General features: G+C 40.9%; 4 protein-coding genes across 15 annotated transcripts; 3 read left to right on the forward strand and 1 right to left on the reverse strand.

The window, feature by feature from the left end:
- Positions 1-2,474: 2,474 nt before the first annotated feature.
- On the reverse strand, positions 2,475-21,208 carry SGTB (small glutamine rich tetratricopeptide repeat co-chaperone beta). 2 transcript variants are annotated; one of them, XM_077347257.1, is made up of 11 exons: positions 21,031-21,208; positions 17,712-17,832; positions 14,457-14,560; positions 13,447-13,516; positions 11,359-11,458; positions 10,205-10,309; positions 8,170-8,308; positions 8,016-8,078; positions 7,651-7,688; positions 6,961-7,044; positions 2,475-4,889 (listed from the first exon to the last, which is right to left on the reverse strand). In XM_077347257.1, exons 2-11 carry the CDS (start codon positions 17,809-17,811, stop codon positions 4,778-4,780), a joined length of 915 nt encoding a protein of 304 aa, XP_077203372.1. In that variant the 5' UTR covers positions 17,812-17,832; positions 21,031-21,208; the 3' UTR covers positions 2,475-4,777. The 2 variants fall into 2 exon arrangements, with proteins under 2 accessions (XP_077203372.1, XP_077203373.1); XM_077347258.1 differs by lacking the exon at positions 21,031-21,208 and adding an exon at positions 20,785-20,997.
- A 59-nt stretch (positions 21,209-21,267) lies between these two features.
- Positions 21,268-56,468, forward strand: NLN (neurolysin). Of its 3 annotated transcripts, XM_077347253.1 has the most exons (14): positions 21,268-21,478; positions 21,736-21,908; positions 31,038-31,294; positions 34,552-34,700; positions 35,581-35,688; positions 36,098-36,200; positions 37,098-37,258; positions 41,480-41,615; positions 43,908-44,274; positions 48,019-48,220; positions 50,607-50,793; positions 51,611-51,739; positions 53,476-53,612; positions 56,023-56,468. In XM_077347253.1, exons 2-14 carry the CDS (start codon positions 21,880-21,882, stop codon positions 56,152-56,154), a joined length of 2,097 nt encoding a protein of 698 aa, XP_077203368.1. In that variant the 5' UTR covers positions 21,268-21,478; positions 21,736-21,879; the 3' UTR covers positions 56,155-56,468. The 3 variants fall into 3 exon arrangements, with proteins under 3 accessions (XP_077203368.1, XP_077203367.1, XP_077203369.1); XM_077347252.1 differs by lacking the exon at positions 21,736-21,908 and having other exon boundaries at positions 21,277-21,478; XM_077347254.1 differs by lacking the exons at positions 21,736-21,908; positions 31,038-31,294 and having other exon boundaries at positions 21,346-21,478.
- A 46,034-nt stretch (positions 56,469-102,502) lies between these two features.
- Positions 102,503-194,807, forward strand: ERBIN (erbb2 interacting protein). Of its 3 annotated transcripts, none has more exons than XM_077347267.1 (27): positions 102,503-103,195; positions 139,048-139,104; positions 141,127-141,324; positions 143,149-143,266; positions 149,494-149,572; positions 149,689-149,778; positions 151,475-151,531; positions 154,458-154,521; positions 155,089-155,163; positions 155,854-155,998; positions 157,014-157,086; positions 157,725-157,854; positions 159,448-159,563; positions 159,933-160,002; positions 161,545-161,644; positions 163,493-163,614; positions 164,134-164,304; positions 166,112-166,294; positions 168,146-168,260; positions 168,706-168,889; positions 170,133-171,669; positions 180,555-180,698; positions 182,870-183,001; positions 183,989-184,198; positions 184,782-184,874; positions 190,178-190,252; positions 190,732-194,807. In XM_077347267.1, exons 3-27 carry the CDS (start codon positions 141,136-141,138, stop codon positions 190,834-190,836), a joined length of 4,377 nt encoding a protein of 1,458 aa, XP_077203382.1. In that variant the 5' UTR covers positions 102,503-103,195; positions 139,048-139,104; positions 141,127-141,135; the 3' UTR covers positions 190,837-194,807. The 3 variants fall into 3 exon arrangements, with proteins under 3 accessions (XP_077203382.1, XP_077203383.1, XP_077203384.1); XM_077347268.1 differs by having other exon boundaries at positions 164,134-164,292; XM_077347269.1 differs by lacking the exon at positions 180,555-180,698.
- Positions 194,808-198,981: 4,174 nt separating this feature from the next.
- On the forward strand, positions 198,982-234,016 carry SREK1 (splicing regulatory glutamic acid and lysine rich protein 1). Of its 7 annotated transcripts, XM_077347276.1 has the most exons (13): positions 199,168-199,185; positions 203,187-212,030; positions 212,304-212,427; positions 212,698-212,813; positions 213,192-213,356; positions 214,966-215,144; positions 217,280-217,410; positions 219,018-219,123; positions 227,148-227,267; positions 227,525-228,151; positions 229,692-229,787; positions 230,901-231,033; positions 231,887-234,016. In XM_077347276.1, the coding sequence occupies exons 4-13, from the start codon at positions 212,751-212,753 to the stop codon at positions 232,034-232,036; spliced, it is 1,770 nt and encodes a 589-aa protein (XP_077203391.1). In that variant the 5' UTR covers positions 199,168-199,185; positions 203,187-212,030; positions 212,304-212,427; positions 212,698-212,750; the 3' UTR covers positions 232,037-234,016. The 7 variants fall into 7 exon arrangements, with proteins under 7 accessions (XP_077203385.1, XP_077203391.1, XP_077203390.1 ...); XM_077347270.1 differs by lacking the exon at positions 212,304-212,427 and having other exon boundaries at positions 198,982-199,185; positions 203,187-203,320; XM_077347275.1 differs by having other exon boundaries at positions 203,187-212,427.
- The last annotated feature ends 3,070 nt before the right edge of the window (positions 234,017-237,086 follow it).

Genomic DNA, 237,086 nt, shown 5'->3' on the forward strand with positions numbered 1-237,086 from the left:
TTTTTAATCTTTTATCCCCTTTGGTGAACTTGATAAGACCACTTGTCGCTTTTCCATTGCAGAGCTCCCTATAAAAAGATTTACCAAACTACCCATTTAACCAGCTTTCATTTAAAGATATTTCTTGGCTTTTTGTTTACTCTGGATTACTGAAAAGGTCGCTTATTATTATTATTATTATTAGATTTATTTCCCACCACTCCCTGCAAGGCTCATGGCGGGTAACAACAGTCTTAACCCCAGTGAAAATACCCATTAAAAGACTTAAAAAATCCTAACATGACGGAAAAACAATCCTGTTCCCACCCCCCACTACCAGAGCGGCAGGAAGAATGGAGGGAGTGGTGTGACTGCTAGTCCCAAGGGGGGGGGACGACGATGGCTCTCATTCGCTGACCCCAGCCTCAACCAAAAGCCTGGTGGAAGAGCTCCGTTTTACACCTAGCTGTGATTCTCACATTTTTATTGTGTGTCTTCAGCAGTTCGTCTTAGAACACTGTACTTGATAGGAAAATAGCACATATCATCAATTTTAGTGGGGAATTGGCTAAAGTACCCTATCACAATCCCCACAATTTTGAGAGCCAGCTTTCATTTCATTGAGCAGGGAGACTACACATTCAACCATCTGGGCATGCAAGGATTAGAGTTTACTTCCACATCATGCAAAAGAATCCATAAACTAAAGGCAGTATTCACACGCAGGCACTATAAAGCGTGTTCTGTATATTACTCATACTATGAAACGATTTGTTCTGGGTACATCCATTCATCCATATGATATTCTGTATTCCTATGTTCAGACAGTGCTGCCTTAAAGGGACGTAATGGGGTAGAGAAAAGGGGACAATCAAGTAGACTTTTCAGACCAACAACTACTAGGACAAAATCATCAATTTGCACCTTTCTCAAGTAACTAAGAAGGCTGAAGTCCTTTGTTCAGGTTTCATTATGTGCCCTCATAATGGTGTGCAGGCTTCAGGGTTACTTTGACAGATGAACCAGATTCATAACTTCTTACAAATTACTGTCCTATTCTTGTTTGGTATTTGTTCCCCTGAGTCCTCTGGACTCCGAGGCTTCAAATGATACATTTTGGCTGGGCAAAAACATTCCCTGGAACACACTGCAACATTCACTGGCTTTTTTGTATCTGTGGCACCCTTCTTGTGGCTCTAGATTTGAAGTAAAGCTGGGCTTTGTGCAGTCTTCCTTTTTGAGGCAGATGTTGGTTCAGACTGTTATCAGCAAAATTCTTTCCATCAAGTGTGCTAGTAATCTCATTCTGTGCCCCCATTCTTCAGAAGTGAGGGAGGGAGCAACTAGAGAAAAGGTGGTTTCATTAGTGCTACTTTGCCTTTGAAATATCCCCCCCTCCAAAAAAAAACCTAGTCAGGGATTCTAGGTGACAGTCCAAAATAATTTTTTTAACAAGGCTTTTTAACTAAGAGATTTTGCTGTTGCTGGTTTCATTGTCTGAGGTCTGTTTTATAGATATACTTAGCAAGCTCAATGGTTCTTTATATTGATGTAGTTTTTACTTATAAGTAGCTTCAAGTACGACTATAAACAGCTTATAAATCTAAAAACGCCTATCCAACTATGTGCACGCTAAGGTACTCTTCCTCCTTATCCTCCCCCCAAAACGTTTCATGGTTGGGATGAAGAAATACTCAGAAAAAAGCAATGCACTGATCACCGGTGGCTGCTAAGCTGCCATTGAGCAGTGGTGATAGAAAAAAGCTGAAGATTTCAGGCATTCCTTAAAAAAAATACCTACATCCTAACTCAGACTACTTTTGAAATGTAGGAAGTGGAACAGTGCCAAGAATTAAGAATTTCAGCCGAAGACTGAGGCTGAAGGTAAATACTATAGTTTAAAATCCAACCACTGCTCTTCTTGCATCGTCGATGGACTTACAAGGCTATGCTTGTGGTAGGGATTGCACTTAGACATGAAAGGAAGATATTTCTGATCTTTTGCGTAATAAAACATTGTCTCGTTACACAACCTGTTAGATCAAAAGTGATGCAAAATCCACTTAGTTCTGAGATGTACTCTAAACAGCTACCTCTAGTCAAGACTTCCTTCAACTCATATTTGTTAATGAGTCTTTCCATTACGTGGAGAATTGTAACTAGAGTGCTCATCACTATACTGCATCGATATTTTTAAATATTGTCTCCCAATATCAACTCTATAAAATGACTACATTGCAAATGCACCATTAGGAATACGGGCTGTTAGTTATTTCTAGATATTTTGATGTGAAAGTCATTCCCACACTTGTAAGCCAATCATACAGAACTCAGGATCTTCACAATATTTTCAGGAACGTGTCACTCTGGTGATAGGACTCTCTTCATAAGTGACAGTAGAACCTTGTCAAAACAAGTCCATTTTTATACAACCAAATCACTTTATGTATAATTGGAAAAACAATACCATATATACAATATAAATACAACGCAAATTTAGTGCTTTGTGGTTTCGTTTTCCTTTATTAAACTTATTCCAAAAACAGCACAAGACTGATTCATAGATCTTCTGTGGAAAACAGACAATGAATTAAGAGTAGAATGAGAACAGCCACTGTCAAATGTTCTTTTCTGAAATGAGCAGTTGGAAATCCATCTGTCCAGTGTTGTAAAAACGGCTACTATTGTGCCATTGCAAAAACATCTTTGCCTAATTTTTTAAAGGCTGCATGAAGTGGTACTCAGGCCCTATATGTATTCATAAGAGCACATCTGTCCATCGAATCTGACTAGTTACAACCACCACCACTGCAATGGCAAATTGGCAAGTTGCCACTTAGCTGAATTTTCCCAGTGATCAACTTCCCAATGACTTTAGGCCACCCAGCCCTAAGTAGTTGCTGCCACTTATAATTTGGAATAGTTAAATACACAAATGCAATTAGTGGGCTGAGGAGATTATATCTTTGCTTTTAAAGACAGCTTCAGGCAGGCTATCATCCGTATTTTGAATCAGTGTTTTCTTTACATTTGTTCAGCCTCATATTATGCCCAAAATATATTTGGTGCACCCACACTAATAACCAGTTATACTTATGCGGCTGGAAAACTTGCTGGAAACAGACTTGAAAGCATTAGGCTTTGTGGAAAGGATAGATCCATGAGGGTCACCTGAATCCATCCCATTGGTTGTTCTAAACTAAGTGGACGTTGAAAGATTTTAAGAAATAGAGCAGCAATTAGTTTCTGTACCCCACACAATGTTCTTGCTAAGCAATGTTCCCCTGAATAATGCTTTAATACTGTCACCTTGGAAAAATCTGGCTCCTGAACAGCTTTCTAAAACAGTTCTGCAGAAGTGCAAAAGGAAGTCTAAAAAAAATTGGTAGGAAGAGGGCACATGTAGCAAGTCAGGAAGAAAAATGATAAAGACACCAAGATACAGCAAAATAGACCAGTGACATTACCAGAACAGAGAGATGCATGTCATCTTATGAACTTGAAGAGTCTTCTAAACACTCTTTTAAAAGGTAAGCAATTAAGACAGATATACTAATATGTATACAATTATTTCATAGATACTTAAACAGATTAATGTTAAGCTCACCATATTAACTACCTTAATATTTGTCATTCCATGATGGGAATTTTTCAGAGGTATTTCCAGGGTGAAATTTTAGGTTTACAGAGAGTTTCAGAGTATTGTTGGCAGACTTCCCATCTTAACATGTTTTATATTATGAATAGTGTTGCTTACATTCCTATGTATCACTTCTCTCTCTTATGAATTCATCCCCTTTTCCGTCAGCCATGCATAGTAAGCTGCTTTGGTGCTGTGAAATCCCCCAGTATTCAATCACAAGTTAAAAATATGGTCTGTTTCTTTCTGTTTTCTCTCTCCTCCAACCCCTATTCCTGACATAGAGCAGAACCATATTGTCTTTTTAGAGCTGTGAACATCTACAACGGCTGTAGGGAAACCAGGTCATGCACCCCCTGGAGAACACAAGCTGCTACTTCTCTCAAACAGCACACCCTTTGAAAATGCAGTAGGCAGTCCATGCTCATCAAACAATCTTTGGCTATATCTACTGTAGACTCGGCACAACTTCACCTTCCCAGTCTAGCACGGACCCAGTCCACCCCAGTACCTGTTTGCTCGAACACACTTTCTCCCCCTACAGCCTGAAATAACTCCACCGGACTTGTTACTTTTTCCTTCACATGCCATCACAATAAAGTGATGATTCACTTAGGGCGGAAAAGAGAGAGAGCTGAGCCTTTATAGGCTTATTTCCAATAAGGCATGCAGAATTCGTTGCATCTCCCATAGGCTTGCATGGGGGCCAGTCCTCTGATTTGAGAGAGGCTGCCTTATACAACATTAAACAATTTCTGTACAAGATTACACGGTCCATCAGCACTATCTGCTCCACTCGTCTCCTATCTGATGATCTCTGCTTCAATATGCAATCTTGGTGTGTAAATAAAATCTACTCTCCCCAGGAAAGAACGAGGAGTAACGTACCATCGTCCACTTGCTATGAAAATGTTCCCTTGTACATAGAGATTTGAATGTCACCAGCTCTACTTATATTCCATTTACAAAGGCATCGATATACATACATGATATGTTCAGATCTGTGTGCAATGAATCTGTTTTCAACAGACAATAAGGAATACACACAAAAGATTTCCTGTCTCATGTCTGAGAAGAGTTACAATGGTGATATTTGCTACAAGCTACAATATGCCTTTTGGAGTTAGTAGAACAACATTCTGACACGTGGCTCGTGAATCAGGAGTGCTCCTCTGTGCTGCCACTGAAAGATCTGCTTCGGACGTGGTTTCGCAGCTGCTCTATGAGCTCTGGGTTTTGCTGCTGTATCTGTTGTGCAAACTGCTGTCCCCTGAAAAATTATTTTTCACAAAAATCAGTAAACAAGAAGAAAACCCACAGCGTGCACTACTCAAAACACAGGAAACCATGAACCAAGTTCTTAACAAAAACAAGCACTTGGGTACAAAGCAAGTGAAGCACTACAATTTGCTACAGAAATCCAAACTCACAAATATACATTCAGAGGAGACTTGCCCATTTGGTTGCCACCTCAGAGCTGTGGAACTCACTGGCTCAACAGAAATTAGTATGACCCGACTGTTGCAGGCCTACCCATCGATTCCACAGCCCTCTCATTCCATTTTTAAAGTTGAGTTTTGTTTAACTGTTAAAGCTTCTTGAGGTTTCATAATTGTAATTAGTTGTTTTAAATATTTTATGAGCTGCCTGAGCATGCCTAGCATGGAAAAGTAGCATATCAATACAATAAAGGAAGTAGTTCCAGTCTTTGTCTGACACTGGTCATTTGAAGACCCTCATTTCCCCTAGCCAGGAAAGACAAATAGTTAAAGAATTGGAGGAAAATAACTGAACGGCAGAGACCTTAAATGTCCACCAATGTAAGCGGCAAAATAGTAAATAGAAGTGATGACTCCGTACTATAGCACAGGAAATAATGCATTAAACATTTTTCTAAAAAAAAACACTGAATTTTCAAAACTTTATCCCATTTTCATTCTTGCTTACTACATAGCAGAGATTCCTGTAAGTGCATTGCTTCTGTTTTAATGTATATTATTCATTTTATAAAATGTATACCCCCCCTGCACTCATAAGAGCTACCGAAGTGTCTCACAAATAAAAAAAACAACTTTATAATGAAGCCTTTCTCAACTTTTTTTTACTGTTGATAAACTCCTGAAACATTCTTTTTTACTGTATTTTACTGTTGATAAACCCCTGAAACAAGAAATGCCAGAAGTGGCATAATGGTGCAGAATATGGTTGGGAAGTATAGCTGTATACAAGCCCACCTGGGGCTACTCCCCTTCCCACCCACCCCAGGCCCATTATTGGCCATTTGGAGGCAGATAGGTTACATGGTAATATCACCCAAGAAATGCTTTAAAAACTTTATATATATATATATATATATATATATATATATATATATATATATATATATATATATATATATATATATATATATATATATATATTTACTACTACCCACTCAGGAAACCCCTCCAGGGCTTCTAAGAAACCCAGGGTTTCATGAAACCTTGGTTGAGAAAGTCTGCTATAATGCCATATTAATGTAACCCACCTATATTCCATGACTCATTACTACAGAACAAATACATTTTGTTGCTTGTAGGGGGAAGGGTGAATTGCAAGACAGTTTCTTTTAAGTTAAGTGTCTTGCTGACTTCAACTGTCTAATAAACAAATGATTTTGTTTATAGACAGTATCATACTTTGGACTCCGCTGTCTTTTGTTCAAAGTTGTATTTGTCTTCATATTGTTATATTTATATACTGTCCCTCACCACAAGCGGGCTCAGGGTGGTTGACAAAGTAGTTAAACATTCAAAATCACAATTTAAAATAGTCTACAACTAAAATCCTATCTTGTACCATCTACAATTAAAATCCTATCTTGTACCATTGTTAATAGGCTTTTCCTGATTCAGTGAGGAGCTCTTTCTGTTATTTCTTTTAATTAGTCTTTTTTTTTGGGGGGGGGGGTTAAACTCCCCAAACCACCCCCCCCCCTTGTGCACAACCTTGCATTGAGTGAAAAACAGGGAGCTGGGAAGCCCTACTTTTTCTGAAACCTTCTCCCAGGAGAGTCACCAATGGAAACCAATTGTGACGGCAATGTTCAAAGACTCCCATTTGCTGGAGCAAAAAAATAGCTGTTTCCCTTTTCCAGACCAACCACCTCCTTCCCCCTTTTGCTCCCAAGCGAGAAAGATACAAAGATGCATTATTCCTTTTCCCCCCTTCTAATCAAGCATTCTCAGTTTTTGATTAATGTAGCAAACAAAAGTCAGAAATCTTAACATGGTCACTTTAAAAAACAGCCATTTTCACAAACTTGAGCCTCCGGAGGAATTATCCAAATTAATAGTACTTACGCATGTATGAGGCTTGACAAATCTGTGAGACCACCAACACCAGCAGCAGGGCCTCCGATAGCATTTGACATCATCCCAGACATCCTATACAATAGATATTGCAAAACAATATAGATCTTTTCTGAATGGTTATTGCTCTTTACTGTATTATAAGCAAACGAGCTGCAAGTAAACGTAAAAGGTCACCATAACTAAATTACTGGAGAAAGGAGTTCAAGATGACTGTTCACAATCCCCCCCCCAGTTCAAAACAGGGAATTGCACAACACACAGCTGTCCTCTTGTGCTACTTTCATGAACTGCAGTGGGATTTATACCTATGAATTTCCCAATGAATTAGGTTGCATAATAATATAGTGTTTTATTCATCTAACTCAAGCTTGGTTCGTGCCATGTGTTCTTTTCCTTGATTCCAATTTAGACTTTGATCTTGAGTCAAGAGCACCAAAGTCTATTCTTCCCTTCCTCTGCCCATCCTATCTACCCATCTGGCATACAAAACATTTAGTAGCTTTTTGCTCAGGTCAAGTCCTGAATTGCCAGTCATCAAAAAGTGCTGACTAATAATAATCCAACTCCAGGATTCTGCCACTGAAAAAAAATGAATACTCAGACCCATATGGTCAGTGTTTTCAGAATAACCTATTACTTTGGCATGCACAAGACTCTGCACTACGTGCTTATACTTACAGTTGTTGAACTTGTGGGTTCTGCATTAAACTTGCTGCCTGAAATAGAGATGAGTAGTAATGCAACCAATGTTTCACTGGACAATTTTGAAATGGACTACTCTCGCAGCATTGTGGGAAAAGGTTCATTTTATGATATGTTAAAAATGTAACTTAATTGCTACAAAAGCTCCATACAGCACAGCAACAGTATCTCTTAAAATATAATATGGGGCTTGGACATTAATAAAAACAAAGGCTATTAGGTCAACAGTACTGGTCAAAATCATTATATAGGTGAAGAGAGAGCAGGAAGGGTTTGAAGCTAAAAAAAACTGCTCAAGCAAGACAAAACAGATGCCACAATTTTATTTTAAATGTACTCACCATACTAATGAAGGCAGGGTTGTTTATCAAGCTTGCCATATCAAAACTCAATCCAGTTCCAATCTGAAATCGAAGTATATGTATCAAGCACCACAGTTAAATGTTGTATTTGTTTATTGTTTGAACAGTGAAACAGATTTTAAAGGTAACTTACTGGACTGGCCACATCTCTTAATTTTTGCTCAGCTACTTTCAGATTTGATTTATAAGAGTCATTTTCTGGATCAAGGTCCAGTGCTTTTCGGTAACTGTTGATTGCTTCCTGGTATTTGTTCATTGAAGTCAGAGCCAATCTACACATGAAAAAAGGCAGTCAACACGAGTACAAAATAAGTCTCTCTCTTCTGACCTAATTAAAATTCATTTAAATGAAACATTTTAATCTCGATTACAATATTTGCTTAGTTTTTTTTTTTAGTAGAGACAAAGCTTCTTCTAGTGCGATATAATCACACAATAAACTGGCAGTCTGCAACATCCAATCAAGTGGTAAGGACAGGGGCAGTCAAACTGCGGCCCTCCAGATGTCCATGGACTACAATTCCCAGGAGCCCCCTGCCAGCGAATGCTGGCAGGGGGCTCTTGGGAATTGTAGTCCATGGACATGTGGAGGGCCGCAGTTTGACTACCCCTGGGTAAGGACAATTCTTAATAGCACATCTGCACCCAATCTGAAAGCTACAGTAAAATGTGATGGCAAAATGCAAAATGGCAAAATGCTATCAATAATGGCTCTCTGCAGTTACATACAAACACCATAATAAAGTTCAACTTTTTCAAGGGAAAACACAACATTGTTGAGCCTCAGTTCATTCACAAGTTCAGAACAATGAACCCTGTCCCTCAGGACTGAATAGGGACAAATTCTTATTTTCTGCTGTCAAACATTTCCTTCTGGTATAATCAAGCTGTTTAGGATAAAAATTTCAGTTTCTAGCTGTTTGACAAAAGGAGCTTTAACTATCAAAAGCTTATACCCTGAAACTCTTGTTGGTCTCTAAGGTGCTAGTTGAATCACATCTGTTTGTCTGTAAACACTTGTCTATAACTGACATGGCATGCTGTGCTTAATGTTTCTCTTCTTGCACAAAGAATTCCAGGTGCTTCTAGATTTTCTTAATTGAAAGAGGGCAGGTTTTAGAATTTAAAATATTCCTTTCATCAATAATCAATTTCAATCTCATGGATTTTGGAACGCCAGGCTCATAGATTTTAATTCTCTAACTCTCTGAAAGTCATATAATCTCCAGTGTTACATATTTGCCCAGCATTTAATTACCTGATCCATATGTCCTATCTAGGAAGTCATGCAAAGACTGTTCTATGGATTACTTTTATAATATAGTAATCTGTAAGCAACAAAACATAGAAATGAGAGTAACTTTTGTTTCACAAGCATTGAAGTGGCTTACAGTGGCTCCTTTTCTTGGCAGATCCTGTTCTGCAAAGGAAATATTCTACTGAACTTGTAATTCTATGAAAATGGTTTTTGGAACATGAAGGCATACAGAAGCCATACAGAAACAGAACCAACACTGTTAATGAGCTTATTGCCCACATAAAATCTCACCATACTTCATTCATCCTGATTAGGGGTATGAAAAAAACAACAACGGTATTTTTCAGGTTTGTGTACAGTGAAACTGGAAAATATCAGTATTTCCCATTATTCCTGAATCCCAATAGCAATATCGTGTTTGAATTCAATAAATATTTGGGAATGCCAATTCCCTCCCCCCAGCTCCATTCTAATCTATGGAAACCATTATAGTCAGTCGCTCTCGTAAACTATAATGGAGAATTGATCTGAGAGTGTCTGAGACAGCTATTTTTTGAGGTAGAGGGATCAAATTTGTAACATATCTGCTGGTAATTCCCCTTTTTAAAAATCCTTTTTACATTTTTCAAGATGGCCGTTTTGGATAGCCAGAAAAATAGCAAAACAAAAAATCCAGCTGAATGAATATCTGAAATCAATCCCCTTTGGGGTTTTGTTGTTAAATTCTGATTAGCTGAATGCATAGCCATAATCCTGATATTACTAAAAATTATGGGTTAGAGCCCGAGTCAATTATTCACAGGGTATTATCTCAGCCGGTATTTTCATTAGAAAAAAGAGATACAGATATAGTAATCTTTGGATCAGGCCCTGCTGATACAATTTTGAGAGAGACAACTAGCTCACTTACCCCATTCTCCCATATGCTTTGCTGTATTTTGGATCTATTGCTATTGCTCTTTCACAGTCTTTTATTGCTTCATTGTAATTGTTCAGTTTGCTCTGAGCAGCAGCTCTGAAGTATGAAAAAGAACTGAGCTAGAAAACATGAATATCAACAACATATGGGGAGAGGTCATGACTTAGTGGAAAAGAATTTGCTTTGCATGCAGAAGGTCCCAAGGTCCATCCCTAGTATCTCCAGTTAGACGTATCAGATTGTGGATCATGGAGCTGGAGACTAGGTTGGGAAGTTTCTAAATATATGGTGGTGGAGTCTGGGAAGGGAATTCGGGGGGGGGCTATCATCATAAAAAGCCACCCTCTAAAGATGCCATTTCCTCTAAGGGAAGTGATCTTAGTCTTGAGATAAATTGTGATTATGGGAGATCTCTAGGTCCTACCTGAAGGTTGTCAACCCTACCTGAAACTTTGGAGAACCCTGTCAGTCTGCATAGACAAAACTGATGGGGTTTTTTGGGGTTTTTTTTACAGAATTTTTATTTTATTTTCCAAAGCTAAAGATAAAACAGTACGAATAGTATACATTATTAATACAGAGAAAGATAGGTTATGCTCTTCATTTGATACACTTAATTCCCCGTTTGAGTCCGACAATACTGATGTTGATAAACCTACAGTCTGAACCAAATAGGGCAGCTTTGTGTGTTAGGTCTTGGTCCAACCACCAAATTGTCTAAGTTAAGGTGAAGCCCTAGGATTTAAAATAGGCATTCTAACTATGCTTTCTTGGAAGTTAATTTTAATTGGACTATTTCCAAGCAAATAGATTTAGCACTGCAGCCTTAGTTCTCAGTGAAATGGACAAAACTGGTTTCATAATTCTGACTACTGCAGGGATAAAAGGACAGGCTAGACTTCAGAAAGACCAAACAAGGAAATGCCATGGGACTCTAGTGACCAAACCAGGGTCAGAACTAGTGCTGTTTTTACCCTATCCTTCCTTAAAGGACTATTGGAAAGATCATAATAAGATAAATGCACATGAAGTGCTTTGAACACCAAATAAGCTAATTACATGGTAGTAGTATGTGTGCTAGCTGTGAGCTGAAAGAAGAAATTAGAGAGAAAAATAAACCTTCAAGATATTAGATACTTATTTACCTGTTGCAATAATAGACAGCATTATTGGGATCCAGTTCTATAGCCTGATTATAACAATCCACTGCAGCCCCATAATTTTCTTCCTTCATGTGATTATTACCTGAAATAAACAGAAGCCCTAAACTTGTGTTTAATTAACAAGATTGAATGCCAAGTGTGCATAAATGTCATGCATCACTGTAAACTACACCTCATAAAGCAATGATGCAATTGTTACCCTTAATGATTAACTTTTCATAAACAGACACAATTTGGAAATTTAGTATGAGCAGAACAGCACTGTACATACTTTGTCAGACCATTTATTTGCTGCTAAGTAATACATTACATTAAGTAATACATTAGAGCCTCTTGTGGCGCAGACCTTTACCTTTAATACATTACATAAATTTTGTTTGCTGAATACAAGAGATCTACAAACCAGTACAGTTTTAGTAAACAGCATTCTAATAACTGGTTCTGTGATCATTCAGATGCCATATGAACCACAAGGAAAGGTGGAGTATAAATGTTTGACTAAATATCAAAACATATTGATGGCTTAAGATGCATCACTAAACCTCACCCCCTTTGCTTCAAATCTGTAAACCAGGAATAGTATTTATGACCTACAGCAATGTTCCCCAACCCCCAGGCCGCAGCCAGGTACCAGGCCATGGAGCCCTTGGTACTGGGCTTTGGTGGGGGGCAGGGAGGCGCGGTGCTGGCGTGCCACCGGGCGTGCCTCCCCAACCCACGGTGCGGCACTCACTGCGCCAGGAGAAATCGGCTGCTTCGCTCAAGCCAGAGGGAGGTGCGGGCGCAAACGCGCAGGCGCAGCAGCTCTACGTCTGCACGTTTGCGCCCACCGGTGAGTGCCACGCTGTGGGGGGGAGGTGCAGGCGCAGCAGCTCTGCACCAGCGCGTTTGCGCCTGCCAGTTAGCACCACTCTCCCTCTCCCCCCCCTGGTTCCAGGCCTGAAAAAGGTTGGGGACCACTGACCTACAGGACAGGCATGAAGTACGGGTAGATAACCATACTAATAACCATTCATTATAAATGTTAACTTGGCCTCAGCAACTCCCTTCTGCTATGCAAAGAGCCTTGTCCAGAATAAGGAGCCTCATCATGAGCGCACGATTTTCTGTGCTAGAGAAAAGCTCCTCACTTAATGAAAGGACCACAGGATACAAGTCAACAACTGCTGCCACTGGTAAGGTGCTGCAGTAAACGAGTGACAACTACACTCGTGAATTCAACTGCATTCAACGGAAAGGGAAATGGAAGTGGAAATGGATGGTAGGTCCAGGAACCTCTCCCTCTACCCTAACTTCATTCGGCCAACTCATCTCTTCTTTTACTGCTTTTACTCCAAGCAGCAATTTCTGCCCACTCAAGTATATTCTCCATTGTTGTTCCCATCTCACAGAATGGACTTCCAGATATAATCATGAAGCCCTGCCTCTCTCTTCTGTTCCAAAAGCCTATTAGGTTGTCAGTGGTTTCTGCTGACAGCTTAGAATGCCATTATGAAGGCTGTATTTATATACTACATTAATTCAGCTGTTTTAAACTTTCAGTTAAGTTTGCTGTGCAAATCTGATCTGATCTTATTTATTTGCTGATCCTGCACTAAGCACGGGAGTGGACTAGATGACCTACATGCCCTATTCTAACTCTATGCGTCTATACAGGCACACTTGGAATAAGAATGAAGGATGTGAGGGACTGATAGCTGAAACCCAAATAGGTGGATGAAGCTGGCCTTGCTAGCAGAATAAAGGTGGCAAGAATACTGGACAGTCTGTGAAAGGAAAAAAAACAAACTAAAGAATCACACACACATTTCTATAGGAATGAATATTATTGACCTCAGTGGGAATTGCTTCTCAGTAAAAACACATAACATTTTTTGTTTTGCTCAGCTTCTTAAATCTTCTCCAGATCAGCCATCACACTAACCACTCTCCAAAATACAGCATCTGCCACTCTATAATATAGTTTTCTACTAGACTAAAAACCTGTCCATGCAAAAGCCATGTTTTAGTATGGGCACCAACTATAAGAGCTATGATAAAATGAAGCTAGTTCCTCTTTGTAATGCATACCTTCATCTTTCAGCTGGTCAGCTTTCTCAATATCCTCGGGCAAAGAATCTGAGAGAGGCAGTATATCGTTCTGTATGAATTTTGAAAAAGACAAGTCTCATTTCTGGATAAGCTTTCTAGATTTACCTTCATTCTGTCATCAAACTAAAAGAGAAATTTGGCCACAATTAGCTATTCTAGAATGAACATATATAATCCAATCTAGGAATGGAGAAATCAGTGGATATAAAGTACACCTTTCATGAAGTACATCTCTAAAAACTGAAAAAGAAGCCAGTCAAAACAACACTGTGACATGGAGTATTCGAAATTAGTTTTCCCAGTCCTCAGCTATGTCTTAAAAAAAAAAATACAAACCTTGAGTCTAACTCTTGGACACACAAGTGCAGTGGTTCATGCTGGGTCGTGTCACATAAACCAATTTTTATGCCTCAATTACCTACGTGGGAGGGTGGAAGGGCTGAATCCATACTGCTTTCTTCCAAACCAGCAATCAGAGCAGTCAAAATATTTGTTTGATAGATCTACATGTATCCATTATAGCACACGGCCTAATCCATGTGCAAGGAATCTGTGGTTTGGACTAGGGTCAATGTTAGCTCAATAATATGCGGCAAAAATGATTATGCCTCAGAACAAAGACAGTTTAGAATCAAGGTAGAAGTTGGACAGTTCAATCTATACACTATCCTTACCACTTTGTGGCTCTAATATCTGGGAAGAGCCCTGGGCGGAGAGTGTCCGGACTATGTTTGGGCTCCCTTTCCTGTGTACGGCTTCTGTTTCTGACTGGACACATTTAGCGGCCCAATCAGGTTGCGCACAGCAAAGATGCGCACGGCCTGATTGGGCCAACCCGAAGAGCGCCCGCCCCCCAAAAGCTACCATCAATACTAGCTTAAAGGAATTTCTTTTGATGCAGAGCTTAAGCTTAGCATCCTCACAAAACTGCAAGGCTCTCTTTAAACTATTTTAAAATTGTAAAACCTATGTGCTAATTCATTGCTTACCTTATGACAACAGTCTGCAAACATGTCTGTCAAGCGTACTGGTATTGCAAGATGAGAATCTTCCAGATTGATTTTAAAAACTGTTTCCAAACACTGAATTGCCACTGTAAAGAAAGTAATGATTAGTACTTTTTTTAAAAAAGGAAGTGACTCATTCTTGTACTGACATGCTTAAATACTGATTATCTTATGACATTTAGTACCAATGTGAACAGTGAAACAAACAAACAAAACCAGCTATGAAAAGGTTGGATACACCTCAATCAATACTCTATTTTGAGGGCAAGTGTGAATTTGTGTTTGTTCTGTGTATTTCACTAGGGCAAAACACTGCAGTTGTTTATGCCACATCTCTCTCCAAATATTAAAGCTTTTCCCTAAGCAAACTGCCTCTGCCGTAGAACAAAGTTCAACTACAGAGGAATCTTTAACACACGATTTTTTAATTCAGGCTTTATTCAAGGCATAAGCTTTCATGCACACTTCTTCAGATACGTTGAAGTGGCAGTTACAAATCAGCATACAACATAATTAAGATGCTCAACAGATTGAAAAATCAAATGGGAATAACAAGCATACGTTATATCGTTACCATTTGTTGTTTATTACCATTTGTTGTTTATTATGGTTCCAAGGGGAAACATAATAAAGGAAATACATATATCAGAACTGGAGGTTGATGGGCAAATGTACCCTTCTTAATTGTGGAAGACTGCCTTTGTGGTATAAGGCCTAAAGGTAAAGGTATCCCCTGTGCAAGCACCGGGTCATGTCTGACCCTTGGGGTGACGCCCTCCAGCATTTTCTTGGCAAACTCAATATGGGGTGGTTTGCCAGTCCCTCCCCCAGTCATTACCATTTACCCCCCAGCAAGCTGGGTACTCATTTTACTGACCTCGGAAGAATGGAAGGCTGAGTCAACCTTGAGCCGGCTGCTGGGATTGAACTCCCAGCCTCACGGGCAGAGCTTCAGACTGCATGTCTGCTGCCTTACCACTCTGCGCCACAAGAGGCTCTTAATGTAAGGCCTAGAAAATTCTATAAGAAAAAACACGCTTCTAAGTATGTTGCAGATTTTAAAACCAGATTGCTATTTCTAGGTCCAAATCCATGAACTACTCAGTTATTCCAGTTAAGGTGATCAAACGTTTCCTGGTAAATTATAAAAACAATCCTCTAATCCAAAATATGTGCTAAATATTAGCTTTTATCTTGAGAAAGAGGAACAACTAGTGCTGCTGTCCTCTGCCTATCAACGTAAGATAACCCAGAGGATAATACACTGTTAAATGCAAGATAAGTACTAAGCCCTTTGTAACACTTTAATCCAGATAAAGGCTATGCATTTGCCTCTTTCCCTGCTTCAACTGTGAAGGAAAAGGCAGACTCATGTTAGTTCACAAGTGTGTCTCTAGGAAAACTTGACTTGATGCAAAACATCATATTCTGCAGGCTTATGTGTTTCCTCCTCTTCTGCATCCAGTCTAGATGATAAGCTAACTATGGTTTGCTTAGACAAGAAAGGAATCAGTGTGTGCAAAGGAGAAAAAGAGGTGAGCTAAAAATCAAGAGAGGCAGGCTAAAAAATCAATTGAATAGATGAATAAAAGAAAAAAGAGGATAAGGAACAAGGTATTTGAACTTGCCTTTACTTCATGACAAGAAAAATGTTCGGAAAACATCCAGCAAACAAGCGCTACGTATCTTTACGTATTTTCAAACACAGTGGTTACCATGGAAATAAGTGGTACAGCAGACAAATAGGAAGTTTGGCTTATCATAGCACATAAAGAAGCTTCTGAACATCATACAGACCACTGAAAGCATGCTATGTTAGTTATTTGTAAAGCACTGCAACATTTAATCTGACTGGGGCTGCCAAATTGTAGCAAGGGGTATTACATGATTATTTTTTGCCACCATCAGGACTCAAAGCCCATAGCAGGACTGACAACTGATGACCTGAGGGAATGTTAGGTAGGGATTCAGTTTTTGAGCCACCATTTATCTGTATCTATACAAATTGGGGAACTAGCCAGGGTAAGACTAATGGTATACCTTAATTTCTTTGAAAAACTCTAGATTTGAGCCAGGATTTGGATCAAGACTATAACTCATTTTCATTAGGCTTGCTCTGGGCCAAAAACCCTCATTCAGCAGAAGGGAGCTATAAAATCCAGCTCCAAGTCTTTGAGTCCAACATAACATATAACCAAACAGGCTCTTGCAGTTGAAATATATTTCGCCACTGGTCCAGACAAATCAATTTTTTTAGAGAGAAAAAGTTTTTAAAGTACTAGGAAAGATTTATGCGATCTGAAGAGAAACCAGAGTACTAGGAAACCTGGAAATGAGTTTAGATCATTCTGCTCATGTACCATTCAAGTTTATGGAATTTGTTTTGCTTTATATAACAGGAACATTTTAACTTAACATATGCATGTGACCATCAACAAGCAAATATGTTACCAATGGAACATTTATTAATACCAAGGTGCAGACTTTCCAAAATATTTTTGATCTTCCTAGGACAAGACAGCCTCATTTATTTTCTATTCTCATAAACTGTTCTGAAACTTCAGGACAGGGCAGTTTAAAGCAAATTGTTTGGAATAAAAGTGTTGTTTAAATTTCCCTTACTTCCAGACAATATTTCAAAATTAAGAAAAGAGCCTTACAAAATATCACAGTTAATAAAAAGTTACAGTGCTGAGTAGTGGTATGCCAGAAAAATGACATTAAAATATTTTATTGGTATTTTCTGGCTATTCTTTTATTTGGGTATTTCTTCAGCTATCTGAAATGGCCAAACCATCAAAATCCCAAAAAATTGGGATTTTCAGAACTGCAAGATAATCAAAGTTTAAACCCTTTTCAGGTGAACTCACTGTTGGAGAAGGTGTTTAAAGGGACTATAAGCCCTTTAAATACCTCTAGTGCCACTGATTTCTTCAAGAAGGCACCTTTTCCCCCCTTCCACTGAAACCAATGGAGAATGGAGGCATCTTCTTTGGGGTCCATATAACTAGAGCCCCTAGTCTGATCTTTTTGGAGCTTGGGGGAAATTTTGAGAGGAGGCACAAGCTGCAAATTTGGTGCCTCTACCCAGAAAAAACTGTTCCCCAAGCTCCAGATAACCCCAGATCCATTCCATATTATACCCTATGTCAGCCTGTCTCTAATTTTTTACTGTTGAGAAACTCCAAAACATTCTTCAGGCTTTGAGAAACATCACACTCATCAATTACCACCAACCTTCCAGGCTTTCTTGTTCATCTGAACTGAAAGTATCCATCTGACTCTGTTCTCGCAAGAAATTGATGACCGAGTATACAAGGCGTTTGACAGATGACATTTTCAAGTTTGTGAAGCTTCCCTGAATCAAGAAATCAGAAAAATCCAATTAATCTGAAGAATTTTTTTAAACCAGTAAAATGGGGGGGAGGGTGTAACTCACCCAAGTAAATAAAAATTAGTCTTAAGAGATGCAACTAGATTTCTTAATATTCTTTTTGACTTGTAGTTATTCAACTGTGGACAATTATTTCATGCTTAAAGCTCTTAGCAAATGCTGGTAAGTCACGGCCTTAACTTCTTAGAAAGCAAGTCAACGAGGGCATTAAACTTAATGCATAATGGTTAATTAGGATATGGACAGAGCTCCTCTGTAATGGGCTGCAGAGTTCTGCATATCCCAACAACAAAGACAAATGTAACTAACGAATGCTATATCACTAGCCAAGTATTTTGCTTTTTTCATCACTGTCCCTCAGATGCAAAATGGACTGAAGAGTGAAGTGGCAACCCTTGCTTTAAATAACTCTTTCCCCCTTGCAGGGAAGGGGTGTGTGCAAAGGGAGTCTGAATCATGTGACAAGATTGTTTTCCACCTACAGGAAGTGTCACTGATGTGGGAGTTATTTTCCCACACAGTTCCAATTTTCTAGAAGTCTCACCAAATTATCTTCAGTTCTCATCACCCACCAAGGATGACAGGACCAAGAGGACACGGCCTGGACCAACAACCGGCACAGAGAAGACACTAGGACTTTAATTTACCTCTAAGTGTGAGAAAAGTGACAAAAGGCAGTGTGATTATGGTTAAACCCCTTGTTCTTAAAACAATTGTTGGCTAGCTTTCTAAGCCTTCATGGTTTTACTCCTCTCTGATATCTTTCCAACCCCTTGCCCAGATCTCTGGATGTAGCTCCTACAAAAATACTGCAATAAGGCAGGAAATGAATTGAGACCACCACCAGTGGTGACAGGAAGTTTGAAATTAAGACCTGTTTCTTTCACTTGATTGGTGGGATATACTAAGATGCCTCACCCCTGGGACAAAAAGAGCCATTATACTCATGTTCAGGGTCCTAATTTCTGTAAACTGAAGCTACACAAAACAAAGTTTTGACCTGATTTAAAGTACACATCTTCTTGGATTAAATAAAAACATGGATTTCTTGGGAGGAATAATTTGTTCAAGCTGAGAAACAAAGAGACAAGGCTTGCTTTCTAGTGCCATTAAAAATCACTTGAATTCAAAGGGAAGGGGAGATATCACTCACTTTTACCCACTTATTTGAGTTTACCAAGGGCTGGGTTCAAAATCTTCACATATGAATCTAGGTCTGCCACTGTGGTTCTATAGAAAGTTTAAGGTGAAGCTACATTTGAATTGTTGATGATTATATTTATGCTGGTAGTTCAAGAAGAGTAGATGTGTTTGTCTGTAGCAGCAGAAAACAGCATGACTCCAGTAGCACTTTAAAGATTAAAAGCATCTGTGGCAAGGTATGAATGAAATACCAGTGTTCACTTGTTATCCAAAATGTAGCTCAGATGTATTACATTTGTTTATCAGTTACTGGCCTTTATTTTCAAGGGTTTTTCCCCATTTGCTTCTTTATCCAAGCATATTCTTCAGACTTAAGTTTGAGATTACTAACCTATCCCCGTATTGCAGATAGGAAGATGATGCCGAGAGACAACAGACTGGCCAAAATAACCATTAGGTTTAGGAATGAGAAGCAATTACTGGAAATATCCTGGCTCATACTCCTGCAGTGCAATCCTAAACAGAGAGCATCCTTCTTACCCCAATAATTTCAATAGACTGAGAAGGAAGCAATTATGTTTATGATGGGATTTTAGTTGCCATATTGCACAAACTTTTGAATTGTTAAGTCCATTTTTCCCCTCTTTTTTGCCACATTTTGAACAAAGCACAAAAATTACCAGACAGGATTCAAAGGTCTTGATGTTTAAGAGTTGAAATCCCAAAACATCAGCTTCCTGGCTTGCAGTTCAAATTTAGCCACCATATTATAGAAGTTTGCTTGTATGTAACCATCTGGGCCTCAGGCTAGCAAAGTTGTATTCCCATAATGGTACAAGTGTATCAGGAAAAGGGGGTGGGGCTAATTCATATCTCCAGCATCTATGGGCAACATACCATACAACTTTATGTTCAGGTTCAAAATCATTCCTTTCCCCCCCAAAAAACCATTACACAATTGAATCCAGGAAACTGCATTCCAGATTTAAGAATGACAAGATAATGATATTTTGATTTTTTTAAAATTTAAGTGCCATCTTCTTACACAGTCTTAGGACTTAAACGAGAACATGTTGACCTCAATGCAAACTTGTGATATGGTGCTGACTCAGAGCTTCATTTGCATTCCACATCTTTTCTGAAATTATATAACTTTATGCAAATATTTCAGTCAGACTTCTCAGGCTGCCACTTTTTCCTCACAATACTTTCCCATTTATATCCTGGGAGAAGAAAAGCCCTTTATTGATAATACAGAAAATACTAACAACCAGTTTTGGCTTACACAATTCAGCTGATGCTGGACTTCTGAATGAGCTACAAAAAGCTTTCAAGTAACGGAAGAAGAAAGTGGTGCCATATATCAACACAAATTATATCTTGTTTTAGTGGCGGCAAGGGCCCTCTGGAGGCAAACGCTAGTACGAGGGGATGATTCAGAGCATCCCTGCCATAATATTTTACATTTCCCATATAGGGTTATATAACTTGGCCTAGGCTACCAGCTCAAACGCCACTGTTTTGGGATGCCTTCTTGACAGGGATTCTTGATATTACCTACATCTATGCGCTATAAACTACATTGGGCAGATTAACAGCTCCACGGCTCAGGGTACTTAAGCTGAGCAGAATCACGCTCATTTAAGCACACGCCTATTTAAATCCCGCCAACACACGCCTCGTTCGGGAACCCGGCCATTTCGAGCATCTTCTCCACAGCCCAGAGGTGTGCAGTCTGATTTACCGAGGGATGGGAGGGGGATCATGACCCACCTGACGGGGACCAGCAATTTCCCGAGAGATGAGAAAAACGAGGTCCTTTTAGCCACCCAGCGCCTGGCACAACAACAAGAAGAACATTCTGCATTCTTCGGCCCTCGCGATCCAGCTAGGAGGGCTCCCGTCCCTTCCCTATGGAAAGGCAGCAGCAGCAGACTCTGCGGCGGAACAGCCCGAGCTTTCTCGTCACTCTGCAGCGGACCTCTCCATGCAAAGAAGAAGGGCGGCCGTTAGCCTTACCTTGCAAAAGGCGAGGAGGAGGAGGGAGCCAAGCGACGGCGGTCTGTTTCCTTCCTTCCTTCCCTCCCTTGGCTCGGCCCTCCAGCGTAGGTCGCGGCGCAGTTCCCGGCGCTGCGCTCTGGCTGCACAAACTTCTCCCCTTCGCGTCCCCGGCTCGCTCCCGCGGCGTTGTTGTCGTTCGTGTGGGGTGGGATGGGAAGGGAAGGGAAGGCGGGCGGGAGCGAGGCTGACGGGGGCGCGCGCGGGAGCTGCCTGGCGGAAGGGAGCGCGCCGCCGCGGCCCTCGGCTGGTTCGCCTCGGTGAGGCAGAGCCGCTGCGGGCGGCACGTGCGGGACAAGCCCCGGCCCGCTTGATTGGCGGAGCTGCCGCGGAGTCAGGCTGCCCTCCTCGCCCGCTGCCGGCTTTCCATGCTGCCCTTGGGCGCCGTTGCGGGCCGGAGCTTCTGCAGGTATTCGGCTCCTTCCTCACCTGGAGGGAGGGAGGGAGGGAGGGAGAGGTGGCCTTGAAGGGCTGCGGCGGGAAGCTGCCCGCGTCTCTTTTGTCTGCAAGCAAGGGAGGGGAAAAGGTGCTGGGGCTGAGGCGAGGCCTTCCTTTTGGGGTGTAAAGCCGCTTGCATGGATTCATCTCTGCCTTCTCAAAGGCCTCCCCCGCCCCCAGAGGCTATGAAAAAATTGGCCGCTTTTAACCCCTGGTTTTTCTCCTTAGCCTTATGATTGCTGAAGACAGAACCTCCACCGTATTCATACCTTTAACCTTTTCAGCCATACGGATTGGCCTTAAATGATTGCCAACCAGTGAAGATGTCATCCCTTCCGTTCCTGAATGTATAGACCCTGTTTTCTTGTTTAGATGCAACAGTTGAACGTTCTGGCATACAGGTTGGGCATTTTAGAAATCTGCTTATTGTGATGTAGACTTTTGTAGGCAACTGCCTGTCCCCTTATTCCAACATATGTTCCTATCCATGATTCTAATTGCTGTAAATTTTGGAACTTAGAACCTTCGGGGAACGGAGCCTTCGGGGAGGGCGGTATATAAATCTAAATAAATAAATGGAAGCAGTAGGTTGGATAATTTGTGAGCCTTTTGTAGGTAATTACTGTAGGGTTACTGAGGACATTTGTTTCTCAGAGCTGTTCACAAATTTGGCTGAATTCTTCCACATGCTGCTATTGTACTGATGCAATCCTTTGCAACTGCACTGTCTTGTTTGGGCAGGAATATCCAGGTGTGAATTGCTGCTGTCCAATGTTAGTGCCTATTTAGTAGCTTAGGGAGAGCCTAATTTGTGTGAAATAAAGCATAGAAACAACTGTACACAAATTTTTCAAATACAAAGCTGGTGTGTATAATGGGTGAAAGAGTTATGAAAATAAATGGCCATGTAGTTTTGTGTTAGAGAAGATTAGATAAAGGAGGTGAGGCAGGATGTATTAGCTATAATATTGAGAGAATTAGTCAACCTGTGGTCCTCCAGATATCCATGGACTACAATTCCCATGAGCCCCTGCCAGAATTTGCTGACTCTTCCTGCTATAGCTTTATTTTCTTAGCCTCTGGGTAGTAGCGACTCTTGGCTTCCTCAGTGGTCTCCCATCCCAGTGCTGACCAGGGCTAACCATGCTTAGCTTTCTGAAGAAAATGACAGCTTCAGGTGGTGGGCTAGATATGATCATATTCATCCTGAGCTCTTTCCCCTCTTCAGTCATTGTGCTCCACCCCAGATCTCCAGGAATTTCTTAACCCACCCAACACTTCCCCAAAAGTCTCCATCTCCGGGAGGCTGGAAAAGGCTTTTCCTGCTTGCTTCTGGCCATGGGATTTTTTGTTGCTTGCTTCTCTCTCTCTCTCTTTCTTTTCCTGTTTCAAAGTGGCTTTTACAAAGAAGTTATATATCTTTTCCCAGAATGTGGCTGCTGTGTAACAACAAAAAAAGAAGTGTGTTTTGAATATGAAGTAGGAGGGAAGCGGCCTGGGAGACAAGGGGGCGGCAGCCTGAATAAGTTTGAGAATCACTGTTCAAGTTGATGCAGAGCTAGGCAGAGCACGCATGCATTCTGCGGTCACTCAATTGGCTGATCATTATTTCTCTCTCTCTTTTTGCCATCAGGTCACAGCTGACTTATGGCAAGAAACGTTCAGAGGTGGTGTGTCATTGCCTGCCTCAGCAACAGGACTCTGGATTTTCAAAATCTTAACCAGGGCTGACCCTGCTTAGCTTCATAAGAACATAAGAGAACCTTTGTTGGATCAGGCCAATGGCCCATCCAGTCCAACACTCTGTGTCACAGTGGCCATAATGGAGGTGCCATCTGGAGGTCCCCCAGCTGGGCTAGAACTCCAGAAGCCCACCCTCCCAAGCACCAAGAATACAGAGCATCACTGCCCCAGACATAATACTCCATCTATACATTGTGGCGAATAGTCACCGATGGACCTTTGCTCCATATGTATATTGAATCTCTACTTGAAGCTGTTTGTGCTTGTAGTCACCACTACTTCCTGCAGCTTTGAATTCCAGGTGTTTATTACAATTTGGGCCAAGATTTGACAAGATCAGGCTAGCCAACACTACCCAGATCAGAGTAGCTCATTACTTTGGTCAATTCAGGGCACTTCTTATCCTGTACAAAACTCTGTGCAGCCTTGGACTTTCACATTTTAAGAACCGCCTCTCCCCCCTATGTTCTGCTATGGCAGCTTCAGTCAATGGTTCAGGGCCTTCTGCAGGTGCTGCCTTTCTAAAGGAACAAAAGCAACACCTCATATGTGTTCTCTGCTGTGACTCCATTCTTGTAGAGTGGCTTGCCTGTGGAAGTCCAGAGGGTCTCACCTGTCTGTTATTCTGCAAACTATGTAACTATGTAAAATTGAACTGTTTCAGGAGGGTCCTTCTATAACAGAATGATTCAGGAAGGTGCTTCACAAAGGGAAAGGGACTCCATATGTTGGCTGCATATATTATGTTGTAACTGTGTTATTTTCTATTGATGATTGATGATGACCCAAGCTGTGCAGGTCTTCTCTGCTTTCTGCAGGGCATGTTACCCCACCAGGCATTCCAGTAATGTAATTGTGGTGGACTCTTATTAACGACATGGTGGATTTTATGCCAAAAGCTGTGTGTTAAATTAATTGAATTTTAATGTAATTTTTGTTACTGTATTGTCATGTTGTGAACTGCCCCAAGCCCCATTCTGGGGGAGGGGACAGGATAAAAATCTAATGTTTTTAGGGTTGACCATTTTGGTGTAGTGGTTAAAGTGTCGGACTAGGATCTGAGAAACTCAGGTTTGAATCTGCATTCTGCCATGGAAGTTTGCTGAGTAACCTTGGGCCAGTCACGCACCCTCCGCTTAACCTTCCTCAAGGGGTGGTGGGAGGATAAAATGGAAGCAAGAAGAACAATGGAAGTTGCTATGGGTCTCTAATAAAGAGAAAGGTGGTATATAAAGCTTAAAAATGTGTTGAATCCATGGAAATAAGGTGGGCTATAAATATTAAATATTTATAGACCTATAGTGTCATTTTTCCAATGAGCCAGTTTGGTGTAGTGGTTAGGAGTGCGGACTTCTAATCTGGCATGCTGGGTTAGATTCTGCACTCCCCCACATGCAACCAGCTGGGTGACCTTGGGCTCTCCATGGCATTGATAAGAGCTGTTCTGACAGGGCAGTGATATCAGGGCTCTCTCAGCCTCACCCACCCCACAGGGTGTCTGTTCTGGGGAGAGGAATGGGAAGGCGACTGTAAGCCGCTTTGAGCCTCCTTCGGGTAGGGAAAAGCGGCATATAAGAACCAACTCTTCTTCTTCTTCTTCAATGAGTTGTTTTGTTTTAGCAGTAGGATTTTTGATGCTGCACATTTTAAGAGTGGTTAAGTATCTCTGTAAGTCAGGTATATTTTGAAATTTTATTTTTATTAGAAGTTTAATAAGGTATTTAATAGGCTTCACATCTTGAGCCCTTCATCTCAGGATGGCATACAACATTATAAATAAAACCAGTAAAAACACATCAATACATTAAAATTGCTAAAAGCTAACAATAAATCCTTTCAGTGTCTTTGTTTGTTTGTTCTCCAAGGGGAGATATGAGAGGAGATACCAAGCGGTCAGGAAGGCCCAGATGGTGGTCTGATCTTCCAGGCATACTGGCCTCGTATGTTTGATGGAAGAGCTCCATCTTGCCTCCCCTGCAGAACTTTGCTAGTTCTGTCAGGGCCCTGATGTTCTCCGGGAATTCTTCCACCAGGTGGGGGCCAGGGCTAGTAGTACTTCTTGGGGGCCAGTGACAACCAATTAGTTGGCCAGAGCTAACTGCAGTGTTCTCCAGGGCAGTGGTCCCCAACCCCTGGTCCGGGGACCGGTCCCGGTCTGTGGATCAGTCCATACCGGGCTGTGGCTCCTCCTCGTCCTCCTCCCCGGCTGCTGCCTCGGGGGCTGCCCAGCCACTCTGCCACCGGCTCACCTTTGGTGCTCTCCAGCGGCCGCCATGGCTGGGGCTCCCCCTCGGCGTGGCACTGCGCAGCTGCTGCTGGCAGCACCCCCCAGCGGGCAGCGGGAAGTCAGGGGCACCGGCAGGAAAGCAAGCAGAGCAGGGGCTTAGGTGGTGGCTTAGGTGGTGGCGACGTCCCTCGCCCCCCTGGGCCTCAGTAAAATTGTCATGCATTGACCGGTCCCCGGTGATAAAAAGGTTGGGGACCACTGCCCCAGGGGACATATTCAGACAGGCGGTCCCTTAAAGATGCAGGGCCCAGACCACAGATGGCCTTAAAAGTTAGCACTAAAACATTCACTGGGAGCCAATGTAGCTGCTGCAGAACTGGTCATATGTGTGTCTTCCATGGTGGCCTGGTGACTTATGCAGCAGCTTATTTCACCAACAGCTAACCCATTAATTTCCATGGCATGCCTACTTCTAAAGAACAAATGTTATACATCAGGGATTGGCAAACATCTTATAGGAAAGTTTAAAGACATTTAGGGAGACTCCAGAGGTTGCCTCTTAATGAAAATTTCATTTTCATAAGAGGCATAAATAATGCATTGCTCCTTGTTAGTGTAGAAGCTGCTGTCAGCAACTTCAGCATTGCTTCTCCTAACAAGCCATATGAACAGTTAAATTTTCGTAATGGCTGTTGGGAGACAGGTGAAAGTAGTCTGTTAATGTTAAATGCTTGTGCATAAATGCTGCTTAGATCACTTAAGACCAGCAGGTGCAAGAGCAGCAGATGAGCTAATGGGAGGATAACTGGAGTCTCTTCCACATATGCACTTGGTTAATTACCTGTGTCTCTGCTGCAGAAAGTTCCAGTGAGGTAGCCATGTTAGTCTGTTGTAGCAATACAACATAGAAGTCCAGTGGCTCCTTTAAAACCCACAACTGTATTCCATTGTGAGTTTTTGTGCATTTGAACTCATTTCCTCCAATGCCGTGAAAAGAAAATACACAGCATCTGAAGAGCTGAGCTCTGTCTCTTAAGAGCTCATACAATAACTGTTGTTAGACTTTAAGGTGCCTCAGGAGTTCTGTGAACTTCCTTCAGAAGCAGCTGTACATTTCCCCAGGTCTTTATTACAAATGAAAGCCTCAGAGTGTCATCCGGTCTCTGGTTCATCACCACTGGGCAGGGATAAGATCACTATGAAACCTCTTTTATACCACCATAATTATTTTGTGCCGGCCACTGGGTGCTGTTGCTAGCATAATCCCTGAGCTGGTGATGTGCTACCAACACAAGGAGAGATGTAGGAAGAGTTGGGAGTGTGGCGGCTGGTGAAGGGGAAAAAATAGTTTATAGTTTGAAATCAGATAGGCCCCAACTTTGATGAGGGCATATGCCGACAAAAGATGGAAGTAGAGCCAAAAGGGCCCTCCCAATACATTGTCCCTTATTTAGGATTCTAACTCACAGCTATCAATCATGACATACCACCAGGGTAAGAGGCACAGATCCAAATGTGGATTAGAGAGTATTGGGCTAAGATCTAGAAAAATCAGGTTCAAATTCCTCATCAGGTTACAGTGGATGAACAATAGAGTTGTGAGTGTCCTGCATAGTGCAGGGGGTTGAACTAGATGAACTAGATCAGTGGTCCCCAACCACCGGGTCGCAAAGGCCCCGGCTCCCTCTCCCCGCCCCCCGCCCCCGGAGTAAGAAACTTCCCAGGCCGCAAAAGTGGACAATTAGCTTGCGGCCCGGCAAGCTTCTTTTTGTGGGGGGGGGGGGGGGAGAGGGAAGCAGGGCCGCGCATGCGCGGCAGGGCCACGCATGCATGTTTGCGGCCGCACGTGGCGCAAACGCACATGCACGGCCTCGCAATCGCCCTACCCGCCGCCGCCGGTCCGCAGCCTTAAAAAGGTTGTGGACCACTGAACTAGATGATCCAACTCTTATTCTATGATTCTATCTGCCATTGAAAGAGCCTCTTGTGGCGCAGAGTTGTAAGGCAGCAGACATGAGGCTGGGAGTTCAATCCCAGCAGCCGGCTCAAGGTTGACTCAGACTTCCATCCTTCCGAGGTCGGTAAAATGAGTACCCAGCTTAAAACGGGGGGGGGGGGGGGGTAAAACGGTAATGACTGGGGAAGGCACTGGCAAACCAACCCGTATTGAGTCTGCCATGAAAACGCTAGAGAGCATCACCCCAAGAGTCAGGCATGACCCGGTGCTTGCACAGGGGATACCTTTATCTTTACCTAGCTGCCACTGAAGCTTCCTGGGTGGCATGTAAGCTACTTTGGGCCCCCATTTGTGAAAAAGACTGTACAAATTAAGCAGATAAACATATCAGAATACACTGATGTGCTTTTATCTGTTGAATTCTTTGTGATATCACAAACAAGTGCCCAATTGAGACATTTCTAGACATGCAGGATTTTGATTTAAATGTGGGGGGAAACTGTGCAGTTCACTTTGGCTCACTGTGCAAAGTATGATGTAAAGACTGGAGTACGAACATCCACCAGGAACCCATTCCCCTTCCTTCGTAATCTGGCTCTAGTTCTGTTTCTGGGGAAAAGATTACTAGCAGGCTGCAGTAGATCTCAGATACTTTGTCTGAGGGGCATTAGGAGGTTGTGGTTGCAGGTGCCTTTAGCTGCCCTCCTGACTACAGGACTGTCAAGACCTCTAACTTTGAAGGCTCTATCTTGGGGGAGTGGGTTTGTGCATTCATTCCAGCAGGAAGGGGATGTCGTCTGAGCATCCCTCATATTATCACATAGTGTTTGTTTTTTTTTTCTTACATTTCTATACTGCCCTCTCTTGCAGCTTAGAGCGGTTTGCACAAAAACATAGGGATGATACAGCGCAACATAACGTTAGGTAAACAACAGTAACATTGGATTCCATAACTGAAGATAACAGTATTATAACATTTCCTATAAGATTTCCTTTGACAACATTAACTTGCTAAATATGGTCCTAGAGGTTAGTGGGTTTGGACGGGTTAATGGGGAGGGGTTTCTGATGCTGTCCAGAGTATTCCATACAAGGGTACTATGACATGGCTAGTGCAGTAGCCAGGACTGTTGTGAAAGTTGCATTTGGGGTTGCTATGTCAACTTTTGTTTCTATTGGTGGTTTTGTTTTATTTACTTCACATAAATGCATAAATGATTGTTGTTACTCTTATATAATGGTCCATTTGCATTGGCCTTTCTATCTTTTTGCATTTTACAATATTTGTCTTCACCTGTTGTTTTGCATATTGAAAGTCTACTTTGTTAAGGAAACAGTTCACTAGTTTTACTTCTGATGGCATAATTTGTATTTGTTTTCAGTGGTTAAGTTCCTGGGATCTGGAGGTTGTTTTTGAAATTAAATGTCAGCTATGCTTTAAATTAATATGTGGACCGAGAACTTCCAGAAGTACAGGCAGGATTTCGAAGAGGCAGAGGAACTAGAGATCAAATTGCCAACATACGCTGGATCATGGAGAAAGCTAGGGAGTACCAGAAGAATATCTACTTCTGCTTCATTGACTATGCTAAAGCCTTTGATTGTGTGGAGCACAACAAATTGTGGCAAGTTCTTAAAGAGATGGGAATACCAGAGCATCTTATTTGTCTCTTGAGAAATTTATATGCAGGTCAAGAAGCAACAGTGAGAACTGAACATGGAATCACTGACTGGTTCAAAATTGAGAAAGGAGTTCGGCAAGGCTGTATACTGTCACCTTGCCTATTTAACTTGTATGCGGAGCACATCATGAGAAATGCGGAATTAGAGGAGTCACAAATTGGGATCAAGATTGCAGGGAGAAATATCAACAACCTCAGATATGCAGATGATACCACTCTAATGGCAGAAAGTGAAGAGGAACTAAAGAGCCTGTTGATGCGGGTGAAGGAGGAGAGTGCAAAAGTTGGCTTGAAACTCAACATCAAGAAAACAAAGATCATGGCATCCGGCCCTCTCAATTCCTGGCAAATAGATGGGGAAGAAATGGAGATAGTGACAGATTTTATTTTCCTGGGCTCCAATATCACTGCAGATGGGGACTGCAGCAAAGAAATTAAAAGACGCTTGCTCCTGGGGAGGAAAGCTATGGCAAATCTAGACACCGTCCTAAAAAGCAGAGACGTCACCCTGCCAACAAAAGTGCGTTTAGTCAAGGCTATGGTCTTCCCAGTTGCAATGTATGGCTGCGAAAGTTGGACCATAAGGAAGGCCGAGCGTCAAAGAATTGAGGCTTTTGAACTCTGGTGCTGGAGAAGACTCTTGCGAGTCCCTTGGACTGCAAGGCGAACAAACCGGTCAGTCCTAGAGGAGATCAGTCCTGACTGCTCTTTAGAAGGCCAGATCCTGAAGATGAAACTCAAATACTTTGGCCACCTCATGAGAAGGGAAGACTCCCTGGAGAAGAGCCTAATGCTGGGAGCGATCGAGGGCAAAAGAAGAAGGGGGCGACAGAGAATGAGGTGGCTGGATGGAGTCACTGAAGCAGTAGGTGCAAACTTAAATGGACTCCGGGGAATGGCAGAGGACAGGAAGGCCTGGAGGATCATTGTCCATGGGGTCGCGATGGGTCGGACACGACTTCGCACCTAACAACAACAACAATGCTTTAAATTACTAGATTCTAACAGTGACCTGAATCCTAAAAATGGTTATCATAAGTATGTCTAATTGAAATCTGTGATTGAAGTTTCCCCAACCTCATTAGTAGGACTCTTTATTCTGGAATATCAAATAATTAGATAAGTTTTATATTGAATGTTCATTGTACTGTACTGAATATGAGAGTTATAATGTAAACTGCCTTGAGCCGAATGGGAGGGCGGTATATAAATATAATAAATAAGTAAATAAATAAATGTAGATTCATGAAAACTATTATGTTTATTTAGCATTTGTACTTTTGTTTAATAGAAAAAATAAGGGAACAGCATCTACGGAATGCTTAGAAGCAAAATATCATTGATAAAACATAGTACAAGAAATGGAGTGAGTCCTCCTCACCAGGACAGAACCTATCTGAAGCTACCTTGCCTGTTCATTGCTTCTCTAAATGCTTTATTTATCATCATCATTGCTCTTGAGCCTTTTATCCATAGTATCCCTCTGGCTGTGCTTCCTAGTCTCTACTACCTCTTTTTCCGTATCCATGACCCAGTCATTACTCTGATGCTCCAGATTTGCAAAGCTTTGCCCATTATTAACTGCATATATTCTTTTAGGCTAGATATTAGGGGGGGGGGAATTTCACAGTCAGAGTAGTTCAGCAGTGGAATAGGCTGCCTAAGGAGGTGGTGAGCTCCCCCTCACTGGCAGTCGTCAAACAAAGGTTGGATACACACTTTTCTTGGATGCTTTAGGATGCTGTGGGCTGATCCTGCGTTGAACAGGGGGTTGGACTAGATGGCCTGTATGGCTCCTTCCAACTCTATGATTCTATGATTTTTTCAATTGTACATCTTGTGTCATTTCCACTCCTCTCCCCTCTAGGTCTTCTGTCATTTGTCACCTTTTTTTGTATTTTGTGCCTACTTTTAATTGCAGAGCTATTGGCCACAGGATTTTATTCAGAATGACTTTAGGATCAGAGATTACTACCATTCTCAAGGCCTCATCCTGTACTGCAGCAGATCGAAATGTGTTGAAATGGGACCTGCAGCCAGACCAGATTAGCACAAAGACTGAAGAGCTTATCAGAAAAACAAAGCAAGTATATGATGGCATCGGGATGCTTGATATGGAAAAGGTCACGTATGAAAACACTGTACAGGCTTTAGCAGATATAGAGGTGGAGTATTCAGGTATGTATGACGTGTCTAATACCAGTCTCCATTTGCACTAGAAGGGAAGATATTAGAAGCTAGACTTGTGAGATTTGCATTGATATATAGCTGCTTGAATAGTGTAATAGCTACAGTTCCAATATGTTGCGAAGTAGGTTATTAAATTTCAGCCATGTGATTACCTTGGACTCTGTAGCAGGGGTCTGAAGCCACATACGGCATTTTATGAAAGAAATTCAAACCTTTAAATTAAAATATATTGGGGGGTCAAGGGGAGTGCTCTAATGCTGTTTGGTTGGATTGTTGCTTATTGGGAGATCTCAAATGTGCCACTTCCTAATAAACAACTTGTAGAAAACAGAGCATGAACTATGCAGAAACCATTTGGTTTTATTAACCAGACTAATAATTGACAGGTTGATTAAGTTTATAGTGTAAGTTATGCAGATAGGCTCTCCATTGATTTCTTGTTCTGAATTTACAGAATGCTGCTTACCCCTGTTCTATAGGTTAGTTTCAGTTCTCTGCGTGCATACAGATTGCATGGAATATTCCCTGCCCAGTGATTCTGCTATGATGTAGAATCTGGCATCCTAAAGTGTGCTAACATTATATCTCTTGGGAGCAGAGAACAATCTTGAAATGTGGAAAGCACTGGCTGAAGCCATAGAATAGAATCATAGAATAATAGAGTTGGAAGGGACCTCCTGGGTCATCTAGTCCAACCCCTTGCACTATTCAGGACACTCACATCCCAATCGTTCATCCACTGTAACCTGCCACCTCCTTGAACCGTCACAGAATCAGCCTGCCAGATAGCTATCCAACCTCTGTTTTAAAATCTCCAAAGATAGAGAACCCACCACCTCCTGAAGAAGCCTGTTCCGCTGAGAAACCGCTCTAACTGTTTTCCAGATGTTTTGACGGAATTTCTTTTGCATTAATTTCATCCCGTTGGTTCTGGTCCGCCCCTCCAAGGCAAGAGAGAACAACTCTGTTCCATCCTCTATATGGCAGCCTTTTAAATACTTGAAGATGGCTATCAGATCCCCTCTCATTGTTTCCTCTCCAGGCTAAACAGACCAAGCTTCCCCAACCTTTCTTCATATGTCTTGATCTCCAAACCCCCCACCATCTTTGTTGCCCTCCTCTGGACACGCTTTAGTTTGTCTACATCCCTCTTCAACTGTGGTATCCAAAACTGAACACATTACTCCAAGTGAGGCCGAACCAGAGCAGAATAAAGCGGTACCATCACCTCCCGTGATCTGGACACGATACTCTGTTTGATACAGCCCAAAATCCCATTTGCCTTATTAGCCACTGAGTCACACTGCTGACTGTTCAATGTACGGTCTACTAAGACTCCTAGATCCTTTTCACACATACTACTGCCAACACAAGTCTTTCCCCATTCTATATTGGTGTAAACGGTTTTTCATACTAAGCCAGCTTGGTGTAGTGGTTAGGAGTGCGGACTTCTAATCTGGTGAGCCAGGTTTGATTCCATACCCACATGCAACCAGCTGGGTGATCTTGAGCTCGCCACAGCACTGATAAGGCTGTTCTGACTGAGCAGTAATATCAGGGATCTCTCACCCTGTGAGGTAGGTGAGGCTGTCTGTTATGGAGAGAGAAAAGGGAAGGCGATTGTAAGCCGCTTTGAGACTCCTTCGGGTAGAGACTCCTTCGGGTACCCCTCCCAGTTTAGTATCATCTGCAAATTTAATAAGTACCCCCTCTAATCCCTCATCCAAATCATTTATAAATATGTTGAACAACACCAGCCCCAGGACAAATCTCTGGGGAACTCCACTTGTCACTCTTCTCCAAGAGGATGCTGAACCATTTACAAGTACCCTTTTGGTACGATCTGTCAACCAGTTATCGATCCATCTGACAGAATTACGATCCATACCACATTTTACCAACTTGTCAACAAGAATGTCTGGTGGAACCTTATCAAAAGCTTTACTGCAATTCAGATAAAATATGTCCACAGCATTCCCCATATCCAGCAAGGGAGTTACTGTCTCAAAAAACGAGATAAGGTTGGTCTGACATGACTTGTTCTTGCAAAACCCATACTGAGTCTTAGAAATCACAGCTCTCTGTTCCAGCTGCTCAAGCACTGACAGTTTGATGATTTGCTCCAAAATTTTGCCAGCTACAGATGTCAAGCTGATGGGTCAGTAGTCTCAGACAGGGGAAGCATAAGACTAAGCTGAGAACCTGTAGAGGAGAGAAACCCAGGAAGTTCAGCAAGTGAACTTGTGTCTAGTAGCCTAATCACAGTAACAGGCTATAAATGTAGAAATTTGCTGTCTTGAGCACCTTGAAAGAAGTGCAGGATACTAATGTGATAAATAATAAATATAGATGTTTGTACTTTTAATTGTGCTTGTTAGTTAAATTAGTGTCTTTGTATAAATGGTTTGAAAATAACTCCCAGCAGGTGGAGATACTTCTCTTTGTCATGATTGCTTATTAGTAGGTGATCCTGTAAAAGAATGGCACGTATTATTGGATAAGAGTGGTTGTGGGGAAGTGGATCTGTAAAGACCAAATGGCCTACCTTGTTCACATTTAGTGAGAGTTTGGAGCACACCAATTTCTGTTTCTGTAATAGAAGAAAATATCCAAGAAGAATGTACAGCTTCGTTTCAAGATCTGCTCCTTAAAATTTCTCATAGTTTTATTCCAATACCAGTGGTTTTCAGGAAAGACATATGTATAATGATGTCATGTAATACAGGATTAGATCTGGCTCCCTGCTGCCATTGGAAAAGAACTTGGCCCTCGGGCAGAATGGGGAGGGGACTGGGAGATTAGAATTCTCTTTAGGAAGAGATCACCATCTGTTTAATTGTGATAAGGGGTGTTTTATGGGTTTTAGTGGAATTTACTGTATTTTATTATGTTGCGAACCACTGTGAGACCTTTGGAGAGCCGCAGTATAAACACAGGAAAAAAAATAAAAAATAATAAAATATCTTCTCCACATTGGCATTTTCTGTAAACTCTTTCTTTATACTTGCTGTTCTTTGTCCTTATTTTTGAAAGATCTTTATTTTCTTCATTAATTACAGCAGATTATCAACTTTATTTTGTTACCATCATAGAAAACATTGAAACTGGTATCTAAGGAGATCTCTAGTAAAGGCTTTTTGTGGAACTTTGGAAATTCTATTTCATTATCTGGCTTCAGGTGGGCTCATTTCTACAGTTACCACCTAGTGCATTTGTTATTTTGTCATTTTTTTTCTTTTTAATAGTGGAAAGAAGCATGTTGGATTTCCCACAGCATGTTTCACCTGACAAAGATGTGCGTGAAGCGAGCACATATGCTGATAAGAGGCTTTCTCATTTTGACGTTGAGATGAGCATGAGAGAAGATGTGTTCCAAAGGATTGTCCATTTACAGGTAAGCAATAGGTCCCTGAAGAAGCAAGACAGGAGGAGAATAGATGGTTTTGAATTATGGTGTTGGAGATGAAAATACCATGGACAGCCAAAGTTACCAACAAGACAGTTTTAGAGAGGAGCAAACCAACTATGTAATTAGAAGGGAAGATATTACAGCTAAAGCTCACTTACTTTTGAAGCATCATGTGATCAAACCTGCTAGAAAAATCATTAATGCTTGGCATGGTCAGCAGCAAAAGGAAACGTGGTTGCCAAAGGATCTGCTGGCTTGACACGATCAAAGCCGATACAGAGATGACCATGAACCAACTAAAAGAAGCAGTCAGAGACAGGGCGCATGGCGGAGACTTTCCTATAGAATCGCTGAGGGTCGGACACGACTAAACAGATAGCATCATCATCAATGTGGAAGATAGTAAGTAGATCTTCCAGAAATGTCATGTAAGCTACTGATCTCCATGATAGAAGAAAGGCAGGATATAATTATAATTATATATAGTTCCTTATGTAGCTCCTGTGTATTGATGGAGGATAGGTCCGTCAATTGCTACTAGCCACGATGAGCAAAGGAAACTTCCATGTACAGAGGCAGGTAAACCATAGTTCCACATCTTTACAGGATTGTTGTGACAACTACTGAGATAATTAATGCAACAATCTTTGAATGCTTTGAGGTGTTGTATACAGCAATTAACTGTAAACGATGCTGCTGTGGTAATGAATTTTGATTCCCACATCATTAGATACTGTAGAAAACCACATTTCTGTATTTCTTTTGTGCCGGATAATGCGAGTAATAAGCACTCGCTGTTACTACTGAAGTTCTCAATAAGCTTTTAAATATAATGCTAAATAGTTTTCATGGTTTTATTTTTCAGAAAACATGTGATATTGGATCTTTAAAGCCTGAAGCCAAAAGATACTTAGAGAAGTCAATAAAAATGGGTGAAAGGAATGGGCTGCACCTTCCTCTGGACGTACAGAATGTAAGTTTGGCATCTTTCAGAAATAAAAAGCACATGTTTTTAATATGCTTGTTGTGTTCCAATAGAAAGTAGGAGTGATCAAATGAGATTTTCAAAGTAGGAGTGATCAAATGAGATTGGTGATATTTCAGAACTATTGACTTTTGGCGGGAGGGGTTAATGTTTCTGTCCCTAGAAAAATTTGCAAGTTGATGATGAGAAATCCCTGGAAATGACAGTTTTGATTCAAAGCAGTATTTGACTAGACCAGCCTTTCTCAACTTTTTTACCATTGAGAAACCCCTGAAACTTTCTTCAGGCTTTGAACACCCCCATAAGTGGTGCAATCATGCAGAGTAGCATATTGTAAAACACTTTTGCTGCGGCAAGCAATGTTCTGTTTTGTTTGCTTTTAATTCTCCATATTCAGGAAATAAAGAAAATAAAGCAGAAAGTGAGTGAGCTGTGCATAGACTTCAACAAAAACCTTAATGAAGAAAACACGTTTCTGGTATTTTCTCAGGATGAACTCTGTGAGTATATTTGTTTAGGAATTGTTGCAGGTGATGTATATAAATTTGGCAGATAGCTCCATAAACATTGGTAAGCCTTATTAGTGTTTATTTCTTACTCAACTTGTTTCCTGGTAGTCTGCTGAGTCAAGATGGCTTTGGGGGCTAAGGCTCACACCTGGATGTCCCTTAACACTTTATTGGGAAGGCTGGCATAACTAAGAGGAGCGGTATGCTGTAGCCACTTTGGTTATCGAATCTGGATGCCAGGGTCCTTACAGTGGTTACGCAACCACACCATTCCCTAGTTCTTCTTGGGTGTGGTCCTTCCACAGTGGCACTACAAACACAAGTGTACAGCAAACAAGCGAAAGCATGTGTACTTAGTTCTAGTATTGGACTTCTAGGTATATTTGAGCACAAAGTCCATGTGATAAATTTCATCTGTTCTGAATCCTGATTGCATTTCTGCCATTTTTCTCTCTGTTTCTCTTAGTTTTCTGTTAGCATTTATGTTTCTTCCATGGGTAGTATCCTCCCTTCTGAGCTTCTGTCTACTTTGGAATATTTCACTAAGGATACTAACATGTAATTGTGTGAGAATTTTAAAATTGGAAATATATATTAGTACTTTAAAATGTCAACATCTTAAATTTCTGTTGCTCAGAATTATTACGTTTGGAAAACTTTATTAATTTTTTGATAATGGATTAATATTAATTTGTACTGTTAAAAAGTAAAATATTTATACACAAAAGTAAGAAACATAACAACTTTAGGATTGTGATTCCTTTGACAATGCAAGCAAATTAGTAATTAAATAATATCAACAATAGCCAGTTGAGGGCAGGTTTTATATTTTAAAAGAAGTGTCTGCTGATATCCTTATATGAAATCGTGTCAAATTATGTTTCCCAGGTGCTCTTCCTGATGATTTTATCAGTAGTTTAGAGAAGATTGAAACTGACAGGTACAAAGTTACCTTAAAGTATCCACACTATTTTCCTGTCCTGAAGAAGTGCTGTGTTCCAGACACGAGGCAAAAAATGGAAAGATCTTTTAACACAAGGTGCAAAGAGGTATGAGAGATCTGTCCCGTCCATAATCAAAGGAAAAGATAAGAGAGGGCAGAACAAACTAAACCAGATTGCCTATGAGCAAGACACATGCTGGAAATGAATGTATGATTGCTTTTATAGCATATTTACCCAGATCAGTTCAGAAAAATCCAGATCTCTGACCAGTGTTATAAAGGTTCAAGAGGAATTTATTGTTGTAGTTGACGATGTGGGATTACCGTATATACTTGTGTATAAGCTGAGTTTTTCAGCATAGTATTTACATTGAAGAAGTCCTCCTCGGCTTATACAGAGGTAGGTATCCCCAGTGCAAGCACCGGGTCATGTCTGACCCTTGGGGTGACGCCCTCCAGCGTTTTCATGGCAGACTCAATGCGGGGTGGTTTGCCAGTGCCTTCCCCAGTCATTACCGTTTACCCCCCAGCAAACTGGGTACTCATTTTACTGACCTCGGAAGGATGGAAGGCTGAATCAACATTGAGCCGGCTGCTGGGATTGAACTCCCAGCCTCATGGGCAAAGCTTTCAGACTGCATCTCTGCTGCCTTACCACTCTGCGCCACATATACGCAGGTATATACGGTAATTGAACTAACAGCCTGCTCCCAGCCAATGGTTACATTGCTTCTGCAAACCTCCTGCAAGCTGAAGCTTGCTTGCTCTGGCTGCTTGTAGCTCAGCAATGGTTTGAGTGAGGGACCCTGATCTTTTTTTCCCTTTTGCCTTTACTTCTTCCAAACTATTCTTTTGGTTTCTGTGGATGGGGTGAGGTGGGTTTTGGGGGTGCTTTGGGATTTACTGTTTCTCCTAATGTTTATTTCTTCTTTTTTCTGAGGGGCAGCATTCTTTGTGTTTCTTTTAAAGGTTGATTTTTACAGTTCTTTATTTCAGTGTTTTGTTCTGGGGGGGCACTGTATCTGTAGTTAGAGTTGTCCATTCTCCCAGTTTGGTAGCTGTTATACTTTTTGTAGGAGGTTGCCAACCGGGTACTGTTGTTCTGCCCTGGTTTGCTGGCCCTCTTTTGCACTGAGCTAGTTTACTGTTTTTCTTTGAAATAAATATTCAAAAACTTTTAACCTACTGGTGCCTCAATTAATGTAAATATACCAGTAACTGCTGCATTTCTTACCCTCGGCTTATATGCGAGTCAATAAGTTTGCCCAGATTTTGTGGTAAAATTAGGTGCCTCGTCTTATATCCGGGTCGGCTTATATACGAGTATATACGGTATTCCCACTTGAGACTTTTGTCCAAAATGCCCAGGCCAGGGGAACTTTGGAGTTACCCAAATCCTCACATCTGCATGAGGTTGCCGCTGAAGAGAGAAGGTAATGGTCCGAAGGTCACTCACTGTATCTTACCACTGAATGCATATTTGTCCAGCATCATCCCACTACAATATTCTTGACTCTCCAGAGGGTGGAATAATGCCCCAGAGTTCAGTCAATCTCCCCTCCAGAGTTCAATCTCCCCTCCTGCAGGGATCTTAGGATGCAGTGCTAGAATAATTTCTTCATTCGACCATGGGAAGAAGCTGCCAGTCAGCATTAGGAGTGCTGGTTGAACTCCAAAGTAGCATGAGGAATTAAAACAAAATGCAGGGGAAAGCCATCCCTAATCCTTTTAGTACTTAAGTTTTATGAGCATCCTAAAGACTTTTCCGCGATGAAATCATTAAGAGCTGGCCTTATGCTAATTGAACATGCAGATTTTTTAAAAGGTTAATGTACAGGCTGAAGTTAATTAAGTTTAATTTAAGGAGCACAACTTTGGGGCTAAGTTGGGTCAAAACCCATAATAATTTTTTGCATAATGGCACATTTCCCCAGGCTCTGTGCGTTTTCAGGTACTGATATGCCTTGCCCCTATTCTGCTTAACATTATTTTAATGAATTTTGTTTAATTAACTCAATTTAATCTTAAGAAGTAAAAGTTCATAAAGATCGCTCCTGGCTTGTGATTTTGGAGTAAAATTTTCAGCAAGAGAAAGTGTTTTGTAAAAGTCCAAAAGGAATTTCTAGCTGTAGGTGTGGGCAGATAATAGATCTATGCCTCCCCCGGGGACTCGGGTTCTGGACCCAAAGCAAAACATCATCAGGACCTCCTCTCCACCCGCTAGTAGTGGGAGGGAGGGGGGGGAGTTGAGCTGCCATTCTTGCCATGCCGGCAATATTGGCAATGTTATTATTGTTTTATGGGGTTTTAATGGGGAATTGCGATATTGTTACCCACCACGAGCCGCAAGGGAGTGGCGGGCTATAAATCTAATAATAATAATAATAATAATAATAATAATAATAATAATAATAATAATAATAATAATAATAATATGAGAGAGCCATTCCTTCCGTGAGAGCTAGAGGTTATGTTGTTGCCTCACTTGGAACGATAAATAAAGCTGGGGAACTGGTGCAGCTTTCTAGCTTCCTGTGTGGTCCTTTTCCTCGTACCTGATTGGCACACATTTTCGAAACAGGTTTTCTAGCAGGAGAACGTGTCTTGCAAAAATCCAAAAGGAATTTTTAGCTGTAGGATGTGGCATTATTCACATGTTAGTTACTTGCAAACAAAGATGTGGTTTTTCGAAATGCATTTATTATATGCCACTAATCCTAGAATTGAATCCTGGTATGAGGGGATTGTTTATCAGTTGGCGTAGTTGTATGGTTGCAAGAAATGCAACTTCTTTGAAATGGCATTTGTGTAATGAGAAAACTTTCGTTGATTGGATTAAATGAAACAAAGAAATCAGGATGATTTTTGAGTGGAAAATTTAACTGTCAAACATACAAGTTTGTTTTAAGAAGATGGATTACTAGCAATTTAACAGAAACGTTGGTGTGTTGTAATTGTATTGATCCTAGTTGTCGTATCCTATTTTTGTAACTGACATATTGGCAAGTGTCGAAGTGCAGAATGAGAGAACACTAACAAAAATTCACCACTACATTGTTTAAAAAGGATGCTTAGACTCATAGAAGAGAAGAAGAGGTGCTTATAGCCTATTTTTCTCTACCTTAAGGAGTCTCAAAGCAACTGACAGTCACATTATATTCCTGTCTCAATCTCGACAACAGGCACCATCTGAGGTAGGTGGGGCTGACTGGCACAAGGTGACACAGCAGGCTTCATGCAAAGGAGTAGGAAATCAAATTCAGGTCTCCAAATTAAAGTCCATTACCTCTAGCCATTATTTATTTATTTATTATATTTATATACTGCCCTCCCCGAAGGCTCAGGGCAGCTCACTTAAAACAGAAACAATACAGATAACTTAGTTTAACAATAATAAAATGATAACAACAAGCAACATAGAACAGTAGAAAAATATGGAAAATGTTAAATTAACGTATACTGATAGCCCAGTGGGTTGGGTGGAACTGTAGTGGGTGCCATAAGAGGGAGGCTTAGGGGAAGGGCCCAACCGGAAGGCGCAAAGCGCCTTCCGATTGGCCCCCCCCCCCAGGATGGAGAGCAGTTCTAGCCAATCAGGTGAGGGCACAATCTAGGCACTCACAGGACAGGACAAGCCAGAAAGGCTTCTAGGCCCTCACCAGGACAGGCCAGAAAGTGACGGGGAAGCAGCAGGACACCGTGAGTAAAGAAGGAGGCCTTCCCCTCATGCCTAGAAGCACTACCTAGGGTCTTGAACAGGCCCCGCGTGTGCTTCGAGGCCCGAGGGGAAGGCCGTGCCGCTGCCGGGGGGGAGGGGAGGAAGCAGGCCCCCAGGTCCAGAAATGCTGTACCCGGTGGCAATGCTGCCTCTGTGTGTTTGCTGGGTGGCCACAGCGGGGGAAGGGGCTTTCAAAGCCCATTCTCATGAACGGGCTTTGAATCTAGTGTAAATATAAAACTGCTGGGTTCTGATTCAGGCCATTTGGCCCATCTTGTTCAATACTGCTCATTTTGACTGACAGCAATTTGTCAGAGTCTCAGGCAAATGTATTTCCCAGCCTTTCTACACATGATCCTTTCTAATTGTAAATCTGGGGGATCTGGTATACAAAACCTGCACTGTTGTTACTTAGTTTTGACTCCCCTCTCTAAATAGAAGAAATGTAAATTATTATTGTTTTGCTTTGAGTAGATAGGAAATTTTCTACAATGCTGAGAAACTGATGAAATGAGCATTCCGTATATTTGATTCAAAACCTGTGTTGCTGCTGCTTAAAGTGTACTGGTTTATTCTTTATAGGAAATAACCCATTCATTGTATCCCTAGGAAAATGCTAAAATTCTTCAAGAGTTGCTTCCTCTGAGGGCAAAGTTAGCAGGACTTCTAGGATACAGTACGCATGCCAACTTTGTACTGGAGCTAAACACCGCAAAGATGACGGATAATGTTACAGCATTTTTAGGTCTGTCTTATTTACTTGAAATATAGTATATTACAAATATTAAGTGCAATTCTTTGGCCCATTGGAAGTGTATACTGTGAAAGCAAATTATAAAGGTTTTGTGATAGTGGGAGGAAGCTGTTGTTTTATAATTGGGAACAGCAGCTGCCATGTTGTGATGGACATGTGTTGGCCCAGCTGGGAGAGAAAAAGGAGTGTTGTAGAGTCCACTGGTGGATGTTTACTTAACAGAAATTGAACAAGGCCAAACAGCAATTCAGGGACAGGGTTGAAAAGCACAGTCAGCAGCTGGAAAAGCTGATTGGGGGTACATCTGGCTTTGTTTTAACAATCCAAGAAAGGACAGGATAGAAGTTCCTCCTGGTGAAACTGCTAATACATTAGGACTGAGGATGTGGACCCAGCCAAGGTAATCATGAGAAGGTATCGTGAGGAAGGAGGAGGGAGGAATTCAGAAGGGGCCGTCAGGCATAGTTTGGGATTGGCAAGAGAGGAAGACTGCTATAACTGTTCCTTCCATGAGAGCTTGAGGCTATGTTGTTACCTAACATGGAACAATTAAGAACCATCTGGAGAACTCATGGTTTCTAGCTTCTTGTGTGGTCCTTTTCTTCCCGCCTGATAGGTACAGAATGACAGCCACTTCCCAGTCTCAATCATTTAGTTTTATTGACTTCCAGCAGCCCATAGGAAGCAGTCTGGTGGCAGATCAGGCAGTGACATTTAAACATGTATATTTGAACAGTATGAGAGAATACTTAATGCATATGAGCTTAAGACGTGTACATCTATGGGGCCCCTCCCTACTTGTAAGATGCCCCATATATCATACTGTAGCGATGGAAAAGCTCAACGACGGGGACAGTTGGTTGCTGATATTCTTACTCAATTGTTTTTGATTTTTAACTTAGGTCAAGACAATTAAAGTTTAAAGTTAAAATTATTTGTTATGGGAAATTAATGTACACTACCTTCTGCCAGCTTGCTGGGATGGGTAGGTAGGTAGGTAGGTAGGTAGGTAGGTAGATAGATAGATAGATAGATAGATAGATAGATAGATAGATAGATAGATAGATAGATAGATAGATAGATAGATAGATAGATAGATAGATAGCCATTTGCTAATTATAAATAACAGTAGCTAAGCAGTTAGAGTGTGTAGTTAAAATACCAGAATCTTGTATATTGTAAATCCAGTGCACTTTTTTTTTTTTTTAAAGCAGAATGTAAGAAGAGTCCTGCTGGATCAGGCTAGTTGCCTTCTATCTGTCTGTTGCATCCTCTTTCCCATAGCTCAGTGGTCCCCAACCTTTTTATCACCGGGGACCACTCAACGCCGGGGACCACTCCCCGGGGATCACTCAATGCCTTTTACTGAGGCCTGGGGGGGGGGTAGTTTACTCCTCTACTCTCAACCACTGCCCTAACGCTCTCTGATCGCTATGGTAATGTTTAAACATCCCTTCAAAATAAGATACAGACAATGAACATAAGGAACATTTTATTTTCACTCATGAAAATATTCACTATTTTAACTCATGACAATGACAAATCAATGGGAACCCTGAGCTTGTTTCTCTGCAACAAGATAGTCCCATCTGGGAGTGATGGGAGACAATGACACCCGAAGTGTGTTGTAAAGGGGCCCACCTCCAATTAGTCTGCGGCCCACAGGTTGGGGATCACTACCATAGCTGACAGCCTGATGCCCTGAGATGGTTCATTCAGCTGGCTATAGGTGGCATTCAGTGCTTTTGAACACGAAGACTTCATGTAGTCATATTGGCAAATAGGTTCGTAAATGTCCAGTCCACTTTTAAAGTAGGGTCTATCACTACATTTTGAATGACAGTTCAACAAGTTAATCATGCATTGAGTGAAAATATACTTCCATTGTCTTTCCTAAAACTATCGGGCAGCTCTGGGCCTGAGTGTTTTGAAAGAGTGAAATTATCTAACAGCTTTCTCTGCTTCATCATGTATATAACTTTATAATTATCTGTCGTACCTCATTTAGTCATCACTGTTCTAAACTGGAAATCCCCAAAATGTTTGGCTGCTCCTCATTAGGAAAAGTATATTGTCTTGAATATTTTGGCTGTTTTTTCCTGCCCCCTTTTCAGTATTCTATTTTTACACGGGGGCAACTGGAACCATAGACTGTATTCCAAATATATTCTTCCGATATAATTATGAATAAAATAGTTAAAAGAAACCAAACACCTGAATGTTCTTTAATGACATAATGCTTGCAACTAAATAAGCTTGGCATAATAATGGTTTCATTTTCAGATGATCTGAGCAACAAGCTGAAACTTCTGGGTGAAGAGGAGAGAGCATTTATTCTGAACCTGAAGAAAAAGGAGTGTGAAGTTAGAGGTTTCAAATATGATGGCAGAATTAATGCATGGGACCTGCACTATTATATGAACCAAACGGAAGAGCTCAAATACTCGGTAGATCACGAGAAACTGAAGGAATATTTCCCTATCGAAGCAGTCACAGAAGGGCTACTGAACATTTACCAGCAGCTGCTTGGACTTGTCTTTGAACAAGTAGACAATCCCCATGTTTGGCACAAGAGCGTTACTCTTTACACAGTGAAAGACAGTTCAACTGGAGACATTTTAGGACAGTTCTACTTGGACCTCTATCCAAGGTACTCGTACAGTTTGTAGCTTATATAAGCCTTATTTTTATTATGAATAAGACGCAGGGGTAGTCAAACTGCGGCCCTCCAGCATTCACTGGCAGGGGCTCATGGGAATTGTAGTCTGGAGGGCCACAGTTTGACTATCCCTGGATAAGCGGAAGTGAATTCTTAGTTGCTGTGGGGGTGGGTGCAGTATTACACCTCTGAGGACCTGATTGCACCATGCAATTCCTTGGGCTCACTCATCGTTTTCCCCCAAGGAACCATTTCGGTAAATGTATTTGTCATAGGCATTCAGCAATGGTCTGTATTAAGACTAGTTCCCAATATTACTGGAATTTATTCATGGGCACAGGGTAGAAGCTAAAAATATGGGTGCCAGTAACTGCATGCTCCTAATGTTTATTTGTTTCGTGTTTGTAACATGCCTCTACAACACCTGGCATGAAGTATAAGGTGTATCCAGCCCTTATTTGGTGAAACTGAATAGGCGCTTGGGCACAAGGAATTCGTAAATCTCCTCAGGCAACCCTTCCAATTTTAGTCGTGGATTACAAAACCAGGTGCCGTGATTTAGGGGCCTCTGATATTACTCATTCGGTCTCCACCTTGAAAACAAGAATGCAATATCATGAAACCTGACCCTTTGCCTTGATGAGAGCTAAACACCGCCAATAATAATGGTTATATTATTAATTTAATAATTAATAACTAATTTTGTATGATATCACTTCAGTTAAATATTCTGATGCTCATTTTCCTGACTCAGTTCTGACATAATCACAAACTATGCATTGGCTGTTGAAAGTAAGCTTGCAGGCTCTTTTCTCCTTGGTATCACATCGGTTGTTTAATTAAGTGCTAACTATAGTTTGCTGTGATCTCTAAAGTGAAAGCATGTGATTGGCAGCCATTTTGAAGGTGGCACTCACAACCCCCAATCAGAATTCCAACAGTGCCCACAGCCTCAGAGAAGTTTGAGATGCCCTGGTGTAGAGGAAGAACTCTTGGGAGAAACTAAGAACTAAGTCTAGCTTCCCCTTGACTTTTAAGTAGGAAAGGTTTCTAGTTATCCTGAGTTTGGCATCTTTGTCAATCATTTCTGTTGTTTCTAGATTGCAGTACATTTTTATGCATACAGTTCTGAAGAACAAAAAGCCCTACATATTCCGAAAGATAAATACTTTTATTCTATTCACAATCATGGTTTAAAACTCAATGACTTCTTAAAGCTCTTTTACAAACCACACAGAGCAGTTTTATTTTATTTATTTAGATATAAACATTTATGTCCTGCCTTTCCTTTTGATTCAAGGTGACTTACAATAATAATTAAAATATTGCCATATTTTGCTGTTCTCTGTAGCTGTAATTCAGCACAATATCTAACAGGGCTGTTGTGGGTGTATTCCAGGCTGTGTGGCCATGCTCTAGTAGTTTTAGTCCCTGTCATGATCACACAGCCCAGTATACTCGCAACAGTCATTTGGCTCCAGCCACGAAAGCCTTCGACATGTCATTAACACATATTTCTTTGCCTACAGCCTCAAACTGCCTACTTTGTTCGCCTCATCTAGAAATTGTTTTCATTCTGGGACTCAAACCTTTCATCTCAGCTTTCTACTGGCTTTAATTTCTATTAAGCACACCGGTTGTGACTGCCCAATCCCTGAGTGCCTCCTCCTCCAAGCGGCTTACCTGTGTCCAGCGGCCAGCCAAGCCCCCACCCCTGACCACCCTCTCCTCCTTCCACTTCCTTCCGAGGCTCAGAGACTGCAGATCCCTGCTGTGTGAGAGCTGCCCCTGCCTGAGTTACCTTCCCAGGGGCCTCCAGTCTGCAGCCTTTCCAGGTCCTGGGAGGATGGAGAGGCCGTCCTCAGAGTTCTTTCACTCCACCCCCCAATCTAGCGCCCTTTGTATTCCTGAATGCAACGATTTTGGCCCCCAGTTCTAACATAATCTGAAAGAATTTATTGGCAAGGTGGGACCGAAAATCAGCTTAATTTTAAGAATAGCGATAATGATACGATGACAGATCAGCTATATGTGACCTTGTATATATGCATTTAGCATGTTGCCTTTCAGATGTTTTACTTCAAAGTAGATTAGCTTAACAAAGCAAATGCCAGCCAGTGTTTGAAAATAACTTATTTGAAACTATTCCAAAAGCTGTTAAATCCAGAACTTTAATGAAGTGTGTCCGACCAAACACAATTCATACCCCGTTTCCCTCAGATAATGGATACAAATACCTGGTTTTCAAAAGGCACTTTCAGACATTCTTTCCCAAGGGTTTATTATGTGTTTGCTGACTGATGTGCTGATTCATCATGCCGGATGTTTGCAAGCCAAATATCTGCTCTTTTCATCCCCTCACTAATAATTTTATTCAAAACTATGAGCAGGATATGCATTAGGTACCCATCTTCAAAGTGCCACCATTGCTGCTTTGAAAGAGAAACAGAAAGGAATAAAATATGTATTTTATCCTTTTGTTCAAGTGACAAGGAGCTCTAGCAATGCAGCATTTTTGTGCCACCACAAAAGAAAAAGCCAATATAGAGTGTTTTGTTGAGAAATGTCTAGACCTGAATGTAGACATCAACTTCTGCATGCTGCTATTTCACCTTGAAAAGTCTCTTTTAAAGAATCAGATACTTAGGTATGAAGTCTGTGGACAGGACATAAAAGCCCTAGATAAAATCGGTATGCCAAAAGGCATGACGGGATGTAATATAGCTCTTTCTGTGGACTGCAAAAGGTATTCAATGGAGCTTGGTCTTAGTGCATTAGGATGGTCAAGAATATTGCAGCATATGCAGTGAATGTGTGAAACAAGTGTATGTCAGTGAACATACCTGATTTCATGGGGTCCAAAGGGTACCTCTCTTCAAAGGGCAAAAAGCTAAAGCTTCAGGGAATTGGATATGTTGGTAATGCTGTAATAACCGTATATACTAGCATATAAGCTGACCTGCTTATAAGCCAAGGCACCCGATTACACCACAAAATGCTGGAAAAACTTATTGACTCACATATAAGCCGAGGGTGGTGCTTGGATAGTGGCTTTTTCTCCATTCCTCCCCTCCCCCCTGTTTTGGGCAGGATTTCTTTCCCTTTTCTTCCCATCCTCCTCCTCCCTCCTCTTTCCCTCTGACCCCTCTTGCCTTTATTCCTTCCTCTAGGGGTGTTTCCTCCTTCTGCTCTCTGCTTTCCCTTTGTGACAGAGGCTTCAGAACTTCCTGCAGAGCTTCCTGCAACACGTGCAAGCCTCATGCTAGCCTTGTTAAGGCAGGGAGGGGGGAGGGGAGACTGCTCTTTCCCTCCCAGGATTGCTGCATCTCTGCCTTGTCTCCCACCCCTACCCTCCAGTCTTGTCTGGAAGCTGTTTTTTTTAATACCCGCATATAAGCCGAGGGGAACTTTTTCAGCTTTAAAAAAGGGCTGAAAAACTCGGCTTATCTGCAAGTATATACGGTATTACTAAGAATAGCTTACAGTAAAACAGCCACTCAGAAGCAGTCAGAGCTATCCCTTTAGTAGTATGTCTAAATTACAGGAGGAATGTTCTTTGACTCTCAAGTGCTGTGGCTGTTACAGGAAAGTAGGAAAATGTTTTCCTCTTTTTAGCTGTTCCAAGAGAAGGATGAGCCTTTTTCTACCACATATATATAAGCAGTACCAAACAATTTATCTTCTTTTTCTGTGGTACTTCTGTAAAGGATGGTTTCGACCTGTTTTCTTACTCAGAGAAGGAAAATACGGGCATGCTGCGTGCTTTGGTCTCCAGCCTGGCTGCTTGCTCTCTGACGGCAGCAGAATGATGTCGGTAGCAGCTCTGGTAACTAACTTCACAAAAGCGACAGTGGACTGCCCATCGCTACTACGACATGGTGAGGTGAAAACTTATTTCCATGAGTTTGGACATGTAATGCATCAGATATGTGCACAGGTTAGTAGGCATTTTAATATTCAATAACAGTTGGCTTAATAATCTGTAGCTTGTATCTTGCAGCGTTTCTACTAACATAAGAGACAGGGGAGTGATTTTGGGTGATTTCTTCCTTTCCCACTGCTAATCTCCACCCCCCTCCCCATTGTTCCTGGGAATTACCTGTTTCCCCATAAGCAGCATTTCAGAAGATATTTGGGGTAACAGATGGAAACAGGGAAGTTATGGTCCATTTTGGGTTTCCCACTTAGTGGTTCTGGATACCCAATATCATAATGCTACAGCCTTTAAAACACAAATTCTGCTATAGTACAGGCCCTCAGTGGTCACTGAAATAAGCTTTATTTCCCAATGGCTGAAATGTGATTTGTTTCCCACTTAATTTGTTTCATTTGGATGGATCCCCATATATTATAAAATGGTGCCTTTCATATTAGAGTTTAAAATTCAACCATGAGTCTCAGATCAATGTCAATGGCAAATGTGCTTTTCATTTCTGCTGACTTCAGGCATTAATAATCCCAGGTTTCTTGGCTTTCTTGCTAAAATCAAGTATGTGTGAATAATCCTAGTCTTATTTATATCAGTCAATCTTGGATGCTGGCTCTTCTTAACTCACAAGCTTTACATGGGGTTTTGTATATAAATATAGACAGTAAAATGTGTTGCAGTTTAACACTGAGCTACTTAATAATTCTGTGTGTGTTAATAATAATATTTTATTTTTAACCTACCCTTTCCATGTTTCTCAGAGTGGGTAACATAATTTTGTAAAAACATCATATACAAAGTTAAAACAACATTAAAACAGTGTTAATACATATGCCCCCAACTAATATTCCAGATATGGGTTTTGGTATCAGGAGTTGATCCTCCAGTTCCTCCTAATGGTGGTGAGACCAACATTTATTGAGGGATTTTATATTATTTAGATGGATGTTATTTTGGGCCCTGACTATGAGTCTGGTGGAATAGCGCTGCCTTTTGGGCCCTGTGGAACTGGTTAAGGCCCCCCAGGGCCCTGCTCTCCCTTGGGAGCATGTTCTACCAGGCTGAGGCCAGTGTCATCTCTTTTGGACTGGGGAATTCTCAATAGATGTTGCTCTGCAGATCTTAGTGCTCTTGGAGGAACATAAGGGAAACGACGTTCCCATAGATATGCCAGTCCCAGACTTTAGGGCTTTGAAAGTCAAAATCAAAACTTGGAACTCAATTCAGTCTCCAATCTGGAGCCAATGCTATTTAGAGAGCACTAGTGTTACATGTCTTCATGGGCTATCTTCATGATTTGGGCTTCCATTGATAGGAAGGGTCTAGTCATACTCAAACTCCTGACAGATGGCACCAGTGTTAACTGCACTCTGTTGAGCATTGGGAGGTTTGTCACCTGTTTCTCTACCTGCTGTCCCAACCAGAGGACCTCTGGCTTTGCCAGATGGTCGGGTGGGGTTGACAGATGGTCATCCATTAACAAAAATAGCTGGATGTCTTTCTAGCCTGAAACTCCAGATCAGCTGGGCAAAGGGGTGCATATAGATGTTAAATAATATCAAGGAAGGCATGGTTTCCTGTGGGACCCCACAATTTCAGGCCCTTTATTGAGACATACTTCCCCCTAGTGCCACCCTCCATCCCAACTTTGGAGAAAGGTCTCCAGCCATTTCAAAGCTGTGCCCCTAATTTCTATGTTGGTTAGATGGTAGGTCAAAAGTTGGTGTTCAGGTGTGTCCAACACTGCTGTAAGACCCCCCCCCCCAAAAAAAAAGAACTGTAGTGCCCAGGAATGCTATTTGCAAAATTGAGCAGTAACTGGCTAGGTTGGTGGGATCCAGCTCTTATTTTTTCAGTAAGGGCTGCACTACTGCCTCTTTCTCCAGGAAGGTCCCTGAAGCCAGGGACAAGTTGATAAAATCCCAGAGTGGGCCTCAAATCTCCCCACCACCAGCTTTGACCAGCCATGGGGGACATGGGTCAAGAGGACACACAGTTGGCCGGACCACTGCCTTGGCTACTCCAGCCAAGCACAGCAGACTGAAGTAGTTCAAAGTAGGACTCTAAGAGAGCCAAGAGGGTTCTAGTTCACTTCCTGCATCAAATCCGGGAGGAAGTCCTGGCAGAGCAACAAGATTTCCTCCGCAGATTATGTGAGTGCATCTCTCTCTTATGGCTCAACATACGGTGTCCTCAACACCTTCCTGCTACCACTCTTCTCTCCTCATGTCACCTGAGTGATCGATTATGTGTGGCTTGCCATAGTGTTTAAAAATTGCTGAGGAATGAGGAGGAAAAAAGTGCCTCACTTCACATCACCATACCATATTATATGCTACATCTTCCTTAGGATTTCACTCTGAAATCATTCTTTGTGTTTTTTCATCTTCAACAGACTGACTTTGCTAGGTTTAGTGGAACTAATGTGGAAACGGATTTTGTAGAGGTACCTTCCCAAATGTTTGAGAACTGGGTATGGGAGAAAGAACCTCTGAAACAAATGTCAAGGCATTATAAAGATGGAAGCTGTATCCCAGATGATCTCCTTGAAAAACTAGTGGCTTCTAGGCTAGCCAACACAGGTATTCCTTTTGCGAGAAGGGGGGTGTCTGTTTGTGTGGATATGCAAAAATTAAATAACTGGCATGAAATAAAAGAAATGCTAGCAGATGATTGGGAGTCTTAAAAGATCTGTTATAGATTCTCCCTGAGATCTAAAACATTATCATTCTCGTTATATTGTTGATTAAGATTCAGAACCACCGTTGGATTGTTGTTATTTATTGTTATTTTTGACTATGTTATGTTAGGTCATTCCATGTATCCCCCCCCCCCCAACGTTATATGTAAACCGCTCTGAGCCGTATGGAAGAGTGGTATAAAAATCAAATAAATAAATTCAATTCCTAAAGACCAACTTTTTCCTGCTTTGCTGAGTGATGAGCTCTGTTGAAAATCTTAGAGGATACTCAGGTTCAGTAATCCATCCTTTATTTCTCTTTCTTTTGTCAGAAACTGTCTGACACTGTGATTTAAATATTTGGGAGTTCATAGAGCGATACATTGCTACTGTGGCTAGATCCAAACACTCATGTAATTGTTTTTCATCTTAATTTTGGCCCTTTATTTGAGGCTCCAAATGACTGGTGCCAGAACACTAGGCATATTCATAATGATAGCAATAGTAATATAAGATTAACATGACAAATATTAAATATTAATTAACATGACCCCCACCCCCTTGAAACGGCAGTTCTTTTTATCCGATTCTATTTGGTTTTAAACACTTAAAGATCTTAATACATTCTGTCTCAGTTAGGGTTTTGTAGCATTCACAGCCTGTTTCAATGCTCCTTGTCCTGGTTTGTTGACTGTGTTTTAATTCTCTGATTTAACTAGGTCTCCTGACTCTTCGCCAGATTGTCTTGAGCAAAGTTGATCAGTCAGTTCATACAAAATCTTCTGCTAATCCCGCTGAGGAATATGCCAAGTGTTGTGATGATATTTTGGGAATACCTGCAACGCCTGGTATGGAAATTTAAAAGCTTTCATTTATCAATTTAACTTTTACTAATGCAGCTTAAGGGGGGTTTTGTAAACAATGAATACTACTGGTTTTTAATACCATGATACAATGGAAAATTAAGCATGTCTAAGTTTTGACAGTTAAAATCACACTGTTAATATCTGTTCAAGCCTAAATGTATTTGATTGGTTTGTCAATATACAGTGCATCATATATAACTTTAGAATTTTAATGGAATCTCTAAGTAAAATTGTGTTTATTTTCTTTAAGCAAAGTTGTGAATATACAATACTTGTGAGAGAGCTGCAGACAGCAGCACCATATGTACTTTTGAATTTGTATCTTAGTTTTTGCAGTCTGAAATGTATGAAAAAATAAACACTGAAAATAGAAAACATGTGTTGGGGTAAAAAGTGTGTAACCAGCCCCATGCAGTCAAAGTAGAATATTTTTATATCATGCATAACACTGAAAACAGTGAAGTAGTCTCCAGTTGCTTGTTAATAGCATTAGACTGTGTGGACTTATAGCCTATAAACTGATCCTTGAAAATGTGATTGCCTTACATAAAAATCCTCATAAAACATATTTTGAGGGAGTAAAACATTTTGCTCTTTATGGGGGGAAAAAATTTTCATAGAGATTTTCTTAAAAAAAAATGCCCCCCAAACTTGACAAAAGATGAAAAAAGTTCTCAAGATAGGAAAAGGTTTTTCAGGTCTTCACATCTCCATTTCTACCCCCTCCCCGTCTTTCTTACTTCTTTGAGCCTGGATTCATTGAATGCAAATTCATGGCCTCTCTGACCAGAGCACAGAAGGGAACATCTGATGTACTCTGCCAACATCTGCTCTGAACAGAATGTGGCCCCCCAAAAAGGGAGGAAGTAAGAGTCCCAACAGGTACACTAAGAAGGACTTGCGTGCCCTTCCATGCCCCAAATGAGAGCTCCTCCCACTAGTGCTACTTGAGTCCATTTCTTCACATGTACTCTGCCCACCTCCCGTGTCACATAGAATACTGTCAAGTAGCCAAGATGGTTCTTGTGGCTGATTGCCAGAGGAGGGATTCAGTATGGCCAATGGGTGGAAATTCCACACTGCTTTGTATTTACTTGTTCTATTTGTATTCTGCTGTTTTTCTGAGAAGCTCACAGCAGTGTAAGTCAGGCCTTTCTGACTTCCATAGAACTGCTGGCTGAGGCCAGATCTGATCAGCTTCAGAAATTTAACTGCATTTATATTCTCCCCTGAATCCATTATTTATTACACTTGCTCTAATATAGGTGTATCTGCATAATCAGTGTTTGGTGTTTTGCTGTCTGCAGTACTTTATGGAAGATTCTTGAGAACACCTCATCAGGGACTGCTCCTATTTTTTTTATCTCGTGTTTTGCTTCATTGTAATTTTTATATTGAGTTGAGGCACTCTTTTATTAGCCCTCTTTTACACAAGTTTAAAGGTCACTCTGATAAGGAGTTAGTTTTCTGTCTTCTGTATGATGTGACCAGAAAATCACATATCATTCATCAAGTAGCCAGGTATTCCTGAGCTTCCATGAAGCTCCAAGTATTGATTGTTACTAACTTTAGACAATTTCCTTTTTCCTCCTTCTTAAAAGTTTATGATAGTTTGTGTCATGTCTTGATGCTGTGTGATCTGGTTATGTGATTTGTAATAATGCCAAACAAAGGTTTTGATTTGATTTGTACCTGCATGTTGTTTTCTGCCCTTTAAGGAACAAACATGCCAGCTACCTTTGGACATTTAGCAGGTGGATATGATGCCCAGTACTATGGGTACCTCTGGAGCGAGGTATTCTCCATGGAAATTTTTTACAATTGCTTTAAACAAGAAGGGATAATGAATCCAAAGGTAGGATGACTTTCTGTATGCTACCTAGTGTGGATTGCATGCAACAGTTTGCTGGGGTCAATTCTGAAAAAGATGCCTTATTAGAAAAAGACAGAATTGGCAAATTTCAACCAAGAGATAGGCATTTGGGCAGTATTTACATCCAGTAAATGGTCTTATAGATCTGAGGGTTGGATCCAGACTAACATTTCTACAGGCACAAGGATTTCTGTCCTTGGAGCACAGTTTTCCTCTCCCCCACCCCCCAATTCCATTCTTAGGGGGATCCCTCTTTCCCAAGCGCAGGATTTTGGAAGGAAGGCATTTCAGGTTGCTATGGGAGTGGGGAAGCAAAAAAAATCATGTTCGGAGGCTAGAAGTCCTTGTACTTGCAGAAATGTCTGACAATCCCATGTCAGTCGGTATACTTAATGAGTAAAATAGCTGTATTTTTGTGAAACACATAGCATTAGATAAATGTTAAATTTATGTTTTGACACTTATAAAGTTTTGGTTATTTTGAAAGTTTCAGCAAGTAATTGTGACCTGATTCTTTTTCCCCCAACTGATTGGATGCATTCACAATGAGGGAGGTCAAGTTGAGTGTTGTTGTTCTGTTCAGTTGAGCTTTGCGTTGTAACAATATGTAATGTATCCGTTCTGCACCATTTCCTCTGTTGTACCTTCATGTGGTATCTATGAATTCATAGTTTTAAAGCAAGCAAAATTTCAGGCTGTTCATAATATATTTCAAAACACACATCATATGTAGAAGTGTTGAGAGGGTTGGACAACAATGTCTTGCAGTTTCTTAATTGCGAACTTGTCAAATGACTAAGCTAAGGCTAGAGCTGCAGATAGTTAAAATTTACAACAAGAATACATTTTGGAAGTTTTACTTTGCATTAAAAACAACCAAGTAAAAAACATTGATCAATGTGACTGGGAAGGCAGTTTGGCAATGTTAATAAATGTTAATAAATGTTACAACAGGCACCCAGAACTACTTTCCATAACTTCCTACCCGGTTTTGCATAAAGCATAACCTTCTCTTAAGTTTATCTGATTATGTGAGTAGTAACCTTTCCCATTTCTCATTTGTTAATAACCTAGCCAATAAATTGCCAACAGCTAGTGTTGCATTCATGAAATGCCTGCACAAGAGACGTGTTAACAAATGACAGGTGCAAATAAGAGATGCAGGAAAAAATTGGGAGAGCAATATTGTTATATTCCATAAATAGACTTGGGAGAAAAGTACAGTGCAGGAACAGCCAGCACCAGTATGAGAACTTCATATGGAATTAGACAGATCCACATAAAATACTGGCTATTATTTATTATTTATTTATATGCTTTAATTCAGTGGTCCCCAACCTTTTTATCACCGGGGACCGGTCAACGCTTGACAATTTTACTGAGGCCCGGGGGGGGGGGGGGAGTAGTCCTGACTTCTCGCCGCCCGCTGGTGGGTGCTGCCAGAAGCAGCTGCACAGTGTCATGCCAAGGGGGAGCCCCAGCCATGGCAGCTGCCGGAAAGCACCAAAGGTGAGCCAGCAGCAGAGTGGCAGGGCAGCTCCTGAGGCAGCAGCCGGGGAGGAGGACGAGGAGGAGCTGCGGCCCGGTACCGACTGATCTACGGACCGGGACTGGTCCCCGGACCAGGGGTTGGGGACCCCTGCTTTAATTTATACCCCGCCACGCTCAACAATGTCGTCTATATTACAAATTATGGAACTCCAGTGTTGCATGATATTTGGCTCTGAGAATTATTCTGTGTGTTGTCCCATGGAATCCATGTCCCATGAGGACAAGATCATTTGTATACTAATCCTTGGAGGTGAGTGGACATTTAGATGATCTTGGCCACTTCATCAGAAATGTTAATATGGGAATAGGCTGGAGAAATCAGTCTTCTGTGTAGCGTCTGAGATACTTGACTGGTCCTCTGTATGATGCTTAAGCAGTGCTCCAGACATTCAGAGTCTGGACATGAAGCTTAATCTTGTATATGCTTAATGTGAGAGACTGCAGAAATATGCATGTCTCCATAAACTACCCACATAGACTTTCAAGATGTGTTAAAGATGGATTAGCGGCAGAGCAGTTCTTGGGAAGATGACTTTTAAGACATAAGACTGTGGTAACAGACAGACATGGTGCTCTTTATGTAGTATCCAACACATGTTTAGTGTTCTCTAGTCCTACAAGTTTTGTAAACCTAGTTTGCTGGGAGTATGTTAGCCAAGGACTGGAGCGTGCAGAAGGTTTTATCTCACAAACAGCTGGTGGAAGTACAAAAACAATAAAGTTAGTTCTGTGATAAGGATACCTCTTGCTTCCATTCCATGGCAGTTTCCTTTATTTTGGGGTGTTTTTAGAAAATTCACATAAGCATGAAATATTAGCCAACCTTTTTATTTTCTTTTAGGCTGGAATGAAATACAGAAATCTTATCCTGAAGCCTGGAGGTTCATTAGATGGAATGGATATGCTCCAGAAAATTTTAGGTCGTAAGCCAAACCAAAAAGCTTTTTTACTGAGTAAAGGATTACATACTTAATAAAACTATGGCCTCTTTGTAATTGGATGTCATCTGGGAAATCAATCTTGAAATGCCTGCTGATGTTCTTGACCTGAAAGGTAAAATGATGAGTGTTTTTTTTTTACTAGAAAGATCTAATTGCTTTTATAATGTTTTTATTATTCCTGGTTTTAAAAATTCATAGTTCTCAGCACTGACCCCCCCAAACCCATAGTGAAGTTTGGAACTGGATTTCTTACTTTTAATCAGTAAATTATTTGTGAATTGTGATGAAAAACATTAATGTAATGTAAAGAAAGAAAGCGAATCAATAAATATAACATTGCACACTTTGTGGATTCTATCTATCTTTTCAGTCTACAGGGTAAAATTAATTATTGGCCCTATCTTTTTTTTTTAAACTTCACCCAATGTGCAAGTGTCACTTTGTGTCACTTATCAAGTCCTGCCACACTCAATTATTTCAGTGTCCTCAGAATAATAACCAAAGGCTAAAATTCAACAAAAGGGCTTCCAGAATGTTCTGATTTCTGCATCTTGTGTGTTCAGAGAATTGAAAGTCTGGATACATTAATAAATGGGGGCAGGAACAAAATGTCATTTTGGGAGGACAGGCAATGTGAATTGGTCCATACCATGTGCAGTTGATAATCCCATACCCCAAGCCAAGTTTAGTGTCCATATCTCCTCTCCTGGTGCTGTTCTGAGACTTACATAAATTTCTTCACCACTTATTTTCACTGTAGTTCATTCCATGCAACCTCAGTGGCTCAAAATCATTTTGAAAAATGAATGTATTTGAGGATGGTGGTCAGCTGGCCAGGGGACAGCCTTAACCAAGCATTTTCTGCTTCCCTGAGTTGTAACTTTTTTTGATCAAAGATGTTTACAGAATACAAAAAATGAATAAGATCATATTTGTAGGATCCAGGAAGTCAGTATTTCTGAGTGAGATCAAAAAAGGAAAGGAGGGAAATTGAGACAATAAAAGCATCAGTGGTTAATTTTGTATACCCCAGAGGAAAGCAGTGAGAAGGGCCCTTGGGTCATAGATAGAACATATGCTTGCTTATAGAAGGTCCAAGGTTTGGTCCTCAACATCTCCAGCAGTGTATAAATTGTCTTATGTATTGTTGTTTTTTCTTATGTAAACCGCCCTGAGCCCCCGGGGGGCGGTATATAAATATAATATAATAAATAAATAAAAACCTTACCTGAAACCATGGAAAGTTGCTGCCAGTCCAAGTTGACATTCTAGATCTTGATAGAGTAATGACCTGAGTATAAGGTGACTTCATGTGTTCAAACGTATCAAAATGGCAAGTTTAATAGTCAAGTAGAAGCTAGATGTAGCATATCATACTATATAAGTTCAACAAAGCAATTCCGTTGTTTTTTGATGGATTGTTATGGTGGTCATCTGAGGACATGAGATATGAAAGAAAGGAAGCCAAGTGGCAATAAATAATCTATTGTCTGATAGGCTAGATTTTATTGTCTGATTGTGAGACTTGGCAGCCCAAATTTGTCAAGTGAATTTATTATCTCAGGCTCCACACACAGATGGAGTATTGTGTCCCCATTTACCAAAGAGATTTTTAGTTGCCAACAGCAAGCCAAGGAGGAGGTCTCAGTAGATAACTTGGATAGTCAGCATAACTTATTTGGGATTTTTGTCAGCAGGGCATTTTATAATTGCACTGCTTTTGAAATTAATCACATCCCCATTAAGAATGTGTCTAACTGAACACACATTTTCAGTTAAATTGAGTTGATTGAATCATGGCTAGCAAGTCCTTTACTTAACCCAAACTTCTGATTTATGCCAGGATCCTTTGTACATAGCCAATGAAGAACACTCAGTATAGCATGTTAAGTCTCAGTAAGTTCAAACCCCACTAAATTGGGATTTCTTTTTGTCCTAGTGTGCATCACCTTACACTTTATAATGGCTGTGATTTGGGTACATGCCCCATATTTTTTAAAAAATTATTTAAAATTTGATTTACAGACTGCCCTTCTCCACAAGCGTACTAAGAGCAATTTATATCAATAGATTATAGTTATAGCAGCCTAAACTGTGGAATGTATTCTATCTGGGCTTCAGTTAATGTGGTTTTAAATAACTTCTGAGTATTCTCTAGAAATCTGGCTCTCTTTTGTTTCTATTGTTATTTTTGTAAAGATTCCTCTTTTGAATTTTTTTTTGCAAGTCCTGGCCTCTTTTACTGTATGCTTTTTAATCGCATTTCCAATCTATCTGGCAGTTCAGCAGTTATTAATAAAGTTTAATATTCTATATTGTGCCCAATCCAGTGACTTTTACAAGAGCACAATGTGGCATCCTAGTCTGTGGTGTTAATATATGTCTGGATGTGTGGCATTTCCTTCCTTCCTTGTTCAAAGTATGTGTGAGACCACGGTTGAGTAGTCAGGCTTGTAAAGTTCTTTTTTTGAGATGCTTTGAGATTCCTTAGGGTAGTAAAAAGTATGGTACAAAAACCAGCTCATTCTGAATTTGTTGGAAATTTCCACAGGAGGGAGATCTTTCTCTGGATAGAGAGGATTCAGGAGAGGCAATTCTTAATTGAGGGGAATGCTAACATAAAATTGATGAGGCTGATGTTGAGGGGAAATTAGCCTTGGGTTTTTTTTTGTTCAAATTAAAGCAGGCTACTGGGAATATTCTGTGGTTGAAATGTGGTTGAAATGTTTGCAAAGCCAGTGCTGCTAGTACAGTAAATGGCAAGTGACCATTAATATCTCTTAAACTTTGATCCTGAGAATAATACTGTGTTCTTTTAAACTCAATGGACCCCTTTACTTAGATTTTAGTATACATGATCATGACTTCTCTTTTCTGTTGTCCCTGTAAGGTATTTCCTTAATGACTGCTCATTTATAGCCTAAATACTGTGAACCATTGATAGGTACTACATTATTGGATCAGTTAAAGGTGTGGGAGAAAATCAACAACAAAATTGATACCTATAGATATTACAGAAAATCTGCAAAGCTACATCTACTATTCATTTACCTAAGTAAGCTATACTTTCTCCTTCACTGGGGGAAGTTCTCATACTGGCTAGGTCATGCCTCCTCTCGCTCCAGGCAGGGCTAGGCAAACGTTTGTGTGCCTTTCCAGGATAGAGAAGGGCCACCCTTCCTGTTTGGATTCATACCTCTAGTCATTGATCAACAGACAAAAATCTGATAAATAAATAAAATAAATAATAAATAAATAAACATGTAAAGGCAAACCAGAATACACAAAACACACCCAAGCATATAGTGAGAAAATTCGCTCCTATAGTTATGGCTGAAATTCTATGCACTTTTATTTGGAGTGCATTCCATTAAAGAACTGGCATCTCAAGGAACATGTATAGGATAACAAAAGAACAGTCCCACTGGATCAGACTAATTGTCCATCTAGTCCAGCATCCTGTCTCACACAGTTCTTCCAGAGGGCCAACAGGGCATAGAGTCCCCATTCAATTGTTGCTTCTCAAAATGTGTATTTTGGTTCAGAGTGTTATGTAAATTAATGATGATATAATATGGCTAGCATATTATAAACTGACTTCTGTTGCTAACTAGTATTTTGTGCATGGTTGTTTTGTGGCATTACTATTTTAGCAATTTCTCAAGGTTTGTCTTTTCAAACTGTTTTGCCAGACTGGCATCTAGACACGGGGACACTGTGTACATTGTTCATTACAATTTTCTTGTTTTGTGTGTCTAGCAATCACTTGCTGCAGCTTTATATAAGTTTCCGGTAGGCCACAAAAAATAATTTTGTTTGCCAGCTTTCTGTTCTTTGTGGTCTTTAGTGTATGAAGTGAACTGCAGCTGGAATCAACAATACTTTGTGTTCATAACTATAGAGAAGCCTACATAATGAATAGATGCTTAACAATGATATAACTGTTATGTAACATTATAGAGAGAGTAAAGGCCTTGCAGTCTTCCTAGTTTTTCTTCATCCTCTACAACAATGGAGTGAAGTATATCCAATGTAGATTTGGCATTTCCAATGAAGCTCTTTTAATTTTATCTGTATGGAAAAATCTGCTTGTACTGTCTGATAACTTTGCAAACCTAAAGTCAAATAAACTGGATTACAACTCCAGGCTTTCGTCTCAGAATCTACGAATGACACATTTAAAGGAGATCTTCAAAAACACACTTCACCCAGTTATTTCCAGTGTTCAAAATTGTTGGGTTCTTTTCAGTACCTTGCAAATAAATATCACCCAGTTTCAACATGTAACTGTCAGCCTTATGCAAAATAGGGTCAAGAAGCTGATCTTTTGTGCTATCAGTGAAGTGAGGAAAAGGCTTTGTAAAGTTGTAAAGCCTCTCTTCTCCCTGCTGTTCCTATATAAAAATGGTTTTGTTGGCCAGTCATTCTATGGAAAAGGTGCAAGAAGCTACACCATGGTGATCCACGTGAAACACTGGATCATGCCTATGCTGGCTTTCAGTTGGCCAGGCTCTCTATGTGTAGAATGTCAGTGTGACATAGGATTTACCCTGTCAGATTTTGCATAAGATCTTAAAGGGACAGGCTGGAGGAAGTTATCCATTGACAGGATATAGGCTGTAATTTCAGTGTCAAAATAGCCAACTGGTTTCAAAGAGGTTGAAGAAACAAGGATAACAATCTCTGGTTTTCCTCTGAACCACTGTGGCACATGTTGACTAGACAAAACCTCCACATCCAGAGGCACTAAGCCTCTGAATGCCAGTGCTACGAGGCAACATTGGGGGTGGGGGGGACATAGTCCAGCATATAGATGGCAACATCAGGGAGGTCTATATGCAACTGACTAACAATTGTGTGAAACAAGATGCTGGACTAGATGCATTGCTAGTTTGAGCCAGCAAGACACTTCATATGGTAGTTCATCCCATCCAGGCTAATGTTGCTATTCAAAGTCTTTCATGCTCAGTATATCTATGCATATGAGGAAAACGGCTACTTTTCCACCATGGGTTAAATATAGTTTTTAAATAGTGTGATGCACAATGAGTTTGACAGGCTCTTGGACAGAAGGCAGGTGAATCTTTGAAGCTGGGTATCACAGGCCAGAAGTCTTGAGAGCAATATGCGTAATGCTTCCCCTGAAATTAACAGAATTTACTAGTGTTCTACTTAGACCAGATTGTATTCAGTGTCTTGCAGAACAAATTAATAAGTGTGATAGTAAGTCATTGTTAATTTCATAGCGCATTAGTGAACGGAAGTGTTGAATTATGATTACTGTACTCAATCCAGCCACCACTTTTCCATAACCTTTGATATTATTTGTCATTTTTAAAACGTTTCTTCCATTTGTGATTTCTGCTCATTAACTGTGAGCACAAACTCTAGAACATCCATCTGTTCCCCTGCTAAAATAAAAAAAGTTGAAAGTAGCAAGAATCCTGTTCAAAGGCCTGTTGAACAGCCATCTGCTTTCATGAAAACATTCTTTGACATTAGTTGAAAAGAAGAGTTAATTTTTACTTCCTACTTTTCACTGCCTGAAGGAGTGTTAAAGCAGCTTATAATAGCCTTCCCTTCCTCTCCCCACAACAGATACTCTGTGAGGCTAAGAGAGCTCTTGCAGGACTGCTTTGTCAGAACAGCCCAAGGTCACCCAGCTGGTTGCATGTGGCGGAGCAGGGAATCAAACCCAGCTCACCACATTAGAAGCTGCCACTCTTAACCACTACACCACGCTGGCATGTACAGTTTGACCAACATTTGTAGTGAGGACCTGGTTAGTTGAGAATATGGAAGACTTAATTACAAAGGTGATCTCTGTGGTTTAGGCAGGTTACTGTCACTGTACTATAAATATGCATGTTTTGAGGCCACTTCCTTTTCTGTAGGCTTTTTGTAGAGTCTGAGTAGAGAAGTGATACGGCAAAAGGAGTCCTCAGTTTTTCAGGCTTTCTGATGATTTAAATTATTTTGTAAATTGTTAGAGCGATGCTACTTCCTTCAAGGATTTTATTGAAGATAAAAATATGTCATGGAAATGTCACTTTTCTCGTTTACTGTTTCACGATGAAGCTATTTCGTTGCAAATATGCTATTATGTGCTTGCTAATATGAGAGAGATATAATGTTAAGCATGGAAGTGAATGCTTTAATCAGGAATAAATAGGCAGAAACACATAAATTGAGCCAAAGTCCATTAGTATGTTTACAATTGTTCATTTAGAACAAATGGAACACTGCCACAGATTAGCAATTAGATCCAACTAAAAAATCCATGGTGGAGTCATGTGATTTATGGTTGAAAATTCCAGGTTGGTAAATTTGTGGGTGGAGCCTGAGGAGTCTTGGACTGGGGGAGTGATTTCAATGGGGTATAATGCTGGGAGTCTGATCTTTGTTTTATGGAGGTACTGTAATTCCAGGAGATCACCATGCCCCATATAGTTTAAGAACTATATGGACAAAATCTATGTATGACAGGGTTATAATAGGAAGAAATATCATATCAGACCAAGCAAAAAAAGTAGGCGAGTTTCCACCCTATGTTAAAAATATTACATCTAAATTTGAAGTGAGGAAAAACCTTGAAGGTGAATCTTTCAGTGGACTTATAGGGTATGTGTGTAAATATACAGTATATTCAATGTTGACAGAACATTATTAAACTAGCAACAAAGGCCATTGTGTCTAACAATACAATGCTAGCCCCCCCCCCACCCTGGGCAGGCCAGCCAGAGCCTCCCCTCCCCACCCCTAGAAGGCCCACTGAGGGCTTGGCAGGCCTTGTAAGGAGGGGGAAGTGCCAGGGGGTAGTCACCTCCTGCAGAAGGCCCAGAGAGGCCCACAGAGGCCTTGGCAGGCCTTTTTGGGGAGGGGGAGCACTGGGGGCAGTCTGCTCCCCCCTGCTGCCCTCAGAAGGCCCACTGAGGCCTCCACGGACTTTTTTGGGGCGGCAAACTTTGTTCTCATGCCTGTTTGTTGCATTTGTAGCTGATTCACTGCCATTTACAGATCCTGACAACCACATTAATCCACTCTGAGCTATAATTGCCCAGGTACTAATGCATCTTGACTCTAGCTAGTCCTTGGCAGTTAAACCAAGTTATACCCTCTACCTATATGTAATGGTTGAGGAAATTTTTTTGACAGTATCTCAAGAAGGGTATATACACATAGGAGGGTCCATAGGAGGGGAGGGGGGTGGCAATCTTGGTCCGGGAGGATTTCTCCTACAGGGCTCTCCCGGCCCCAGACATCAGGGGAGTGGAGTGCGTCGGTATTGGGTTGGACTCGGTCGAGAGCTTGGCCATCTGGTTGGTATACCGTCCGCCCAACGCCCAACCAGATGTCCTGCCGAGCCTGCTGGAGGCGGCGGCCGCCTGGCCCTTGCAGTACCCCAGGCTTATAATCTTGGGGGACTTCAATGTCCATGCGGACGCACTGCCCCCAGGACTTGGCTCGGACCTAGTGTCGGCCATGGCGACGCTGGGGCTCTCGCAATTTGTTGCTGGGCCCACCCATCAGGCCGGCCACACCCTCGACCTGATCTTTGGGGCAGGGATAGAGGTGGTTCTGGATACAGCTTTGGCCGTACCATGGTCAGACCATTATGCCCTGCGGGCTCGGATCAAGACCCCACCCCCTCCCCAGTTGGGCGGCGGGTGCATTTTTGCCCGCCCAAGGAGACTCATGGATCCAATTGGTTTCCAGAATGCTCTGCGGGACCCGAAACCTCCCGGCATCTCGTTAGCGGCCATGGTGGAGGACTGGCAGTCCCGCCTGTCGGCTGCCATAGACGAGATTGCTCCTAGACATCTTCTCTGCCCTCAACTCAAACGGGCACCCTGGTATACTGGGGAGCTCCGGGAGAAGAAGAGGGAATTGAGACGACTAGAGCGAGTGTGGCGGAAGGCCCGTGACGAGGCTACAAGAACATTTATTCGCACGTTTATGAGGGCGTATGACATGGCAGTGAAAGCAGCTAAACGTGAATTCTTTGCCGCGGAAATTGTATCCGCTAGCTCTCGCCCAGCTCAACTATTTAGGGTTGTTAGATCTCTTAACGCCCTGGAAGATGGGCGCCAAAATAGTAGGAATTTGACCATCAGCTGTGAGGCATTTGCGAGCCATTTCGCGGATAAAGTCTTGTCGCTCCGCCACTCCCTTCCAGCTACAGTTAATACAGTTAATGAACTAGAGGCCCGTTGGCCGCCTTTGGAGGTAACGTTTGATGGCTTCAGGCGGCTCTCTTTATCCGAAGTGGACGGGTTGCTGGGGAGGATGAGGGCAACCACCTGCCCCCTTGATCCCTGTCCATCTTGGCTCCTTAAGGGGAGGGATGGACGGATAGGTGAGCAGCTCAGGGGTATTGTTAACTGCTCTCTCCAGTTGGGGGAGTTTCCTGAGGTGCTGAAGGAGGCGATGGTGTGCCCTCTCCTCAAGAAGCCATCCCTGGACCCACATGACCCTGCAAGCTACCGCCCAGTAGCGCATCTAGCGTTCCTGGGTAAGGTGGTGGAAAGGGCTGCAGCGGACCAACTCCTAGCGTTCCTGGAAGATACTTCGGCACTCGATCCATACCAGTCTGGCTTCCGCCCTGGTCATGGGGTGGAGACTGTGTTGGTCTCCTTGTTGGATGACCTCCGTCGCCAGCTTGACCGAGGTGGCTCTGCTGTGCTAGTTCTTTTAGATCTGTTGGCCGTGTTTGACGTGGTCGATCACGAGCTGCTAGCGAGCCGCCTTGCCGGTACGGGGATAAGGGGTACAGCGTTACGCTGGATACGCTCCTTTCTCCAAAACCGGACACAGAGGGTAGCCGTGGGAGAGGAAGTATCGGGCCCTTACCGGCTCCCTTGTGGGGTCCCACAGGGCTCAGTGCTCTCTCCTACATTATTTAACATCTTTATGCACCCTCTGGCTCAACTGGTACGGAGCTATGGGCTGGGTTGCCACCAGTACGCTGATGACACCCAGCTCTTTCTCCTCATGGATGGCCACCCGGACTCCCCCTTAGATCCATTTGCCAGATGTTTGGAAGCCGTAGCTGGATGGCTCGAGCAGAGTCGCCTGAAACTCAACCCCTCCAAGACGGAGGTTCTGTGGTTGGGCCGTAGGGCAGATCAGGAAGCGCGCTTACCCTTTCTGGCCGGGACGCAACTAAATATCGCATCTCAGGCCAGGAATTTAGGGGTGACCATCGATGCCTCACTAACACTCGAGGCACAGGTTAAACAGGTAGCTATCCGGGCATTTTTCCATCTTCGCCAGGCTCGGCTACTAGCGCCCTATCTGTCCTCCGAACACCTGGCCACAGTGATCCATGCAACGGTCACCTCTAGACTAGATTTCTGTAACTCGCTCTACACTGGCCTGCCTCTGGGCTTGATCCGGAAACTGCAACTCGTCCAAAATGCGGCTGCTAGAGTCCTCACAGCTACACCATGGAGGGCTCACATCCAGCCAGTTCTGAGGCAGCTGCATTGGTTACCGGTCGCCTTCCGGATCAGGTTCAAGGTTTTGGTTTTGACCCTCAAGGCCATCCGTGGTCTAGGCCCAGCATATATCAGGGACCGCCTTTTGCCCTATATCCCCCGCAGGGCTTTACGCTCTGCGGGGGCTAACCTACTGGTCGTTCCCGGCCCCAAGGAAGCCCGCCTGGCCTCGACTAGGGCCAGGGCCTTTTCGGTCCTGGCCCCAACCTGGTGGAATGAGCTCCCGGAAGAGCTGAGGGCCCTGCGGGAATTACCAGCATTCCGCAGGGCCTGTAAGACGGAGCTCTTCCGCCAGGCTTATAACTGAGGCCGGGCGGAAAGAAGATCAGCCCCCCCCCTCACAAACTGGCGGTAGAGAGCATCACCCCCCGCCGTAAATGAGGATGCAGAGAGCAAATGAGTAGATTACGCCATCGCTGTTACAATTACTGTAAATCATTGGTTTTTATTGTCATTTTATGGTTTTAGGGGACGGGGTTATGTAAGCCGCCTCGAGCCTTCGGGGGGAGGCGGGGTATAAATATTATAATAATAATAATAATAATAATAATAATAATAATAATAATAATAATAATAAAGATTATACCTTGAATTAAACTTTGTTGGTATTAAAAGTGCCACTGGATTCAAACTTTGTTCTATTTCAACTTGTGTTGTGTAATAATCAACCTTATGCTAATTAACACTGTACAGTTTGGCAGAGATGATCCTCCTGAATTGCGTGTTCTCTTTTTTTATCTGTAATTAGTAATAAGACTTCAAAAAAGGCATTTCTTCTAATTTTGTGGGATGTCATTTGAGAGTAACATAGGCAGTTTAAGATACTCATCAAACAATAAGGAAAAACACTTCCCGTTCACCAGCATGACAAATTGGTATGACAGCCATACAGCCATTTTGCTGTGGCTTAGCGAACAGCCTATAATTGTACTTTTTAGTTAGATGTGCCTTTAGCATGCAGCTTCCTCAATTATTGAATCATCGCAAGACTTTGGGCTAGACTTTTCTGTAGGCTTTCTTAAGTGGTTCTCTCTTTATTTCCTGCAATAAACTCATGCAGATAGTAAGGTCATAGTTCAGGAATGCATACTTCCTTTAATTGATTATTACTTTTTGTTTCAAGGTCTATCATTTATTTAAGGAAGTGTAAGGACAAGAACAGACTACGTGTTTTGAATCATGCTTAATTAAGATTACACTAGGCCCCTCTCTGTAAAAGTTTTATGTACATGCTGCGTCTTTAGGGTTAACCGACTTCTGTTGCACTGAACTTAATTCTTTGCAACCTTGTTCAGGTACACATACTTTCAAGGAGTGTGCATTTGGCTAATCCAAGCCCCCCCCCCCAAAAATGGGGGGGGACTATATGGTATATTTTCAGGTATTATTTCAGCTGGATTTTAAAAATATTTTTGGGTTATTCAAAATGGCCAAACGTTAAAAAATCCTGAAAATTCTTGGGATTTGTCAGGACTGCTGGACAGCTGTAGTTTAAGTACATTTAAAGGTCTTTTTGTTCCTTTGAATGCCTTCAGAGTGAACTCTCTGCTTCAGTGTTTAAATGCCTCTTCCCCTGGAAACAATGGAAGACAGGGACCCCATAGAATTGGACCCCCTGATCCCAGTCTTTTTCAAACAGGGGGAGGGAAGCTGATTGAGAAGAGACACCAACAGCTATGCTGCACATTCTATGGTCTTGGCATTCCCAAATATTCCCAAATATTTACCGAATCTGTATACCATACTGGTATTCGGATTTAGGAACATTGGGAAATACCAATATTTTACAGGTTCAATGGACTCAAAACTTGGACAATACCATTGTTGTTTTGGCACACCCCAAATACCCTCCTACGGCACTAGTTGAGGTTAAAGGGGGAGATGCTGCACAGGAGTGTGTGTCCCTGGGCATGAAAAAGCCTCTGGCTCCCCCTTTACTTCATACAGCACACCCTAGAGGCTATAAAGACCTATTCAATCACAGGCCTGATCATGCATAGTCCCATATGTGCCGGCTCAGAAAATACTCAATGAACAACAGCTGCAGGTAAGTGCAGCCTTGTTTTAATTGTAATGGAAATTCTATATCACTGCAGGTACCTCTATGAATATTGTGTTCTCGTTTCTAATGAGTTACAGAAAAAAGTTTCAGGGGGATTTTATTGATAACAATATTGATGGCTAAAGACTTTGCTGTGCATGACTGGCTTATAATTTATAAAACTAAACTTTTAATATAGAACAAAAAATGTGTACTAAATGAGTGGTCATATTCTATTTTCCTGCTTCAAAGCAAATGAAGGAAAAGTTGATGTGTGTAAGAAATTTATTTGGTTAATCATTAATGATACTTTGAGGAATATCAACTTATGCCTATCGCCCTATGCCCCCTGCAGGGCCTTATGCTCTGCGGGTACAAACTTATTGGTCATCCCTGGCCCCAGAGAAGCGCGCCTGGCCTCGACCAGGGCCTTTATGGTCCTGGCCCCGACCTGGTGGAATGAGCTCCGGGAGGAGCTGTGGGCCTTGCAGGAGCTCTCAGCATTCTGCAGGGCCTGCAAAACGGAGCTCTTCCGCCAGGTCATGGGGTGAGGCTGGGCCGCATGGTAGATCTGGCCCCCTTTACAGTGGCAGTAGCGTACTCCATCTGGCACCCTCTGTCCTCCCTCCCCCTCGAGTGGGTTACTAAGGGGTAGAGAATATATGACCTGATATGTTATATTGTATGTTTTTATTGGGGTTTTATATGTTTGTAACTCGCCTCGGGTCTCTGGGGAGAGGCGAGGAATGAATGAGTGAATGAATGAATGAATAAATAAATAAATAAATAAATATGGAATATCAATAAACCACTATTGAAAAATCATGCAAGACTGGTGCCATCACTTGTGGCAGTCTTAAAAGCATAAAATGGATCAACCGTGTATTTTCCAGCTCTAGTATCTTGTCTTCATCAGTAATCTAGGGGGATATTTAAAAGAAGTATTCATCAGCATACTTCTCTAGCTATTAGTTCTTGCCGCTCTTGCAGATGAAACTGAAATACACAACTGTAGAGTCATCAAGTGCTTGTAATTAATCCTCCATTTCGGGTTTCCCACTTAGTGGTTCTAGATACCCAATATCATAATGCTACAGCCTTTAAAACACAAATTCTGCTATAGTACAGGCCCTCAGTGGTCACTTCATTCAATCGAGGAAACAAATCTTCGAGAAAGAAGGCCCACCTTAGATGTCACAGGAATAGGCCTATTGATATAAGCATAAGCCTGCCGTGTTACATAGAAGCATGGGGAGTTTGGTTTTTAGATTTTAAAAGAGCTTGGAATAGGGGGGTGGGGTCTTACGCCTGCATTCTGTCCCTACATATCCTTTTGTTCTCAGCTGCTCTCTGACAGCAAAAATAAGACTCTGAGCACAACCACCCTTCCTTAAACAATGTTACAGTTGGATTGAGAGTACATTTCCACTAAAAGGTAATGTATGCCATAATTTAAGAGAAACCACTATTTGTCTGGCAATTTCATAATGTGGGCACGTAGTACTAGCCTTTGGGACCCTTTTTCCTATGGTTTAAAACAAAACTACTATTACCCCCTTGTGTCTGTCCAGCCATAAATATCTCTTGTTGCCTTCATTCTAAATATAAGTTAAGACCAGCTGACATAGTAAACTGCGAACTCTGGAGGGAAGGGCCATAGCTCAGTGACAGAATTCATGTTTTGCATATAAGATGTCAATGACTCAGACTCCGGCCTTTCCAGTTGAAGAAGGTGAGGTAACTGGGCTGGAATAGAATTTGAAGAATCACTGTCACTTAAAGGAGACAGTATGAGCTACATGGACCGGTGACCTCAAACTGCTTGAGGTTACTGGAGGGGGGGGGGTAGTATCCAAACCAATTATTACTTTTTGTAGTTCAATGGGGTAGATCAAATATAATTCCAAGGAAATGTCTTTGTGGTATAGTGAAATCGTGTTGGGATGGTATAATGTTATATTCAATAAGATTTTTCTTGAAATATGGAGGCATTAGGTTTTGCATATGGTCTGACTAATTACTGTACAGTAATTAGGGAAGGAATTCACCTCAAGCTCAGATTGGTATAAGGACAAACTAGACATGTGGGAGTTCATGTGTAACAAAGACTGGATGTGGAAGTCTATTACTTTTTACAACTACAACAAAGGCATGCAGGTGAGGGAAACTTATCCCTGGCCTCGCCTTACTTAATTGCATTCTGTTCTGACACTGAGCTATGCTGGGAGAAAAATGGTCAAATAGTGGAGCCTAGTAAGATAGAAAGGCAGCAGGGCTTTGTTTACCACACCAGTGGGCTCAGTTATGGGGGCTAGTGACGCACCACTCCCATTTTCTGTGTGAATAGGTGAACACTTGGACAGATAGAGATTGTCTATTTTTCTAGGAGGCATTTTTAGTGAATGTGGTTTGGGTTAGCATTTCCATAGCTTCTGGAGCACTTGTAAGCACATAGAACTGCATACTTGTTCTCTCTCAAGTGGGATTACCAACCCCCAGGTGGGGCCTGGAGTGCTTTCAGGATTATAGCTGATCTTCAGACTACATAAAGAACTTATTTGTTCATTATTTACTTGTTTAAGACATTTATTCAACTAATCCAGGAGAAAATATATGCTTGGAAGGTAGACTACATTGGCCTTATACCTTGCCATGGTATCTACCCTTTCTCAATCCCGTTCTCCCAGACTCCACTGTTAAATGTCCAGGGATTTTCAAACCCAGAGCTGGCAACCCTAATCTCAAGGCTGAACAAGCAAGAATTGCTGTAGTGCAGTTGATAGAAGTGTTAGGTTTGAACAAAGGAAACAAAAGTAAGAGGCGCCCTCACAAACCATGGGCTTAAATATCCTTGTCCATCTTAATTTACCTCTTAAGGTAATTGTGAGAACCCTCTCTAATGTATTCCCGGTCTGCTTTGAAGTAGAGCAGAATATGTGTAAAAGCCAAATGCTATTGTCTGGATAGTATGGACAGGGATGTTAAGGAGATATAGATTGGCTCCGTTTTCCACAGGATTCAGCTGAAGAAATAAAACAACCTCATCAGCAGCATGGTGATTCAAAGTAGATAATGTAGCACACATTACAAATCAAGAGAACTTCCTATCACTATATGAAACAGATCCATTGAGGCTATGAATCATTTTGCTTTACTTGTCTCCTTGCATCTGCCACTAAAAGGCTGCTGTGCATTATGAAAGCTTTTCTTATTCACTGGAGCTGTGACTGCCACCTTTAAGATCTCAACAAAATTATTGGCAGGCAGAATGGAACTATTTCTGCCTTCCCTTAATCATGGTAGATAAACGAGATCTCTTCTGACTCAGTGGCCCTGGAACAAATGAAAAAGGTTATCTGGTGTATTATATTGCACTGGGGTAAAATGAGATTAAGGTACTTATATCTCTGGAGAACAAAGGAAACATTCCAGTGGACTTCCCCACCACCACCACCACAAAACACTGCAAAGAATATTTTTAAAGTTCTGTTTCATACACAGATTTCACTTCAAAATGCATGGACTGTGGCAAAGTGTCAATACTAATGCATGTACTGTTCAATGGATAGGACTGGGTCAGGTTCAGGTCAAATGGACTATCTCAAGTTCTTGCCCAAGGTAAAGGTATAAGCTGAGACCACTTGTACACGTGACTATATTTGTAACAGGGCAACTTCAGACCATGAATGGTCAGATGGGCTGGATTAGTAGTATTCACTTTGTAGCTTGTAAAGACCCACATTTGCAGTTACAGCACTGTAACTGATCTCAGCAATGTCTTAACCTGCTTGAACAATGACTAAAATAGGACCTCCCATTTGATGCGTTTCACACCTAACTTTTTCAGATGCACCCCTTGTAGACTGTAAAATGAACACCAAGCAGTTTGGTGTTGTGGTTAGGAGTGTGGACTTCTAATTTGGTATGCCAGGTTCTATTCTGTGCTCTCCCACATGCAGCCAGCTGGGTGACCTTGGGCTCGCCACGGCACTGATAAAACTGCTCTGACCGAGCAGTGATATCAGGGCTCTCTCAGCCTCACCCACCTCACAGGGTGCCTGTTGTGGGGAGAGGAAAGGGAAGGCGAATGTAAGCCGCTTTGAGACTCCTTTGGGTAGAGAAAAGCTGCATATAGGAACCAACTCTTCTTCTTCTTAACTAGGTATACAGCTTTTAAATTCTAATTGTCCTGCAGTGGTTTAAAGCAGTGGTCCCCAACCTTTTTATCACTGGGAACCAGTCAATGCTTGACAATTTTACTGAGGCCCAGGGGGGGGTAGTCCTTTGTTGAGGGATGTCGGCGCCACCTGAGTCCCTGCTCCACTTGTTTTCCCGCTGGCGCCCCTGACTTCTCGCTGCCCACTTGGGGGTGCTGCCAGCAGCAGCTGCGCAGGGCCACGCCAAGGGGGAGCCCCAGCCATGGTGGCCACTGGAGAGCACCAAAGGTGAGCTGGCAGCAGAGTGGCAGGTCAGCCCCCGAGGCAGCAGTCGGGGAGGAGGACGAGGAGGAGCTGAGACCCAGTATCGACTGATCTACGGACCAGTACTGGTCACCAGACCAGGGGTTGGGGACCGCTGGTTTAAAGGAAGGTAGAACAAATGCTATTCTTCTTTTCAGACATTTGCAACTAAAAGCTTATGTTCAACAAAAATACAGCTGAAAATATTTTGCCTATTGTGAAATTAAGTGCCAACAATTATGCTAATTAATATTTAAATTTATTACCTGCCACTCCAGCTTGTGGTGGGTTACAGTTGTCCATGATTTTAAAAATCCTTATAGTCCTATCTTAGGCCTGCTTTGCCTTGCATGGAATTCAATATGCCAGGAAGTTGTGGTGGCCACAAACTGGTTTATTAAAAGAATTAGACAAATTCATGAATGTCATATGTCTATAAATAGTTATTAGCCATCAAATAGCAACACAGGCCATCTACTATGTTCAAATCAGTAAATCTCTGATCACCAGTGTCTGAAAACAAACAACAAAAGCTGGTTGTTATCACCTTAATCAACAGTTTTTTTTCAAGAAGTTTCTGGCAGGTTGCTGTGGAAAAAAAGAGTGCTGAGATAAATGCAATTCTGATCCATCAAGGCCATCTTATATACTGTGCCTTTTGCACAGCTCTTCCATGCCTGGCTAAATGGATTCCACTGCATATTTGGCCCTTTGATCCATCAGACTAAGAGTTATCACCGAACAGAGACATTTTCAGAGTACCTGCTTGGTTCAATTGATTATATCAATCCTGCAGTCTGACATCAGGTTAACAGTTGTTGTTTTTTTAATTCTCTAATAATTCCTCACTGTTGAAACTGATATTTGACTGGTCAAATTATTTTGCTAAAAAAAATCATAGCAAATAATGAAAGTGATATTTGTATTACTAATTCTTGTCTTCCAGCTGTATACATTTCCATGGAAACGAGGTAAGTATTGTACTACACAGCAGAGCTCCTTAGAAGTTCTAGCCCTGGAAAAGCGACAAATTAGATCTGATTCCTGGAATGTGTAGCATTTGTAGCTGGAAAGGCTGGGAAAACTCTGCTTAGAGCCGAGAGGTTCCCCCCCTTTCTCCTTTTAGTCCTGTGTATTGAAGAGAAACCTCAAGCATTTTTCTGCATTCAGAAACTTTAAGAGGAATTCTGCTTGACTCAACAGCAATTGTTCTCAGGAATTCCAGGGCAGCCGTATCAACAGCTCAGTTCTGTTGCAATGGCCCAACACGTTGCATATTGTAGCAGTAGGCTAGGCTACGTTAGCATGAGTAGAACATCTGTTTCATATTTGAGGGGGTGTGTGAGCCAAGTTTCAAGCAATTGCTGCGTAAAAGGATGCAGCAGCCTTTGACCTCTGGCAGAGGAAAGCAGAAATTGTAAATCTTTTCATGGAGCCTCAAGAGATCAGCTGGTTGGTCCATGTTCTGGGCAGGCCAAAGCTGTGCCATGATGCTTCCAATCCCACTTGAAGAGAAGAGTTGTCCTACAGTTGCCAACTCTGGGTTGGGAAATTTCTGGAGATCTGGGGGTAGAGCCTGGGAAGGGAAAGAGAGAGACCTCAAAGAGTATAATGCCATTGAGCTCACCCTTCAGAGCAACCACAGAGATCAGGGGAATGGATCTCTATCATCTGGAGATACGTTGTCATTCTGGGAGATCTCCTGTCACTCCCTGGAGACCCAGGTTTGCCCCAAGTAGGGTTGTGAGAGGAAAGATTCAGATGAAATATTTATTAGGTCCCTGGCAAGTGATGAACCCAATCAAGTTTTAAAATACATACCTTTAACCCAACCTTTTTCAACCGTTTGACCATGGAGGAGCCTCTGAAATAATTTTTTAGACTTTAGGGAGCCCCAGAAGTGATGTCAGCTGGCCACGCCTCCCTGCCACACCTCCCTTGTAAGTGGCATCACCCCCTGCATTAACAGACAGGCTCGAGGAGGATGGAGGGAGGAGAGACAGGAGGCAGTTTAAGTGGGGAGTAAGTAGGCAGGTTCTTCCCTTCCCAGGCACAGAAACCACAAGAGAACTCATGCTTGGGAGGGGGAGCAATGGAAGCAGCCAGTTCCTTACTTGTGGCCAAGTGCACTAAGGCAAGAGGGGAAAGGCCACGGACTCCCTCGGGAGCTCCCGCGGACCTCCAGGGGTCCCTGGACCCCTGGTTGGGAATCCCTGCTTTAAGCATTAGTTCAGGTGATTGGGATTTGGATATAGATTGCTTGAGAGTATCTATGCTGAGCTTCAGCAATGTGTGGCTATTTGCGACAATCCTGTGTGCAATTGCACCACGTATTTTCACATCTCACCCCATGAAAACCAGCTTCCTTGTGAAGATAAACTGGAAAGCCCCTGGCAAAGTTTTTCTATGAGGGAAGGACCATCGGTTGGGTCCTGCAGGCAAGCAGCAGGGCCTTTGCTGAGGTAGCCTTTGCTGTGAAATACTATGCCCAGAAAATCCCTCTGGATCGCGTTTCCAAGCTTGCAGGATATTACTTTTTGGACAGGCGGACCTGCCCTCCACAGAGTGGGGCAGGGCAGGGAAATGGGGAGACACCACAACCACCAGTGGAGGGCTGCTATAACAGGTAAGGAGGGGGAAGAGTGTGTGCGCATACGTGTGTATATGTGTGCATGTGTGCATTTGTCTGAGTGGGTGGGGGAAGAAACTAGGAATTAGAGGTAGGTGGGAGAGGGAAGGTGTGTGGGGAAAGCGTGTAGGGGAGGGATTGAGGGGGGAGGACCAGGAAGGAGAGTAAGGTGGGAGAGACAAGGGGAGAGTGGGGGAGGGTGTTTGTGTGTGGGATGAGGGAGGGACCAGGGTGGAGAGGTAAGGAGGGGGAAATGAGTGTGTGTGTGTGTGTGTGTGTGTGTGTGAGGGGGGGCAGGATCATGAAGTCCCACATATGCTGCGATAGTCAGGCTCTCACAAGAATTAATTTAAAAGACGCACACCTGCTGACAGGGAATTAGCATAGAAAAAGAACTGTATGAAAGAAAACTTGAGATCTTTGAGATGTGGTGCTGAAGCTGGAGAAAAATGTGCCAAATGAGTTGGACAGCAAGCAAACTAATAAAGAAATATTGGGTGCTCTTGGAAAGGAATGAAGCATGAAGAAAAAGCAGTTGAATCTGGCTGGGCACATTCCAAGGACAAAAATCACATGCAGATTGTAAAGCGCAGTAAGGTGGGAACCCCCAGTTGTAAATCAGGCTTCTCATACAATCATAAATTGAGTCAGAAACCTGGTTTCAGGAGCATCTAATTAAAACTGCCTTTCTGTTTTCCACTCACGCACAGCAGCAGTAGCAGCAAAATGGATGGGAAGCGGAGGAGGCTGACCATTTAACGTGAAAGGCATGTTCCCAATGTCCCACCACACTGGAGGGCAGGAGGAGCAAGGGCCAAGCCCCAGGAGCTCTGCAGAGAACAGTTCATACCTGGCAAGTGGCACCCACAAAAGGATCTCTGAGGATGTACTAGGGGGGCTGACACCTTCATGGCCACCCCTCGCCTGGTCTGAACAGAGTGGGCCTTGCAGAATCCACTTGTAGCTCTATAGAGCAGGGATAGTCAACCTGTGGTCCTCCAGATGTCCATGGACTACAATTCCCACGAGCCCCTGCCAGCAAACGCTGGCAGGGGCTCGTGGGAATTGTAGTCCATGAACATCTGGAGGACCACAGGTTGACTACCCCTGCTATAGAGGGCATTTGGTCCACCTTCTTCCTGGACCATTTTAACTTTCCAGTTTTTTCCTACTGGAAAAACACTCTAAGTGGTATGTGTGAATTCAGTCTCACAAATACTGGGCTCATTGAGGAGATGACTGAAGGAAAACAAGAAAAGAAAATTACAGGAAGGTAAAAAATAGCAATCAAGACAAAATCCTAATTGTAATACAAGGGGGAATCTTGACAATGGCCACCACAGAGCTGAGCTTTTTAAAGAAATAATTTTCATATGTAAATAATGTTCACATGTAATTACCTTCCAGTTATCTTACTGGAAGATTTTATAGTACTGAAACATTTTATTGTGCTTACTGGCTTAATGTTTGTCCATTGGCCACCATGGTTATTTAGGTGACACAGGGTAGACATGTTTAAATAAATGACGTGCCACCAGTGCACATCAGTTTTTCCCAATACATATGACTGAAACAGTGGGAAACAAATGACAGTCTTGATAGGTTGTCAGTATGAATCAATGAGTTGCTTGTCAGAAGTCTGGATCAGAGTTTTCCCTTGAGGCTGTGCCAATGACATCAGCATTTCCTGAAAGCTGCACTCAGAAAGCAGGCTTGGCTTTTGTGTGCTTGAAATGGGCAGTTTGGAAATCACATGCTGTGTCGTCAGGACACTGGACTCATTTTGCTACCCCAAAACTCTGGGCCTCCGATTCCAGTTATGCAGACAGGAAACAGGATTCAGCAATACTCCTTCGTTTCAATGCACATATTCCAAGCCTGAGCTAGAGAGCAGCAGTTTAGATTATCAGACTAGGATCTGGAAACCCCAGGTTTTAATGGCCAGGCTGCCACGGAAGCCTGCTGGGTGAAGTTGAGCCGGTTGCAAACTCTCAACCTCACGAGTTGGGGGATAGAATGGAGGGAAGGTGAATCATGTGAGCCATTTCAGGTTCCCCATTGGAGAGAAAGGCAGGGTATAAATGAAGTAAATAAATAAAATGGAGCAAAGCTCGCTTTTCTCCCTGGCGTCACATCAATGCTAACAAGGGACAAGAAAATTATATAAGACTGTTGATTAAATAAAGGGCCATTAATCTGATGGTCTGGATTTATTGCCACCCTCCATTGAGACTGTGCCATAGAATAAAAACCATCTTTTTTCCCCAGGGGTCATTCGCATGGACTGGAAAAGAGTTTGGTCTGACAAAGACAGAAACCAAACATTTTATTTATATGAGCATAGAATTATAGAGTTGGAAGTTACCTCCTGGGTCATTTAGTTCAACCCCCTGCACCATGCAGGATACTCACAATCCTATCGCTCATCCACTGTAACCTGCCATCCCCTTGAGCCGTCACAGAATCATCCCCTCTGTCAGATGGCTATTCAGCCTCTGTTTAAAAATTTCCAAAGATGGAGAATCCCCCGCTCCTTGGCTTGTCAATTACAGCACACCACCAATGACAGCACAGCAGTTCTTTCATGGACTGAAAATTTCTTCCCCCCGAACTCTGAAATTAATTTTTTAAAATGGCACTTCCTCATTGCTATGCATTAATACCACAACACAGATGCATTTTTAATTAGAAAAAACTTAACACATCCGCATTGCTAAGGAGAAACACCATAACAAAACAGCATTTTGGGATTTGTGGTGTTTTGGACTCTATGTTTGGTTGGATTTGTGAGAGACTGGAAATGGTAACTGAAACTCAAAGACTGCTTGTGTGTGAATGGTGGGCTTAAAAACAAGGAGCTTGCATGCCTTGATGATTGGGAGACAGCTGTTTTATCCCACCCCACCCCTTTCACCTTTCATTCCCCCACCTCCATAAAATACAAACGGGACTGTGTTTTGTCTACCTGATTTGTGAGAGGCTAGGCATGGTAACTGGAGCTCAAACACTGCTTGTGTGTGATGAGCTTCAAAACAAAGCACACAGATGCCTGGATGATCAGGAGAAGGTTGTTTGATCATGCGTACCCCTCTCTTTCCCCGTTCATTCCTCACCTCCACAAAACACAAATGGAATGGTGCTTTGCACCTGGCTGATCCCCAAAAGACCTTGTACACTTTAAAGAAGATTGTATGTTATCTTTGACAGTGTATCTTTGCGGTGGTGCTGCAACACAGACCGCACCATTTAAAAAAATTACTCAAAGAAGAAAATATAGAGGGGAGGGTGTGTGAGGGCAGAATAATGCTACAGACTCTATCACACCTTTCCCCCCTCCATACAAGCTTGCATCTGGTTGCTCACCAATGGGATGCAAGATAAAAAGTGGCAAATCCACTTTTTGTGATTTCCCCCATGCCGAGATAAATTTGAGCCAGCCTCGGGATGCAGGCAATGTCATGTGGAGGAGGCTCTAAAACCCGCCAGCAACCAAAGTCTGTCCAGGGGCAGAATCCTTGTGGAGAAATGGTCTGGATCACAGCATATATATTTTTCAAATGAAATGAGTCATTTTCTTCTTAAGCGAAGTCTGTGGCTGTCAATTATTAAAGTTAAAATATTCTAGCAATCTAGAAATACCTGGAGTTTGGCCTATGTGTATTACAAAGGATTCTTCTACAGGGTATATCCAATTGATGTGAGCTGCTGGCCACATGTTATTCTTATTCTTCCCTCATATGAAATTTATCCCAGAACAAACTCCAGACTTCTCTGTAACTGCACATACCAAGAAAAACAGCATTGATGGTAGGCAAGTTTTCTAGTTGGGGAATCTCATCTCTCATTATCTTCTCATTGAGGAACCTCTACAAATTTCCAACTAGCCCTCGTGTGAAAATAGGTGCAATGTAATAACAAGGGGTTTATAATCCAGCGGCCGTAAAACAAAGCTTGGTTTCTTCAGCATGCTGTCACATTTAAATCACCACTCAAAAAGCACATTTTAATTTAAAACCTGTATATTTTTGATGCAAACAAATATGGCTTACAAAAAATTTTTCCCCCCAGGCATGGCCACAAAACTGGAAAACGAGCTCCAACAGAAGCAGATAATGCAAGGCCAACGTCTGTGCCTATTCAACAGATACTGTTGGAAGTTATGCCTTATTAAACACACTGTGGATACCTTTCTGCTAGCTTGCAGTTATGTTTGTTTTGGAAAGGCTGTTCTAGTTGTACAGATATACTAACATGCCAGTTTGTTTGAAAATTACATTACTGACATGTCTCCTTTCAACAAGACGCTAGAAATAACTTCCATAAGAGAGCAAATTATCTGCTGCTTAAACATTCGGCACTCATCCCTCGCCCCTCTCCTCGGCCTGTTCCACTTAGCAGCCCTCGAAGCATGGGTGTCTCCTCATCAACAGTCCCGCTGACGTCCCATGTGCCAATTGAGAGTCAGAACAGGTGGGTCTTTCATAAACAATACGTTTAATGGGAAATATCTCTTCTGAACGTACATGTAAATAAAGGACAGGAGACAGAACTGTGGATCCTTAAACTGGTCTTGGCTTTCCTTTCAGGAAATCTACAGCCCAGAGGATGCACATAGGGCTGCATTAGAGTTAACAACTATACTTCTATGGACTAGTTTAAACAAAGGTTTCTCAGTAAAATTTTATCACTCCAGGGCAGATTTTTTTAAATATTTTTTTTCACAATAGTCTGCAATTTTTGGCTTCCCTCCCAGTACAAACTGGCCCCTAAGATTCTTCTGTTGTGATTGGCAAAGTCTATTTTACCCCCTACCACCATTAATCTCACTGCCATTATTATTATATAAAATACAGAAATGAAAGTTATTTCCCAAACAGAGAAAATTGTTGTGTGTGTGTGTGTGTGTGTGTGTGTGTGTGTGTGTGTGTGTGTGTTATGGGTGCATGGGCAGGCAGCCCTCATTATTTCTCACAGATGATTCTGTCCTCTTGACATTATTTGATATGCTAATTTATGCCCAGTCTCCTGTAAACCTTGGCATTTCAAAATGTGTACAAGAAACACGACTTCCTACACACAGGCCTAACTGGTTTCAGAAATGTATCCCACAGTTTTAACAGGCAGGACAAGTCTTACTGAACTTTTAGGGGCCGGGGAGTACATGATTTGTCCTGAGTGTGTATCAAGAGCCTAGTTTAGAACACAATTAGGTGGCATTAAAGTTGAAATAATTAGTTCTATATGTGCATTCCCTAGCTGGACATTCCAGGAATACAATATCCATATGATTTTTTGGCTCTTATCAGCCGGTTGTGTCAAAGTCCTGAAAATGGATGATGATTTAATTCTGTTGAATCAATTGGGTTCAGTCCAGTGCCACAAGCCCAACTGATCGGGAGGTCATGCTGACTGAAACAAAAATACTTTCACACCCTGCACTACTTCTCAAAAAGTTGTCAGTTATCCCACTAACTAGCAATTATGTCGGAATGTTGGCAGGCAGCAGAGGTGAGAGGAGTCAGGCCTAATCTAACTGTGATGTTGCAGGGGAAAGATCCTTTCATAGCCCGTGTGGTAAATGAAAAATTCCAACAAGGTTATTTCTGTACTAGGAAAACAAAAATCAGCCATTTTCTTCAGTACCAGATCAGTTTTTTGTTGCTCCCCATCACAACTCTTGTGAATCAAGGCTCCTCCCTTGACATTGTGGCCAAAAGCAAACCTATCCAGGCAAAATAAAACCAGATCCCAGGAGCCCTTAAAAACCAACTATATGTATTCCAGCATCAACTGGAATCTAGACAAGTTTCTCAGTAATTTCCAAAGAAATTTCAGTGGAGTGGAAATTATCCCTAATGACAGGAGAGACTTCATTGTAAACCTGCCTCCAGAGATTTTATAGAAAGCCCCTTAAAACTAAAAAGCCAAGGATCTAATGCTTGGTAGATTGCTTAAAGCAGACACAGTGGATAAGGTGAGAAATATCCTCGGAAGACAGTCATGTCATTCCTACAAATAGTTCACTCTCATGAGTGTTACTGCTGATTACAAGCTGATGCAAGACCAAAGCCTAAGGTGCAGTTATGAAGTGACAAAGCTGTCAACTATGAGTGAGGGCAGATATTATCTAATGACTAAGCATGAGAAGTGAGCCTTAACTTGCTTGCTGCAAGCCTTCAGCAGAGCCAGCAAATGTCCTTTGGCTTTGCTACTCTTTCAGCTGAGACTCAAAAGAAATGATGTGATTCACTGGCAAACAGATTTAACAGACACTGAAAGCCTGGCAGAATTTGAGTTGAATTCAGTATGTTCTGTATGTTTTATTTTTCTTTGCTTGAGTCACTTTTTAGATATTTACATGTGCAAATATCATGGCTAGATTAGCAAAGAAAAATATACACAAATGGGTAAATGTGCCATTGGAAACAGCAGTTAGGTACCTACATTTTAGCATTTATTTATGTACTCTACCAGAGCCATAAGGCTCAGGATGCAATCTACAAAGATAAAAACAACACATAAATACCTTATAGTAAAACACACGCACACAATAAAACCACCAAGAATGAAAGCAATAAAAATATCACCAATTAAAGTGTTAAGATTCAATTTAAGAGTGGGAGGAGGGGATCCAGATTAAAAACAAGCAGTTGATTTAGTTTAGCAACATTAAGACCCAAATTGCATAAATACAAGAGCAAAGATAAATTCATTCTAATGGGAAGAATACATTTTCCCCAAAGTCTGGGAAAATAAAAATGCTTTTAGTTGGTGTCAAACGCTTAGTAAAAATGTTCCCAGGGGAGAGAGACACAATTGCAGAGAAGGTCTGTCCTTTGTGGTTACTTGCCTCAATTTTGTTTATGGTAGCCCTCCAAACAGGATCTCTGGTGCTGATCTTAATGTTCAGATTGTATCATATCAGAAGATGCACTAAACCCCCAATTAAAATATGGCAACAGTTACTGTTATTCCATTCAAGGATCCCTAGTAAGTATGAATATATGAACCAATCCCAATTTTGCTCCCAATGATGCCTTGACAGTAACTATGCATACAAAAACACCCATCAACATGTGACACCAATGGGAGCATTATGATGATGTCGTTTAATCCATTCATTGCCCTTTTCCATTGCCAAATACAAGAATGCTTTGCACTCCCCACCCATCCATAGCTAGTGGTTAGGAGGAATTTGTAGCTCTTGCGCTCCTTTCAGGGCATGGTTCATATTCCCTGTTATCTGAAGTATCAGAAGCAGTAGAAGAACCCTTTGTCCAAAGAAATAGGCAGGGCCAGGCAGGGAAGGGAAGATTTCCATTGCAATCATATCAGCAAGGCAGCATCATGGCAACAGGTGTCTATAGCCACAAACCCCACAGACAAGGGTTTCAACAGTAGTCCAAAATAGCAACTGCTATTTTAAATAGCACCCTTTTGCAAGTGAAAATAACAAGCTAAATAAAGACAGTAGGAAGACTGCCGTTTCAGTCACAATGGACAGCTAGATCCATCGGCCAGGAAAGAAACAACAGAAGGGGTTAGGAGAGAAGTAACAAAGAAAGCAGATGGATAGGAGGGTAGGGTTACCCACTCCATGTTGGGAAATACATGGAGATTTCAGGTGAGAACTCTCAGGAAGACAGGGTTTGGGGAGGAGAGTGAGGTTTGATACCACAGAGTCTACCTTCCAAAGTGGCCATATTCTCTATGTGAATTCATCTGTTGCCTAGAGATCAGTTGTAATCCCAGAATATCTCCACCTACTCCACCTGGAAGTTGGTAACCCTATCTATGGTGCCAGGTTTCCCCTGACCACTGGCAGGGGACGGAGAGGTAGGGTTTCCAGATTCATATTGGTAAACTTCTAGAGATTTGGAGTTGGGGAATAAAGGAATCTCAGTAGGGAACAATGCCAGAGAGTCCATCCTCCCAATCATCCAGGGTGTAAACTGCACGGGGCTTTTATTCCAACCCCAGATTGATTCAGTCCCTGCCCTCCACACAGAATGCGATTTCCGTTTGGATTTGGGGTGATTTTCATTTTCCTTCTGCAGCAAGAAGGATTGATCCGGAGTGACCCTACCTTTATTGTGCTTTATCTTGGAGTGCTGAAAATCCTGAATATATTCAGAAAATCGCATTGTTTTGAATCTGGGCTCTCCTCCGTGGTAGAGGACCCGTGATTGGCTACAGGTGGTCATGTGACAAGCCTGCCTTAAAGGAGAAGCCCCTAAGTTCTCTCAATTTCTGTCGGCCTTGGATTTTTTTTTTTGTGCCTTCTTCGTTCCCCCCCCCTCAAGAAAATAAAAGATTTTTTTCCTCCCTCCTCTGACTTCTTGGATCCTCTCCCCCCTTCAAGAAAACAAAGAAAGAGTCTCCATTTGCCCCCCCTGTCTTCTGAGCCTCCCTAACCACATGCAGAAGACTTTCCTGTTTCAATGGGGACTGGGGAAGAGGAAGACTCGAGTTCAAAGCGATCTGAATTCAACAGGATTGACAATGGAATAAAAAAAGTAAGTGCAGACTCTGCCCAGGTGTCTGTGTGCTTTGTTTTTAATCCTACCATTCACATACAAGCAGTCTTTGAGCTCCAGTTACCATTTCCAGCCTCTCACGAATCCACTCAGAAATAGAGTCCAAAAAAACGTGAATCCCCAAAAGGGGGTGGGGCAGGAATGATATATCATTCTGGCATTTCTCCATAGCAACGTGGAAAGGTTAGTTTTTAAAATTTTAAATGCATCTGTGTTGTGGCATTACCACATAGCAAAGTGGAAGTGCCTTTAAAAAATTAATTTCAGGGCTCAGAGGGGAAGAAAATTTCAGTCCATGTGCTGTGATCGGTGGCTTGCTGTGATTGACAAGCCAAGGAGTGGGGAGGGGGATCATTTTGTTTTCCCATGCAACCTTGTTGGGAGGAAAGAAGCTGTGATGGAGTAGAGAGAAAATGCAGGAGGGGTGTCCCGTGAGGACAGCTGCACTTGCATTTTAGCCCTTTATATGGGAATGGTCCTAGAGCCTCTTGTGGCGCAGAGTGATAAGGCAGCCGTCTGAAAGCTCTGCCCATGAGGTTGGGAGTTCAATCCCAGCAGCCGGCTCACGGTTGACTCAGCCTTCCATCCTTCCGAGGTCGGTAAAATGAGTACCCAGCTTGCTGGGGGGTAAACGGTGATGACTGGGGAAGGCACTGGCAAACCACCCCGTATTGAGTCTGCCATGAAAACGCTAGAGGGCGTCACCCCAAGGGTCAGACATGACTCGGTGCTCGCACAGGGGATACCTTTACCTTTACCTTATGGGAATGGTCCAGGTGTCGCAAGACTAGGGAATATGTCTTAGTCATGTGGTAATGGAGTGAGCCTTCTTCTGATGTCATTCTGTGCTATAGACAGGACCATACTTCAATTTTCGTGTTGCAGCTATCTGCTCTTGATTTCTTGCTTTCCCTTCAGCTTGGGACAACCACCCCCTTCCCAAGGGTAACAATAGATGAAAGATTGTGATATGGATTTATTAGTACAGAGATTAAAATTTTTCATGCTAAAAAATCTTAGTTGTACAATATTTGATTTTTATAAAGAGGATGCTTGTAAACAAGAATGCAAATTAATGGTAGACAACAAGAATCTGCAAAAGGGATCTCCCTTAGTTTGCTACTTTTATTCTGCATTCTTGGCTGAGCTGCTGGCATGAAATTTCCTTTCCTGCTTTTCAAGCTATTGTGTCTATACTGAAAACTGATCTTTGGGTTTCTTTTCACAATTGGTTAAAATTCCTCTCATGCATTGTGCAGGTATGTGTGATTTTTTTCTTCTTCTCAGCATTGGAAAGAACATTTACTTATTTATGAAAATTTTACATTGCCTCTTAAGAGAACTGTTCAAAAGGAGATTAAAATAGTACAATAAATTCATATAACAAAAGCATTAAAACACAGAGTTATAATAAAATATGATTCTAGTTTTTAGGCTGCTAACTCTGCAGAATTAGGCACTGCTATACTGTATAAATTTCACCCCAATTTTAGCTGTACAACCATGATGTTAATCTAGGCTTCGCTACCTTAATAGGTTCAATTGCTGTTGAGGTTTCTCGGTAAAAGATGCATCCTTACCTTCTGAACATCCTTATACAATTAATAATTCACTGAATAATGAGAAGAATATTCTGTTTCAGACCTGCCACCAACATGCTTTCAAAGTTCAAGACTCAGATGTGCATAATGTCCCTCAAGGATTTGTGTTGTCATAAGACTGAATATATATGTATATGTTATTATTGCTGTATTGCCACATGTGTTTCCTTATGTTATCTGTACCTGTTCCCTGTTCCCTGTAAACCACCCTGAGCCTTTGGGGGAAGGCAGTATATAAATATAAATAAATAAAATAAATATATATATTTAAGTGTATAATTCAAAGATATTTTATCCCTGGTGAAAACTGAATTATCCTTAGATTGAGATAGCCAGGAATTACATTTGAGCTCCTCCTTTGTAATTCAGTTTAGCTCAGGGGTATATATATAGTATATGCATTCCTTAGCACATTCCAGAGAACTGGTTTATGTGCCAAAGGCTAAATATGTGCCTGGAAGCTAAAATACTATGATGTGGCTCATACACAAGGTCTAAACTTACAATTTTTTTCTAGGGTTTCTCAGTACACAGCTGCATGGCAATCAGAAATTAAACAGGTGAAATAGTTTTTATCATTGCACCTGCATGCCAGGAATCATGGAATCGTAGAGTTGGAAAGGGCCATCCAGGCCATCTCATCCAACCCCTTGCTCAATGAAGGATCAGCCTAAAGTATATTTGATAATTATATGTCCAGCCGCTGCTTGAAGACTGCCAGTGAGGGGGAGCTCAGCACCTCCCTAGGCCAGCCTTTTTCAACCTTTTCACCATGGAGGAACGCATACATTTTTGTTTTGTTTTTATGGAGCCCCAGAAGTGATGTCAGCTGGCTATGCTTCCCTACCACCATCCCCTGAAATGACATGTCACTGGAATTGAGTTCACTACCCATGTTAACCGGCAGACTAGAAGAGGACTGGGGAGGGAGAGACAGAAGGTGGTTTAAGACATAAGTATGTGTGCAGGCTTTGCCCCCCCCCCCCAGCAGAACCCATAAGAGGACTCACTCAAATTTAGGAGGAAGAGCAATGAAAGCAGCTTGTTCCTTGGCTTGTGGCCAAGTCCATCAAAGCAGGGGGGGAGGCCACAGACCCCCTCCAGAACTCCCGTGGACCCCAGATTGGGAATCCCTGCCCTAGGCAGTCAATTCCACTGCTGAACTACTCTGACTGAAGTTCCCCCCCCCCTTATATTCAGCCAGTACCATTCTGCATATAGTTTAAACCCATTACTGCGGTTCCTATCCTCTGCTGCCAACTTGTACCTTTCCTTGCCCTTTTTAAAATGACAACCTTTCAAATACTTAAATACAGGAATCAGGTCCCCTCTCAACCTCCTCTTTTTGAATGTATGTTTGTTGTTTTTGGACTGTTGCTGATGAAGAACATTTTGAAATGCAGCATTTACCAGTGCTTTGTCTGATATTGTACCAGTATATCAGTATTTATGTTCAAATACATAGTATGATTGTTAAAAAGATACCACCGTTATGAAATACAGGTTTATACAGAAGACTGGAGCAAATATAGAGTTTGTAACATTGTAAGGTTTATTCACAGTAGCTGCAATTTTGCTTGTAATTCACTGTATTCATCACTAGTATGGCTCTATTGACTTGATTGCATCTTAGAAACCAGAAATGCAGGTTAAACTTCCCTCGTTATCCATGCCCAACACACATTGAAAAGAGAGAAGAAAAGTGCTTTTTTCTACTAAATATCATGAGCAAAGTATATTAAGGAAGAAGAAGAAGAGTTGGTTCTTATATGCTGCTTTTCTCTACCCAAAGGAGGCTAAAAGCGGCTTACAGTCGCCTTCCCTTTCCTCTCCCCACAACAGACACCCTGTGGGGTAGGTGAGGCTGAGAGAGCCCTGATATTCCTGCTCGGTAAGAGCAGTTTTCTCAATGTGGTGGCAAGCCCAAGGTCACCCAGCTGGCTGCATGTGGGGGAGCGCAGATTCAAACCTGGCTTTCCAGATTAGAAGTCTGCACTCCTAACCACTACACCAAGCTGGAATTGATAAAGCCCCAATGATGGGAAGGAAGGTGGCATGGTATATGCCTATCTTGTCAGATCATGGAAGCTTAAGCAGGACTGGTGTTTGGATGGGAGACCACCAAAGACTGCAGAGGAAGGCAATGTCAAACCACCCCTGCTTAACACTAGTTTTCTTCAGTCTGTGGAAAGCAGATTTCCATTCATCATATACTGTCAGTGATTGTTGGATCTACTGATGGTGGGTGTGCTAGTCCTCCTGACATTCTTCGTCATTATGCAGGATGTATAACCAGTTTTTTAATCACTAACATGTGTAAAATACCATTCTATGTAGGAGTCATTTAATTTTAATTTAATTTAATTTTTTTACTCCTTGGAAAGTTGGAGAAAGGATCTCTTAAATGTTACAGGTAAGGGAGTAAGCCAAAGCAGGTGTTGACAGGTAAGCCCCTTCTTATTTCATGGAGCCTACTTCCAGGAAAGTGTTCTTTGGATTAACCACTGGTTTAAGAAGGAAAAAAACACCACTTGTCACTTGATCCTATATGACTGTTAGTATTCAACCTCACTTTGGATATTGTACAAGCAATCAGCATTCCAACAGGTTGGTCCACAGTGTTTTTAAGGAGTATAATCAAATAGTTACACCTTGGCTTGTAAAGACATAAGAGAATAAATGGTGGTGTTTATTCCACTGCAACAGCAGCTGCAGTATGCCCAAGTATTTATGACTCAGCAATTATAGAAACTCTGCTTGTGACACAAATGGGCAGATGCTGGAGCAGTGAAGCAATTTCAGACTTGGCCAGTGCCTGGAGTTCTCATATAAGCTGCTTTGTGCTTCTCCAAAAAGGCAAAGTGGGATATAAGTACAGCTTAAGGTTAGATTGAAAGACGCTCTTCCAACTGGAGGAACAGCATTTCTGTTTGTGATGGAGAGGTTGAGTTTTCCTGATTCACAGACCCATTGCACTCTTCTGTATTGCCCAGCCTTTCTCAGCTTTTTTACTATTGAGAAACCTCTGAAAAATTCTTCAGGCTTTGAGAACCCCAGAAGTGGCAGAATGTGGTTGGGAAGTATAACTGTGTACACGCCCACTGGGGACCTCTCCCCTTCCCATCCCCTCCAGGCCCATCATTTGCCATGGGGGGAGGGGAGCTTCCAGGGCCATCAAGAAACTCCACGGTTTGATGAAATCCTGATTGAGAAAGCCTGAGTTAGAATTTTATTCCACCTTTTCTCAGCAGACTTCCCGGCCCCCCAAGAAGCAGTATTTCATTAGGGCTCATTGAACTACAGTGGCAGGAGGAGGCTGTAAAATTCTGTTTCTCAAGTTGTTTTTCTACTTACTGGAGATGGAAAGTGCCATTAAGTAGCAATTAACTTATGTTGGCCCTGTAGGGTTCCAAGGCCAAGAGGCAAGCAGAGGTGGCTCGCCACTGCCTGTCTCTGTGTAACAACCTTTGTAGCTTCATTTCCAATACTTGATGACAATGGGCTAGCCTGTGTTTTAATTGCTTACAATTTATGGCAAACTTATGAATGAATGGCCTTCAAAGCATTCTATTGTTAATGGCCTTGCTCAGAACTTACAAAGTACTGTGGCTTCCTTGACTGAGTCAATCTACCTCATGTTGGGTCTTTCTCTTCTCCTGCTGTTTTCAACTTTTTCTACTATGATTGTCCTTTCCAATGAGTATTGTATCAAAGTACAATAGCCTCAGATTTCAGCCTTGATTTGATCTAGAATCCTCTGGGTTTTTTTTTCAGGGAGGTCCATGGTATCTGTAAAACTCTCCTCCAACACCATATTTTGAATGAATCAGCTTTCTTCATTGTCCAGATTTTACACACATACATAGTAATGGTGAATACTATAGTATGAGTTATCTTGAGCGTGGTCACCAGTGACACATCCTTACAGTTAAGGATCTTTTCTAGCTCTTTCATGGTTGCCCATCCCAGTATAAATCTCCTTCAAATTTCTTGTTATCTTCTTGTTCAGCTGTAATCCTGTTTTGGCACTTTCTGCTTTAACCTTCATCAGTAGTTTTTCAAGTATTCACTCTTTTCTTCTAGTAATTTGGTATCATCTGTTAATATTCCTTTCACCAGTTTTTATGCTGCTTTCATCATAATCTAATCAAGTTGTCGTTATATCTTCAGCACATAGATTAAAGAGATGGGTAGATAAAATGCAGCCTTTTATTTTATTTATTATATTTCTTTATTTGATTTATATACTGCCCTTCCAGGAACTGGCTGACACCTTAGCCAGATGGAAACTCTTCTTCCATATTTTGTTAGTGTCTCTTAATCCAGACTAGAAGCTGTGCATCAAAGCTATCAGGTGTTGTAGCACAACTATTTCTTTTAAAACCAACCATAGCATTTCATGATCCACAAGATCAAAAGCTTTGCTGTAATCTATGAAACACAAGCTGATTTTCTTCTGAAATTCTCTTGAATGTTTCAGTAACCAATATAAATTTGCAATATAATCTGTCATGCCTCTTCCTTTTCTGAATATCATTCCATATATGGTAATAGACTTTGTTGCAAACTTTTAAGAATCACTTAATTTAACATGATAGTCCAATTGCTGCATTCTTTGATGTCTCCTTTTTTAAAGTTGGAACATAGCATCTCTAGCATGCAGGCCATCATTTTGTTTTCCATATTTATTGGCATGTTCTTGTTAAGATTTTCATGGACAGATTCTGTGGTATCCCATCTACTTGAAGTTATTTGTTTTTTCCAATTGCTTTGAGCAAAATGTCACTTCATTTTCTAAAACTGCATGAGGTTGCTCATCAACAGATTCTAAGAAGGAATCTGTTGTCCTTTCATCTCTTCTGCATAGTTTTTCAGTGGATTCTTCTTCCTGTTTATTTATTTTATCTTGCTCAGTTAATGTATTTCTTTTTTGATCTTTCAACATGCCTAACTTTACTTTACTTCTTAGTTCTTGTGGAACAGATCTCTTCTTTTTTTGGTTGTTGTTCTCTTCTGTGTAGTGGTTAAGCGTGATGGCTTCTAATCTGGTGAGCCAAGTATGATTCCCTGCTCCTCCACATGCAGCCAGCTGGGTGACCTTGGGCTAGTCACATTTCTGATAGTACTGTTCTCACAGAGCAGTCCTGTCAGAGCTCTCTCAGCCCCACCTACCTGTCAAGGTATCTGTTATGGGGAGAGGAAGACAATTGTAAGCTGCTTTGAGACTCCTTCAGGTAGTGTAAAGCCGGGTATAAAAACCAACTATTGTTGATGTTGTTGTTGGTATTATTATTATTTACATGGCTTATGATAATAGTTCTGTTAGTCTGTGTGTAGAAGAAGAAGAGTTGGTTCTTATATGTCACTGTAATTCTGCATTTGGGCTTCTGATTTTATTTCTGTCACCTTTTATTTTTACCTGGGTGGTGGTGGAAAATGTCATCAAGTCACAGGTGACTTATGATGAGCCTGTAGGGTTTTCAAGGCAAATGATGCTCTGAAGTGGTTTGCCATTGCCAGCATCACAACCCTGGTATTCCTTGGAGGTCCTGCATCCAAATACTAATCAGGGTGACTTGCTTAGCTTCTGAGATCTGATGAGATCAGGTTAGCCTGGGCTATCCAATACTAAAGAACACCTTCTCATTATGAATTATATTGGTGCTTCCATTGTAAACATGCTGATTTGGTTATATTATCACTCAACCATATTACAAAATATAGTTATGTCCCAGCTGTCAGTATGAGACTTTGCTGTTTGATCCACTTGATAACAGCTGCTGACTCATATTGCTTAGGAAGCTTTTTATTATTAGGCTCAGAGAGCTGTTTGAAATCTAAATCAAAAGGGAGTTCCTGATCAATGTCCACAATACATGGCACAGAACATGAATTAATATTTATGTTATAATTAATAATAAGAAGAGCAAAGACTGTTAAACAAGGGCAGGCTTGTCTTTTTTCAAGATTCTGAACGCACGAAAAAATAACACATTTGTGTTTAAATCCAGTTTTATGGAGTTTACAATAGGAAAAGAAAACCAAGATAAACACTGCTGTCCTTAGAAAGCTTCCCACTGAGCAGAATTTTTCTGAGTAGACCTGCTGAGGATAGCACTGAAAATGCATGTGTTAAAATATAGATGCTTGCTACTTTGAACCAGAATATAACTGAATTTAATTTTATGGGTTAAAATTTGGGAACCTGTAAACATAGAGACACGTGGAAGAAGCATTAGGACCATTAATAAACTCAATTCTCGGGAATCTTTTGTGATAATGTAAGATGTGAGGTTAGGATTAGGGTCTGAACAACAGAACAACATTTGCTGCATTACATGTGGAGACATTAGCATATGACAGTTAAAGGGTGAAATTATTTTGAGTGTCAAAGTGGAATTATAATGCACAAGTGACGAAGTCTCTCACCACTGAACGTTGATATTTTTTTCCTGAGTGTTTGATTTATGGAAAGAGCTCCCAGGTCAGAATTGGCAACTGTCTTTTAGAAAGGAAATAGTTTTTATCTATGATTGAGTGGGCTCTTTCACTCATCCCCTTTCTTTGTGATCTGATTTTCAAGGAACAGACTTAATTCACTACCTTTTCCAGCCTTACATTTGCCAACCAACGTTCAGCCAGCACACGTCTCCTACACCCAGGCTTTTCCTGAGCTGCTTTCTCGTCTGCATTATAATCATTTATCTTCCCTTATTTCATGGTCAGTTTGTTCTTCTTCCTCTTTCTCTAATCGCTCCCAGTAGGAAAGAATATTAGCCCATCTAACAAGAGTAACATGGCACAAGAAGTTGCTCAACAGCCAATCTTTGTGGCTGTGGAATTCTTCCCTAATATCTGGCAATTCAGAACTGCTGGAGAGCAAGGATATGTAGGATGGACTGGCAAGTAATGAGCTCTCTCTAAACAGTGCCTTCTCCATGGGCAGGAAGAAAAGACTGAAGGGGAGATATGGGAACTCCTTCCCTCCAGAACAATAAAGCTGGACTTCCTGTCAACAAAGTGGAGGTGAGTTCCCTACACATCCGGGTTGCCAAGACTTTCCAAGACTGAATGAAGCCTCTGGAGCTGTGCTTTGGAGAACTGTCAGAAATAACTACCACCTGTTGGATTGTACAGCTGATTTTATATTTGTCTTTGGCTGGGCAAAAAGGACCCCATTATAACAAATTGTTTTCTTCACTGGAGGCATGTAGAATAGTGATCCCCAACCTGTGGGCTGCAGACTACATATGGTCCTTCGACTAATTGGAGGTGGGTCGCGAAGGATGCCTTCTCCCCGCCCCCTGGCCCTTTATTTCATCCCCCCCGGCCCTTTACAACACACTTCGGGTGTCATAGTCTCCCATCACTCCCAGATGGGACTACCTCATTGCAGAGAAACAAGCTCAGGGTTCCCATTGATTTGTCATTGTCATGAGTTAAAATTTCCATGAAAATAAAATGTTCCTTATGTTCATTGTTGTGGCATGTCTGTATCTTATTTTGAAGGGATGTTTAAACATTACCATAGTGATCAGAGAGTGTTAGGGCAGTGGTTGAGAGTAGAGGAGTAAACTATCCCCCCCCCCCACCGGGCCTCAGTAAAATTGTCAAGCATTGAGTGGTCCCCGGTGATAAAAAGGTTGGCCACCACTGATGTAGAATTTAGAGGGTTATTATGTTTATTATATTCATATTAACATTTGTATACTGCCGCTCCCAGCAAGCTGGCTCGTGGCGGTTCACAAAAAAAAAAACACAAACAATATCCAATAAAATCATATAATATCAATAGTCATCCTAAAACAATCCCCAGCATCATACAAAATAAAATAATTCAAGTCATGTAATGGGTGCTGTATCTGAGTCATTGCTGTATTTCATTATTTAAAACTGGAGCTGCACTACAATTTCCCACATACTCCATGAAGGCTGAAAGATCAATGACTATAAATTTAAAATAAACAATTAATTAAAATGATCATAATCCCAGCCAGTGTAGTATTATGTTCAGTGCACTGCTATGTTCAATACAGAACTATTGTAGAGTTGTGTTCAGGATATCAGATTAGGGTCTGGGAAACCCAGGATCAAATCCCCCATGCTGCCTTGCAGTTCTCTGGTAACCTTAGATGGGATTTCTCATCCTAACCTACCAGACCTAGTGTGCTATAGTGATTAAGAGTGTTGGACTAGAATATGGAAGACTCTAATCTGAAACCCCACTCCTGACATGGAAGCTTACTGGGTGACCTTGGCCTAGTAATCTACCTCACAGGGTTGTTGTGAGGATAAAACAGAGAAAAGGAGATTGATATAAGCTGCTTTGTGAGGATAATATGGAGGTGTGCAGCACTTGCCACCCTGAGCTGCTCAGAGGACAAGTAGGATAAAAATGTAATATATTTTTTTCTGTGTACTTAGAAGAAAAGGTTAATGTTGTGAAATGGCTTCAAAGATTAATTAAAGTAATAATTAAAAAATCAAAATACTACCTTATTCTAACCTTAATAGCATCAAAGAACATGTTTGTTGTTCACCTGCAATACATTATTTTAGGAGAATACAATGGCTGAGACTTTCGAAAGAGTCCAGTGGAAAACAATACGGAACCCTCATTGAAAGCCTGGAGAGCGTAGTGGATAAATTGTCAGGGTTGAATCCCTGCTCGTGGAAGTTTGTTGGGGGACCTTGGGCCAGTCACATACTCTCAATCTAACTCAGTTCACAGGGGGGCTGGGAGGATAAAATGGAGGAGAGATCCATGTAAGATGCTTTGTAGAAAGGTATCAATAGAGTGAGTTAATAAATGTTCCTAGTGTGGGTTGAATGCCATGATCACTCAATAAAAGAATATCCTGTTTTAAAGATGCCCTCTATTTTTTATTTTCCACTCACACACTGACAGAATTTTGCCTTTGGCTAAGAGGACACTTTCTCCTTGTTGAATACTATTTTTGGCTCTTATCGCATTATTTTTCACAATCTGCTTGTGCTTTCACTGTAGCCCAAACCTCTCTCGTTTTAACTCCTTCCCTGCGGTTTTTCAAGCAACTCTGACTTTTCTCTTTCAAGCCCAGGCTGCTCTCTTGAGAGAGCATTACACTTCAGAGCAGCCAGGAAGCACATGTTCCATTATGCAGAGTAGTCATTTTTGGAATTGAATTTGCTTATCTATGCATAAGCATGAGCTATCACATATACAACTTTCTTCATAATTGGATCGTTTCTCTAAGGACTTTTGCAGCAGAAGTGTAGTTATCTCCAAAAAGCGAATACCATGTTGCATTGCTGCTGAAGTCAGTCATCTAGTACTGACTAGCTTGTATTGGTGTATAAGCAGAAGGAGGGCTGGCGTATATACCTCGCTTTTATCTACCTGAAAGAGCCTCACAGCGGCTTCCAATCTCATTCCTTTCCTCTCCCCCATGACAGCCATCCTATGAGACTGGTGATGCTGAGGGAGTTCTGAGAGAACTGTGACTGGCCCAAGGTTGCCCAGTTGCCTTCGTGTGGAGGTGTGGGTATAATAATATAACAAATTGTATATATCAAAGGGTTATTATTATACATTATAAGGTAACATAGAACAGAAAACATTTCTCTCTGCATCATAATTCTAACTAGGGACAAAGCCCATTGCATCATCTAGGTCTGCTAATTCAAGTTTTATTATTCTTTGTCTTGGAATTTTGATCCAATCTGCAATTTAAACCAGACCTGCCACTTAATAATATAATTTTATATTTGGGACTACCAACCCTCCTTTCTTTTTTTTTTCATCTAGGAGCATTTTAAAACTTATTATTGGTTTCTTGCCATTCCAAATAAATCTATTTTTACCACTCCGTCAATATTCTTTCTTCTATATGGATAGGTAGCATTTGGAATAAAAAATAATTTTGGCGATACATTCATTTTAATTGTTGAAATTCTACCCAGCCATGAGATTTCCCCACTCCATCTGAATAAATATGTTTGTATCAGTTTCTAGGTCTTCTGATAATAATTTTCAAAGAGTTTACAACGTTGTCCAGTCACATTTATGCCCAGACAATTAATAGAGCATTTAATACTATTTATAATATCTTTTTGTTGTTAATAATTTTGATATCACTTTTGCCAGTCTCCATGTGGGATTTGGGGATCCCCTGGAATTACAGCTCACCTCCAGACTATAGAGAAAATGGCTACTTTGGAGGGGAGACTCTGTAGCATTGGACACAGTCCTCTCTTGCATGAATATTTATTTATTATTTATTTTAGATTTTTATACTGCCCTTCCATACGGCTCTGGGTGGTTTACATATAACATCATGGGGTAATTACATAGAACATTGCAACAAATATATCTCAATCCCTTTGCTTGCAACAGCCTTCCACCATGCTCTGAGAAGAAATTCTAAAGGGGGGAATGGGAGGAGCCAATTGGGGGAGTGCAGCAGATCCAGCCCTTCCTTCTCATTCCTTTTCATTGTGTGTATTAAACAAGCTAACTGCAGACCAGACAGATGAGCAGAAAGCCACTCTGTCCTCCTGACTCCTACCAGGTATATAAAAGTACCCCCTCCCCCAACTGAAGTAACCCCTGTGGGGTCTGGAGCAACCTTGGTTATTCCCAACCTTGTTTGGGAATGATTGCTAAAAACCAACCTGCACTTCAAAATGATCCCCAGTTCCATTCCCTTCCTGTAGAGAACACTGCCTTCTCCAGTCATTACTGTTTTACCCCCCCACCAAGCTGGGTTCTCATTTTACCGACCTCAGAAGGATGGAAGGCTGAGTCAACCTTGAGCCGGCTGCTGGGATCGAACTTCCAACCTCATGGGCAGACAGTTTCAGACAGCATTTTTGCTGTTTACCACTGCAGCACCCAGAACATTAAAATAAAACATATTAAAACTGAGGGATAGATACACAGATGGACAGATAGATAATGGGAGACCACGTTCAAATTCCCACTCTGCCATGGAAGATTGTTGGCCGACCTTGGGCCAGTCTCATTCTCCCAGCCTACCTAGCTTCACAGGGCTGTTGTGAGAATAAACTGGATGTGTGGGAAATCATGCAAGCTGCTTTGGTTTCCCACTGGGGAGAAAGGCGGAACATAAGTAAAGTTTACAAATATAAAAATAAAATTACTATTTTAAAAAATAAAATGCTACTCCTCAAAGTCAAACGTTGTAAATCCTTTTTTTAAAAATCCAGTGATGCCCAAATTCTGTTGAAAAAATTGTCTTTCTTACCAAAATAACTCACAAATCAGATAAGCAATTTCAACTACGGGAATTATCTTGCTTTGAATTTGAATGGAAAAGGAGGGAGTTTAGTGACAGCAGTGGCATTTAACAAGTGCTTGACTTTGGGTGGACTGTACCCAAAACAATCGCTAATCACTGGTCGATATACAAGGCAAAATGCTTACCTCAGTTCACCATTCCTACTGGCACATTTGCTAGCTATTCTGGCAAAGAAACCAAAGATTAAATAGGCATGAAAATTAAACTACCTTAATCCTTTGAAGTGGTCCCTCCAGAACCAGATTAAGGAACATAAGGCAAACAGCATGTGGAAATCAGCACAGTTACTAACAATGCAGCTGGTTTAGAAGCTCTGAAAATGCCAGACTTTGTGTTGGTTGTCCTGGACATGGAGTGAAGATATTATTTGCTTAGCTTCATTCAAGAAAAAGAGTGTGAGTACAATTAATAAACTGTGACTTAATTAATAAGCTGTGCTTGAATATTCGAAGAGCTTGTGAAATTAAAAAACACAGATCCCACAACAATTTTTAATAGCCTCGTGTGTATCACAAAAACATGAATGAGTGTCTAAAATAGAACAGCAGTTTGGGGCGTAAATTCCCGAATCCTTGATCCTTCAAAGATTTCCCTGGTGTACATTTTTCTTCTGTGTATTGGCAAAATTAATTGGAATATGAAAGGGCACCTTCATAAGTATGAACATAGAATGTAATACATTCACTATTCATATTATTACATGAACACCTTAGTAAAAATGGAATCTTTTGCAGAATTCCCTTCAGTGTCCCTTGAATTCTTTAATCAAGTTATGGGAGGAATTACACATTTCAATATAGTTGTGGCCCCAAGCCCAAAATGTATTTAATGAAGTATTTTATACTTACAAAGCAAGATAACTCTTTGCTTTAGGATGTTTGTAACATGATGCCACAATCCCACCTACATCTTTCTGCACAGTTCATTACATATCAGCATGGACACAAGGCAGTTGCTTGTTCCAGGGCTAGTGTACTGCAACTGACATCTATTATTTATTTTTCACATTTATATACTTCTCTGCATTGGCTCGTCAAAACTGTAGCACAAGAGCCAAACTAGACATGATGGCATCCTTGTGAGTCCCATGAGGATGCAGCTTCCATTTGAAATCATTTTAAAATGCTCAGAGGTCTTCTTTCTATCCACCACACCTTTCAAGTGCAAAAACAGCCACGAGGACTATGTGCATGCAGCCATTTCAGCACTTGAAAAAGCTGGGATGAGGGGTGGAAACAGTGTTGACAGCTCTGGGATATACCTGGAGATTTTGGGGGGAGAAACCTGGAGAGGGAAAGAACCTCAGCACTATATAATACCGTAGAGCAGGGATTCCCAACAGGGGTCCCTGAGGTCCACAGGAGTTCTGAAGTAGGTACACCACCTTTCTCCTTCTCCCTTAATGGTCTCAGACACAAGTTAGGGAATTAGCTGCTTCTACTGCTCCCGCCTTCTGAGCATGAGTGAGTTCTCTCATGGTTCTGTACCTGTGAGGTGGTGGAGTCTGCATTCCTACTCCCGCCTTAAAACGCCTCCTGTCTCTCTCCCCCAGTCCATGTTGAAGACACAAGTTAGGGAATTAGCTGCTTCTACTGCTCCCGCCTTCTGAGCATGAGTGAGTTCTCTCATGGTTCTGTACCTGTGAGGTGGTGGAGTCCGCATTCCTACTCCCGCCTTAAAACGCCTCCTGTCTCTCTCCCCCAGTCCATGTTGAAGTCTATCTGTTAATGCAAGTGGTCATATGTCACTTCCTGGAGCATGGCAGGGAGGCGGAGCCAGCTGACCACTTCTGGAGCTCCTTAAAGCCTGAAAAATCATTTCAGGGGCTCCTCCATGGTCAAAAGTTTGAAAACAGCTGCTGTAAAGTCTACCATCCACAGCAGCCATTTTTTCAAGACGAACTGACAACTATCGTCTGGAGATCAATTGTAATATAGAGTTCAAGACCCCACCTGAGGCTAGCAACCTTATGAGCAATACAAATGCACCTGCTGCACTTCAGTTACATATCAAGTTCATTACTAGTTATTAAAACATCTCCTCAGTGCTCATTCTCCTCCAGTCCTTTCCCCTATTTCTTTATTGTCTTCCTTTTTGATACAATTTGCAATGCTCACTGTACTTCAAACAGGTTGCATTTCCTCCCACCGCTCTTCCCTATTGCTTGATCTTTGAACTACCTTTCAATGCAGATTTTTATACATTTTTAAAAAAAAACTAATTTGTTTTTCCTGTCAACAAATTCAATTTACTATAAAATAACTGGCTGGTGACCACTATTCTGCTTTTAATTTAGATTATGGATGTCTAATCTTTTTTATTTTGCATTCAGATTGTTCATTTGTAACAGTTGTAACAGAATGTTCCATACATTTCCATAATGTCTTCCTTTTGGAAACTAAATTGATGATACTAACCACCATATTCTGCAACTTTCCACTTGTAGCTGCCACTTGTCACTACCTGCACATTATACCTATTTTCTTCTTTCCATGGATTTTGATTTATCAATTAAGACATTTCTATCCTGCCTGACAGAGAATGAGGTGGCTGGATGGAGTCACTGAAACAGTGGACTCTGGGGAATGGTAGAGGACAGGAAGGCCTGGAGGATCATTGTTCATAGGGTCATGATGGGTAGGACACGACTTTGCACCTAACAACAACATCCTGCCTTTTCTTGTGGTCCAAAGCAGCTTTCATAACTGCATTAATTCTCTACTATATATGTTAATTGTACCCTTGAGAAATATGTGGAAAAGTACAGGAAACAAAAATCAGCCTTGCTGAATATCAGTATTTGTTCATTCTTATGTAGCTAGAGTTTCCTGATTTAAATGGCTTATAATCTCCCGTCCATTTGTTTTAAAAAAGATAAAATATTATATGCTCCATCTGAGGTTATCAAAAGCTTTTCTCTAAATTAATAAATGTATAATGTATAAGTATCTCTATTCATTTTCCGAGGGTGACTTCTCTTGTTCCAACAAGTTTCTTAAATGATGGTGTTTTTGATTGATCTTTGTTATTATTTTACAAGTAAATCTTATTAAGGTTTTGGTTCATAATTCAACTGCCCCTTGATGGTACTTTTCCCGTCAACCACCACTAAAATAATTACACCAGCCCTAGGTTCTCTGGTGGTGGTGATTTCATAAGAATACCAGTTAATAACTACACATTGTTTGCTCTTGAGTCTGAGACAGAATAAAAATATTTTAAATATTTTAAATAAAGCAGCGTTCTATCCTTCACATTCAGTTGATGTCAATGAGCTTAGGACGGTAGAGCAGGGGTAGTCAAACTGCGGCTGGCAGGGGCTCATGGGAATTGTAGTCCATGAACATCTGGAGGACCACAAGTTTACTTTGTTGTTGTTGTTCTTAGGTGCGAAGTCGTGTCCAACCCATCACGACCCCATGGACAATGATCCTCCAGGCGTTCATGTCCTCTACCATTCCCTGGAGTTCATTTACATTTGCAACAAGTTGACTACCCTTGCTTTAAAGGTTGTAATTAGCACTCTTGAATTGATCTTGGAAACAAACTGGCAGTTTTAAAATGGACAACATCTTATATTTCCATGGCTAGTCCCTGATAATAATGAGTGCATTCTGAACCAGCTGCAGTTTCCAAGTTGTGAGGTTCCAAAAGCACAGAGCAACATGGGCCGATTAGCTGAGTTGGGGCTCATGGGAATTGTAGTCCATGGATATCTGGAGGGTCGCAGTTTGACTACCTCTGATGGTAGAACTCTGCTTAGCATGGTATTGTGAAATACATAATTTGATTAGAACAGAAAGTTTAGTGACCTCCCGAATTCCCTTCCCCAGCATCTAATAACTGAACACGCTAATCTGGACAGGTTACCATTTATTTTGCATATTGTTTCTGTAGAAATTCAATATGACAATGAGAGTTACCAAGAAAATTACTCCATATTTTACTGATGGGAATTCAGATTGTGTTAAGACTGCCTGCTGCTGATGCTACAAGTGGACAACTGTAGGGAAACACTGGATTTGTCCTTACATGGTTTAGGTCTGCCCATTTTTCCCTCCTAGAACTGGTGCCACTCCACTGTGGTAGTTTCCGTTATTGGAGAAGTACTGCCATCCTATCATAAATGCATGACAATGTTACAGCTTCCACAACAGAGGGATTTGAAAGTGATCTTATTCCTTCCCAGGTGTCATGTTCTAAGGCAGCCTTTCTCAGCCAGAGTTTTGTGAAATCCTGGGGTTTCTTGATGACCCTGGAAGGGTTTCCCGAATGGGTGGGAGTTAATTAATTTTAATATATTTTAAATGCATCAGGTGATATGACCCTATATTACCATGTTGACCCATCCCCAAAATGCCAACGATAGGCCTGAAGGGGGTAGGAAGGGTTATCCCTGAATCGGTGTGTACACAGCTATGCTTCCTAACCATATTCTGCATGATAGCACCACTTCTGTTGTTGTTGTTAGGTGTGAAGTCGTGTCCGACCCATCGCGACCCCATGGACAATGATCCTCCAGGCCTTCCTGTCCTCTACCATTCCCCGGAGTCCATTTAAGTTTGCACCGACTGCTTCAGTGTACCACTTCTAGGGTTTCTGAAAGCCTGAAGAAAGTTTCAGGGATTTCTCAACTGTAAAAAAGCTGAGAAAGGCTGTTCTAAGGGATACAATCACATTTTAAGATCACATGTAAGCTTTGTACATGTAAGCCCTGGTACAGGGAGTTCAGCTGTGACAAAGTGTACATGCACATGAAAGTTTATACTCAGAATTAAACTTCGTTGGTCTTGGACTAAAACCTTGTTCTGTTGCTTCACACCAACACAGCTACACACCTGAATCATCTGTAATCCCAATTACCTCGGAATAAGACCATTAATAAATGCAGTTTATTTCTGAGTAGACCTACTCAGGCTTGCTCCCTGTGTTGTATTTGCACCACTAACCAAAAAATCCATCAGCACAACATATTCCACACTGAAGGGAGCCGGCAAGTTTAGAACTGACTAAGAAAAAAACTGGCTGATTCTGCCAGAATCAAATGAGCAGCTTCAGTGCATCCAAAACCCAGCTGTCAACAAACAGGGAACAAGACAGTGTGTATATACCAGTAATACAAGGAGTTTTGAGATGATAATGTGGGGAACATGACAGTTGCTTCCTGGACCTATGAGCAATTGCTGCCAGGATGTCCTGCACCTAAAGAATCAAACCACCAGTTCACTGCAGAATAGGACTGGAGGCTGATAAAATTATATAATGTTTTTGCCTTGAAACAAACAAAAAAGGCACTAGATGTGAGCACAGAAGACCATCTGCCAGCCTTTAAGCTATATTTATAATTCCACATGGGCAACCATGTTAGTCTGCAGCAACAAAATAAATCAAGAATCGAATTGCAGTCTAGGGACTAACAAAATTTAGTCTGTAAGGTTTTGTGAATCCGGGTGAAAACTCCGACACAGAAACTTAGACCGGAATAAATTCTGCTACACTCTGCCCCCCCCCCCCGTATTAAACTGTGTTTTGTTGTTGTTAGTTTGTTTACACACACCAACAGTGGCAGAAACGTTTTGGGAGCTGGGAGAAAATGCTGAGTGAGCCCCAGGCCCCTGTGGGCGATGTTGTGTCTCTTTTGTTGCGCATTTTTTTCTTTCTTCATTCCTTGCTTTTCTCCTTCACCCCACCCTCCCAAAGTTGTCTTATCTTTCCCGGGGCGTTCCTACTTCCCATTTCCCCTTCTCCCAGACCCCCCCCCTTTCCTTTCCTTCCCCTTCCGAAGTTCCGCCACAGTCTTTCCCAGCTGCCCCCTCCTCAACCCCTTCTCCCCCTCAATAAAAGCGCTACAAGCGGCTTCTTCCCCAAACAACACCAACAAAAAAACACCTCCCGTCTCTCTCTCTCGCTCTCCCTCCCTTTTCAACCTACAGCCAAACCTGCTCTTCACAACTGCCCTTCGGAGCAGGGTCATTGGCTGTTCGTGCAAGTCCCTCTCTCCGGATTGGCTAAGTCGCGCTGCCGCTCGCCTCGCCAATTCCAGACTTGTTGTCTGGCTCTCGGCTGAAGTCTGAAGGGAAAAAGAGTGGAGCCGCGCGCTGGGGCCGGCGGAGAGTGTCAGTCAGTCACGCCTGGCTGTCTGGGCGGCGCTGCAGTGTCTCCCCCTGGCCTGGGCGGCGGCAGCAGCAGCAGTAGCAGCAACAGCAGCAGCAGCAGCACGAGTGGTAGTGCAAGGAGGAGAACTGCGCCCGCCCGGCCGGCCTCTTTCCCCTGCTCGCCGCCGCCCTTGTCTCTGGGGACGCCGAGGAGGCACCTCAGCGAGCCACTCGCCGGCGCCCAGAGCGAGCGGGGCGGGAAAGAGGCAGGAGGCGGCGTTGGAGAGAGAGGGAGGGGGAGACCGGGGGAGGGGGGGAAGGACTCAGCCGCGGAAGGCTTGTTGCTGGTCTCTGCTGCTCGCCTCATGCCCCTGGGGGCGGCGCGGGGCTGCGACAGCCTCCCAGGCCCGGCCTAGCGAAGGGGGCCGGCGGAGGGCGCCTGTTTCGGGGAAGGCGAGGGAAGGGAGGAGGCCGGGCCGAGGCGCAGGCATTGCGGCCCCGCGGAGGCTTGTTGCTCCCCGCCGAGAGGGAGGAAGTGGCTTCGCTTCAGCCGGGACCGGGCGGCGTTGGAGGCACCTGAAGCCGCATCGCGTGACGGCGGAAAGAGGAGCCCGGGCACTTGAGACCCGCCTTCGCCCGCCCGCCCGGTGCAGAGGAGAGGAAAGGGAAGGGGAAGAGGAAGAAAGCGGGGGAGAGAAGCACGCACGCCCCCCCTCCCCGCCGCCGCCATCCGCATCCTCCGGGCCGTGAAGCTTGCTGCATTCTCTTCTCGCCGCCCAACGCTGTTGCATGCTTTTGGTTTGCTCGACTCGGAAGAAAACTTGGTTTGGATGTAAAGCCTCCTTGGATGGTGGAGGTGGTGAGAGATCCCGGAGCAAATGGAGGAAATCCTGGCGCCCCAAGTGTAAGATAGGTAAGGGGTGTGTGTGTGTGTGGGGGGGGGGGGGGAATTGTGTATGTGTGTAACATCGCTCACAAAAACCTCTGGTGGAAAAGATTGCAGTGGAGAGCGAGTTCGTACTTCATTTTGAGACCGTAGTTTGACTTCTGCTGGCTCTCTCTTTTCAATTTGTTTTTGGATGCTTTTCCGGATCGTGAATTCGGTTTCCCGTTTCGTAATGTTTTTGCTTTTTTTTTTTTTGTTTTGGCTTTTGCTTCTTATTCCCCTTAGAGGAGGACTCTAGGAGAGTCGGTTTTTAAAATAAAGCTTCTTAAACAGAAGTTTCTTTGTTCCACAGGAGAAGGTATTGAAGTGAAACTGCCTAATTATGCATTCGCGATCTTAAAACATGTCGTCTGTAGAAACAGTTGCAGAACCGGTAACTTTCTTTCTTTCTCCGAGAAGGTTTGGAATCGGATTGATTAAATAGTTACTATTCTCTTCTGTAGATGAAAAGACTTCTTCCGTGGAGGCTGGTGTATTTCTTTTACCAGTTTTCGCCTGACTTCTTAGATCAATACATAATTTTGAAAATGGGGTTAAAAATTCTTTAAAGCCAGATGGCTCCCTGCCCCCCCCCAACCTGTGTAGTTCAAAGGTGTTTGGGCACTGAAGGCATTTTGCTCACATTCCCATAAATCATGTATTAAATAGTGCTGAAGTCATTTGGTAATAGAAGCTGAACTTTATTTGCAAGCTTGTATCCCTTCAGTGAGTTTATGTTACCAGTTCTTTCCCAGTAGTATCCAGAACTGACTAGCTGGTTTATGCTTATTATCTTTTGACTGTAAATTTAAGTCTTGATGTCATTGGTAAACGGATGTTGAAGCTACAGAATATTTTCCTCCTTAAACATTTTCTTTAAGATTGGATAGGTTTCTGGGTTAATGCAGCATAATACCTTATTGGTTTGTTTCTGAAGAGATACAAGATTTTCAGATGTATGTTGCTATATAGAACACATTTGTCAAAATGGTTAAACTCTTTGTGGTTTGAATAACTATAACTCAACTATCTTCACTGGAGACTCAAACTTTCATATTTTGATTTTTATGATCAAGTAGTGTGAACAGAGGTCAATTTCAGTTGATTAAAACTGGATTCATCAATCAAAAACGTGTAAACTCTCTTAAACTGTGAACACTATCCTTAGAGGCACCAGAAAAAGGTTACTCTTGGCCATCTGAGAGGACTGGAGAGAATAGATGGCGGTCGACTTCAGCTTCCTTATAAGGCTTATGCTTGGCAGAAAAGCAGTGAAGTCTAAATAGAGTAAGCCTTTCACAAAGAATAATCACTTCCAACACAACTTTTATTCCCAGCACTGATTCCCAACGGAATAAAATGCATCATTGTCAGATCTATGGAGCCATGTACTATAACATTTTTGTTTCTTTTGAACTTTTTGGTGTTTCCAGATATAAATAATTTTCTAAACTTAAAAAATTTCTTAGCATAACTGTAGATAAAGACTTTTCAAAAGAAGCGAGGATTACATGGTATGTGTGGAATAGTGGCATGAATGGGTTGTTACAACAGTTTAGAAATGTGTTGTTGGGATTGTTGTTCTTGTCACATCAAGTTAATCTGAGTTGCTCTTTTTGTTTAGTTGGTTCAGAGCCTGCCTATTGGGTGTGTGCATGTGTTCTGTTTCATCAGCTGCGTGTAGAAGGTTTTACAAGTTTGTCTTGCAAATGTTCTTTCTTTCCGTATACCTGTTTACAGCTTTGCCTATATATGTTTTCTCATGATCTGATTGTGTTTTGTGACCAGCTTGAGTTTTGGAAGTATTAACTTGCTAAAGTTGTGGAAAGTAGTTACTAGAGAAAGTAACTGTGTGCACACTGAAGGTCTTTGGTGGTACTCCTTGTAGTATAATTTTTCTAACCTAAAATGGTGGCTAATTTTTGTAAAAGATTAACTTCCATCAAAATTTTAAACCCTACTTACCACTGTAGAGTTCTGTTTCCCTAAGGAAGCATTTTCAATAGTGTTTGTGTGCATAGTTTTGTAGAATTCCTGCTCAGATTTTTAATAATCAGATTTTGAAATATAGTAATTAATAATTGGACCATAAGGAAGGCCGAGCGTCAAAGAATTGAGGCTTTTGAACTCTGGTGCTGGAGAAGACTCTTGCGAGTCCCTTGGACTGCAAGGCGAACAAACCGGTCAGTCCTAGAGGAGATCAGCCCTGACTGCTCTTTAGAAGGCCAGATCCTGAAGATAAAACTCAAATACTTTGGCCACCTCATGAGAAGGAAGGACTCCCTGGAGAAGAGCCTAATGCTGGGAGCGATCGAGGGCAAAAGAAGAAGGGGACGACAGAGAATGAGGTGGATGGATGGAGTCACTGAAGCAGTAGGTGCAAACTTAAAAGGACTCCAGGGAATGGTAGAGGACAGGAAGGCCTGGAGGATCATTGTCCATGGGGTCGCGATGGGTCGGACACGACTTCGCACATAACAACAACAACAACAACAACAAATTAATAATACATACAGACAGGCTCAGAATGAAAATTTAGTTCCTCAATATACTATTTCAACATACACCACTTTGGTAAAAATTGTGAAGCAATCAGATAAATAAATGATAACCATCTCTATTCTTCCATGAGTCATGTTGAAATTGGGCAAAAACAGTAAATCTATACAGTTGGTGCTATAGTGCCAATAAAGTGTAATTGAGTAGGCAGTTAAAGCAAGATTAGCCAAAACAGTAATCTTGTGGCTGTTTTTATGGTGGCAGGTTTTTCTCACAACTTCAGTAAGAAATCTAGTTATTTGGTTAATTAAAATTGCTTTATGGACGTCATCCTTAAAAGCCAAAATTGCCCTGTATGATTTTGATAGTTGCGTAATAGCCTTTCATGAGGCAGGCAGATCCTTACAGCTGTATGAAGAGTCATCCTCATTAGGAATACTCATTGTCCGTCTTTAGCTAGGCTGAACTATATAAGTAATCTGGTTTCTGTTGTTGGATCCCATATTAGAGTGGGGAAAAATATGCAAATGAATATGTACAATATTCCAGAACTGCATACATCCAACACCTGTCACTTCAAGCTCTGTCATAATCAGAAATTGAGTGTTGATGTGGTATTCCTCTCTTAAAGTTGATATTGTCAGCTGTTTTGATTGGTGGATGAAACATGGGCATAACTAATCAGAGTTGATGCCAGAAGTGCTTTCTAGAATGTGTAAATCTAAGCAGAATGAGATAACTTCACCAAGGCTTGATGTAATGACTTTTAGGTTTCATTCTCTGGGGAGCAAAATAAATGACATATTGGTACTTGTAGTTGAGTTGGAATAGCAATTATTTAAAGTACTGGACATTTAAAAGAGTGTTTTATGGCAATCTGCAAGGCAGTTTGTCTTACTTTTTTCATTGAATGTCCTGCTTTGTTTACCACTGTTAAGGTAGGTAAGGATGATCTCTGAAAGAATTAGGACATTCTTAGTAATCTTCCCTGAACTGGGTAGCCGTCTTCTAAAGCCACCAGAGTATATCGGAAGTTTTATTAAGGAAGAACCATATTTTCAGGAAGGATTTTAGAAGTACACATAGTAGTGCTGAAAAAGTAAGGATACAGAGCTGAATTTTTTTTAGTGTTTTTTGTTTTTATTTTTTTGCTTTTTTGTTTTTATGGCTATTGTTTTAAATCTTGTGAGCTGTCTTAAGTGTAGGAAGTTGGATGAAGGTATTTATTTTGTTTTTAGTATGTATATTTTCTTCAGTTAACTTCTGTTCAGTTGTTAAATATGATTGTCAACAGTGATTCAGTAAATAAAAGCATAAAGTTGTATTAGTAAACATGTTTGTGAAAATGATAAAACTGTGTATTCCAAGGCCCTGAATGTGTGAATGAATAACATGTCACAACATGGCTGACTTAAGCTTTAAACTTGGGTGAGTTGGCAAGAAAGGGTAGCTTGAGACTACAGTGCCCATGCTCACCTTTGAGTGTTGGCATAATTTGTTTCTAGCTTCTCAGGTATTGACACAGGCCTTTCTGTTTTATACCCACTATATATATCCTTTGAAAGGGAGATGGTATGCATTTTCTCTCCAAACTGGAATCGATTGCACTGTACAGTGTTCATGTTTACAGTCCTACTTTTGAACGGAAGTGCAAAACAGAGCTTGCTCGTTCAGGTTGTGGTTTGCTCTGAAGCGGAAGTCACTAATTGAGCATATGACTGGCAAGGGTGGAGATGCTTGGTGAAGAGAGCCTGCAAATATGGAGCTAATTTATGTAGTGCTAAACAGTGGTTTAGTATTACATTAGAATCTTGCCTTTAGAGGTAGAGACTTGAGTGACCATGGATGGAGGCCAAGGCTACATTTTAAAAATGTTAAACTTTTATATCCTAAGTGCATTTCGCTTAAAATCCTGTTGTTCAACAGGAAAAAAGATATGACATGCCACTAGGGCCATATGTGGATACCATCACACTATTTCCCTTATTTCATCACTTCTCGATGAAGAATGAAATAGCTTATCATTTCATGAATAAAATGTTAAACCTACAACTGAATAATTGTGGTAACTGTTTGCTACATTTGTGCATGCTGTTAAATTGGCATTCCTGATATTAAATATGTAAAATGTAAATGCCAGGTACATGTTGCATATCTACTCCTGGAAGCCCTGATTGGGCTATAGCTCCCTCGTGTTCTGTATTCTTTACTCAGGGAAGCACGTGTCATGACAGTGGTGTAGTACAGGGGTAGTCAAACTGCAGTCATCCAGATGCCCATTGACTACAATTCCCATGAGCTCCTGCCAGTGAATGCTCATGGGAATTGTAGTCCATGGACTTCCTGATGGCCGCAGTTTGACTATCCCTGGTGTAGTGAATGCAACTGCCATGTTAAAGGTGATGCTGCTATGAGTATAGCATATAGGGCTGAATCCAAAGCATCATTTCAGAGTAATGCTGGTGGAACAGGACTTTACAGGCTCTCTGTTCCTGCTGCAGCTCACAGAGCACTCAGAAATTTTACAGTGTTGGGGCAAAGTGAGAGTATGCAGTAGAAGAGAGGGAGAAATCTATGACATCATGCTCTTCCTCCTTCTGCCGACACCTATTGGGTTTGCTACTGTTAGGTCAGAAGAAGCATACATTTCAGATTGTTCCCTGGTATTATGATTTTGTTAATCTATAAGAGATTATTGTTAAACATGCAGAATGGAATAGTTTTTATTTTGTCTACATAGCACCACAATTCCAATCACAAATATCTATGTTAACAGGAGCATTGTTATTCACTAGAGTCCAGTGGGACCTCAAAGACTAACAACATTTTTTGATGGGATATGAGCTTTCAAGAGTTACTGCTCATTTCTTCAGGTACAACTAGAATGTGAGTGTCTGCCCTATAGGAAAGTGGAGTGATTTCAGATGCCAAAGTACATTAGCAGGCAAATGATAATAACAGGTGTGATTGCATTAGGTGTGGCATGCAGAGAGGTAGTAGGCATGGAGAAATCAGCACTGATAATGAGGCAGGAAACCTAGGTCTTGATTCATTCCAAGTATATGCATTATCTTGAGCTTTCTTATAAGTTTCAATTTAACAATTTCTTTAATCTCTCTTTGAAATTCTTTTATAAGATAAACTGCTTTTAGGTCAACAACTGAATGTCCCAAATATTTTCCACTGTTTAAGAAATCAAAATCAATTAAAAAATAAGAAAATAGAAAATAAGAATTCAGATGTATTACATCTGACTAGTCAATATTAATTTTTTCGTTCATTTATTCCCTCTTATATTCATATTCCTTGATTTAAAGGTGGATTGCATGTTATTGTTTTGGTTTCTATCCAACTAAAAACTGATTAGGAATCTTAATATTCTATTAGCTTCTGTTTTAATGAAATAATCTTAGAAGTAATGCTTCCCCAGCTTGGTCTGTGGTAGGTTATTAGGACTTTTCCAGCCTTGTGTTTTTGTGTTGGTACTAGTGTGCCCATTGAATTCTGTCCAGATGTTATCATGTGTTTGGAAGCAGTTTATTAGTGTGCTTAAAGCTGTTCTGTAGAGTAGAACTGGAAGTTTTTCTTTAGATGTCTTGTCCCAACAGTCAGTGTACAAGTTGTACTTGTGAGCACTCGTTGTTTGCTTGCTGAATAGCAAGGCATATTAGCCAAGCAATACAAAAGGAAAAAGGAAGAAGGTGGTGAATAAGATACCCTGAAAGAAAAGGGAGCTGATGGGTAGGAGAAACTGATAGGAGAAATTAATGCCAGAGATAAAAGTTAGTAGGGTTGAAGGAGGAGGCAAGATTCTAAAAACCTGATCATCCCCTGGTCAAGACTTTGAAACTGATACCACCTCCATTATCACTCATTCTTTATATTACTTTTCTTTATGCAAATGGGCCTACATATGGTAGTGTGTCATGCTGTTTTGGATTTTGATCATTTAGAAGATAAAAAAATCTTTTCTTTAATCGAAAGGTGAAAATATCAGGTACCCTTTTGCTTAAATGCCTAAAAACATTGTTCTTGGAAAGAACAAATCTTGGTCAAGCTGTTGTTGGTACGTTGAATTTTCAAACCTTCTGTTCACAAAACTTTGTTAGTAGGTACAGTGCTAAAAGATTTGTTTCTTGTTTTTGCTGTAGCAGAGTCCCATGGTTATTCCATTTGAAACTGTAATCGCGCTACAATTAATCCATACAATATATTTTCAAAAACAGTGGGTGATTAATGATGATTCTTATAGGAGGATGCATGCAAATAAATACTGTGGAATACGAACCAGAGGAACCAGTCCTTAAATAATCCCATGCAGCAGAGAAGAACTGTTCCCTTGTGGTAATATTAAGGTTATACTTTAGAGAACCTGTTTTCTATGCAGAAACAAACATTCACATCTTGAACACAATAAAACTGTGGTGGTGGTACGTGCTATCAAGTTGTAGCTGACTTATGGCGACCCTGTAAGTTTTTCAAGGTTAGAGACATTCGTAGGTATTACCTGTCTTGTGTAGCAACCCTGGACTTCCTTGGTGGTCTCCTATCAAAATACTAACCAGGGCTGACCCTGTGTAATGGGGCTGGCATAGGCCATCCAGCTCAGGACAGTAAAACTCTAGCCAGGGAATTTGTCCAGCATACCCAAATTGATTTGCATAGCTAATTGCTTTCCTGTGGCTATTGGCAACACGGCTCTTTGAGTCGGATGCCTGTTCAGAATCTGACGAGTGAAATTGAAGGCCTAGAAATATTGTCTGTACTGCATACTCCCTCGTCTGTGAGTTAAGGGCCAGATTAGATGTGGGGATGGAGATGTAACATTTCCAGAACTTAAAGCCAAGAAAGAAGTGGAAATGCTTGGGGAACGGGATTTGAAATGCAAGGAATATTTACATCAGCTCCAAACATATTTTACTGCTTTAACAAAACAAAATGCATAATTTGTAACTTTATTAAACTTAAAATTACATATATTTAATTTAAATTTATAAAATATATAATTTATAAATTTTAAATTATCTAACTTAGGACTTTTATTAAATTTAAAATGATAAATGCTTTATTTTTCTACAAGCAAATTTCTAATATTTCCAGTATTAGAGGCTATTCTGTGCTGCCTAAACAACTAGTTTAAAAAGTCACCAGGGGAAGGCAAGCAACAACTGGTAAGTAAAAGAAGACAAAGTCATATGTTCCTTTAATGAGAGTGACAGCACTCTACAGGTGCAGGAATATATATTGAATTTGAATACTTTGGCTGCCTGTAATATTTACAAGACTTTTTGATGCTGTGGACTGTCCTATAGAATAATCATACTATTTTTTTTTGTGAATTAAACCTTTTAAAAAGCATTCTACTCAAGATGGACAAGTGAATGGGTGAAATTGTCTAGTAGAAAAGAGCGAAAGTCCAGTAGCATCTTAAAGGCCAACACAATTTGTGGCAGGGTATGAGCTTTCATGAGTCACTGCTCACTATTTCAGATGGGATTGTTCAATTCAGTAATTGTGCCATCAGAGTGGATATGAGGACAGAGTTGGCAGCTTGGTTTGATGCAGGCCATGGTCACAGAGTCTATGTTAGGAAGGGTATTGCTGTAGGTGAGAAGTTGTCAAGGGTTAGTAGGATACTGTCTGAGCAAGAAAACATTTGCCTCTTGTGAGAAGGGAATATTTTCCAACATAGACTATAGATCCTTAATGATGCTTTGGATGCCTGTAATATGTACCAGACTTATTGATGTGGTAAACTGACCTAAAGGATGATATTCATACTAATTTTTTGTAATTGAAATATTTTAAAAACATTCCACTAATTCCAAAACATCGAAGAGCTTTTTCTCCATTGCTGCCGCCTCATTTCCAACTTTTTATTGATTAGGTTTACCACTCTAATTCATGTTGCATAATTGCTTGAACCTTGGCAATTTCTTGATCCTTTATGTGGAAGTTGTTTGTTTGTTTTATTTTTTTGTGTACATTCCAGAGGATAGTATGTATTAATTCCTTTTTCTTATCTTGTAATGTATAGTTTTGATTCATTCCTCATTCCTCAGTGTTCTAGGACAAAAGTGTAGAACTTCGTTGGTGTAGTAGTTAGGTACTTGGACTTCTGATTTGGCGAACTGGGTTTGATTCCCTGCTCCACCACATGAGGACAGCTGAGTGACCTTGGATTCGCCACAGCACTGATAAAGCTGTTCTGACTGAGCAGTAATATCAGGGCTCTCTCAGCCTCACCTACCTGAAAGGATGTCTGTTGTGGGGAGAGGAAAGGGGGAAGGCGATTGTAAGCTGCTTTGAGTTTCCTTTGGGTCAAGAAAAGCAGCATATAAGAACCAACTCTTCTTCTTCTGAGGGCCAGATCTGACATAATTGTCACTTTGTTGGACTGGGCCATGGGTGCCATACAATTTAATGCCAGGTACCAGAGAGATTTTACCACTGACTGTGATCCATAACTCTTCTCAATAGAGCACAGGGCAAAACCGGTGTGGCTCAATGGCTAAAAAGGAAAATGGGATTTTAAGCTATTGTTTAAAAAAGAACTATAGTGTCTAGATCGTTCAAAGTGATGATATTGCTTTACTCTGCTGTGGTTAGATCTCACTTAGAGTACTGTGGTCAGTTTTGGGTACCACAATTGAAGAGGGATGTAGACAAATTTGAGTGTGTCCAAAGGAGGGCAACAAGGATGATGAGCGGTTTGGAGACCAAGTTTTATGAGGAAAGGTTGAGAGAACTTGATCTACTTAGCCTGGAGAGAAGTCAACTAAGAGGTGATATGATAGCCATCTTCAAGTACTTGAAGGGCTGTACTACAGAGGATGGAGGAGAATTGTTTTCTGTTGCCCTAGGGGCAGACCAGACCAATGGGTTGAAATTCATTCAGAAGAATTTTTGGTTAAACATCTGGAAGAAGTTCCTGATAGAGCAGTTCCTCAGTGGAACAGGCTTCCTTGGGAGGTAGTGGACTCTCTTTCTTTGGATGTTTTGAACAGGCTAGATAGCCATCTGATAGAAATGCTGATTCTGTGAACTTAGGCAGATTGTGAGTGGCTGGGCAGGAAGGGTTAGTGCTTGGCTCTTGTGGCCCATTCTTGCATGCCCAGGGAATTGCTGATCACCACTTTGGGTTGTGATGTGAATTTTCTCCAGGCCACACTGGCCAGGTATTCTGGTTTTCTTGGCGGTTAGGCATCATCTGGGCATGAAATTCAGATCACTTTGAGTGGGCAACTAGTTGTGAGTTTCCTGCATTGTGCAGGGTGTCGGACTAAATGACTCTGGAGGTCCCTTCCAACTCCATGATTTTATGATTTCTCCCCTCTCCTGGTTGCCAACTCCAGGTTGGGCAATCCCTGGAGATTTGGGGAAGGTCTGTGTTTGTGGAAATAATTTTTGGACCGCATGAAGTCCTAGTCCCAGAATTGGAGATTCTGCCTCCAAGGAAGTGTAGGTTGTTCTCTGATCTGGAGTCTTATTTTATGTTAGGTGGTCCAAAGCATGACCCCCGAAGGAAAGAAGCTTAAGAAACCTCAGGATGCTACACTCTAAAACAAGCTTTATGGCATCCTGAATCACACACACCTAGGTTTTGCAAAGGGACGTAAACTATTGTCAGGATAAAAAACCTGGTTCAGGCATCAGAAGAATCAAAAGGAAATATCTCAAAAACACATTGAATTGTATTGATGTGCTAGATGCTGTGTATCTCTTCTGTATTCTATATCAAGATTTGGGGCACTGCAACTCCTGTACCCCATATTTACTCAGGTTGAGTGAGTGTGAACAGTTGAGTGTCACCCAGTAAGCTTCCATGACAGAGTGAGAACTTGAACCTGGGTCTCCAAGGGCCTAATCCAACACGCTGACAAAGCAGATGAATTTTTTAGGGAAATGGGTTGTGATCCAGTAATAGTGTTTGCATTGTATGCAGGAGGTCCCAGGTATAGTCAGTGGCATTTTCAGGTAAAAAGATCCAAGTTTTTCCTGATATGAAAGATTACTGTGAGGACCTAAAGAGTCACTTTTAGTTACATGATACAGTACTGACTCCAGTAGTGTCTGATTCGGGATACGGCAGCTTCTGAGTTTTCTCCATGCTTGGGATTACAGGCTCATAGTAAAGTCCACAAGAGTAGCTGTTTTTGATTGATGAAATCAAAATAACGGTCTTGTGGCATTTTAAAGACTAGCAGATTTATTGTGTCATAAGGTTTTGTTCAGTAGATCTCACTTTCTTAGGTGCATGAAGAATTATCCCCAGTTGGCACAGATACATATACAATGTATCTCGTGTATTTTGCATTTCATGGTCTTTGTGCCCCACAGTTTCCTATGATTTGTATATTTGTGTGTGTGTGACATTTACCAGCTGAGAAGTTATTACACTGGGCATCCAACATAGGTTTTGAAAGCTTAAGTTATAATCTATTTGCTGGTCTTTAAAATGCTGCAAGATTTTTTAAACATACAGAAGATTATCTCCTTTTTCTGGATCTAAAGATACTGAACATACAAATGTAGGCATTAGTGTTGACTCTCGCCCCTTAACATATATCACATGCAGCGTTTCCGAGTTCTACCTGTTTTCAAAATAGTATGGTAAAACGTGTGTGTGCGTGCCTGAGTGTGTGTGAACTTTTGGTAAGCCTGTGTGGAGCTTCATTCTATAGAAATGTTATCAGTTTACCAAATTAATGGCTAACAATTATGCCCAGCACACAGCTTCCATTTTGGGTGCAAATGTTAAATTGCCTATGGCACACTTTTAAAGACTTTTTATATGATTTTTGTTCATTTCCCCCTCTTCTTAATACAAGATAAATGCACAACTAGAACTTCCTTTTTCCCTGGGAGAGCTGAGCAGAAATGTAATGACTTGTCATTCATTAATGAGTCTGGGAGTTTGAGTCCATGTTTCTGCTTTTGTCATTATGTTTGCACCACAAATTAGAGGACACATTCTCTGTGTGTTTTATTTGGAACATTTTGTGTCACCTTTCTATAAAATGTGATCAAGATGGCTCATCCAATCTATCCAAAATATAAAAATATAAAATGCAATCAATTTTAGGCGAACTAAAATTGTGGATAACATTTGTATTCAAAGACATTTCAGAATGTAAAAGTAGCTTTAAAAAATTGACATGTAAAGGAGGAACTGCACAAACTCTTATGAGTCAGCTTCGTGTAGTGGTTAGAAGCATGGACTTCTAATCTGGCAACCTGGGTTTGATTCCGTGCTCCCCCACATGCAACCAGCGGGGTGACCTTGACCTTTTCACAGCACTGATTGTAAGTTTCTGCAACAGAGTCCTTGGATCATCTCAGAGTGCAAGGATGCTCCTAGTGGTGCTCTCTGTTCTATTTTTCATGTTTAATGTCTAGCTTTAAAAGGAAGCTAATTTGCTAGGGAGAATTCTAAAATTCCAAGTTTGTAAGGATAAATGGAAGAAGTCATTTAAAATTCAATAGCTGTAATTACTTGGAAGCTTTTGTATATCTTACAACTTGTGTGTTTTCCCTTTATTTCATAACAATGAGTTTTCACTCTTTCCTTCCTTCTGTCCTCTTTATACTGTTCTGTATGATGTGCAGAAAGTTATAAAATCTGTTTCTATAATATGAAATCTGTGAAAGGAAAAATATTAATTAGGGTATAATTATCACCATGACAATATATCTGTCTTCATTTTTTCTGTTTTGACACGAAACCTTAAAGAATAAGCTACTAGGGATTTTTAAAAAATCTATAACTTGGTACTCCAGGAAAGCATGTTTGGGGTCGTAATGTTTTCCTGGTATTGTATCACAAACTTCAGTGTAAACTGTCCTGAACCTCAAGGGAGGGTGTTATATAAATATAATTTATAAATGTAAAAAAAATGTGGATACAAAAATGTAAGTCAGCACGCAGTGTTCCAGAACAGATACTCATTACAAAAACCCTTTTAATTTTTTATAACCTGCCCTTCCTATATTATCAGGGTGAGTAACAACATGGATCAACAATTGATAAAATTATAACATTGTATGTAAATATTTTGAGCCTCTTGTGGCGCAGAGTGGTAAGGCAGCAGACATGCAGTCTGAAAGCTCTGCCCATGAGGCTGGGAGTTCAATCCCAGCAGCCAGCTCAAGGTTGACTGAGCCTTCCATCCTTCCAAGGTCAGTAAAATGAGTACCCAGCTTGCTGGGGGGTAAACAGTAACGACTGGGGAAGGCACTGGCAAGGCCACCCTGTATTAAGTTTGCCATGAAAACGCTAGAGGGCGTCACCCCAAGGGTCAGACATGACCCGGTGCTTGCACTGGGGATACATTTACCTTTTTATGTAAACATTCTATTTCCATACCCCCGAACTAGTTCAAGTTTAAGTTGGAGTAGGTGTATCAAATCTTTAGAGGGCAGAACTTCTCTTTGTTTGCAGTAATGAGGTCAGCACTTCTTGATGGTCCATCAGGGCCCTGACTGTAGGCTCTGTTTTGCAGGTCCTGTGGAACTGATTAAGGTCCTGCATTGTACAGGGCACTGGACTAGATGACCCTGGAGATCCCTTCCAACTCTGATTCTAGTGCCCTGATTTATTTTGGTAAAGCATTCCACCAGGTCTGGGCCAAGGCCAAAAAGTCCTGACCTGGTTCAGGTCAATCTCACCGCCTTTGAACTGGGGATCTTGAGCAGATTTTGGTTAGATTATCTTAATGATTTTTGAGGGACAAAGTCCTAAGGCAAGCACACACATTCATCTTGACCACACATTAGTCATTGCAGGAGCAGAGTTAGCTATAAAAGGACATGTAAAAGTGCCAAGTGAAGTGGCACTGATGCTCATGTAAAATTTGAAAACTTCTTAAGGCCACTGAGTGCCATCAAGGTGCAGCTGAGCTATGGCAATCCCATAGAGTTTTCAGGGCAAGGGACTTCCTTGGTGTTCTCCCATCCAGGTGCTAACCAGGGCTGATGCTGCTTAGCTTTTAGCAATATGATGAGATTAGGCTAGCCTGGGCATTCAAAGTCAGGGCAAGGCCACTAGTAGAGTAATTGGTAGAAACTCTGTGCAGAGAAGTTTATTGGTTTAATCTGTGTAACTTTGCTGGTTGAACAGCATTTTCACTAACAACATGCTTTCGCAACCAGGATTTTGTGATGGCCCCAGAAGAGTTTCACCAGTTGGGTGGAATTAAGTAGTTCACACATGCATGCGCGAGCGCGCGCACACACACACATTTACATTTTAAAAATTAGATTTTCCCAGTTGCGATGTATGGCTGTGAATTGGGCCATAAGGAAGGCCGAGCGTCAAAGAATTGAGGCTTTTGAACTCTGGTGCTGGAGAAGACTCTTGCGAGTCCCTTGGACTGCAAGGCGAACAAACCAGTCAGTCATAGAGGAGATCAGCCCCGACTGCTCCATAGAAGGCCAGAAGATGAAACTCAAATACTTTGGCTACCTCATGAGAAGGAAGGACTCTCTGGAGAAGAGCCTAATGCTGGGAGTGATCGAGGGCAAAAGAAGAAGGGGACAACAGAGAATGAGGTGGCTGGATGGAGTAACTGAAGCAGTGGGTGCAAACTTAAATGGACTCCGGGGAATGGTAGAGGACAGGAAGGCCTGGAGGATCATTGTCCATGGGGTCGTGATGGGTCGGACACGACTTCGCACCTAACAACAACAACAACAACAAAGGTTATGGGTTGCTATTTATATTGAAGATCATATTTAATTGCTCTTTTAATGAATTTGTAATGTTTTAGACCGTTTACGCACTGGAAACTTCACTGCCCCAGCTCCCATACAGGAACACAAACTGGGGGCGGATGAGGTGCACCAGGCCAAATGCTCCCCAATGTGGGTGTAGAAAGTGGTGGGGCAATCTTCCACGACTAAACCTCCAGCCTGCAGCCCAGCATGAAACCTCCAGTGCATAAATGGTCTTAATGACGTTTCATTGTTGATGCTGCTAGCCACTTGAGAAGCCTTAGCTAAGAGAGGAGATAAAAACCAATGAACTCACATGGTTCTCACATTTCAAATGGATGGAGTAACTGAAGCAGTCAGTGCAAACTTAAATGGACTCCGGGGAATGGTAGAGGGAGGAAGGCCTGGAGGATCATTGTCCATGGGGTCACGATGGGTTGGACACGACTTCGCACCTAACAGCAACAAATGACCCTACCCTCCAAAAATGGCCGATGATGGGCCTGGAGGGGATGGGAATGGGAGGGGCCCCAGCCATATAAATCCTTCCTGACTCATCATACCTGGCAGTGACTTGAGTCCAGACAGGTAAGTGGTTACATCCAGTGGGAATATCTGAGTGATGTCAGTTGTGGTGACATGTGATTTCTGGGGGTGGCAGGAAGGTGTACCCTGCTGACATAACTTCAGCAGTTTTTCGAAACCTGAAGAATGTTTCAGGGGTTTCTCAATGGTAAAAAGGCTGAGAAAGGTTGACTTACAATATACTTTCACTTACAATACCTGCTGATTCAGTTCTCTGCCCCTACTATCCTTTGAAGTCAGTAAGAAGTTAGATTACAAAGGATGACTGGCTTCCCTAATTATTTCTAAATTATATATTACAAATGTCAGGTTGCAAGACTTTTGTGGGGATCTCATCTTCCCCCCAGTTTTCTCACTGTGCCTGGTGTGGCTTCCAGGCTCTGCTGCAACCACGACCAACCACACAGGAGATAAGTGTGTTCTTTAAGCTTGCGCAAAATAAGCTCTTTTACTTTGGGGGGATTTAATCCCCCCCAGTGTATTTTTTAAGATTTCCGATTTTTCTATAAACTTCATGTCTTTTTTAAAGATTTCTGATTTTTCTGTAAACCTGGGGAGTCCCTGAAGTTTGCAGGAAAACATGTTTAATGTCATTCTGTCTTCCCAGTCTGACCGCAGATGGGAAGCCATACTTTACTTTTAGATATATAGATGACTGTATTGAAAGACAATGTCTTTTTGATGTCCTAATACATATCAGTCCAGTCTGTCTGTAATGTCTCCTAATTTGTTTGCACGCCTAATTCAAGGTGGTGCTGTTGATCTTTAAAATCATACATTGTTTGGGACAAGCATTCCTTAAGGACCACCTGTATGAGTCTGCCCAACTGCAGTGGTCATCCTCTGAGGCCCTACATTAGGTGCCATTGCTTTCTGAGGCTAGCAACACATTGCCTTCTGAATCACAACACAAGAGAGGGCCTTCTCACTTGGTGGTCCTGAAATTATGGAACTCCTTCAAGATCAAGTTCCCATGTTAGGCATTCTATATGTCATATCCTATTTCAGTGGTTTATAGGAGAGGAAAGTTGGGAGTATCTTTTGACAAGCTGAAGAAAATCTGGATTGTTCTCCACTTTCATAGGTTTTTGGTAACCAGAGGGACAAATCTTTGACTTGAGCTGAAGGTCAAGAGCCATGGAGTCCTTAGCCTATGGCCCTGAGTGACCGGAATGGCTGAAACTAGTGTAATCCTGGATTGGTGCAATATCATATTCTGTGTGTGTGTGTGTTGTAAACTGTTTCAGTTTCCCATCTATGGAAAAAAATAAAAGGTATAAATAATATAGCACTCTGAGCTCCTTGGAGGAAGAGTGAAATATACAAAATATACAAAATTACTTTACTGAGCTGGCAGTGTTCTCTGAGTGCACAGAATAAATAATATGTATTTTAAGTCATGTAAGCCACATCCTGTTGAACTACCTTTTTAGTGGTTTGAAATGATTAAATAGAAGTAGCAATAAAGTAGTCAACATTTCACAGCTACTGTAATTTTTGGTCCTGTTCTTTTTATTGGTAGCGATACCACCAGGTGGATGCAGCAAAGAGATTTTAGTCGATACTTGGTGTAGTGGTAAGAGTGGTGGTCTCTAATGTGGAGAATCTCCACCAGCAGCCAGTTGGGAGATCTTGAGTCAGTCCCAGTCCTGTTAGAGCTATTCTCACAGAACAATTCTGTAAGAACTCTCTCAGCCTCACCTACCTTACAGAGTGTCTGTTATGGGAGGAGAAGAGAAGGCGATTGTAAGACGGTTTGAGACACCTTTGGATAATAAATTGTGGGGTACAAAAAACCAGGTTCTCTCCTCTTCTCTAAAAGACCACAGTCTCAGATCTTGGAGACCTGAGTAGACAATACTGACTTAGCTAGATCCGTGGTCTGATTCAGTATAAGGGGCTTTATTCCAATGGGAGATGGTTGCAACAGGGGCACCAGTGCCAGCCCTCAGAGACTCTGTACTGTAGGTTAGGCTAGTAAACAAGCCAGAAAAATTAGGCAGGATTCTTAAAATCCATCCTACTTGTCAGAGTTGGGTGAGAAGGGAGTAGTTAACATTCAATTGCCACACTAAATGAGAATGGCATCTTTTTAAAAACACAGAAAGCACACCTGGTTTCCCTGTCTGTAATCCTCTGTCACTTTTCCTTTTATCAGGACCTAATTGTTCATGGCAAAGTATTGAAAACATGTAGAAGTGTAGATTTCACTGTATTTTAATTTGTGCCACCACATCTGTCAAACAGGTTGGCACAGGGCATTGTCTCCTAGGAATTTCTCAACTAGTCTTGCTCAACTTTTGTTCTTGGGGGTTGGGGGCTGGAAAGGATCCCTGTGGACTCAGTCTCCATATTCATTCATGAGCTTACTAAATAGCCTTAGGCATTCACTGTATGACTAATGCGCTTCACAAGATTGTTTTGAAGATAAAATGAGAACTGAATATTTTAATACAGCTTGAAGAATGAGCCACTTAATGATTTGTAAACTGACTTATTTGGGAGATTAACTAGGGGTGTCCTGTTGGCAGTGATGTGCCAGTGCTGAATTTGTTGCATGCTGGACAGATACTTATCCTGGATGCTTTGGGCTGATCCTGCATTGAGCATACTATAAATGCTATTCAACAGGATTAAAGTAGTATGATACTAACCCTATTCCTCCCCCACCCATTTGTTAATCATAGAATCTAGGGGTCAGAATTGTCCATCAATTGGAAGGGGTCAGAAAGTCCATCAAAATTCTATGATCAGCAAATGGGGATAATATTGTTGGTATCATATTTAGCATACTACCTCAATCCTGTTGAATCATATTCTTAGTATAGAACTTTTATGGTCATACAGTAAGTTTAATGTCAAACATATTTAAACTTGGGTCTCACTAAGCCTGATTCATTAAGTGCCGCACCATGTGAAAAAGATATTTGAGACCGTATTCTATTTGATTTCAAATAACAGGTGTCTTCCATTCATTAGGCCTGGGTGTTAAACAGAAGGGAAAGGTTTGGTATTTGTGGCTAAGAGAGGTAGTACCATTTTAGTACCAAGAACATGGGTGTGATCCTGGATATTTCCCTTTCCATGGAGGCCCTGGTCACAAGAGTAGCAGAGTTGGCCTTCTATTACCTCTGCCAAGCCAAACAACTAGTGCCCTACTTGGCCCTGGAACACCTAGCCACAGTGATCCATGTGACTTTCACCTCCACGCTAGACTTCTGCAACTCACTCCACACAGGCCTTAACTCTGATCTGGAAATTGCAACTAGTCCAGAATGTGGTGGCCAGGGTCCTCAGCACAACACTGTGGAGGTCTCATATCCAGTCCATCGTCCAACAACTGTTCGAACCAGTCGAATTCTGCATCTGGCTTAAGGTCTTGGTAATTACCTTCAATGCCATATATGGTCTGGGCCCAGTGTACCTGAAAGACCGCCTCTCTGCCTATGCCCCTTAAAGAGCTCCACGCAATGCCACCTCCAACCGGCTACTGATCCGTGGCTCCAAGGAAGTCTGCTTGACCTCAATCAGGGCCAGAGCCTTTTCTGTCCTGGCCCCCACCTGGTGGAATGAGCTCCTAGAGAAGATCAGGCCCTGGCAGTGCTAAAACCATTTTGCAGGGTCTGCAAAAGGGAGCTCCTCAACCAGACATTTGGTTGAGGTTGACAAAAATGGGGGGGAAAAAAACAGCTACAGGGCCCCAATCCTCACTCCCTGAACCCATGTGACTGATCGTACCAACCATGGGCCTGTTAGATTGTTTATATTCTGAAGGTTTTCTCTGTTCATTGTTATTGTTACCATTTATTCACTATGATCTGTTAGTTTGATGTATTGTTCTATTATGTTTTATGTGAGCCTTTATGGGAGGGTGGTATACAAATGCAATAAATAAAATTATTCCCAGCATAAACAAACTATTTTGTGCAAATGCCCCGGTTTGTGCTAAAATGACTTTCATCTTCATATTTCTAAAGAACTTGCTTTTTTAATGCTATATTCTTAAATGGTGAAGTATTCTTAAAGCTTCTAGTGGGAGAAAAACCAGGACCCTTCAGGTTCAGTTAAACAGGACCCTGCAAATGAGTCCCTGCCTGTCACTGTGGTAAAAGGATGGCCAACTGGTAGGTAGCAGGATGTTTTAAGTTGTTGAAATTCCACCAAACTCCATTTCTTAGAGCTCCACCAAATTTTAATTTGCATATATATTCTAAAGAAAAGTGATATCCATGCAGAAAAATAGTGTGTGAAGATAGCTTTCAACAAACCATAAGAAAACTCAGTATAATTAGTCAAAACTTAGAGACTTCTCTACCCTGTTCTTCCCAAATAGTAATCTTTGTCTATAAATCAGTTATTAACCTTGTTCTCTTTGAAGCTAGTTTAAGGTAGTCTCAATGAAGGTTGTTATCTTTGTGATCACAGGCAAACCCCTGAGGGCCTATAGGTGGGGAAAACAGGCAAGCACATTACAAAATATATTATGCTTAATTGAAGCATGTTTATACATGGACAAAGATTTTCTTACGTTTTTTTCCATTTATCAAATTAGGAAAGCATTGATATGGTTTTCAAATACACAGTTGTTTGTTGTGACAGTGCAGGAAAAGTATTTCGTGAATCATAAAGGTTCTTGCTAATCTCTTGCTGCCCAACGCAGCTGGTCCTTCAAATTTGCACATGCACTGCTGTTTTTTCTTTTGCTGAGATTACCTTGCCAGCTTCTTTAAACAATAAATGTTCTGTCAACACTTGTTCGGGTTTATTTAATAATAATAATAATAATAATAATAATAATAATAATAATAACATTAATAATAATAATAACAACAACAATAATTTGTTCCCCACCACTCTCAGCATGCTGGCTTGTGGCCGGTTACAGATGCAAAACCCCATAATTCAATAAAAGTACCATTAAAACCCAATTTAAAATTATTAAAACACAGCACACAACCATGGCAGCAAAAACAAGCCCTTCCCAACTCTGGAATGGCTCCCCCTCTGGTAAATGCCCCTTGGTAAATAGAATAATTTTATCTTTTGCTGTTCTTTGGGTACAGTTATTGGGGTGGATCTTCAATAATCTCTCAAGCCATCTTTCTCCAGCCTAAGAACGTTAAGATGGAGGAAAGCTTCTTAGGTTGGAGGAAAAGCTTCACCCTCTGTCCTGCCTCACACACAAGTTTTCCCTTTTTATCCTTCTTTCTTCCTGAGCAGCCCCTATATCTATTTTATCTTCATTTATTTGTCTGTTGCTTTTTCACCCAGCCCAGGGAATGATGAAACAGACATAATCACCTTCTTAAATTCAACTGTTTTATTTGACTTAGAGGAGAAAAGGTCAGGTGGACTCCAGTAGCAAGTATGAGGTGAACTGATAAGAAAACTGAGGTAACTTTGTAATCACATTAACGCCTGATAATTTGTTGCCAAGAAGTAAGTGTTTCTGCAATTCAAAAAAAGTCCTTTAAAACTTCAGGGAGAGAGGTTTTCTTTTCAATTTTTGCTGAAACACTCAACATAGAATTCTGAGTTGCAAGGCAAGAACATACAACCAAATTCCCGAAATCCTGGGATCACCCTTCTTTTAATAGCTGTTGTCTTTATCACTGAGAAGTGATTACTTCTCTTAACTAGAAGCAATTTCCCTTTTCAGCTTGAATAGGGATGCTCTCTTATCCTTTCATACTTTTTACTTCCTTTCCAGTCCACAGTCAGTGCTTCACTGTCATTTCTTAACCCCACAGAGTTCTGTTTGAGCAGCCTGACCTCTGCCTCTTTATACCCTTGACTGTGGGCTATAAACACAATACACACTTTCCTTGGTGGATTGGTAGGATGAATGAAGATCCACCCCAATGTTTGTAGGTGATGGAAATAAATTGAATTATTATTCTTATTAATAAATTGTTACTGTTGTTGTTATTCGTTAAAAGGCTGTTGGTTTCTCATTAGAAACCTGCATCTCTAAAAGTCACTAAACAACCTCTGAAAACTGCCAGCCATTGGATCGTGTTGTCAACATTTCTGCTTCATATAATGTTGGATAAAACTACATAATGGCTTTTCAGAATATAGCTTACATAAAGTGAGACACCATGAAGATTTGAACTTCTTAGAGCAGGGGTAGTCGACCTGTGGTCCTCCAGATGTTCATGGACTACAATTCCCATGAGCCCCTGCCAGCATTTGCTGGCAGGGGCTCATGGGAATTGTAGTCCATGAACATCTGGAGGACCACAGGTCGACTACCCCTGCCTTAGAGGAAATATTATAATATGTAGTTGCAAATTAAAGCTCAGCTGATAAAGTGCTGGATGTTGTGAGGAGAAAGAATCACTCTTGTCTCTTTTCAAAGTATGTAGAGCACCTCATATTTTTCTTACCCCATTGTCTACACATGCAGTATATGCCTGAAATGGCATACTTGTTGGATTATCTCTAGAGACTCTTAAACATGTAGTACTGCTCTGCATCATCAGCCACCTGCTGGAATGTACAGATTGGTACAGAAGATCTTCACACTGTGCAGATGTCATTTAAAGCTGCTTCTGCATAAAATGTACAGACAGACTTCGTTGAACTGTTTCATAACGTTCCATCAATCAGGCAGCTGTGTTCTATTTGCATTGTAAACTTGATATTTCACTGCAATAAATAGCCATCCATACCTATGGTTGTTCTTGTTGACTATATATTCAGAGGCTACAATTGGATCCTTGTATATGCATACCCACATTCCTATCAGCATTCACTGACATAACCTGGTAACTGCAATTCAACTAACTTACAAAGGTTCAGCAAAACCGATCTTATATTTCTAGTTCTTGCATAGTTTTAGAGACTGCCTGCTACATATGTTTGTGGGGAGGCAAAGAAACTGTTGTTGATCTCTCTGATACTTCCAGTATATTCTGGATATATTTGACACTAGCAATGGAGTTAAATCCTACCCCAGTCAGATTCTAGATTGGATCCTTTGTCTCTGATTGGACTTGAAAGTTTTTCCAAAGTATGCTTTGAGATTGTGACCAATAGTAGAAATATATACTAGACCTGTCTGGCTTGCTCTGAGCATATCACTAGGGTGTTGTTAATCCTTGCCTACCTGGAGACTTCTGAAACAGCAAGACTGGAAGATGTAAGCATGGTCATACTGTGCTGGTTTTTCATTCTGTGATGCTCAGATGGTCCTGCACCCCAGTTAATGCACTGGAGTTCTTACAGTGTACCTTTGTTTGCATGCTTAAGTTCTTAATTTTAGGTATAACAGATCATTTCAGAGTTCTGGAAGACTAGTAAAACAAATCCATTCTAGATCTCCCCAACTACTTGGAAACAAAACTAAGCAGCTCACTTTGGCTTCTTAGGAGAATGCTAAGAAATGCTTTGTTGGGGGCAAACCTGCTTATTGATTGCTTTCAGAATTTCTTCTAAAATTTATGTTTCTGCTAGCCTTTTAAAGACTCAAGTAAACAGCAATAATGGCTTTCTAAAGCCTTGTTCCATAGTATGGCAGATTATACTTTATTTTTGTGGTGGCTTGATTTTTAGGTTTCTTAACAATATTTTATTGTGCCCAGCTTACGTAATTGTAAGTACCTCAACATGTTTTGTAAAAGCAGAAATGTTAATTTTAATAGTGTAAACAGTTACATTTGGTCACTTATCCGTATCCCAGAAAGAAGCTTATGGTATAGTGGGGCAATGGCTTGGGCAAATGTCTGTTTCTCTTTGGTGTTGCTCTTTGGACAGCACAGTAAATATTTAGTAAAGGATTGCATAATATTTCTAATGCATCCCTTAAACATATCACCTGCACTCAAAAGCTCACGCCTTGAATAAATCTTTGTTGGTCTTAAAGGTGCTACTGGACTCTGATTTTATATATGCATTTTGTAGTAGAATATTTGATTTTTAGGATGCATATGTCATTTTAAACTATCTGTCGATCTCTTGGAAACTAACCTGTGATCATTGAAAATGGACCTCTAAACCTTTCCTATAGTTGACTTATATTACAACATTGGAGAGATAACAGTTCCATAGGGCCTGCAAGATGGAGCTCTTCTGCCAGGTTTTTAGATGAGGCCAACACAGGGACTTTCCTACAACCAGTCCCCTCTACCAGGCAACCTGACATCCAATTGTCTCTGAATGTTCCTGTTACCCCTTCAGTTCAAGATTGCTCCTATGTTGTGTCAATGTTGTTAACCATCTATATCTTTCTAGTTCATACTGTTCAGTGTTCCATGTATCCTTCCCACTCCCCCACTGGTTATGTATACACAACTCTGAGACTGCACAGTGAGTGGTGGTATATAAATTACACGAATTAATGCATGCATGAATAAATGAAAACCAGTGGATTGAGGATCTAACAATTTTATCATTATTTGAATGCATGGCATAGATATGATAATTGCATGTAGGCATCCTTAGATATGTGGAAATCTTTTATAGAAACTTAAATGTAGATCTGCCATCACTGCTAAGTTTTGAGTTCATTCCTTTTCTTGGTTTTTCAAGAAAACATTTTTAAAAGGTTGGCAGTTGTTGGATGGCTGCTTAAATATAGCTCATGTATGACTTCCATTTAAGCAGCTTATGTTTTTTTAAGCCATATAGCCTAATATCTGTATAAACAATCAGGAGACAATCATATTAATCCATAGGTATATTTTCCTGTGTGAGAGAAGTGTGCATCTGACATGTAATTTATACCTTTGTGCAAATTTTGAGACAATAAATAATTTGATTTATCTTCTGGTCAGAGCATAATATGACAAGAGTTCCAAAAGAGAAGTCATGTAAACTGTGATAAATTAAGTTTTGTTACGCTTATTCTTGTTGTTCTTATGATTCATCATCTCCTGTGGCTAATTTTTTTTTGCTGTAGTCATAAATTAGGAAACTAGGGAAAACAACTTAAAAATCCTAATTATACAGATTTTTCTAAAACAATTACCCTTCAGATTGCCATCTGTACTAGGGTTGTGTGTGGCGGCATCTGAATCAGCTGTTCCAGGCCGATCACTCAGCACCGCACCGCAGGGGGAGGAGTAGTGGGCGCCGGTGCGTAACTTGGCGTATAGACACAGGCACAGAGCGCGGAGCTCCATGCCCGCGTGTGTGCGCCGAGTTATGCAGCAGTGCCTGCGCCTCTCCCCCTGTGGCGCGTCTCTGGCTGCGTCGGCCTGGAACGGCCGATTCACATGCCGCTGTACACAACCCCAAATTCTGTACCGAGCCTCCAAGTTTCTGGCTTGGTGTTTAAGCTAGCGGTGACCTGCAGCAAAGCTATTGCTATCCTTGAGTGACATGTAGATGTTGGATGAAATGAAAAATATTCTATCTGAAAGCTGCTTCAAATGTTTTGCGATTCACGTTATGTTTTGTGATGCAGTATAGTGAATATCTATGAACATTAAGTCGAATCATGTCCATCTAATCAATTAGCTCCAATTGCTGTAGCAGCTCTTCAGACCCTTGGGCAGAGAGGTCTTTTCTGCAGGCAGAAGTTGCTTCTGCGACTAATTTATGGCCATTGTGAGTCAGAGATCTAAATGGTGCTAGTTTAACAAGTTAATCTCGAATTGCTAATGTTAATTGTTTTATGTATGTAATTGTTGTTTGTGCTTACTGAAATGTTTTTCAATAGATAATGGAAGTAAGGTTTAGGCTATCTATAATTAGACATATTAAACAAGATTGTGAAACATACAACTATCTTAATCTTGATACGCAATTTAAAAAGGATTCACACTTTAATTGTTAGGTGAATTTGTTTGTCCATCATGTAATAATGGCTGTGAGCAGTTGAACTGAGAGTCTGCAGGGGAATCTAGAATAAGTTTTGTTAGGTTCTTTTTTCATTTTGCTTCTTTCATTATTAACAAGGACTAATTGTCTAATTTACCAAATATGTATCATCTTTAAGAACAATTAAAATCAGTTGTTTAGGAAAAGAGTAGCAATTAATGCTCATCAAAATATATATTCAGTTTCCTGAGAATATTGGACCCAGATTAGAAGTGATCCAGTATCATGTGACTCTTATTCTGTAATTCCACTGTAGTTCTTCTTGACTAATATGCAGGATGAACATGTTGAGGTCTTCACTGAAATCACTGTTGATCTTATAGTTTATCAGTGTTACAGTTAAGACTTTGTTTCAGCAGGGAAGGTAAACTAAAAGTGAAATAAATACTTCAAACCTCTTTTAATTATTGCTACAGACAGCAATGTGTGGGTAACTGTGGACCCTTTTTAATTGTGAACATGATGGCAAACCCAGGACTTATTGTGAACCAAGCTACAAAAAAGATATAATGATCTTTACCAGTGGGTATGACTCTTGTAGTCATTAGTCATAGGAATAGCTGTGGCAGTAGTTTTCTGAATGTTAGCATCAATTCAAAGACACTTAAATGTTCATCTTTATGAATTCTGTCTTACTGTGTTTTGAATCCTGTTGATGTAAAAATAAGCTTGAGAAACTGATTAAGTACAGGACATAGTGTCATAATTAATAGGTACTGTAAATTTATATGTTTATAGGCTCTGGGCAGTTTATGCTTATTGTGTCCCATGTTTCCTGTTTTGGAAGAACTAATGTTTACTTCCTTTCTTCCTGCATCCATGTCTTTTCTTTCCCAGTCTGTGTGGCACTTTAGCTGTCAGTCTAACTTCATTTGTGATGGTGGTAGTGGTAGAGCAGCAGAATAATAAAGATGGTGTAATTCTGACAAAGGTTTGGATGTTTACAGCATTTCTAGGTGTACAATTCACAGCCTGCATTATTATTATTAGCAACTCGTCAATTGCTTGTTCCAGTTGATGGGTTTGTTCGTATAATGTAACTGTCTCCTGCTAAATTATTATTTTTGCTGATATTATGCCTGCAATATAGATCAAAACCCTGATTCCGTTTCTAACCATCTATTTTCTGCTAGTTAAGCCAATCAAACCACTGTGCTACTAATTGCAAATGATGCAGTTCTGTCCTCTGGGGTTTCAACAACTGTGATCAGTGCCTATAATACTAAAGTATAAAATAACTTTGAAAATAGAATAGAATCCTGATTGAAAATGGTTTCATTGGCCCATTTTACAATCCTGCAGGTGTGGTAATGAATATGCAGTAAAAATATTATCCTTTGAACTGAACTGGTGTGGCAATTATAGAAGCAAGCTTTTAAAATCATTTTAATTGCCTTGAACAGAAAGAAATAGAAATATAACAACGGTGGTAAGTCTACAGATAATCTATAAAAGATTTCCAAACATCTACAAATCTTGTGCAGATTTCATTTATGTGTTGTACTTTCAAATGCTGGTAAAGTTGTAAAGTCCTCAAGCTATTGGTTTATTGGAGGTGGGCATTTATCTTTCTGGTAATATAAGCCCTTCAGCAACTGTAGGTGTATGGAGGGTCTATCTTCATTCAGCACCTGTTAGTCGATTATAGAAGCAAGTTGAAAAAGAACAAATAATTTTACTGTTCCTGAGTATAGTTTCCACATAACTGTGCAGTGCAGACATGAAGTGATGGAGTGCTTGATTTTAAGTGCCCAAAATGATTTTAGGGTTGTGTATTAATACTATGTTATGCTAAACTTTTACAACTTTAGGGAAAAAATCTTGACTTTAGTGGGTACGAGGATCCAAGAACAGTCTGTTTTTCGTGCCAAGTTTTGACAATCACCTTTCTTGTGTTGCCATTGTGATGAGAAATATTATTAAATGAAATGCAAGAGCATATTTTCTGAGTAACTAGTTACGTAATCTAATATGTGTATTTGGCCTGTTCACAGAATAATAAAGGAAGCATGTAAAACAAAGCTGTCAGTTTGGAAATAAAGTCTTAATTTCTAGTTCATGTTTCTCAGTGACTTCTAAAGAATTAGAATATTTTCATAGAGCTTCGTAAACATACTATATCCTATTTAGGCTGGAAGATCCTTCTTCCAACTTGTTGGTTTTTCTCTCTCTGAAAGAGCCATAGGCTGGAGGAAGGATTCCAACTTTGCTTAGTGAAGTAACAGAATATATACCACTATAGTCATTACCCCACAAATGAGAGGCACAAATCTGTTTAAATTAAAAAATGGAGGTGACCAAAGCAAGAGTCTCAGGTCTCTACCCACTCATATCTTTCCATGACATCTGAATTGAGAAAACTATGGCTGATGGTTTCAAAGTATGCCTAGTTCTGATGCTAGATCAAACAAGGAATAGAGGAAACCACGAAAACTGGAAAATAAGGTAGCTGCAAAAAAGTATCCAGGCATGCGTTAGAATCATAGAATCATAGAGTTGGAAGGGGCCATACAGGCCATCTAGTCCAACCCCCTGCTCAACGCAGGATCAGCCCAAAGCATCCTAAAGCATCCAAGAAAAGTGTGTATCCAACCTTTGCTTGAAGACTGCCAGTGATTGATTCTCCAAACCAGGGATTCCCAACCAGGGTCTGTAGACTACTAGGAGTCCATGGAAGCTCTAAAGGGGCCCCACAGGAATGAGGTGGTATGGTTTGGGTTGTCTTCTGAGCTCCTATTCTTTCTGGCCTTCATGAGGCGGAGCTACATTGTAGTGGCAAAGGTGGGGGGAAGGAGCAAAGAAAAAACGAAGGGTGAAAATAGTGATGTGACTGCTGGGGTTGTGGCAGGGGGCATGGCCAGCTGACATAACTTCCGGGGCTTCTCAAAGTCTGAAAAATCATTTCAGGCTTCTCCGTGGTCAAAAAGCTGCTCCAAGCTATAGTTTATAGGATCAGTGATAGAAGTATATTCTGATATCTTAGACAACTCTCCAATGAGAGGTAATGTTGAACAATGATTAGGGCACTTGGAATTGGATTGTGAAGACCTTGGTTCACATTCTCACTCATGAAGCTCACTGAGTGACACGGGATCAATATATCTCCCACCTACCTAACAGTGTTTTTCAAGCTAAAAAGGCAAAGAGGTTAGGCGTGCGTCTACTCGGTGCTTCTTGGAGGAAGAGTTAGGTAGAAATGTGAGAGATGAACATAAAAGCTTATTGAAGCACCTCAAGAGAATATGTTAAGTTGAACCCTTGAATGATAAATGGAGATTTTTGCAATTTTCTCTAGTAGGACCTGTTTTTAAACTGATTGGTAGTTATGAAATGGTTTGTCCCTTATTTTATTTGCTGAAGAAATGCAGCTTCACTTCAAGCATCTGCACAAATAACAGCAGGATGTCCTGCTTTAGGCATTCACATCTGCTGCTGAGGGAACCATGGAGGAAGCATTTGAACTTTGGCCTATTCCTGATCTTACTGTGCACAGCGGTGGTGAAGATAGAACATCTGGGGGTTTTTCATTGCGCAATTAGTCTACAGGGCATATTGTTTTCTATATATGTGAGTGAAGGAGACAACAATTAAAAATGCAACCAGCAGTTGGTTGATATACAAATACCATTCTTTGGACATGAGTGCTTTCATAACTTTTGTGCTTTGGACCAAGGAAAAGATGAGACTTTGGTCCCTGTTAGCATGCTTTACTTACCTCCAATAATCTTTAGGGTGAATAGTGTCAATACACTTACTTTCAAACTCCAACAGCCCACTTCTCAAGTTAATCTGTTATCCTTCTGAGTTAATAAGTACATTAAAAATTAAATGTTAGGACTTAGATACTCTTTGTGGGCTCTTGCGATTCTGTTCACATCAAAGGAGGTATGAATACACATGTCTTTCAAGTTTAAAAATGATTATGATACTCTTGGCATTTTTCTTAAATATCCACTGCTTCACTTTTTATACCTGCCAATTGCAATATCTGAGCATTGTAGCTTGTAGAGGAGTACTTAAGAGTTTCATCTAACAAAACATACACACATATGCATGTATTCCACCTTTTAAAGAACTTTATGCATGCATGGTGCATAGGGGGAAAAAGCACAGCTATTTGTGAAACTTCAAAGAAAGAAATGGGGATTGTAAATATTCTCCCACATTCATTCTTGATGTGACAACTGTCATGAATGTACAAGGGCTTTGGTCCAGATCTGGGATAAGTGATATCCCATTCAAGATTTCCATCAGTTTCAGTAGCTGGAAGAAGTGTACCATTGTTGACACTGCTATTTATGACAATCCTGTCCAATCCAGAGGTTTCAGTAAGTCTGCAAATAATAAATACTGCTGTTAACTGTTTCTGTTCCCTTTTGTCTCTCAAAAGGGCCTTAAAATCTGACTGTATGCAGTGTCAAGCAGATATGTCCCTCTCTTTTATTCCTTGTTCATAACCTGGATTCTCCAACAGTGGAAGGTGTAGAGATGCAGAGGCAATTGTTCTCTGGGTCTCATCTACTTTGAGACATCCTTCTGCTCTTGTATGTGTTGTGTTTGTGCTCTTGAAGTGATCGCCATCCTTTGTCTGAAAAGGTTTTGTTATGCCTCACTGCATTTAGAACAGCAAATCGTTGTAGAAATTTTATTTCTTTCATCAGGTGATATGTAGAAAGCTGAATGTTGAATTGCTGGGAGAAGATATTTTAATGGTGAGATTAAGGAAGAGTTATTTCTAATTTGAAGACAGTTATTTCTAATTTGAAGAGCCTGTTTAGACATCTGGGTGTCTGAGTCAGGACCTGATATTGAACTTCACTGAGTTTATACCCAGATTTGGAGAGTTGACCTTCCATGCTTAATTAACACTTCTTATTGCATAGCATTCAAGTTTGTTCAAAGTGATACTGGTGATAATACTCACTGTGCTATATTCTTATTCTAAGCACATCACTTCAGATTGCAGTTTGGAGTTATACAAATAAAGTGTATAGAGAACTAGCAAGTAAAGGAAAGAGGCTTTAGTTTACACATCGCCTGATATGCCAGATATGCCAGATGGAGAACCAGGATTACAGCATATTTAAAATGGTGGAGACAAAAGCTTGCCACCCCAGTGTGAACTGAGCTAATGTTACTTCTGTAAAATACTTTCTAGCTTTCTTTGAATTGCCCTCTCAGAATTTAAGCTAAAGCACTGTCTTTGTTTTTAGTGCAAAACTGGACTGGATCATTTTATCTGGGACATTATCATGCAGTCTCACTTTTGATCTCTTAATGGTATTACAACAAATCCTCTGTCTATAATAGAATTAGCCTATTAATCTTGCTACTGAGTTTAAATGCATTTTTCCTACAGAGAGAGACAGAGAGAGACAGAGAGAGACAGAGAGAGAGATTACCACATAAAAGGGAACTTGTGATCAAGGACAGCTCACCAGTTAACCAGCAAGGCCTGTGGTCTGAAGGATCTGCCCAACAACCACCGATGAAACTGGACTGCCTTTTTCCTATTGGTGGAATATCCCCTTCTCAGGGGCAATTGGCAACCTTGCTCAGGATCCCAGCCCTCCCCTCCCGGCTTGCTGTGAAGGAAGGCTCTAACAGCAACTGACCTAGGCAAGGAACATGTTTATCTGTCCATGTCACACTGAGGGATCACCTGAATGATGCAGAAGTGTCTGTGGGCCACTTGCAATCCTGATGTGGCCTGTCTTGCTGCTGAAGGGAAGACTCAGCCAAGTCACGTGTGTCTCTTCTCTCTCCCCCTCCAGACTCCCACCAACCCTTATTTGCCACAGCCCTCATTGCCTCTTCCCTCACATACTCCTCTCCTTTCACAAAACTGCATCACAAAATCCTCCTCCAGAGCCTTGCACACCTTTTCCTTCCGAAGGAGATTGGCCCCCACCTTTTCTATGGGTTGAAGCATCAAAATGATGATAGGGAAGCAAGAGGACAGATCTCTAACAAGTGGGGAGTGAACAACAGGGAGGAGGGGCCAGACTCAGGTTTGTCTATGCAGAATGCTGGGAGGCTGAGCCCCTGAGCCTGCAGCTCTCAAAGGCCCTGAAGCCAGCCAGACAAGGAGATTCCAAGAGATTTGGGAGTGGATCCTCAGAAGGATAAAATTCCCATAGCCCACTCTCTAAAGTAGTCATTTTCTCCAGCTGCACTGATCTCTGTTTCCTGGAGATATAATTCTGGTATACTTCTGGGTCCCAGCTGGAGGCTAGCATCCCTAAGCATCAGTGGGGTACAATGCCACAGAGTCCCCCTTCCGAAGCTGCCATTTTTGCCTGGGGACCTGATCTTTATAGTCTGGAGATGAGCTGTAATTATCGGAAATCTTCAGGCTCCATCTGGAAGTTGGCAACCCCAAATGGTCCTCACAATTTGGAAGTGGGGCCTCAGAAGGGTGCAATGCCTCAGAGTCCACCCTCCAAAGCAGCCGTTATCACCTGGGGAGCTAGTCTGCAGAAGAGCAGTGATGGTGGGGACAAAGGGCAGCCTGCAGGCTAAAGGGGTGGAATGGCCATGAATGTGTCTCATGTGGCTAGTGAGCTCTTGCCAGCCCTTTCCAGCAACAGCTTTCTACAGCCTGTTGGATTTCCCCCCACAAAGGACTTTATTGCTAGTGTTTGTGTGTGTGTATACACACATACACTATATATACTATATTTATTGCTAGCACATATATATATATATATTCTATGCTTTGTAGAAATGACACTTGTTGAACAGTTTAATTATTTTTAGGAATGGGCATGAACTGGTTCAAGAACAAGTCCCCTACAACTTCAAAACTATGTACACCTGAATCTACACCTGTCAGAATGACAGTCTGTCTTTTCCAAAAAAACCCACCTTCTTTGGGGGGCGAGGGCATAAATCCAGACTCTGTAAATCCAATCCTCAACCAAACTTGGAGGGCACGTAGAGAAGAGTCAGCCAGAGAGCCCCTGTGAGTTTGGTGTCTCTAGCGTGTCAGGGAGGGCTCTACCACATCATGAACTTCATGAACTGAACTGTTTGGTTTGGCAGGTAAAGGTTCATCATGGTGGTTTGCGGTTCGCAAACCAGCCAAGCCACAAACTGACCTGAACCGCTTATTTTCCTTTCATACTGATCCCTAGTTACTGTTGCTCTTCTTCTTTTACAGGTGATATTTCAGGCATTAATGTTTTATTTCTTTATTGGATGGATTGGATTTCTTGCCTGCCACTCTCAAGAAAACGTCTTGTGACGGGTTACAAAAAAGTAAAACCCCACATCAATTAAAACATTTGATATGAGGGCGAGGGTCAAAGGTCTTCTTTTGATTATATCAAAGATTAAAGTGCAAAATAAAGTTACAGTAGGTATCCAGGATTAGGGTGCTTGAAAGCCTGTTAAACGTAAGAGATCATGCATAGCTAGCTATAGGTATCCCCTGTGCAAGAACTTCAAGTGTACCAGGGCTCATGAGGTAAAGGTAAAGGTATCCCCTGTGCAAGCACCGAGTCATGTCTGACCCTTGGAGCGACGCCCTCCAGCGTTTTCTTGGCAGACTCAATACGGGGTGGTTTGCCAGTGCCTTCCCCAGTCATTACCATTTAGAAGAAGAAGAAGAAGAAGAGTTGGTTCTTATATGCCGCTTTTCCCTACCCGAAGGAGGCTCAAAGCGGCTTACAGTCGCCTTCCCATTCCTCCCCCCACAACAGACACCCTGTGGGGTGGGTGAGGCTGAGAGAGCACTGATATCACTGCCCGGTCAGAACAGTTTTATCAGTGCCGTGGCGAGCCCAAGGTCACCCAGCTGGTTGCATGTGGGGGAGCGCAGAATCGAACCTGGCATGCCAGATTACAAGTCCGCACTCCTAACCACTACACCAAACTGGGTAAGCTGGGTACTCATTTTACCGACCTCGGAAGGATGGAAGTCTGAGTCAACCTTGAGCCAGCTGCTGGGATCGAACTCCCAGCCTCATGGTCAGAGCTTCAGACAGCATGTCAGCTGCCTTACCACCCTGTGCCACAAGAGGCTCTATAGCTAGCTATACTGGTTCACAATTTTAAAGTTTATGTAATAAGGAGAAACCCTCAAGAACTTGTGAGGGCATCACATTCTCCACATCCCCCCCACTGTTTCCGCTTTCCCTCCCCTCACAATCCCCTCTCCTTACTCCTTTCTTCTCTCTTCATACCCACCAGCCAGTCAGCTTTCATCTCTCCCACTCCCCCAGTTTTCAGCTTTACATTATTCTCTGCCGCATTATCCTCTCACTGTAGAAAGTTTGGCTGAGTTGCACAGGGGCTGCTATTGCTGGGTCAGACCTACTTTACGATGGACTCCAGCCCAGGACTGGTTACAGTTATTTGGTGTATGTAGCTAAAGCTGGACTGCTCGTGGTGACGGTGACTGCTCAGCCTGCTTTCTTTCCTCCCTTTTTCCCATCATCCAACCTTAGTTTTTTTTTAGCCCCATTCTCTTCAACTTTCCCCGCCCCTGACATCATCTCCCCAGAAAAAGATTGGGCTGGTAAATTGGCTGCAGTGAAACAGGCAGTGCAGTGGCTGGGTTGAGTTGTGTGGTGCCTGCTGTCAGGCCAGGTAAAGTTGCTTGTGAGTGAGTTCCCAGTAGCCGCTGCTGGGCCCGTCCCTAGTGAGTTCCCGTCAATTAGGGATATTATTGGAAGGGGGCAGAATTTTTCCCAGGATTGTTTTAGTCTCCCCAGTTCATTTCTTCCCCAGCTACAGGTTTGCTTTATAGAGTCTTGCACAGCTTCACAATATTATTGGGGTTGCCTAGCAAACCCTGACAGTCACTGAGTTCCTTGGGCTTTCCTTTTCTTATAGCTACGGATATTGTTTCTGTTATTTGGAGGGAGCTTAAATCCCCTATGTATTTTTTGTTGTTTAGATATTCTACAATTCTCCCACTTCTTTCAGGTTTCAGCTCCGTTTTGCAGCTCTGTCAGTCATAGATTTAGATGTCAGTCATAGACAAATAGATTTATCACAAAGTATTATAGAGACTTTTGATTCCTCTGCAGTCCTTAATCAGAATGTGGTCTGAACTAGGCTTTGCATCTGGCATAAGTCAGGTCAGAGTTCCTGAATCCTGCATGTAGCAAACAGGCCTAAGAAAATGGTCTTAGGATAGAAGTTAAAGTCTTGAGTTGAACTAGTCCTCAGCATGCTTGGGAGCTGCCTTTGTTTTGTATTTGAACATCCAGCATTAAGAAAAGCATTGGAGCACTGGAAAACTTGCACTTTATGATTATCTTGATTGATTAGTGATAATAAAATGTATTGCATACCGTTTGTTATTATATGGCATATATTTTAAACAATCTCTTGCAGCCACACCTTTTCAAGAAATAGGATATTTGTGTGTCTTTCATATCTTTATTCTTTGCCTCCGTACCAAGTATGCATTTTCCATATCATGGTATGCTACCTGTGTACAGGCTTGAATGGGGCAGGGAAAGAAACCAGGTTTACTTTTCAGATAGTTTGTATGAGGAGGGAAGAATATGTTAATATTTGAGTTTAGCCTGGGGTGTATTGTCACTCTCTCCCAGCGATAAAATTAGAGGACAATGGTTTCTTTAATGAAAGATTAAATGTAAAACTTCCTAAAGCATTGTAATGCTTCAATTAATCAAACATGAAACATCCATAAAAGGAATAAATACTTAGAGAAGATTTAGCTGAATGCTTTATATATACTTGTAGCTATAATTCTAGAAGGTTGGATAGATGAGATAGATTAATAACCCAAATCTAATTGCTTGCTCATGAGGAAACCAATGCTGTGTTTTGTATTGTAATCCTTTGAGAGACAGTGTGTTTGGTGTTTGACTTTAAACTGCATATTGTGCAGGTTTGTTGTATAGCAGTTCTTAAAGAATGTCATATGTGTTGTTTCTTAAAAGTATTAAATATAGATTGAAGGTTACTTTAGCTGGCTTGTAAAACTTTTTTCCCCTTAGGCCTGTCTTTTCATGTGATTAAAAACAGATGACAGGCACCATCTGCCTCATATAGAAAAGTTGTGTTCTAGAACTGTAGATAAAATTATCTAACCTGATTGTAAAAAATAAAATAAAATAAAGATGTTTAGATTGGCTCTCTGATTATTTCTACTGCTCTCGGCTATAGCAGAATTAAACCTTTTAAATGCACTAAAACATACTTTTGTAATCTTGAGTTTAGGAGGCAATTTTAGCTGAAGGTAGTAGAAGCAATATTTTATCATTGTATATATTATAAATTGTTTCTTGAGGCATTTTCCAAACTTGGTGAGGGTGACCACAATACAAATTTAACTAGAATGGCACATGCACGGTTGAAATGTAATTGGGTCATGCTCCATTAATTTCATATTTTTTGCTTTTCAAATGGATGCCTCCAGTATCATACAGAGTGAACACGGCTGTTGTGTGCCAGATGGTTAACTGTACTTGGAGAACTAGAGAAATGTCTGTCGTCATATTTAAAATCAGTACATACCTAAAACGAAGGGCAAGTTTTAGCTGATATTTCCCAAGTGCTTTGATTCTTATAATTATGATGATTGGCATATCTGAGGTTCATTGTTTGTTCGTTTGCATTTATAATGAAAAACCAAAAAGGGAACAGAAACTCGACCTGGATAAAGTCAGGAACTCAACACTCAAAACAACTCAAAACAAAAGGTGCAAAACACCCACAAGGGTCAAAATAATATATAATTGGTGCCTCTGCAATAGGCTAGCTCGCCCCCTCGTCACAGCAAGGAATGCGTTGCTCTTAGTTAATAAATATATTTGTTATAATTTTTTAATATTGTTTTAACATTGTTTGCATTTATAAGTCAAACTTTATTGCACTAGGCCAGGGGTGGCCAAACCGTGGCTCTCCAGACGTCCATGGACTACAATTCATAGAATAGAATCATAGAGTTGGAAGGGGCCATACAGGCCATCTAGTCCATGAGCTTCTGGCAGGGGCTCATGGAAATCGTAGTCCATGGACATCTGGAGAGCCCCTGCACTAGGCCATAGGCTGTTGTAAGATCAAATACACAATTTGCATTTATAGATCGTTCCTATCAAGCCTGTCGTCTCTGCATAGTTTAAAGCATTCATGAAATGCAGACTTTGGAGATAATTGTTATAGAAATAATTGGGGAAGACAAATGGTTTCAGATGGCCAAAGTTCTAACTAAGCTTGCATCACTTTGCTTTATACAGAATGTTGGCTTCGAAAGCTCAGGGAAGAAGTAGCAGGGAGATAAACGTAACCCAGTGGTAAGTATAGATCTTAATTTGTGGAAGCATTTTAGTTTTTCCCATATGCTTTAAGGCAGTGGTCCCCAACCCCCGGTCCGGAGACTGGTACCGGTCCGTTGATCAGTCGGTAATGGGCTGCGGCTCCTCCTCGTCGGCTGCTGCCTCAGGGGCTGCTCTGCCGCTGGCTCACCTTTGGTGCTCTCTGGCAGCCGCCATTGCTGGGGCTCCCCCTTGGCGTGGCAATGCATTGCTGCTACTGGCAGCGCCCCCCAGTGGGCGGTGGGAAGTCAGGGGCGCCAGCGGGAAAGCAAGTGGAGCAGAGGCTCAGGCAATGGCGGCGACGTCCCTCGGCAAAAGACTACGCCCCCGGGCCTCACTAAAATTCTCAAGTGTTGACTGGTCCCTGGTGATAAAAAGGTTGGGGACCACAGCTTTAAGGTTGAATTGTTTCTTACATGTTTGGTTTTTAAATCTGGCTGCAATTGAGAAGAGTTAGCAGTATCTTTGAATTCCATTTGAAATACCTGAGAAATTTGAAGTACATATGTGTACTTGTAAAAAGCAAGTAGAAAAGAAGGGAACAATGTTGTTCATTTTGTTGTTTCTATTTTAACAAGTTTTTCTTAAATAAAAATGTAACCCTTCAGTTATTCCCATCCTAACCCCCCCCCATTAAACCTTCAAAATATTTTGCACTTAATAGGTGGATAGGGAAAAGGTAAGGAGGAAGATCTAGTGATGTTTAATGCATGAAAACAGGCATTTAAATTTCAGATGATTCCAGGAACTCTCACCAAAATGTTGTTAAATTTAGAATCCTGATTATTTAATACCACATGCTTTGCAACTGCTTGATTTGAAAAGATCTACGTCTGGACTTTACCAAACTTTTCAGTACTACGGCTCTTTGGCTGTCATAATGGCCTTTAAAATCTACCAGCCTAGACAGTGTTGTTTCCTATATTTACAGAAGGGGTGGATCCATTCAACTTTTTAACAGGGAAAGAACATGACCACCAAAAGGTTATGCTGGAGATCATTAGACCTTCATGGACAGCTATGTGGATTAGGGGTAGTAACAAGCAGGGGGACTGAATGAGATTGAATGGGAATAGGATTGCCAGCTCTGGGTTGGGCAATACCTGAAGACTTTGGAGGCGGAGCCGGGAGTGGGTGGGATTTGAGGCAGGGAGAGACTTCTGTAGAGTCTACTGTCCAAAGCAGCCATTTTCTCTAGGGGAACTGATTTCTTTATTCTGGCAATGAGTTATAATTCCAGGGAATGCCCAGGTCCCACCTGGGGACTGACATCCCTAAATGGGAAAACTTGCTGGATCCAGCCCTGTATATCCAAGATTTAAGAGCAAAAGGACTCAAATTTTTGTCAAGAACACAGTTTATTTTAGCTTCTTATCCATATTTGACTGTTCATCTAATTATCATGATATTAAGTATTTACAAGCTTGAGGCTTGCAAAGAATTATAGGAGAAGAAACAATGTAGAAATTTCCCCCTTCAGAAACTCCCAGATTGGTTGTGATCTCAAGGGCTTGAGCAGTTGGATTCCTTCCCTTTTTTGTTATTTCTGACCCGAAACTGCTCTCACAATTCTTTTGAATCATCTGTTACCCCCACTGAGATCATTTTTAAGGGTTTCTCCTTTTAGTTAATCATATTTTTCAGTGTATCTGGGAAGTTCCTAAAGTGACTAAAGCCCCCGTAGTCTCCCACTCAGGGCTAGCCAGTTTATTATTAGATGTAGTGATTCCCTGGCAGTTTGAAAGTTGAGCAAATTATTTGGCTGTCTCTCACGTGTCGCCATTAAAAGCTGCAGAACAGCTTTAAGTGGATGTTGTTTCCTCTCAGAGACGTTGTTGAATCTAGAAAATTGGATGACTGTGACCTTAAAAGATCTGGTAGATTTTGTGAAAACTCATTTACATTGTTAACTTGAAATAAGCTTTTCATACTTGCACATGAAACATAGCCCTATTTGGTCGGCTTCCTAAGCACTGTTATTTTTGTTTTTGTTCTATATAGTGCCTGAAAATGACAACAAAGCGGAATTTGTTTGTGCGGTTGGTGCCCTGCCGCTGTTTGCGTGGAGAAGAAGAAACTGTTACTGCACTTGATTATTCTCATTGCAGCCTGGAGCAGGTGCCTAAGGAGATTTTTACTTTCGAAAAGACATTGGAAGAACTCTATTTAGATGCAAATCAAATTGAAGAGCTTCCAAAGGTATGTTGTGCTGTAATATTTAATTTGAGTATGAGAGAGAGAGAGAGAGAGAGAGAGAGAATGAATAGGCAGTTGTGCAAATTGGCAGACTGATGGATACAGAGGTGTTTCCTAGGTGCTTTCCTGTGTAATGTTATATCTCAGGGCAAGGATGCTGCTGATATAATGTCAAACTCTTTAGAGATCATGTAGAAGCATGGTTAAAGGAGCTGGCTGCAGGATTGGGTGCTCTTTTCCTTTTCCTCGTCTACTTTATCTTTTGTTCAAACTTTCCATCGGCATCCATGTAAACCATGCTGAATGATAGCGAGGTTACAGTGTGAGTAGGACCGGATTATGACAGTTATGACTTTGTTCATTTATATATTGTATCATACTGTTTTTCCCGTTTCTTTGTCCTCTCTACCTTTTCAACATCAGTTTTAATTGTCAGAATGTTTGTAGTAATTAAAATTCTGCGATAACTTTGCTTGAAAGTGCCAAAATTATCACTTAGGTGTCAGATTTCCAGTGACGTTAAAGAAACTGAATATATCAGATCATTTTTTTTTACTACTGCAACACTTTTAAAGTATCTGATGCTTAATATATTTTGAATTTTGGTTGCAGCTTCCCTTTCACCCTTTAAAAGATTATTCTCTTTGTGGGAAAATTCAGAGTCTTTTGTAATATAATACAAAACAAGTTTATGATCTATGCTTAATAAGCTGATAAGAGTGTATGTGCATATAATTTTGTACTGATTTCACTGTCAATTTATAACAGTGGTCCCCAACCTTTTTCTGGCTGAAGACCGGCGGGGCAACTGCCCCGCCTGCGCAGCGCGCATGCGCGACCAAAATTGCGCATGTGCGGCACTTTCGCGCGTGCGCGCATGCGTGAAAGTGCCCCGCATCCGCGATATCGGCCGCGCATCGCGCATGTGCGTCGCGGCCCTGATTCCCTCTCCCCCCCTCCCGCAGTAAGAAGCTTCCCGGGCCACAAGCTTGCGGCCCGGGGAAGTTTTTTACTGCAGGGGGGGCGGGGAGAGGGAACCGCAGCCCGGCGCCCTGGCTTTTGCGGCCCAGCACAGGGCCGCGGACCGCAGGTTGGGGACCACTGATTTATAAGACTGCAGTGGGCAGAGCATTTGTGCCCAGTATGATCACATTTCCCCCCCTCTCATTGCTTTTACTCATGTTCCCTTCACTAAACATCCCTATAGCTCTTTACCTGTCTATCTCCTCTTGCCACTGCATCGCTTCTTGTGGGGAAAAGCCAAAAGAATTCAGGTATGCGCATCCTGAATATTAATGCAAAAGCAGCATTTAAAAATATTTATCTGAGCTTAGCATTTGAGTTTTTTCTAATGAAATGTCTTTATTATTTGGTTTCCTGGCCATAGAATATTCTTTGCTTTAGCACAAAATTTAAAAAGTAACTGAGCTATGGTTTCTTTTGTGATAGCAAAGCTGTATATTTTAATATAGTTACTGGCAAAGCCATACGTTTCTCACTCCAAATAAGCTGGCTGTTCTGTACCTTTTATATCTCATTTTTGTTTGCAGATCTTGTGATGTTTGTTATCTTCATTTAAATAAAAATCAAAAGTTTTTTGCAAGGTTTGGCTCTGGCTGTACACATGAGAGTTTTTAAGTGCACTGGGCATAAGGTGACAGAGTTTAAAATAGTCTACAAGAATTTTACCATTGTTCTGTCTCAAGGAGGGGGGCGCCTATCAAATTCAAACATGGAAGAATTGTAGTAATAATCTCAAATTACAGAATACCTCACTGTGACAATTCATGATGACCACAATTATAACTTTCTTCTTTATTTCAATAGCAACTTTTTAACTGTCAGTCTCTGCACAAGTTGAGCTTGCCGGATAATGATCTAACAACATTGCCTGCATCCATAGCAAATCTCATAAACCTCAGGGAACTGGATGTCAGCAAGAATGGTGAGTAATTTGATTAATGCAATCATAAGTACCAAAGTACAAGGGCATATTGATACATGAAGCTACAGGTTTCTAGTCTTCCTCTGGGAGTCCATTGGGCCACAAGCAACAAAAGAGTGTTTCTGTGGTACGTTTTCTGCCATTGAAGAAGATGGAGTTGGTTTTTATAGCCTGATTTTCACTACCCAGAGGAGTCTCAAAGCGGTTTACAATCGCCTTCCCTTCCTCTCCCCACAACAGATACCCTATGAGGTAGGAAGCTGGCTCTCCTAAACTTACCTTCCTTAAATACTTTTTAAAAGAACCATGTGAATCAAAGTGGCTTACAGTCCCCTCCCCTTTCCTCTCCCTACAACAGACACCCTGTGAGGGAGGTGGGGCTGAGAGAGCCCTGATACTCCTGCTCGGTCAGAACAGTTTTATCAGTGCTGTGGTGAGCCCAAGGTCACCCAGCTGGCTGCACTTGGGGGAACTGGGAATGAAACCCAGCTCACCAGATTAGAACTCGGCGCTCCTAACCACTACACCAAGCTGGGTATACATTTTTAAAAATCTCAGAAATTTTTGGTTTGGGTCTATTATGTCTGAAAGAAATTTAAGGAATCTGCGGGAAAAGGTATCATATTTGCATCCAGGATGTTTTGGAAATCCTGGATATTGATGGGGAGGGGGTCCAATAGACTTGAAACAAAAAAACTTCAACAGAAAAAAAAGCAGTGGCAAAGCCTCTAAAAACACTTTGGAGGCAGCTAAGATTGAGCTATTTTAGGTATTTCCTTTAAAACTGCCAAAAAGAGGTCACTAATCAAATTATTCTGTGAAGATAACTCTCCCCACTGACCTGACTGAGGCTTTGCTGGGCAGCCTGGTTTAGACTGAACTGCTCAACAGAGCCCGCCCAGAAGCTAATCTTGTGGGGAGATGTCAACCTGCAGGCTCAGCTGGGCAGTCTGCCGTTGCTGATAATTTCCGAATATTTTGGGAATATTTTCAGGGAATCTTTTTCCAGTTCTCCCAAAAAAATCCTGGATACATTTGGATAACTAAAATGTACCAAAAATACCAATGTTTTTTGGGGGAGGTGTAGTTTTCTAAATCTGAATGCATACTCCTAGTTCACAGTAATGCTATTTTAAGGTTCAGGAGGTGTGGTGGATGTGCTAAGATATGCCGAATAGGCTTATGAAATATTTAGCTGGAAAATAAGGTGGGATACAGGGCAGTAGATAAAGGGAAATTACATATTTGGTTTGTTGGCTCACCATGCGATGGTCTGCTTATATTCCATTTTAATAGCTGAGTCGTTATTGCTTTAGTCAAATGAAAAGCCCATTGTTTAATTGGCAGAGGTACCTAGAATCATAGAATAATAGAGTTCAAAGGGACTTCCTGGTCATCTAGTCCAACCCACTGCACAATGCAGGTCACTCACTATCATCCATCCCCTGTAACCTGCCACCCCCTTGAACCTTCACAGAATAAGCCTCTCCATCAGATGGCTATCCAGCGTCTGTTTAAAAATTTCCAAAGATGGTGTACCCACTGAGAAACTGCTCTAACTGTCAGGAACTTCTTCTGGATGTGTAGACGAAATTTCCCACGTTCTTGACACGATACTCCGCTTGATACATCCCAAAATCCCATTTGCCTTTTTAGCTACCAAGTCACACTGCTGACTCATGTTCAGTCACTGCTAAGATTCCTAGATCCTTTTTGCACATACTACAGCTAAGACAAGCCTCTCTCGTTCTGTATTGATGTAAACTTTGCACTTGTCCCTATTGAATTTCATTTTATTCCGTTTAGCTCAGTTCTCCAGCCCATCAAGATCATCCTGTCTTCTGATTCTGTCTTCTGTTGTGTTTGCTACCCCTCCCAAGTTTAATATTGTCTGCAAATTTAATAATTACCCTGTTTAATCCCTCATCCAAATAATTTATAAATATGTTGAACAACACAGGCCCCAGGACAGAAAATGTAGTTTTAACACACACATCTATATATACTTGCAGAGTACTTTAGAACTTAGAATTAATAGTTCTGAAGGTTAGGAGTTTTGAATGTATTATTTTTAAGTGTCTCTCATCTGTGTGGTAAACCAGGGGGTGGGGGAGAAGACTGCTGTTCAAAGAAAAAAATCAGTCCAAGGTTCACTGGCACTAAAACAGCTCTTTGGAACCTGGCTGCATCATTCTACCTATTAAAATAGTTTTAAATATTATTTGTATTTGGCTGGCTTGTATTGTGTACAGTGGAACATTCCTGGTGAAATAATCTGGAAGTACCATCTATAATAAGCTTAATAGTATAATAGGCTTTTCTCTAGTAATAAGATTCACTTATTTAAATGTAGTTTAAACAAATCTGTTTGTACCCTATGGCTTGTGGTTCAAATAGATTTATTGTTTTGCCTTAATTTTTTTATCCTTAATGTTAAATTGGTGATTCTCGAAAGGTGTTCGTGGGCATATTGGTTTGCTTCAAGTATGCCTTGAAAAGTTAAGTACCATAATAGATGCATTTATTACACTGGGCTCTGCACTCCTTTCCTGTTTTTTTTTTAAATCTTTGTGTGCACTGTGGTGGAAATAGTGCTGAGAAGTGTTTATTTTAAGTAATATTTTAAGTTGCATGTGAGGTAATACCAGCATATGTTTCTCTTTAGCTGTCTATAATAGACGTAATCTAGAATGTCATTTTTATTGTGATGTTCTTCAGAGACAGTTTAATATAGACTACAGTTATACCAACATCATATTGCATAAGAATTTAGAAAATATGTATTATTTATAACCTGCTTTTCTCGCTGAATCTTAAGACATATTATATATATTGTATAAGTTAAACGCAACAGATGGGACAACCAATAGGGTTTGGACTAGAGGGATCTAAAAAGAAGCTGAAGTCTTAAACAGGGCTGAAACAAACCTGAAACAAAGCATAACCATTTAAACATGAATGATGTAGAAACTATGTAGTGGGAGCATATTTAACAGTGATAAGCAGAAAGGCAGTTGTATAGAACACCCCCCCCCCATCCCTTTACCAATGCAAATTTCAAACCATTTCATTACAGTGTAGTTCTATTTACCTGTGCAAGAAAGCCTTCTTGAATAATAATGTTTTGCATAGTTTGAAGAAAGCCGGGAAAGTGGCAGCCTTCCTAACCTCATTAGCCAGGCCATTCTGCAAGGTGGGGGCAAAAACAGAGAATGCATAAAAATAAACCTTAATTATGTTCAGTTGCGGAGTGGCACCAGATTAAGATCCTGTTGAAGTAAGCTGTTGTATCAGAACATAGAGAGCGAGGTGGTCCTGCACATATGAAAAAGCCATGCAGAGCTTTGTATGTGATACTCAATACCTTGAATTTAAACCTGGTAACTGTTAGGCAGACTGTCAACTGCTGAACAGAATGGGAGTGATACACATACTTCACTTAGCTCCTAGTAATAATCTTGTTGTAGTATTCTGAATTAACTTGAGTGTCCAACTCCAACTTGAGGGGAGACCTATGTAGAAGTACTGCAGTAGTCTAAATGTTTCCAGGGTGTGGATCTAGGTTGCTGGCCAAGTCAAGGTAGGGGACCATCATGGAGCTCTCCATGGCCACAACCTATGGCAGCGAGTTCCACAAATTAACCTTTTTCTCCCAAGTTTTTGGGTTCAAGTCTGTTGTACCTGAATAAATTTAGAATTTCTAAAAAATCCCAGATCTGAATACTCTATCGGTGTTTGGATCTGGCTGTTTTTGGAAATCCTGGAAAAAAACACTGGGGGGGGGGAGGGGGAATTGCACACATCTACTAATTATACATTGGATAAAGATTCTTCCCCTTCTGGCTAAGGAGAAAGCTGACAACACTGTTGCCTACTTGCCTTTAGCAGGAATAATTCTTTGTCAAATGGAAGACTTGGATAGTTGTCCAAACTTCTGTCCTTTTTCAGGCAGGTGAAATGCCTGAAGACTTCAGCTCTCCGGCAAACATCCTTCCAGCATAGGTCTGTTATCCAAATAATTACAGCCAAGACTTAGTATTTTTCTTGCTTGCACCAGAGACTTGCCAGCTGAGATCTGACCTCATTTCATGTGTGTTTAATGCTTTTTCTTATTGCTTTGAGACTTTAAAAATGGTAATTTGATATCTGGCATGAAACGTGTGTAACTTTATGCATCATATTTCCTTCTTGGATTGTTAAGTCTTCAGGATAGCTAGGAAATGGAAATTTCTGAAAATTGTTGTGATCATTTTACCGTGTATTAAAGTTTTGCCATGTGTGACTTTCCCAAATACATATAGGGAACTACTACGGAAATGAGTGAGACCACCAATGTTGTTACAATGGCTTGTTTCCATCATTGGATATTCACTTATGTTGTCTTGCTGGCAAACATGAATGGCTGTTGACAGCTTGCAAACATGTTATGTAGAACAAACGTCATATGTTTGGCCTGTTCTTTAGCCTTCTTATAGCATATGCAATATACAATATGATACCCGTGACACGTCTTCATAAACTTGGTGTGTGTAGCCAGATGAAAGAGACTTAGCTGAAGTTTAAATACAAAATGTGAAGCGATCCTGTGACAGAATGGCTTGAGGTTGGGCTTAAGGGCTTTGTTATGTAGTGTAGAGCAGCCATTTTCAACCTGTTTTGGATCACAGCCCTTTTAGGAGCTCTTCTTAGTTTCCACTGTCTCCCATCAAATCAGGATACAATACAACATGAACAGATGGAAAATCATTTATTATTGAACACCAAGAAAACTTGAACATTCTGACATGCTATAGAAAAGCTTTTTAAAAAGGTGTATGAAATTAAAATTTAGACCATTTGTCCAAGAGAAACAGGTGAATTCATTTTTTTACGATAATACGTTAATTCAACCAAACACAAAGGAATGGATTACATTATTTCTTTTTCTTTCCCTTGATGAAGGTCAAACTTTCTATAATTAATGACATGTGACTAAAAGGGTATTTCATTGGTTCAGTTACCAGGGCCCTCATAAACCCTTTGGGCTCCCCCTCTCACTTTTTTCTAGCATATGGCCCCCTTCAAGTGTACCAGGGCTCATGAGGTAAAGGTAAAGGTATCCCCTGTGCAAGCACCGAGTCATGTCTGACCCTTGGAGTGACGCCCTCCAGCGTTTTCATGGCAGACTCAATACAGGGTGGTTTGCCAGTGCCTTCCCCAGTCATTACCGTTTTACCCCCCAGCAAGCTGGGTACTCATTTTACCGACCTCGGAAGGATGGAAAGCTGAGTCAGCCTTGAGCCGGCTGCTGGGATTGAACTCCCAGCCTCATGGGCAGACCAGGGCTTACGAACAGTGTTATAAATCAGGGGTAGTCAACCTGTGGTCCTCCAGATGTTCATGGACTACATTTCCCACGGGCCCCTGCCAGCAAAGACTTTGGGAGGTAGATTTTGATTAGGGGAGAGGTCAATATAATGCCATATAGTCTATCCTACAAAGCAGCCATTTTTTAGAGTACAGATCTCTTGTCTGGAGTACAGTTGTAATTCTGGGATATTTTCAGGTCCCACCTGTAGGTTGATAACCCTAGGACTGGAAGCAAACCTCTAGATGATTTGATTCCTCTGAACTTGCATGACTGAACTGGGCCTATGAAAGCCAGTGTGGTGTAGTGGTTAGAGCTTCAGAGCAGGTTTGAATCCTCATCTTGCTGTGGCAGTTCACTGAGTGATTTTGGATGAGTCCCATACTTTCAGCCTATCCTAGCGCGCAGGATTGTTGTATGGATAAAAAGGAGAAGAAAATAATGAAAATTGTTTTGGTTCCTGCTGTGGACAAAGATGGAGTATAAGTGAAGTAAATAAAGAATAAATATAGCCAAAAATGAGAGGTAGATAAAAAGTAGGTTGTTGAATGACCATGAAAGAGAATGCAGCAGGGAGAGAATATGGGAATTGCCAGGAGGAATGAAAGAGGTGAGGAAATTTCTAGAAATTATTTGGGGAGGGGGGTTGAGAAGGGGGCATTTTTCCTATCCTTGCACGCACATGTCGATGCAGCTTTCACAATATTAGCTTGGAAGTCCTGTCTTTACCAGAAGCCCTCCAAAACTGGGTGTGTGACACAGAATGCATATAGTCTGTAGGCAGCAATATTATGTGATCTCTAGAGCATAATATTACAATGCCTTTATTGTTGCTTGAACAGGTTACTTTATATGATGGATATACTTTTGGCTGTTGCAGGCATACAGGAGTTTCCAGAAAACATCAAAAACTGTAAAGTCTTGGCAATTATTGAGGCCAGTGTAAATCCCATTTCAAAGTAAGTTCTTTTGGTGTCCTCAATCTATCTTCTTGTAGCATACATTGGGCAGTGTGTGTGGTAAAAATGTCCATATGAATCATATGATTAATATTCCTTGTATTACATTATTTTAGGCTTCCAGATGGATTTTCGCAGTTGTTAAACCTAACGCAGCTATACCTGAATGATGCTTTTCTTGAGTTCTTACCAGCCAATTTTGGCAGGTGAGTTTATAAATGAGTTTGAAAAACATGTTCTGTTTTGCTTTGTGGAGGACTCAGCATTCTGCCTCAAACTGTCAAGCCGTGGCAGGCAAGCATGATAGAGGAGGGAATGCTTAATGATTAAATCGTGAACACACTTGTGTTACAGTGCCTTTCAGAATGGGTGCAATTAATTGGGGGGGGGATTTAATTCCCAAGGGAAAATAGAAGTAATCTTTTGGAGGGAAGAAATGTTAGCACGCAATGCACCCCCCCTGGATCAGATAGTCGTGAAAATAGGACAATATAATACATAGTTTTTAACCCCCCAACTTGCATCAGGAACTTGAGAAATGTCTCTTCAGCTTTTCCTTGCAACCTGGCCACCTGATTGGGTGTCTTGCAGCCTCCAGGTCTTCTATCTAGTCCAGTTACTTCCCTGCTTTATATTGCCTACAGATGGTTGAACTGGATGAAACATCTGTCCCATTTCTCTAATAGTTATAGTACAACTGGTTTGCACAGAGCCTGTGCAGTGTATTGGTTAAACTTCTGAATTAGACTCTAGGAGACCTGGATCCAAGTCCATCTTCAGTCTTAACACTCATGGTAATCATGTGCTAATCATTTTCCCTCTCTTTATCCTATAGAATTGTTGTGAGGATAAAATGAGAGAAGACAAAATCATGTACCTCACTCTGAGCTCCTTGGAGGAAGGGAGATAGATCCAATAAAACCTACCAGACACATGTTGCATATTGCAAGGCAACAAGTAATCAAACTGGCTAGAATGCAGGTTACAGTAAATTACAGTTTGAATACTCTTGCATTTGGGTTGTTTTCTGAGCAACACTTCCAAGATCACGCCCTACTTGGCACTGGCTATGCCTCAGCTGTAATATGGGGTTGAGTTTAGGTCATATTTACAGAAGAGAAGAAATAAATTTTAGAGAACTGTCATTAGAAAAGTAAAGATGCTAGAGGATCAGAGGCGCAGTCACCCTGAAAAAGTATTAGAAGATATAAAGTCAAATCTGTAAATGGCTGTCAGAGGAGAAGAGGAATGACTATATTTTATCAGCATCCACAGAACTATACAGTTGAAGTTGTTTTCATTTATTTTAACTTACATTTTTTATTGTCTATTATTTCTGATGTTTTTAACATTGGAAACTTATTGGCAGAAACCCTGGTAGTCTGCTATTCTGCAAACTCCTGATTTATTTGGAAAAAGCTATGATCAGAAGGGACAAAGATTTCTTCTGCAAATCCTTCTCTTTTCCAACCCTGAAGGAAAAGTTGTGAGCAGTTTTGGAGAATTTTATTTGAAAAAGTTGTTTTATTATTGGTTCTGATTCACACCATACATTGGCAGATTTAATGGACCTAATATTTAGATGGCTATAATGACTTAAATAAGAAAGATGGCTTGCGGGTCTGACCCTGATGAGTCTTCCTTCAAAGGCCAAAGCTGCTCTGGAAAGAACCTTTCCCCTCCCCTTGCTTTTTACTAAGAGAGACCAAACTTAGAATGCTATGGCTGCCTAGCAGCAGCCCCTGAAGTGCTCCGGTTTTTAAAGCACTCCTTTTATTGTTGTTGTTGTTTTTAATGTATTTTATTTTTCTGATCATTGGATTTAAGTACTCTCAGGATTTAAGTCTCCTCAGATTTATTCTCTTGATGTTGACTGGTAATCTCTTTGATTTTATTTGACAGGTTAACTAAACTCCAGATTTTAGAACTTAGAGAAAACCAGTTAAAAATGTTGCCAAAGTAAGTATGTAACGAGAGTTTTGTTATTGTGAAGAACTATATCGAAGTTTTGATTAATAAGAATCTTGTGACCAAATCTGAACACTTATCTATTTTAATGGAAGCTTTTAACTTCTGGGTTTTGTATTTCATATTTTCCAGTATTTTGGGTTTGTGCATGATTCCTATTGTTGATTTTTTTAAAAATAATACTGTTTCTTATATGCTGTGATCTTTTTATGTTTGTATTCCTTTAGGAGAATAATTGTGTGAAAATGTTCCATATAATTAGATGATTTCAGATAACTCTATAGTACCTGATTTTGTTGATTTGTTTTAACTGAGAGTTGGTAACATATTTCAGTTGGCTTAAGCTTTGGAAAGGCACGTTATAATATTTTTGAATAAATGTTTTAAAAGAGAACAAACACTAGTGGGCTTTTAGTGTTGCAAATGCAGACCTCCCTTAACTTGACAACCTGCAGGTCCCCAAAAGATGAAAACAGAGTTGTACTTACCTGTAACTGTTGTTCATCGATGTCTTCTGTGCAGACACACATTCCCTCTCTCCTGCCCCACTATGAACTCTCACAGGGCCTTTGGTGGCTTAAGTGATAACTGAGGAAAAGGGCACCTGCTAATGATGCAAGTGACACGTCGGGTGGGAATCCCACACATATATTGGTTTTGGGAAATGGTGGGGCACCTCATCTTTGAAGTTTTTGAACTTGAAAGAATGTCCCATGGCTGGTCTGTGTAAGTGCAGGCCAGTGCATGTCTGCAGAGAAGTGTCGATGAAGAAGTTTTACAGGTAAGTGCAAGTTTGTTTTCCGAACATAGAGAAAAGATGATTTTCCAGAGTACCCTGAATAGAACTCCATTACATGTGTAGAACTTTGGGCTTATTTATTTAAAGTATTTCTGTCTTGCTTTCTCAAATGTAGATCCTCTAATGCAGTTTGCAGATTTGAATCCCACCCAAATCAAACAATAATAGTTAATTAAAAAACTGTCTTTGTGGACTGAAAGTTGCCAGCTGTCTAAATTTATAGCACTGCTTCACATTTTTGTACCCTCCACTAAGCTTTCAAGCTGATAGTACAGTTTTGGAGGTGGTGGAAATAATGATATAGAAGCAAGTCTAATAAACTTGTAAAGAGGAACAATATTTGGGGTCCCCAGCAGGGGATTAAATGTCCATCCTGATATATGAAGAGCTCTGGCAAAGAATATTCAGTGCGCTGGGGAGAAATACTTTGGGATGAGCTACAGCAAAAACTGAAGAGAGATTCTAGTGCCAGAGAAATGAGCTAGTGGATGAAATATGAGCCCTCCAGCTCACATTCTAAAGATCTGGCTACATTGCTATACTTAATTTTTATCCTTTGAGACCCTATTGTTTAATAGTCTCACTTGGCTGGGTATAAAGTGCAAGTGAAAAATAAAACATACTTTTCAAATAAAAATAACATGTTGAACACAGAATGGTCATGTTGGAATAAGTGAAGAAGAGTATGTATCTTCTTGTCTTGGTAGATAAAATCCACTACATACAAAAGAAGAAAAATGCTTTGTAGAAAGTGTTCGTAGATTTTTTTTAAAAACATAACATTTAATTCCTATATTGTTAGTGTATATTGATATAAGTAGATTTGAAAAACAGGTACTTAACACTCTTGCTTAATTAGGCTTGCACATATTTAGCACTGCAATACAAAGTGTTGTTCTATTATGGATAATTAGCACAAAGTCTTCCATGTATTGTACTGAATTTACTTTATTGTGAGCTTATTTTTACCCTTTTTGGAATAGGCTGATTGCTAAAATATAAATCCATGATGAAGCATTATATCAGAGTTGTCGGGATTTAAAAATAAGGCTACATATACTGCACATCTAGATAAAACATTCTTTTTGTATGTTATGTGGTATTCACAGTCACGGTGAATTAGTCTTTGTAAAATCAAGATGTTTTCTACAAAGAACTGATGATTACAGAGTGCAGTATTATGATCTTAATTTGTGGATACTTAAGCACTTGCTTTGCCCAATACAAGTAGCTCATAAGCCATAGGGTACATCTGCTCTCTTCACCCTTCCATCATTCCTCCTTGCAATAATTTTAAGTGGTATGCAGGACTTAGACTTTCTATTTGGATGGCGCCTTTCCCAAGAAAAGGGATGAATCTCTTCCATTGGAATATTTTTTCTTGGATGTTATAGGAATACCTGAAGGCTGCTGACAGTTTTGAGGTGTTACATGTGTAATAGCAGATTGGATGACATAGCTGGCTATCATTACTGAAAACAATAGCTTAATTCCGCAGATTGCAAGATTACCATCACAGATAGACATAATTTATTTTAATTAATTAATATTTATATCCTTACCTTTTTATTTAAAATAACTTCTCAGGACATTTGTTCCATTATCTTATTTGGTTTGTGAACTGTGGAATATAGTGTTTTTTTGATAGACTCGAAGCTGGTTAAATAATAGAAATTAAAGGTTTGAATAGATACAGGTTTTAGATGATAGAGTTCGAGTTACCTCTTGGATTTGTTGAGGTTGTAAGACGAAGGCATTACTGCTTCAAAAATACATAACTGATCTATAGCATGATTGCCCCATAGTGATGGTCTTTCAATGGAGAGCTAGCATGAAGTTTAAGAAGGGATAATTGTCTGAACCCAGACTGAGAGCAGAATGTGTTTAGTTTTTTTTTAATTCACTGAACTTCTAATTTTTGTTTTACAGTTATAAGCAGAATAAATAATGCATGATTGCTTAATGGACTGTGAAAATCTGACTCTATCGTCTGTGTTATGGAACTGCTTGAGTATCTAATGCTGATTAAAAAGATGCATCAGTGTAAACCCAAGAAGATTGGATATAACTGGTGTTTTCTTAATCCTAATCCTTTATTAATCCTTTTTTCCTTTATAGAACCATGAGCAGACTGACTCAGTTAGAGAGACTGGACCTGGGAAGTAATGAATTCACAGAAGTGGTGAGTTCTAGCTAAGTAACACAGCTTTCTTAAAACCTCTTATCTTTTAAGTCTATTTTTAATCAATGTCACATATAAAAATCAGCTTAACTCCAATTTTATAGAGCAACTTCTGTCTATATCTTAATGCTTTAAGGAATCTATTTTAAAAAACTGTATTGTGTAGCTTTCATTTCTTTTCAGTATTGCATTTTGAGTGATACACAGAAAATACTTGCATACATATGGAACCTGTAAGCAAGCTGTATTTTTATTTGACTATATAAATTTTTGTGATATACATGGACAATAAATGCTTGATTCCTGCAAGTATAATGAAAAACAAAATCAAGGAATGCAATTTTGTGTTCGAATAAACAATAAAATGCTTCTGAAAGATTCGACAGCTTTCACTGTTGTAGTTCATGGAAATTGAGTGGCTTGCTGAACTCTACAGTTGACAAAATTTCTGATTGGCATGAAAACAGGAATGTGCTGTGTACAGAAATTCAGCATTCTTTGTGTTTTTTTTTCAATGAATTAATTAAAATTAATGGCACATCTTTCATTTTTATTTCATTTTAACAGCCTGAAGTACTTGAACAATTAAGTGGGTTGAAAGAATTCTGGATGGATGGTAACAGACTAACTATTATTCCAGGGGTATGCACTTTTTAAATTATTTTATTTTATCTGTACAATACAATGGGAACAAATGACAGTTCAATCAAGAGAGAGAATGTAGTAGAGTGGTGAAAAGATCAGATCTGTAAGAGGTGGGTTCATGTTCACTCTGCTAAGAAACCTTTCTGAGTCACTTCAGGTTGTGTCACTTTATCTCAGTCTAATTTACCCCACAAGGTTGTTGTGAAAATAAAATGAAAGGGTCGAATCCTGTATGTCTACTTCAGCTCAATGGAGGAAGTTTTCATCCAGTAGGACAGAGGTGGTTCTCCAAATGTCCATGGACGCAGGAATTGTTGGCAGGAGCTCATGAGAATTGTAGTCCATGGTCATCTGGAGAGCCGCAGTTTGGCTACCCCTGCTGCGTGAAGTGTAATCTTTGCTTACCCAGAAGTTGTCCTTCATTTGAAGGAAGATTCATCTGTATCAAAATGCTTTAAAGTAGAATTTTGGGATGAAATATCTGTAATACATTTTCTTAGTTTTGGGTTTTGAGCATAAACAAAAATATGCCCACTGTTATGTTTGTAGAAGGCAGATATTACCATCTTGATGATACGTAATTACAAATGTAGAGCTGTTAAGAGAATATGTTGAATATACTCGTAGTCAGAACTCAAGAATTCATATTTTCATAATGTTTATTGAACTGATGCTTTTCATTTTTAGTTTATGGGCAGTTTGAAGCAATTGACTTACCTGGATGTTTCCAAAAACAACATTGAAACACTTGAAGAAGGCGTTTCAGGATGTGAAAGTTTACAAGACCTACTGTTGTCTAGTAATTCACTGCAGCAGCTGCCAGAGTCTATTGGTTTGTATTGTCTGTTAAATTATAAATACTTAAAAAAAAGAAAAGAAAACTTTACAAAACTCTATTTAAATTGAATTGGTCAAGAATAAAAATATTTTTTTATAAAATATTTTATAAAATAAAAATATTTTTTTATTCTACAAATGAACATATTAGAAACAGAACCTTCTACTCTCTACCAATTAAACATCAACCAGCCCTCAGAAGATCTGAAAATGCAGAACAGGCAGTTTTATATTTTAATAATTTTTAAAACTTAAAAACTTTAATTGTTTAACTGTTATAAATTGTATTGTTTTATTCTGATGTTACCCTCCCTGTGTCAACCCAAAAGGCCAGGATTATAAAAATACATCATCATCATCAATAATAATAATAATAATAATAATAATAATAATAATAATAATAATAATAATAAATGCAGAAGCCCTTATAAAATACTAGCTACCTGATCTGAGAGCCAGCATGATGTAGTTGTTAAGGAGCAGCAGACTCTAAAATGGAGAACTGGGTTTGATTCCCTATTCCTCCACATGCTGCTAGCTTGTTGACCTTGGGCTAGTCACAGGTCTTATAAACTGTTATTGCAGAACAGTTCTCTTAGAGCTTTTTCAGCCCCACCTATTTTACAGGGCATCTGTTGTAGGAAGAGGAAAGGAAATGTATTTGTAGACCGCTTTGGGTAGTGAAAAGCAGGGTACAAAAATAGCACTTCTGGATAGCAGGGTATTAAAAAAATCATACCTTCTGCCACCAAGGCAACTAACCAGATAAAACATGCTTAATGAAAGTACACCTTAAAAGCCATTAAAACCAAAGGTAAAATACACACACCAACGCCTTCTCCACCACGAAGTTGCTGTATGTTTCCCAGTACCTCCATTTCTCAGTACCTATAAGAAACAACATTTTGCTGTTATCTTCTTTCTTTTGTACCCTGAATTGGGGGTTTGTGTGTGTGTGTGTGTGTGTGGGTCTATTTTAATAAGGGTTTTGTTTGTTTGTTTCATAACAGGTTCTCTAAAGAAATTAACCATTCTTAAAATTGATGAGAATCAGCTTATGTATTTGCCAGACTCCATTGGAGGGTAGGTGTTTCTGCATGATCTTTTTGATCTAGGTTCTAAGAATGATAGCTACTTCGGTTTGCTATTTGGTTTATATTTAGAGGATTATTCCCTTCTCCATCAAATTAGCACAGGGCTCACTGACCTCATTGAATCCGTGGGTGCTTTCAAATGGTATTAACAATTTTGAGAAGGGAATGGGTCCTACCACAAAATGGCTGCCATGGTATACTGGGGCTAATCTTAAAACATTGGGAGGCTGCAATCCAAGCATGGAGGCAGCTGAGTCTAAATGTATAGTCTCGATAGACATGAAGATGAAGCCTTCTGCTCCAGTGAGGTGGAGCCAGGACTGGCTATCTGTTTTAGAAGAAAAACAAATGAGTGCAATATTAGCCATCAGAAAGTATAAATATCATGGTGCATGTAGACACCATACAGGGTATCACTGCTCTAGCATATCCATTGAGCTCAAATAGTTTTGAAGGAGTGCTGCAGGTAGCTTGGATCATATGCCTTAGTTCATATTTTGAAGTAGCTCTGTAGTTTATTTTCCACTTTGTGTTATGAACTGATCCCACTGGGATTTTCCATAATGGATTTTAAAATCATGCTAATTCCGTTGGACTTGTTTTTCAATGCATTCATTTTTTATTCAGGTTAACATCTGTTGAAGAACTGGACTGTAGCTTCAATGAGATTGAAGCTCTGCCTTCATCTATTGGACAGCTCTGTAATATAAGGACTTTTGCTGCAGATCATAACTTTTTAACACAGTTGCCACCAGAGGTATGTTCAGATTCAGTGACTTGTTAATCTGATTTTGATTTAGAAGAAGAGTAGAAGAGTTGGTTCTTATATGCCAATTTGCTCAGTACTCTACTAAAAATATTCAATTCTAACACTGAAATAATGTTTCCATTTACATAACCTGGCCAGTAACTATCACTGAAACTTCTTGCCAGTTGAGATTAGTTAGGTTTTTTTTTGTGCGGTAGGACGTAACAGTTATATAGCAAAGTAAATAAACATTAAAAAGTAGCACCTTTTAGTGTTAATTCTAAACAGCAGCAGGCTATAAAAGCCAGCCATGACTGAAGGTTGTAAGAGAGACTCTGGGTTCATAAGTAGTACAATATGAAAATAAGAAATGCGTTGTATATCAGTTTATAAAAACACCAAAATATTAAGTCAAATACTTGAGGAATAGTATCTGAGGTGATATAAAGGCTCTATTGCAATTTAAATATTTATGGTTATAGCAGCCAATTAGTATAAATTTATATTTTGTAAGATAAAAATAACATAAAACTTTGATTAAAGTTATTTAAATTTGCTTTTTTCTAAATCGCCCTGCCCTTTGATGAACTGCGTCTAAACTAGAATAACCTTGGGGCTCCAGTCTACATCAGATGTGTGCTCTGCAACAGAGCAATGCTGTGGATGGGTGTGATCTCTGCATTCCTTTGAAAGGTGTTGGTGCTGAGTCATTTGCACAGTAGCAGGGATTTACTGTGCTATCTTAAGCTGGGTTTTCCTTTAGGAAGCCCATTGATTTCAATGGATTTAGAAGGGTTATAACTCTGCTAAGGATAGCAGTGACAATGTGCACGTTGGTCCCTCCTCTTACTTTCTACCATATCAGATCCCTGTGCTCCCAGTTAGCTAAGAGAGACAAGCCAATTACAGCTTGGGAGGGTTGCTACCAAGGGCAAATCTTGCCTGCAGCCTTTAGGTGAGCAAAGTACATAATCTCATTGAGACACAAATCTCTTCTTGTGGAGCAGAGCTCCTTTCCTTTTTCATCCAAAATAATGTGAATCTTAGTGCTATAACACTCAACTTAGAACATTAAAAAAGTGAATGGAAGATAATGTCATTAAAAGGGGCAGGGAAAAGAATAGCACTGTAGGAAGCACTATGAACTTCTTATATGTCACACACACCCAATACCTTTATTGGCACAAAGCAGATTAGCAAAATGAACAGAGATAGTCAGGATACTTCAATCAGTTTAAATTTAAAAACTGAAGACAAAAATTCAGCCATAATAAAGGTGACATTGGCATCCTTATCGCTCAACAAAAATTGACAGGTCAGGTCTTTTGAATGATTTCTCCATTTGGTTATAAGAGGTATAACATGCCTTCGCTGGACAATAAACAAGGGGAATCTTAGTGAACAGAAGTTGCCATTGAATATTTATTTAGAAAATGCATATGCTGCCTTTCCAAAGATGTGCTTCAGGTGGGGGTCGTTAGAAAAAACAGCATAAAATTAATTCTGATTAGCCATTAAAACCCAATCCAGAGCATTTAAAATGTTCTGCAGTTAATACTTTCAATTGCTGAGTAATCAAGGTCTTTGTTTGTTTGTTTTCAGATTGGCAACTGGAAACATGTAACTGTTCTGTTTTTACATTCAAATAAGCTGGAGTTTCTCCCGGAGGAAATGGGTGATATGCAGAAATTAAAAGTTATCAATCTAAGTGATAATAGGTTTGTGATTTGCATTTTTCTGCGGAATATGACTTGCATTCTTCCATAGGATATATGAAATGTAATTAATAATGAAGGTTAGGTTGGGTGAATTTTGAGCAATCAACCCTCAATTTATCCTATTGCATTGGGGTATTATAAGGGGAAAGATTAGGTAGGGCAGGAGTTATGTGTATCACTCTGAGCTCCTTGGAGAAGTGGTGGAATAAAAATTTAATAAATGCATCATTCCATCTCAGTTAAATGGCCCTTTAAGGTAAGGATGTTATCAAGTTTTATTCACATTGCCAAAAGGTATAGATGATGTCTCTGATGTGTTCTTGAGGCATTCGTCTTGACACATTCTTATATTTATTTCTTTATTCACAGATTGAAATATTTGCCTTATAGCTTTACAAAGCTGCAACAGTTGACTGCTATGTGGTTATCGGACAATCAGGTGGGCATTACTTAAATACAATTGGATTTTCTGAATTTTACTTTCTTTAAACCAAGCTTCTAAAAATTAGCAGTGAGACTTTAGCAATAAGACTAGAAAAATCATCTTATAAAAATTAAGCTTGAATATAACAATTGTTTCTACATTGGTTATTTCTCACAAAAATTTGCACAGCTTTTCCCACTGCCTCAAATTTGTTTGATACTAGTATGCAGCTAAACTTGTTTAGGACTGTCTAGAATCTGTGATCTTATTGGTATATGTGGCCTGCTTGTTTGACATGTAGTTTAAAAAGTGTTCTTTCTTTAAGCCCTAGCATTAATAATAAAGGCAGTAAGTATACATTGCAGGAAGAGAATGTAGGTATAGATTAAATAGGCTCTCATGTGGGGCCTTCTTGCAGAGAAGTACACAGCAGGCTATTCCAGTGCCCTAGGGAGGAGTAGGAAATATTTGTTGGCTGAGGATTCTTTGCAGGACCAGAACCAGCCATATCAGATTAAATAAGTTCTTTGTCCCCTCTTGTAAATTGAAAAAAAAATGTTCTATACCAGTGTGTATATTGACCTCTGATGAAGATTGCTGTGATCGCAACGCTTTTCATTTGTGGTGTACACCCTGCCATGTTTTATGAGTGCCCAATACATATGAGATACTTTTATGGTTTTTAAACATTTTTGAGCTATTAATAAACTTTCTATTTTTCTATATTTTCTGTATTCTATATTTATCCCTAACCTTTATAGATCAAATAGTAACTTATTTTGCTTTTACACTTGGATAGAGTAGGAGTTGCCAAATTCAGGATCCAGAGGAAATAATACAAATGTGGTAGGGGATCATATGAATTGACAGGGATTATTTTGTGTAATTGCAGTTCACATTCTAAAAAGACAAGCTATCTCTGAATTTGAATAATGGCATATGAGTGTAGTAGTAAAACATGCTAAAAGTAACAAAATCTTGAGGTGCTGCCTGTACATGCTGTTCTTTCCAGTTCTGCCATTGTACTCGTATGTGCATATTTTTGGCTATTCTGGCCTTATAAATATTTTACATGCTTTCACAAAGTTTGGGTAAGAATCTCAGTAAGAATAAGAATGATCAATAATAATCTGTTACTTTAATAGCTAGTGAAGGATCCCTCTTATTTCAAAAATATCCACTGTGTTTTATTTAAAGGAGTACATTGTCCATTGTTGCCCAGGGAGATTTTTAGAATACACTTTTTTTTCTGTCTTGGATTTTATAGCTAGGATTTTATGGCCAGGAAGCGTATCAGATTGTGTGTTAGGCGTATTCAGATATCACAGATTGTTCATGAAAAGAACAAGGTAGTAAGACCACGAGCTCATGTGCTCTTTCCCCCTACTTTGGTAGGCTCCTGAGACTGTAGACTTCCTGATGTTCTTTGATTTGTGATCTTGGCACAATAGGAAGAAGGAAGGGAGCAAGAGTGCTTGAGCATCGACCTTTACTGGTTGAACCGTGTATGACCAGTATGTGCATTCTTAACACAATGTACCTCTTTTGTATTCTCAGTCTAAACCTCTCATTCCCCTTCAAAAAGAAGCAGACCCAGAAACACAGAAAACGGTACTTACTAATTACATGTTTCCTCAACAACCAAGATCTGAAGATGGTAAGAACTTTGTCATCAAAAATTCTGCTAGCTCAGTGGTTCTCAACCTGGGGGTCGGGATCCCTTTGGGGGTTGAATGACCCTTTCACAGGGGTTGCAGGAGGGCGAGCAGCTTTGCCGGTGGGGTGCCAACACTGTTGCCACTCATGAATTTATATACAATGTATATACAATTATTTATTTATAACCAATTTATATACAATCATGAACAACGGATCATGCCATTGATCAGATTGGTTTAATTTCTGTAGAAATTAAAGAACACTTTGCATAATTTTATTGTTGGGGGTCACCACAACATGAAGAACTGTATTAAGGAGTTGTGGCATTAGGAAGGTTGAGTACCACAAGGAGCTTGTGAGTTGAAGAGTGCAAATTTGGGGGGAAGGCATGTTGAAGAAGCAATCTGCCAATTATGAGAGTCCCAGGCTGTTCAGGACATTAAAGGTAATCACTATGGGTATGCATTTGGATAATCTAAACTGAAAAAAATACCCAAAATATAGCTTATTGGTATTTTGTGGGTATTAATTCAGCCAGATTTCCCCCCTATTTACCTGGATATCCAAAATGACTGGCTTGAAAAATCCAGAAAAGATTCCAGATTTCTATCAGTTTAAATGTCTTCAGAGTTCATGCTTGTGCCACCATAGCTTGCAAAATGCATTTAAATTTTAAAGGGATTGTTATTTCCTTTAAAGTTTAAATACCTTTCTTCTATTGGAAACTATGGAGGATGGAGGCATCTTCTTTGAGGGTTCATAGAATTAGTCCAATCTTTTTGAAACATGATGGGGAAGGTTTGGGGACAGATACCAGCAGCTATGCTATAAATTTGCTGCCTCTACCTAACCAAATAAAGCCCAGCCCCCCAGAACCCTAGGCATCCCCAGTTTGATTCTCCTCTATAGTCTATGCTGGGGACTATTAACTGTAGGCAATAATGGAGCTGAAAAAATCCAACATTCCTGAATCCGAATACCATATCAGAATTGGGATTTAGGAATATTGGAAAATACCGATATTTTTCAGGTTCAATATATCTAAATATGCAGAATACTGGTTTTTGTTTTTTCTCACCCCTAGTAAATGACCTAGGACTCAATAGGCAGCCCATGCAGCTATTTCTAGAAAGGATAGATATAATCACTCCAAGGAGAATCTGTCAGCACTCTTGCCACTGTGTTCTGAACTGCCTATAGTTTCTGGAGTGCTTTCAAGAGCAGCCTTACGTAAAGCATATTACACTCGTGTGTGGCATGCATCACTGTGGTTAGGTCAGAATAGGATGGATATTGCAACCTTTAAATGCCCATGATTTTGTAACTGGGAGTGCTGAGGGATAATACTGGCAATTTCACAGATCAGCTTCCGGGTCCGACAGAACAAATATGGTCTCAGCACAATGGGTAGATGAAAGCCCATGAGTCTTAAAAGCTGCATAGTAACAACTCAGTCCGTTCTTTTTTTCAAACCAGAGAAGTTGAAAATAAAAAGGCTAAGGAAATCCATATCCTTGGACTTGATGATTTAAACAGGAGCCAAACAACTGCTAATTGTGATATATAGTGTTCTTCTTAATAGAATAGGGAATTTGAGCTTATCAAAGAAGAATTGGCATAGTTCCAGTTGACAAGTGATTGCCTGTGTGCCAGCTTATGGATTTTACCTATGAAAATGTGAGCTTCCAGTTCATCAAACTGTGTTGTTTAAATTGGCAACTTCCCTGTTTCCATTCATAATGTATACAATATATTCAAAAGAAAAGTAGTTAATAAGAAACATTAATCATTGTGTAAAGTACTTTTGTTTGCATGGTAATGAACTTTTCTTTTTTTTTCTTTTTAGTTATGTTCATATCAGATAATGAAAGTTTCAATCCTTCACTTTGGGAAGAACAAAGGAAACAGCGGGCTCAGGTGGCTTTTGAATGTGATGAAGACAAAGATGAAAGGGAGGCACCACCCAGGGTATGTAATAGCTTTATGTTACCATGGTTTACTTCAGAAGTTTCAAATGTAACATCTGCTTTGGTAGGATCATTTACTGTCAGTAATCTTTGGCCTCAGTGCCTTTTTTCCACCCCCTTCTACAATGCCCTTCATATCCATTGTAAAATTCTTGAGAATCACAGCTTTAACTTCAAAAACCTGCATGCACAGTATTTTACCCAAAGTTAATAGAGCATAAAATGGTTTATGAGTTCCTGGTGTGAAATAACTAATGTGTAGAAGGTCTTGACCTGGCTAGTGCTTGGATGAAAAGATAACCTTGGGAACCTGGTGTAAGCTCACATTGTTCCTTAGAGAAAGGACGAGGTAGAAATGTAGTAAAGGGAGTTTTGTTGCTTTGTAGTGGTTCAATGTCAGGAGCCCATTCAGGAATGTAATGGAATGTTCCTTTGCTCCCCTGGTTGTATCTATCACACTGATGCTCAAAATTAGTAGCAGTATTTAACTTTATGGAGTTTTTTTTTTTTTTTTACTCAGGAGGGCAATTTGAAGAGATATCCAACACCTTACCCTGATGAGCTGAAGAATATGGTCAAAACAGTTCAGACAATAGTACATAGATTGAAAGATGAAGAAAACCCAGAAGATGCTCATAAAGATGCAAAGCAAGAAAATCAGCAAGTTTTAGTAAAGGATGTAGGTGTAAAGGTTAGACTAATATATTTTCACAAGTTTTGAAAAACTTTCCATTGTATGATATTGTGAAATATTATAATACTAGCAAGAAAGTCCATTGCAACGAGGAATGCAATGGGCACTAGGACCCAGGGGACACCTGGAGGTGCAGACCTCTCTCCGTTTCTCTCTCCCTCTCGCTTCATGTCTCTCCGTATGCCTCGCAGCAGGAAGCATATCAGGTAATTAGGGCTCATTCTTAGGAGGGAAGCAGATCTGGTGTGCAGTTTGGGGCAGCTCTCTCTGTCTCTCTCTCACTCTGTCGCAGCAGGGGCGGCTCTATTTCTGTCTCTCTCTGTTGGTGGCAGCACGAACCGTAGCAGGTAAGTAGGGCCCCTTCTTAGGGAAGCAAGGGCTGGTCAGCAGCTTGGGGCAGCTTTCTCTGTATCTCTCTCTGCCTCCCTGGCAGCAGGAGCGATAGGAGGGAATGAGGGCTCATGTTCCGTCTGGCAGGGCACTCTGTGTCTGTCTCTGGCATGGCTGAGAGGAATGTGGCTAGTGTCCATGGAGGGAGGGCGGGAGCTGTAGGGGCAGGGGCAATCAGGGTGCAGCCAGTGTTGCTGTCTGCACTCTGATTGGACTTATTCCAACTTGCACAGCCGGACACATTCTACCCCCCATGCTGTTTCACAAATATATAGAGAAACCATGGATAAGGATGAACCAAGGATCTTCATGTGCATTTCCATAAACAGTTGCACATTGGTCTTAAATAAATAATCTAAATAAACAGGCCCATGATACCATCCCGACCTCCCTCAACTACTCACTGGTGGTGGGGGCTGGGATAGGCAGCTGCCTCTTCCACCCAGATTTCCCATCCCCTGGTGTGGTAGCCAGGAGGCAGTGGAGGTTTGCAGGGCTTCTGCAAACAAGGCACTTGACTTTCCCAGCCATTGGTGAGTATTGCTTAGCATGTCTTGCTTGCTGCGTCTTGCTTGCCTCCTCCCTTCTGGTGACAGCAGTATAAGCGTCTGGCATCACTGCTGAGGCCTCGCCACTCTTTATTGCCTTAGTGCTGCCAATGGAGTCCGGGGAGGGGGAAATGCTGTGATCCCCGCCATGCTCCCGCCATGACCTCCAGGCTCCTGTGGTGAGAGCTTGGGAGGGGGGGGGGAGATGCTGCGTCCAGTGCACTTTTAAAGTGGAATACGCCCCTACTATTTAAATATTTTAATGTGTGCTACCTCGGGAACCCCCACAGGTAGAATGATGGCATAAAAATATTTTAAGTAATTTAAACAAATACTTACCTTAAAATGTGTAGGGTCAGTGGTATAATGGTTAGAGTGTATTTAGAAATGGGGAATTGGGTACAAATCCCTGCTTAGCTGTGGAAGAGGTGGCATAAGGCTATAATGCTGCTCTGGGCAACTTGATGGTGGGGTAGGAAACACGAATGAAAAAAGATTGTTAAACACGGTTTACAAATAGATGTGTATTCTAGCATTTTAATGTATTTTTAGTCAGCAATATAGTTTAGCAGAGTCAAGTGCCACGGTTTGTTGTGATTGGAAAAATTAGGCATACAAGACAGAGGAAAGCTGTAGTGGATGGAATACTGTGGATTAAGATCTAATGGCAAAATACTGTTGTCTTTCTGGGGTCACCACCAAAACTTTAGGAGGAGAGTAGCTTCGTGTTATCTGTGTACTTACTGATGTGGAGGACTTCACCATGGATACTTAAAGCTGAACCTACTCTAATAGACAATCTGATGAGTTCTCTCACTTTCAGTATGCTTTCCTTAACAATGTGAATGTCTTTAAATCTACCATAGACATCAGAAATCACTACATCAAAGAACAAATTAGAAAATGAGGAGGTTATCATGTTTGGAAATTGCTTACAGAAGCCTAACCAGCTAGAGGCTGAGAAAAGCTCTGGAAACTCACAGATGAATGCTCAAGTTAAAATCTCAGAAAACGCAGTACCGATTGCTAATCACGAAGAAATGCCTGAGGTATGTATTTAAGTAGCTGTAAGTACTGTACTACTGTATGTAGTAGCCAGGGGTGTGCAATGTGATCTAAAAAATTAAAATAGCTTAGTAAAATACATTTTAGGAATAATTTCTTTTTAAAAATCATTAAAAATTCAGGTAAAAACAATATCTGGAAAGTAATAACAGAAAACTAAAACAATCCAAGTATTATCAGCTCTGAATGCCTTCCTTAAAAAATCATGTTTTACTTAAGAGTTGACAGGTTATATCCAGTTATATTTAACTACCAGTTAAGCCTGTTGTACAGAAAATACAGTGGGCTCTAGGCATTCCCTTTCAATACTCCCCCCAGCCTTCTAAATTAGGGGGGAGTATTGAAAAGGACTGTGGATCGCCTAAAGGTGATTGTGACAGCGGTGGGGCTTTCAGGATCCACTGTAGTGTGGGGGTGTGATCCCATTAAAGGCTCCTAACCTTTGCTGGGAGCCTTGAAAGGCTGCTTGTTAGCCCTCCACATGTTACAGCTGACTTTGTCACCCATGGGGCTGTCACAGTCAGCTGTAATGCAGTGTGGATTGTCCCTTTAAAGGCTTCCAACCTTGGCTGGGAGCCTTTAAAGACTGCTGGAGCCTCCCCCATTACTGCTGATTTTGACAGCCTGTGTGACTATCACAGTCAGCTGTGCTGCATGGGCGGGCAGCTTCTTTTTTGCCTGGGAGCCTTTAATGGCTGCTGAGTCTCCCCCCCCCCATGGCTGTCATGATCAGCTGTAATGGGGCAGCTCTGTCACTTTAAATACCTCTGCTAGTGGGGTTGCATCATGAATCTTCATAATATTGGAACTAGCTTGTATCAGTAACTTTGGAGTGTAATTCAGAGAACATCAAATAGTATCTTGTAGTACTTTAAGAAGCTGGTTCATACCTCATTTATACCTACCTACAAGAACGGTTCATTAATTTAAAAATGGAGGCTGTCAATGAAGGATGATGGGGGTATTCAAGCCAAAGGCTTAGAACTTAATTTAGCCCATCCCTCTGACATCAATTCTACCAGAGGCAGTGTATTTCAAGTATTTTTGAAATGCTTAGATCAGAAGTAGGATTATTTCAGATAAAGTCTGTTGATTCCCACCTAAAGCAGCCAGCACCGCAGCGCGGGGTGGGAGGGGAGGTTCTGCGCCTGCGCTTGTGCACCGACCGGCACGCCAGCGCCCATGCCTCCCCTCCTCCCCACATTGTGGTGCTGGCTGCTTTGGGCGGGAATGGCCGTTCTGGACGCCAAAGCGCCCAACCCTAATTGATACACTGCTTGAGTCACTATTAGAGCAATTCTGGAAAAGAAGTCTTGAGGGCAAGAAGCTGGTAGTTAATTTGAGGGAAATTAAAATGTACTTTCTTCTGATGCTTCAGTACCTCAAGGACAGGGGATTTGTTGTATGTAATTTCGCACAAATTATGCTATTTGGTGTTGTCATAGGATCTACAAATAAAAATGTATATGAGGTAATTCAACAATATTCCAAGTGTTAGAAATGGAACTACAAGTTGATACATCAAAGAGAAACATGGATATAGGCTTGTATTGGTCCTGCTTGCTCTTTTCTGCTGATGCTGTTGATCCAAAGAGGAGAAGGGGGGGATGTCCTTGGTGTATAGCTGTTTTCTGAAGCACAGCCATCTGACTGAAGCTTTCCATTAAAGCTATGCTTTTCTGAAGCCGCCTCAGTGCTGAACTAAAAAACAAAAACAAAATGGGGAAACTGCACTGTGAAATGTTCAGATGTACTTAAAGGTCACCTAGGATAATAGTTTTCATTTTGGTTAGCATCTATAAATGTGCATCATATTTTTTCTGTCCTTTTAACAGGAGTCAGAAGATCTCTCCTCTGATGAAGAAATGAAGATAGCAGAAATGAGGCCGCCATTGATAGAAACTTCCATTAATCAACCCAAAGTGGTAGCCCTTGGAAGCAGCAAAAAAGGTAAGCAGAAATAAGACCACCATTGATCTAAACTTCCATTCATCAACCAGAAGTGGTAGCCCCTGGTAGCAGCAAAGAAGACTGGCATAAACTGTCTGACAGGTTTTCTGAACATTTTATAGCACACATATAGACATGCTGTTCTGACCGAGCAGTAATATCAAGGCTCTCTCAGTCTCACCTACCTCACAGGGTGTCGGCTGTGAGTAGAGGAAAGGGATGGTGATTGTAAGCCGCTTTGAGACTCCTCCTCTTCCTAAGAAGTCCATTTATTTCAGTAGTAGGGAAGTTTTCTTTTATCCAGGGCAAACTCAAATAGAGCTGTTTAGGTCTGAAATTCTAGGTTTTACAAACAATGTACTTACGCATATTCAACAGAATGTGAATGTTTGTTTTCTGGGAGCTAACTATATGTACATGCTAAACTGGACTGCATTTTTTTTAGATGACAGTAGAGATGCTGATTCATTGTCAGATGAACCTACCCACAACAGCAACCAAAACAACAGCAATTGTTCTTCTCCTTCTCGGATGTCCGATTCAGTTTCTCTGAATACTGACAGCAGCCATGAAGCATCACTGTGCTCTCCAGAGAAAGAAAGAAACATATCCATCACTTCCAAAATTAGGTTTGGAAAACTTTACACAATAACTATATTTGGAATATTGAGTGTAATTGCTGAGTTGTTGACATTTGTTTTAGAACACTAACTGTGAAATTGTGATCTCTACTTTGAAATAGAGTTCCCATATTATATTTCTAATTCTGCTTGCAGTGTACCTTGAAGTGCCCTTCTGATGTGGTTTGACGTTGTTGTCCCAAGAAGGGCATTTTTGAATTGGAAGAACCCATTGTGGCCAAATTAGAGTAAGAAGGCACCAGGAGCCTTCACATAAATGTTCCCATTACCACCCATACCTAACCCAAACATCATATGAAAGCAAATACCATCACTTATCCAGCTTTATGAGGCTGTAGGGTAGCCAGTACCTTTAGAATATTATTACCTTGACTGTCCCCCAGTAGCTCTGAATGGGGGAGGGGGAATTGGAGGGATAGTCTCTCCCACTCCCTCCCTCCATGGTAGTGGTAGCATAATTGCAGCTGGCATGAGAGTAGAAGGGGAAGATATTGTTCTTGGCTAAGATGGCATTGGGTTTACGTCTATTATACAGGAAGGAAGGTTTTTGCATTCTTCTTTGCTTGACATATAGCTGAAGATGCTCAGCTGATTTGGTCACTTGAGAGGCTAAAATTTCCCTCCCCTCACAATGCTGGCATAGTTATAAGAACAGAAGAGCCCTGCTGGACCAGACTAAAGGTCCAGCATCCTGTCTTACATGATGGCCAACCCATTCCTCTGGACAGCAAGGCATAAAAGGCAAATACTTTGCCCCGATGTTGCCTTATGGAACTGGGATTCAGAGACTGACTCTCTCTGAACACATCTTTCATGAATCTATCTAACCCCCTTTTAAAATTGTTTATTCCTGTGGCCATCATTACATCCTCTGGCAGTGAATTCTACATTTTAATCACTCTCTGTAAAGTAATCTTTCCATTTGTCATCCTGAATGTACTGCCTGTCTTCAATGGATATCCTCAAGTTCTAGCATTTGAGGAGAAGAAGAAAATTTTATTTTTGTCAACTCTCTTCACTCCAGCTGACAGGTAGTCTGCAGATTGCAACCTTACACTGCTATGTTCCCATTTGTTTGGCTGCTTCCTATCTGACAGAGTTTTCATTGGATTCTAGAAGTTTTAATAATGATCAGATGGCGCAGAATAATTTAAAAAAGCATACACCTACCAAAAGTTATATTAGAAGGTTAGTGTTATATTCTTGAATTAAACGGCATTTTTGTTTTCAGGAAAGAAGATGAAAATTCGAATAGCTTATTACAAAATGGAGGTGAAATAAATGTCACAGAAGAAGAAAAACTGGTTGCCCAAGATAAAGTTACCAATTTTACTGAATTTGCATTAAGTATTGAAGAGCGATTAGCTTTAATAGAGAAAGGTGTTGAACTAAACAGTGCTACTGATGAAAGTCACAAAGTTCAGCAAATCAGCATGAATATCTGCAAGTTGGCTGGTGAGGAAGGAATGCAATCAAATGTGGAACGAATAAAAACACAGGAAGTAGCATCCATTAAGGGCTTTTTAAACAACAACTTTAAAGAGGAGATGGAGCACATGGGAAATAAAAAGAAATCTAATCTGTGCCCTCTAAATAATGTCAATGGACATTCTGAAGAAATATCTCACTCTTCAGGAAAATCAGAATTGAAGAGAAGTGCTACACTTGATACAGATTCCTCTTCCGAAATGTGTCTGTCAAGGAGCACTGAAGATTTGTCCCCACAGCGAAGTGGGCCAGTTGTGAAATCTCATAGCATAACCAACATGGACATGGGCGCTCTGAAAATCTATGATATTATCAGCGACAATGGATCACAGCAACCAAGTCCAGTAGTGAAATCAGCACCTGCACTTCCAGAAGGAAAAAATATTGTCCGTAGCAAGTCAGCGACTCTTCTTTGTGACCAGCCATTGCAAGTATTTCCTGGATCTTCATCATCATCATCTGATCTAATATGTACAAAAACAGTTTTCAAGTTTGATTCAAATCATAATCCTGAAGGTACTAATGTAATAAGAGAGCAAGGGACAAATACTTCACAACCACCCAGTAATCCCCAGTATAACATTCAATACAGCAGCAGTATGGCAGCCAAAGACTCTTTGTGGCCTCAAAAGCAGCATTCTCTCATTGAACAAAGTTGTTTGCACCCTCAACGCTTGCCAAGATCAGATACTATAGAAGGTTGCAATTCTGCAAAATATTCTGCCAACATGAATTTTTCTAACCATAACAATGTTAGAGCAAATGCTGCATATAATATGCATCAAAGAATGGGTGGGAGGCACATGGAAATGTGGGCTGTTTCACCAAATGATAGACTTCTTTCAGGGGCAACCAGAAATACCCTTCAACGGCAAAGTAGTGTATCTTCCACTGCTTCCATGAACACTGGTGATACTGGACCTCCCCGACGTCCTCAGATTCCTGAAGGGGATTATTTAACATACAGGGATTTGCATTCGATGGGAAGAGTCCCACCCATAATGTCAGGAGGACAACAAAGACCACTTTCTGCAAGAACCTATAGTGTTGATGGTCCGAATGTACCCCGACCTCAGAGTGCTCGCCCCTCAGTAAATGAAATACCAGAGAGAACTATGTCAGTTAGTGACTTCAATTATTCGAGGACTAGTCCCTCTAAAAGAACCAACCCAAGAGTTAATTCTGAACACTCTCTGTTAGATGGCCCAGGAAAAAATAAAGTCCCTCATGACTGGAGGGAACAGGTGCTGCGACACATTGAGGCCAAAAAGTTAGAAAAGGTAAGACATTTTCTGTTCATTCTATAAAACTGAGCCATCCAGCTACTTTGAGTGATGCGCATGTTCTGAATTACAATAGCGTGTATTGTAGTTTTAATAATGTGATACATGTGGATGAATTCAGCTATACAATAACTGATAGTATAAAAATCCCAATATTTACGGTAGTTCTAAAAGCCCTGAAAAAGTTCTTTGCTGTAAAGTTTAGTATATGAGAAATCTAAGTCATAGTGATTTCTTGGATATTCAGACTTTAACCCATAAGAATGGGATAAGGGGCAATGTTACCCCAGTGACATTGGTGTGGTATTGTGTCCAATGATAATCTCTGAGGAGGTAGTAGACGGATCCTTCTTAAGTGCCGTCCCTCTCAGAAAGCTATGCAAACTGGCCATGTAATTTATGATTGTTGTTTGATCATTAGTGTAAATATGTAGACTCTGTCCTTCAAAAAAAGCAGCCAAACCTGACTGTGGAAAAGTGTACAACTGATTGCTAACTATGGCTCCATCATGGAGATCAAAAGATTATCACAGCAAAGACATTGGGGGTTAAAGCCTTACAATAAAGCCACTCCCAGTTGTACAAAAACCTCATTTTTGTTAATTAATAGCATAAAAAACCTGAGTCTTTTGACAGCTGAGATGTATCATGAGAAGACTTCATTAAGTAGTATTTTTGATTGCCATGGTAACCCCAAACTATAACATAAGATAACTGTCTCATGTAGTGAATCTGGAGAAAAGTGTAGAGCCCTTTCCCAAGCATCTTATGAGATGAGAACAACCCTGCAATGAGATGGGCTGGGAAGTAGGAATCGGGGAAGGGAGGGACTGTGTGGTAAGAGGATGTGAAGAAGGAAAAAAGCAATAGTCAGCAAAAGTAGAGCAGATGAGCAGGAAGGAAGCTGAGCAGGATTAGAGTGAAAGGGAGAAGAAGTGGAACTATTGGATTACACCAAATTGGGAAGAGTAGCAAACACCCCAGAAGATAAAGATAGAGTTCAACGAGATCTGAACATGCTGGAAAAGTGAGACTGTAAGTTAAATACGAGCAGGCTGTGTGCAGTTCTGGAGCCACACCTCAAAAAAGACATGGACAAAATTGAGAGGATTCAGAGGAGAGCAACAATAATGATCCAGGGCCTGGGGACCCTGGTTGAGAGGGGACATGATTGCTGTCTTTAAGTATTTTAGGTTATCACTTAGAGCAGTGGTCCCCAACCTCTGGTCCAGGGACCGGTACCAGTCCGTAGATCAGTTGGTACCGGTCCGCTGCTCCTCCTCGTCCTCCTCCCCAGCTGCTGCCCTGCCACTCTGCCGCCGGCTCACCTTTGGTGCTCTCCAGCGGCTGCCATGGCTGGGGCTCCCCCTCAGCATGGCACTGTACAGCTGCTGCTGGCAGCGCCCCCAGTGGGCGGCGGGAAGTCAGGGGCGCCGGCGGGAAAGCAAGCAGAGCACTGGCTCAGGTGGCGGTGACATCCCTCGGCAAAAGACTACCCCCCCCAGGCCTCAGTAAAATTCTCAAGCCTTGGGGACCACTGACTTAGAGGAAGGTAGGGAAAGGTTCCTGTTGGCAGCAGAGGATAGGACCCTCAGGAAATGTTTTAAACTACGTAGAACAGTGGTCCCCAACCTTTTTATCACTGGGGACCGGTCAATGCTTGACAATTTTACTGAGGCCCGGGGGGGGGGGTAGTCTTCTAGATGGATGGCGCTGGAGGGGTGGGCTTAGCTGGCAGTTGCTATCACTAATCTGATTGGGCAATTGGACGAAAAGGATGGGGAAGCAAGCTGGCCTCTGTTTCTTTTCACCGTGGTTGTTGAAGGCAGCGGGCAGGGACCTCGTTGCCACGGAGTTGTGTGGGCTGCCCTGGGAATGGCGCTCCTGGACGTGAGATGAGGGAGTCCTAGTCAGAGCAGGAATGGAGAAGGAGAGCTTTGTGACCTGGACTTCTGCAAAGTTGGGCCGACGTTGGGTTGAAGCACCTAACTTCATAGAGCCGCGGCCCGGTACCGACTGATCCATGGACCGGTCTCCAGACTAGGGGTTGGGAATCACTGACGTAGAGAAAGATATCGGCTAGATATGAGATTTTTTTTCACAGTCAGAGTACTTCAACAGTGGAATTGACTACTTAAGGTTGTGAGCTCCCGCTCACTGGCAGTCTTCAAGCAGTGGCTGGACAGATACTTATCCCGGATGCCTTAGGCTGAACCTGCACTGAGCAGGGGGTTGGACTAGATGACCTTTATGGACTCTTACAACTCTATGATTCTAACCATAAAGACAGGGAAAGTGTATCCAGTGGCTGTTGGCAGAGGGGGGACTGTTATGGAGATATTTTGGGATTCAGTCTTGGGCAGGAATTAGAGGCAATGGAGATTTTCCCTCTTTTGGAGATCGCCAACATGTATAAACACTTCTTTACATAACACTTGTCAAAACGTGCTGATGAAATGGGCTGTTGGAGGTGCTGGTGTGTATATTAGAGAGAATGTACTTCTTTTTTTCTCTTGATCGAAGTAGGCTGTGACATGAATGGCCATAGTGAGCTAATCTGCATAGATGAGGGGTTGAATTTTCTTGAAAATGTAGTCTATCCTTCTTTGGCCTCTCCTGCCTGCCACATGAAGTAGACCTTTACACAAATATCAAAGTTTTTTAGTTTCTGCCAATTTATATTAACAGATTGATTATTTTGTCTGTTTACTTGTTTAAGGGGTGTACAATTCTGTACAAGGAATGCAGCCATTTTAGTTCTAGCTTGTATATTAAAAACTGAAAGTTAGGTGTCTTGCAGTGAATTGGCTGTATTTGGCTTTGGTTTTGCATGCTTACAGTTACTGGCCTATAGCATCTGCTGCTGTAAATGCACCAGTGCTTCCTGCTGTGAAGGTCACCATTGAAACGCTGTGTCCTACAGCAGTTCCCACTTGTCTTTTATGGTGAAATTGGAATTTCAGGTATTGATTCATCGTTGTCTCTTAACGAAAGCAAGAGTGAAGGCTGATTGCCTCCTTGCCCAGCAGCACTGAAGGATGAACCTTGCAGTAGACCAGAGTTGGCCATTGGCAACTCCAAATGTACTTTGTTTTCCAGTAGTTGCTATTGCTTTGCAGTCTTTCTGTTTGTTTTATAAATTTGTCACCGTAGACTGACCTGGTGTTCCATGATAGAAACCAGAGAGTAAAAGGCTTGGTTGACTGCATGCTTACAGAAACCTTACATAACTTAGTTATGTAAGTCATTTGTTTTTTGCTTTTTAAAAAGTAATTGTTTCAGAATAACAGTTAACTGTGCAACCCAATTAGAGTAATTATCAAACCTATTGATTAAAGTATGTATAACAAAGCTAATGCTTTAAAAATTCTTGATCATTGTTTGGCTGGTATTTTCCCAGTTGAATATCCAGCTCTAGGCTCTTTGAAAATCATTGTGATTATTCAAGCTATCAAGTGCCTTAAAATCATGAAAAATCAGCTCCCACCACTTTAGAATGGGCTTGTTGTTGTTGTTATTTGCGAAGTCGTGTCCGACCCATCGCGACCCCATGGACAATGATCCTCCAGGCCTTCCTGTCCTCTACCATTCCCCGGAGTCCATTTACGTTTGCACCTACTGCTTCGGTGACTCCATCCAGCCACCTCATTCTCTGTCGTCCCCTTCTTCTTTTGCCCTCGATCGCTCCAAGCATTAGGCTCTTCTCCAGGGAGTCCTTCCTTCTCATGAGGTGGCCAAAGTATTTGAGTTTCATCTTCAGGATCTGGCCTTCTAAAGAGCAGTCAGGGTTGATCTCCTCTAGGACTGACCGGTTTGTTCGCCTTGCAGTCCAAGGGACTCGCAAGAGTCTTCTATAGCACCAGAGTTCAAAAGCCTCAATTCTTTGACGCTCGGCCTTCCTTATGGTCCAACTTTCGCAGCCATACATTGCAACTGGGAATACCATAGCCTTGACTAAACGCACTTTTGTTGACAGGGTGATGTCTCTGCTTTTTAGGATGCTGTCTAGATTTGCCATAGCTTTCCTCCCCAGCAGCAAGCGTCTTTTAATTTCTTTGCTGCAGTCCCCATCTGCAGTGATCTTGGAGCCCAGGAAAATAAAATCTGTCACTATCTCCATTTCTTCCCCTAGAATGGGCTAGGTGCCATAAATCCACTCTCTAGTATAATGAAGCAGGTTTATTGCTGAGAAGTACATAAGTGAACCTGACACTATTAAAGCAAATTTCACATGCGCACTTACGTACTTATGTACAGTTAGTGGAACTGTCTTTACAATCAGCAGCTTCCTTGGCTGTACCATGCAGAGCACCAGGTGCAAATTTTATTCTACTTGCACAGCTAGATTGGACTTCATGTGTCAGTTGGTACTGAATGTTGCAGCTTGGCTATTATCGGATACTAGATGTGTTCAGTACAGAATGTGTTTGGTACAGAATGCAAAACTTTAAAACTCTAACCTTGCTTAGCTTTAAACTATTGGCATATATTTAAAGTTCCACAGAAGGTTAAAAGTATGTTTGTGGTATTTTCTGTGATCAAACCTATTATTTTTCATTCTTGGAGTAAGCATATGTAAGCTATAGAAAATAATTGCATTGTGTGGTATGGAGTTTGGAGGCCTAGGTCTGCAGTTCTCCCTTGTACTTCTCTGTTGTTTGATTCCAGTGTTAATCTAGTGATGTGCATGCCAGGCGGACTAACTTTGTGATTGCCACTCCAGTCAGTTAACCAGTCATACGAAGTAGTATTCATATGACACGATCATAAGAGCCCTGCTGAATCAGACCAGTGGTCTACCTAGTCCACTATCCTGTCTCACACAGTGGCCAATCAATTCCAGTGGTTAACATTATTAAGCCAAAATGTGGATCTTTCTGAAGGCAGCATTGCTGCCAGTATAATGCTGCGCTGTAGAGCTGTGTATATTTTCCCAGATGAGTGTTTTGCTTTAAATTGCAATATAAATCAATAAGTAAATAGTTTTATAGCTGCCTAGATTTCAGAAGCACAATGCAATGCTTAGATTAATGTTGATTGGGAAAGCACTCCTCTGCATTGGAATGGTGCCCTGAAGAAAGTATTGTTTAATTAGTTTAATTACTGTTTTACATATGAAATAACCACTGTGAGACAATTTGTTTCAATACCCACAGTATCATTATAAAAGACAGAAATAATGCTGGTTGGGAAGACGGAGATCTTGAAAGACATTGTGCTCCCCACTATTGATGGAGTTCTGCTGACCCAGTTAAGAGCCTTGGAGTTATACTGGGCCCAGTGATATTGCTGGAGAAGCAACTTTCTTTTTCTAACTCATCCTGGCTTGTAAAATGGCCTCTTACCTCGATTCGGCTAATCTGGCCACCTAGATACATGCCACAGTGACATTGAGACTAGTCTACTGTGTAATGCATTGTATATTGGTCTCCCCTCTATATCAACTCAGAAACTTCATTTGGTGCAGAATTCTGCAGAGTGGCTATTATCAGGAGGTAGATGGCGCTTGCATAATAGGCTGCCTAAGGAGGTGGTGAGCTCCCCCTCACTGGCAGTCTTCAAGCAAAGGCTGGATACACACTTTTCTTGGATGCTTTAGGATGCTTTGGGCTGATCCTGCGTTGAGCAGGGGGTTGGACTAGATGGCCTGTATGGCCCCTTCCAACTCTATGATTCTATGACTCCTAGTCTGCCATCACTCCACTGGCTGGCTATCAGTTAGTGAACTCAATTTAAGATATTGGCTGTAACATTCAAAACACTTCATGACCTCAGACCATCATATCTGTGTGACTCCTACGCTTTGCCATGACAGTTTTGTTGATCTGAGCATAGCCTTCTGCAGGTGCCAGCCTGAAAATGGGCAAAATCACCAGCTGCCTGTATGTGTACATTCTCTCTTGTGGCCTCCACCTTATGGACTGGCCTACCTGAGGAGATCAGGAAGGCTTCCACTCTCCAGGCTTTCCACAAACTATGCATTGTTCAAGAGGTATTTTCTACATAGGCAATAGATTGCACTGTACAAAATTATTCACAAAGTTACTTGGAACTTGCTGGAAGTAGGATCCTACAGTATAATTTTGCACCGTTTACTGTGTCATATTAATACTTATGCCTTGCAACGGTTTTGTTTCAAGATTTCTTGTTGGCTCTGTGCCATAATCCTGTTGCACTGTTTATTGAATGTTCCATCCTGTTGATTGTATTGTATTGGCTCAGTCTGTGGAATCTGCCAGTGAAAAAGCTGAACTATAAATAACGTAAATAAAAATAAAATATCCCCTCACATTTTGGACATATTCATCATTGTTTCAGTGGTTATTTTAAATGAGTTCCTACTGATGGGGAAAATATTTGATAAAAGTCACATTAGGGTTAATAAATTCCAGTCAATGCATGATAGAAAATCCATTAAAGGAATCAAGGCCAAACTACTCAAACTTCCCTTTATAGGATTAGCTTCCTAAACAAGATTCTGAATCTTTTTTATGTTAGAGGCCTAAGCAGACCAGAGAGTTGTAGGTCCTGGGTTGAGTCCTGTGATATCCTAGTCCCCTTGAAAATGTTTCATGGCCTTTCAACTAAAGTTCAGCTTCCATGTTTAAAAATACTCAAAAATCTATAATACTCTCCTTGGAAGGCATTAGAACAGACATCAGATAATGTAGTACCCTACAGTAGCAATCCCCAACCTGTGGGCTGCGGACCACATGTGGTCCTTCGACTAATTGGAGGTGAGCCCTGAAGGACGCCTTCTCTCCCCCCCCCGGCCCTTTACTTCATCCCCCCCAGCCCTTTACAACACACTTCATTGTTGTGGCATGTCTGTATCTTATTTTGAAGGGATGTTTAAACATTACCATAGCGATCAGAGAGTGCTAGGGCAGTGGTTGAGAGTAGAGGAGTAAACTACCCCCCCACCAGGCCTCAGTAAAAGGCGTTGAGTGGTCCCCGGTGAGTGGTCCCTGGCGTTGAGTGGTCCCCGGTGATAAAAAGGTTGAGGACCACTGCCCTACAGCACATTAAAAAGTGAACATGCACAAGTACAGGGGCACTGATCTCACCTTTAAGAGCTTAGGCATGTAGCATGTCTGTTTTATTTATATCCCAGTCTTTCTCCCATGGACTTTAAAAAAAAAAGCACAAGCTTTCAAAAACAACAGTACATGCTGAGTGGGTCGGGAAGAGAGAACAAATCATGTGCTACTTTAAAGATTTAACAGATTTGCTTTGGCATGAAACATAAGCAAGAGGCTACTTCATCTAGCTACTAAGATGCCTTATACATTCTGACTTTGACTATCTTGCCACTATGCTCTCCCTTGACTGGAGTGGCTTTTGTAGGTCTCCTGTTACCTGTGATCCAGCAGGTGAAACTGCTGAGGCTGAACCTAGGATGGTGCTCTTTCACTCCTTTGCTGTGATGTGGACAGTGAGGGTGTTTAGTATCACATATAGAAGTGTTGGAGGAGAACTTACTTCCAAAGATGAGATTAAAATATAAAGGAACACAGCCTGAACACTTGAGATACAACAACATAATCTTAGGCAGTTGACTACAAGGAGCTGCTTGCAAGATTGAAATTGGATAATTTCCCATTGCAAACTGGGCCATAACCAATTTGTCCACATGGGATTTCTTTGCTGCTTTTGGAATTGATGGTGGATTAGTATAACCCAATACAAATGAATAACTTATTTCCTTCAAAGTTAATAATATTCTATGCTTATCTCACCTACAAGGGAACTAATACAAATGATCAATTAAGACATAAGTAGCAAATAAAATGCAACTATATCAAAACAGCAGCACGTAGCCAGGGGTAGTCAAACTGCGGCCCTCCAGATGTCCATGGACTACAATCCCCATGAGCTCCTGCCAGCAAACACTGGCAGGGGCTCATGGGAATTGCAGTCCATGGACATCTGGAGGGCCACAGTTTGACTACCCCTGACATAGACTAATAAACCCACAAGGAGTAACAGAACAGACCAAGAATGAGTCTAACTGCTGAAAGCTCTCCTAAAAACACTGCCATTGCTTAGAACCAAAGCATCAGTAGGGAAGGAACACTTAAACACTGAATGGAACTTGAAGTATTCCATGTCCATTCTGACAAGACTTTTGCAGTGGATGAGTCATCACACGCAACACTCTGGTATGTCAGAAGTGTTCGGTTACATGGAGCACGTTCACTATATTGGCCCCTTTTTATGTCAGTGTTTCACCCCTCGCTCTTATAAGGACTAGGTTAGATTGGAAAAGGGTTGTATAATCCATGTAGTCAAGGTAATGTGACCCAAAGAGTACACAGAATCTTGGTCTAAATACATATGTTTCTGGAATCAAACTATTTTTTAATTCACAGAGTTTAATTTTTTAACAAAATTAGAGTGAAAAAAGCTAAACCAAGATTTTTAGGATCAGACACTATAAAGAAAGTGGGTATAAATTCAACAGTTGTATAATATTCTCACAAATAGTCAACAGTATATGTATAATCTTTAGCACCTACACATCTGATTAAGACATCTGATTGTATTTCAGTCTTCCACTTTCTTTTTCCCTAGAGAGGTATATTGCAAGCATTTAAAATCTGATAACCAAATGGATTTTGCTGAGACACATCTATTTGAATAGATGTGTTTTCATACAATATACATGTATATTGTATCAGGTTGCATGTTCAGTTTACAGTAAACAAGATCACATGGGGTGTCACTTGAGATTTTGATTTTCTGAAGGGGACTACCTTTGGTGTGCATGGTATTATTGTTGCATGATACACAGTTTTGTAGTCTGTATCAAGTCTGTATAACATGTCTTGTGATTTACGCATGCTGCACTAATCTCTGTTATCTGTCCCTTCTTTATTCAGAGCATGCTGTCTAGGTCCTTTAATTCCAATTATGCTCCTGTTAGCAGCTTTCACTATGGCAGCTCTAGGGATCTGCATGGCAGCCAGGGCAGTGTTACCTTGAGTGTTGCAGATGGAAGAAGTTCTGGTGTTCACATTGGTCGTGTGAGTACATGCACTAAAAGGCTATTGTTAGTAAGGCAACAGGCATGTGAAACATCTCTGAAGCTGTCTATTTTTGTAGCTTTGTGTAGTTCTATACCATGTCTGGCTTCTACCTGTTGTAAAATAGTGATTCAATAATGGCAATTATTGAAGAATTCCCCCCCCCCTTTTTTTTTATATATATTGGGATTTTTTTTAACCTCCTGCTAAAACATCAGCAGTGGTCAATTTTGAAAGCAGTTGCTCACTGAGCACATACCTGTGAGTGAATTGATAGCCATATAAAAATATGCAAGAAATTTATCCTCAAGTTAAATTGGCAGGTTTCTCAGGAATACTTTTTCTCTAGTATATATGAACTGCTGTCTTCAGTTGCTTGGATAATTATTACTATAAATCGTTATCTTTCAAGTATGTGTGATGTGACCTAATGTTTACTGCTTTCAGGCTGTCAAACTATATTCTGATGATGTGATCTATATATATTTCCACTGACTTAGTGATGTTTTAGCGTCTATAGTTATCATTGCCTTTCCCTATATTGTTTTTTTTTCTTTTTCTGCACAGAGATCCCCTTTTAAAGGGCAGGTAGTCACTGTTTATACAGTTTCTATGTTACAGTTCTGTACATAGAGACATAGTGGCCTAGAACAGTGTAATGCCAAGGTTCATTTGCTTTACTCAGAGAAAATAAATATTTCTAACCACAATATAAATCAATGACCTAATTTCAAAATATGTATGACCTACCTTCCCAGTTTGTTTGTTTTTAATTCACTAATGCTTAGTATGTCCAAGACTCAATTTCTTGCCTTTCATTACAAACCACCTCCTCTTCGGATAGGTTCTGTTACTGCTAACGTCATCACCATCTGTTCTGTTTGTTGTGTTTGCTCCTTCTTCTCCTTATGACCCATCATAAGTCAGTTACCAAATTATGTTGCTTCTCCTTGTACAACACTGGGGGGGGGGGGACACATTTCTGGTGACAATTCTAATGTAAGATCTTTGTCCTTTGCATTGAATACTACTACCATTTCTTCTGCAGACTTCCATTGTTGCACATCAGCCTTCACAAATCAAATATCCTGCTGCCAAAGTCATTTACATCTGCTTTTGCTCAGTCCATGAGATTACCCCTACTTCCTTAATGTTGATTCCTGTCTGTGTTTGCATACAGCCCGTGATCTTCAGTTATTTCACCACTGTTTCCCAGTTTATTCCTTACTATAATATATAAGTAACACCATGCTCTCTCAAATAACTTTGCCTTCTAATTTCCCCCCCTTATACCTTATAACTAGTTCCCTGAACATTAATTATACGTGCTGCTTCCTTCCGGATCCATTTAAAAAAACAGCCTTTTAAAAATGAAGACAATGCACCTGTAACTGAAAGGAATGTGTATTTTTTTCCTTTGCTTTTGGCCTTCTGCCTTGCTTTATCGCCTTCTCTTTGTATATTTAGGTTTCCGGTTTCTTACTGTACAATCCAAAATAGGGTTACACCCTTCTAAATACCTTGACTTCAATGAGTGTATAAGGGTGTAACTCGTCATAAAAGTGCACCTGTATTTCTTTTTGTCTGTTTGAGATGCCATGCACATAAATGTCATGATAATTTGGTATGCAGCTTACAATAGATACACCATTGGCCAATTTGGAAATAGGATACCACATAGTTGTGGTGTTGTACTACCATTTCCTGTCTTTCAGTTCCTAATGCAAATAAACAATATAGCTTTCATCCAGAGACAGTATTGCAAGGAACAAAATTTGTTACACAGTTCAACAGAAAAGTGTAGGAATTAGTGTTGTCTGTGACCAGCATGAGCCAGAAAAAGAATAATCTATCAGAACAAATCAATAAAAGATTTCCATGAAGTTTGCAAATCCTTTAATGGCAACTGTTTCCATGAATAGTTTTCATTATGATTTGGTAGGATATGAAGTTCTGAGTATTGTAAAAGTTCCAGTGTTAAACATTGTGGTCATCTCAGGGCTGTTGTAATAGGATTAAATTCTTTAATATGCTTAAATAATATGCCCTGCATTCATATGAATATAATCAACAATTGTATGGTTATAATCCTTTGAAGGAGTGCTTAAATACTTAAATAATATACCACAAGGTAATAGAAATATTTATATGCTTTTGTTTGTCATTTAAAGCATCCCCAAACGTCTGCACCAGTAGAGCAATGTCAGGATGATGTATTTATTTCTGGACAGCAAAATTACTCATCTGCCACACTTAGTCTCAAGGATGTTGGTCCAGACAGCATGAAGAAACTTCCTGTACAGGTACAAAACTATGCAATTCATTCTATATATACACTCTTAAAATTCAAATGTAATGTTTCACAGGGGCAAAACTTCATATGTGGTGATATCTTACAAGAAAAGTTCAGTACAATGTATAGTGATATAGCTATTAATTGTATTCCTTAGAGTACATCTATATACATAAAAAGTGCATGGTCCTTCTGACAACGTGCCTCAAATCGGCTCTCACCTCAAAAGGGTGAGAGGGAGGTGTTGGAAGGACCAATTGCAGTCTCTTCCTGCCCCCATCCTGCTCCTCCTCCTCCTGCTGATACTTCCCAGACAGGAGGCAAGCTGTGGGGCTCTGGGCAGCCACCCATGAGCCTGCTGCCCCCTCTACCACAGCCTCACAATGCTCTTTACTCTTATGGCTAGCAGGAAACACATACCATTTCCCACCTTCCTGGCTGCCATGAAGGTGAGGGCAGCTGGCTGGCCGCATTCCATTTTAAACAAAGAATATTTCCGCTAACTCTGTTTTTCCCTGGTGTGTTTAAGGAATTCTTCAGGGGGTTGGTTTAGATGACTCTGGAGGTCCCTTCCAACGCTAATGATTCTATGATTCTATAATACTCATTCCAGACCAATAAAAGTAGCAACTACTGCCTTGGCCCTAACTGCCTCCTTACCTTTTCTGGTGCACTCCATGGGGCAGGACTACAGACATCACGTCAGTACCATTTCCGTCCCAGGGGGTGTGCCAGAAGATATGTTCCACATCAAAAACCCAATTGAAATTGATTGGCCCATCAGGAGGCTGTCTGGTTTACGCTATACAAAAGTTGAGATAAATGCTTTTCATTCAGCTTTGAATATTACTAGTTTTAAGATAATGTATAATTACATATTTCAAAGTTATATTTTTGTAACATACTTGCTAATCATGATAAATCATAATAGCTGTATAAAGCAAACTGTTACCTTGATAATATAAAATGTTGATTCATTATGATTGACTTTATTCAGATACCTTTGACAAATGGGCAGTTGTGCCAGCCTTCAAGACCTCAGGCAAACTATACTCAAGTTCATCATCCTGCTCCCCAAACATCTGTGGCAAGACATCCTTCCAGAGAGCAACTGATTGATTATCTGATGCTGAAAGTTGCCCATCAGCCCCCCTATACTCAGCCCCAAGGTTTATCCAGGCAAAGCCATGAGCTGTCAAAGCAAGAGGTAAAGGAATACATTCTGTTATGTTGTAAGGATAGCTTCTCACAGTGGTGTTAAGATTTATTATGACCACTGGGTTCTAGTATTGGCTTGGAGTCAACAAGCAGCACACAGAGTTCCCATAAGACAATCTATCATTGTCTTCTTGCTGCAGTTCCCCAGGCCATCTGAAAATCCATTGATCACTGGTGTACTAAGGAGGAATTGACAGAAATAATTTCATTCAATAATTCCAAAGTTAATAAGGTTCAGTGACTGGTTACAGAGAACTTTTAAAGAAGAGTTTTCATAGCAACAAAAAGCTTCACTTTACCGATCTAGGCTACAGTAATTGGGGGGCTGTATTGTTGATGTAGAGTTTGGGAAGGAGAGGGAGCTTAGCAGGAATGTAATACCATAGAGTCTGCCTTCTGAACCTTCAATTTCCTTCAAGTCAATTGATGTCTGTAGTCTGGAGATCAGTTATAATTCCAGGAGAACTTCAGGCCCCACACATTATGGTAGGTAAACAGAGATCATGTGTTATATGTGAACTGTGTTAGAACTTCAACAATGAAAAGTACATTTTTAAACATTGATGTTTTAGATGCGCGTGAGAATTGAAAAAGATCCAGAGCTTGGATTTAGTATATCAGGAGGAGTTGGTGGTAGAGGAAACCCATTCAGACCTGATGATGATGTGAGTATATTAAAAGGACTGTTTATTTTACATGTTGATAGCAGAGTGTCCAGCATTTATCAGAGTTCTTTCCTGTTATCTTAAGAACAAAATGAAGAATTTAATCTTGCTGGTACCACAGTTTCATCCCCTTGCCTTGTTGAAGAAGAAGAAGAAAATGCTATTGAGTTACAACTGACTCACTGCAACCTCCACAGGGTGTTCCAGGCAAGAGATGAGTGTTGATCCTTAAATATCTAAGAGAGCTGTCAGAGGGAGGAGGCAGTAATTGTTTCCCAGGATCTCCCAAAGACTTGACAGAAACAGTAAGCATAGGTTGATATAGAATACCTCCTAAATGTAACTTTTTATTGTATTTGAAATAAAAAGTTATATTTTATTGTTATTTATAATCTGCCTTTCTGATTGAGACTCAGAGTAGATTACACAATGGACAACAGTGCATTCAATTGGATTACACGTCTAATAAGCACTATAATAGGATAAGAAATGGCAGAATTTTGAAATGGAATTGTTGACAATGTGGTTGTCCAGCATTAATGTTGGGTCTGGTATAATCTCTAGGGCTATTAATTGTTAGCAAGGGTCGGTTTGAACTCCATCAGAAGTGAGAAGCACAATATCAGGCTTTCCAACCAGCATTATTTCTGTCTTGGTTTAATTTCAGTTTGTTCATTTTCCGCCATTTAACTATAACAGTCAAACAGTGGCTGAAGACCACGACATTGCCAGGGGGGTTGGATCAAAAGATATAGAGTGAGGTGTTATTAGCATATTGAAGACATCCAATTCCATAGCTGAATAACACAGGCATAAGATCGCACCCAGTGGAGCCCCACAGAACAACTCTCACACTGAAGATAACTAGGCTCCAGTGGCAATCCCTTGAGACCACTCCATGAGAAACCAAAACAGTGTACCATTTGCTTTAGGATGCTTAGGGCTGATCCTGCATAGAGCGTGGGGTTGGACTAGATGGCCTGTATGGCCCCTTCCAACTCTATGATTCTATGATTCTATCGTATACGTCCTAATTACTACTTAAGATGTCTCAACAGAATGGCATGATCTACTGTATCAAAGGCTTCAGTTAAATCCAGTAAGGGCATCAAAAGAGGCTTGGCATCTGTATTCAGATGGATGTCATCAACTGAAGCCACCATGGCCATCTCTGACCCATAGCCTGGCCTGAAATAAGATTGAAAAAGGTCCAGAGCAGATGAGTTATCCAAAAAGACCTGGACTAGTCTGCTACTGTTCTCTCAATCACTTTGTCTATGAAGGGTGATATTTGGTTCCATCATTTTTCTGCAGGGACTTTTTTAAAGCAGTGAAAGGATAAAAAGAAAAAGAAAAGCTGGTTTTTATACCCTGCTTTCCACTACCCGAAGGAGTCTCAAAGCAGCTTACACTCACCTTCCCTTCCTCTCCTCACAACAGACACTCGGTGAGGTAGGTGGGGCTGAGAGAACTGACAGAAGTGCTCTGAGAACAGCTCTAACAATAATCTTGTTGGGGAGTCGGGGAATCAAATCTGGCTTTCCAGACTGGATGCCACTTTTAACCTTTATACCAAGCTGTCTAAACTGTTGTTCAGGTTTTGTTAATGCCTCTTGGAGTGGCTGAGGAAAAAGTACTATGAGTTAGTGACTTAATTAATATGAACATCAAGGTCTCAGTAAAGTGATCCTTACATGATTTTAGCACCCAGAACTGGTAAGGAAGAGACTGGTTTTCTGGACCCATTTCTTTTTGACTCTAAGTCAGGATTTGGAACAGCCTGCTTTGGTCACCTTGGTTGATGATCGCTGTCAAGAACTAGACTGGAGGAGTGTGACCAAGCTACTTCTGAGAGATCTCTCAGTGGCTTTCCGAACCATAAACGATGGCATTGTATTGGACCACCTTTCAGTGCTGTGACTAAGGGGAAATATCAAGAAGTGGTTAGAGGCTATCTGAGAGGCTGGCCAAGGAAGGGTGCTGGGGGGCTTCCTGCTCTATCCAGTGGCTGTTGGCCTGAGGGGTTCCACAGGATTCAATCTTACCCCCTCCCCCCAGATGAATATTTACATGAAATGGCTGGGAGAGAGCATCAGGAGATTTGGTCCCTGGTGCCATCAATATGCTGATGGTGCCCAGCTCTGCCTTTCCTGTCCACCTAATTCTGAGGAAACTGTTGATGTTCTGAACTATTGGAGTCAGTAATAGGCTGGATGAGGGTGAAGAAACTGAAACTTAATCCTTACAAGACAGAAGTGTTTTATGTTAGTAGAAAGGGAGACCAGGGATTTGATCTCCCCTGTCTTGTGTGGGATTATGTTCAGGGGAAACTGAACATATGAAAAGTTGATTAGGAGTACTGCTCGATACAGTGGTCACCTTAAAAAATCAAGTTGCTGCCGTGGTTCTTAGAGTGCTTTTACCCAGTTTTTATTGTTGTGCCAGCTGTGCTACTTCCTGGTTCACTTTGATCTAGCCATAGTGATCCATGTTTTAGTTACATCTAGACAGGACTTAATTTAAATGGACTTTGAGGAATGGTAGAGGACTGGAAAGCCTGGAGGATGGGGTTTGTCCATGGGGTTGCGATGGGTCGGACACGACTTCGCACCTAACAACAAGACAGGACTATTGCAGTGCATTGTACTTGGAGCTATCCTTGAGGATTGTTTGGAGGCTGTGGCTAGTGCAGAATGGTGTGGCTAGACTTGGTTAGAGTTAATGACCAAGATCATGTGACCCCAATCATATAGCAATTACTCTGGCTTCTAATCCACTCCCAAGCCTAACATCCCTTTCCAACATCCATCACGGGACTTGATGGACTGCTTCTCCATTTACATTCCCCAAAGAGCTCTTCGTTCAGCAAACTCCAATCTACTGACGATTCCTGGCCCGAAAGTGGTATGCCTGGTCTTGACGAGAGCCTGGCTCCAGCCTGGTGGAATGAGATGCCGGCGGAAATGCGAGGCCTCATGGAACTTTGTATTCAGGAGGGCCTGCAGGACAGAACTCTTCCACCAGGCATTTGGTTGAGTTCTGTGGTTACACCTCTGACATTTCAATGGGTCCGCTGCCTACCCTGCATCTGGGGTGACTGCCCTGTTGTGACCCCCATCTTGAGCCAGGCCATATAGTAGGTTTTATAGCTGGCATGCCTGGTTCATTAGGCAATTTATGGGCCTCATTGATTACAGCAAGGATTTTAGTATTGTTTAGTCTAAAACTTATTTTTATCTGTTTCTGTATTCCACGTGTTTTTATACCCTGATGTAAGTTGCCCCGAGACCATTTTTGGAGAGGGGTGGCCTAAAAATCCCATAATAAAATAAAAATAAATAAATAAAGCATTAACTAGGTCAAATTGGTCTGCAAAGCAGATTGAGGCAGTGGAAAATATTACTCAGGGAAAACTGAAATGTTTAAGACCTTTCCAATGAAAATTGTAGTTTGACCACAGTCCTGTGAACTGTGTGCCAAGCAAGGTATTTCTTTTAAAATTAGTCCCAGTACTTACCATATAAGCTATATTTTGAAAATCTGGAGAATTTCCAAAGATGGTCAAGGGGTGAAGGGGAGGATTTTGATCATAGGAAGAGATGAAAAATCAAATTGGGGTCCAAAGGAAGTCTTGATTGTGTCCTGCTTCTACAGTCTCTTGTGTTGGATATAAAATATTAGTCCATGACATCTGTTTCAAGAATAATTTGTTTCATTCATACAAGAAGTGCACACACTAAGTTTTCAGTATAGGTCAGAGAAGATGTTATTGAATTAAAGTAAAAAGTCATGCTGGTGATGCACATCTACTAGTGGAGTGAAGTCAGCTAGTTTAGTCTAGTAGCATGTTGGAAATATAAAATAAGACATATAAAGTGAGAACATAAGAAAAGCCTTGCGGGATCAGACCAGTGGTACATCTAGTCCAGTTCCTCTGGAGGGCCAACAACAGGGCATAGAGGACAAGACCGTCTCCTCGTGTTGCCTCCTGGCTCTAGGATTCAGAAGTTTAGAACCTCTAAACGTGGAGGTTCCCCTGATAACCCCTACCCTCCATAAATCTATCTACTTTTAAAGCTGTTTATTCCTGTGGCCATCACTACATCCTTTGGCAATTCTGCATTTTGCTCACTCTATGTAAAATAGTATTTCCTTTTGTCCCATTGAATCTACAGCCCATCAACTGCATTGGATGCCCTTGAGTTCTAGTATTTGGGGAAGATTTCTGTCAACTTTATTCACCCCTTGTATAACTTTAAAAACCTCTGATGTGTCCCCCCACCTTTAGATATCTCTTTTCTAAACTAATTACTCCCAGACTCCAGTCTTTCCCCATATGGAAAGTGCTTCAAACCCCCCGCTCCTAATCATCTTGCTTGTTTTCTTCTGTATTTTTTCCAGCTCAGCAATGTCCTTTTTGAGATACGGTGATCAGAACTATAAACAATATTCCAAATGAGGTTGAACCATAGATCTATACAGGGGCATTATAATATCTGCTGTTTTATGTTCAATCCCTTTTCTAATCACGCCTAACATAAGAATTTGCCTTTTTCATTGCTGCTGGGTTAACACTTTCATTCAGCTATCACTATGACCCCAGGAGGTTAGAGTTACAAACAAAACAATAAGTTCAGACCCTATTAGTGTTGGGGTCTTTTGTCCCAGTGTACATCACCTAACACTTACCAGCATTGAAAGAAAATGTATATTCTACTTGTGAGCTCCATTTCTGCTTGTGTGGGGGGATTTAAGCTCAGAAACTATAATTGATAAATATGGCATGCAAGCTATATCTTATGTCAGAACAAATGTACAATTTACCAAGGCTTTTAACGATTGGGATGTGTGATCTCTGATGTTTATCCTTTTCTGTTTACATTCAATATTTTAACGATATATACAGAGTCCACTGATTATTTGGGCTCAGCAACATACATTGCTGTATCGCATCCTGGTTAAATGGAGCTCTGGTTGTATCCTTGGTGCACAAGATACTGCTTTTTAAAACAGTTTTAATTATTTTGAACAATTTTAAATTCAGTTGGAAAACTCATTTACAACACCGTCATTAATTACAATTATGTGCCCAGTATTAATATGTATTAGAACAGTAATGACTGGGGAAGGGAATGGCAAACCACCCTGTATTGAGCCTGCCAAGAAAACGCTAGAGGGCGTCACCCCAAGGGTCAGACATGACCCAGTGCTTGCACAGAGGGGATACCTTTACCTTTATTAACACAGAATATGAAGCTTTTAAAATATAAGCTTAACCAAACATATTTTGTCTTTGCTTAAAGGGTATATTTGTAACCAGAGTGCAGCCTGAAGGACCAGCATCTAAACTCTTGCAACCAGGAGATAAAATTATTCAGGTAAAATACTTTAATGTTCTCATTAATGCAACAACTTTCTCAGAAGTATTTCTGCTCCCAACTTCTTCGGTTCTCTCTTTTCTTTCTTAAGCTGCTTTCCCCCCCTTATTTGGTATATTCACTGATCTACTCATTTAATTTCCTCCCAACTCCTTTCTATTCCCAGACCAGGTTAGAACTTGATTTCCTTCATACGTCTGTTTTCTATGCACAAGGATTTATTTTCTATACAGGATCATTCATTCTTGCATGCCCAGGAGGTCAGGAGGAAAATTTCATCCAGGCCAGACTAGCCCGGGATTCTGGTTTGGAGGGAGGGGCATCATCTAGGCATGGAATTGGGATCACTGTGGGTGGGCAGGTAGTTGTGCATTTCCTGCATTCTGCAGGGAGTTGGACAAGATGGCCCTAGAGGTCCCTTCCAACTCTATGATTCTAAGATACTATGTTATATTTATCAGGTTTCTTTTTCTTTCCAGGCTAATGGATATAGCTTCATCAATATTGATCACGGACAAGCGGTATCTTTACTAAAGACTTTTCAGAACACGGTGGAACTCATCATTGTACGAGAGGGTTCTTAAATACTGTGGAGAAAAGGGATATGCCAGCATGCTTCTCTGAAGGACTTGTTGGAAACAGAATATTTTGTTTATTTTTATATATGAAAATGAACTTTTAAAATTATGTACAGTAATACAATAATGAACTTGTGGTTATGGGGGAAGAACCACTGAAAAGAACATTAAAGTTTTGGAAATGCGTGTGGTAACAAATCCTTGAGTTTTAAAGCATTGGAGCAATCAAAGATCACTCCTCCAAGAACAAACCTGTGGTGTTTTTTTTGTACAGATGGTGGGTTTATTTTTGGATAATTCATACACATTACTAATCTTTGTGTAAAGTTATGAGGAGCCTCAGTTGTAGCCAGTGGACAGACGGCAGGGCTTTCTGTCCTGTAGCCTTTCTTTTTTGTTCACCTGGTTTTTAATATCTTTGAAACCACTTCTGTAGATGCAGCTAAGAGATTTGAAATGTTGGCTTTGCTATGTGCATATTGTATAGATGAATGGGTAGATGGAATGTGGAACTGGCTGGATTAATTTTAAAGGCCTGGTAAAATGGCAATGAAAGTATGGAATCGAGAAAGGAGGGGAAGATAAGTTAACGCAAGAATGTATTATCTACCAATAGAAAAATGCAATAAAATGTGAAGTCTTTTCAGGAAGACTATAAATATACTTCTGGGACTTCTACAGGATTGGCTCATATCACATTCACTGACTGTCTTATTTGCTACGTGTAATTCAATTTTGGATGTTATTTTTTTAAAATCAAGCAGTTGTTTTTCATCTGTATTGTGGAGTTGTACCCAGAGACTCCTTTTTAAAATGAAAATCCCCAGCTTTGTGCAAAGTGGTGGTTTTCTTCTGCCTTGTATGAAATACTCCATTTTCAATTTATTTATAGTTTTTTTATTTTTAAAAAAGAAACTGAAATGGCCAGTTTTTTAAGACTGTGTTGCCTGAACCATATCACATATATCACAGGTGTGCATGTTCCAAACCTTGAATCACTCTGCCAGCAAGAGCCTCATTATTTTAATGGGGTTTGTGGCTATGAGTTGCATGAAGAATGGGCTGCCCAGGAGTCAAATGATGCAGGAACGTTTAAGGAAGAAAATTTGAACTTGTTTGGCCTTGAATTGCCTTGTTTAGACTAAAAGGAAACAATATGTATGGAGCTAGGTAACCAAAGCCAGTTTCTGTGAGACTGTTGCATAGCGATGGGAGGCTTGCTGTTGGGAAGTTGTAGAGCAAAGGGATGGGTACTCGGGACCCACCAGTTTGTAACGATCTTTCTCAAAGGGCTGTTCCTACAGGTGACATTAAATGTGAACTAGACACTTCAGAGTCATTAAAGGGTTTCTAAACTATATTAATAGTAATTTACCACAGGCTGCCTTTGTTCCTTTTTACTTGTATAAACTTATTGGATTATACATAATTAATTTTGTTTACGACAAACTTCATGTTTTTGTTTTCTCTCCTTATGTAACTGAGATGAGATTGCCTAACTTTAAGGGGTAATAAATAATACATGGTTATTATGGACCAGAGCAAAGTGCCATAGAAGACCAATAACTGTTTTCTCATTTTAGTTTTTTTTTTAAGGAGGCTAATGATTTACCATTGGAGCACTATTCAGTTACTGCGATTTTTAATAAATGGAAATTGGTAGTTTTAAAGAGAACTCTATCAAAAGCACCAGCCTACTGTGGTTTGTTTGTTTAAGGACATGGCGGAAGAGAAAGGAATCTACACGCCAAGCAGAGGCAGTACTTTTAAAATACGCACGCTCCGATGGCTGTTGCACTTCTAAGATGTTATCAACTGCATAGTGTACTGTGTATAGTTTTAATAATTTTAATTGAAACCCTTTAACAACTCTTTGTACATTAATTTTAGTTGATTTTCGTTAATATTTACATAGGAATTGATTTTTTTTATATTAGTAGAAATGTGCTGTATTTTGGATAAATTCACCTATTTTCTGTGTGCCGTTAATCTTTAAAGAAAATGAGAAACATAACTATATAATGGCGGGCTTCAGTGTTACCTTGCTTCTAAAAGTGTCTTTAATTTCTCTTTGATGGTTTAAAATTTCACATTCATTGCTTTTTAATCATACTAGTAAAGTCAGCCTTTTAAAGGGAATGCATACAGATCAGTCCTAATTTGACCTGAGACACAAACTGTAATTTTGGGAAGAGCAAAAAGCCTAAACCTGAACTGATTCTTTACTGATTGTAGACTTAATCAGGTTGAAATAAATGGAGTGTTGAAATGCACTACATTTTATTGTATTGTAAACTATGCTGTTATACTTTAATTTAATTGGAACAGCTTTGTATAAAAAGGAAACTGTTGCCAGAAATAATAAATTGTAAATTTAACACAGCCAAAATGTGGTGCTTTTTAGCCATTTGCAATGAACTAAAATCATTTATGAAATATTGATTCGTATTTTATCCTGAAAAAGATCACACATTTTATTACACTATTTCATTTTTATATTGAGCAAGACTTTGCTGAAAGAAATTATAGAAGTGGCTCATTTGAAATGGAGAAAGAAATATTCTGAAGCCATTCTCATCTCTCTCTTTCTACTACCATCTGGGCGTGATCCTGGACTGCCCTTTATCTTTGGAGTCCCAGGTCATAAATGTTGCCCCCTAGGCATCTTGGCCAGGCACAGCAACCAGCACCTTTGACATCCATCCTAGTAACTGTGATCCATGCAAGGATCACATCCAGGCTATACGGCTATGACTTATTCTACACAGGGCTGCCCTTGAAGTTGCTCTGAAAACTTCAACTGGTCCAGAATGTGGCAGCATGGGTCCTGATTAAAACCCAACGGAAAGCACACATATGACCTGTGCTCTCCCAACTGCACTGGTTCTTACCTTCAATGCCCTAAATCAGGGGTAGTCAAACTGCAGCCCTCCAGATGTCCATGGACTACAATTTCCATGAGCCCCTGCCAGCAAACGCTGGCAGGGGTTCATGGGGAATTGTAGTCCATGGACATCTGGAGGGCCGCAGTTTGACTATCCCTGCTCTAAATAGTCTGGGACCATCAAATCTGTAGCACTGCCTCTTCCATTATGTTCCCCAAAGAATGCAAAGATCTAGCAAGCAAACCTTGGTCGGGATCCCTGGCCCCAAAGAGGTTAAACTGGCCTTAACCGGTGCCAGCACTATTTTTGGATTCTGGCCCTGGCCTGGTGAAATCCTCTACATCGGGAGAACAGGTCCCTGTAGAACCTTAAACAGTTCCACAGGAGCTGCAAGACAGAGTTGTTCCACCAGGTCTATGGTTGAGGCCCTGAAATAACATCAACAACCTGCTGGCCTCCCTACCTAATAATCCACCTAATCAGTCATAGAGGGTGTATCTTATGTGATTGCCCCCACTTTTCTTCCAAGGAGAAGGAGGTGGCTTCTGGGTAATTTTAAATTTATATTTTAGGATTTTAAACGTTTAAGTTTTATTCTGTTTATTAACTGTAATCCAGTTGATGTAATCCACACAGAGCCCTTAGGGAAGGGCAGAATACAAGTGGAAAAATATCTGCAAATTCGGTTTTGGCATTGATTGAATATAGTTGCTTGTCAGTTCAATGTTCTTTCCACAGCAGTTCATTAAAGAATCAGTTCAAATGAAAAAAAAAAATTCTGGAAGATAAATCCCAAATATTTATTGTGTAAATATATATATTTTTTACTTTTTTGGACTGGAGTTTCAAATGTGTATATACTTGAACGCATTATATGAACACAATCATAGCAATAAGCAACACAGAGAACCAAGCATTCATGATTAATTTGCTGTACTACTTTTTAAAAAAGTAATTATTCCCTTGTCAGCAGCTATATAATGTTTTTATCAATCCAATCAGCGTTTACTCAGCATTCCAAATTTTTGTATATAATTAAATTGTTTCTGAAGTAACACATGGAGAATAGATAATAAACTAATGCTCTTTAAAGTTTGTGTAATTGACTGATTTCACTTTAGTAGAATTTCAAAATGATGTAAATACTTGAATATTCAGAAGGGATTTAGCGACTGGTAAATAACAGTAATATTAGATTTTTGTTGTTGTTGTTCAGGCATTTGATAAAGATTGAAAATATTTGTTTTAAAAGTTGCATTTGTCACTCTGAGATAGTGTAGCTTCCAAGTCTTCGGTTGACAGGTTGTATGAGATTCTTCCATAAACAGATTTATCAATTACAAGATAAACATATTTGAGAAAAGGCACCAGAGGAGCTGCCCTAACCTCTCCTAAATGAAACACAAATTTTGTCCCATTTCAGATAGGTGGTGCTACTATGATCCAGAATCCTGGCTCCATAACTTTGGGATCATTAATTTTCAACTTGCCTGTGTCATGGAAGTCCATACTTCAGTTTTAGTCTGTGGATCACCAATGATGTCAACTCACAGGAAAGTTAATTGACATTTTTCTTAAAAGGTATGATACTAGCAGCCCAGATAAATTTCAAATTAAGGTTACATATACAGAAAGAGACCTTGTTACTTTCTCCACTACCACTAGAAATGCTATGTGTTCTGAGAAAACCATGCCATTGGTTAGCAGATCTCTCAAGGAAATGGAAATACTTTGCAGATACTTCTCTGCCTTCTTTCAGAATTAATTCTCAGAGGTTGAGGGAAACAACATTGAGGTGAAGAGAGAAATTGGTATATTGCTGTCTAAAATACCTGAAACTAAATAAATTTGAAAAAATCCAACATCCAGACTGGATCACTACTTTCAGTTATAAAACCTGTTGGGTAGATGGAGTTGTAATCAATTCAGCACCTCCCCATACAGCAGAATTTCACTCACAGTGGCTGAGATCCTTTGAGGTCCAAACAATCAGTTGAACCACTGTCCTCAGTAGATTTGCTTAGGAACAAGTTAAATATTTCTTCAGGGTTACTCACAGCTTTCTACATGGGCCCACAGCATGCCATAAGTGTTTTTTACTACTATTTTGTGGCCATTTGGGAAATAGCAATATACTGATGTTGTTTTTTGGAGTTAGGTATTATACTGAATTATACTGAATCACTCCTTGCCCATCAAAGTCAGTGTTGTGTACTCAGACTAACAGCAGCCCAGGGATTGAACCTGGGGCCCTCTATGCAAAGCAGATGCTCTACCACTGAGCCACTCCCCCGCCCCCACTTTTATTCATTCACATCTCATCTTTCTCCCCAACTGGGGACCCAAGGGGGCTTACACCATTCTGCTGACCTCAGTTGAGATGCACTTTCCATCACTGCCTTGCTAACAAAAAGCTTAATCTTGATGACCTGTACAGGTTTTATTAATCTAAATTTATATGTGAGGCAGCATGGCGGTTAGAATATCAGCCTGGGATCTGAGAGACGTGGATTTGAATCCCCACTGTGCTATGGACTCTTGGTCAGTAGCCTTGGGCCAGTCACACACTCAGCCTAACCAACATCAATGAATAATGAGTATAACTGGATAGAAGAATAATGTAGATCACGTTGGGTCCCCATTAAGGAGAAAGGTACAGCATGAATGAAGTAAATAAATGTGACCAAGTAATTACGAAAAAGCATGTTTAGATATGATACCCACACACTGTAACCAAAACCATTTTAGAAGAGGCATTTAGTCTTACGTGGAAGGGAAGGGGGAAATGCCTCTTTAGAACAACAAACTTCTGAGTTTTTCTAAATAGATTAAAACAAAATATTTCAAAAAATCTCTGGTCTCTTCTTCTGTTCAAAACATTTTAATAAGCACAAATTAACAGCCTGATCCTCACATGTCTATATAGAAACAAATAGGATTGTTATTTAATGTGATGTCCTTTGGCCAATTTCTTCAAATTGAATTTTTTGGCTTAGGAATCTAAAAACTGCTGGCTACTTTATAAAAATCAAGCCCTTTTCATAGGCTTATACGCCTGTAACCTGTTTGAAAATGTATAATCCTGGTACATGGAGTGGTTTTGAAAACAAAAGCATCAGGTTTACATTGCAGAAATATTGTTAGAACATCAGTCAACTTAGGCACCATAGTACAACACATTCACTACACATCTGATAATGGCCTTGTTTAGTTGGAAATAAAAGATTTGCTGAAATAAAAACAAGCAGGGAAGGCAGAGGGGAAGATACCAGTTTTCTGAACCACATTGTATAATGACACTGCTAGTGGAAAGGCCCTGACACATGACTCCGTCACACCTCTGATGATAGATGTATAGAGCCAAGGCCTCAGAAGCTGCTCTGAATATGTAAGCCTTTCATAAGGATTGAGATGGATTCTGGGATCATGATATAACATCCTGCACAGCATGAGAGCCCCACGCAAATGCCATGGTTACAGAAAACACGCCAGTAAGTTTTATTGCATGTTTAGTTGAATTTTGATTTTTATTTCTACCAGTGATGCTTTAGTTGCTAACTGGTGCTTTAGATTTTCCAATCCAAGATGGTCTACCTTTGAAGGTTACTGGATCCGCGGGAAGATTCAAGGATCCTCTTGGGGCGTTAACCACTGGCTGGTCTAGCCTTCTTATTAATGCTGTGATTGCATCCAGCCTAGCTACATCATTGCTTTAACAGGATTTTTAAGGACTTGCGGGCTGTTCACCAGAGTTGTTAACACAATCATTCAACTCTTTTCTCTATTGCAGCTTCTTGGGTTTCTTCAGAGATGCTGCCAATGAAGCAGAAAGGAAGCCACCTTGAATTTGGGTGTCCCAAATCCAGCGGATATATGATTTCATAGCTGAAGGTTTACAGTCTTGATGGCAGTTGCTCCATTAATATTGTGTCTCTATAAAGTATTGTCTAAAATGCATCTTGTCTATAGAGTTTAATGGATCTTTTCTACACTGTTGCAACTGGTGGTCATTGGCGTTTGGTGGCCCACTATAATGAATTTTAAAGCTATTTGTTGGGTACAGTGCTCATGTCCAACTAAAACCAGCAGCACCTCATCTTTGTCAGTTGGCCAGCAATCAAACTCCCAAACTTCTTTTTCAACCATTTGAAAGTGATTGGCCACAGCTTCTGGAGGGCAGAACTTGAAACATTTCCTCAGAAATACCTAGTAGAATCTGTGTCACAAGATGATCTCTCTATCCTCGCCTTTCCTGTGTGACCAATTCATCTCTCTCAGGCAATTCTGTAGTTAGGAAAGGGATTCTAGCTCAGTGTTTGGTCTATTAAAGACACTTGGCTCTGAAGAAATACTTCACACCTTCTGAGTCAGCCTTGTAAGAATAGCTAGACCTGCAGTGCTGGAGAGGCCATGTGGTTTCCACATATACTGAGCACACTCAGAGGTCCCAAAACAAGTTAAAATCTGAATCCCTAATGTTCTTTCTTATTCCTTTATTTGTTGGGACTTCTGCCAGAACAGCATCCTGTTTGGAAAACAACTTTCCTTAGTGGAAAGTCCTAGACAAAAATACAAATAAATCTTACAATGTTTTACATAGTTATCTGTAATACAGATTGTACATAATATAAGGTTAAAGCACATACCTCCAATTAGTCAGTTTTCAAATACAATAGATCTCTATCCAATAGCTTATTTCAAACCTGTAAAAACAACATAAACTATAAATGAATTTTTACAAAAAGACTTCTATGTAAACCTAACAAGTCTAATGAAGCTCATTCTTACCAGTAATAATATTCAAACGGCTGCCGGCTCTGAGAAGTGTGGGGAGAAACGTGTAAATTACTACTTTCCCCCTTCTGCTTTTTATCATGCTAACAACCCCGTGAGGCCAGATCGGATGACAGGGACTAGCAAAAGGTGACCCAGTGAGCTTCGTGGCTCAGTGGGGTTTGGAATCTAGCTATTCCCAATACCACAGATGTATTTAACCACAGTGTGTGTGGGGTGGGGATGGATGTGCAGGCTGTCGCTTCACTCCCACTAGTAATGGGCGTACTACTGGTGCAACCGTCCGCCTTCACATCCATCCATCCCCACCTTCTTCACCTGGAGAGGGATGAAGAGTTGCACAGAGTTCAAAGGGGACCCGCGCTACCCGCGCTTCGACTGTAGAGGGCAATCGCGGGCTTCGAAGAATGCGAACGTCTGATCGGTCTAGGAAGAGACGCAGATCCTTCTCTATGGTCGCTTCCGTCTCCTCGGGTGCTTGTTGGTTGAGCCCACAGAGCGCAGTTGCCGCCATCATGATGAACAGCGGAGGAATCGGGGTGCCCCTGGGTTTCCCCTTGACGCCCACGTCGGTTATCCAGGTCACTAATTTGTCGTCAGCGGTCACTAGCGAGCAGATGCGGACGCTCTTCGGCTTCTTAGGCGACATCGAGGAGTTGCGGCTCTACCCGCCGGAGTAAGTGAGGCCCGACCGGGCCCTCTGGGCCATAGAGAATAGCGGGAATGAGAGGCTGGGAGGAGAGAAGGGGGGGAAACGGGCCGGAAGCCGTGTCTGCCATCTTGCTTGAGGGAGTTGGTAGCATGCATTGCGCTGAGTGCTCTTGAGGAAAGAAAGCATTTGCCCCAAGTTAAGATGGTGGCTGGTGACGGGCTTCTCAACCCCTCCCCCCACCCTGCGCCAAAATCGTTTCAGCCGTAGCTCCTTCAGGTTTTACTCCCCTTCCTTCCCTATGGCTGTTGTTGCTGGGAAATGCAGCCTAGTGCTCCGAGTGAGGGAGAAAAACGGGTCGAAGTCACCCGCGCATCGGTCCTTAGTGGGGTTTTGTGCCTCTTTTCCGAGGCTCGCGTCCATCTTCTTCCCTCAAGACGCGCTTGTCGTCCCTGAATCCATCTTCTTTAATGCGCCGTCAGCCCCAGCTCTGCTTAAGTTCCCGTGAAACGATTAAGACCGTTTAATATATATAAAATTTGGAACCGCCGGGCTTCAAGCCTTCCCACACTTACTTGGGAGTAAGTCCCATGTAAATTAATGGGGCTTAATTCCAGTTAATTGTAATGGAGCTTGAGAAGTAAAATTAAGACAGAAAACACGATGGATATTCTCCCTCATATAAATTCAAAGATGCTTCAGTGGTGAAAATTAAAAATGACCATATAAGCATGGAGCCATGGTCTTATCAGCAGCCTGACCTTAAATCTCTCATGAACATTGTTAATGATGGGAGGCTTTAATATTCAGTGATGGAGGTTTTAATATTCATCAACAAACTGTCCTTGGGTGTGAAACATTACCTTGTGTCTTTTATCAGTTTTTTTTAAGTAGCATTTTGCGTAAAACAACTCGGAGTCGTTTGATAAAGTTGCCATTTAAACCTCTGCTAATAATTTTTGTGAAGAAAAATGAATGTGATAATGTGCTCTAGTGTCAGTCTTGTGTTCAAACTATAAACAGTATGGCTGGCATTTGGAAAATAATGATCCTGGAATGCACAGGTGACCCGTAGCCAGTTTTCCAAGAATTGGAAAACATTTTAACAGTAAACAGATTCTTATAACTTGTTTAAACATTTGTTGTTTTACATTAATCTGAATGGAACACTTGCAGCTTCTAATCCCAACATGTGTCCCAAGAAGTTTTATAGTAAAGGTTTTTATGGCTGACGTAAGATGTAGTAAAGCCTGGCCTGAAAATATTATCTTTAATACATGTGAAGACCAAAAGATTTAGTAATTTATGGTGCTTTTATGTTTAAACATACTACATCTGTGATAAAATAATGCAAAAAGATTATGTATAGCAACAGATGAATTTAGTACTGTTAGAATACTTAAAATCTGGAAATAGATTCAATTGGGTAGCCGTATTGGTCTAAAGTAGCAGAACAAATTTAAAGTCCAGTGGCACCGTTAAGACCAACAAAGTTTTATTCAAGGTATGAGCTTTTGTGTGCACATACACTTAATTGTATCTGAGGAAGTGTGCGTGCACACGAAAGCTCATTCCTTGAATAAAACCTTGTTAAAGGTGCCACTGGACTCTAAATTTATTGTTAAAATCTGGAAAGACACTTAATTGGAAACCAGGCTATTTCTATTCTTAAAAGCCTGTAATCTTGCTTTTCTCCTTCATAAAAGATTTACACATCATACACTTGAATTTAAAGTCACAATTTTGACCAACTAAATTTTAAAGCCATTAATAGCCAACATTTGAACAAAATACAAGTTAGCTTCACAATTATTTTAAACACCGTGAAAATAATTTAAAAACCAAAATTGCTTTGCAGTGTTTCTTAATTAAGGTAGAATAGCTTCCTGAACCTTTCCAGAAGGCTGTCTCAAAGTATTAGAACTGCCATTCTAAAGGCCAGAGTTTGAGCCATGGCTATCTTTACAGGTTTGTAGTTAGGGACTGATTAAATACCCTACTGAGATTATTACTGTTTCCTCAAGGGACCATATAGGGACATACAGCCCTTCAGGTATGAGGTCTCAGGTTGTGAAAAACATTAAAGGTAAGGAATAGCACCTTTAATTCAGAAACAATCACTGTTGTATTGTCCAGCAGAGCAACTAAGGCTGTCATTAATCCAAAGCCTGGGCCCGAAGACAGATAGAAAGCAGACAAGAGGAATAATTTTAAATTAGTATTACAGCAATAACGTTGTTTCTGTTATTAGACTTCTTAAGGAGGGGGAAACAAAGAAACCCCAATAGACTTGTCAAGAGTTGTTAGGGAAAAAACTTTACAGTGGAATTGCCTACATCCAGGGGGAGAGGTTTAAATATACTCTTAATAACCTGTGGTGTGATTACACATTTGTAAATTGTAGATGTGTAATTACTTAGTGTTTGCTATCGTCTAGCATCCAATTAATATACAAGTTTGATGAGCATGGCTAGAATGCAGCCTCAAGCAGTCAAATGGGAACTAATAACTGTTTGTTACTGAATCTGTTCTGATTTCTGCACAAGATGAAATATTTAAGGTGTCCAATATAAAACCTTTGACACACTTCCTGAATATGAGAAGTCTTTCTTGTTCATGCCTGGAATAGTTAGTAGTCCGAATGTTTTGTTTGCCTACTTAATAGGCTCAGGCTATTAGGCATGAACAACTGAGTGCAGTATTACTGCTAGACAGCTCATTCTAATTCTGAGAGCCAGTTTGTTATAGTGGTTAGGAGTGGGGACTTCAAATCTGGCATGCCGGGTTTGAATCTGCACTCCCCCACATGCAGCCAGCTGGGTGACCTTGGGTTTGCCACGGTACTGATAAAACTGTTCTGACTGAGCAGTGATATCAGGGCTCTCTCAGCCTCACCAACCTCACAGGGTGTCTGTTGTGGGGAGAGAAAAGGGAAGGCGATTGTAAATCACTTTGAGACTCCTTCGGGTAGAGAAAAGCAGCATATAAGAACCAACTCTTCTTCTTCTTCTGATCTATCATGCTGCTCCCTCAGTGCCTATGGTGGTCTTATATGATGCAAGCTTGGTAGACTGGAATACCCTCTAGTCCCATTGCATCCACTCCTGCACTGTTCTGGATGTTTGTCAGTGCTATTACAGCAGGGATGTTGGCTGCTGCTAATCAAGCACAGGGGATGAAGAAAGAAGAAGAGTTGGTTTTTATACCCCACTTTTCACTACCGGAGTCTCAAAGTGGCTTACAATCGTCTTCGCGCAACAGACACCCTATGAGGTAGGTAGGACTGAGAGAGCCCTGACAGAACTGCTCCATGTGAGCTGCTCTAACAGGACTGACTAGCCCAACGTCACCCAGCTGGCTGCATGTGGGGGAGCGGGGATACAAACTCAGCTCTACGGATTAGTGGTTACCACTCCTAACCACTAAACCAAGCTGTGTACCCCACCTTTCTCCCTATATGGATTCGCAGCAGCTTACATTGTTCTCTCATCCATTTTATCCTAACAACAACTCGGTGAGGTAGGTTAGACTGAGTGTGGCCAGCTGAAGGTCAACCAGCAAACTTCCACGACTCAAGTGGGAATCTGAACCCAGGTCTCCCAGATACTGGTCTGATAGTGTTAACCACTATACCGCATTGGCTCTCATAAATTGGGAGACACGGGATTTAATTTCAGTATGGTCTGGTTCCTTCTTATGAAGTAGGCAGTAGAAGCTGATGACAATGCAATCCGTTGTTAATTAGGAATAAGGAACTGGAACTGAACTGTGGCAATGCAAATTCTAAAATCTGGATTGGTCACTGTTTTATTATTATTATTATTATTATTATTATTATTATTATTATTATTATTATTATTATTATTATTATTATATTTAATCCTGCTGTTCCTCCCAAGTAAGATCCCCAAGGTGGTGAACAGTAAAATGTTAAAACATCTGAACAATTAAACACAATATTTTAAATTGAGCTGGGTTCAGTGGAGCTGTGTTCAGTAGCATCTAATTGGTTTTCTCTTATCTTACAGCAACGCACCACTTGCTTTTTCCTCCAAAGTATGTTATATTAAGTTTCGGGAATCTTCAAGTGTTGGTGTGGCCCAGCATCTAACAAACACGGTTTTTATTGACAGAGCTCTGATAGTTGTTCCCTGTGCAGAAGGTTGGTATTTCAGACATTTTTCTGATTTCCTTCTCTGTCCTGTCAGTTTGTTCCTCGTATTTTCCAGCAACTGGCAAGGAGTTGCTATTGTGTCTGTTTTGCTTTTGTGGTCATTTGGTTCTCATTTGAAGGAGATGGGATGAAAGACCCTTTAAGAAAAAAGAAAACGTATTTGCTGGAGTTGAAATTCTCTCTCTTAGGTCTAAGATGTGTGGGTATTTTCTCTGCATAAAATACAATTATCTTTATCTATTGCAAGGACAAATGTTTTTGTTTTGAAAACCTGCACATTTAGCTCTTAGCTCTTAAACATTTTGCTTGCCTATCTTTTCAAAATTCTGGCTTACTATAAGAATAGATGGCGTTAAGGTAAGGTGACCAGATTGTCCCACTTTTGGAGGGACATCTGGGGGCACCTGGCAAATTGTACTTATTTTGAAATTAAAAATATATATATTACAATACTATGAAACTTTTTGTTGCTCCATATAGACCAAATTTTTAATCAAGAACCCCCCCTGTCAATGGTGTCCTGCTTTACCAATGTTAAAATCTGATCACCTTACGTTAAGGCAACTAAACAGACTTGTGACAAAGGCTAGCAAATTTATTGTGGCATAAGCTTTTGTGAGCCGGAGCCCTCTTTGGCAGATAAAAGCTGAAATGGAAACTACATTTTAAAAATTAGAGTATGGTATTCAGACTTACCTCTGAAACCGTGGGGATTATAATGTAGTGCCCTTACTTCCATTAAAAGTTGGTATTATCCAGTCCTCGGAAGAACTGTTGAGCTGTAATAAGTGATTTGGGGTTGGGATAGAGTTATTTTTCAAGTAAATTATATCTTGGGTATGCAGTATTGGTAAAAATCATTTGGGACACTAGGATGTTCTGCAGTTTTAAAGGGATCACAGTCATACAAGGGCCAGTTAATGCAGCTTTCACAGTAGTTACATCAGATGTGCGGTTAATAACTCATGCCTGTAATAGCTGTATTATCTGTAAAGGATGCCAGTTTGCTATCTTTAGGAGGTAGGAAAGAAACTGGTAGCAGAATCCCTTTCGGGGTAGGCCAAGTTATAGAGAGTGCTTGGAGGAAAGAAATCTGGCCTCCTGAAGCTAGCTGGGAAGCAGATGGAGATCTCAGGAGCACTAGCTGTGATCTGTTAAGTTGCAGAGATACTTTGATCAGACAGAAGATGGAAGAAGACTTTGGGGGTACTTCTTGTCCAAGAGGAATTGAAACTGAAACAGAAGGTAGTAAAGAGAGCAAGGATGATCATTAGGTTGTCTTCTGAACTGAGAATGTGGTGCAGCAGCAATGGGGATGGTTATTTTACCTCTAGGATTGTTGTACGCAGTCAGCATATGTATTCTGAATGATAGGTGAGCACCTCCAAATTCCTGGTGCCAAAGTTACAGGGTATAGTATCAAGACCTTTTCCCATTAGAGGGAGCAAACACTTTAATTTTAGGTATTGAAATCCGTACTGGGGTTTCACTGAGAATGCGTAAGATTTAATTATACATGCAGTTTATGCTCTTAACATTTTTAAGCATAATTATAACAAATTGCTAATTGAAGTATATTATTATGACAAGCTATTGTTGCTTTGGAACATAATCTTAAATGTACTTAAAGAGTGCTTTGATACCTCATGGTTTACTTGTTGTACTTTGTCAAACCGTAAGTCCTGTCTTTTAATAGTTTAATGAACAAGAGCATGTGTTTGTGGGACTCCATATATAGTCTGTATATAGTCTGAAGAGTACACCTTCCTTTCTAAAATCCGGTTCATCACAGTTCTGCTTGTGGAGAGCAATGCTCGTTAAAACAAGAGCCAGAACACTATCTGGAAGGCCTCAATAGTTTGGAAATTGGAGTTCTGGTCCCATTGTTTCTCTTGCTACCTATGAGCCCTTGCAACTTGCTACACTTCTTGCTAAAATAGAACCTTTTCTGTGAAGTGTCTGATATAGAACTGGTAATGTCCAAGTATAGATATGCATACTGTATTGAATATGCTGTCCCCAAAACAGAAAAGTATGACCTTGTTTGTACGCACGATGTAGCATTTCGGTTCTCAGGGTATATGCTTTGAACAATGAAATATGTTTTAGATGTAGGAACATGTGTTTCTAGGATGAGGTGGCTTAAAAGTGCTTATAGCTTGATGTCACCCTATACAAAAAACAAAATTCTAACAGATGCTTGAAGGACAGAATAGCGGCTTTAAAGCACTGCTAACTAATAACCTATCTTTCTAGTTCTGATTAAATTCTCATTGATGGATCTGAGTTTACTTGCAGTAATCCCAGTATGCTTTGCTTTGCTTTTCGCAAAGATACCTGCCATTCTAGTTCTGCAGTTGCTGGCCCTACAACCATGTGTTAAAACAGCTGGCATTTCTTTACCAAATTGAGAACCAGATTTCTAAAGCCCAGAAAACTATCTTTCTAGAAAGGTTGGCCGAGAAAGCTGTCTGAGATGGACTGCACTTTTAAAAGCTTAGAAGTGCTGTATGAGCAGGTAAAGGACCATGAAGTATTATTTTGTTCACTGAGTCAGAGAGTTTTGAGTGACAGACCCAAGAGATCTGATGGGTTTAGCCTAAGCTTTAGCTGAGAACAGTTTAACACAGATGGAGAACTGGAGGAAAGTTGACAAAGAAGTTTGGGAAGTAAGCAGACTCCCATTTGAGCCAAGGCATGGGGATAGATCTTTTAGTAAGAGGAGAATTTCCCTACTCAGTTTAAACGGAATTAGCTCTGAAAACTTCAGAGATCCCTGGTCTGGTCTGGTTAGAAACTGTCTTTGGAGACCATAAGCATCAGGTAAAAACTCAAGATGAGTACTGGTGTTTCAAGAGAAAGTGTTTGCCAGCCTTCTGAAACAGAGAATACTCAAAGTGTATTGGAGTGTTTGGCAAAACACTGGAACAAAAGATTCTCTACATAAAGATTTACGTAACTCTGAATAGTTTAAGAAACTCTCATCAGCCTGAAATGTACAAGCTAAAGATTGTTCTTGTACTAGTTTTACCTCAGCATCATCTATATTTAATTGCCACAGAAGTTGCAGTCCCTGATTTCACCTGACCTTTCCCCTCTATATTAACTAAAATACTTTGTTAAATTTGAATTGCAAAATGTCTTAAGTGCCATTTTCAGTGGTCCCTGCCCTTCAGTGATCCCTGCCATTCCTTCAAGTTCCTGGGCTGAGCCAGCAGTAAAGTATCAAGCTGATGCAGGGTGGGATAGCCAAAGACTTTCAGGAAAGAAGAAAAGAGACTACTAGGGCTGCTTAGTCAGAAAGTCACATAAAAACAGAAGAAAAATCCTGCTGAGGGAGGATAAAGGAAAGGGGTTATCATAGTGTCTTATGGGAAGATAGTTTCTAAATACTTTCTAGACTTAAAAAAATAGTTCTTGGTTGTAGATCCAGCAGCTGCAGAACTTCTGAAGGTAGTTATACTTCATCTGTAGACAGTTACTTAGAAAAATTGGAAAATTACTAAGCTCATAGCAAAAAGGCAGCAAGCTATTTTTGTGTTGAGATAATCCATATAAACAATGTATATGAATACAGGTGACAGTGGACTTTGTAGTTAAATGCAAAATGCTTATGCTAGGTGCCAGCTGCTTGTTCTCTATGAAATGTGTCCCCTCCCATGCAGTTTGAATTCCTACTTGTCAGTGATCTTTTCTGACATCAGGGTGCTAAGTAGTGCTTAATTGGTTTTACATTTTCACAGCCGCCTCTGACTTTATTATCTAAATAATTACAAAGCATTAATAGGCAACGCAAGCAAATGCAAACACTGATGAAAGGCAAATGCAGGAATCACAAAAATCGCCTTTTGCTATCAGTGTAAGTTCTCTCGGACTCTTAAGCATTCCAAGATTGAAGTTTTCCCTAGAGGAGCATCCTTGTTATAGCTTCTCAATTACATGGTTTTAAGGATTGTTCTTAAGAGTATTCTGAATGCCTGCAGTTGTAATGAAATGTTTGGGATGAATGGTGATCACACCTGAGACCTCAGTCTCTCAAATCCTGAATGTTCCTTGAATTTCATTTGGAACAAACTGAAAACTGGTCCAGACTGCAGAACACAGAAGCAATGTGGCCAGTTATGTTTCCTCTTTATTAATAATAATTGAACTCTACCATACCAGCCACAAATTGTAACATATAATAACTTTGCTGCTGAATTGTGTAGTGTTCATGCATGGGGCACAGAGAGGGATGGGGGAGAAAGGAGGATTGCAAAGTGTTTTTTTTTAAATAATTCTGATCCATTTGTTTAGAATCATAATTTGTGTGGGTATGGTTGCAATGCTCAGTAAAATTAGTGTTATGTGTGTAACATTTTCATGCACTCTTCTCTAGTCATATTACTAACCAACATTGTGATTTTAGAAATAGCAAAACATCATTACATTGTCAAGATATGACCCTTTCCCCACTGTCTGTGTATTTGAGATTTCTTTGAGCTTGTTCCAGTTTGAGAAAGACAAAAGCTTGAAATGTATCAAAGATGTCACCTTAACCATCATTCTAAACTTTTATGTCCACATTTTCTGGTAGATGGATTTTGACTATTAATTTGGTTTTGTATGTTTTTTCTGTGTGATATTTGTGCATTATTAGATGACTAGACTGGCCAAGGCAGACCTGTTACACTTGCCTGAGTTAGGCATTGTTTGCCATGCCACTAAACCTGCCGCCAAGTGACAACTTCATGGGGGAAATGAGAGCGAAGTCTGGCCTGCAGAAGACGGACGCCCTGTCTCTGTTTTTATTATTTTTATTTTGTTTCTGTTTCTTTTTTCTAATTTTGTCCCTTTTTTTGCTTTACTTCTTTCATTTCTACTTGTGAACTGGTTCTTCAGTTCTGTAAAATTGGTGTTCTGTTATAAGGGTTCATGATTCATTTAAAACTTGGCTGCTCACAGATGAGAATTCTCTCAGCGAAGCATTCTTTGTCAGTCAGGGCTATGTACTGCTTTGGAGCTGACTTAGTAGTCCTTCTGGATGCAGTCCTCAGCACGCCTACTTGGAAGTAAATTCCACTGAAATAAATGGGCATTGCTTCAAAATAGACCATGCTGGGATTGGCTGTTTGAGAAGTGAAGGAGTACACTTGGTTCAGTTGGCTCAGTGTATTGGAGATGTTAAATATGTCTACTTTCCCCCTGGGATACGCTTCTTTTGAAATGTCCTTTGACACTTCCTTTCTTGACGCCTTCCCCGGAACCTCTGACTCTTACAAGGAAAATCGTAGACTTTAGCTAATCAGCACCATTCCCTAGACTGGACAGTGGGGCATTTTGCATACTGATTGGGTGGCATAGGAACAACTTTTCTGGGATGTTCTCTTATGCAGCTGCAGGACGTAGGTGGATATTACAGTGGTGTGGGAAGGGGCTCCTCATCCCTGATGAGAATGAGCAGGCAGCCATTGTTGTTTCAAGCTGTGTCATTAACCAAAGTAGAAGATAACTATATTTTAAACATTCTAGTTTCTGGAATTAAAAACAACAACTGGAGAGCACTCAAATCTCTGTAAATGGATTATGAAGTATTGACCAGTGTTTGTTTTGTATACTGTCTTCTCTTTACTGTAGCATTCTATGGGAAGATGGAACCCGCCATTTATTTGTCTCGTGAACCTTGACATATGATTACGGCATACTTTCTTAGGTCCAGCAGAGACACATCATAGAAGTGTTTTCGTTGTCAAGTTTTCTGCACAAACTGCACAAGAAAATACCAACAGTTCTTTGTTGCATTTTTCAGCAGCAGATATGAGAGAATGCAAATTTATACTGTCACCTTTTTCATCACATTCTTTGTTTAAAAAAAAATTTAAAAAATTAACCTCTGAAACTTCTGGTAATCTTAATGTGAATGCACATTGAGCTATTTTGCTAGCAATAGATCTTCCAGAAGATACTGACTTTTCTAGTTAAATGTTGTTGATTAAAGCCAAAGCTACTTAAAACTTTTTGGAAATATAAAGTTGACCTCCAAAGTGGGGTAAGAGACCTTCCTCAGATTTTTAAATTGCAGAAGTAAATGGTAACACTGAAAACTCATTATTAATAGTAATATTAATAATGACTTTGACCAACTGCAGTTACTCAGTTTAAAATGACATGATCAGAATGAATGCCGTGTGCGCATGTATGTATATGTGTGTGCTCTAAATCATTGTTTTTGAAAAACTTGTTCAGCCATCCTCAGTGCTCTGTGTTTTGTATGTAGGAAGGACTCCAACCTCCATTAATTACTTCTTTTATAGGGTATGGGTTTGTACTTCTGAAATATGTTTTTTTAATTTTTGATCACGAGATTAAGAAGCAATAGATACATTTAAGCAGAACAAAACATGTTCTCTTAAATTTCTTTTGATTATTTAACTATTATTTATCTCAGAGGAAAGTTCGTTCAGGAAATCTAGGTGTTTTCTTCAGATTTTAGATTATTTTTGCTAAACATTCTTGATTATCAACGAGGGAAATTACATTAAAATTGTTGGTTTGAAAGATGGTTGTATTCAAAATGTGGACTATTTTAAATGGTTAGATTTTTTTCTTGTAAAGTATTCTCTTCTGTTTCCTACTCAGGATAGATACCTAGTCAGTTGCCATAGCTATATAGTTGCCTTAGTAACTGGATTTTTTTGTTCCAGATTAATGGATTATTTAGAATCTCATTTTAGTCAGTGGCAAATTTTTCACTATTCTACCCATTTTTGATTACCCTCAAATTATTTTTAAGATTTTATTAATGACAGAAATAACTATAGTTAGTTCATACCTGGAGTTTGGCATTTCTTTCAGCCCACATCAGTATATGAATAACATCTTCAAACAAAATTTCCATTAATATGTTTTTGCTGCTTTGTTTACACTGTTTAGGTTTCAATCAAGCAATCAGTCAATGGTTTATTACAATCCAAGATTAGCATATAAAGACAGCTGTAACAATTACACAACAATCATTCAATAAAAGCAATATCATATAAATCTATAGATAAAACAACAAGCATTTTTACTGGCACAGTATTTGGCTATGTTGAAAGTAATTTCAGTAGAGCTGCCAGTGAGGAGGAGAAAAGTAGATGTGTTTTGTTCTGCCTGGGAATTTAGATAAGGTTGCCATAATAAAGTGAGGGCGACTATCCAGATAAATTTGGGTTAGACTTATTTTGGGCTTTCTTTTCTTTTCTTTTCTTTTTCTTTTTGCTTCAAAAGCTCAAATAACTAATGAGCTTGAAAATCATAGCACAGGGTTGCAGAGCACACTTATAAAATTCTTTTTAAAATGTGAAACCATATTTATTTTATTATTTCATTTAAAATATATATTTATAAGCCTGTAGTTCTTCCAGGCAATGGGGATTGAAGGAGTCTAAAAACCGTAACAACCACAAAACAGATAAAACTTTAAAGAATTAAAACTGCCAGCCGATACTTTATTTCAAAATTAAAAAAAAGAGATCATGACCCTAAAAGAAGAGAATACAGAAGCCGGCAAGGGATTCCGACGATTCTCTGTCTTGCACAACTGTTAGAGCCTTTCTTGTATCTTCTGGATGGGGGTGAAATGGCTACAGAGGGAGCCTGTGAGTGGGCAGAAGTCGAATACATGATATCACAGGGTCTGAGATAACCAACAGATGCAGCTATGCAAATTGAAAGTGCCACATGGGTTTATTCCAGAAGAAATGGTCTTCTGATACAGTACTTTGAACATTTATTCCACAATAGCATTAGAGGGTGGGGGGAAGCAGGGATTTCTGTCCATTGAAATCAGTTTATATTACATATTTCTGTAGTTTGGAGAATTCTTTAAAATTCCAGGCAATAAGATATTCTATTAGGTCTCAGTTCACTAGGATTGTAACAGTGAGACAAGTAACACTCAGACCGTTTACGCACTGGAGGTTTCATGCCGGGCTGCAGGCTAGAGTTTTAGTTGTGGCAGGTTGCCCCACCTCTTCTTGTACCCACATCGGGGAGAATTTGGCCTGGTGTGTCTCGTCCACCCTCAATTTGTGTTCCTGCATGGGAACTGGGGCAGTGAAGTTCCCAGGGCATAAATGGTCTACGTGTCACTTCAAGCAAAATTGCTCTTAGGCAAATACTTTGCTATATGAAGACAGACATTTTAATTTAGTTTTTCAGCTGTACAGATTCTGTACAGATTCTTCATGATTAAGAGCTGCTTAGGTATCTGTTGTACAAACAACTTGGAAACTGCAACTTTTGGCTCATCTTAGGATAGGTCCAAGCAAACCTATACTGGTTCTCTTTAAAATGTGGTTCTCTAAAACACCAGTGCACTTTGTGACTCATCTAGCTAGAACACTTAACCATGGCTAATGCTGCACATGTTTTTTTTGCCTGGTTCTTATTTAAGACATACAGTGCATCATGTATGTTGAAACCTGCTTGTTACCTTGCAAGTGGAGTCATGGGTGGATTTCCTCACACCCATGGCTAACTTGGTAGAGAGATAACACTCAACCTTGATTATGTCTGAATAGGTCCGGTGTCATTTACGATGTACTTCAGAAAACTCTCCTGATCCTCTGTTCTCCAGAAATTAAGGAAGCTGTAGTCCTCAACTGAAGTTCTTCAGGAATATCTTTAGCAGAATTGCATCTTTCTACACCCATTTACTTCAGTGAATGTAGAAAGTGTAAGTTTGCTTAAAATCACTTTTACACTAAAAAGTAGTGTAGATCTAAATTTTTTGCCCTCCTTAACTTCTTGCGCCAGTTTGACTGTTTCAGTCATTTGGTAACTTTTTCCATTCAGTCGCTTTTAGCAGAAGAAGAGGGCAGATTTTGGTTCACGCACTCCTATTTTCTCCTTTTTTTCCTTTTGACTGATTTGGTTATTTGCCATTTCTGGGGATTAAACTTTAAAAAATGTTCTTCTTTTCTGTATCTGATGTTCTGTGTGCTATTAGTGATGCAGCCAACACGAACGGTTGTCATGTGTAACACAACTTTCGATCACCGTGAAAACAACGTCCTGCGAAAGCGTCCATGCTTGATATCGTTTGGTTCATGAACATTAAGTTTCCAGTACAGGTGACCCATAGCTCAAAGTGTTAAATAATTATCTGCATTGTTCAGTTTTTAAAGTAATAAACCGGTAATGAGATTGCTAGTTTTGCTCACTTGTTTCTAGTCGAGCAGGGGAAAAGAAAAAAAAACTTGAATTATTTTATTTCTTTATAAGGCTCTGGTAGATTGATTTTGTTTTCTTTACTATATTAAACTTGAAGGGTAATGGTAAAAGTAGAAAAAGTAACAGTTGTGGTGCCTTGCTTTTGGTAATGCAGCTGTTTGCCTCTTCAGGTAAAATTCCAGATGAAGCCAAAGCCCTCTCTCTCTTGGCTCCTGCTCCTACAATGACAACCCTGATACCTGGTGGAGGATTGCTTCCTATACCAACACAAAGTCATTTGAGCCAGGTGAATATGATTTAACGTGTAATGTTGCATAACAGAAGCTGCCAATTTCAGCATATGCCCGTAGCATGTGCTGATTATTAAAGTAGGACTTTTCAGATTTGCAAGACAAGTAGCCAAAGGTGCTTCCATTAATGTTTATCTCCTGCTTGTATAATGTGCTTGTGTCACGGTAGCTAGGTTTTAAAAGTTTAACCACCGCTTCATCCCTTCTAATATCATTGTTTTAATTTTACTACCTGGTCATTAAGGAGGCTTGTGGATTGAATCTAGGGCTAAGACTGGGGCCAGGGAACTTGTGAGTCCTGCTAATGCACCTGCTCTGTGTGCTTCAAACATATCTGGAAAAATATTCTGTAAAACATATTCTCTGTTTTTCAGATCAGTGTTTCCCTTAGCCCACTGGGGGCTATACCTGCAGCTGCACTGGATCATAATATTACAGCCATTGGAGACATACCCCAGCCACCAATTATGGGCAATGTGGATCCTTCCAAGATTGACGAAATTAGGAGAACTGTGTATGTTGGAAACCTGAACTCTCAGGTAAATGTTATTGACGGATGGCTGATCACTCTTGTCATTAATGTATCTCTTTTTTGTTATTCTGAGTCTTGACAGTTGAGATCTTAAAAAAAAAAAAAACCCAAAGAACATTATTATGGTAGCCTTTTCTGATACTTTCTGCATTGGACTGTATACAGATTCAAGCCGTAGGAACTGAAAACAAATTGCTTTCTTTCCAACTTGTATGAGAGAGGGGTGAATCCATGTATTGTGCTGTATATCGGGGTAGTCAACCTGTGGTCCTCCAGATGTTCATGGATTACAATTCCCATGAGCCCCTGCCAGCAAACACTGGCAGGGGCTCATGGGAATTGTAGTCCATGAACATCTGGAGGACCACAGGTTGACTACCCCTGCTGTATATGATGCCCTGCTTATAGGGCCAGACTACACATTGTGTACTACCGCACTGACTATAAGCAAGATGCTAATTTGGGAGCTCAATTCAGAAGCACCACAAGAGCCTGATTACGACTGGGACTGTGGCTTTGGAGGCGAGGGGCTCTTGCCATTTTCCTTACCTGAAACAGCCCCAACAAATATTCAGTGCAGTGAATGTGATTGGAGCCCACCCCCGCCCCTCGTTGTGTTCCCAAACTGAAATGGGTGCATGCAGCACTTCCAATTTGAGTTCTCTTGGGGTGATTTCAGTTCTTTTTTGGTCCTGGCTGATGAGTCTTTGGGATAGGCCAGAGGGGAGTCAGCTAGCAAAAGGGGAGCAATGAAGAGGATGGTTCAAAAAAGTTATGACAAAGGCAAAAGACTTGGAGGAAGAGGAGAGATGTGCTTGTGGAGGTGATGTAGCTCTGCCTCCTGAATGCTTTGGTTAGTGTTGCATTTTAATGTTCATATAAAATATGACACTTCTTTCAAAAACAGCATTTTCACTTCAAGCTGTTTGGAAACCATGTATGTTTGCTACCATCTTCATGCCATAACAAAAAGTGACTATTCAAGCTTGAGTGGAAGAGAGGTTTGATTTATTCTGAACAATCTCTGTATAGCTAACAGTTAAGAATATGAGCTCATTGCTTTTGAAATATTTGAAAATCTGAAATTACCGGGTTACTAAGCATTGTTTTTGTCCAAACTTCTTGAATTTGGCCTTGAAAACTAAGCCAGTTATCACCACATGTCGTGTTCCATGGGCAAATACGTGGAGATTACTGTACTGCCTTCTAAAGCTTATGAGTGCCTACAGACAGCAATAGAAATTTCACAGTGGTACTAGAAGAACTAAAGGTCCGCTGCTGGAGTCGTTCAGTCTACTCAGGCACACTGGTGTAGGAAGTACACAGTGGCTTCCAGATGCTGCTGCTTTTTGTAGCATTGCTTTCTCCTTCAAAATGCTTCATTCTTCCCAAGTAGTTTGAAAATTGCTAGTCTATGGGCAATCTGTCCCTATTCCAAGCAGTGATGGCTTTGGGGCCAGGAGCTCAGAGGCAGATTTTGTTTTCTCTTGTGCTTTGCCTCTGGTAGAGAGCAGATGGGACACTAGAAGCACCGTGTGACTAACAAATCAAATCAGGAGGTAGACTTATAGATGTGAATCAACTTCTACTGACATCTCTTCCATCTCTTCTTTTAGACTACTACAGCTGATCAACTGCTTGAGTTTTTTAAGCAAGTCGGAGAAGTCAAGTTTGTACGGATGGCAGGAGATGAGACTCAGCCAACACGCTTTGCTTTTGTGGAATTTGCTGACCAAAATTCTGTACCTCGAGCCCTAGCCTTTAATGGTGTTGTGTTTGGAGACAGGCCACTGAAGTAAGAAACTGACTAAATATTGCCAGAATTAATTGAGACAGATTTTGTGTGCTGTGGTAGTCTACAATAGAGCAGTTTTGTTCAGTTTTAGAGAACTGCTGTGTGGTAAAGACATGGAACTCTTTTTAGCTTTGGAAGTAACATTTTAACTTGGATATTTTCCCCTGCTGAGAATAATCTTGCAAGGCTTTTGCTTTTAGGTAAACCTCAGTCCTTTTAATAATAATACAGCAATTGGTAAATATTTGTTGTTAAAGGTGCATATTAATTTCCATCAGTGTAGGCTGACCATATAAATCCCAAACAAAAAGGTGAGGAAAAACCCAACCAGGAACAGAGTTGAAAACCTTAGAAGGTTGAGGAAACTGCTACTTTATATAATAAAAACATATTTCATTTGAATTTTAGTTATAGAGCTCATAAATATATGAATATGTATATGTGTGTGTATATATATAAAATTATATATATATAAAAATTCAAATGAAATACATTTTTATTATATAAAGTAGCAGTTTTCTTAACCATGACCAAATAAATCTGCGTTATACCAAATCTGGCATTTGATCCATGTGTGATCTTGTCGCTGACAGGATCTTGTTATTTCCCAAGGCATGCCGAGATCCTTTACCTGGCATTGGGGGCTGGCCATACCGTCCTAAGGGTTATAGCCTTGTAAGCCCCTTGTCAACTCTGGACTCTGATGGGGTATACCTCTGCGCTTAGTATTGCCCTGTGAATCTGACACCTTCTGCTTGCTAAACTGTGCTCTACCCTGGAGCCTCATTCTTTTCTAGTCAGCCTACCGCGTAGCTTTGAGACAATCATTGGTCATCAGTATCTTCTGTACAGCGGAATGAAATAATAGCTCCCTTTTGAGTTGTGAAGATAGACAAGGCAATGTGTACAATGCATACCGCTCTCTGCATTAGTGGTGGTAGTTATGCAAGCAGAAGTCTGTGTCATGTCACTTTCAGTGTCTTCTGCCTGCAATCTGTGTCATGTCACCAACAGCAGTATCTTCTGCCTGCAGTCCCCCATTTGCCTTGCACTAGTTTTCAGTACCCTAGCTGTAGTGATCAGTCTTTGCCCTTGTCATGACCATTTAAGATATCTAGTCCTAACCGAAACTCTTCAGGCATTTTGCTGTATCCCAGTGTCAAGCTTGCATTTTTAAAACAACAGGCCCTTTGTGAAAGTGAGGAGTAATAGTAATTTGGCTTATCGCTAAAAAAGAACAACACAGGCTAGTGTCAACGTACGTCTTTATAAGAAGAAGAAGAAGAAGAAGAGTTGGTTCTTATATGCCGCTTTTCCCTACCCGAAGGAGGCTCAAAGCGGCTTACAGTCGCCTTCCCATTCCTCTCCCCACAACAGACACCCTGTCAGGTGGGTGAGGCTGAGAGAGCGCTGATATCACTGCCCGGTCAGAACAGCTTTATCAGTGCCGTGGCGAGCCCAAGGTCACCCAACTGGTTGCATGTGGGGGAGCGCAGAATCGAACCCGGCATGCCAGATTAGAAGTCCACACTCCTAACCACTACACCAAACTGGCTCTAAAAAGCAACACCATTACTTACGTAAGGGAAAAAACTCCATAAAGGTCTAAAATAATCACAATGTATTTCTGCTGTTCTAACTGTAAAAAGTTAAAAGTAGTCAGGCACTAATTGTTGAAAATTGACGTGTATATATCTTAATAGAAATAAAGCCATTTTTATATGAACTGCCAACAATTTTGACAGCCATATTTTATAAACTTTCTCAAAATGTAGGTGTTGTGCAGTAGCAGGTTAAAAGAACAAATCTGGCAGAGGGCTTACAACCAAAAAAAAATTGCTAATGATGAAATAGGGGAATGATGCTAATGAAATGCTAATGAAAAAGAGATTGAATACTTCCCCTCAGTAAATGTACAATACAAAAATGCAGATTATGTCTTAGTATAGTTGAAGCTCACTCTGGAGTACTGGTTTGAATATTTGTGGTTGCACAAATGGTTTGTTACTCCGTGGCACTATAAGAATGATGCTCAAGCTGTAAAAACAAGAGATATGATATTAGAGCATGAAGCCTGTATCTTTTCTGTATGTATAATTGAGTCTTGCTAAATGAAATCTGCACATTTGATTTAGAATTAATCACTCCAATAATGCAATAGTGAAGCCTCCTGAAATGACACCACAAGCTGCTGCTAAGGAGCTGGAAGAAGTAATGAAAAGAGTACGAGAAGCTCAGTCTTTTATATCTGCAGCAATTGAACCAGGTAGGATTTTACTAGCATTGTAAGAAATGTATCTCCACCAGCCTGAATCCTGTTGTGTCCATCGAAGAACACTAAAAAAAAATAAGGAAAGCCTGTCCTGAAATGAAATAACCTTTTAAAAATGACTCATCAATTTTGTGACAGTACTTCTAGAATTAAGTCAGTGTTGTTTTAGCACCCGGTAGCATTGTTTTCTATTGTCAAAGTTCTTTTCTTTTACATTTAAACATTATATTACTTTTGAGTAGTGCAGGGTCCCTAACTCCACCAGAAAATGTCTGCTACAGAGACACAAAATGCGAATAGGTTTGAAGTAGAGTGTGATGATGGCAGATGTTTCTGCATTGATATTTTGGAGCACTGCTTGCTTCAGTGGGGTGTGGAGGAAAGCCAGGATTGGGTCTTTGCTTTGGAGAACAGATGCTTTGGGGGGAAACCATGTGAGTGCCCACCTTGGCAGGGCCAAATTAGAGGGTAGTGCTGTAATTCCTTCTTTATGCTGGCCCTTCCTTTCACTCTGTTCCCTGTTTTTTCTCAGGCCTCTCCCTGCTGCCCCCTCTCCTTTTAAGGTCCCTGCTTCTTTGTTACCATAACTCAAGTACTTACCACACTCAGCTTCCAATTTATCGTCCTGTCTGCTTCCATCTCCTTCCCTTCACAAAACCATTAAGTTGCTGTGTGTTATTCTGATGAAATACGATACAATGTAATTGACTGTAGTATGGGTTTAAGTAAATAAAAAAAAAGGAAGGAGCCCCAACAATTTGTGATTGCTGTAGCCACCTTACACAGAATTGGAAACTTCCCAACCTGAGTTTCTACTTTCATTTTTGTTCAGTTAAAAAGTGTGTCTGTAAAAAAAGGGAAGTTCCACGTTCAGAAACATCCTCTGCTGGCCAGTATCAGTGGATACTCTTTTTGATTTGGTTGATTTGATTCAGTCCTTCAGCTGAATTTCAACTACACATGTAAACAGTTCATGAGAAAATTGTTGGACGTAAGAATAGCTGATCTCTGACTAACTTTTGATTGTCAGTAACACCCAAATAATTAAGCAATCTACAATTTTATGTAGCAACTACAAATAAAGAAAGCATTATTTTAAAAGCTATTTCCCCTCTGGATCATGCTCGTGACCATGATTTTGAAATCATTGGTGGGCAGGTCTGTAGGCCAAGCCTAACTTTTCAAAGTTGCAAACAAGAGCTATTGGTCTGTAATAGTGCTTTGACAATAAAATGCAGTGCTAAGTATTGGCATTTCTGTGTAGCTTTTCAAACTGTCTCAGAATTTTTGTGTTTCTAAATTAAATTTTGCCAAAAGAACATGTTTTAATCTTGTGCATTGTGGCAGCAACATAAATCCCATACCTTATTTAGCTAGCTGTTTATAATTATCTGGTTTATGTGTACTGCTGCAGGATGGCTGCACTCAACGAATATATGCAATGACTTTCTTGGATGTTTCTGAAGGATTTTTGCAAAGAAGGAAGATGTGCAGAGAGTAGGCCCATTGCAATATATGTGGTACATTCCACTTGTGCCAGATTGTTAGCTGGGAACTTTAAATATTCTGAGCTTACACTGCAAAGTCGTTTTTTCTCTCAGAGTCTGGAAAGAGCAGTGAAAGAAAAGGTGGTCGATCGCGCTCCCATTCACGTTCAGAATCCAGGTCTAGTTCAAAATCTCGAAGGAAAAGATCGCGCTCCTGCAGGTAAAGAATATTTTAAAGTTGCTGCACGTGAAACTTCTCTGGGGAAGTGATCATTGATCTTTCTGTGTGATCATTTAGATGCTCTAAATTTAGATAATTTAGATGATTATATCGATCCCGGGTTTATTGGAGAAAGTGGCAGATTGTTAATGGCTTTAAATTATTTTATGTATGGGTTTTAAATGTTGTTAGACTGTTGGGGTGGTCTACAAATCAAATCAATAAATAATAAAATACAGTTTGTTCTGTGCAGAAGGATTTTGGACAATCTACAGCAGTGATTATAGGCCAGTGTCTTTGACTCAGTTGTGTGATAAATGTGCCATTTGCTGTTATGTGTTGGTTCATGAACCAGCACCTTCACTTACAGTGTGCTAGTGCTTTGTATACTGTGATGGTGATAGATTTGTAGTTTATAAATATACTCTGGCTGCTCCTATCCCATTCCTAGGAAAGGGACTTTCTATCATGTTGCTTGGAGCTCAGAAGACCCTTTACTGCCACCCAAGTTTGCTTCTTGCTGTAGCTTGCTCCTTGTTTCAAAGAGCTCAAGGTAACATACACAGCTACCCCTCCGTCCTTTAGTCCACACAGGAACCCTTTGAGATAGGTTTACACTGATAGTGGCTGGCCCAAGGTCATCCTGTGAGCTTCATAGCAGGGTGGGGATCTTAACCAGGTCTTGCAGATCCTAGTCCCACACATTAGCCACTACACAACACTGGTTTTAACTGAGCTCTACTGCATCCTGGTCCTCCCTGACTTCAGAAGGTGCCCATCTGAACACCCACGTTGACTTACTCTTCTTCAGAAAAAGATAACATTATGACACAAGAAAACCAAGCTGGAAGAAATGGCAGTTTAAGCGTTAAAAGACACATGGTGGAAATTTGCCATCTTCCTTCTAGCTCAGTGGTTTTCAACCTTGCTATGGGTGCAACCCCCTTTGAGTCACTGAGGCTGCTGTCGCAGTGCAGCAGCCTTGGCAACCCCTGGGAAAAGGGTCAATCGACCCCCCCCCCAGGGGTTGCAACTCCCAGGTTGAGAACTGCTGTTCTAGCTTCTTAGTACGTCCGTCCTCGCCCTATTGCCCCAGGAGGCAAAGCTCTCAATGCTTTGGCTCAGACTTGGGCAGCCCCCATTTCTCTGGCAGGTTTTGAGTGACCTGTAAGCAAAACTGATTGCTTGAGTCTCATGTTTCCTGTGGGCAGCAAACTTACTTTTTCCAGCCTCCGACCAAAGATGTTTCTTTGATGGCAGTCAGTCTGGCCTGGATTGATTGGGCATGGATGAAAAGCAGCCTGTGGCTTTGTTGTGCTCTGTTATCTCTCTGGCACAGGGACTGCTTCCATCACTCTTCCCAATGAGTTATTTTGGGAGTACTTAGGCATCTGGCCACCCAACCAGGCAAAGAGGTCATAAAGGGGATCCTTTGGTGGTTAAAACAGGTCACAAGCAGACAAAAAAAAATTGGATCCCACCCTTCGTACATCTGCTGAGTATAGCTCCAGTAAAGCCATTGCTGAGCATACTTTTGTTGTTGTTATGTGCGAAGTCGTGTCCAACCCATCGCGACCCCATGGACAATGATCCTCCAGGCCTTCCTGTCTTCTACCATTCCCTGGAGTCCTTTTAAGTTTGCACCTACTGCTTCAGTGACTCCATCCATCCACCTCATTCTCTGTCGTCCCCTTCTTCTTTTGCCCTCGATCGCTCCCAGCATTAGGCTCTTCTCCAGGGAGTCCTTCCTTCTCATGAGGTGGCCAAAGTATTTGAGTTTCATCTTCAGGATCTGGCCTTCTAAAGAGCAGTCAGGGCTGATCTCCTCTAGGACTGACCGGTTTGTTCGCCTTGCAGTCCAAGGGACTCGCAAGAGTCTTCTCCAGCACCAGAGTTCAAAAGCCTCAATTCTTTGACGCTCGGCCTTCCTTATGGTCCAACTTTCGCAGCCATACATTGCAACTGGGAATACCATAGCTTTGACTAAACGCACTTTTGTTGGTAGGGTGATGTCTCTGCTTTTTAGGATGCTGTCTAGATTTGCCATAGCTTTCCTCCCTAGGAGCAAGCGTCTTTTAATTTCTTTGCTGCAGTCCCCATCTGCAGTGATCTTGGAGCCGAGGAAAATAAAATCTGTCACTATCTCCATTTCTTCCCCATCTATTTGCCAGGAATTGAGAGGGCCGGCTGCCATGATCTTTGTTTTCTTGATGTTGAGTTTCAAGCCAACTTTTGCACTCTCCTCCTTCACCCGCATCAACAGGCTCTTTAGTTCCTCTTCACTTTCTGCCATTAGAGTGGTATCATCTGCATATCTGAGGTTGTTGATATTTCTCCCTGCAATCTTGATCCCAATTTGTGACTCCTCTAATCCCGCCTTTCTCATGATGTGCTCCGCATACAAGTTAAATAGGCAAGGCGACAGTATACAGCCTTGCCGAACTCCTTTCTCAATTTTGAACCAATCCGTGATTCCATGTTCAGTTCTCACTGTTGCTTCTTGACCTGCATATAAATTTCTCAAGAGACAAATAAGATGCTCTGGTATTCCCATCTCTTTAAGAACTTGCCACAATTTGTTGTGCTCCACACAATCAAAGGCTTTAGCATAGTCAATGAAGCAGAAGTAGATGTTCTTCTGGAACTCCCTAGCTTTTTCCATGATCCAGCGTATGTTGGCAATTTGATCTCTAGTTCCTCTACCTCTTCGAAATCCTGCCTGTACTTCTGGAAGTTCTCGGTCCACATATTGCTGGAGCCTAGCTTGTAGGATTTTGAGCATAACTTTGCTAGCATGAGAAATGAGTGCAATGGTGCGGTAGTTTGAACATTCTTTGGCATTGCCCTTCTTTGGGATTGGAATGTAAACTGACCTTTTCCAATCCTGTGGCCATTGCTGAGTTTTCCAAATTTGCTGGCATATTGAGTGTAGCACTTTTACTGCATCGTCCTTTAAGATTTTGAATAGTTCAACTGGAATGCTGTCACCACCACTAGCTTTATTGTTGCTCAGACTTCCTAAGGCCCATTTGACTTCACATTCCAGGATGTCTGGCTCCAGGTCAGTAACTACCCCACTGTGGTCATCAGGGATGTTAAGCTCGCTCTTGTATAGTTCTTCTGTATAATTTTGCCACCTTTGCTTAATCTCTTCTGCTTCTGTGAGGTCCCTACCATTTTGGTCCCTTATCATACCCATCTTTGCATGAAACGTTCTCTTCATATCTCCAATTTTCTTGAAAAGATCTCTGGTCCTTCCCATTCTATTGTTTTCTTCTATTTGTTTGCACTGTTCATTTAAGAAGGCATTCTTATCTCTTCTAGCTTTTCTCTGGAATTCTGCATTCAATTGGGTGTATCTTTCTCTTTCTCCCTTGCCTTTCACTTCCCTTCTCTCCTTAGCTATTTGTAAAGCTTCCTCAGACAGCCATTTTGATTTCTTGCATTTCTTTTTCTTTGGGATGGTTTTAGTTGCTACCTCTTGTACAATGTCGCGAACCTCCGTCCATAGTTCTTCAGGCACTCTGTCTATCAGATCTAATTCCTTAAATCTATTTGTCACCTCTACTGTATATTCGTCGGGGATATGATTTAGTTCGTACCTGAGTGGCCTAGTGCTTTTCCCTACTTTCTTCAATTTAAGCCTAAATTTTGCAACAAGAAGCTCATGATCTGAACCACAATCAGCTCCTGGTCTTGTTTTTATTGCCTGTATAGAACTTTTCCATCTTTGGCTGCAGAGTACATAGTCAATCTGATTTCTGTGTTGACCGTCTGGTGATGTCCATGTGTAGAGTCGTCTCTTGGGTTGTTGGAAAAGAGTGTTTGCTATGACCATTGTATTCTCTTGACAAAATTCTACCAGCCTGTGCCCTGCTTCATTTTGTACTCCAAGGCCAAACTTGCCTGTTATCCCAGTTATCTTTTGGCTTCCTACTTTAGCATTCCAATCCCCCATGATGATAAGCACATCATTTTTTGGCGTTGCTTCTATAAGGTGTTGTAGGGCTTCATAGAACTGATCAACTTCATCATCTTCAGCAGCAGTGGTTGGGGCATAGACCTGGATCACTGTGATGTTGAATGGTTTGCCTTGGATTCGAACTGAGATCATTCTGTCATTTTGGGGATTGTATCCCAAGACTGCTTTTCCTACTCTCTTATTGATTATGAAGGCTACTCCATTTCTTCTGCGAGATTCTTGTCCACAGTAGTATATCTGATGGTCATCTGAATTAAATTCACCCATTCCTGTCCATTTTAGTTCACTGATTCCTAAAATGTCGATGTTCAGTCTTCTCATTTCTTGTTTAACCACGTCCAGCTTGCCTTGATTCATGGATCTGACGTTCCAGGTTCCTATGGAAAAAAAGTCTTTACAGCATCGGACTGTCTTTTCGCCACCAGTTACTTCCACAACTGAGCGTCCTTTCGGCTTTGGCCCAGCCGCTTCATTCAATCTGGCGCTACTCGTACTAGCCGTCTGCTCATCCCCAGTAGCATATTGGACACCTTCCGACCTGAGGGGCTCATCTTCCGGCGTCATATCGTTATGCCTATTGGAACTGTCCATAGAGTTTTCATGGCAAAGATACTGGAGTGGTTTGCCATTTCCTTCTCCAGTGGATCACCTTTTGTCAGAGCTCTCAGCTATGACCTGTCCGTCTTGGGTGGCCCTGCACGGTATAGCTCATAGCTTCACTGAACTACGCAAGCCCCCTTGCCACAACAAGGCAGCGATCCTTGAAGGGGGCTGAGCATACTAGTTGCCACAATTTCTAGATGCCCTGGTGACCTGGGATTTGCTGAGCCCTGCTGTAAAGGACATATGGAGCATGCTAGGAAATGTGCTTCTGCATGTTCTATATGCCCAAGGGCACTTCTCTCCCACTGAAATTTTAAATGAATGGCATTCCCAGTAGTCTTCAGGGAAACTGAAGAACATTTTGAGGCCATTTCTAACAAAGAAACATATTAGCAGCCAGTAGTCTAATCTCTGCTCTTGAGGGATCCCTGGTCCAGAATGCTGCTTTCTCAGTATTCTCTATGACTACAGCTTTTTGACTCCAGTAAATCTCTCAAGGTTCATCCCATAGCTATGAGGAAATCTTCATTTAAATACAACTTTCAGCATGATCTTCAACAATTTATTTTCAGTTCTAGTCATTGTAATGGGCTTGCAGCAGCCCAGTCCATCGTTCTTGTGGAACAAATTAAATACGTGATGAACTCCTAGAACCAAGTTGTGTTTTTATCCAACTCAAAAAAAAAAAAAATTACGAGTTATTCATTTGGGTAGGCTGGGTAGTTGGGATCATTTATTTATTTATTTATTTATTTATTTGATTTATTATTTGATTTATATTTTGATTTATTTATAATTTGATTTATATACCACCATTCTCAGAAATTCTGGCTCATGGTGGCTTACAACATATAAAGTAAAACAATAAAATCACCCCAATAAAACCCCCTAAAAAGTCCGAGAAAAACATCTTGTTGCCTGGGTTACGTGTTTAAAATAAAAAACATTGGAAGATATTAATAAAATTCAACAACTTGAGAAATTTATTTGCAATAGTGGTTTAATATAACGCTGTGCATAGTCATTTTGTTTAACAAACTATTTTTCCCTTCAGTATGCAAGATATTTATTTTTGTTATTAAATATTGATAAAGATTGAATCACATGTCGTATTGTTTATAAATATTTACTTTCTGGTGAAAAAATAGGCTATCAGAATTAAAGATATGGATTATTAGATTTGAGGGTCAATAAAAAGTGGGGGTAATTGTCTAAGGAGAGACCTGCACTCCTCTGTCAATAGTAGAGATGATTTTGAAACTGGTAGAGATAAAGTGAGGGCTGAAGGCGAATGGCTATTTTTCAGTCAGAGGTTACAGATTATTCTGAATTCCAGGCAAAGATATTTAGTGAGAGCCAGCATGGTGTCGTGATTAAGAACAGTGGACTCTGATCTGGAGAAATAGGTTTGATTCCCCACTCCTCCACATGCAGCCAGCTGGGTGACCTTGAGCTAGTCACAGTTCTCTTAGAGCTGTTCTTGCAGAGCAGTTTGGTTGGAGATCTCTCAGCCCTACATACCTCACAGGGTGTCTGTTGTGGAGAGAGGGTGGGAAAGGTGTTCGTAAGCCGCTTTGGGGCTCCCTTCAGGTAGTGAAAAGCGGGGTATTAAAGACCAGCACTTCTTCTAGTGTAGCTTCTCCTTTTAGTGCCTCCGCAGCTTGCTTCCAGATTGGATTTAACAGTGATGTTTAAGAAAGCGTTAGATGTTCAGTCTTTCACATTTATTTATATCTATATCTATATTTACATCTATATTTATATTTATATTTTCCCGCCACTCTCGGCAAAGCCGGCTTGTGGCGGGTGACAGGATAAAATATACTCCCCTAAAACCCCCATTTCCCTTAAAACCAAGCATTAAAAAGTACACAACCAGCATACCCGCCTCGCTGGGGAATCAGGGAGAAGATGACCCCCACCGATGGCATATGGTGGGGAATTCCACATTGGGCTGCGATGACTGTAGTGGGTAACATACAAGGATAACACTTGAGAGTCTGACTTTCAGACAAGATAGCATGTTGTTCTGCCAGTCAATATCATGTTGAAATTGGGTCCTGGTTTGCCTGCTCGTTAGTTCAGGTGCAGCACCAGAAGTGTTGAGAGAGCGAGAACTCAACAAACCTTTTGTACTGGAGAAGGCTTAAATTCTGACTCTGCTCGCTTAATGGAAAGTGGTTGAGAGGCATAATAAGTTCAGGGAAGTATACTAATGATAAAATATTAAAAGCCTTGAGGACTGAGGGATCTACCTGTTGTCCTATGCCCACTGTAGGCTAGGAACAGAGATTTGCTGGAGTTTGGAAATAATAAAGATTAACAAGAGAGGGTGCTTTGCCTTTACAGCAGAATAGCAGGACAGCTTTCTTAATTATCTAATATTGAATGGCCAACTGACACAGTTTCTGCTAAAAACCGTGCCTGTTAGGTGTGCAGTAAAAATTACAAAGCAAATGTTTGTTCCCGGCTAGAGTTACATCAACACGCACTTCAGTAAGAAAAGCATAATGCTTGGGGCAGTCGTCGTGGCAAAGGGAATGCTTCTTTGAAGCAGGTTTGTTTTCCTGTGGATTTTGGAGATGTAGCATGTTTTTTGCCACCAGTAACTTAATTATTTAAGTTCTCCAGTCAGATCTATATTACTGTGTTCAGCACAAAATTTGACAGTACTTTTCCTACGCATCAGCATTTCCTAACTGCGCCTTTGGGGAGGGCAGTATATAAATATAATAAATAAATAACTGAGGATTAGGATGGAGACTATGTCCTAGTATGTCTTCTCCAGTACTGTTAATGAAGAAGGTCAGTGGCACTTCAACATCATTTATTCCAGCCTAGGCTTCTGTGAGTAAGAGGCAGAAAATGGAGAACTCACATAAATTTATGCTGGGATACATTATGTATGTCTTTGAAGTGCCACTGGATTTCTACCTTATTTTGTTGCATGACTAACATGACTACCCCGTGGCAGTGCCCTTAACGATGTATAAAGTCATAACCCTAAACACATTTATGTGGTATTTTTGTAATAGTGTCATCAGGCTACGATATGACACATTTTAAAATGGCCTCCATTTCAATATTGTTACATATCTTACCTATGTAGTGTTAGCTGTCATTTGTTTTTCAACCCTTGTCTGAAGAGGGGAGAGACTGAAATGCTGCGTGCTCATTTCCCCTTTAATGTGATTGAAAGAGATACTTTTAGCTCATATTTTAAAACTAGTATATTTCTGTCAGCTTGCTGACTTTCTCAAATACGTTTTCAACTGCATCACTGCTTGATGCCTGTAACCTGATTTTGCATTATATTCAGTTTTTCCCCATTCAAAACCTTTGAGGTTTTAGGCTACCAAGTACACATTATAAAATGTCTTTTGTGAATGATAAGTCTTGAATTCTTGTCATTTATATTACTTGCTCTTACGTGCTATAGGAGTAGGTCCCGGAACAGATCACGCTCTAGTCAGAAGGAAAGGCGCCGTTCCAGAACTCCAACCAAAAAGCGTTCAAAATCTAAAGATCGACGAAGGTCCAGAAGCAGTTCCCGTTCTCGGTTAGTTTCCTATAGTTATGCTATTTTTGTAATCTCTGTTAAGCGCTGAGTAATGTAAGTAATCCTGACTAAGGTAAAATCTTGCTGACTAGAATTGTGGTTGGCTTGTAATCCAGTCAGACTCCCCCCCCCCCTTTTCTTGAAAAGCTGTTTGAAGTCAGGGCAGTAATTTTAAAGGTTCCCTTCCTTTGGTGCTTGGTTAGACTGTAGTAGATGCTAGATGAGTTAACAGATTTATAAACACTTTCTGTTCACAGAGAAAAGAAGAGAGAAAGCAAAGAGAGAATCAGAGAAAAAGAAAAGATTAGAGAAAGAGACCGTGATAAGGAAAAAGAGAAGGATCGGGAGAGGGACAAAGACAAAGACAAAGACAAAGACAAAGACAAAGAAAGGAGCAGAGACAAAGATAGGGGCAGAGATCGAGAACGAGACAAGGACAAGACCAAGGACAGAGACAAAGACCGTGTGAAGGAGAAGGAGAGAGAGAAAGAAAAGGACAGGGATAGAGGGAAGGAACGGGAAAAAGACAAGGATAAAATTTTAGCCACAGAAAAAGACAAGGTGGAGGACCGAGAGAAAGAAGGTAGAAAAGACAAAGAGAAGGAGACAGAGAAAGAGGGTGACAAGGAGAAAGATGTCAGTGAACAAGTAAAGGAAAAAGAGGAAGAAAAAAGAAAGGATCTGGAGAAAGACAAAGATGTGGAAAAGATCAATGAAAAAGAAAAAGAGAAGGAAAAGGAAGACAAGGAGAAGGAGAAAGAGAAAGAAAAGTTGAAAGAAAAGGAGAGGGAAAGAGAGAGAGAAGAAAGAAGAAAGAATGAGAAGAGATCAAGGACCCCACCCAGAAGCTATAGTTCGTCAAGAAGGTCACGTAGTTCCAGCAGGTCTGACTTTTGTTTCATTCCTTAGATTGCTTGTTTTGATTTTTAGAAGTTATGTATCACTATTCTGTTTTTATTTGTTTGTTTTGTGTTTAAACCCAACAAGTAGTCTTTTGCCTTCTGTTAATGGTTGCACAATCAAAAAATGTGGAAGTGATAGGAGAAAGTTACATAGAATTCTGTTACACTCAACCACCTCATTTTTGGGGGGAAAGGCATGAGCAGAGTACCAGGCCAGTTCATGGATGACAGCAGCTTCTATTCATCTCCTTCAGGAGACTCAGGTTCTTCTATAGACTTTTAGTTTGGGTCAGCGCTAATGGTTTCAAGCCACAAGCCTCTATAACGGTGGTCCCCAACTGCCGGGCTGCGGCCCGAAGCCGGGCCACAAAGGCCCTGGCACCGGACCGCGGCTCCCTGCCTCCACAGGGCCGTGCCGTGCCGTGCATGCACGTTTGCGCCATGCGCGACCGCAAACGCACATGTGCGGGAGTGCCGCACATGCGCGTTTGCAGCCGCGTCTGCGGCCGTGCGTGGCGCAAATGCGCATATGCGACCTAGCCACGCATGCGCGGTGGGGCGATCGCCCTCCCCGCCGCCGCCGGTTCGCAGCCTGAAAAAGATTGCGGACCACTGGGATAGATCCCAATTGTTCTGGAATAGATCGCCAGCTCAGAAGTCACACAAAACATGAGCACCACCCATTGATACAGGTTTACCAAGAGTGAAAGAAGCCAGAGGGTTAGTGTTTCTGGATTGATTACAAAAATAGCCCTAGCATGCCAGTGCACATACATGTTTGCTCATTCACTCAGTGGTTGGCCAAGCCTAGCCTTGATGCTGACTGGCCAGGAGAAATCCCTCAAGGGCAAGGAGATTTTTCCTTATCCGTCAGCGGCCTGAAGGTTATACCCACTCACCTAAAATGGCTGACTAAGCCTAAATCCTCAATACTGACAGGTCAGGAGAGGTCTCTTGAGGAATGTTCTCTGCCCTACCTCAGGCATCTTATAGTCCACCTTCATTTACCTGTTAGAGGAGTTTTGTCTTGGTACCCATTGTTTCAGGTCCCATGGTCTTCTAATGGTGGCCTTGACTCTCTAGACCAGTGGTTCTCAACCTTCCTAATGCCGCGACTCCCTTTGAGTTGCTGAGGCTGCCACCGTGGTGTTGCAGAGGAATGATAGTCTGTTGCCCCCATCACTTAGCATGATTTCAGTATATTGTTGCCATCACCTAACATAAGTACACTGGCTTCCTCCTGGTGTTTAGGGCAACTGTACTGTAAATTTTTAAAATGTCATCACAGTGAATTCGCCATTCATGAACATGGCAAGAATCTCTGTCAGTAGCCTTTTCTTCTCTTTGGACTCGGCTCCTTTCCCAGATGTGTCCCTGGTTCACATCTGGTGTGGCTCAGTGGATGTTTCAGACTTACGGTCGTCTAGGTCATTGCTGTTAACAGCTTGGGTTAGACAGTTACAGTTGTTTTTATGAAATAAATGTGAATGGGCTTCGTTAATCTTTAATGTAATTCCCTCAGAGACAGACGAAAAAGGAAGAGCCGAAGTCCTTCAAAGTCTCCAAGACCTTCCAAAACCACAAAAAGGAAATCTTCACGGTCACCATCTCCAAGAAGGTAGCTGTTGTTCATATATAAATCTCATTGGCAAACTGCACAGCCACACAATGCCCTTGCAATACTCAGTGCTTCCCCTACCTTCATAATAGCTGTCTGGCTAGTGTAAATGTGGTGAATTTTTGAAAAAGAGAAATACCATGTTTCCCTGAAAATAAGACACTGACATATTTATTTTTCCTTAACGATGGCTTATTTTCAGGGGGTGTCTTATTGGTATTTAGAAAAGTTGATGGCATCAACAAAGGTGTTTGTGTGGGGTGAGAGAGACCCACAGACTGTTGCTGGTCAGTGCTGGGGAGCAGCAGTTTTACTGGTGTTTGTGTGGGGTAAGAGAGACTGGGGCAGCCAGCACTGTGGCATGGAGGGGCGGGGTGCTGATGCTGGCGGCACGCCAGCCGGCGCCCACACGCAGGCACAGAGCTCTGCGCCCGCATGCGGGTGCCGACTGGCGCGCTGGTACCGGCTCTGCCCCTCCCCTCTGTGCTACGGTGCTGGTCACCTCAGACATCCGTGGGTGCCCAAGCAGCCGCAACTCTACTACAGACTGTTGCTGGTTGGTGCTGTGAGAGAGACCCACAGTGCTAAGTAAAATGGCAGCTACAGCTTTACTTCTGTGGCATATATTGCACAAACATTTAGAAATCCTGCTATGGATTATTATGTCTTATTTTCGGGGTATGGTGTATATTGTGCAAATGCTTAGAAATCCTGCTAGGGCTTGTTTTATGGGTATGTCTTATTTTTGGGGAAACATGGTAGCAAGCATGAGAACTAATAGAGAAGGTGTTTGGGAGTAGGTTCTGAATTGAAAGACTTGAGAGTAAAAATGTAAAGTATCTGAAAGTATCTGGAAATTCTAAAGAGGGGTGTGTGTAGGAAAAAATGTAAATCTGGGGGGCAGGCGGGGAATTGAAACATGCTACTTTCCTAAATGCTTTAAAAGCATTTCATTCATTCCAAAAGAGCAAATATTTATAAATTTGTTTCTGTAAAAGATGGCCAATGACATTACTTGTATGTGGGAATTTTGATACTTTGGTCCTTATGTGAGTCTCTTAAATCGTGTATGTAATTGTCATAAGTATCATAGTTATTCTATTTTCAAACCAGAAACAAGAAAGACAAAAAGCGAGAGCGAGACTCAAGTAATGACAGGAGGGAGAGGGAACGCTCCACTTCCAAGAAAAAGAGCAGCAAAGACAAAGATGTTAAAGAAAAGTCTGAAAAAACACCAACGTTGAAGGTAAGCCACTGTGAGTGAGGGAGTGAGCGTGCAAGACCTCACTGGACACAGATGTTTGTGGCCTGCTCCCTGTTTTCATTGGCTTTGAGTTCTCTCTCCAGTTCTGCTCACCAGAGATGGTGCCTTGCTGTTCTTCTTCTGTCAAAGAATGCCTTTATGATGCTTAGTGGCTCTCTAGGGATCTTTGCCATTATATGCAGACTGAAATCTATTTAAAACAACTCTCTCTATATGTATGTGTGTGTGTGTGTGTGTGTGTGTGTGTGTGTGTTTGTGTGTGTATGTGTGTATGTATGTATGTATGTATGTATGTATGTATGTGTATCAAAGCCCAATTTAAAAATGGGCTTTGAAAGGGATGGCAGGCAGGAGGGCATGAGAGGGTGGGCATGGCTCCCTTTGGCCCACAAAGTGGGCTAAAGGGAGTGGGAAACTCCCCCCCCCAGCAGCAGTGACAGGGCTTTGCGACCTGCAGGGAGCCTGCAAACTCCCCCCCTCCCTCCAGGCTCTCTCCTAGCAGGAGTGGACCTGCGGGCTGCAAAGCCCTGTCTCTGCCTCTCTCCTCATGGGCGACAATGGAGGCCGCAGCCACAAGGCTTCTAGCAGGCAAGGAGTAAGGGTGGGAGCTGGAGAGGGAGGGCCAATCAGGGTGGACCTGGATGGACAGGGCCCTGGACAGCCTCCCAAATATATAAGGGAGCGAAATAGTGTTAAGGATATAAATTGCTAAAGCAAAGATCATTCTGCAATTGATGTTTGTGCATATTTCATTCTGAATTTTTCCAGTATTATAACCTGAGGAGGAGCTCACTCTTGATACCACTGTTTTTTTTTTTTTTATATTTTGGTATAGGAGAAAGATCTGAGTAAAGAGAACCAACATCCGGAAACTGACAAAGCCAAGGAGGAGGATGCAGGAGTGGGAGAAGAAGTCAAGCTACAGCAGAATGGGAACTGTCAACCAAATGAAGAAAACCTCTCAGTTAAAACAGAAGAAGTATAAAGTATTGATTGGACCTTTGACCCATCTGTGGAAGGAAATACAAAGATTTTTCTGTCTCCCTCTCCCTCCTCCCTCCTCATGTCTAAAGCGAGGATCAGCCGTACTGAGCAGTCAGCCAGACCCCTGCAGTTGTGCTGCCAGTTCTTCCAGTTATTGTGTTGGGTCGGCAATCTTGAAGACCAGCAAGAAGCAGCCCTGACCAGTGGCAACATTTGCAACAAAAGCCAGTGGCATCACACCTGGCCATTTGTAGGAATGCATATGTTTCTATAATGATAAGATTGGCCATCAGCTATTACAAATGAGTGGAAGTCTGTAATCTGTAGCAACCATAAGAGCTGCTGGCGTGGATTGGAAGTTGATAAACTATTGGTAGTTCAACCCACTTTATGTTTTACTTTGTGAGTTTTGAAACTAAACTCCATGTGATCTGTTTTGATATGTGCTTGAAAATGATGCAGAAACACACTCGCTTCCTTAATTGTTGTAAATGACAGTGATGAAAAGTTTTAATCTAATGACACAGTTTTACAGTTATTGTGTTTATGCCCACAAAAGCTAGTGAAAATTCTTTTTGTTGTTGCTTGTGACTTTTTTTCTTTTTTTATATTTTAAGAAATTTCCTTACAAATAAGATCTCAATTTTTGTTTCTCTTACTAGTAGTCAGTCAATGCATGCTAATGTTCTGATTCTAGAAACAATGGCCATGTTAATACTGGATTTCCATTCTTCCGACTATAAGCACATCTGTGTAGTAATCTCTGAACAACTGGCTTTGTTTTGAGTTGTATTGCAGTGTGCTAGGCACATGCAAATAAGGTAGATACCTGTGAAGATAATAAATGTTTGCTTTCAAACTGGGATACGAGAGCACAAGCTGATGTTTTAGTGCCTTCTTTGAAACACAGAGTACTGCTTTCTGGAAACGTGTGCTTTATAATCCCGTATTTGTTGAATCCTTTTTGATTGTCTAGGACAGAATTTTGAGAGGTCTGTCAGCCTTGTCAGTCCTTGGGTTGTCCAGTAATACACTGATTGGTTTCAATGGAAAAATGGCCCAATGGAAATCAGTGTTCAAGGGTACCCGTAAGACAGGCACTGTTCAGTTATTCTCTGAATTGCTGTACTGTATACCGCTTCAGTATGCCAAGCTGAAGAGTTCTGAATAAAAGTATTTCATTTTTCTTGGGCTGCTGTGAATTGCACAGAGCATCTAACGCTGCAGTCAAAGGTGCCCTTAGTGTTTTTCACCCTAACATTTCCCCTCGTCTCTGATACCAGCTGTGTTACACGATGGGAATGGAACGGATACCACTTGCTTGGTGAAAAATGGCCCATCAGAGAACAGGTCGTGGATGGCTGCAACCCCTTGCTGACTTCCCTTCATCTCTGGAACAGTGGTGTGACAAAAGGATGCGGGCCTTACAGTAAAACCAAGACCTATGTTGAAAACAATACAATCAAATTGCCTTACCTTGCAGGAAAGAGTTATTTCAGTTTAACAGAAGAGCAGGTAGTGTATTAATGACTTACTTTCAATTTGTGTTTTCCAAATCGCAGTTAATAGTTATAGAAATGTAAACATTTTTTTGTGAATGGACAACAAAGTTGAGTTGTAAGGCAAATAATCCCAGGTTGATTGTGACAGGGCTTTAATTGCCCTCTTCTTTGTAGTCTAAAGATGTGTCCTCCTCCTCCTCCTTTGGCCTTTATGTACATGAAAACTATAGTGAATGCTTTACCATGTAAAGTATGGACAGTCATTTTTGTGATGTTTAAGCCACATGCAGCTGGCTGGCAAACAGCTTCTTCTGATAATAAAGGAATGACAAATCTCATGCTTTTGAAAGACTGTGAAAGAGTGGGTCTTGGAACAGCAGCTGTCATACTAATGATGTGTAAGTAGAATAGAGCAAAGATTGTATACTTGTTATCTTTGGTACCATTTCACTAATAAAAATTAAGTATTTTAGAGGGAAGACACTTTTGGTCACTTTTTAAAAGGAACGCTTGAAGCTTGATGAGTGAAGGTTTCTGTTAGGGCAGATGGTAACCCTTCATTCTGTATGAGCAGTTCGGGTTTACACTGAAGCATAGCAAAGTAGATTTTGAGTACTGATGTTGTTTGAAGGCTCTCTGAGATAGTATTTTAAAAGCTGTAGAATCTCAGCTTTGCATGCCTCAAAAGTTCACACACATCATCCAATAAGGAGTCTCTGCAACTACCCAGTGAGGCAGGCTGGTATGACTGCCACATGGTATATATGGATTTGTGCCTGGAGTGAGTTTGGAACGGGAACTCCGTAGACCTCAGCCCAGTAATTTAGCTCTAGGCTACATCAGCAACAAGGTGAGCGGAAAGTTTTCTGAGCTGGTGAATGCAATCTACAAGGAATTTTTTTCTCAGTTCAAAACGACTGACTTGTAGAAGAGCATCCATGTAATCTTACTTCTCAGTGGGAATCATTTAAAGTTTTGAGCCAAGAACAAAAAAACCCAGTTCTTTTTGGGACTCTGCATATAATTTACTCAAAGATTGTAATGTGTAAATACTTTAAAATAGAAAAATCAAGAAGAGTTGGTTCTTGTATGCCACTTTTCTCCACCAGGAGAGGAATTGCCTTCCCTTTCCTCTCCCCGCAACAGACATATCAGGTAGGTGAGGCTGATATTATTGTTTGGCCAGGAACAAGCAGGACAATGCTTTTCCAGCCTCCCAAAGATGGGTGATTTTTGGGGAATGGTTGCCAATCCTGGTTCCTGGATATTTGGGGTGGATCCTGGGAAGGAGAGAGTCTGAGGAGGAGAAGGAGCTCAGCAGGCATATGATCCCATGCAGCCCACCTTCTGAAGCTGTCCTCTTCAAGAAGCTAGGTAGGGAGACCATCACCAATGAATTCCAGGGTTATTACTATCTAGAGGCAGGTAATGGCAAGTCACCTTGGAATGTCTCTTGCTAAGAAAACAGCCACAGTAGGAAAAGTCAGAGTGCTTCCCTACTGGCCCAAAATTCATCACTATCCCCCTGGACCCTGGAAGGTGGAGTAAAAGGAGATAAGCACAGGATGTATTGTTTGATCAGCTAAGGGACATAATTGGTGGCTGGCTTTCATATGCTTTTCAGAGACAAAAAACAAAAACTGAGAAGCAATTCAGATATAATTAAAAGAAGCTCATTAAGGATTGGTACTGAGTGGGTGGTACAAAACAATAGATGAAAGAAACGTTTAGCTACAAAGACAAAATTTGCAAGCAGCACTCTGCAGCATCTTTGTATCATTTGGGGTACAACTCAAAAGTACACTTGAACATGTACAGTTTTTAATGAGCTTTATCTGAATCTGTTGATTTTAACAGCTTTAAATTTATCGTGTATGTTTTAAATTGTTAAACACTGCGATGGCCCTTTAAGGACAGAAAAGCAGGATGCAAATTTTGCATATCAATACATAGGATAATTTCCTTTGGGTGAAAAGAACATTATTAGCATCTTTGCCTTACCTGAATTGCAGAAGTTCAGCTTGATTTGTGTTCATGAACTAGAGGCAAAAATTGTTAATAGTAATGAGTCAGACTATAAAAGAAATCAAGGCAAACGGCCTAATTCCTACCATCTGCCAACAGTCTGGAGGAGCGTCTCTTCAACTGCTTCAACTGATGTTCTGATAAAGCTTTGGGATTTTTCTGGGTGATGAAGTTGCTTACTGAGGTACAGTTGCCATAATGTTAAGGAAGCAGAAACCCAGAATTAAACGTGGTTGGTCTTAAAAGTGCCACTTTGTATCTCCCCTGATTGCCCACCTGACTCTCCCTGGAGCTGGTGCAGTGATACAAGCCCCCACAGGCATCCTGATCTACTGCAGGAGATGCTGCATTTACCCAACAGACTCAGGTTCTAATGATGAATGTTCAGCTTTGTTCTACTGCCTCCAATGAGAAGTAGATCCTTTTGCAGCTGCCATTGTTGGAAGGAGGCAGTTTTTGTTTCTTAATTGGCTCTTTTGCAGTGTGAGGTCACCAGGCTTTCCCTGGCTCCCTACTCCAAATGACAGAGGGCCTAAGGGAAGCCAATGAAATATCACCAATTTAATATTATTTCACTTCCTGGCAGCTGTCTCCCTACCTCTCTTTGTATATTATTAAGCCTGGATCAAGACATGCATTTGTTGTGAGTGCAGATGATCACCATCGTGCTTTCCCCTGTTTGAGGTTTCTTAGTAATTTTACTCTCCAAAATTAAGAATGCACAGTCTTGGGAAGTTAGGAGACTGTGCACAGTGGTGAGTTCAGAAGACAGGGAGCTGCTGCCACCTACTGGCAAACTGTGGGGATTGTTGGTAGATTCTACCAGCTGCTTTGCATATCCAGGTGAGGTTGGGAAGCGTTAGGCCCCCTTGACTCACTAAATGTAGTACTTCAACTTGCCAGTCATAGAGGGAAAGCACCACAGAATCACATTTCATTGTAGCAGAAATTTAGCCTGGCTGAGGACTTCTTCCAGTAATCTAGGCTTTTAAAAAAGTTTTCTCCTTTAGTTGTGTCACAACTGCCACTGCCACTGGCCAGTTGAAGAACAACACAAGAGGCCAGAGAGCCCCTGTGCATCCTGTGAGCCAAATTAGAATGTTAAAACTCCTGCAATAGAGAGATGTAAACAATGTGTCTCCAAAGACAAGACTGAGGGATGCTGGTCTGGACAGTTGATGTTTGGAAGAGCTGGATCCCCTTGTGGTGGATGGAACAGAGGTGGTATCCATTGAGCAGGTTAAGAGCATGGGGGCTGCTCACGGGCCTAGCCTTTCTGTTTGACAAAGCAGGTTTTCAGCATGGCCAAAAGTGGATCTGGGTTGTTTCCACACAAGGACAATTCCTCGTGCTCTCATTGCTGTGAAGGGCAAAAGAAAGTCAGGGTGGCAAAAAAGGTGCCACAGTACAATTTTGGTTGTTTATTTTTACTATGGATACATAACGTTACATTACAATGTATCTACTTTAAAAAAAGCCAGCAAAAAATCCATGGGAGAGTATGAGGGGCACAGTGGGAAATGA

This window comes from Paroedura picta, chromosome 7, assembly GCF_049243985.1.
Source record: "Paroedura picta isolate Pp20150507F chromosome 7, Ppicta_v3.0, whole genome shotgun sequence".
Lineage (NCBI taxonomy): Eukaryota > Metazoa > Chordata > Lepidosauria > Squamata > Gekkonidae > Paroedura > Paroedura picta.

What these genes read in the sequence shown, in the direction of transcription:
- SREK1 (XM_077347270.1), top strand. Translation starts at nt 199,025, where the DNA reads ATGATGAACAGCGGAGGAATCGGGGTGCCCCTGGGTTTCCCCTTGACG. An exon ending in AGGTCACGTAGTTCCAGCAG is followed by an intron (nt 228,152 to 229,691) that starts GTCTGACTTTTG and finishes TAATTCCCTCAG; the next exon opens with AGACAGACGAAAAAGGAAGA. An exon ending in AAAAAACACCAACGTTGAAG is followed by an intron (nt 231,034 to 231,886) that starts GTAAGCCACTGT and finishes ATTTTGGTATAG; the next exon opens with GAGAAAGATCTGAGTAAAGA.
- SGTB (XM_077347257.1), bottom strand. Translation starts at nt 17,811, where the DNA reads ATGTCATCTGTCAAACGCCTTGTATACTCGGTCATCAATTTCTTGCGA. An exon ending in TAAGAGATGTGGCCAGTCCA is followed by an intron (nt 8,079 to 8,169) that starts GTAAGTTACCTT and finishes CTTCGATTTCAG; the next exon opens with ATTGGAACTGGATTGAGTTT. An exon ending in ACCCTGCCTTCATTAGTATG is followed by an intron (nt 7,689 to 8,015) that starts GTGAGTACATTT and finishes TCTCTATTTCAG; the next exon opens with GCAGCAAGTTTAATGCAGAA.
- ERBIN (XM_077347267.1), top strand. Translation starts at nt 141,136, where the DNA reads ATGACAACAAAGCGGAATTTGTTTGTGCGGTTGGTGCCCTGCCGCTGT. An exon ending in TTACCAGCCAATTTTGGCAG is followed by an intron (nt 149,779 to 151,474) that starts GTGAGTTTATAA and finishes TTTATTTGACAG; the next exon opens with GTTAACTAAACTCCAGATTT. An exon ending in AGGCCAAAAAGTTAGAAAAG is followed by an intron (nt 171,670 to 180,554) that starts GTAAGACATTTT and finishes TTCTTTATTCAG; the next exon opens with AGCATGCTGTCTAGGTCCTT.
- NLN (XM_077347252.1), top strand. Translation starts at nt 21,438, where the DNA reads ATGCTGCCCTTGGGCGCCGTTGCGGGCCGGAGCTTCTGCAG. An exon ending in TTCCTCTGGACGTACAGAAT is followed by an intron (nt 35,689 to 36,097) that starts GTAAGTTTGGCA and finishes CTCCATATTCAG; the next exon opens with GAAATAAAGAAAATAAAGCA. An exon ending in GGGAATACCTGCAACGCCTG is followed by an intron (nt 51,740 to 53,475) that starts GTATGGAAATTT and finishes CTGCCCTTTAAG; the next exon opens with GAACAAACATGCCAGCTACC.